This window comes from Prionailurus bengalensis, chromosome B4 (assembly GCF_016509475.1).
Source record: "Prionailurus bengalensis isolate Pbe53 chromosome B4, Fcat_Pben_1.1_paternal_pri, whole genome shotgun sequence".
NCBI lineage: Eukaryota > Metazoa > Chordata > Mammalia > Carnivora > Felidae > Prionailurus > Prionailurus bengalensis.
The window spans coordinates 76658024-76889025 of NC_057358.1; the positions used below are offsets into that span (position 1 = coordinate 76658024).

The 231002-nt window shown below is 43.6% G+C and overlaps 6 protein-coding genes and 2 non-coding genes across 30 annotated transcripts; 5 read left to right on the plus strand and 3 right to left on the minus strand.

Annotated features, from left to right (window-relative positions):
* The first annotated feature begins 5254 nt into the window (after window positions 1-5254).
* Window positions 5255-30194, plus strand: ASIC1 (acid sensing ion channel subunit 1). 2 transcript variants are annotated; one of them, XM_043563858.1, is made up of 12 exons: window positions 5255-5385; window positions 6233-6610; window positions 7237-7432; window positions 24226-24376; window positions 24972-25099; window positions 25382-25532; window positions 25910-25966; window positions 26437-26590; window positions 27034-27125; window positions 27624-27703; window positions 27792-27896; window positions 28063-30194. In XM_043563858.1, exons 2-12 carry the CDS (start codon window positions 6249-6251, stop codon window positions 28165-28167), a joined length of 1581 nt encoding a protein of 526 aa, XP_043419793.1. In that variant the 5' UTR covers window positions 5255-5385; window positions 6233-6248; the 3' UTR covers window positions 28168-30194. The 2 variants fall into 2 exon arrangements, with proteins under 2 accessions (XP_043419793.1, XP_043419791.1); XM_043563856.1 differs by lacking the exons at window positions 5255-5385; window positions 6233-6610; window positions 7237-7432 and adding an exon at window positions 20721-21546.
* A 729-nt stretch (window positions 30195-30923) lies between these two features.
* SMARCD1 (SWI/SNF related, matrix associated, actin dependent regulator of chromatin, subfamily d, member 1) lies at window positions 30924-44072 on the plus strand. 9 transcript variants are annotated; one of them, XR_006294660.1, is made up of 15 exons: window positions 31073-31293; window positions 32007-32194; window positions 32485-32527; window positions 32622-32744; window positions 33212-33334; window positions 34391-34507; window positions 35783-35884; window positions 36179-36340; window positions 36662-36759; window positions 38725-38860; window positions 40416-40538; window positions 42129-42230; window positions 42353-42983; window positions 43233-43329; window positions 43482-44072. XR_006294660.1 is itself a non-coding variant. In XM_043563859.1 (13 exons), exons 1-13 carry the CDS (start codon window positions 31117-31119, stop codon window positions 42404-42406), a joined length of 1548 nt encoding a protein of 515 aa, XP_043419794.1. In that variant the 5' UTR covers window positions 30924-31116; the 3' UTR covers window positions 42407-44072. The 9 variants fall into 9 exon arrangements, 2 of the variants coding, with proteins under 2 accessions (XP_043419794.1, XP_043419795.1); XR_006294659.1 differs by having other exon boundaries at window positions 42353-42546; window positions 42905-42983; window positions 43233-44072; XR_006294655.1 differs by lacking the exon at window positions 43233-43329 and having other exon boundaries at window positions 42353-42546; window positions 42905-42983.
* Window positions 44073-47126: 3054 nt separating this feature from the next.
* Window positions 47127-52754, plus strand: GPD1 (glycerol-3-phosphate dehydrogenase 1). Its single transcript, XM_043563861.1, has 8 exons — window positions 47127-47258; window positions 47765-47942; window positions 48767-48907; window positions 49485-49623; window positions 49867-49979; window positions 50638-50871; window positions 51016-51122; window positions 52095-52754. The coding sequence occupies exons 1-8, from the start codon at window positions 47218-47220 to the stop codon at window positions 52189-52191; spliced, it is 1050 nt and encodes a 349-aa protein (XP_043419796.1). The 5' UTR covers window positions 47127-47217; the 3' UTR covers window positions 52192-52754.
* A 122-nt stretch (window positions 52755-52876) lies between these two features.
* Window positions 52877-59125, plus strand: LOC122473380 (cytochrome c oxidase assembly protein COX14). 2 transcript variants are annotated; one of them, XM_043563864.1, is made up of 3 exons: window positions 52877-54813; window positions 54901-55000; window positions 58725-59125. In XM_043563864.1, the coding sequence occupies exon 3, from the start codon at window positions 58733-58735 to the stop codon at window positions 58904-58906; it is 174 nt and encodes a 57-aa protein (XP_043419799.1). In that variant the 5' UTR covers window positions 52877-54813; window positions 54901-55000; window positions 58725-58732; the 3' UTR covers window positions 58907-59125. The 2 variants fall into 2 exon arrangements, with proteins under 2 accessions (XP_043419799.1, XP_043419797.1); XM_043563862.1 differs by lacking the exon at window positions 54901-55000.
* TRNAE-CUC lies at window positions 56391-56463 on the plus strand. The gene has a single exon. It is a non-coding gene; the product is annotated as a tRNA-Glu (tRNA).
* Window positions 59126-75262: 16137 nt separating the features above from the next.
* CERS5 (ceramide synthase 5) lies at window positions 75263-108105 on the minus strand. Of its 4 annotated transcripts, XM_043563866.1 has the most exons (11): window positions 107700-108038; window positions 87547-87652; window positions 86587-86717; window positions 85702-85759; window positions 83841-83891; window positions 83059-83151; window positions 80788-80916; window positions 80564-80670; window positions 79638-79794; window positions 78522-78630; window positions 76035-76181 (listed from the first exon to the last, which is right to left on the minus strand). In XM_043563866.1, exons 1-11 carry the CDS (start codon window positions 107894-107896, stop codon window positions 76159-76161), a joined length of 1161 nt encoding a protein of 386 aa, XP_043419801.1. In that variant the 5' UTR covers window positions 107897-108038; the 3' UTR covers window positions 76035-76158. The 4 variants fall into 4 exon arrangements, with proteins under 4 accessions (XP_043419800.1, XP_043419802.1, XP_043419803.1 ...); XM_043563865.1 differs by lacking the exon at window positions 78522-78630 and having other exon boundaries at window positions 75263-76181; window positions 107700-108105; XM_043563867.1 differs by lacking the exons at window positions 78522-78630; window positions 107700-108038 and adding an exon at window positions 89811-89895 and having other exon boundaries at window positions 75263-76181.
* Window positions 108106-111582: 3477 nt separating this feature from the next.
* On the minus strand, window positions 111583-197207 carry LIMA1 (LIM domain and actin binding 1). 10 transcript variants are annotated; one of them, XM_043563871.1, is made up of 12 exons: window positions 197082-197207; window positions 170570-170711; window positions 156430-156475; window positions 145982-146446; window positions 133847-133934; window positions 132469-132617; window positions 129591-129698; window positions 124738-124795; window positions 123116-123228; window positions 120410-120523; window positions 115992-116125; window positions 111583-113874 (listed from the first exon to the last, which is right to left on the minus strand). In XM_043563871.1, the coding sequence occupies exons 2-12, from the start codon at window positions 170686-170688 to the stop codon at window positions 112866-112868; spliced, it is 2403 nt and encodes an 800-aa protein (XP_043419806.1). In that variant the 5' UTR covers window positions 170689-170711; window positions 197082-197207; the 3' UTR covers window positions 111583-112865. The 10 variants fall into 10 exon arrangements, with proteins under 10 accessions (XP_043419806.1, XP_043419807.1, XP_043419804.1 ...); XM_043563872.1 differs by lacking the exon at window positions 197082-197207 and adding an exon at window positions 190486-190494; XM_043563869.1 differs by lacking the exon at window positions 197082-197207 and adding an exon at window positions 171696-171711.
* On the minus strand, window positions 175287-175390 carry LOC122474125. Its single transcript, XR_006294816.1, has one exon. It is a non-coding gene; the product is annotated as a U6 spliceosomal RNA (small nuclear RNA).
* Window positions 197208-231002: the final 33795 nt, after the last annotated feature.

Sequence of the window (231002 nt, forward strand, 5' to 3'; positions counted from 1 at the left end):
GGCCTGGGTAATGTGGGAGGAGGGTCCATGGAGAAGGCAAGGGCTGTAGAAGGGTCCTCCTGGGGGGGTGGGGGGCAGGGAGAGGGGAGGACTGTGCTTAGGTGGGAGACAGCTCAGAGACACAAGTGCCCTGCAGGGCCGGCTGATGCAGAGGGTGGAAGATGTCCCCAAGCCCAAGGAACCCTCAGACCCAGCTATGGCCCCCAGGGATGCTCTTCATTTATGCAACACACTAAACACAATTGAGCAGCTGTAAGTGCCAGGCCAGGTCCAAGTCTGGCATCCTAGAGCTGGAGATGCAGTCCCTGCCCTCAAGGTGCCCAGGATCCAACGCACCTACTGAGTATGGGTGGAACACAGTTGTTCCCCCCTCATCTGCCTTGTCTACAACGCTTCCCCCCTTCCCTCCTGTGGAGCTCTAGACAGCTGCTACCCACTCTGCTGAAGCACTTCACCTTGAGGAGGACCGGAAGACAGACCTGCTTTTAGGGCCACCAGAGTTCACAAAACAGAGACCAAGGCAGCTGGTGCAGCAGGGAATCATAGCTAGGGTAAGGGATTAACCAGGCACGTTTCCTGAAAGAGGAAAAGACCCAGGCACTCTGTGGGTCTTTTGTTTCTCCTTTGTTCACTCTTCAAAGACCCAGAATTTTAAAGCAGGAAGGGACCTTAGTAGTAGTCTCTTCCCTATCTTGCTGTCTCTATTACTGCATTCTCCTCACCCTTTCTCTGTCTCAATCTCTCCTCCCACCTCCCCCTCCCTCCTCCACATCTGCCCTTTTAATCTCTGCCTTGGCCCCAATTTCTCCCCTTTCTGTGGCACCATGCCTTTCTCTGTCTCTCAATCTCTGCTTTCTCCTTAATCAATCATTCCTTTCTTCTGAAGCCCTGACACCCCGAATGACAGGATGACACAGAAATTGGGGTATATGATGGAAGAAAGGTGGCCATCTTCTGGCCCCCTTCCCTGGGGGAGGAAAGGAGGAAAAAAGAAGGGCTCAGCCTGGTCCTGGATATGCAGATAAACTGCCAAGACCCTGAGAACGCAGGAGCGGTAGCAGTTTGGGGAGAGAGCCTCAAGAGAAACACTGGCACAGGAAAGAGACTGAGATACCCTGAGAGCCAGGGGTTAGAGGTTCTGGGGAAGTGAGGACCAGAGGAGATCCCTTCAAATTACAGCCCAGCCTTCAACCCACTGACTCCTGGAGCCCCACGCTCGAATGAGTGAATAAGGCACATTCTCTTCAAGTTGGAGAGGGAGAAGGGGTGGAAGGTGAAGAGGGGCTGGAATGAGAGGAAAACATGAGAAGGGTGAGCCCCAAAGGATGGAAGAGGCAGTGACTTGGGTGGGGAAGGGAGGACAAGCTAAATGGGGGAGGAGAGAGATCAGAGACAGACCAGAGAAGAAGAGAGGACAGCACAGGGTTGAGGGGAAAGGGCAAGGGTAGCAGAGAAATGAGCGAGGGGTTAAGAGGAGCATTTGGCCCAGAAAAGAGAAAGCAAGTGGGGGCAAGTTGAGGGTCTCAGGGGCAATGTGGAGCCCGGTGTGTGTGTGGGGGGGAGGGTGTGTTGATGGGTCCCATCAGCCTCAGGTCCACAGCCCCTTCCCATCCGCCTGCTAATTAACTCCTTAATTGTCTCTGCATTTGCTGAGCTGGCAGATGAAGTGGATGCAGACAGATTGGGGCTTGTGTGATTTCACGCATGGGGGAGCAGAGAAGAGCTGCCTGGGAGTCCCAGGGGGCCTTGCCCCCCTTTTGCCCTCCCCCCTCACACCCCTGTCTCTGAGAGGCTGGAGGGTGCTTCTGTACCTAGAGCAGATGGGGCCATCTGCAAAGGAAGTGTCCGTGGGGAATATGCCCCCATCAGCCTCTCGGGGATGAAAATAATACTTGCTACTATTGGTGGAACACCTACTGTTTACTAGGCACACATTGTTTCATCACTGTGGGCATTAGCCAGATTTTATGGCTTGTGGAAACAGTGAGGCTCAGACAGGTTAAGTAACTTGTCCATAATCACACAGCGCTGGTGTGACAGAGGTGGAATGTCAATCCTGGTCAGCACAATGCCAAAGCTCTGTGTGGGTCCTGGCCAGATGTTTCATGCTAGTGGAGGGAAGAATATTTCCAGGCCTATTTCTCTCTCAGCCCCCGGGGAGAAAAGGCACTGAGGTCTTGGGACTACAGGGCCAGAGAGGAGGGAAGTGTGGACAAGTGTCAGGGAGGAGGCTGAAGGAGCTAGGATCTGTCACATCCTGCATAAGAAGTAGGTGGGTCCAGAGAAGCAGAAAGGAGCAGTGGGACACTAATCACAGTCCTTGGATCCCTCAAGTGTCATCTTGCCAAAGCCAACTTCGCCTTTTCCTCATCCCTGCAACACAAACCCCTGTCAGCAGGACTTGCCCCTCTGCCACTCTAAGCTGGCAGCCCTGGGCCATCCCTCAATTTCACTCTTGGCCTTTGCACTAGAGTCACTTGTCAACACATTCATCTCTCCTTTGACACTGGGAGATTTTGAAGGCAGTGACTATGCCAGTCCTCACCGTGTCCAATCCTGGGATTTGACACAGTGTAGGGTTGCTGACATGTATAGGGTAAGGATGGGGGGTGGGGGTGGGGATCTGTATGGGGATCTATCTCACCTCAAATGAAGACAAAACAATAACAGGGTACTTAGGCTGTGCATAAGAAAGAACTTCTAAGTCTGGGCATACTGAAGGAGGAACCATACTGAAGCTTTGATTCAGACCTGTGGATTCTCCAGATCAAGGTTTCTCAAGACTGGCTGCTATATATTAGAGGTGCTGAAAAGTTGAGAAATCTGGACCCCACCCTCAGAGATTCTGATTTAATTGGACTAAGGTGGGGCCACAGCATCACTTTTAAAAGCTCCCCACGTGATTCAAATGTGCAGCCGGGGTTGAGAACCACTCTCAGATTCTGCCCTGATTTGGCTGCGCTGGTGCTTTTACGGCAGGATCCAAACCCTAATGCTAATAATAATAATTACTTATTGAGGATTTAGTAGGTACAAGCTAATGTGCTAAGCACTTTCCGTGCACTAGCTTATGTAATCCTCAGAAACTCCCGTGAACTAAATATTACCCCATTTTACAGATGTGGAAACTGAGCTCAGAGAGGTCAAGATACCAGCCCATTCTAATGAATGGCAGGGCCAGTTCTGAAAGCTGAGATTGCCTGATTCACAACTTTTATCTTCCCTCAGACTCCTGAGGCTGTTCGTTGGCCTCGATTAGTCCTTGCCAGCCTCCACCTCACCTCATCACCTTCCTTCCACCCCCGCTGCTCCCTCAATAACATCCCAGGTGACTGAAGCAATTTGCACCCATTTGAGGAAGCTCCATGTGTCACTCAGCCTGCGAGGGTGGGGAGTTAGGGGAATTACAGATGCTCCAAGATGGTCCTCCCCTCCCCCTGAAGACACTTGGAATTCAAGAATCCTGCCCCATGCTTCCTCCGGTCCCTGATTGAAGACAAACTCCACTCCCAAATGCCCCCTTGGGTTGATTCTAGGTATCCGGAATAGTGCTGCCACCCAGTGGCTGCCCAGGGATATGGCAGCCCTCCAGCATTGTCTGGTGCTGCTGGACAGCTCCCCAACTCAAGACCGGAACCCAGGATCCTCCCTTCCCTTTGGCAGCACCATGCCCAGGCCCCTAGTAAATGGATCCCACTCTCCCTCCTGGGGTCCTAAGCCCACACTGCCTCTAGGGATCTCCAACTCCCTTCTCTGGTTTTTCTTGTACCCCCTGCCCCCCAATACTTCACAACTTCTCATGCAACTTCTTTCCATTGTGCCAGTTCTTCTTATTACAGGTTCTTTCTTCTCACTTAAAGCCCTGGGAACACACCTCTCACCTTCCTTCTCCAGAGCTGCGCCAGCCTGCAAGTGGAGTGAAGGAGTTGCTAGAGATAGAATCCTGGTCCCCCACACCCCCCTCCTCATCATCTGACACCATCAGACCTCAACAGTCTCTGTGCTAAGAGCCCCTAATGAGCATCAGCAAATTAACAACTTCCCTTTGATTGCTCCTTCTCTGTTAATTGGATAGGGAGGGCCCCCCAAGGCCTCTCAGAGAGGAGGAGGGAGGGAGGGAGAGAAGGAGAGAAGTGAGAGCTACAGGAGCAGCCCCCAGGCTTGAGCTTAGTGCCCCAGAATTCTGCTCCTTTCCTGAGTACAGCTCCTCCTTCCATCTCTTCCTCATCCTGTCCGCCCCCACCCTCCTAACCCTCCACCTTCCCACCCCACCCCCTTCCCTTTCCCTTTCTTGACTTCTGTCCAAAACCTTGACCTCTGGCTATTTCTTCTTTCTCTCTGCTCCTTCAGAGGTTTAGCAGTGAGGGGCTGCCAATATGCCACCCTCCAAAGGCAAGCCCAAGGCTCCAAGGATGGAATTTGGGTGGCCAAGGCTGTATGTCTGTTTATATATGTACATGTGTGCCCATGTCACATGTAGGTGGGAGCAGGGATAAGAACAGGTGAATAAGTGTCAGCTCCTGGGTGCTTGCCCTGTAGGCCAGGCCTCTGGGATGCGTGGGTGTCTGTGGGGGTGTGTGTGGCTGTGAGTGGCGTGGTGTGACTCTGGTCTTATGTGTGTCTGTGTCTCCACACGAGCAAGTGCTTGAATCAGTCAAGTGTGACTCTGGAGCTTGCGTGTGTGTGTGTGTGTGTGTGTGTGTGCGCGCGCGCGCGCGCGCGCGCGCGTGTGCCACCAGAGGAAGCAGCAGCAAGAGGCAGGAGCATCGATCCGAAGGAGACAGCGCGGGGAGGGGGACGCTGGGGGCAGACACCCTCCCGCGCGCGCGCGCGCGCGCGCACACACACACCTCACACATAGTCACACACAAGCCATAGGGCCTCACAGGCAGAGAGACGGCTCCGGGACCGGAGGGAGGCAGAGCCGCCGAGAGCGGCCGGGAGGAGGGGGCGAGGCAGCGGGGGGAGCCCTCGGTCCCGCTCCTGCGTCCGGGGGCCCCGCGCTCACACCGGCCCAGAGACACCCTCGCAGACACCCGTAGGCGCGCACGCGCACCCTCTCCCCTCCCCCTCCGCCTTCCCTCCCGCCGCCTCCCGGCCGGACGATGGATCCCTGCAGATCCCGGGGCTGAGAGCACCGCGCACCGCGCCGAGCCCGGGCGGACCGAGCCGAGGCGAGCGAGCGAGCGCGCGCGGGCGGGCGGACAGAGCCGAGCGGAGCCGGGCCGGGCGGGCCGCTCCCTGCAGGGCTCTGCGCGGCGTGCCGCGGCAGCCGCGGGCTCCGGCTCCGGGCCATGAGCCCCTCCGCGGCTCGGCGCTGAGCCCGAGTCCGGCCCCGCGCCCCAGGACCCGCCGCCGCTTGCCGGGTTCCCGAAGCCCCCTCAGGTGGGTTTCCGATACCCCCGCCTTTGGCTGCGGGACTCCCCAGCGCCCCGAAGCCGAGACTTTCCTCCCCTCTCGCTTTTCCCCAGCTGCTGGGGCGGCTCGGTGGCTGGGGAGGGGGGCGGGGGCCGTGCAGGGGATCTGGCTGCGTCGAGAAGCTGGACTGGTTGGGGGGGTTGCGTCCGGGGCGGGGACAGTTAGCTGTCATAGGGAACCGTGGCCCCCCCCCTTCCATCCACCTCCGGCTGCCCTCCACCCCCCACCCCAAATAGACACACACATAGCCTGCGCGGTTAGGAGAACTGGAGACGCCCGCAGGTGAGGACTCGGGCTGGGCCCCTCCCCACCTCGCGGGGCGGGGGGGGGGGGTGGTTAGCCCAGGTTTAGCTCAGCCAGATGAAAGCTCAGTCCTGGGGACACCCTTGGCCAGGAGCTCCTGACCCTGGGTTCTGTCCATCTGGGGGAGTTTTCGTCTCTAGGATGGGGTGGACATTCCTGTCCCAGAGTGACCCCACATCTGGAGGGAACTCCTGTGCCTGCCTGTGGAAATATTGGGACTTCCCTCTCGCCCTCCAATGACTATATCTGGGGTCTCCCCTGGCCTGGGAAGCTTTCCTGGGAGGGCATTCTCTTGGCCTGAGCTGACCCCTGTGCCCCCGCATTTGGAGGAACCCTCTTCTACGAGTGTGTCCCTTGGCCGGCCACCTCTGGGCTCACACACAGAGGGAAGTCTCCTGCCCCAGGGGCAGTGACCTCTGGTGACGGGGATTCCGAATGGGCACACGTGCAGGGCCCCCCAGGTGTACTCTCATCTCAGGACAATAACAGCCTCCCCACCCCCCTTCCCCAGGACCCCCTCGGCCAGGATGGAACTGAAGGCCGAGGAGGAAGAGGTGGGTGGCGTCCAGCCGGTGAGCATCCAGGCCTTCGCCAGCAGCTCCACGCTGCACGGCCTGGCCCACATCTTCTCCTACGAACGGCTGTCTCTGAAGCGGGCGCTCTGGGCCCTGTGCTTCCTGGGCTCGCTGGCTGTGCTGCTGTGTGTGTGCACCGAGCGAGTGCAGTACTACTTCCACTACCACCACGTCACCAAGCTCGATGAGGTGGCTGCCTCCCAGCTCACCTTCCCCGCCGTCACGCTGTGCAATCTCAACGAGTTCCGCTTCAGCCAAGTCTCCAAGAATGACCTGTACCACGCTGGGGAGCTGCTGGCCCTGCTCAACAACAGGTGGGCGGCTCCCACCCATCCGCTAGCCGGGCTCCTTGGAGTTGCATGCATCCCAGCTCCCGGATACCCCTATCAGGGGGCTCGCCTCTCCAAACCTGCTGTAAAGCCCGGACAACCCTGTCCTCTAGGCCCCCCCAAGCCTGCCACTCACAGCAAAGGAATTGGGGTGCTGCTGAGCACGCAGTTGAGAGAGCCCAACCTCTGATCCCAGCATAGTCCCAAACAGCTCTGCCCCTGCCCAGCCTGAGCTATGAGACATTAGCACCTTCTCTGGAATGACCTCTGCCACCCTCCTGCCGCTGCGTCTTGATCTTCTCCTCTATCTTTAAAGGGTAGGGACTGTAGTATAAAGATAGTTCCTGCCTTGATGTCTCTGCCCACCTCTCCCTTACCCACGCGGCCACGGCAGATCCTACTGTCTTCTTAGACCCCCGGGGTTCAGGTCCTCTGGACACACCCAGCTCTCCTGTGCCAATGCCCAGGCCTGCTTCCCAGGGCTGATCGCTACCCTCCTCCCTCCCCGCCCCCCCTCCCCCACCGAGGTTGGGTATGGGACACTGGAGGCCCAGTGGAGGGATGAATGGAAGGTCATGCTGATCCATGCGCTGCTCACCCCTGGGCTCCAGGTATGAGATACCGGACACACAGATGGCAGATGAAAAGCAGCTGGAGATACTGCAGGACAAGGCCAACTTCCGCAGCTTCAAGCCCAAGCCCTTCAACATGCGGGAATTCTATGACCGGGCAGGGCACGACATTCGAGACATGCTGCTCTCCTGCCACTTCCGGGGGGAGGTCTGCAGCGCCGAAGACTTCAAGGTGGTGAGTGAGTCCCCTGGTGTGGGGCATGAGTCAGCCCTGCCCCCAGAGGAGGAGGTTAGGAGCCGAGGGCCTCTCATCAAACTTGCTACTCTGGGAGAGGGAGCTGTGGGTCGCTGGGGTTTGCTTCTGTCCGGACGGGACTTAGTTCAAGCACAGGGGCACGTGTGCTCTGTGTGAGGGCCTGAGCATCAGCCTTGTGTCCATGATGGCAGGAAAGAGGGCCCACAGTGCATAACACATCAGGCTGACACACGCACTCATACACACACACACACACACACACACACACACACACACATACACACACACACACACACGACCTGGCATGGCTTTGACCCCGCAGCTTACCATGTGGGCTGCAGGTGTCAGAGCTGGACATGGTGGTGGGTAAGCCTTGTTATTTGAAATGAAGTCTGAGGACTATCACCTGGGAGCTTGAAAGAACTGCAGGACTTAGCTACTCCACTTCCCCTGACCAACTGAATCAGAATTTGCATTTTAGCAGGTGATTTGGACTTAAGTTTGGGAAGCACTGAAAAAACTGGGAAGTAAGGGAAGCTTTCTCTTAAATAGCCAGACAGGTAATTCTCTCTGTGCCACCCCTGTCCACACACACACACACACACACATACGCACATGCACACACACGCATACACATGCACATACTGTCCGATTGGGTTCCCCCTTTGCCAGCAAGACCCACAGAGCCAGGGTCTGAGGAAGGAGAGATTATTTGGGGTACATAGTCATGGCTGAACTGGAAGTTCCCTTTGCTTTTTTTTTCATCCCTTTGCTCCTTACAATGGAGATGCCCCCACAGACACACACACACCACTCCCTACAGATGGGGCTGCCTCAAAGCCAGCATCCCAAGGAGGGTTAGGAGAACTGACTTGCATCTCATGTGCCAGGTGATCCTGGGCAAGTCCTATAGATTCCTGAGCGGTTACAACCAGACAGGCTGGAAAGGGCCCAGAGGACCTGGAGCCATGTGTGAAAAATAACACCAGATGAGAGAACGATGCTTATAACCCTTCAGAATGCTTTGTAGGCTGTCCTTCAATCCCCTGGATAAACAGCCACATTATCTCTATTTTACAAATGCACAAACTGAGGCACAGAGAGATAGAATGAGTTGCCTGAGTTCACGTAGTTGGTTAGTGACAGATTCAGGATTAGAACCCATGTCTCATTAAGTTCCAATGAAGTGTACTCTTTGTTAATATTGTTGGCCCTGGAGTCATTGTATCCATTTCCAATCCTGATCATTGCTCTTTGAAAACCCAGCCTCCCCTAGGACCCCCTTGCTATCCATGCCTGCCCCCAATTCTCCGCTCTCAGATATTCCCTTTTCTTCCTGCCCGTTTCCCCCCCTCCTTGCCTGCTTCCTCCCAGCATTATGGGAGCATGAACTGCATTTGCTTGTGTAGAAATGTTGGAGCTGTGGCCATGCTTGTTTTCTCCTGCTGAGGTTACACAAGGATTCCCAATTTCCTTACGCCCTGCTCTGCCCACCAGCTTCATGTGCCTTTGTCAATCCTGCCGGACAAAGGTTGCAGGACTACACTCCTTGCCGAGCCAAGCTGACGGGGAGCCTAGAATGGCGCGTTAACCACTTCCCTCTTTCCTTCCTCGAAACAGAAAAGTCCTGGATTCTCCAGAGCCCGAGACCAAAGGGTTCCCGGGCTCACCAACTGTATACCCATGAGTGGCAGAAGCGGGCGAAGGTAGAAGTAAGGCAGAGCCTTCCTCTGTAACATACCCAGTGTACAGGCAGAAGGGACCAGCAAGAAAGAGAAAACCCATTAGCTTGAATGGCTTGTAATTCTGGACGGTGGGCAGAATACTTGGCTCAACCCGAGAAGGTGTAAAGCGGCTTCATGTAAAGATCGGTTCATGTTATCTGAGGGAACAATTCTAAGTAGACAGATGGACATATGACTGGTTCACAAAGCTCTGGAACAGTCTGAGTTCTTCCTCTTGCTTGGGGTTGGGGTAAGGGGAGACACAAGAACTAGTAACCTGCAGACTCAGCACTGGCACCTCTTGGTTCTGGGTCGCCAGGGAAGACTAGGTTTTGGATGTTTCTGAGCTCACGTCAAAGACCTGACCCTGAATCTGGCTGCACCCAAACCTCTCAACCCCTCCTTCCACCCTCTCTCATAGATCTCCCTGCCCGCCTCTTTCCATGTCAGGAACTATACCACTTCCGCCAATAGGGATGTTACTACACACATGGGAGTTTGGTTGTGAATCCATGTCTGACATCTCCCCAGTGGAAAGGAAGGGCTCAGGCCCTCTCCTCCAGCTCCCTGGTACTAAGGGGCACAGACACTCGTTGCCGGATGCTCCACCTTCTCTCTCTTCTTCTTTGGTCTAATAGTTAACATCTGCCTCTCCATCCTTGCCATTCTCTGCTAGGCCAAGAGGTATGTACTTAGCCCCTGGACAGACAGGGCACTGACGGAAAGCATTTGCCTATTGGGTCAGAGCTCCGGAGAGACTGTCCTGGCATCTTCTGCTGCCTTGAAACAGAGGTTCTAACTAGGAATCCAAGCCCTGGCTCACAGTTTTTGCAAAATATAGCGTGCAGATGTACATGTGAATTCCTCTCCTGGTTTCCAAGGGCAAAGCTTATCCAACAGTGAGAACCTTGCTCATGGGGGACAGGTCAGGGGGCATAGGAAGGGCATATTCTGGTCCCTCAAAGACCCCAGCTTCTCTAGCAGGGGTCTGCAGTGACAAGTGTTTCCCCCAGACGTGCTTCTGAATCCAGCTCAACCGTAGGGGATGGACTGGTGGTCACAGAGTGTTTGACTGGGTCCATCCCCCAGCCGTAGCTGAGTTGGCTTTGGAGAGTAGGAATACATTTGGGGAACCTGGGCTAAATCTGGGAGAAACTGATTTGGAAACTCTTTGGGACTGAAGAGGCAGAGGGCAGAGGGCAGACATTAGCGGCTCTCTCCTGAGCTACCATAAGAGCAACCAGAGACCCGCTCTCAAGGACCCTGTCTTCCCTGTCCACTTCTTTTCCTTTGAGGCAGGGTGCTTCGTTGCCAGGGCAACAGGGTCTGGGGCTCCGCTCTCTCCCACCCCAGCTCGAGGCCAGTCAGGCCACGGCAGGGCAGGGGTTCCGTGGAGGGGGACCAGGGGCGCAGCTGTCTGCCAGTGTCTGGGTGGGGGCCGGAGGGAGTGAGCACAGTCGCAGCTGGTGCCAGCCTCCAGCTGCACCTTATCTGTCCCTGGCAGTGGGAGCGCCTGTGTGGCTGGAATGCTGAACAGCACCAGGGGAGGGGGCTGGCAGATGGCTGCCCAGTCAGCCCTATGCCACCCCCCTCCTCCAGCTGAGACCCAGAGCCTTTGCCTGGGGGAGAGAGAGTGGGGAATTCATTTCTGGACCCTGGAAGAGAAGGAAGGGGAGGGCAGAAAATGGAAATCCTTGGGGTGGGTATGCAGTGGAGATAGTATTCTCTCTCAGGTGGGGGTGGAATTGGGGGATAAGGGATTGAGGTGCCTACAGGAGTCCCCCCCCCCCGCGCCAGGACCCAGAGGCACAGAAATCCCCCTAAGATTCTGGAAGGGGACAGGACTTTTCTGGATCACCTGGAGGGGTAAGAAGCAGATATAAGAAGTGGGTGTAGGTGGGTGATCCTGGGACCTGGAGAGGGGAGGGAGCAGCCATCTTATAGCAAGCTGAGCCGGGGTGCAGGTCCCAGAGAGAGCCAGGGCTAGCATGGGAGCATCCTTATCCCCGACTTGGCTCTGCCCCTTCACTGACACCCCTCACACCCACACGCCCTGGCTTGCCTCATCCCCCTCCTACCACATAGCAGCTCAGACCTCACTGAGTCTGTTCCCTCCAGCTAGCAGGGAACGGAGGCTGCTGAGGGGAAAAGCTGCCCAGACTGCTACATAGAGAGCAGGGTCCTGAGCAACCCTGCCTGGGGGCAAAGGCCCAGTGGTCTTTGGGGGGGGGGGCGGCGGTTGACGGGGAGCATGCACAGATTGCAGAGGGACCGGAGAGGCGGGGAAGTTAACTTTGGAGGAGGGCATTCCTTCCAGCCTTATCCTTCTCTCCCTCCCTCCCTCAGAAGTGCCTGAGGTTGGAGGGAGGAGACGGGAGTAGAGCCAGGTGCAAGAATCCCGGGGACCCTGGTTGGGGTTTCTCCCTCTCTTTCCGTCTCTCTCTCACAAACATCCTTTGGATATCGTAGTTTCCCCTCTCACCTCCTCTCCCGGTCCTTTCTTCCTCCCCTGCCATTCTTGACTCCACCCCTCTCCCAGCTAAGAGGCTACTCTAAGTTAATTGATCTCTCGGCTGTTGGCTAAAGTAATAGGGAATTGATGTAAGTAACTAAGTGCCTCTGGGGGCAGAGTCGGAAGTGCAGGGGTGGAGGGAGCACCTCCAAGCCTTGGGCCTTTCTCCTGCCCCAGCCTGCAGAAAACTCAAAGGTAGGGTCGCTGCTGCACCTGGTATGCATCCATCTGGGAAGCAGAGGGAGGCCTGCAGGGAGGTCCCGTTTCTGCTGCGGGTGGAGGTTGATTCTGAGCATGCTTCAACTTTGGTTCATTACTGTGACAGAGCCCCTTCTAAGGGCCAGGCCCCATGCTGGGTGCCAGAGACCCAGTCCCTGCCCTCAGGGAGCTTGGAGTTAAGTGTGGTACCCAGAGAGGCTCAGAGCCTAGAGAGTGGCGACAGTAACAAAGGAAGCCTCAGGGAACAGGGAGTAATGTGACTGGTACCAGAGGACCCTCGACATCTGGGTGGAGTCCTTCCAATCTCCCCAGGCCAGCTCAGCTATTCAGAAACTCTAGGGTTTTTTTTTTTTTTAATGTTTATTTATTTATTCTTGAGAGAGAGAGAGAGAGAGAAAGACAGAGAGCGAGCAGGGGAGGGGCAGAGACAGAGAGAGGGAGAGAATCCCAAGCAGGCTCCATCTGGTCTGTCAGCACAGAGCCTCACGCGGGGCTCCAATCCACCAACTGTGAGATCATGACCTGAGCTGAAGTCAGATGCTTAACTGATTGAGCCACTCAGGCACCCGAGAAACTCCACTTTCATAGAATGTGTGGTGACTCTCCACCCCCACCCCCACCCGCTGCCATCCTCCCCCAGCAGATGCACAGCTCACTGCTCTCCAGCAGGGGTCATTGTCTGCCTCCAGCCAGGCACCCTAGGCACAAGCCTGCCCTCACGGTAGGTCTGAGGTGGCTGCTCCAGGAACTTCTACCCTCTGGCTGAGAACCTCCTAGTCAGGACTCTTGTGTGAGGATTCTGGGAGGCCAAACTGGGAAGCAGATAGCAAGAATGAGAAGTGATGCCTAGTTCTGGCAGAGGGCGAGGCTGGGCATGGGGACCCCTGGGTTCTATTTTAGGCATAGTTTCATCTGGCTTCACTTCTTAGCTTCTAGGCCCAATTTCCTGTGAGGAAAGGGGGCTCTAAGGAGTTTGCTAAATTCTTCTTTGCCTGGGGGCAGCCCCTCCCTCAGCCTCTGGGACTCTCTAGCTAAGCCCATGCTGGCCCATGTGTGGAATGGATGTATGGTACTGACTTTTCTGGACACATGGATCAGACATCTTGTGGGAAAAAAAAATTATATATATGTTTTTATTTATTTTTGAGAGAGAGTGTGTGTGTGAGCAGGGGAGGGGCAGGGAGAGGGGGAGACAGAGGATCCAAAGCAGGCTCTGTGCTGACAGCAATGAGCCTGATGTGGGGCTCAGACTCACAAACCGTGAGATTATGACCTGAGCTGAAGTCAGACGCTCAACCCCCTGAGCCACCCAGGTGCCCCTTCCTTGTGGAAAATGTTAAAATGAGCACAAAAAGGCTGTGTATTCACCTTGAGGGGAAGTTCCCTTAAGAAACTCTAAGGACAGAGACTCTGGCATCCCAGGTTTTCTAAGGCCACCCCCCAGGGAAAGGGAGGACAAATTGTGATTTTTCTGAGCTACTATGAGTTCTTGGAAAGAAAACCCTTTCTCACCCTTCTCATCTGCACCTCCTTGATGTGGCTGCAGTCCCGGGGGCCCTGGGAAGTGGGGCTGTGTAGCTTAGTGCTGTGTGTCTCTAATCAGTATGTCACATCATCGGGCCAGGCTGGGGACATTCCTAGGGGTGAGACGGCTGCAGTGGCCTTGACCGTGAATAGCAGTCAACTCAGCCTTCCTAATGACACATTCGCTGCATGTGGGCCCCAAGTGGGCAAGCACACATGTGCACCTCCATGGTGGGGTCTGAGGATGAGAGAATGGGGATGTAGATTAGGTGAGGTGGACGTGTGTGGATGTGCATGGGGGCACACGCCGCTCAGTGTGGTTGTGGGAGGGAGCTTGTGTGCAGGCAAACCTCTGGTTGCATGCAGAGCACATAGCAGCAAAATTAATCATCTCTTCCAGTCGAGCTTTGCAATATACAAACTCCCTTAGCTTTAGCTCATGGTCCTCAATTCTGGGAGGCAGGAAGATATTAATATCTTCACTTGAAAGATGAGGAAACTGAGGCTCAGGGATGTTAGGTGACTTGTCTGAGGTCACATAGCCAGTGAATGCCAGAGTGGGACCTTGACTTCAGATCTTCTAGATCCAGGTTCTTTGTGTGTGACTGTGGGAGCAGATGTGTGGAGCAGGGTGGTGGGGGGAGGAGGGTGTCTGGCTTCCCAGCTTGCCGTGTTCTCTAAAGAAGCAGGAGGCAGGAAGGAAAAGGGTACAAAGGAGAAGGAGCCCCAGACTCAGGTTGGCCACACCAAGTCTCTTGATTCCTCTGCCTTTTCATTGCACCACCTGGCCAAATCCCGACCTTAGTAGATAGACCCACCACTGGCTTTCCTCAGGGTGGCTCTAGGGCAACCAAGCTCTACCGGAGGAAGTCACACAATAGGCCAGCTTGAAATCACCTTGTGCCCATGATCAATATCCTGAAATGGGCCTGCAGTGCCACCTGGCAACCCCATTGTATTTTCCTGGTCACCTCGCTCTTCCCAATGACTACTGCAGACTTCTCCACTCATCTCAAACAGCCGCCCTTCCTAGCCGCCCCCCTCACCCTCAGCAGATGACCTTGCCTCTTGCTCCACAGAGAAGATAGAAGCCTCAGAAGATAGAAGCTTCAGCCAAGAACTCGCCCTTCCTTTGGGCAGCGATCCCCAGAGGGGGGCATTCCTCTTATCGAGGCTGAAAATCTCAACCTATTCTTTCCATCTGATCTCCTACCTATATAGGAATTTTACCCTAAAGATTTTGCCCCTCCTTCTACGCTCGGTCTCTGCCTCTCCAGTGGAACCTACCTACTGACACTGAAACATGCTTATGATTCTCCCATCTAGAAATACATAGCTAAAACGACAGCTATCATTTATTGAGCACTTGCTATGTATCAGGGTTGAGGTTAAGATAAAAACCAAAACCAAAGGTCTCTCGACTCCACAGCTCCCTCCAGCTCCAGCTCGCACACTATCTCTCTGCTTCCTTTCACAGAAAAAATTCTGAAAAGTGATGTTATATATTCCACCGTCTCCATTTCCTCATCTCAAACTCCCTCTTCGATCTGCTTCAGGCTGCCATCTGCCTGCCCCCAGCACTCCACCAAAATGGTTCTAGCTGCGGCCACCAGGGACCTCCATGTGGCCAGATCCTGCAAACATTCTTTATCCTTACTCTCTCAATAACATTCAAAAATGGTTGACCACCTCCTCTTTTTAAAACCGTTCTGTCCTGACACCCACACACTCTCGATTTTCCTCCTTTGTCTAGTTCCTCCTTCTCTGTCTCATTGCCAGTTCATTCTCTTTAACTTGGCTGTTCGATGTCAGCACTACTCAAGTCTCAATCCCAAGCTTTTCTCTTTTTATAAATCATGAGGGCACAATTTAATGGTGCAACTTGATGAATTTTTCATTAGTACATTTTTACATTGGTGTATCTTTTTTTTTTAATTTTTTTTAACGTTTATTTATTTTTGAGACAGAGAGAGACAGAGCATGAATGGGGCAGGGGCAGAGAGAGGGAGACACAGAATCGGAAGCAGGCTCCAGGCTCTGAGCCATCAGCCCAGAGCCCGACGCGGGGCTCGAACTCACAGACCGTGAGATCGTGACCTGAGCTGAAGTCGGACGCCCAACCGATTGAGCCACCCAGGCGCCCCGGTGTATCTTTTTTTTACATACAAGATTTTATTTTTAAGTAATCTCTACACCCAATGTGGGGCCCAAACCCATGACCTTGAGATCAAGAGTCACATGCCCTACCCACGCTAGCCAGGTGCCCCTGCATTGGTGTATCTCACAATGTTTTATTTTACGTATTACATCAGTATGTACTTACATTGGCATAAAAGTGTAAAACATTTCCAGCACCTTAGAAAGTTCCTTTAGGCCCTTTCCTAGTCAATACTGTCCCATAAGAGTTAACCATTATTCTGACTTCTGTCGGGACAGATAAGTTCCACCTGTTCTTGACGTTCCTAGAGTATATGTATCCTCCATACACACTTTTGTGCTTGTCTTCTTTTGCTTTCGATTTTGTCTGTGAGATTATCTTGTTTGGTGTGGTGGTAGTTAGCTCTTTGTCAATGCTGTGTTGTATCTCATTATATAAATATACCAAGATGTGTTTATCCATTCTACTCTTGCTAGACATTTGGGTTGTTATTAGTTTTTTGGCTATTATAAGTAAAGCTACCATGAACATTCTTGTTTATGTTTTCTGCTTGTCATAGGTACTCATTTCTTGGGTATATAACTAGGAGCTGTGGTTAAGTCACAGGTTGGGATTCTGTTTAGCTTCAGTGGATATTGACAAATCAGGCTTGTTTGCTCTTTCTTTCTGTCTTTCTGTCTTTCTTTCTTTCTTTCACTTTCTATTCTATTCTTGGGCCATCTCATCTTCACGCATGACTTCAGTCAGCATCTATACACCAGCGAGTGCCAGATGTATGCCTCAGTCTAGCTCTCTCCTCTCAGCCTCAGCACCAGTGACCAATCTCCCACTTCACATCTCTACTCGGATGTCCCCAAGGCTCCAAAAACCCAGCAGGTGCAAAGCCAAATTCATCATCTTATCTCCCAAACTAGTCCTTGCCTTGTGTTCTGGCCTAGCGAGCCACCCCACCGTACAGCCACTTATGCAGACTAGAAATCATCCCTGACACTCCCATCTCCCTCACCGCCCTTAACCGGACCTGCCATTGTTGCCTCCCAAATATCCCTACCCTACTACCCTATACCAAGCCAGCCCACCACTCACCATCTTACCTAGACCCTGCAATCGTTTCCTAACAGGTCTTCCAGCAACCCCTCTGGCCACTCCAGAGTCCTTTCTTCAAAACACTGCTCTGATCACTTGAAATTCTCCCACGGTGTGCCTCCCATTGTCCTTGGACCAGAATCTTTGCTGTGGCCTTCAAAGCCCTGAGAGGTCTGGGTCCTGCATGTTCCTCCAGCCTGTTCTTACCCTGCCCTGGCTTTCCAACTACATCCTCCTCTGCTCAGCTCTCTCCTTCCGTGGTCTTCAGGGCCTTTGCATGACTCTGCTCTCTAGAATACTCTTTCCCCCTGCCTCCCCCCCTACCCCCATGCAGACCTTTACCTAATTATGCCTCCTTATTCTTTAGATTGCAATTAAAACATCACTTCCTCAGAGAAACCTGCTTTGATTCCCAAGGCTGGGTCAGATCTCCCTGTCATTCACTCCCATAGAGCATATTATTTTTTTCATAGCACTTATCGTAGTTTGCGATTAAACATTTAGTTTTGCAATTTTTAGAAAATGGTGTCTGTCTCCCCCATCAGACAGTAAGTTCTACAAGGGCAAGATCCTGGTCCTTTATATATTCTTTTTTTTTTTTAAGTTTATTTATTTTGAGAGAAAGAGATGGAATGGGGGAGGGGCAGAGAGAGAGGGAGAGAGAGAATTCCAAGGAGGCTCTGCCCTGTCAGCATGGAGCCTGATGTGGGGCTCAATCTCACGAACTGTGAGCTCATGACCTGAACTGAAACCAAGACTCAGATGCTTAACCGACTGAGCCACCCAGGTGCCCCTATGTATTCTTCACGTGTCCTCAGTATGTAGATACTCAGTAAATATTTGATGAATAAATGAAAGAATGAAGAAGGAGGAAGGGATTTGGAGGGGGATGATCTAATCCTAGTCTCATGCCCATTACTTGCTCTCCATAAAACTTGAACAGATCATTGTGCCTTAGTTTCCTCATTTGTCGGGGGGGGGGGTGTGTGAAGTTACTCAAACCTGCTTAATTCACTAGGTTGTATAAGGATCCCATGAGATATTAATTGAAGAGCATGAAACATTGTACAGATGTTGAGGGCGAGGGAGTTTAGAAAGACATGTGGAGAAAGTCAGAAACCACTGAGTCGCCACACACAGCTTAAGAGCGGTGCTGGGTAGGGAATGACACAGGGAAGGGTTGCATCCTTGGACAGAGGGTTCAGAATCGAGTGCTGCCCTACCTGCATTCTGCTTGCCCACTTCTCCTGGGCCCTCTGTGTGTGCTTGGGGGGGGGGGGGGCGGTCTGTGTGTGCTGCTTGATACTTTCCTTACCTCCCATTACTGTGAAAATTTTGGATTTGTCTACTGGAACAAGATGTGGTAGCAGAGAATGTTAGAGGATGGAGGAGGGAAGAAATGTGGTGTGTGTGTGTGTGTGTGTGTGTGTGTGTGTCTTTGTTGCCCCACAAGGCAGCTGTGTGTAGTGATGTGTAGGTGTGCAGTGTGGGTCTTTGTGTTGGTGTGGGGGAAGAAGTGTCCTGCCATGCTGGATGCGCCGTCCTCTGAAGCTGCTGTGTGTGCGCGTGCCCTTCTCTCTAGTGAAGCCTCGTGGTGGAAGTGGCTGTCCCCTGTCTTGGTGTCTTCCCTCTGGAAGTCTAACCTACCTCTCCGGCCAGAAGTCTGAAGGAGGGGAACAATGCCCTCTAGTGGGTGTGGAACGCACGGGCAGCTGTGGCTTCCCCACCCTCACCCCAGGCCTAGAACTTACCTCTGAAACACACATCCTGAGGACAGGCAAAGCCTTCTAGAAGCTGAGGTCTGGGAGGGGGGTGCCCAGGTGGAGAAAATGCACACGGGACCAGAAACAGAAAAGGAACCCATGGATTCATACAGAAGAAGCCTGAGGACCACAGTCGAAGGGGGTTGGGGGGCGGTAATCTTTCTTCTCATCTCTTGAGTGACCTCTCTGGTTGCCCTGGGTGTTCCTGGTCTTCTTGGTTCTAGTTTCTTAACATGGTCCCTGGGTCTTGCTCTTTCATTTTCACGGTCTCTGTCTTCAAGAAGCTGTTGGTCACTGCTCATGCCTGAAGGGGCTTGAGCAGATTTGGACCCCTCATTCTGAGGGGTACTAACTTTGTCCTGTGCAATCAGGGAAGGCTTCTTGGAGGAAGTAACATGTGCGTAAGGTCTTGAAAAATGAGTAGAAATTCTCCAGATGGAGTCCAGGGAAGGCATGGAGCTGTGGATGAGCCTTGTGTGTATGCAGAATGGGAGAAGGGCATGGTGGCTAGGCACTAGACTGCTGTGGAAGGTTGGGGAAGGGAGGCTGGAAGGTAAGTTGCAAAGGCCTCATAGCTCCTCTTGCGATGGAGGTGATTTCACCAAGAGGCACTGGGGCGTGAAGGTCTCTATGCAGGAGAATGGTCAGAATTATATAAGGTGGGGAGAAACTACTGGGAGGCAGGGGATTGGGGAGAGCAGTTGGAAAGCCATTGTTTAGGCAGAAGAGGTGGAGGCCAGTCTGAGGGCAATGGTGAAAGATGGAGATGGGCCAGAGCTCAAACACCGCTCTTCTTCTGGGGCCTCTGTGTCCCTGGCAGCAAAGCTGAGGCCAAAGGTCCTATATTAGTCAGTTCTGCTGGTATCTGGCACCCTGCCTCCAATCCCCAACACACTCCAGGGTCTCTGCATGGAAACAGAGAAGGGAAGAGGTGTGGGAGCAGGGAGGGAGGGGAGAAAAGGAGGGGGAAGGAGGTCTGAGGCTGTGTGATGGTTAAGGAAGGGCAAGGCCCAGTAGACTCATCTGACCTCCACTGCTTACCTCTGGTCCTGCAAAGGAAGGGTTAACAGGCTTCCCCTCTCTCCCTCCCTTCCACTCCTCCCCTCAGGTCACCTTCTAGGCCCTAGAGACTTGGCTTGTGGCTCAAGTTCCTCAATCATTGGCCCTGAGTAATCAGAGCGCAGAGGGGCCAGGGGCCTGGGGGCAGAGAATGGTAAACTGGGGGCAAGTCTCAGAGACTGAGCAGCCAGGGGTATGTATGAGGCTGAGGGTTTGGGGAACACCCCGAGTTGGTTCCTGACACTCTCCACCTGACCTAGCAGTATTCTCTGATCTCAGTTTCTTCCACCTACCAGACAGAATTCCTCGAACTCCTCTCCTGGACGTTGAGGGGTGGGCAAGCTGGGAGGGGGAGTGGTGGTCTGCCAGGAAGCTTTTCAGCTGCAAGAGACAGGGTCCTCCCCCCCACTGGTGCCGGGAACTGGCCATAAATGAGTCTGTGGTCAGTGAGAGACCTCTGCTAATGGAACCTGGGCTGCCCCCCAAGCCACAGAAGGGAAAGGTGGAGGAGGGGAAAGTGACCTAAGTGTTGCTCAGCACAGGGGAGGGTGAGGACTTGAAGCTGAGCCAGAATCAGGGGAGGCAGGGGAGGATAAATGGGGTCAGGGACTGGCGGGAGGGAAATTGGAGGTCAAGGCAATGATTACAGGGGAATTAAGGGTTCAGGAAGTAACAGGGTAAATTGGGGTCAGGGCAGTGACTGAAAGGGAACTGGGGTCTTATGTGTGTATTGAGAGATGATGGGGGTATATGGTCAGTGAAATAATTGGGGGGATTATGGATCAGGGGGAGTCTTGGAGGAATTAGAGGTCTGAGAGAGCCGAGAGCGCAGAGGCTCTGATATCTCAGGGAAATGGCTGCACCAGGTGAGAATGGGGGCGAGGACCCAGAATTGGGACAGGAAGACCAAGGGAGATGCTGAGAAACCGATGGGATGGTGATAGGGAGCTTGAATGTCCTGGGGGAGGGGCAGGGACTGTGGCCCTGGGCTGTGGAAGCAAAGGAACCTGCTAGGTCCCATCTCACCTGGAGCCCCTAGGCTTGTCTAGGGTTTCCACTATCTTCAACCCCCTCTGTCCTGCTGGAGCTGGTGACAGGAAAGGGGCTCCCTCTTGTCCATCAGCCTCCCTTTCCCACCGCCATCCATTATTCATCAGCCCAGAGGCCCGCCCTGTGGCAGAGCAGGCAGGTCCTCCTCCCCACGCCCCGCCCAGTCTCAGCCCCATCTCAGCCACACTGCCACGAAGGCCCTGGCAGAGAAGGACAGCTGGCTGGCGGGGCGGAGGAGACCTGGCAGAAGGTCTGGGTGGCTGGCTCTGCCGGACCCTCCCTGAGATCACATCTGTCTCTCCCTTCACCTGCCAATCCCCAGTGCCAGGAAGCCCCTGGAGAAGATGCCCATCCAGATCTTCTGCTCTGTGTCATTCTCCTCTGGAGAGGAAGCCCCAGGGCCCTTGGGAGATGTTTGGGGTCCGCACCAGCGGCGGCAGCGGGACAAGTCAGAATCAGAAGAGGAGGAAGAGAAGGAAAAGGAGGCAGTGAGGAAGAAGGCTAGAGAGGGGGATTCGCCCATGGATTTGGTGGCCTTTGCCAACAGCTGCACCCTGCATGGCACCAGCCACATCTTCGTGGAGGGGGGTCCAGGGCCGAGGCAGGCCCTGTGGGCAGTGGCCTTTGTTCTGGCACTGGGTGCCTTCTTGTGCCAGGTAGGGGACCGCGTTGCCTATTACCTCAGCTACCCGCACGTGACTCTGCTAGACGAGGTGGCCACCACGGAGCTGGCCTTCCCGGCGGTCACCCTCTGCAACACTAATGCTGTGCGGCTGTCCCAGCTCAGCTACCCCGACTTGCTCTACCTGGCCCCCATGCTGGGGCTGGATGAAAGTGATGACCCTGGGGTGCCTCTGGCCCCACCAGGGCCTGAGGCCTTCTCTGGGGAGCCCTTTAACCTGCACCGCTTCTACAATCGCTCTTGCCACCGGCTGGAGGACATGCTGCTCTATTGTTCCTACTGCGGGGGGCCCTGTGGTCCTCACAACTTCTCGGTGGTGAGTGGGGGCCCGGGCCGGGCGTAGCACCCTAAGCGTGTCTGACATGGCACACCCTGACTGTCGCCTCCTGGGGCTGGGGCTGGTGACCACCTCCCCTGCCTCACCTGGGCCACCCACACTTTATGACCTGTCTCAGAGAGACCTGGCCGGAGCTTGCCCCGGGAGCCCCAGGGTCTGGAACCGGGCTGCTATTTTCGGGTCTGTGCCGTCCTGCTCTTCCTGTTAGAATCTTGAAATTCATCTGTGCTAGTTGGTAATTAGCTGCTGCCCTGAGGCCCCTGGTGTCTCCCTGAATATTCTCCAGCATCTCCAGCCCTTTCCCAGACCTCCCTGCGATCGAGCAGGGCCTAGGGCCTTAGTCTGTCTTTGGGGTCAACCTTTGGTCTGATGGTGGGTACCTATTCCTGGCCTTAACAATTTTGACTGTCACTCCTGGACTGGAGCTGGGGCAGGTATAACCTGGTCTCTGGAGGCACAGAAGAAGAGCGTGGAAGGGAGGTGGAGGGGTGGGGACAGCCCCCAACTCCACCCCACCACACCCCTTCTCAGTAATGACCACAGCAGGGATATCAGTGCATCCTCATGTGGTCTTTCAGTGTTCCTCCTACAGTGTGTGTGTGTGGTGTGTGTGTGTGTGTGTGTGTGTGTGTCTGTCTATCTGAGGGAGAACAACAGACCTCCTCTAAATCCTGCCTTTCCCCTCCAGCTCTGAGTGACTAGGGATCCTCTTGCCCAGGGAAGCCTTCAGTGGGAGTCAGCCTCCTGCTCGCCCTCCCACTCTGGAGTTTAGGGTCCTTGCTGAGGCACCAAGTGGCACCCCTTCCCCTCCCCAGTTCAGCTTCCAGTTCTGTCTGGCCTGACTCCTCTCCTGCCCCCTCCAGGTGCCAGATGCCTGGCCTTCCCTTCCCCCACATCTGTCCCTCCATCCCCCACCTCGTCCATAGCGCAGGAGCAGGTGGCTGTCATCAGTGTGTTGTGGACCAACCGCAGACAGGGACCTCGAGGTTTTGGCCACTGGATCTCAGGCGGGCCGGGAAATACAGGAACGTGGGATAACAAAGGGGTCAACTTAGCCACCTCTGGACCTGAGGGTAGAACACTTCTCACATAGAACCACCAGGTGGCAGCAGCAGTCCACTGGTCAACCTCACAGCCCTCAGCCCAGGCAGGGCTGGTGCTCTGGGCCACCTGGGGTGCCTCACCTTCCAGATGGAGGGTAGGCATGGGTGTGCGTCTGGAGCCTGTGACTGAGTGCCACAAAACTTCCTTGTGGGGCTGGGGGATTGGGAGTTGTTGGAGTTCTGTCTCTACTTCATCTCTGGGCCTTACCCACAGAATAGAGGAGAGCACATGTTTTCTTTTCTGAATGGGGGAGGAGGCTGTTTCAGGAAGGGGAAGGGGACAGGGATTCTATTTCTTAGGAACCTCCATATACCCCCACTGCTCTGGTCTGGCCTAACACTGTCTTTCTCTTTCCCTGGGCTGTGTCTGTAGACCTTCTGACTTGCTTTGTGGACTCTGTCACCATCAAGCAGTAGTCAAAGCATACTCACCCCATTTGTGGGAACCTGGAAACATTCAGGCAAGCAGCAGGGAGAGGGCCATAAAGAATTGGTTCACTCTTCTCTCCGTGGCTGTGTGGTCAGAGCTGTGATAAGGGCTGCTCTGAGGGATGGGCTGGAGAGACTGCCCCCAGGGCTCAGATCTCCTCTGAGGCCCTCATAGTTCTGCACAAACATTGCCAAGCATACCATGCCCTGAATGCTCAGTACCAAATCCTGGGAGAGGAGATGCTGGTGCTTGGGTGAGCATGGTCCTTGGGATGGCAACTAGGTCCGCTTTCAGGTTCTGGTGATGATGGGACAACGATGGACATAAGGGGCTACTTGCTAGAGAAAACGAAAAAGCTTCGCTTGGTTTGGGGGAAGGATCTCGGGGAGAGCAAGATTTCAGGTGCCTGGGGCAAAATCCGGGAAAAGAGAAATCATATCTCAGAAGGCCCCAGGATCTTGGGCCTGAGGAGGGGGCCTCAAGGAGGGAGTCTCAAGGAGGGACCAGGAGTATGGCAGTGACGGGATCCTGGTGATGGAGGTGTATATATGTCAGGGTCCCAGCAGGAAAAAGACTGCCACTCAGATAGTCTAATTGAAAAGACTTGAACAAAGGGTCTATTTACAGAGCTGTGGGCAGAGTTAAGGAAACTCTGCCTGAAGGGGCCTGAGGCACCTAGTGATAGTGGGAAGTTGTCACATACAAGTTAAAGGGGTACAGGGAGGCAGCGGTGCTATGCGGGGAGCCCTCCTGGCAGGGTCTGTAGTTACAGGGTCTAAACCACTGCCAGAACATTTTCAGAGGGGAGAAGGGTGGGGAAGGATGAACACCCGGATCTCTGTCTCCTTCTGCCCTCTGATCCCTTAGTGATAGCTCCCAGTGACCATCCCGAACCCAGAGCCTGTCCAAGTGACAAAGGGGCATGGACAGCACACTCCGTCAGGATCAGCTTTCCAGGGCACAGAGCAGGGCAAAGAAGGGCAGCGAATGAGTGAGGAGGAGGACAAATGGAGAATGGGCTACATAGAAGGAATCATTCCTGAGCAGCCGAAGGGTCTGGGGACAGCCCTTGGTAGGTAGGGGGCGCTGCCAGGACTCTCAGGTTCTTCACTCTGCCTTCACCAGGTCTTCACACGGTATGGAAAGTGCTACACATTCAACTCAGGCCGAGATGGGCGTCCACGGCTGAAGACCATGAAGGGTGGGACTGGCAATGGGCTGGAGATCATGCTGGACATCCAGCAGGACGAGTACCTGCCCGTATGGGGAGAGACTGGTATGTCACTTCTCTCTGAGACCCCTTCCCGTGGCCCTAGTCATCAGCCTCCACCAGGGGACTCCTGAGCTCCACTGTGGGACCCGAGGCAGGACTTGGGCTCTCCTCCCTTCTTCCTAGCATCTTGCCATCTCCATCTCCGACTCTACCTGAATGCCACCCTCACAGTTCTCTGGCTCCCCCTTCCTGGCTCAGTTACTCTCCAAGGTAACCAGCCATCCCTTTCCATCAGTGGCCGCCACTCGCTCTATAAATAACTCCCTCTCTTCTTGGGCCGTCTGCCGTTAGTCTGGTCCCAGGGGGCCTTGGGACTGAGAGACATGAGGAGAAGAGAGAAAAGGAGAGGGAGAAATAGATAGTGTCTGGGAAAGAATATGAAACGCCGATAAGAAAAGTATGTAGGTTGCAGGGTTCATCAGGGCAGCATGCAGTTAGCAAACCCAAAAGGATCCTGGGGATGGGCCCCATAGACTAACCCCTCTCCCCGTCCCAGTGTGCACTGTGCTTATTCCTAGGAGAGGTGGCATGACCCCAGCTCTGAAGGAGGTTAGGGAGTCAGAAGCCTTCCCGATACACACCCCCCTCATTCCCATAGATGAGACGTCCTTCGAAGCGGGCATCAAAGTGCAGATCCACAGTCAGGATGAACCTCCCTTCATCGACCAGCTGGGCTTTGGTGTGGCCCCAGGGTTCCAGACCTTTGTGTCCTGCCAGGAGCAGCGGGTGAGAGGACCACGGGAGGCTGGTCCCAGGGTGGGGTGTTGAGGGGTCAAGATGGAGTGGTGGGCAATCAATACAGGAGGGATGGGTGAGCTAGGGTCTGGGTTTCAGTCTGACAAGTGAGAAGCATGAATGAACAGGAATGCTCTGTAAACTCTGAGACCCTCAGAGTCTGCAGAGGGAGAGGGGGCAGGACTCCTGAGTTCTGCATCTTGTCAGACAAGTCCGTCAAGGTGACTCGGGGAGAAGTCCCCACACCCCCCAGCTCCCCGGCTCTCCCAGCAGCTCATCTACCTGCCCCCGCCCTGGGGCACCTGCAAAGCTGTTACCATGGACTCGGATTTCTTCGACTCCTACAGCATAACTGCCTGCCGCATCGACTGTGAGACACGCTACCTGGTGGAGAACTGTAACTGTCGCATGGTGCACATGCCAGGTCAGGCCCCAAAGCTCCAGACACAGTCTTGGGGCCCCTCAGCCTGCATTGCCTCTCACCAGCTCCCCATGCATATCAACCACCTGCCAACACGGAAGCAAGATTAACTGGCTTCTCCCCACCACAGTTCTAGCCCCATCCATACTCCTATGGCTCTTGTCCCTCTGACTTTCTGACGGGTACAGTCAGGAATTGTGTGGAAAGCATCCAAGAGGGGTGTGGACTGTGGGGTGGGTCACCTTCAGGACAGACTGGGGGCTGGCTAGTCCTGCCCTCCCACCCTCTCCTAGTTTCCAGTTTCTAGGCCCTTAATACCACCATCGTCAGAAGACCCCTTTAATCTCCATCCTGCACCACTGTCTTTTCTCCTCTGTTAGGGGATGCCCCATACTGCACTCCAGAACAGTACAAGGAGTGTGCGGATCCTGCTCTGGGTGAGCACCCCTGTCCTGGGGTAGTCTGGGGGAAGGAAGGAGCCACGTGCATGGGGGTTTCAGACCAAGTTCCCAGAAGCTTCAGATAACTCCTGGATCAGGCTTCACTTGAACTCTCTCTCCTGTGTCTGACCTCAGCAAGGCAGGGAATGGCATCTCTAGAGGCCCCTGTGAAAAATGAACTGGGCTCACCCGGGAGGGGCCCTCACCCTCTCTCGTCAACACCTCAGCTGGTTGACCCCCAAGGGCCCTGAAGCAATGAGATACAGGATTATGAAATATCCATGGGGAGGCTGGGTGAGGATCAGCACAGGGTGGGCACAGGGCAGGCACAGGGTTGAGGCAAAGGACAGGTCAGGTAAAGAGAAGGGGATCCAGGCTTCCTTTGGACAGGGCCAGGATGTTCATGTTGGGAAGGTGCTGGCCGAAGAGCCCCACTCAACTGGTGCCTCTCACCTGGTCGGGCACAGACTTCCTGGTGGAGAAGGACCAGGAATACTGTGTGTGTGAAATGCCCTGCAACCTAACCCGCTATGGCAAGGAGCTGTCCATGGTCAAGATCCCCAGCAAAGCGTCAGCCAAGTACCTGGCCAAGAAGTTCAACAAGTCTGAGCAGTACATAGGGTAAGGGCTCTAACTGTGCAGGGCAGGGCCCTTGGGCTGGGACTGTAAAGGGTATAATGGGGCTTTGAGGGGCCAGCAGACAGGAGGAGGTTGAGATCACAAGGAGAAGGCAACCAAGGAGTCTGGGGTGGGCATGGAGGGCAGATCTAGCTGGAGCAAGCAAGCAAAGGAAGCACCTCTCTTTCCTCCTTGCTTCATTCTCTATCTTCATCCACACTGCTACAACTGGGGTCACTCCACACTTGCCAGTGTGCGGAGTGTCTTTTCATAGGTGCCATCACACTTAATCCTTACAACAATCCTAAAAGGCAGGTACCCCCATCGACATCTCATTTTATGGACATGGAGACAGATTCAAAGAGGATAACTTGCTAAGGTCACCTAGCTAGTAAGGGACAGAGATGTGACTTGAACCTAGGTCTCCTCCCCCAACCCCTTTGCAGGGAGAACATCCTGGTGCTGGACATTTTCTTTGAAGTCCTCAACTATGAGACTATTGAGCAGAAGAAGGCCTATGAAATTGCAGGGCTCCTGGGTGAGCTGCTCATGGCACTGTCCCCTTCCCATGCCATGGGCATGGCGTGACACCCTACTACCCAAAGCAGGCTGCCTACCTCTGTCCTGCAAGTTCCTTCCTCGCCTGCCATCCCCCCGGGTCCTTTCCCCAAACTCTGTTGTCTTGGTATATAGTGGGAGGAGGGGGCTGAACCTTCTCTTAGGGCAAAGTGGTAGAGACAGGCCTGTGGGCATGAAGGGGGGACTCTTTCATAAGCCTTTGAAAATTTACCCGGAAAATGAATGTTGGGGTATATTGTATTTTCTGAATAACACCTGTTGACTTTAGAAAAGTTTAAAAAAAATGCAGAAAAGCATGGAGAAGAAAATAAACCCCACCAGAATCGCTTTGTGCTCCTTCTGTGCAAAGGCTGTGGATCTTTTTGCAAATACGACTTAACTGTCCCTGTCCCAGTAAGCTTTGCTGCTTCCAAGGTGTCCTGACACCACTAACCTCCCTGTGCCCCCTCCCCTGCAGGTGACATTGGAGGCCAGATGGGCCTGTTCATTGGGGCCAGCATCCTCACAGTACTGGAGCTCTTTGACTACGCCTATGAGGTAATTGTCGGTGGGCCGTCGGGGTAGGGCCACAGGCGCTGCAGGGTTCCGGCCTGCCAAACCACTCACCACCCCACCTCTGTCTCAGGTCATTAAGCACAAGCTGTGCAGAAGAGGAAAGTGCCAGAAGGAGGCCAAAAGGAGCAGCGCGGACAAGGGTGTGGCCCTTAGCCTGGATGACGTCAAAAGACATGTGAGGGAGCAAGAGAGGGGTGCCCTCCGGCCCTGCCCCTTCCCCCCCCCCCCCCCCAGCCCCAGGACCACCCCCCTCGCCACCTCTTCTCCTTTGCCTCCCCCGAGCCCCAGCACCACCTGTCGCCCTTCTGATAACCAGTCCCTGTCCTGTGCCGTTCCCCTAGAACCCGTGTGAGAGCCTCCGGGGCCATCCTGCCGGGATGACGTATGCTGCCAACATCCTACCTCACCATCCGGCCCGAGGCACTTTTGAGGACTTTACCTGCTGAGCCCCGCAGGCCACTGTACCAAAGGCCTAGGTGGGGAGGGCTAGGAGAATAAGGGGGCCCTCAGTTGCGCCCCTCCACATCTGCCCTGGGGACTCACTCCCCCCTCCCAAGGTAGTCCCCCACTCCTGGGCAGTCCTTTCCTCTTGTCTGTGGTGAGGAAGGAGTCTTGACCATAGAGCCCTCTCCCTGCCTCTATCCCGTTCTTTTTATTTTTACTGAAACTAATCTAAAAAAAAAAAACTTTAAAAAAACTAAAAAACTAAAAACTAAAAAGAGAGAATGGGGCAGGTGACCTCAGGCTGCCCCTTTCTGCTCCATGCTGCCTCCCCCAGCTCCCAGCCTGAATTATGTCTGTCTGGCTGTCTGTCATCTGACTGTCCACCTACATTCTGCTGCCACCAGTCACCAAAGCCCCTCCCAGTGGGGGGTGGAGGGGATCCTTGGGGTCTGGAATTTGGCCCCGAATCAGAGAATGTACCTTGAAGGGGAGGGCTAGTTGCAGGGGGGGGGGGGAGGCTTCCCCAGCCTTAAGAGACCCTCTCAGCCCAGTGTCCCCCCAACCACAAATTTCCAGGCAAGAACTAAGACCCTAGTCCCCATTCCCACCCCCTTACATGTGAAGTCTCTATCTAGGGAGTTGGGGATGGGAATACCCCGAAGAAGTGGATGATGGGGAGATGTGGCCCTGGTGCTGTAGGCCACATCCTGATACCTACAAATTCACCCCCACCCCAGAACTGCTGGAGAGAAATCCCAAGAGGTAGCACTCCTCTACTGTCCCATGAAAGATCCAGCTGGTTGGCTTCCAGCTCAGGGAGAGGGACACTGGTGCCTAACCTCACTGGTCCCTCTCCCAGGGGCCCCTGCGGAGGGCCGCATCCATAAATTTTCTTATGGAACTCTCCCAAGTCCTCTCCCCCAACTTCATTTGCTTCTCTCAACAACCTCATCTGCATTTTCTATTTCTATATGATACAGACTCTATATTGCTATATCTCTGTATATACTTTCCCCTAACTCTGTCTGTCTCTACCCCATCCCCTCTTGTCTCTAAGAACCATCCTTCCGCTCCAAGTCCCCCTTTCTGTGTTTCTACTCCCTCCCTGGTCTCTGAATGCCTTCGCCTGTATAAAGAGTTGGACTCTCTCCCCTGGTGTCTGTACTGTGTACACACATCCCTCTGAGAAGCACAAGGAGACGACACGCGCATTGTAACCTTCGCACTGTCTCGGTGGCGACATAAAGGAAGCTGTGAATCACAAGCTCTGCCTCTTTCTGGCCTCACCCTCTGCCCCCAACCCGGGCACCCTATGCCCTTCCCGTAGCCTTAACATTCCCTCCCCTGTTTCACAATCACAAAGCCCTTTGCCTGGCTGACTGTGGCCTCCCCAGGGAAGCGATAGCTGCGGAAAGAGACCCTGCCCAGGGAGTGGAGATCTGCTCTGCACACCAAGCCAAGGGTGTCAGAGACAAGGGGAACTACGGTCTTGTAGCTGGAGAGACAGAAGTTCAGGTCCTCAGCCAGTGACCTTTCCTTCCTTCTGGGTGCCCAGCCTCCTTTCCTCACCTGATACCTAAGCCCACCACTTCTATTTTCTGGTGAGGTATGGTTTGGTAATGGTGGGGAAAAATACAGGTTTAGAGGGGAAGTTGGAAGCTCTGCTCTTCTGTCTCTCCCTTCCTATCTTAATGAGAAATGAGTGAAGTAGAGGGCCTGCCATGCCCCCTCCCCCAGGCACTCCTCCTAGGCCAGAGCCCTACCCCTTCCCAGGCCTTCTCCGCCCAACTGTCTCTTGGTCTCCAACCCCAGAACAGGACCTGTGGCAGGTCACCTGTGCACTGCCTGGAGCTAGAGAGTGAGGCTATGGGATGTTGGGGGAGCTCTTGGTTCTTAGAAGTTCCTTGGAGATCAGACCTCTCCAGAGGGAGGCAGGAACAAGGCCAAGGGGTGTGCACCGGGTGGAGAACAGCAGGCAGGGCTACGGGTGACGCATGCCTCTGGTCTAATAAACTGGGTTTCAACCATCTCTTCAGTTGTCGTTCTTCTCTTATTTGAAGAGTATTTGGGCCTTTCCACGAAGTGCCTAAAACTGAGCTTAGCTTAGGGCCAAACAACTGGGGAGGAGTAAGGAGGCTTGAGCAAGGAGACTCTGGTTCCCCTGGGATGGGACAGACTGACCATCACACCAGGTATGGTTTGAACCACTGGGCAGGGAAAGAGGGAGAGGTCAAAGGTCCCAAAGAGAAGTCCTAACACAAAGGATTCTTTGGAGAGCGGGCAGGGTCAAAATCCAAAATAAAATCTGGAAGCAGCTTAGGTTTTAAAGGTCAGGGACAGAGTTGGGTCCAAGTTCTGGCGTGAGGTAGTTATTGCACTGAATCTGTGGAATGACCTCTGGGCTATTAGCCAGAAGATCTGGATTCTGGGCTTTGGCTTTATTGCTAACTTGGTTGATCTTTGCCCAGTCATTCACTAAGATCAGCTCTCCAGTTTGTAAAATGGAATAAACGGTGCATTCGCTTCTTCAGTGCCCCCAGGCTTGAAGCAATAAGAGAAGGAGACAAAAAAAGCGCTTTGGAAAGTTAAATCTACTGCGCCTAGATGAAGCAGTTTCTCCATCACCCCCGTCATCAGAGCGTTGAGGTTGAGGTGTGGTCCCTCTTTCCAGGGCCTCGTCTTCCTCCCGTCAGCCTGGGGGCGCCCGCTCACAGGGCCTCTCTATCCCAGAGTTCTCTATGGTCTTCCCTCCCGGACCGTGTAGACGGGAGGGAGTGGTCAGTAGGCCTTTTCCGCTTGTCGCCCCCCTCTAGCCCACAGTCTCGCTGCCCTGAGCCTCCCGTGCCGGCCGGCCGGCGGGGTGGACAGGCGGGCGCGCGGGGGGCGCGCGGGGGGCGGGGGGAGTTCCGGTTCCGGTTCTTTGTGCAGCTGCAGCAGCGGCTCCGGGGAAGATGGCGGCCCGGGCGGGTTTCCAGTCTGTGGCTCCGAGCGGCGGCGCTGGAGCCTCAGGGGGGGCGGGCGCGGCGGCTGCCCTGGGCCCGGGCGGGACTCCGGGGCCTCCCGTGCGAATGGGCCCGGCGCCGGGTCAAGGGCTGTACCGCTCCCCGATGCCCGGAGCGGCCTATCCGGTGAGTGGGGCAGGAGGAGGGGCGCGCGGGCTGGGGGCGGGGCCGAGCGGGGGCCTGGGAGTGACAGGGGTGGGGGAGAAGTAGGAGGGACTCTCCTGGGAGGGATTTGGGCCCTGAGCTGGGGTGAGGGGAGGCAAGTGCGGAGGAAGGGAAGGGAGGTGGTTAGCATCCCCACCTTCTCCTGGGAGCATTGTTTGCGTTGGGGAGTCAGGGTTCGGAAACAGCGTGGATGAAGTGGGGCCAAAGGTGGGCATGTGGGAACTGGAGTGCAAAAGGATCAGCGCAGCTCCAGTGCCCAGAGGAACGCAGAAGGTGTAGCTAGCCAATCGAGGTCAGCTTCTAAGGAGACGATAGTTCCCAGTACCATTTGAGTAAATGTGGGACTTATGTGGGACTTAGAGAAAATGCCCAGTATATCAGATATGAAATAGACTGGAGAGAATTTGAGTATAATCTAGCTATGTTTTAGGTTTGGGGCTGTATTCCTATGGAACTGCACCTGGAGTACAGGAACCTCTAGTTATTTGGATTTCAGAAACAGAGGGCTCTTCCCGTTGTATTCCATCACCACCCCCCCCCCACCCCCCCCCCCCCCCCCCCCCCCCCCCCGCCAACCTTGTTTCATTTAAAGAACTCAGGCGTCTTTCACTTTCTCTTACTTGGTGGGGCTAGTAGGGAAGTCATGACATCTCTGGGTCCTTTCCTCTCTATAGAGACCAGGTATGCTGCCAGGCAGCCGAATGACACCTCAGGGACCTTCCATGGGACCCCCTGGCTATGGGGGGAATCCTTCAGTCCGACCTGGCCTGGCCCAGTCAGGGATGGACCAGTCCCGCAAGAGACCTGCGCCTCAGCAGATACAGCAGGTCCAGCAGCAGGCGGTCCAAAATCGAAACCACAAGTAAGATGACCCTGGGGTAGGGGAGGGAGGGAGGGAGGGAAAGAGGGAGGGAGCCCGTGAGGACACAGGTAGTGGGAGAACCTGAATCCAGAAGTGGTGGTGCTGTGTCAGATGGGTGCTCATTCTTCAGAATGCCTCACATGGGTGGGGGTTGGGGTAGGCGGAGTGTCTTTGATTTGAGAGACGTTTTGCAGTTCCTTCATTTTCCTATAAATGGAGGTGCTGACCAGTCTGTCTTCATGTTCTGGCTAGTTCCATCCCAACCTGATCACAGTATTTATTCCAAACAGTGCAAAGAAAAAGAAGATGGCTGACAAAATTCTACCTCAAAGGGTGAGTCCAGGACGTAGATCTTCTTGAGGACGTGCTGAGTTTGAAAATAGAGACGGTCAGCTCTAGATCTCAATGATGCCTCTTTGTTCCTAAGATTCGTGAACTGGTACCAGAATCCCAGGCCTATATGGATCTCTTGGCTTTTGAAAGGAAGCTGGACCAGACTATCATGAGGAAACGGCTAGATATCCAGGAGGCCTTGAAACGTCCCATCAAGGTAATGCAGGAGAGTGCTAGGCAGAGCGCCAAAGGAGAGGACTCGGGAACCTTCCATAGGCTTAGGATGAGAAATCAAAGGCGCAGCACGGCTCTCCTTGGCATTTAAATTATATCTCTCCCATCCGCCTACGAACTGAGAATTACATTAGAACTGAACAGCAAAGGGGGAGGGGCTTTTGATATCTCCTGCACCAGAAATATACCCTGTCCCTGTTTTTGCTGTAACTCCTCTGCCACCTTGGGAACCTGGCACCTTGCATGACTTTGTCTATTTGCAATCCTAGCTTGTGCAGTTGCACTCAGGCCAGTGGACTATATTCTTCTATATGAAATCTCAATCTACCCAGCCCAGGGACTGGGTAGATAGTAAGCCAGTCTGTTAGGAGTAATTTGGGGGGTTGGGGAGATTCTTTAAATATCAAACCACTGAAGCCCCACCATCAATCCTGTTTCTGCTTTCTTCAGCAAAAACGGAAGCTGCGAATTTTCATTTCTAACACTTTCAATCCGGCTAAGTCAGATGCCGAGGATGGGGAAGGGACGGTGGCTTCCTGGGAGCTTCGGGTAGAAGGACGGCTCCTGGAGGATGTGAGTTCAAAGTCCGCTGTGGTTGACATCTAGGGTGGAAGCTTCTGGGAGCAAGCAGTGTTGTCTGGTTGGCAAGAATCCTGACTGGTGCTCACAGCTCCTATTGCGAACAGCAGGGAGAGAGTCACTGTGTTCCCTGCACTAAAAGACAATGGTGCTTTGTGTCTGGCTCCCACAGCTTGGCCCTTGCTGTGGTATCATATCGAGAACCTTATTGTTCTGGGATTTGATTTGTTGTTTACCTTCCTCCTGATGGTGCTGGCCGTTGGACTTAGCCTTTGCAGATTATTCAGTTTGTGTTTTTTGTTTCTCTAAAGTCAAGTGACTTTGCACTTAGCATTTGAAGACATGCTTTCCTCTCTGTCCATGAGGTCCTTGATTCCCACTGTGGTATCTCCACCTTCCCAATTTTCATTCTCCAGCCTTTCATAGTTTAAGTGAGATAGTTTTCTTTGCATCATGGTGAATATCAGCTGACGGGTGTTAGCCCTTTACTTCCCATCCCAGAAGCTCCTTGGGGAAGCTCACCTTTTATTCCCTTACACTCTCTGATGGTCTGTTTTTAGCTATTCATAAGCAAGCTAATTAGAATGCATTTTTGAAGGAGAACCGGGGCTCTGTGTCAGAGCTTCCTCCTCTATATAGGTCCAGTCCATCTGCTGGTGGTATCATTCCATCCAAATAAAGCTGTTTTTGTTCTGGCTGATTATTGCCTGTGATTCATTTCCCCTCTAGAGTCAGACTTTTCTCTGTTCAGACTCGCTTTGTTATGGGCAACAGTTTGGCTTAACTTGCCTCATTTCCTTTAGGGAAATGAGGTGGGCAAGTCAGTGACCCTGTACATGTTATAGGCTGCTTCTTCAGGGTTCTGTGGCTACCCTGACCGGCTTAATACCTACAGACACCTGCTTTGTCATCTCCTGAGGGAGATTCAGAAGACGTTTTTGAGTCCCCCCCCCCCCCCCAACTGTTGTGTGGGTTCCTTTTTTTATGGGACTTTGTCTTGAGAAATTTCTCTGGTCTTTTCTAACATGACCTCTTCTCTCTCTCCTCTAGTCAGCCTTGTCCAAATATGATGCCACCAAACAAAAGAGGAAATTCTCTTCTTTTTTTAAGTCCTTGGTGATCGAACTGGACAAAGACCTGTATGGGCCAGACAACCATCTGGTAGAAGTGAGTAGTTCTGTCCTGTAGACTTTGACTCCATAACTGGAGGATGATGAACGTGGGAGCCAAACTTTAATGTTTAGCGTGAGGGGGAGGTTTAAAGAAAGGGTAACCCCTAGCATGCAGTACTACTGTTGCAGTGTGTACACTGACCTCCAGGTGGCACTAGCTGTTTAGTTCTGGTACTGTTTGGACCCAAGAGCTCTTACAGTCTGACTTGTCCCACGTTTTTAATGTTATCCTGGTTGCTGCCTCAAGGGAAATTCTAATGGAGGCCTCTTACACATCCCAGGCCATCTGTGCATCTTGCTTATTAATAATGGTGAGATGTAGTTATCCACACCCTACTCATACTTTTTCCTGATAGCAGGTATTGTCATTAAGGGGGTTAACTAATAGAGTTCGAGTCCCTGCAGGGTTACCTCCATCGATAGATCTGGGACTTTCTTTTGGTCCCTGTTTAGATTCACTTTCCACATCAGCAAAAACCCTTTGTTGTAATGCCTGGTTATGCAATGTTCTGAAGACCGTGTTAACGACAGTATTCTTTGGGGTACAGTCAAAACAGAATGAGACAGTCCAGCTCTCTAAATGAACTTAACCTGCTCCTTTCTTTGCCAGTGTAGCTGCAGCCCCTTAACCTCAACCACTAAGAGACATGGGAAGGTCTTTACCATCTAATAAGGGAAGTAAGTCATAGAACCAATAGAAATTTGTAAATATATTTAACTGGACTTTATAGCAGTAGAGTATAGTGGCTAAGAACGTGGGCTTTAGAATCAGACACGCCAGAGCTCAAATCACAGGGCCACCACTTAGTGGTTGTTTGATCTTGGGCAAGTTAACTTCACTCTTCTAAGCATTAGTTTGCTCACCTGTAAAATAGGTTTAGTTGTGCCTATCTTATGTGGATGTTGTGGGAATTAAATGAGATGATCCCAGGGAAATGTCTTAGAAGACTCTTGTCCATAGTAAATATTCAAGAAATGATAGCTATGTTATTTTACTATGTACATGTGTATTAACCATTTTGTGGATAAAATTACCACTGAAAATTTCGGCTAATTTAAATGTGACCCTGTACAGAATCAAAAGGTTAATCTGCTTATATACAGACAGTAATCCCAGAGCTTTATGCAGTATTTAAAAATGTCTTATGCTATTGCTCTTTTCCAATAGCCTCAGTAATCAAAGTTGAATATTCAGTCATTACAGAAGCTCTTCCCTCCCACCCCAGCTCTTCCTGTGGGAGAGCTCCCCCTGACATCTTCCTCTCTGTAGTGGCACAGGACCGCCACTACCCAGGAGACGGATGGCTTCCAGGTGAAGCGGCCAGGAGATGTGAATGTACGGTGTACTGTCCTACTGATGCTGGACTACCAGGTATTCTGTGGTGAAGTCAGGGGATCCAGCTTTCACAGCCACATTCCATTGGCGGCCCAATATTTAAAGGTTTAAATCTAGTTATGGGTACCTTGTCACCAGACTCTAAGCTCCTGAGATATGGGGATAGGGTCTTAGTCATCTCTGAGCTCCTCCTAGTGTTTTTTGGTCCCAGAGAAAACAGTACATTAGTGCTTGTCAAATGGCTTGAATGTATGGCCCTGCTAAAGCACCCCAAAATGCATGTGGACCCAGCTCACTAGATTCATCCCTGTACTCTTTGGTTCTCTGCAGCCTCCCCAGTTTAAATTAGACCCTCGCCTGGCTCGGCTCCTGGGCATCCACACCCAGACCCGTCCAGTGATCATCCAAGCACTGTGGCAATATATTAAGACACACAAGCTCCAGGACCCTCATGAGCGGGAGTTTGTCATCTGTGACAAGTACCTCCAGCAGGTAAGAAAAGGACCCATTCTTTGCCAAAGACCGGTAGAATATTAGTTTTGTGCTCAAAATGCCAACTTCCTGGGGCACCTGGGTGGCTCAGTCGGTTGAGCCGCTGACTTCGGCTCAGGTCATGATCTCGCAGTCTGTGAGTTCGAGCCCCGCGTCGGGCTCTGTGCTGACCGCTCAGAGCCTGGAGCCTGTTTCAGATTCTGTGTCTCCCTCTCTCTGACCCTCCCCGGTTCATGCTCTGTCTCTCTCTGTCTCAAAAGTCAATAAATGTTTTTAAAAAAAAAATGCCAACTTCTTAGCTGCTTTTCCTCTTTCATATAGATCTTTGAGTCTCAACGTATGAAGTTCTCAGAGATCCCTCAACGGCTCCATGCGTTGCTTATGCCACCAGAGCCCATCATCATTAATCATGTCATCAGGTAAGCATGTGTATGTATGAGAGGCAGCACTGTGCTGGGGTGGGCTGGTACCAACTTGCATAAGGCAGTTGTTAAATTTTCAGGAAGCAGGTGGTCAAATAGCAGTTACTTAAGTTACATATAAACTTACAACTTACTACATTAGAGTGGGGCACCTGGGTGGCTTAATTAAGTGTCCGACTCTTGATTTGGCTCAGGTCATGATCTCACGGTGCTGGGATTGGTCCTGGGATCAAGCCCTGCATTGGGCTCCACAGTGAGTGTGGATTCTGCTTGGGATTCTCTCTCTCCCTCTCTGCGCCTTCCCCACTTGTATGCGTGTGCTCTCTCTCAAAATACATAAACATTAAAAAATATGTTACAGGAGAAACGAGGGTAACACATACTCAAAAACTCATCATTTCTCACCTTATTACATCTTATTAGTTGCGTATATATAGCGGAAGTACTAGGCAGTTTCCCCTACTATCCCAAAGTATGAGCATTCCTATGAAAACTTTCATAAGCCGAAATGGCACAAAGCAAAAAAGTGATTTCTGTTAATTTTTATGGAAAAAATTGTGAGCATCCCAGACCCCCCAAATAACCTCTTTTGCATAAAATATGATGAAATAAAGCACACATGCTCACAGATACAACTCAAAGCTGTAGCAGCTTGATGCTGAGATGCCAAGGGTATTTCCCGGAGGAGGAGATTGGTGGTGTCGTTTGCTGCTCAGGGTGTGTGCTGCCTCTATAATGCTGCTGCAAAATAAATGCCGAACGCTGTTTTTGCTTTTTGCCTGTTTTCGTAAATGTGAAAATTCTCTTCAGAAAGACTAACGTAGGCCTTTCAGAAAAGCAAAGTGGCGTAACGTGAATCCAAAACCAGGGGATACCTGTGTCATGATGTCTTAACTGCACATCTCTTCCCAGCTCCTTGATCAGTGACCTAACGTTGACAGCTTGAAGTCAGCCACGTTGGGAATATTTAAACCACAGAAATCAGCAGATGCTACAAATTAGCTTTTTTTTTTCCTCCTCTTTTGGAGAATCATTTGTTAGACATTTACCGGCTCATCGCTTGATGGGCTGCCGTCTCTTCTGTGGATGGTAAAACATTCTAATCTGAGACTCCCAATTCCGTTATCTCCTTCCACTTTTTTGTTCAGAAGATGGATGGGCAAAAGTGTCTCCGCATATAAGGAGTGAAGGAATGCCCTTCCTCCTCCTCACAGCAGCAGGTGGCTGGCTATAGACTCTCTGTTTTCTTTCCCTTACTCCATGTTAATTCCAATAAAGGTCTTCCTTTCTTTATATGAACCATCACTCAGCCAATGGTAACTCCTCCAACTTATGTGTTGGATCATTAGAAGCTGATCTGTCCTGGGTTCCTGTGTGTAAGGTTAAGCCACTTTTTATTTTGTACGGTGTGTGTACGTGTGTGTGTTTTAAGTAGGCTCCATGCCCACCAACACAGGGAGCCCAACACGGGGCTTGCGCTCATGACCCTGAGATCAAGACCTGAGCTGAGATCAAGAGTCAGACTCTTAACCACCTGAGCCATCCAGGCGCCCTGGCATGTGTTTTATTAGAATTTATTTTCAGGTCAATTTTGGTTTAACAGGGAGAAAGACATATAAGATACTACAGTATTGGTTTCCTTTGGGGAGGGAGAAACTTAATTTTTCCTGGATATTTTTTGTACCGTTTGAATTTTTACCATTGATTAAAGAACAGTACAACTTTATTGAGGTTTATATACAGTAGGTCACACACACTTGAAATATAGTTTGAGACTTTGTCAAATGTAACACCATGTAGCAGCTGCCACCGCAAAGAAGGTACAGGAAATTTCTGTCATGCAAAAGTTCTCTTGTGCCTTTTTGCAGTCAAACCCTTCATTCTTGGGCCTTCTTCTTGACCCTGTGTAAATAGGTCTTAGGGGACAAGCCCTTTACCAGGCTCCTTTGGTTTCCTCCCCAGTGTTGACCCGAATGATCAGAAAAAGACCGCCTGTTACGACATTGATGTGGAAGTGGATGATACTTTGAAGACCCAGATGAATTCTTTTCTGCTGTCTACTGCCAGCCAGCAGGAGATTGCTACTCTAGACAACAAGGTAGGGGCCCCTGCCCAGGGTAGCTTGGGTGTCACCAGCCTCCTGTCGTAGCTTCTAGGCTGTCTTTTGACTCTTGGTGTTCATTTAAAATATATTAACACCTAATATATGCCAGGTACTGTGCTTGGTGCCAGTTGCAGCCAGACACTGATTCTGGCTATAACTTTTAATAGCTTTGAGCCTCAGGTTCTGAACTGCAAAATAGAGATTATAAGAACTTTTCTGTAAGGGTTGTTATGAGGATTAAATGAGACCATGTAGATAAGGATGACTCTGCATCTGGCACGTAAGAACAAATGGTAACTGCTGCTCTTCCTATTACTATCCTTATTAGACATAGTCCATGCGGGTAAAGCCAGAAATGCTCTGAGGAACGCAAAGGAGAACAGGGTGGCTTTCCTGGAAGAGTTGATGCCCCAACTAAATCTTGAAGGACAAGAGTTAAGGAAAGGGGAGAAGGGACAGTGGTGCTTAGGGGCGTGGGAGGCAGAAGACATTCCAGAAAGAGGGAACAGTGTATGTAAAGGTCGAAAGATGAGAGAGTGAGCCTGGCGTTTAAGAAAGTACAAGCCGTTCTGTGTGTTAGCTGTATCTCAGGGTGCTAGCTACGGATAGGAAGTTTGGAGAAAGGAAACCTGGTGGGGAAGCAGGATCTTAGTCGTGAAGAAGCTTTGATATAGGGAGAGCTGGTTTGTATTTTGTCCTGAAGACAGGAGGAAGTCCTGCTCTTTGCATTTAGAATGATCACCTGCAGGAAGGTGGAGAGTGAGTTCTAATCTGGAGGCAGGAAGCCCAGTTAGGCCAGTGCAGTAACGCATGTGAGGTGTGTTGAGGGCCTAAATTTGTGGTACTGACAGTGAGGATGAAAATAAGTAGACAGATCTGAGAGGTGTCTAAGTGGAACTGAAGAGATTTGGATACTATTTTGATGGGGATGGTGGGGTGAGGCTTGAGGGAGAAGGAGGCATGACTCCCAAGTTTTTAGCTTGGGTGGATAGTAGTATTTATTCGGATTGGCAACTGGAGAACAGGAGGAGAAGTGAGTGTTGGGGAAAAGGTAGTGAATTATGTTTTGGAGAGTTTCAGGAGCCTTGAGAAGTCAAGCAGTTGGATTGGTTGAAGTTTAGAAAATGGACTCTGGTCTGCCTACTGAGGACTCCCTAACCTGTCATTAGTAACGGAAGATATGCAAGTGAATGAGGTTGCCAGGAAGAGTACAGAGAATGAGAAAAGGGCAGGAAGAAACCCCTAGACCATAGCTTTTGAGACAGCTGTGTGTACCACTGCTTTTCTACCTGAGGGTGTTTTTGGACCCATTTGTGCTGTGGATTAAGTATTCACCATGTAGTTTCACCCATAGCGGACCCTGTGGAGACCAGAAGGAAAACTACATACCTGCTGAAAGAATGTCGAGTGCTGGAGCAGTTAGGGCTCTGGGTGGCACTCCGGACCTGGGCTGGGAGTGGCAGGCACATAGAGATGTCAGACAGTGTCTGCCATTTAACTTTGCATTTCCTAGTTTGAAAACGTTATGAGCTTCCTTCTCTTCTTTCAGATCCATGAGACAATAGAAACTATCAATCAGCTGAAGACCCAGCGGGAGTTCATGCTGAGCTTTGCCAGAGACCCTCAGGGTTTCATCAATGATTGGCTTCAGTCCCAATGCCGGGACCTCAAGGTAAAGAACCTAGGAAAGGTGCAAAGAGACTTAGGTCAGTGGGGCACACATTTGCTTTATTTCTGTAGCATCTGGTAGAAGAGCCAGAGAGGGGAGTGAAGGACCAGATTTTCTTTAGCATGTTCTAGGGTCCACTTTACAATCAAGTAGGGAATTGGAGGTGGAACCATCAAGTGTTTATCTACTACTTACTATGAGGTGTCACTGTGTACCATATAGTAGGAGATGCAGAGCAGAAAATTGGATCTCTCCTGTCCAAGCACCCTGCATTCTGTTTGGAGAAAGTAGGCTAATAGGGTTGATTGATTGATTGATTGATTTAAAATTTGAGGGTCTAATTGGTTTTATTCAATGATTTATGAATCAGGCAGCATCCCTTCCAGTAAATAGGCATTCTGAGGATTGTACAAAATGGAAGGTTTTTGTTTTGTTTCTAGTTTTTTTTAACGTTTGTTTATTTTTGAGAGAGAGCGCGAGCGAGAGCAGGGGAGGGGCAGAGAGAGAGGAAGACACAGAAATTGAAACAGGCTCCAGCTGTCAGCACAGAGCCCCATGTGGGTCTTGAACTCACAAACCGCAAGATCATGACCTGAGCTGAAGTCAGATGTTTAACCAACTGAGACACCCAAGCGCCCCTGAGAATGGAAGGTTTTGATAAGGAGGAGGAGGGTGGGGCAAGGAAGTCTTAGCAAAAGTAAAGAAAGGATTATTTCAGACCAGGTTATTTTCTTTTGTGGGGAAAGGAACAGACTAGTATTACTTACAAAGTTGTAAACCATGTAAGACGTTATCAGAACTCACCACTACCGATGAGGTGATTCAAAGGAGAACGGAGATGGATGAGGCTAGGATAGCTGGGGAGTTCTCCGTGGCGAAGTTGGGATTTGAGGTCGTTCTCAGAGAGGGGAGCACTATAAGCTCAGGCAAGAAGGTGGAAATGAGCACTGAATGAGTGGAAATGTCTCCTCAGTTTTCTCCTATCCTGTGGTGACTGTGACTAGAATTATAGAGGCTGCGCAGAGGAACAAGGGAAGAGGGGAGCCAGAAAGGGTCCCTGGACAAAGCAATGACTTGTTGATGGCAGGAGGTGACTTTGGTTGTGGTGGGTAATTTGCTAGGGCCGCCATAGTAAAGTACTGCCAGCCGGGTGGCTCTGACAACAGGTATTTACTGTTTATCCAGAGGCTAGAAGTCTGAAGTCAGGGGCCAGCAGGGCTGGTTCCTTCTGAGGGCTGTGAGGTAGAACCTGTTCCGAGGCACTCTCCTAGCTTGTGATGGCCCTTAGGCATTCCTTGGTCTGCAGATGGCGTTCTCCGTGTGTCTTCACGTCATCTTCCCTTTGTGCATGTCTGTTTCTGTGTCCAAGTTCCCCCTTTTTATAAGGATACCAATCTTGTTGGATTAGGCCCACTCTAATGACCTCATCTTAACGTGATCATCTCCAGAGACCCTATTTCCAAATAAGGTCACGTTCACAGGTACTAGGGGGTTAGGATTTTGACATCTTTTGGGGGGATACAATTCAGTCCATGACAGGTGCGAAGGAGGGACACAAGCCTGTTCTCTCTTTTCCCCTCCCGTATCCTCCAGACCATGACTGATGTGGTGGGGAACCCAGAGGAAGAGCGCCGAGCTGAGTTTTACTTCCAGCCTTGGGCCCAGGAGGCTGTGTGCCGATACTTCTACTCCAAGGTAGGCGCCTGGGCACGGGAAACTGACGAAAAGCAAGGGGTCTGAACCCCTGGTGGGGGTCAGGAAATTAGGTACCAGCTTCTGGTTTGTGTCATCTATTCTCTTCACTGCTTTCTCCCTAGGTGCAGCAGAGACGACAAGAATTAGAGCAAGCCCTGGGAATTCGAAATACATAGGGCCTCCCTCACAGCCCTGATTCGGCTGCACCGATTCTTATTTGGGCCCTGTGCTGCCTGCCTCATAGCACCTGCCTTGGTCTTGCTTGGGGCCTTCCAGGGGATGCTGTTGGTTCAAGGACAACACCAGAATGAAGAGGGTCTCACATTTCTGTCTCATAAGACGCCTGTTACCCTCTTCTCCCACCCCATCCCTTCCTGTCCCCCAGCTTCCCTTTGCCCCACAAAGTTCCCATGTGCCTCTACCCTCCCCTGGTCTACATAGGACCTCTAGATAGTATTAGAGAGAACCTGTAGTGGTAATCAGTGCATTGAATGGATTGGGCCTAAGGCCAGGTGGTCTTCAAGGGGACCGGCTACACTGACCCTGCCCTTCAGAGACCCAGGAGTTGGGAGCTTTAGCCCCTTCTCTGAGACTCAGGCCTGGGGGCACTCTATAAGCTAGTTGATCTTGGCTCTCCTGATAACAGAATCCAATTTCCTTCCTTCCCTCCACAGGTTTGGAGCACACCCCTCCTTCACTTGTTGCCCTCTAGCACTAAAGGAACCCTGGTTCTTGGGCTCCACTGAGCCCCAGGTCAGTCCGCAGCCCTCTGGATTGGCCTGCTGTCTCAGTGCTTCTCTTACTCCCTCGTAGGGGGTCCACATCAGTATTGGAGTTTGTTTTTTAACTGTTGCTCCCTCCCAGCACACTCCCTATAGCTGCTCTTTGTAGGATTCCTCTGCTATCCATCTGTCCTAATTCAGGGCATTTGGGTGGGGGGGATCTTGCCTTTCCCTGTCAGAGCCCCAGGGATCTAACCTGGGGTACTATCATTGCCAGCAGAGGCTGTTCCTGCTGTTGCTTGGAGGTGTGACTCATTTATTCACTCCACCCTGCCTCCCTCATCCTTTCATGGAGAAACAGGCCTGAAATCAAACGGGTAAAAGCCCTGGGCCATCCCTGTCTTCCTGTCCCTTGTTTGCCCAGTTGACACCCACTGGTGACTTCTAGGGCACTGAGGAGTGAAAGCGCCTAGGGCTAGCGAATAGCTCTGAGTTGGGTTTGTGACTCTTCCCTTTCCCTGCCTCACAGGATTGTGACTCCCCAGCCCCTGCCCTCAAAGCTTCAGACCCCTCAGGTAGCAGCAGGACCTTGTGATCTTGGCCCCTTGGAACTGAGATGGTTTTGCATCTTTCCAGGAGAGCCTCAGATTCTTCTTCCAGGTTGTATCACCCCGAGTTAGCATATCCCAGGCTCGCAGACTCAACATAGCAGGGTGGGAGACAGCTGGGCACAGAGGGGGAATTCCGTTCAGCCTGGGCTCTAACCCCACAGAACTGACAAAGCCCCTGCTTCCCCACCCCCTCCTCAGGCTCCTGCGAGCACATCCTCCAGCCCCATATCCCTGCGTGTTCCACACTGGGGACAGCAGAATTTTCTCCCCATCTTCCCCTTCCTGCCATTATCCCACCCCTCCCTTAAAAGGTTCTCCCCACAGAGACACTGGACAACCTCTGTCCTTGGGGCTGGAACCATGAGAAGGAAGCTCAGCACTCCTACATAGTGTCCCTGTTGAAGATAACTGTTTTTATTAACTGAATTATGTTTTTTTCATGGACCAAAATTTTTTTTGTACTGTCCCCTTATCGATGTCACCCAGTTTTAATAAAAGAATCTTCTGAAGGATGGGTCCCCCTACCTGCTGAGGGAGAGCGATTCCCTGAGCTCTTTCTCTGAATCCCATTAGCCATGCTCATGGTGTTTATTCGTTTTATTTGACAATTATGTATTGAGCACCTGCTGTGTGCCAGCTGTGGTGCTAGGCACTAGGAATACGGTGGAAAACAAGTTTCTACCCTGCGGACATCAGGTTCTCACCTTAGAGCTTGCTCTGTCAGCGCAGTGGTCCAAGCAGGCCAGGTGCTGGTTGGGATTATTGGCCTTCCTCATTGGATCTAAGAGTCCCGCCCCCGGCTCTTGTTCGGGAGGTATTAACAAGACCACAGCACTGCCATCCCCCTAACCTTCTGAGCTCCCCACAGCACCTGTTGGCTCAAGAGCACTGCCCTTGAGTGCCTGTGATTCCTTAGGCTTGACGATCCTGAGCCACCTGTAGAGGAGTTCCTCTTCCCAGGGCTCCTATCTAGGTAGGGCCTGCACAACTGAAGACTGTGTTCCTCTGCCTGCTGTCCCTCTAAGGTTCCACTTCATGGTCCTGAGTGAGATTTCAGTTCTTCAGACCAGCAGAGAAGTGTTGTGTTGTCCTCTCCATACTACAAATAATCAGCCCCTCTGCAGAGTTGAGAAGACTGCTCAGGATTGATCTGTCCGCAGAAGCATGAAATTCTGCGGTTCGCATCATAATGTGCCAGCTTCCCACCTGGTGGCATTGTCTAGCTTGGTTCTACCCATGAAGGGGTTTAGAATGTAGGATGAGCGCAATGCAGTCCAAAGTTGTAAAAAAAATTCTCCTTCGCCTCCACGGATGGGAACACCCAAGTATTGCCTGCATGCAGTCAAACCCACCAAGGATGCAGCCTGTCCCCAATTTGGAACTTGGGGGGTTACCAGACTTGAGTAGGAAAAACAAGAACGTGTGGGGTGAGAACTTGGGAGTGGAAAAAATTGATGTCAAGGACATTGACGTGGCATCTGTTTTTACCCAGGCTAATTACATGTGTAATGAATGGCTGATGAACCATTATTAATTTCAAGCAAATAATCTACAGTTCGCTCTTGGGAAAAGAGCTCTAGTACAGATAACTTCCTGTGATGAGCCAATTCTGAATCTGCACACTCTTTATTCGTATATAGATGCACAATTTCTTTGTCTCCATACTTAGTAAGATGATTTTAAGGGCAAAATGAGAGAAGGAAGCATTTAGGCAAAAACAAGGGGGTTGTTTTATGCATAAGCGTCCATTCTCTGGGATTCCCATCATATGCACCAGGGACAGAAGCATTCTTTCTCTTCCATCACCCATAATCAGTGTTCCCAGCTGGCACTTGGCACTGGTGCCTTTGTCTCTGTGCCAGTGCAATAATGGAGCGATCTGTGGGAGGCTGGCTTTGTAGCAGGTGCAACTTTACTCCTAAGGGAAACCAACTACCAACTTCGTGTATGTTTCCCTATGGGAACTCCCTGGCCATGGGAGGGGAATACGGTGGGCTCTTCTCAGGCAGTCCCTAGAACTTAGAAAAACCTTTTCTCCACAGACTTGCCCTCGAGCCCATTTACTCTTACACAGTGGTTGCACACAGACTCCCCTCTGGCCTAGTGCTCGTTGCTGTTGGCGGCCAGCAGTGGCCCAGAGGGATGAAAACACCCACTCAGCAATCTGCCAAGCCAGGAGGTCAGCACATGAGCAGACAGTGGCGTCTGCCCTCTAGGCCAAGGTGCAGGGACAGCTGGAGTGTTACAGCCATTTGTCCATTCCAGTTCGGCCTAGAAACCGGAGCTGCTTCTCTTCTCAAATGGCTGTGGGTGATGTAGGGCCCTGGACTGTTCAATGTGTTCTTTCTTTTTTTTAATGTTTATTTTTGAGAGAGAGACAGTGTGAGCGGGGGAGTGGTGGCGGGGGTGGGGGGCGGCAGATGATCTGAAGCGGGCTCTGTGCTGACAGCAGAGAGCCCAAAGCAGGGCTCAAACTAACGAACCGTGAAATCATGACCTGAGCCGAAGTCAGATGCTTAACCGACTGAGCCACCCAGGTGCCCCTCAATGTATTCTTTCCAGTCTCTTCCTGTGCCCCAAATCACACACACCACTTCTCCATTACAAGATCTGAGACCACAAAGCTCCACAGAAGTTATAGCTGCCCCAGGTCTTGCCTCCCTCTTTCTGGCTTCTTGCAAACTAGCCAGTAACCTGAGGGAGCCCATGATGTGGTAGCTTGGAAACCCAAGACAGACTTGAAGTAAGCTCAAAACCTCTCAAGGACAGTGAATGCTTTAGCTGCCTTCTTTTCTGTCCTGTCCTCTTCTTCCTTAAACCCAGAGTCTGCAAGAGAATTGTAAGCCACTTGGCATCAGAGCTTTTAACTTTGGCTTTTCCCACCTTCTTTTCCTGGAAGACATTCAGGTGAGGATCCTTTGGGGTGAGGAGAGAGGCCCAAGGGTGAGTCCCTGAGATGAACACTGGGTAACCGAGATGACCTTGTCTCTTGGGGCTCTTGAGGTCTCTGCTAATCCTTGGGCTGGGATGCGCCCAAAGCAGGCCCTTACCTCTTACGTAGTCTTATCCTCCAAAGTGAGTCTACACCCATGTACCTCACTCACGCAGCCCTGCAGCAGAGCTAGTGTGGGGCCAGTGACATGTAGTCTTTTGTCACTGCTAGAGAATAAACCTCTAGAGCAGACTTTGGGGTCCTAGGAGGATATGTGGCGTGATTCCTACCTTGGAAAAGAAAGCATTCCTGTATTTGCTACTAGGACTGAATACAACTTAGGCCAGTGCTGGGGGACAGAAGGGATTGGGGGGGACCAGTCACTTGCTCCTCATCTGGGCTATTTCTTGGCAGATTTCAAAATGGGACCATTACAGGGAGGGAGGGCTGGGGCCAAGGGAAGAAGCTCACTAGCACCATCAGCTGGCAAACCTAAAAAGAAAAGCGGGGCCTGGACTCTGCCTCATTCCTGTTCTCCACCTGTCTCTTTTCTCCCCTTTCCCTGGCTTTGCCAGATTCCGTCTCCCTGAGCTCCCGCCTCCCCACCCGCCCCTGGAGGGCGGGACTTGGCTGCACCCACGTGTGGTGGAGTTATATGCTCCGAGCCCCGCAGAGAAGCTGGGAGTGCAGCACTGAGCCAGATCGGTTAGAGCAGCGGCACGATGGCTGGCAAGAAAGTCTGCATTGTAGGCTCCGGCAACTGGTAAGTGACTCTGTCAAGTATGGGGAGGGAAAGGGAGGTTCCCCCCAAGCACACAGGGGGTTAGGGAGAGAGGCTTGGTGGGCAGGAGGCAGACACTGGGTAGGAAATGCCCTCCAATTTCTGTACCACCCCTGGTATCTTCTGTGCCTACCCCCACAGGACAGATGGTGCCCAAACCTTTTCCTGGCCCTTGCTTGCCCAGGCAGCTGCACCTGTTCACCACAGGAAGGGAGCTTCCAGAGTCCTCTCTGCCTGAATAGCTGCTTAGGGCTGGGGGGTTGAAGGCTGTTCCCCTTTTCCAGCTGCAAAGTATAAGATAGACTAAGTCTCCTTTCTACTGCCAAAGATGCACTTTCATGGTGGTGGTCCAGGTCATAAGAAAGGTGGCAAGCAAATAATCTGGTAGGCTGTGGTGCCATCCTGAGGTGGAGCGTTGCCCCCTCCCCTGCCACCGTTCCTCCCTCTTGCCCTGACTCCTCCACTTTCTGTGCTCTCCCTCCCACCAGGGGCTCTGCTATCGCCAAGATTGTGGGCGGCAATGCGGCCCAGCTGTCACACTTTGACCCACGGGTGACCATGTGGGTGTTTGAGGAAGACGTCGGGGGGAAAAAGCTGACAGAGATCATCAACACACAGCATGAGAATGTCAAATACCTGCCAGGGCACAAGTTGCCCCCCAACGTGGTAAGCCCCAATACCCTGGGAGAGGGAAGCGGAGGGGTGCCTCCTGCTGAGAGGGGGGTCATTTCAGCTGCTACTTGGACTTGGAAAGCATCTTGGGAGGGCTGCTCTAGGCACAGGGCACCCCTATATAAAATCCCCAAACTGCTCTCCTGGGACTTCCTGGGACTGAAAAGAACTTGAACCCTCTCCACCTCCACCGCCCCCCCCCCCCCCCCCCCCCCCCCCCGCAAACACCCATACACTTATGGGCTCCCAAGCAGGAAAGGGAGGATGAGGAAGTTGGTTTCCATGACAACTAAAGACTTGGGGTCTGGGTAGCGCCTGCCTCAGGCTCTAATCCTGTTACTTATTCACTGGGTTATTAGCAGACGTGGAGGGTGCTCCTTGGACTTAAGGTCTCTAGTCAAATCCACGTGGCTTGTTCCCAACCTGGAAAGGGGGAGCAGGGAAGACAGCAGGAAGGGCTCTCCCTTCCCAGTTGGGAGCCTTAAGAATCAGGGTGATGAAACCCTACTTGGCCTCTCCCTCCTGCCAAGCCCAGGCCTTCTGTGGCCTCCCTCACTGTCCCACAGCCAAGGGCTACAGAAGCACTGAGAGGAGGCTCCCAGGAGTCCTCAAGAGCCCCGGGCAGCTGGAGCCAGAGAGGGAATGACAGCGAGGGGGAGGGAATGCAGTGTTCCATTTCCTCCAAGTTCAGGCCTTCCAGATTAGATCCCCTGACTGCCCTTCCTTCTCCCCCACCAGCCTCACATCTTGGCCCCTAGATCTCCAGAATGGGCTAGCAGAAGTCCGTGAGGCCCATGAGCACTGGTCGCCCCCCACAGGTGGCTGTCCCAGATGTGGTCCAGGCTGCAGCCGGTGCTGACATCCTGATCTTTGTGGTGCCCCATCAGTTCATCGGCAAGATTTGTGATCAACTCAAGGGCCACCTGAAGGCAAACGCCATTGGTGTATCTCTTATTAAGGTGCCAGGAACACTTTCGTGTGGATGGGGTGCAGCTAACTGCTGTGGGGTGAGGGTAGGGAAGTGAGAAGAGAAAATGGCAGAAGTAGGCCAAGAGTTTTTTGGAGAGAAGAGAGGAGTTGCTTGGAGGAGGCTGAGAAATAGGTGCTGGGGGCCGCTGGGGTGGGGAGGGTGGTTGGGGGGAAGTTAGAAGTAGCTTTGGAGGCAGATGTCTGCAGTTTGGGAGGCATACAAGAGATGCCTGGGGGTATGAGGAGCTGTTGGGTTTGAGGAATGTGAAAGGGAAGGTGGTTTGGAGCAGTGACTGGGACGGAAGTTAGTTTGAGGTCCTTGGGGGTGGGTTGTTGAGGGATGTCAGGAAGTAGGTTGGTTGAGGGTATATGGAAGAATTTTCAAATGGATTCATTTTCACGTGCCATCTACCCTCCTCATGGCAAGCTTTGGCTGAATTCGAATGGGACAGGGCCTTTGGGGAGGGACACTGATGAATAGTAGATTTGGAAGGGGAAGGACTTCTGGGTGGGAAGCCCTCAGTTGGGCATAAAGGGCACCTGGCCTGAGCTCCATCCTGTGCCCAGGGGGTAGACGAGGGCCCTAAAGGGCTGAAGCTCATCTCTGAAGTGATTGGGGAGCACCTTGGCATCCCCATGAGTGTGCTGATGGGGGCCAACATTGCCAGCGAGGTGGCTGATGAGAAGTTCTGTGAGACAACCATTGGTGAGAGCCCTAACCATCACTGACAAGTGCAGCTTGTCACATCCCCTCTCCGTATTCCCCCCTCCCCCACGTAGCCATCTTTTCCCCCATAAGGCAGGCAAAGGAAAGAAGACCCAAGCATCAGAGGTGAGGGAGGACCGGGACCCCCCCCCCCCCGCCCCAGGGAAAGGGTGGCAGGTCCTGCTTAGGGCTGGTGTGGAAAGAGAATCCCCTCTCAAAGCTTCACCTCCCTTCCCACTTTAGGCTGCAAGGACCAGGCCCAAGGAGAGCTTCTGAAAAAGTTGATGCAGACACCCAATTTCCGCATCACAGTGGTGCCAGAGGTGGATACAGTAGAGATTTGTGGGGCCTTAAAGGTGAGAGGGGTGCAGAGGCATCTATGAGGTGGGGAGAAGATCCTGATGGAGGGCCTGGCTTAGCTACACGAGGTGGCTGGTACTCCTCACTCTTGGGCAATTGCTTGCCTTCCCCACCAAGTCCCACACACGCAGGAAGAATTGCAACAGCAAGGTCAGGGTCATTCAGGCCTGACAATTACTCACTATCAAACATTGGACCTCCCTCCTCCTCCCTTTCTCCCTATAGCCCCTTGTAGGACATTCCTGTCCCTGCCTCCAGTGGGTGGTCCAGGGGGAAGAGGAGATGTCCTGGGAAAGTACCCAGGCTAATGGGAGATAAGATATCTAGGGCACCCAGGCAGGTTGATGGCCAGAACTCTGGATCTTGGACAAGTTGAGGACATCAGGGATGTGGAGCAGAATAGTCAAGGATGGGAGGGCTAGCTGAACAGAAGATTGGTTTTCAGGAAATGTTCTTAAGGATGGAGTAGGGGGCAGGGTTGCAGAGCCAGGAAGCACAAGCCCAGGGGTACAGCGAGTGGAAAAATCAAGCGGAGGAGCTAGTTGAGGAGCCCACCCACTATATTTCACATGGCTGATGGAAGGAGCATGAGGATGGTGCCCGAGGGCCTGCAGGAAGGGATCCTTTCTCACCTGTGACCTCCACTCCCCAAAGAATATAGTGGCCGTGGGAGCTGGCTTCTGTGACGGGCTGGGCTTTGGTGACAACACCAAGGCAGCGGTGATCCGACTGGGGCTCATGGAGATGATCGCCTTTGCCAAGCTCTTCTGCAGTGGCCCTGTGTCCTCTGCCACCTTCTTGGAGAGCTGTGGTATCGGTGACCTCATCACCACCTGCTACGGAGGGAGGAACCGAAAGGTGGCCGAGGCCTTCGTCCGCACAGGAAAGGTAGGAACCCTGGGAGAATGGAGAATGGAGGGTGGGCCCTTTAGGTGCCTAAGATCCCACCTCCCATCTGAGCCCCAGACTCTCCACCTCCCCCTGACAACCCTTGTCTGCCATTTCCATCCCCCCGTCTCGTTTTCTTCACAGCCCATTGAGCAGCTGGAGAAAGAGATGCTGAATGGGCAGAAGCTGCAGGGGCCCCCGACAGCCCGGGAGCTACACAGCATCCTCCAACACAAGGGCATGGTGGACAAGTAGGTGTCTGCCCCAGCCCCAGTGGAGGAGGGAACCACAGCCACAAGTGCTTTCCACACTCATCTTCCTGATCCCTCCTCAATCGGTGAAGTGGGTAGAGAGGGAAACCTTCTATTTACAGACAAGGAGACTACAGCTTGGAGAGAGTCTGGTCTGCCCGCTGTCCCTCTGCTACTTCATAGTCTTTGAAGTCCCTCCAGTCTACTGCTCTTTGCACCACATTGCTTGGACCCCTTTGCATAGCCTCACTTCCGGTCCTGTCCTCCTGTCCTTTGCTATGGGGGCAGCAGGAATAAACTCAACTGACTGTCCCATCATCCCATCTAAGCTGCTCCCTGGAGGCCAACCTTTCTGTCCCCTGAATCTTGTCCTGGGTGCCGAGGGGTGAGGAAGACAGCCGCTGTGTCAAAGTGCTCCTTTTCAGGGAGCACAAAGACAGTGGGAGTGATGGGCTGATCAGAGCAGAGCTCTACTGATCTGAGAAAGAATCCTAGAATAAGAGAGTATGAAACAGGTTCAGAAGATCAGCTTATGGCTGGTCGGCAGAAAGCCCCAAGGTAAAGGAAGCAGCCTATGTAAGAGGATGGGAAGAAAAATGCATTTATTGAGCACCTACACATTAATACATAATGGCTTCTTCATTACTTTGTTATATTGGTCCTATTTTATAGTTGATGATTCTGATGCTTAGAGAGGTTAAGTGGCTTACCCAACTAGAACAAAAAATTCATGCCAGGGAATCATACAGGCAAGTTCAATACAATAGGGAGCAGGGCAATTAACAACCTGCCCTAAACCCAGGACTAGGAGTTCAACTTCTCAGCAATTGGAAATTGAGAACCAGAGTCGGCCTGAGCTCAAAGGTGGGAGAGTAGGAGAGTGGAGGGTTAGGAGGTGGACAGGGAGTGGGCGGGGGCAGGTAGTAGAGGTATACCGGAAGGCTAATCTGGGTTTCTCCTTCCCCATTCTAGGTTTCCTCTATTCATGGCTGTGTACAAGATATGCTATGAGAACCATCCAGTGGGTGAATTCATCTGTTGCCTGCAGAATCATCCAGAACATTTGTGAGCGGAGCTGGGGCCAGGCCAGGCAGCTTCTTTACCCCAGTGGAGATAGTCAGAAGCTTGGGGCACCTGGCCACCAGGATCTCTGGGACTCTCCATGGAGCAGCCTCTTCTGGGGGACAGGAGGCTGTGGGGCCCAACTACCTGCCTGGAGATCCTGAACCATCAAGCAGCCCATAGCCTCTTGCCACCACATCTCGCCAGAAATGGAGTTGCCTTGTCCCTCTCCAGATGCGGGGTTTTCTCCTTGTCCTCTGAAAGGGGTAGAATCACACCCCAGTCCTGTCTGCTTTGGGTGTGTGTGTTGAGGGGAGGGTGAAGGGAGAGGGAGGCAAGGGCTGCCCACTGCTGCCTCTCACACACCAGAAGTCCTGTCCCCAAGCCCAGTTAAATGGCTAAAGAAGTACCTCAGCCACAAGAGGAATGAGGTAAGGGCTGCCAAGGAGGGGTCTGGGCTTTTGAGCCGACACAGGCCCCAGGGACCCCTTTGCTCTGACCTCTGCCAAGCCCCACACAGCATCAATGGATCTCAGTGTTTGTTAACAAAATACAAAGCTCTCAACCCCCTCCTAGCTTCTCCTAGCAACATCTGCGTCCTCAGAAACCTCTGGTCATTCCTATTCCTCCCCGCCCCCAGGCTGCCCTGGCACCAGACTTGCTGCCATGCTGGCATCTCTGGCCCTGGGGCTTGTCATTCTCCCTGGGGACTTCCTAGTTCTTGCTAGCTTCTCCCCATCATGCATGACCTTTCTAAGCCTTCCCTCACCCTTCCGGCCAGGGCCCTCTTTGGGGAGCAGGAACCTAATCTGCTGACAGCTACACCTTTTCACAGCTGGTTCAGATCACTCTGCTCCCTATGACCTTTGAATTTGCTCCGCCTCTCTTCTCTGGAGCTCTAGTGGGGGGAGGTGTCATTTGGGTCCCTCCTGCCGCTGTCTTCCCAAGGACATCCTTAGCTCCACCCCTTTTCTCCTCCCAAACCCTATACCTATTTCTCAGCTGCCCCCAGAGCAGCCAGGGCAACTAACCAACACCTGCATCAGGGGGCCAGAAAGTGGCCCGAAGGGTAATCTGGGATAGGGAAGTAAGGGTGAGCAAGTCCATGTTGATGGCTCCTGACATTCCAAGGCCAGCTCTCCTTTGTCATCTGAAGGCCTTCTCCTGAGGTATTGACCACTTTGGGCACCTCTGGAGCTGGGAAACTCAAGGAGGAAAAAATTAAAACCACCCTACCCCCTGTGATGAGGAAAGAACGGGAAGGGGAGGAGGGAGTGTGCTTTGAACTGGCCTTGTTTCAGGAAGGACTGGCAGCCAGGGAATGTCACAGGTCAGCAGCCTGGACCCCTGGCTATAAATAGGCCCTATGGGCCTGCCAGCCTCCAGCCATGTTCAGCAGAGGATCTCAGCTTCCTATGTGGCAGCACCTGGCACACTGTGGTTCTGCCAGCATTATGTTAACCCTTTCTTACTCTGTGCCAAACCAGGGAGGCAGGCTCCTCTCAGTCCCAGCCCTCGAGGATTCACACTGCCTTAACCAGTAAAGGGAAGAGCTGCCTGCATCAGGCTGCAGGAGTGAGGGGCACAGCCACCCCAGATTTGGCTGGGCCCAGGTCCGGACACTGACTGAAACCAGAGCTCCTCCCCAGGAGGTCAAAGTGGGGACAGAAAGACAACTCTTGGCCTTCAGCTGCAGCTGCGACCTTGTTAGGTAGTCCGACACCTTTGCCTACTTTTGTTCACTCCACACTTAACAATCTGGGCCTTCCAATCAAGCCTACTACTTGTCTACTCAATAAATTGTGGTTTTTCCAGAAACGAGTTGGGGGGTAGGGGGGCGCTTCAGCGCACGTGGCCGTGTGTATGCTGTGGTGTATCACTGCATGTATAGATTTTCACTCATGCCACAGGAAAAAAAAATGAAGAAAAAAACCCCGGAAATCCCCCCTCGATAATCCCAGCCACTCTGGGCCCCTGGCAGGGGTGCCCATGCGGTCCTTTTCCCCCCAAGTGACACTCCCTTCCCAGTGCGTCTTTGGGTCTTCACCACTCCTCCTGCAAGCGGGGAGCTCACGCACTGGCCGGAAACGTCAGACATTCGTCCCTCGTACCCACTCTGTGGCCCTAGCCAAACCTGTAGCATCCTTGGCGGTCCAGGCCTCGCAGTGCGTACCGGTTCCTACCTGAGTTCGGCCAAAGCCGGCCACGCGGAAGAGGGCAGCTCCAGGCTCTAGGGGGAGCGCGGCCCACCTCCAGCGGGCTGACCCCCTAGAGAATCTACCAGCTCCGGGGGCGTCACCGCGCCTAGGCTGGGGATTGGCTGACTCTCTCTGAGTCGAAGAGAAAGGTTATGTTTTCTATCTTGACTGTGTATCCCTAAAAGTTCCGGTTCTAGAGCTGGGTCGCCAAAGACCCTCTCTCAATGGACAATGACTACAACCCCCAGAATGCAACGGTCCTCTCCGAAAGGAAGACTCGTCTGAGGATGCGTAGTAAGGGTGACTGGCCCGGAAGCACAAAGGCGGGACCCAGCCGAGCTGCGGCAAACGAGAGCTGCATCCTCGGTGGGTGGTTTTGTGTAGTGTTCCGCGCGCTGCGTTCTCTGGCGTCCGGAGCGGAGTCCTAGAGGGTAAGCGGGTCGGGTGGGGGGGCGGAAAGGGTGGCTTTCCGCGCCAATAGCGCCCCAGGTCTATGCCAATAACGCATACATGGTCAGGGTTGCTGAGTCCGGCTGCGCTAGGAAATTGCGCAGATTGCGGCGGCCTGACGCTGCCTGCAGAGGCCGAGGTTGGACGCCGGGGAGCTGCAACATCCAGGTACACCGTTGCGAGGGTCCCGCAGGGGCCGCCTGTCCGCTGAGGCGCCCGGTCTTGGATCGGCCTTTGTTAACCCATCTTGGCAAGCCCCGGTCTTCGGTGCCCTTGAGATCACCGCGTTTCCTGCGCCGCGAACCGCGCGAGCCGCCATCTGCCCCGCTTGCAGCCCTACAGGCCCCCGACAGCCATAGGTTTCCGTGAAACCTTGACTCCAACCCCGCGCCTTGGCCCTCCATGCTCTGACTTCGGTAGCTCGGACCCTTCCCTGCCTTACAGTCGGCTGCGCCTTGATATGTGGCTTTCGCCGGGCACCCTCCGTGCTTATCGATTAAACAGCTCCACTCGCTGCTTTCGGTTCCTCTAATGCTCTCCCCCTCCTTATTCTCTACTGGTGTAAATCCTGCCTGCGCATCTAAAAGACAGAGCCGCACACCCCCTCCCCAGCTTATTGCTAACTTTTCTTGAGCCCCCACCTTTTCTCTGAACTCTCACTTTGCCTCTCTTCTGATCCGCTCTGTCTTCTGCCTTAGGTAACAGGATTTGGGATGTATGGCTTTTCCCCATCAGACCATAGCTGCTTTGTGACAGAAGCCATGTACTTCTTTGTGGCCTTCATAGTACGAGTAAAAGGTAGACAGATAAATGAGTAAATCTAGGCGGAGGTGGCTGGAACACATTTGAGGAAATGATTTCCAGAGGAGAAACTCGAGTCTTGAAGTACTCCCATGTTTAGGGGGCAGAAAAAGAGAAGAGCCAGAACTTTGCAGATTGCACTCCTATGGAATTTTTCATACTGGTTCTTGTGTTTTTTTCCCTGTGTTTTTTTTTTTTTTACCTCCCTATTTTTTGAAAACTTCAGTCTAACCCCATCACCCCATAACAGACCCAGCTTTGAGCTTTTTTCTTTTCTTTCTTTCTTTTCTTCTTCTTTTTCTTTTTTTTTTTTTTTTTTTTTAAGAAAATGGATGTCTCTCATATGAGAGTGTGTTGCTAACCTCACAAGTTTCTTTCATTTCCAAGGTAAATCCTTCTACCTGGGCTTCTAATTTTGCCTTTTCTTGAGCCATCCTGGATCTTGTTCCATCCTATCCACCTCTTTTTTTATTCTCAGGTTAGCCACCAGCCTTTTCCTTTTTAAAACATATCTGTATCTTATCAATAAACAAAATATAATTAGAATTTCCTTGATCTTGTTAACGTTCTCAAGCTGCTGCACCTTTACTTCTGTTCCCTTAACCAGAAAATCACAAGAATTCTTCGAGGTAAAAAGTTACCCTTCTAGTAATCTATTTCTCTCTGTCCCAGAAAAATACATAGACACATGAAACTTGGGAGGTGGTGTTGGTGGCTCTACTGGAACTCTGGCTGAGAATTTGTGCTTTAACTGGGTGCCTGGCTGGCCCAATTGGTAGAGCATGGGACTCTCCATCTCAGGGTCATGAGTTCGAACCCCATGTTGGGCTTGAGCCTATTTAAAAAAAAAAAAAAGGATCTGTGCTTTCACTTAATCAGTGCACTAAATTGACTTCTACCTTAGGTTTGTTTACCCATGATCGAGTTATCTTTTCCCATCTGATGATCTCATCTGACCAGTCTTCATGGCACTTAACTTGGAGTGGTGATTCCCAGTTTTCATTCTGGCTCACAGGTGGGAAGGATAACTCAATCAGTGGCAGTGACTTGATTGCAGTGATTTGCAACAGGAAGGGAGATGTAGATAAATGAAAAAGCCTTCCCAGATGTTTCTGGGATTTCCCACCTGCCTTCTTTCATGAATTCTTTTTCTTCTTCAAACCAGCATTCCCTTGGTTTCTCTCTCTGGTTTTATCCTCTGCTTTGGTGTCACTGTTAACCTCTGTATCTATAGCCTAGTCTCTCTCTCAAGATCTGGTCCAATTTGCATGTCTTTCTGCCTGGTAGGCATTATCACATGAATGTTTTGTTGAACATCTGAATTTTAACATATCCAAAAATCCATCTCATGAACTTGACTGCTACTCACTGCCACTACCACCCCCATACGCACAGTGATACACACCTGTTTCTTTCCATTTCTTATCCCTATTATCCCATCCACAGAGTTTCCTAATTTGCTACCTTGGAGATATTTTCAGCTTTACCCTAATCCATTCCATTGATAAATCACATTCTTCCAAAATAACTTGTGTATCTTTCCTCTCCATTTCTACTGCCTGCCTTAGCTCAGGGTCTGTGGAGAGTTTTTGTTAGCTTGAACATAGAAATCTCAGGTTGGATTAGATAAGAAACGAAAGTGAGGTTCTAGACACCAAAATTACATCTGTTAGTAGGTCTTCTGTCGCTCTTCTAGCCAAGCTGTACCATCCTTTTACTTTTGTTAGCTGGTGAATGCTTCCAGCCTTCTTCCTCCAGCCCCTCGAAGAAGTGGTCCTATAACTGGTTAGCATCTGGCCGGGATAATAGGGGATAGGTGGAGAAGGAATAAGTGAGACGGAGGTTGAAGGTTGCAGGTCTCTTTCCTGGGATCTTGTCTACCACCTTAGCTCGAGCTATGTGTGTTTTCTTCACTGTCTCACAGCTCAGGGTCCCTTTCAAGCCTCAGATAACCAAGAACGCAACTCTTTCTCGCCTGAACCTGTGCCATTTGGTTTTCTTCCTCTATGTAATGTCACTTTCCATAGTCATTTGGAATTAGAATTCAGGGAAGCTGTGCCTCAGCCCAGCTTGGGTTCCACCCTCAGGAACTGGCTCAAAGGCAGTGTTTCGCCCATTGAGCTTGCTGTGAGAAGCTCTTCTTTGCCTCACCCTACTCTTGACCCCCTAAACCAGCCAAACCTGAGCTTTTCTTCCAAATTCTTGACTTTTAAGCAACCCGTTCTCGCTAATTTCAGTCAGTCTTTTAATTTCAAGTCCCTCAACAGAGAGGAGCTTAAGAACACATTCATAGTCCCAGATTGAGGAACATTTTGTTCAGGATGAAAGATTCCCATGCTAAACTTTATCTTGTTCTCTAGTTCAGAGTATCTAGGGAACAGTTAAATTAGAAGTAATTTATTCATGCAAATGTGAGCTAACAATTTGTTGGGGACTCAGTTTCTTTTTAACCCTTAGGATAGGTTCTTGGAATTATGTTTGGAACTTGGAATTAAAGTTGTAGAAGGTTAATATAGTTGAAATAGTGTAAACATACTGTTGGCATTATTTCAGGTATATTATGGCTTTAAACAGATGCTTGAGGGATCACCTGGGAACTTAACCACCGTGAACAAGATTGGTTTTATGGGAAAACAAATCGGATATAGCGTAGAAGTTTCCCATTTGATCTCCCAGAGAGAACTCCTGCTCTCGTTTAATCCCTGACTACCCCCATTCATTCCCTACTAGCCAGAAAAATTGATGCGTGCTTACAGTCATATACCAGTTACAAACATTTCTGGGTGGTTCATACCAGTCACTTTTCCCCACAAACATAGAGGGCCGGGTGTTACCTGTGATGTCATTCAAATGTACCTCTTTCTAGCTGTGTTGTTGTATCTCATATGCAGACCGTATTTGTCTTTTTGAATCTTAAGAGTTCTTGAACAGTATCTTCCAGTATAAGATTCTGCGTGGGTGTAGCGGCCATCCAGAGTAAAGTACAGACAGACTAAGCAGGATGCAGAAGTTGTAGAATGGCCTTAAGCAGAGAAGTGGGCTGGGCAGGTGAGGCCGTATCCTTGGGTCTAAATCCAGTCTGTCTTTGTAGGGGACAGCATGCCAACTGCCAAGCAACTAGCTGACATTGGCTACAAGACCTTCTCTACCTCCATGATGCTTCTCACTGTGTACGGGGGCTACCTCTGCAGTGCCCGAGTCTACCACTATTTCCAGCGGCGCAGCTCCCGGCGCCAGGCTGCAGAAGAACAGAAGACCTCAGGAGTCCCGTAGAACCGGGGGGCTATTTTCCTTGAACAGAGAGGCCTGAGGCATGCTGTGGAACGATCTCACCTGCACTCGGTTCCAAGTCAAGAGAACTAGGGCCTTAATGGTTTCCAAATCCTGCTGAGAAAAAGTGCCCATGTTTTCTCTGATACTCCATCTTGGGGAGGCTGTTGAATCACAACAGGAATGGGAGGATAAGGCAGACATTAAATATTTTGCCGTGTCTGTGTCTTGGTATTTTTGTGTACTTAAATAGGGTATGGGCTACAGAGGTGGGGCCTTGACTACCTGTTTTCTAGTCACAGACTGGATTTCTATATTTGGAGTTCTTAGCACCCATGAAATGGGGGTGTGCAGTTTTAGGACTGGTAGTATCAACTCATGATGTCAGAAAAGACTGTCTCAGCCTCTGTATAAATCCCCTGAAAAGACTCTGTAGAGACCAAAGCTCTTCTTTGGTCCGTGACCATTCCAGCACCAATTACTGTGTCAAGGTAATTGACAAGTACTCTGGCAAGGTCACGGCCAGCGGTGCACCCCTCAGTTAAGGAAGGCAGAAGCCCTTGTTTAACAGCCCTGTCAAAATTGCCCAAAGTGAAGGAGGCCTAGTTCTCAAAGGGAAGAATTGTTGGGCAGCTTATAGTAATGCAGTCCAGCTCCTTAAACTCCGGGGGTGTAGTATTAGCATAGGATTGATTTCACATAGGAAATCTACCTGCAGGTCTTTTCACAAAGTTGTGAAGAGGATGTGAAAGAAAACCGTGCATTCAAGGTAAAACCCAACTATGAAAAGAGCTGTTCTTGCCACCATTCCATGTTGAGCTTTGAGTCTTGCTGGTTCACGTCATTCTTGGTAATCGCCCAAAATAACAATCCTCTTGGACACTTGTCTCTCTCATGTGCATACTATTCTGACTTTTGTCCGACTCCTAAACCTGTCACCTAAAGGCCCTCTTCTGTGATTAAAAAAACCTCAGCTTTCCTATACCACCAGCCCTTCTACTCCCATCCTCTCTCGGTGTGTTAACCAAGAACTCTGCTTCGCCTTCTCTGCTTTCTCACTTGCCTGTATGGTAGGGTCACTACCATTCTCCAAGCTCCCCTGTGCACTTTCAAAACATGTAACATAGGGGCACCTGGGTGGCTCAGTAGGTTAAGCGTCTGATTCTTGATTTCATCTCAGGTCCTGATTTCAAGGTAGGGCTCAGCGCTGGGTGTGGAGCTTGCTTAAGATTCTCTCTCCCTCTCTCTCTGCCCCTCCCACTCCCTAAAAAAAAAAAGTGGAACATCGGTCTTTTTTTGTTTCTCTCCGACTTCTGTTTCACCCCTTTCCTCCCCCCCTTTTTTCTTACATCAGTCTTTTTGAGAAGCTTTCTTACCTTCTCATTTCCACCCTCTCTGGAACTTGGAGACTTCAGGTCTTTTGCTATCTTCTGTTTTCTTCCAGTCTTTTAGCCCTTTCTTGACCTAAACTGATTTCCTGTCTAGCCTGTGCCCATCACAGATCCTTCAAACAGCTCTGCTGCGGTCTTTGCCTCCCTCATTACCCTTTTCAATCCCAGACCTTGCTCCATTAGTTGTCTCTAATTCACATTCTTCCTTCTCAGTATGTGAACTTGCTCAAGATTATTTAAGGAGAACTCCACATGTTGCCACTTCCACAGACTTAAAATTCGTTCCACCTCCACAGTTGTGTTGAAACTCCTGGTTAATGTGGCCTCTGTTGTGCCATACCCACTGATGATTTCGGTCCTTCCCTGGCTGTTTCTCTGCTGCACTGAAGTTGGACTTTGGCCCTAGGGAGGGATCACTCTCTTGTTTCCTTCTATGCCTTTGACTTTTTCTTTTGATTTCCTTTGGGAATTTCTGCCCACTTTAAACACTGATGTGCTTCAGAATTTTGTTTTTAGACCATTTCTCTCATTCTATATGTTTTTCCTGGATTATTCTAGGCACTCAATGATTTTAACGTTACAAGAATAGTTAAGTACTTGGTGTTGGTATCCCAGCTCTACCATTCTAGCCGTATTGCAGTAGTCCAGTTGCTTATTCTTAATTCCTCAGTTTACCTCTGTTTAAGGTGGATTTAAAAAAAATAGTTCCTAATTTAAAAGATTAGTTTCAAGATTAAATGAGATAATTCATGTTAAGTATTTCTTTGGCGTATGATAAGCGTTCAATAAATGTCAGCTATTCATCCCTACTGCTGACCTCCAAATCTGTATCGTCTAGGTTGACCTTTGGAGCTTCAGCTCTATCCAATTGTGTGACATATCCACTTGAATATCTCATAGTCCCCTAACTTGACATGTTCACAACTAATCGCATTCCTTGTCTCCAGGACCTATTTTTTTCTCCCTATTTTAGTTAATGATGTTATCATCCAAGTCAGAAATGAGAGTTTTAATAGATTTCCCTGTATCCTACTCCCAACCAAGTAATTGTCTTATTCATTCTTACTATTTAAGCATCCACTTAATCAGTTCTGTCCTTTCCGTTTCTTGCTTACAATTTTGCAGAAGCCTTTTAGGGGTCTTGGTTCCAATCTTGACCTCATCTAATTTATTTGCCACATTGCTATCCTAGATCTCTATTTGGAACTAACTAAATTATGGCACTCTCTTGCTCTCAGTCTTCTCTGAAGCTCTATCATAAACAATAGGTTAAGACTCTCACCCGTAGAGTTGAGTCCAGACTCGTTAGCATGGCATATGAGGTCCTTAAGACCTGACCCACTTTATGTTTCTACTTCATGCTTTATGTTCTTTAATATCAACTGCCTATATGATCACATGCTGTTTCTTGTTCCGTGCCTGTTTGTGCTTTCTTTCTGAATAGAACATCCTCTCTACTCCCCTGTCTTCTCTTTTTCCAGTAAGATTTCTTGGATTCTTCACTGTCCTATGCTGGGTCACATGTCTGTAGAAAATACCACTTTTCCTTTTAAAAAATCTTTAAAAGCACAAGTAGCTAAGACAGTTTTAAAGAGGAACAAAGAAGATGGGTTGATCCTACCAGATATCAAGACATAGTAGAAAGCTTAGAGTAATATAAATGTGGCATTATAGTGCAGGAGTAGACGAATAGATCATTGGCATAATATAATAAGCTCAGAAACAGATCATATGTATATGTGAGAAATTGAGGATGATAGAGTATCACAAACCCATGGGAAAAACCATACTCCGTGTTGTGGATAAAATTGTAAAAATAGATTGAAAAGACACACTAAACTCAGAAGTTATATTGGGGGTGAAATGAGGTGGAGTAGGGCAGAGGTTGAAGGCGTTTTAAATTGACAATTGTTTCCTCTATTCACAGGATTTCTGACACCAAATGGGTTTTTCCCACACCAAACAATTCTCCCAGCTCTGCAGACAGCAGCTAAGTATCCCATAATTCAGTTCTCCTAGCTACCTGGAGTTAGTATAGACCCTACAAGTAAGGGCTCAGTCTCCTAAGACTGTCCCCCAGTTCAGATGCCAATCACAAGTAGTGGGTCCCTGGGTTACCCCCACTTCTGCGTGACTTGGCTGCAACTCAGTTCCCATGACCTCCTCCTTAGGTTTGATAATTTGTTAGAATGGCTCACAGAGCCAAACTAGGAAAACACTTTATTTACTGTTACTGGTTTATTATAACGGATGCCACTCAGAAACAGTTGAATGGAAGAGATAATTAGGGCAGGGTAAAGGCATACCACCCTAAGATCACCATTGTGTGTTCACCAACCCAGAAGCTCTTTGAACCCCATTATTTAGCGTTTTTATGGAGGTCCTATTACATAAGCATGATTGATTAAATCATCATTGGCCATTGGTGATGAACTCAATCTCCATCCCTTCTTCCCAACCTGTAGGTTGGGAGAGTGGGGCTGAAAGTTCCAGTCCTCTAATCATGCCTTGGTCCTGTTTTGTGGCAATCAGCTCCCATCCTTAAACTAGGGGCCCACCAAGTCATCTCATTAGCACAGAGTCATCACTCTGGAGGTTACAGGGGTCTTAGAAATTCTGTGCCAACAACCTCTGAAGAAGAGCAAATGAGTATGTTTTTTGTTTTGTTTTTTTAAATAAGCTCTACCTTTTACGTGGGGCTTGAACTCAGGACCCTGAGATTAAGAGTCATGTGCTCTACCAGCTGAGCCATTCAAGCGCCCCTGTATTTCTTCTATCACAATGTCACAGGTCTATAATTTTGTACTTCTTTTACAAATACGATTGGGGATAAGATAGAATGTTAGAGGTGTTAAATCTTGGTACTGGAAATAATGGGAGTATGTAAGTAGTCTCTATGTTTTTCTGCATTTTTTTCCCAATTGCTCAAAGAAAAACTTGGGGGAAGTATCTTTGATAGCTTCCTGTTTACTACAGTGGTTCTCAGAAGTGGTATCCACCCCCCGCCCCCCAGCCAAGGTGAAAGTGTTTTGTCACTGTGATTGGGAAGCATCTCTGGCATTTGGTGGGTGAACGCCAAGGATGCTAGATTTCTTGCAACGCCTGCGATAATCTTGGCACAACATGTTGTCCCAAGTCCTGCGCAACTATTAAATGTCCCCATAGATATTCAAATAAGTGAAAAGACAGTTTATAATTAGCCAAGCCTATAATCTCTTTTCCATATAAACACAAAAGTGTTCTTTGTACAGGTTTAGTGTTCTCTGAATTCTCTAGCTATGCAACTTTATTTAAATGGAGGGAAGACTACAGTAATTTGTTTTACAGTAATTTGGAGGGAAGACTACATTTCACAAAGCCATGCTATTGATGGCTAAGCCTGTTCTTGGTATTTGAGTCTCTGACACAATGCTAATCGTAACAATCTGCATTTGTAGACACTGAATCGATGGTGAATGCACAGAAGTGCTAATCATCTGAATGCTAATATAACTATGTCCAAATATTTGTATGCAGACATCATTTCATTGTAAATTGTTTTAAAAACTGCTTTATATTACTATTCGGGCATTGTGCTGATTAAAAAAATTATGTGTAGGTACGTTAATTATTGTATTTAAGGATAGTAACAGGAGTGTTAAAAATACTTGTTATATAAAGTAGGTGTTTTAGATATAATTCATTCACATTTGGTCATCTTTTGCTGTGGTGCTGAGGTGTTGGTTAATTTTGCGTCACCTTGGCTAGGCTATGGTGTTTAGTTGTTTGGTCAAACACCAGTATGGATGTTGCTGTGAAGGTATTTTTTAGATGTAATCAACATTTAAATCAGTAATTTAGTAATTTGAGTAATGCAGATTATCCTCCATAATATGGATGGGCCTCATCGATCAGTTGAAGGCCTTAAGAGCAAAGACTTAGAGTTCCCAAAGAAGGAATACTGCATAAGACTAACATGGGGGGCATCTGACTGGCTCAGTCTGTAGAGCATGCAACTTTTGATCTCAGGGTTAAGTTCCAGCCCCACATTGGGTGAAGAGATTACTTTAAAAAAAAAAAACAAAAAAAAACCAAAAAAACAACAACAACAACAAAACAGAAACCTTGCCTGAGTTTCCAGCTTGTAAATTTTTTTTTTTTAATTTTTTTTTCCAACATTTATTTATTTTTGGGACAGAGAGAGACAGAGCATGAACGGGGGAAGGGCAGAGAGAGAGGGAGACACAGAATCCGAAACAGGCTCCAGGCTCTGAGCCATCAGCCCAGAGCCCGACGCGGGGCTCGAACTCCCGGACCGCAAGATCGTGACCTGGCTGAAGTCGGACGCTTAACCGACTGTGCCACCCAGGCGCCCCTAGATTTTTTTTTTAAAGCAATCTCTATATCCAAAGTGGGGTTGAACTTACAACTCCAAGATCAGTTGTCACATGCTCCACCTATTGAGCCAGCCAAGCACTGCTCTAGCCTGTAGATCTTGAATTACGTCATCCATCTTACCTGAATTTCCAGCCTGCTAGCCTGCCCTACACATTTCAGACTTGCCAGTCCCTACAATATGTGAGCCAGTTCCATAAAATAAGTCTCTCACTCTCACTTTTGTTCTTTCTCTAACCTGATGGTTCTGTTTCTCTGGAGAACTCCAATAGAGCAAATGACATACCTGATAAAGGGTTAGTATCCAAAACATAAAGAACTTATAAAACTCAGCACCCTGGGTGCCTGGCTGTCTCAGTTGGCAAAACTTGCAACTCTTGATCTTGGGATTGTAAGTAAATTCAAGCCCGACATTGACATTGAGTATAGAGATTACTTAAAAACAAAACAAAAAACTCACCACCCCCAAAATAATCCAATTAAAAAATGGGCAAAAGACATGAATAGACATTTTTTCAAAGAAGACATTCACATGGCCAACAGACACATGAACAGATGCTCAACATCACTTAGAGAAATGCAAATCAAAACTACAATGAGCAAACCTTACACCTGTCACAATGGCTAAAATCAACAAGAAACGAGGTGTTGGCGAGGATGTGGAGAAGGGAATTCTCTTGCACTGTTGGTGGGAATGCAAACTGGTGTAGCCACTCTGGAATACAGTATGGAGGTTCCTCAAAAAGTTAAAAATAGAATTACCCTATGATCCAGCAATTGCATTACTAGGGTTTTTTTTTTAGTGTTTATTTATTTAGAGTGCACAAGCATGAGTAGGGAAGGGGCAGAGAGAAAGGGAGGGCTAGATTCCCAATCAGGCTCTGTGATGTCAGCGTGGTGCCTGATGTGGAGCTCGACCCCACGAATTGTGAGATCATGACCTGAGCTGAAATCAAGAGTCGGACACTTAACGGACTCAGCCACCCAGATGCCCCTGCACTACTAGGTATTTGCTCAAAGAATACAAAAGCACAGATTCAAAGGGATACATGCACCCTAATGTTTATAGCAGCATTATCTACAACTGCCAAATTACGCAAACAGCCCAAGTGTCCATCAGTGATGAATGGATAAAGATAGGGCGCGTGCGCACACACACACAATGGAATGTTACTCAGCCATAAAAAAGAATGAAATCTTGCCATTTGTAAGACATGGATGGAGCTAGAGAATATTATGCTAATCAGAAGAATAAGTCCGAGAAAGACTGTGATTTCACTCATGTGGAATTTAAGAAACAAATGAGCAAAGGAAAAAAAAGAAACCAAGAAACAGACTCTTAGCTGTAGAGAACAAAGTGATGGTTACCAGAGGGTAGGTGGGTAGGGGGATGGGTGAAATAGGAAGTGGGGATTAAGGAGTGCACTTGGGGTGATGAGCACCGGGTGTTATATGGAAGTGTTGAATCACTATATTCTATACCTGAAACTAATATACTGTATGTTAACTAGCTGGAAATAAAAAAAAAAATTTTTTTTAAATGTTTATTCTTGAGAGAGAGGGAGACAGAGCATGAGTGGGGGAGGGGCAGAGAGAGAAAGGGAGATACAGAATCTGAAACTGGCTCCAGGCTCCTAGCTATCAGCACAGAGCCTGACGCAGGGCTCAAACTCACAAACCGCGAGATCATGACCTGAGCCAAAGGCGAATACTTAACTGACTGAATCACCCAGGTGCCTCTAACCAGCTGGAATTTAAATAAAAACTTAAAAAAAAATCTCGAACAGATAATGCCAATATGTAGCTGTCCAGTGCTTCTTTACCTCTAATTGTCTGATGGTCATTTTCACTTGGAGCACCCACTGTCATTTCAAATGTAGCTTGTCAAAACCGTCAAGCAATTGTTAAGTCTTTATGGAGCATAAACTGTATTTAATTAAGAAGAATAGACATATTTGCTGTCAAGGTGAATACCATCAAGTTCATGAGATATTACACTAAATATCAATGGACTGAATTAAAAGACAAAGACTAATAGATTGGGTTAAAAAAGCAAATCCAAGTTGTAGGTAGTTTCTAATAAACATTAATAAAGAGAAATTGAAAATAGATGGCTAAGACATTCCTGAAGAATGTAGACAGATGTAAGGAGTGACAATATTAAGAAAAGTTAAATACTAAACAGTAAAGTGATCATTTGCTAATGTAAAGAAAAATAACTTGAGAAGAAGGGATGATCATAAATTTGCAACAAACAAAGCAACTAAGAAGCTAAAGCAAAAATTCCTAGGAATGCAAGAACAGGATAAAAATATGGTTATAGTGAGGGACTTTATTACACTTTGTTTGGAACTGAACAGCACTAGAATAAGGACTGAGAAGAAATAATACAAACAACAAACCTGACATGTATATGTGCATGTATGTGTATATGTAATATGGAACAGTTTTCCATGACCATAGAACACTTAGAAACATTTGTATTCACTATTCCAAAACAAGTTTTATTATTTTTAAGTTTATTTATTATTCTGAGAGAGTGTGTGAGCAAGTGGGAGAGGGGCAGAGAGAGAGAGAATCCCAAGCAGGCTCTGCCCCGTCACCATCAGTGCAGAGCCCGATGCGGAGCCCAAACTCACAAACTGAGATCACGTCCTGAAGCTGAAGTGGGACACTTAACCGACTGAGCCACCTAGGTACCCCTCCAAAACAATTTTTTAAAACAAATCCTTAAACGAATTTAAAGTAGGAATCTTAAAGACTGTATTCTCTTATCACATCCAATAAAATTATAAATAAATAATCTCAACTTGCCGGAAATGAAATATTCCTGGCAACCCTTAAAGAAAAAACACAAATTTTCAACTTAATTTAAAGCAATGAAGCCCAAGCTGGTGTCAGGAGATGTATGCCCTTAAATGCCTTCACAAGAAACAAAAGTAGGTGTTGGACTTTATAGATGAGAACCACTGGCTACTGGATCCCTGTTGTGATATTTAAGACCTCTTTTGTGCTCCATAGCAACCAGTTATGTACCCTTTCACAGCACTTTTAATATTTAAATAACAGCATTCTCTTGCTAATGGAAATGACAAGTTTGTAGGGTCTTTATCAAAAATGTAAAGTGTCTATACTCTTACCTATTTCACTGCTAAGCCTCTAGGCCTTAGAAATATTCATACAACCGCACAGCGTATTTGTATAAGGATATTATTTGCAATATTTTAATCTTTTTTTAAACAAATTTCTAATGTTTATTTTTGAGAGAGCACAAGCAGGGGAGGGGCAGAGAGAAGGGGACAGAGGATCCAAGGGAGACTGCATGCTGACAGCAGTGAGCCCAATGTGGGGCTCAAACCCATGAACCGTGAGATCGTGGCCTGAGCCGAAGAAAGATGCTCAACCCACTGAGCCACCCAGGTGCCCCATAACAAAGAGTGTTAAATAAGTTAAAGAATAATGGTATACCACAAAGTGGAATGTTGATCAGTCAAAACTAGCAGAATATGTGTAGTATGATCTCATTTTTGCTTTAAAAGGAACATTTGTATACATGTGGTTATCTGATAAGTGGTTTTGGAAGGCTGTATACCAAGCATTCATAGTTATTGGGGCAAATGGAGAGGTCATGTACTTTCTTAATTCCTTTTTTGACGATGAGCACATATATATAGCTTGTATAATAAAAATATCTGTTGAGTTTCAAACATATACAAAAGCTGAGGGAATAGAAAGAAAACCTTTATACCCATCCCTCAGTTTTAACTGTTATCAACTTATTGCCACGCTTGCTTCAAAAATAGTTACTGGTTTTTTTTTTTTGGTCAAGGAAAAAGATGTTTATTTGTATCATATCTACTAGTCTGTAAGCTTTTTTTTTTGAATACATGAATATATTTCCAATGTAAAATATTTAAAAAATAGAGATAAGTAAAAGTACCCCTTGTCACTCCCTCTATTCCTCATCATTTCCCTACACAGAAGTGACTAGTGTTAACCATTTCCAGTGTGTTTATATATACGTAAAATACGTGGTGTGTGTTGAGTTGCTTTTCTCTGGTTTCTTCTATTATTCAGAGGCCAGAGACTCAGAAGAGAACCAGTAATGGGCAAGGCCTGGGACACCATGGCTCTCCACACCCTGTGTTAGTCAAGGTCAGCTTTGCTGGCTGGCAAGGTTATAGTTTGTCCTGGGAACCCTACTGCAGGGAGGGGACAGTGAAGGAAAGTAGCCAGGCGGAGCCATAAAAAGGAATGCCTCTGTGACTCAGTCAGCCAATTCCTTATAATAAATTACTGTCAGTAGAGCCCTGTTGCTGCCAATAAGTTTAGTATTGTTTCCTAGATGTCTTTCATAGAGCAGTCATTTGAGTGAAAAAAGATCCCAAATCTGTTTTGTTTTGTTTTCTATAGGCCTAGGGTTTGTGGCTAAATTTCTTGGTGAGGCCTGCTCTTCAAAAGACTATTTATTGAACAAGAAAAAACAACTGCAGATGGCTGAGGTGAGGGTGGTACAGATTGTAACCTTGCTACCTATCAGTCTATGTCAATTCATAGTCTCCTTTTCCATTTCCTGTGCCTCTAAGGTCTAGTCCCAATTAGTAAGATACCCTCCCCGTGAGTACTTTTCAAAGACTTATTTGTTGCTTTAAACCTTTGAGGGCTCCCATAACCTACCATCTAAAATTTAACTCTTCAGCATGAAAGTCAAGGTCCTTCACTATATGGCCCCAAGCCATCTTCGTATTCTCATCTCCCACTTTGATCCAACTCCCAACAAGTTCCAGTTCCCTGCCAATGCATTATACTTTTGAGGAACACCCGGGTGGCTCAGTGGGTTAAGCATCTAACTCTTGATTTCGGCCCAAGTCATTCATGATCTCAAGGTTCATGAGTTTGAGCCCTGCGTTGTGCTCTCCGCTGATTGCACAGAGCTTGCTAGGGATTCTGTCTCCCTCTCTCTCAACTCCTCCTGCATGTGTGCATACTCTCTCTCAAAATAAATAATATATAAACACTAAAATTTTTTTGAAATATCCCAAATGTATTTAAAGCACTAAAAATAAAATATGCCATTTACCCACCTTATCCACATCTTCCCTTCCCAGAGATAAACACTATCCATCCTTCTGGTGCTGTATATGATTCCATACTTTTACTATAGAAATGCCCTTAATATTATTTTGGGGTTAAAAAAAGTAATGTTAATGGCATCAAAAGGGACATATTCTTTTGGAGCTTGCTTGCCATTTTCACTCAACATTGTTTTTGACATTTATTTATCCATCGTGCTGACTAATTTTATGTGGCAACATGACTGGGCCACGGAGTGCCCAGATATTTGGTTAAACATTCCTGGTGTGTCTGTGAGGGCTTTTCTGGATGAGATTAACATTTGAATCCATAGACCGAAGTAAAGCCTATTGCCCTCCCCAGTGTGGTTGGGCCTCAGTCAGTCCATTGTCAACTGTCAACTTGAATTAAAACAAAAAGGCATACTAAGAGAGAATGCTTTCTGTCCTCTTGACTGTCTTTGAACTGAGACACTGGCCTTCCTCTGTCTTTGGACTCGGACTGGAACTTACAATGGGCTCTCTGGTTTGTCAGGCCTTCAGAATCAGATTGGAAATACATCAGCTCTCCTGGTGCTCCAACTGCTGACTTCAGATCCTGGGACTTCTCTGCCTCCACAACCATGTGAGCCAATTTCTTATAACAAATTAAGAAACATATCTAGATATCTAGATATCTAGATAGCTATATCTCCATCCTACTGGCTCAGACTAGTACATCCATATTGACAAAACTTAGTGGGTTTTGGTTTTTTTGTTTATTTTAGACAGTGTAAAGTGTGCATGCAAGTCGGGGAGAGGGGCAGAGGAGAGAGAGAATCCCAAGCAGACTCCACACCCAGCACCGAGTTGCTCAACCAAGCCACCTAGGCGCCCCAAGAAAACCTAGTTTTTAATCGCGACATAATATTCCAACTGCATGAGTAAATCAATTTATTCCATCCCTCTAGTGAAAGATCACGGAGACATCTCCACTTTTTCCCTCCTAGAAAAGTGTAGTTTCCTTGGGCCCATATGCTACTTTCTCCCAAGAATAATTATTACTAATATTTAGCTTTACTAGTTATTGTTAAACTGTTTTTCCAAAGTGGTGTTAAGTGGTTTCTGATCGTTTTAATTTACATACTGGCTTCTGGTAAGGTAGAGCACCTTTTTGTTGATTTCTTATCTATTAGCATATGTTTCCTCTAGAAACTGCCTATTCATATCCTTTGCTCCTTCCCCTGCCTTTGTCTTACTATTGGGTTGTCTTTGTTTCTTTGTATCTGTATTCTGGATAACAAGATTTTGTTAATCAAAGGTGTTGCAGGTTTGACAGAGATGGTCTTCTAGAGCTTTTTTATCTGGTAGGTGGTGGCTGTGGTGGCGTAAGCATCCCACGTGGTCTGCATCATCATGCACATGTCTCTCTAGAGCAGTGCCATGGATAACTGACCTGAGACCACTTTCATGCAAGTTCTTACTTGGGGATGGGGTGGGGGTGGGGGTCATGACGGTTCCTAGACCACACAGGAAGTAGCTATTTGAAGTTCTCAAATTCATGGGGGAGGGGAAGAAAAAAAAAGAGGTTAGAGAGGGAGAGAGCCAAAGCATAAGAGACTCTTAAAAACAGAATAAACTGAGGGTTGATGGGGGGTGGGAGGGAGGGGAGGGTGGGTGATGGGTATTGAGGAGGGCACTTGTTGGGATGAGCACTGGGTGTTGTATGGAAATCAATTTGACAATAAATTCCATATTAAAAAAAAAAAAAAGTTCTCAAATTCACATGAAAGGCCCATTTCATGGGCCTGGAACTCTGGAATCTTCCGACTCCACAAGCCCAAGCAAACTTCCTCGCTTTCTTCTTTTGCCAGCTGGATGCATTTCTCAGTTTCCCCTCTTTTACTAAGACTGTTGCTATCTCAGGGTCCTAGCTTTAACTGGAGGTCTCATTTCCAGCTTCCTGCTTGGTCTTGTCTCTTGTCAGCATTAGCAAGTATATTCCCCTTATCCCTCTAGTAATTCATTGTGTCTGTGTCCCTTTCTTGGAAGCTCAGCTACACATTAAAAACAAAAAGCCAGAGAACACCTGGGTGACTCAGTCCATTAAATGTCTGACTCTTGATTTCAGCTCAGGTCATAATCTCATGATTGGGGAGTTCGAGCCTCACGTTGGGCTCTGCACTGACATTGTGGAGCCTGCTTGGGATTCTCTCTCTCTCTCTCTCTCTCTCTCTCAAATAGATAAACTTAAAAATATATATATATTTTTTTCTTTTATTTTTTATTTTTATTTTTATACATTTATTTATTTTTGAGACAGAGAGAGACACAGCATGAATGGGGGAGGGTCAGAGAGAGAGGGAGACACAGAATCTGAAACAGCTCCAGGCTCTGAGCTGTCAGGACAGCCCGATGCGGGGCTCAAACTCACGGACTGCGAGATCATGACCTGAGCCGAAGTCGGATGCCCAACCGACTGAGCCACCCAGGGGCCCCAAAAAATATATATTTTAAAAAGTGACCTTTATGTACCATTTCTAGATGTTTGTCTCAGGTTATTTTAGCCTGCATTAAGCCAGAACTGATCTCTTTCATATACTTTGACATCTCTTCTAAACATAATACCTTTCCATTTCTGTTTTCCTAGCAAAACTCTACTCATCTTTAATGGCCTAGCTTCAAATTTCAAGTTTTCTCCCATCTTGCCAAGAATAATTTAGGATAGTTCTTATCACGGAGTGCCTCGGTGGCTGAGTCAGTTAAGCGTCCAACTTCAGCTCAGGCCGTGATCTCACGGCTTGTGAGTTCAAGCCCCACATTGGGCTCTCTGCTCTCAGTGCAGAGTCCGGTTTGGACCCTCTGTTCCCTTCTCTCTTTGCCCCTCCTCTACTGTGCATATGCTCTCTCTCAAAAATAAACGTTAGAAAAAAAGAATAGTTTTGGGGTGCCTGGGTGGCTCAATCAGTTGAGTATCTGACTCCTGATCTCGGCTTGTGTCATGATCTCACAGTTTCGTGGGTTTAAGCCCCACGTCGGGCTTTGTGCTGACAGTGTGGAGCTTGGCTGGGATTCTCTTTACTCTCTCTGCCCCAATCCCACTTGTGCTGTGTCTCTCTCAAAATAAACAAACACTTAAAAAAAATAATAATTCTTATCACATTGTAGTTATTTTTCCCCCCTTACTCGGGGTATCTGAGCTCTTTTAGAGTAGAAACCCAGATCTTGTTCATCTTTGTGTCCCCAGCTTCTGCCACAGTGCGGATCCTAAAGTAGGCACTTAAATTTTTTTTTAATGTTAATTTCTGAGAGAAACAGAACACGAGCAGGGGAGGGGCAGAGAGAGAGGGAAACACAGAATCTGAAGCAGACTCCAGGATCCAGGCTTTCAGCACAGGGCCCAACACGGGGCTCAAACTCATGAACCATGAGATTATGACCTGAGCTGAAGTGGATGCTTAACTGACAGAGCCACCCAGAAGGCACTTAAATATTTCACTGAACTGAAAATACTTCCCTGCCTGAAATACTGGATCTAAAGTCTGAAGAACTTGGTTTATAACCAGCGTACTCAATCACTTAGGAATGAACCTCGTACCATTACTTTTAGGATTGCAGTAACGTGATAGCTCATGATAGATGATGGGCAATCTGGGTTTGTTTTTTTAGTAATCTCTGTGCCTAACCCAACGTGGGGCTCGAACTCACCACCCCGAGATCAAGAGTAGCATATTCTACTGAGCCAGCAAGGCGCCCCACTGGTCTTTTTGAGCAATTTGAGACTCCATGTCCTCAGTGTGGCAGATTGAATTTTTCAAAGATGAAAGCAGCTGTGTCTCCCATTCTACGCGTTCTTCTGCAGTGACTTTGCTCCTCCCATCAAGAGGTACTGTAGTCTCTATCTTGAATCTAGGTGGTCTCTGTGACTACTTTGATCAATAGAATACCGTGGAAGTGATGTGTGCCAGTCTAGATGACATTCTTAATGTTTTTAAGAGAGTGAGTGTGTGAGCAGGGGAGAGGGGCAGAGAGGAAGAAAGAGAATCTTAGGCTCCACACTGATCGTGGCTCATTCGGTTAAGTGACTTCAGCTCAGGTCATAATCTCACGGCTCATGGGTTCGAGCCCCACGTTGGCCTCTCTGCTATCACCACAGAGCTCGCTTTGGATGCTATCTCCGTCTCTCTGCCCCTTCTCTGTTCATGCACTCTCTCAAAAATAAGTAAACACTAAAAAAAAAAAATAAATGCTATAAAAAACAGAATCTTACAAAAATAAATTTCATATTTCACAATTACTAGTCTATTCAACTAATAAGGCAACTTGAGGAACTAAATGTTAAGACTTTAGCTCTGACCAAATAACTATGTAAGATTTTTTTTAGAAATTTTTGCATGCCCCATAGTAAGTCTATTTGTTTTTTTATTAAAAACTTTTTAAAATATTTTTTTAATGTTTATTTTTGAGAGAGAAAGAGAGAGTGCAAACAGGAGAGGGGCAGAGAGAGAGGGAGACACAGAATCTGAAGCAGGATCCAAGCTCTGAGCTGTCAGCACAGAGCCTGACGTGGGGCTTGAACTCACAGAGAGTGAGATCATGACCTGAGCTGAAGTTGGACGTTCAACCTACTGAGCCACCCAGGCACCCCCATAGTAAGTCTTTTCAAAAGCCAGCCACTCAATAAGGTGAGTTTAGCAGGGTCGCTATCCCAGTAATGTCAGTGAACATCAAGTATCTGATTCTTAGAACAGTAACTGGTTTCTTTCAGTTTTCACCCATCTCCCTGACAGTGAAGCACTCCATATGCCTTAATGTACACAACAACATCTGGAAATACTATGACAATCTGAATATTCGCTAAATGAAAAACTACTCTGAGATGAATAATGTCATTGTTAATTTTGCCAGGACCTCAACTACAGGTAAGTCTGGATTAGGAAGACTGTTTTTCCATGGCTAAAAGAAAACAGAACTAAAAGAGGAAACATCTTCTTAGACTCATTTATTGCAATCTTTAAAAAAAAATTTTTTTAATGTTTATTTTTGAGACAGAGAAAGAGCATGAGCAGGGGAAGGGCAGAGACAGAGAGGGAGACATAGAATCTGAAGCAGGCTCCAGGCTCCAAGCTGTCAGCACAGAGACTGACGCAGGGCTCAAACTCACGAACCGCAAGATCATGACCTAAGCCGAAGTCGGACGCTTAACCGACTGAGCCACCCAGGTGCCCCTTATTGCAGTCTTAAATGTTAACTGGTAGTCTCTGTATGGGAAATAAGGGTATCTAAAAGTGTCTTCAACCAAATCCTTTGTTGGTTTGGTAACATGCATATATCTGCTCAGTATTTTTTGTGACTACTATGCATGTTTATTTTTTTCTTAATACATAAAACCATAAAATGTAGGCACTCTTTCCAGCAATGCACAGAAAGGAAAAAAATGTGGTGTCTAAGAGCCTTTAGAATCAGGTCTGAACATTTTCTGAATTAGCGTATGGATTCAGGGAATTGGGGATAGAGTCACTGAAGAGGCTGAGACAGCAGAGGAGGGTTGAAGCACTTTTAATCACACAAAAGTAAACAACATATAAACCCTTAGCGGCTCGCCCAGTGGCTATGGTCCTCTTCCAGCCCTCAGCTCACCCTCCCCCACTCCCGCTCCCTGCGTACCATTGAGTGAAGTGCAGGGCGTCAGCAGGACCCTGTCACTACCAGGTGGTAGGAAGGGAATCTAGCTAGGGGCCACAAAAACCCTGATCATCCATCCATGGTTATCTGTTTCTGTACAACTTCGTGTGACTTTTCGAGCTCCGAAGAGTAACAGTGCAGAAACCTGGAGCTGAACTCTACTGTTCCATTCAGATGGCCATAGCTTCAAAAGCCATGGACAACAAGGGAAGGGACAGTCCAGAGCCAGCATTACTCAAGATGCAGCCAAATCTGGGATTGAGGTGGGTTCAAAGGGGGCACAAGGCCTACCGGCCCCAGTCTAATATTGTGCCCCAACCCAGGAAATGAAACTCGTGCATATGCACACATGCACATGCACACACACATACACATGCAGACAAACACACACACACCCACACACACACCCACAAAGCAAATAACATTACCGAAAGAACCAGAGGCTATTAAATACAAAATGGCAGAGTTGGTTTTTTTTTTTTTTAAGTGAAAATATTTGCTCTTTTGATTCTCCTCAGTGCCCTGCAGAGCCCCTAGTCACAAGAGTGTAGGTGGGGAGGACTGAGAGGAGCAGGTTGCCAGTGGCCCTACAAGTCCATGTGTGCTCTAGTCCCCACACCAACCACCTTACTCTTCAGCCCAGTAGCTGCTTCCCATGTGACCATTCACCCGATTGGCGCCATTGCTGGAGCTGCTGCCACAGGGGCTTTTTGAGTTGGTGGTCGCTTCTTCTTCCTCTGAGCTGCTCTCCACATCACTGCGATCGTCCTTCGACACCTGTGTGGGACGGGGCCAGAAGTACGAAAGGTGAGGACAGAACTTGTCTGCTATTGTAAGACCACACAGCCCATGTTTGGGCACTGCTCCCACCGTGGCCCACTTTCTGGTGGCACCTGACTCAAAACACTACCTGCGCCATGGATACCATCGTGAAAAGGTATCCTCTGCCTCTTTCTCAGTTTCTCTCTCCTCATCTCTGATTCTGTTCCCTATGGAATAAGAGGCTGCGTTGGCAGTGGGGGGGTGTGTCTCTCAGGACCAGCCAAGGGAGGTGAAATCATTCTCTGAGGCCAGGTTTAGGTCTGAGGGAAACTCCAGATGCTCTTCTCCTCCCCCACTTCAAAAAATAGAAAAGGCCGATACAAACAATACAGAGGGCCGTCACCATCGCTTCTATCTCGTGATGGTTGTGGCCACTGCAGTTATTCATGTTGGTTATCCTGACTGTTGCTTTATCCCCAAAGCTGACTCATAACTAGGCCTTCTTCAGTAGTTTTACTGTCTTTGGGCTTAATACCCTATGACACTATTTCTCCAATCTTGTCCGTTTTCCGACTGGCAAGACCACTTCTGTGCAACTTTAGCATTGCCAAGATACCAGTCTGGTGAAAAGAAAAGTGGATTGGCAGTCATCAAGAGAAGAATCCCAGCCCCAATCATGTTGCTGTCTGTGAATCTTTACTTTTTTTTTTTTTTAATGTTTGTTTGAGAGAAAGAGCGAGTGAGCATGTGAGCGGGGGAGGGGCAGAGAGAATGGGGGAGAGAGAATCACAAGCAGGCTCCATGCTGTCAGTGCAGAGGATGGGTCTGTATGGTTCTACTGTCTCCCTGGGGTCCGGGGAAGAGCCTGGCACAAAGTAGGCCCTCAAGAATATTACTGAATGATTCTTTCATTTAATCTCCCTGCTACCTTGCTAGTTGTATTTTGACACCCCCCCCCACCTTTTTTTTTTTTTTAATGTTTATTTTTGAGTGAGCAAGCAGAGGAGGGGAGGAGAGAGGATCTGAAGCAGGCTCTGTGCTGACAGTAGAGATCCCAACGTGGGGCTTGAACTCACAGAACCATGAGATCATGACCTAAGGCAAGATCAAGAGTCAGACGCTTAACCGACTGAGCCACTCAGGCAGCCTGAATCTTTTTACCTCTTAACCACAGCTTTTTGGTTTTAGATTTTCAAATGAAGAGTTTGGACTGGAAAAACGTTTTCTAATCAAAACTACCCTGCATATCAAGCAAAGTCTTTTTAGTTCTTTACCATGGACCATAAAAAGTAAAGGAGAGAAATCCAGTGAGACCTGTCAGACTTCTGACTTCCAGAACTGACAGATAATCAGTGTGGGTTTTTTTTTTTTTTTTTTTAGTAAGCTCTGTGCCTAATGTGGGGCTTGAACTCATGACCCTGAGATTAAGAGCCTCATGTTCTTTTTTTTCAACGTTTATTTATTTTGGGGACAGAGAGAGACAGAGCATGAACGGGCGAGGGGCAGAGAGAGAGGGAGACACAGAATCGGAAACAGGCTCCAGGCTCTGAGCCATCAGCCCAGAGCCCGACGCGGGGCTCGAACTCCCGGACCGCGAGATCGTGACCTGGCTGAAGTCGGACGCTTAACCGACTGCGCCACCCAGGCGCCCCAAGAGCCTCATGTTCTACCAACTGAACTAGCCAGGCGCCCCTCAATGTGTTTTGTTAAAAAAAAAAAAAAGTTAGGGGCGCCTTGGGTGGCTCAGTCTGTTGAGTGTCCAACTCTTGATTTCGGTTCAAGTCATGATCTCACGGTTTGTGGAATTGAGCTCCGCCGTTGGGCTCTGCACTGGCAGAGCCTGCTTGGGATTCTCTCTCTCTCTCTCTCTCTCTCTCTCTCTCTCTCTCTCTCTCTTTTTGCCCTTCCCCTGCTTGAGTACACACGCGGTCTCTCTTTCAAAATGAATAAGCTTAAAATCCATAAAAAATAAATTTTAAAAAAACTAAAGGAAAGAAGGGGGTGAGAAGGGAACAAAGATCTATATGCTGTTGCCAAGGAGTGGGGCACTTGCTTTGGTTAGCTCTAAGACTCTGTGATCTATTGCAGCTTTGACCTCTGAGCCCAGGCAACTGACAGATTTGAGGTAAAGGGAGGCTCAGAAAGGGGAAAAAATAAGAGTCGACTCAACTCTTGCCTCCATTTAGAAAAAACTATCTGGCAACTTGAGCTCCAGTCAACAATGGCCCCACAAGGTCAGGAGACAGGCATGCTCTGAGACAACACAGGGGACAGGAAGGGAAGCAGGAAGGAAGAGGAAGGAACACATTCAGACAGACATGCTTTACTGAACACTAGAAGCACAGATACACTTACATGCAAGAGATGAAACTGTCCAGCTCCCACCAGGCATAGAAAAAAGGAAGGAGGTGAGAAAAGAGTGGAGAGTACAGAGTCTGGGTCTAATCCTTCCTGGATAGGTCACCTGGTCAGGAAAGAAAAGCAGGGGAGAAGAGAGATGTCCAGTAGCTACAGCAAGATGCATAGGCACACTGAGCAAGTTCTGAAACCAGTTGCAGCCATAAGGAACAGGGACACAAGAAATCATATATGCCTGGGTTACATTACATTCCATCCCTCTGTCCTAGAGTCAGTGTCTCCTCTAGCAGAGTCCCCCTCCCCCGCCCCCCACCACCCCTCCCAGCTTGGGCTCTGCATTTGCCGAAGGCTGAATCCTCAGCCCATGCGCAAATCCCAGCCTGACTGCTTCAGAACTTGCAAAATTCAGTTATGAGTTTCATCATTTTTACCATAAATGACATCTTTCTTTGTGTTTTTGGGCTCTTGGCATAAGATGGGTATTTGAAACCCTAAATACCGATCTCATTTAGGATCATTTCTTCATACAACAGTGGGATGAGGTCAATACTTAGTCCCATATCTTAAACATCACAGTGTGGTCATCTTGGGGTGGCTTGTGAACTACCATGCCATTCCTAGGCAATCAAACATTTCTGCTTTCATAAGTTTATAGAGTTCTACATACAATTTCCTTTGGAAAAAAGGTTTCTGTGCTAAAAAGCAAAAATATGAAATCCACTGAAGTAGGTAAGGGGTAAGAAATGGTTAAAACCATCTAGAAACATAACACTGTTCATTATTTAACCACAGTTATTGTAAGGGACAGAAAGAAGGCATATCTTTCCTCCTGTATCTTTTTTTTTTTTCTCCAGTAATCTCTGTACCTAAGGTGGGGCTCAAACTCATAACCCAGAGATCAAGAGTTGCATGCTCTACTGACTAAGCCAGCCAGGCACCCCTCTTAGTGAGATCTTAAAAGGCTAAACACTTCTAGAAAAGGAGTCCTCTGGAGTCCTAAGCTTTTTGCTGGGTCTGCTTGAGTAGCTGGGGCTCACTAGGCTAGAGAAGTCTACTGAGTAATATCTATCTTCCTACCCAGCCCCAAAGAAAGAAGCCATCTTTCCTCCTCACCTTTCCTCGGATCAAAGCTTTGAAAGCAATTCGCACAATTAGGTAGGACCAGATGACATGCAGAACCTGTAGGATCAGGAGAAGGCCATTGAAGAGCCACCAGGAGGGATAAGGCCCGATCATCTCCCAACTCTCAAAGAAAGTCGTGTTCAGAATCCTAGAAGAAGTAGGCCAATGGTGAGATTCTAGAGTTAAAGCCAAGTAGACAGCAATGAAGTGGAGTTCCCTGGGAAGCAGAACCCAGTATGTTTTCTCCCTATACATTCCAACAGTTGAAATTCTAGGGATATTCATTAACACTGAGAAAATAAAGAAAGGGGGCCTATGAAATTTTCTATCTTTAGGGGCAGGGAAAGATATGTGAATCTCAGAAATTGGTGGATTAAGTCACATTTAATCGTTTCAAATATGCAGAGTTTCACAAAATTGGAGCAGCAATTTTAATCATAATCCTAGTCATTACTCAGATCCTCAGGCACATACAGGACAGGTGGTGGCTGATTCGCTCAGACTAAGCAAAATCTCCAACCTGCAGTCACTGACTCTGTACCATCAAGTAGGGAGTGTACAAGTGAGAGTGGTGTGTGTGTTGGTTAGGGTGGGGTAGAAGGTATAAGAGCAGGAAAACAAGAAGAGCCTGAGAATTTTATAATCAGCGCAAAAGAAGGCAAAGGAATTACTTAGGCATAAAGTGAGGGCTGTCCCTCAGACAGGAGTCAGGAAAGCCACAGCCAAGTGAGTTGGATGTTCTCAGTCTGGATTACACCTCCCTAGGAATACTGTGGGAGGGTCCTGTGAGTCCACAAAGGGTCAGGTTAAGCCAAGGATAAAGCAGGGCAATAGGGTTTTTGGTGGCCTATTTCCTAAATTGGCAAAAGGTATCATTAGCTACATACTGACCACAGCTCCATGACCCTAACACTCACCAGAATGGGTAGATTCCTAGACGAGTGACCACAAAAACAGCACTGAAGATCACAAAAAGGGTATCACAGAGACGCTGGTATTTGGCATAATTGGCCAGTTTGGCTGCCTGGAGAAAGGAAAATAAGAATTGAGTTGAGAGAAAGCCGGTTCTCAAATAGGAAGAAAAGGAGAGAAAGAGAGGAATAATGAGGAAAAAGGAGTTGGGGGGGGGGGGGGGTCTCACCTCCAGCAAGAAGTCTGAGACATCATGTAAACACATGACCAGAGTTCCCACCCGAACCATGTTGTTGATATAGGAGAAGGTGATGAGCCCAATGGTGGCCAAGTGATGCATAAACATGATCAGGAAGTCCTAGCAAGGAATGGAAATAGAAGGGGCAGGTAAAGGCAAGGCCATAGAGATATCAGCCAACCCAATGCCCTGCATGTTCTCTGAGGATCTTCTCCCACCGCTTAGAGGTTCCATTTTGTCTAAACTCTCCCATCTGGAGCACCCCTACCGTTTGACCCAAAACTCTACACCAGTGACTGACCCATAATCTATGTTAATATAGTTCAAAGCACAGAAAATAACAGTTTTCTTTGGAAGTTGTGGAATATGTAGACCATGTATGCTGAGTTGACACTTGGAAATAATTTCCTAGGTGGTAGTCAGACCTACAAGCCATAGATAATCTGTGAGATTCTAAGACTGTTTTGATGAAAGATATTTCAACCAAAGAGACCTAACAGAAAGGAGAGGTTTATGGAAGGGCAAAGCTAACCTCTTCAAAAAAGTTTCAGAGAAATGCTAAACAATCCATTTTAACTGTAAGCACTTTCTGCTTTCAGATTTAAAGCTCTAATTTCCTCTTGGGTTCAAATGCCAAGGTCAGACTCAGAAATCTCTAAATACCTGTTATCAGACATGTCTAATAAATACTTCTCAGCCCACTGAGGGACAGAGAATGGGAGAAGACAGGTGAATTTGGGTGAGAGAAACAAGGATGAAAAGTCTGTGCTCTCCACATAGATATAGTGGTATGTTATAGTTCTTGAGTTGGGGGCGGGTTCATAAGTATACATTCTAGTATGTTTTATTTTTTTATTTTTTTTTTTTCCAACATTTTTTATTTATTTTTGGGACAGAGAGAGACAGAGCATGAACGGGGGAGGGGCAGAGAGAGAGGGAGACACAGAATCTGAAACAGGCTCCAGGCTCCGAGCCATCAGCCCAGAGCCCGACGCGGGGCTCGAACTCACGGACCGCGAGATCGTGACCTGGCTGAAGTCGGACGCTTAACCGACTGCGCCACCCAGGCGCCCCCATTCTAGTATGTTTTAAAACCCACATATAGGGGCGCCTGGGTGGCTCAGTCGGCTAAGCGTCGGACTTCAACTCAGGTCATGATCTCACAGTTCGTGAGTTCAAGCCCCACGTCAAGCTCTGTGCTGACAACTTAGAGCCTGGAGCCTGCTTCGGATTCTGTCTCTCTCTCTCTCTGCCCCTCCCCGGCTCATGCTCTGTCTGTCTGTCTCTCTCTCTCTCTCTCTCTCTCTCTCGCTCTCTCTGCCCCTCCCCGGCTCATGCTCTGTCTCTCTCTGTCTCAAAAATAAATAAAAACATTAAAAAATAAATAAATAAATAAAACCCACATATATATTACAAATCTTTTTATATGTGTCATGTTTTAAAATAAAATTTTAATAAGGGGACCTGTGTCTCCTGACCATAGGAGAGTGCAAGACATTTGAATTGAGTATCAAGCTTCTAGATTACACAACAACTAATAACCCAGATTAGTTTTAATACATTCCCATAAATGCTAATTCTGGTCTTCCTCACCAAAGATAACCATGAGATAGTGACAAATTAAAGTCAGAGCTGCTGGAACCACATTACTTCAGGTGCATACCAATAAAGTAAAGACTCTGCCCTTTCTGTCCAATTATAAAAAACTTAAGTCATTCCCAACTTTGTCACTATATGGGCAAGTCAACTCACTTCTCCGAATCTTTGTTTCCTAAACAACAGCAAGAAAATGGTAAATGAAATCATCTAAAACCCTTTCCAGTTGACATTCTTGAAGTAAGTAGGGTCACCAAGAAGGGAGAACAGAGAGAGAGAGAGAGAACGAGGGCTCTACAGCAAAACAAAAGCCAGATCTAGCTATTCTGGAGGCCGGCCTTTTCCTGGATCAGGCCTTGCTATCCCTTAGTTCTGACTAGTTTCCAAAGCTCTATACATGTAAGAACCTTAGAGAAAAATAAGGAAAAGGATATGCTTTTTAGCTGGTTAACTTTTTATCCTGGGCTGCCCTGAACGCCTCAAATATACTTCATCATTAGTCAAGTCTCATTTCTGAGAAGGTTACAAAAAGCTAATAGTCCCATCAAGCCTACTTTTTCCCTCTTTTGTGGTCCCAATCAGGGTAGAGAATCCACAAGGGCAGTGATGGTGGCTGCTAGAAAGGAGGATGCAGTATGTTAGAGTTGAGGGAGACAATGTCCTTACCTTTCGTTTAATGTCTATAAACTGAGAAAACATGAGAGACCAATAGAAGGCCAATTCCATGATATAATAGTAATAAAGCCCACTTGTGAGAGGCTGAAAGAGAGAAAGAAGTAGTTAGAATACCAGCTAGTCAAAAATTCATTCCATCTCCGCAACTTTCTCTGTCTTGGAGGACCAATACCCAAAATTATTAGACACCCTTCCTCCCCACCGTGTTGCAAGATCTGTAACAGCTAACAGATTTGGGATTGGTATGGAGACTTAAACCTCTTCCCTCTGCCCCTCCACATACACATTTTCTACTCGCATCTTTAGAGATAAGGTTAACACATACTATAGCACAATCAAATCAGTGTATCTAGAATTCTGGACAATTAGTGCTTTTCAGGGGATTTAATATACTCAGGTCTTTTCTTCCACCCTGTTACAGCCCCTCGACATTTTTCTAGAATAGATTAGAACCAAGATGCTTTTAAGGAGACTCCAAGTTACCCTTGATTCAAAAAGGACACCTGAGCCAGAAAGCATCTCATCAAGTGCCAGGAAGCTGCTTTTCTTTTGGGCCCAATTAGGGTGAATATAACGGGGAATCTGGAAAAGATCACTGGATTTCACAGCTATGGGAGGCCCAGAAATAGATACCCTAAATACATGAGTCAAAGAGACTCAGCCCCTAATCCCTCAAGAAAACCAAGAAAACATGCCATCTGCTCTGGGACTGTCCTGCCCACCCTACCTTACACACACACGAGGCCCCTGCCTTGAAAGGGCTCAGACTGTACCTGATACGGATAGCTATGCCAGCACTGTCGGATATCCCAGAACCAAGGTGACTAAAAGGAAAGAGATAATCCAAGTCAGCCTTTAGGATTCAACCCTGGTTTACCAAATAATCCCTTTCTCTCTCTGCTAGGAGCAAAAGAGAAATGGGGAAGAAAAAGGAATCCCCCTCTTGACAGAATTTAGGGGGTCCTTAAAAGGTCAATAAATGGTTAGGTTTTTGTTCTAGAGCAAGAAAAGTGTTATTACAAATAGAAAAGCCATGCTTTGAAATAAATAAGAGCAGGGAGAGCTCTAGGATAGTTTTTAAAAACCTCAACACCTAGGATATAGGAACTAGGGATGCAGGAAGACTGTGATTCCATTCGACAACCAAGAGAGAGATCTGCATGCCAAAGATTTAAATCAAAAATAATTATCTCTAATGGAGTTTCAATGTCCTTTAAGGAAATTTGTCCATTTCATCTAAGTTGTTGAATTTTTTACTATTTGATTGTTCATAATATTGTGTTACTATACTTTCAATGTCTACAGGATCTATAGTTACAGCCCTCCCGCCCTTTTCTCTCTGACACTGATGATTTGTTTCTTTTTATCTAGGGGTTTACCAATTTTAATGAAACCTTTCAAAGAACCAACTCATGGCTTTGTCTATTCCCTATGTCATTAGTTTTTTTTTTACTGTTTTTAATTATTATTTCTTTCCTTTAACTTACTTTGGCATTACTTTGCTCTTCTTTCTCCAGATCTTAAAGTAGAAACTTGTATTATTGACTTTAAAGCTTTCTTCTTTTCTAATATAAACATATAAAGTTATAAATTTCCCTTTAAGCATGCTTTAGGGGCATCTCCTAAGTTCTGGTATGTTGGATTTTCAGCATCATTTCAATTAAGTATTTTCTAATTTCCCTTGTGATTTCTTCTTTGATCCATGGGTCATTTAGAAGAGTTTCACTTCCAAATATTTTCTAGATATCTTATTATTATTGATTTTTAATTTAATTTCATTATGATCACAGAACATATTTTGTAAGATTTCAGGGGCCCCTGGGTGGCTCAGTCAGTTAAGCAACTGACTTCAGCTCAGGTCATGATCTAACGGTTCGTAGGTTTGAGCCCTGCATCGGGCTCTGTGCTGACAGCTCCGGATCCCGTGTCTCCCTCTCTCCCTCTCTCTGCCCCTCCCCCACTCACGCTGTGTCTCTGTCTCTCAAAAATGAATAAACATCAAACAATTTTTTATAAGATTTTTTTTAAAAAGCCACCAACCGTGGTGTATATTTATCTGTTCCCTTCCTTCAGTTCTGCTTTTTACTTAATGTATTTTGAAGTCTTAATTATAACATTTAGAGGAAAATAGTACAGTACAGTGGAAAAAACAACATGGACTCAGGAACCAAAAAGCCTGAAATTCTTTTGACAATTAACTGAAAAGCAGGAATAATACCTGTTTTATCCACTTTAAAGGTTTACTGATTCCTACAGTAACCTAACCCTGATTTCTACAACTGTCTCCTTGGGAGAACAAGATCTTTGTCAAATGCTTTGTAAACCATCACAGACTTTGTAAACCAGCATCAGATTAAATCACATCTGATTTAATCAATACTATTACTATTTGTGTACTATGCTATTACTATTACAATTATCTCCCCTAAATAAAGGGAGAAACAGTAAAGTTACGAAATCAGATGCCAGACAGACAACAATCTATTTGGCATATAAACCTGGGCTGTAGGCATTACAGAAAAAAATAAAAGGGCAGGGAGGAAATAAAGATCTAATGGTATCACACAACTCTTATCTCTAGAGATGTAGGCATGATTAGAACCCAACAGAGGACCAGAGAGAGTTTAGACTTACCGACCAGAGAAATCTTATTCCATAGCAGAATATACATAAATAAAAAGTGAATCTCCACCTGGGTGGGCAAAGAATAGAGGTTAGATGAATATTCACTCAAAAGAAAGTTTTTGAGGCTAAGGAGGTCAGGATAGCAGATTTGGGGACAACACAATTATGGGTAAGAAATAAGATCCCAGAGCGGCACCTGGCTGGCTCAGCCAGTAAAGCACGTGACTCTTGATCATGGGAGTCATAAATTTGAGCCCCAGGTTGAACAAAGAGTTTACTTAAAAATATATACATAAATAACATCTTCAAAAAAAAAAAAGATAAAGTTCCCAGCATGGGGACAAATATTGTTACCTAAAAATCCGAAATGATAGACGTCTTCCAGCTTTGTTTAAAATAGATTCCCACCAGTGTATACTGGTTATAATCAACTTTTCTTCCATATCAGACTCCCTAATGATAGTGCCTAATATTTTCTTTGCATGACAATGATCAATTGTGTTCTGTGTACAGGGGATAATTAGTAAAAACCCAGTGAAATGAAGTACAGTATGTCCAGGAAAAGATACTTCCTACCAAAATGTCAATTTACCGCAAGTCGGTACTATCTCTACCAAGGTGTACAAGGGTGTGCCTATCTACCTATATAAGTGCAGTTATAGGAATTCACTCCCAATCTATTTGAGGAGGAAGAACAAAATCAAACTACAACATGTAGCTTAATGGCGGCATGTTCAAGACACTAAGGGCGACCGGTCTTCCAGTTCTCTTCTTTCCTGTCTACAATAAATTGAGTCAGCCCTCTACATTCATCGACTATTGTCCTACCAAAAGAAAACCTCAGTCCAGTCATACCCCACCCTTCTCACTCCCCACCTCCATATGCACACCTACATGCTCTCACAGAACTTAGTGAGCGTTGGGGGCTTGTCCTGATTCCTCCGATGACGAAACCAGCATTGGATTTTTCGGACATCCCAATCCAGTTGTTTTGACAGGCCCTCTAGCCTTTTCTCATCAGGATACTGTGGATGCATGACCAGAGTCAGAACGTCCCTTTCTCTTCAACCCTCTCATTAAATCCCCCTGACTAGCTGAGTGGCAAAAAGGGGGGATATATAACTACAACGGTTTAAGGGATGTTTATCCTTCTAGGTTTCACCCCCACACTCATTTTTAGTTAAGAAGTCCTATTTCACATATCAAAGACCTTTGCCTTTAGCAAAGCTTTATTAGCTTTCCTTTAGAATCCTTGTTTGGTCTTCTCTCTCCAGCCCAAGCTGAATAAAGAAAGCTATTAAAAACCCAAACTGCAGGGGCACCTGGGTGACTCAGTTGGTTAAGTCTCCGACTCTTGGTTTCAGCTTAAGTCGTGATCTCACAGTTTGTGAGTTCAGCCCCACATCAGGGTCCACACTGTGCAGAGCCTGCTTGGGATTCTCTCTCCCTCTCTCTGCCCCTCCCCTGCTTGTGCTCTCTCTCAAGATAAATAAACTTGAAAAAAAAAAAAAAACTACAAAGGCTATTGGTACCATCCCTATCTGGATTATGCAACTAGATAATGACAGAAACTGGAGCAGGGAAAAACAAAATCAAAATACGATGTGTGTCTGGAGAAGGTGGGGTTGTGGTTACTAGGTCTAAAATCCAAATGTATGTAAACTTATTTAAGGGATCCTGACCCAAAGGTATTTCCCTGAGGGGATAAAGTTCTCCTTATAGTTATATAGACTACCGAAATGTGAAAGATCATCCCATCCTATCTCTATCCTTGGAGACACTTGCTCTCTACCGCCCTCTGCCCTATGGGGTAACCTCTCACATGAATCTTCCTCTCTTTCTTTGCCGACTTACCTTGGTAATAGATACGAACACCTTTTCAAGGATGGCATTGGGTTGCGCCTGATAAGGACCACTGTCCTGGATGCCAACACGGAGTGCACAGGGTTTAGCAATAAACCTGTAAGGATAAAAATCCAAAGCCAATTTTAAATATGGTTTGCTAAGCATGAAAGAAAAAATCCTGATTAGGGGGCTGATGGAAGGCAAAGGGAAAAAACTGGGCTGGGAACCAGGACTTTTTAGTTTATTCCTAGATTCTGCCACTGACTTACTTGCAAAGTGACCTGTTTAAGAAATATTAGAACATAAGCTCTCTTTCCATTTTTTTCCTGGCTTCTCTTATCACATCTTGAGCTGTAGTCAGAAAGACCTAGGTCAGACCTATCATTTTATCTACTAGTCTTCCATTTATTGCCTGTAGGAAGGAACTGCAGCAGTTTACTTAATCTCTATAAGTCTGTTTTTCATCTAGAAGATGAAGATAGTATCAACATCCTTGCTACTCAAAATAAGACCAAAACATTATTGGTTTTTCCTGGAAACCTTTTGGAAATGCAGAATCTCAAACCCCATCCCAAACCTGCAAAATCAGAACCTGCATTAACAAGATCCCCAGGTGATTCCTATGCCTATTAAAATTAGAAGCGCTGGTCTACTTTACAAGAATCCTATAACTATTCAATGAGATAATATATATGAAGACCATGGCACAAAGGAAATGCTTAATAAATGGTAGTTTCCCTCACATCAAAAAATCAAGAAGATCTTAACTGGAGGGCAAAGTAGAACTGAGACTGAGCTCTTCCTAAATACAAATATCCTGGGTCTTGGCCACCTTCCTGCCTAAACAAAAAATTATGGAAATACTTAGAACTTTAGTAGCCTGGAAGAAAGGAAATTAGGAAGGATGAGAAATAAATTACCTATTAGTACTCAATTCTATTCCCAAATCTACCATTAATAAGTCATATAAACTTAAGTCATTTAACTTTTGGGTCTTGGTTTTATCATCTAGAAGAAGTAATGACATGATATCTAAGATTTTTTTTCTTTTTTTAAGTTTATTTTGAGAGAGAGAGAGAGAGCGAGCATGAGTGGGAGAGGAGCAGAGAAAGAGAGGGACAGAGAATCCCATGCAGGCTCCATGTTGTTAGATTGGAACGTGACTCTGGGCTGGATCCCACAAACAGAGAGATCATGACCTCAGCCTAAATCGAGTTGGACACTTAACCGACTGAGCCACCCAGGCGCCCTTAAGATTTTTTCCCAAATCTAGTATTCCATGGTGTTATCATTAACTGTAATTAATTTCTAACTTGTAGACCTTTGAAAAATAAGTAACTATTCTTTGGTTCTTCAAAAAAATTCCCTCTAGGGGCGCCTGGGTGACTCAGTCCGTTAAGCGTCCAATTTCGGCTCAGGTCATGATCTCACAGTCTGTGAGTTTGAGCCCCGCATCGGGCTCTGTGCTGACAGCTCGGAGCCTGGAGCCTGCTTGGGATTCTGTGTCTCCCTCTCTCTCTGCCCCTCCCCTGCTCATGCTCTGTCTCAAAAATAAATAAAACATTAAAAAAAAAATTTTAAAGGAAGATCCCTCTTAGGGCACAGGGCTGGCTCAGTCCATTTAGCATGCGGCTGTTGATCTCAAGGTCGTGAGTTCAAGCCCTACACTGGGCATAGAGTTTACTTAAAAGAAAAAAATTCTTTAAAAAAAAAAAAGATCTCTCTCTTCCACATCCATAAATTTCTGTGAGCATTAGCTCTAGGAAAAGCTCTACATAGTCATTTTCAGAATAAGTCAAAACCAGTTTTAGTTCTCTTAGCATCTTAAGGAGTCCCAAGATGAAATTGTGACTGGGAGGTGTAAGATCGAGTGCTCTTGACCTATTTCTTGGTCTGCATTTGAATCCAGAATTTATCTCTAAGGGAGGAACTGAGAATAAGAAACTTTATTATCTTCCTCTGTGAAAACTTCTACCCTTATCACGAAAGTTCCTGGAGCCATGGAGAAATATTTATTCACAGCACAAAGTTAACCACATCTGTAACCTATTCTCTCCTCTTTGACACAGGTGGTACAAAAGTTTCATCCAAAGGCCAACACTATTAGATACTTTATATTTCCTGGTATATTATTCTGTGTACAAATATTTTAGCACCCCACTCATGTTTAAACTCCTTATGAACACAGTATACAGGGAATGCTGTTTTTGTATTTACCAAGATTCTGTGTCTGTGCTCAGTAATTAACAAGTGACAGGTCTCTCAAATCCTACCCTTGCTCCATTGGAACTCAGTTTGGACCCAGGACTGATCAGCATCCAGAGGAGTAACTAAGTCAGTCATTCTTTGCTTTTCAGTTGGTGCTACAGGAGAGAGAAAAGCACTGAATTATCTCTGTATCCTCTCATCTACATTAACTGTATGAAGAAGTAGACCCAATAACAAAAACAGCTTTTCCAATTCCTACTCTTACTCCCTGATCCAGAGCTCTTCAGTCCAGAAGCAGTCAGGTGATCAAAGGCCCTGGAGTTAGATTTTGCCAGCTAAGAGATTTTGTGAAAGTTACTCATCTATAGAATGGAGATAATGTCTACCTCACAGGGTTATTTTAAAAATGAAATGACATGATCCATGCCTAACCCAGTACCTGATATTTAGTAAACACTCATTAAAAGGCAGCTATTTATTATTGTTGTTGTTCTTAATATTATTATTAAAAGCAGCTATTATTATTTTTACTAGAAACAGTTCAGTCTTGGTTCTCCTTGATGGTATCTCTGGAAGAAGCCAAGAAGTGCAAGAAATCTTCTTTCATACGACAGAGATAGGTTTGTACCCTGCTTACCTGGGTGAAGCCAAGATAATTTTTTTATTATCTAGACCTTGGAGTGAACTTAATATCCTAGAGTCAGAATTAGCTCATATCCTGCCCTCATTAGTTCACAGAGTGCAATGAAAGACAAAATTACTAGCATGCAGTCAGTTACAGTTAGACAAATACAGACCCTAAGAGGAACGCCTGGGTGGCTCATTTGGTTAAGTGTCTTGATTTTGGCTCAGGTCATGATCTCATGGTTCATGAGACTGAGCCCCATGTGGGGCTCTGCAGTGACAGCACAAAGGCTGCTTGGGATTCTCTCACTCCCTCTCTCTTTGCCCCTCCCCATTCATTCTCATTCTCTCTCTCTCTCTCTCTCTCTCTCTTCTCTCAAAATAAATAAATAAACTTTAAAAAAAAAAAAACAAAAAACAGACCCTAAGAAAATTTATCTATTTGGCAAATATTTATGGGGCACCTATTTTGTGCTATAGCATGAAGCATAAAACATAAATAAGCATAAAACATAACTAAGTTTGAAAAATAATTTTTTCTATGATAAAAATTAAATACATAGATTTATGTACTTAATGAAATCACCTTAATGAAGAAAGTGAAATTAGGTATTCATCCTTTTTGTTAGATAGGCATTTACCGAACTGTACAGATTCCTAGGGTCTGAGACCGTTTCAGGAGGTCTACACGGTCAAAACTATCTCATAATAATTCTATAACTTCATAATAATTCTTGTCTCTCTCACTCTCTCATGAGTGTGCAGTGGAATTTTCCATGGGTTACATGACATTGCAATAGACTGAATGCAGGAGCTGACATGAGAATACAGGTGCCAAATACTAAAGAGTGTTAAAAAAAAATGTAAAATAATGCTATTCTTCTCACATTTTATTTTGTTTTGGAAAATAGTTATTTTTCATGAAACATTAGTTGTATTACCAATATAATCAATTTATTGTCATTTGTAAATGAATTAATAGAATATATATCTTTAAAATTCCATTTTAACTTCTAAAACAGTACATGTTGATAGATATTATCCATGTAAACATAAATTTATGTTTGGGGTCCTTAATAATTTTTAAGAATGTAAAAATTTTTAAGAGTGTAAAAGATTCCTGACATCATAGTTTGAAACTGCTGTTAATGGCAGTGAGAAATCAAATTTATCTTGTGATTTTCTGTCCTCTACAGGATCAATTTGTTGCCCAAGTTTTAAAATAATTAAAAAAAATTTTTTTTTAGTGTTTATTTTTGAGAGGGAGAGAGCATGAGCAGGGGAGGGGCAGAGAAAGAGGTGGATACAGAATCTGAAGCAGTCTCCAGGCTCTGAACCGTCAGCACAGAGCCCGACACGGGGCTCGAACTCACGAACCGTGAGATCATGACCTGAGCCAAAGCTGGACGCTTAGCTGACTAAGCCACCCAGGTGCCCCTAAAATAATTTTTTTTAAGTTTTTTTTTTTTTTAATGTTTATTTTTGAGACAGAGACAGAGCTTGAGCGGGGGAGGGGCACAGAGAGAGGGAGAGACAGACAGAATCCGAAGCAGGCTTTAGGCTCTGAGCTGTCAGCACAGAAACTGATGCGGGGCTCGAACTCACGGACTGTGAGATCATGACCTGAGCCGAAGTCGGATGCCTAACGGACTGAGCCACCCAGGCACCCCTTAAAAAATTATTTTAGGGTAGCTCAGTTGGTTAGGCGTCCGACTTCGGCTCAGGTCATGATCTCACAGTCCGTGAATTCGAGCCCCGCATCAGTTTCTGTGCTGACAGCTCAGAGCCTAAAGCCTGCTTCGGATTCTGTCTGTCTCTCCCTCTCTCTGTGCCCCTCCCCCGCTCAAGCTCTGTCTCTGTCTCAAAAATAAATAAAAACATTAAAAAAATTTTTTTTAAATAATTTTTTAAAGTATTTATTTATTTTTGGGAAAGCACAAGCAGAGGATGGGCACAGAGAGGGAGACAGAGGATCTGAAGTGGGCTCTGCACTAAGAGGCTGACAGCAGCAAACCCGATGTGGGACTCGAACTCATGAACCAGGAGATCATGACCTGAGCAGAAGTCAGACACTCACCGATTGAGCCACCCAAGCACCCCTAAACTAATTTGAAAGACCAGACTTCCCTTAGCCTGCAGGTCTAAATAAGTAGGCATTTAGTGGCCTATACTGAATGGTAAGCTGCTCCTTTCCACCTGCCACTCCAGGAACATGAGTCTCGTGACCCAAACTGTTATGTTTTGTAGACATCATTTCATTCTGCCTTTTTCTGCCCTCCAGATACATGGCAGCAGCTGACTAAGGCCTGGGCTAATGAAGGCGAAATTACTTATTACTTTGCTTTTTACCAAAGACAGGAGCTATACTAACAACTCTATCTTTGTGATTCACCACAACATCATTAATGGATATGAACTATACACAAATATGTTTCACAGTATAGATTAAGCTTTTCAACTAGTGTATCATGGCAAGTAATGTATTTGGGCTACGTTGATGCTGAGATACTGCTCCTAGCTCTCAAGGGTGGTTCACGGAGCCTATGGTAACCAGGAAACCTTAGTCTGTAGCCTTTGGCCTCATATACCCTACTGCGCAATACATGAATTATTTTCTATGTGTGCAGCAACATGATTAGGTTGGGAAGCAGTGGCTTAGATCAATTTCTGGAAAGATATAGTGTCAAAATTTATATATAAAAAAGAAAAATAACCATCAAAGAAACCAAAATAGGGAATGAGATGGAGTGAAAAATACAATAAAAAGAGAAAGGTCTTATACAGACTGATGAGGATGGTGTATCAGTAGGTAGAGTACTGAGTAATAATTATCTGACCCTGAATGCTCCCTGCCCCCCCCCCCCACACAAATGGGAGAGATGAGAACTGAGATATTTAAATAAAGATTCTTAGGTCCAGATAAAGCCTGTTTAGAAAATGTAATCCTTAGGTACACAAGCAGCATTTGAAAACCCTCCCCCAAGACATATGTATACAAGAGGCAAAATGCAGAGTTCCACACAAAACAGATTCCAAAAGTCCTTTCCCTTTGCAACTGAATTCTTAATAAACCAATCACATTAAAAATTTGAGTAGCTTCTGTTGGGTGGACAGAGGAGAAAGTACAAAAAGACATTCAGGCAGTGGGAACAGCATGTACTAAAGCAAACAGAAGAGACAAACTACTTACAGAACTATGCAATGTACAAATTCAGGGGTGGCAACAGTGGCAGGAGGAAAAAAACTCTACAGATAGAGGCCAAATCACAGGTATGTTATGTTATGTTATGTTATGTTATGTTATGTTATGTTATGTTATGTTATGTTATGTTGTGAGTGAACTTTATCCTATAGTTGATGGAGAGGCACTGGAAGGCTTTAGGCCAGGAGAAGAGCTAGATTTGTATATTAATAAAGGAGCATCATCAGTTAAAGGCTACTGTAAAAACTCCATGCTTTAAGTGATAAAGCACTGAACTAAGGCTATAGAAATGAAAACGAAAGGACGGATTCAAGAGCTGCTGAGGAGGTAAAATTAATAGCACTTGGTAACAGAATAGATGTAAGAGGCAAAAGCAGAGTCCAGCCTTCCTTATTTCTGACTTGGGAAACTAAATTGATTATGGTGTCTCAACCAAGTAGAGCATAAGATAAAGCAAATTTGGGAATGATAGATGAATTGTGTTAGGCTGAATTTGAAGTGCTCATAGGACACTGAAATGGAACTGTCTAGTAGGCAAATAAAGAGGCTTAAGACACACACACACACACACACACACACACACACACACACACATACACACATACACACACACACACGAGAAAGAAAAAAGAGCACAAGAGAATGAGAATATAGGTGGTAGCTAAAATTGTGGGGGTGGATGTGAGTGCAACAAGAAAGGAACACAAACTGAGGCTCCTGGGTGGCTTAGTTGATTGCTTAATCCAACTCTTAATCTCAGCTCAGGTCTTGATCTCAGGATAGTGAGTTCAAGCCCCGTGTTGGGCTCCATGCTGGATGTGGAGCCTACTTAAAAAAGAAAGAAAGGAACACAAATTGAGAAGAAAACCAAGGTCAACATCCTGGGAAACACTAATATAAAAGGTGAATTTAGAGGGCAGGAAGACCAGAGGTAGAGCTGTATCAAATGAGGCAGAGATCAAGTAAGACAAGGATTTCAGTATCCACTGGATTTAACAATTTGGAGATCTGTGGTAACCTTCACCAAAGAAATTCCAGTAAAACAGAAAATCTAGAGACAGCAGTGAATTACATCAGTGAAAGATATAAGGAGGAGGAAGAAAGAAATGGAAATAGTTAAGATTCTTAAGAATCTTGACTAAGAAGAGAAGGGAATGCCTTCAGCATCCTGCATCAGAATCACACTTCTCCAACTCCCACTCATTCCTCAGTCTTCGTCTCTCTCATCTCGTTTCTGTCCCCACGCTCCACTGACACTGCCCTTGCCAAAAATGATCTCCTTATTGTGAAATCAAATGGATGCTTTTCAGTCCTGTATCCTACCTGACCACTCTACGTTATTCCACATTACTGACCATGCCCTCCCTCTTGAAATGTACTTTTTCTTAGCTTCCTTACTTGCCATACTCCTCCTACTTTTCTCCCTCCATCTCTCTGGCAACAGAAGTAGACTGCTTGGTATGCATTGCTAGTTGAGTCACTTGGACATGCTACTTAACTTTCTCTGTGCTCCCGTTTTCTCATCTACAAAATGAGGATAACTGTAATTATCTACCTACTTCATAAAGTTACTATGAGGACTCAATGTTTAGCACTTAGAATAGTGCCTGGGGGGTGCCTGGGTGGCTCAGTCGGTTGAGCCACTGACTTCGGCTCAGGTCATGATCTCACGATCCGTGAGTTCGAGCCCCGCGTCGGGCTCTGTGCTGACAAACTCAGAGCCTGGAGCCTGTTTCAGATTCTGTGTCTCCCTCTCTCTGACCCTCCCCTGTTCATGCTCTGTCTCTCCCTGTCTCAAAAATAAATAAAATGTTAAAAAAAAAAAAAAAAGAATAGTGCCTGGGACAAAGTAAGTACTTATTAAATGGTTACTACAGATACTGTCAAATACTATAGGGTTGTCATACCTCTTTTCTCCTTTTGGGGTTTTTTCCCCCCACTCTGCTTTTTCCTAAAATATGCTGTTTCCTCAGAGTCCTATGCAGGTTCTTTTCTTACTCTACACACCCACTCTGGTTGATCTCATTCAATTATAGCAGAGGGTCTCAAAGTATGGTCTACAGACCCCCAGAAGGCCCCTGAGATACTCTCTAGAGGCCCAGAAAGTAAAAACTATTTTAATAATAATATCAAGACATCATTTGCCTTTGTTACTGTGTTGACACTTGCAACGACAGGGCAAAGCCATGGTGGATAAAACTTATGTTACCTGAGCACAAATGCACCAACTGTAGTAATGGTTATTGTATTCTTCCTTGCTATGTCCTCTTAGTTTTTGTTTTTTTTTTTCTTTTAAGCCAGTTCACTTAAGAATGTCCTTGACGAAGCAATACAAATGATTGATTTTAACAAATCTCAGCCTTTGAGTATACTTTTAAAAAGTATTATGTGATGAAATGGGAAGTACACAGCACTTTTGCTACATAGCAAAGTATATGGTTGTCTCAAGGAAACACGCTTGTTTAAGTTGTGCACTGAACTTAAATCACTTTTTCCTTGGGGCACTTGAGGGGCTCAGTCGGTTAAGCGTCTTGACTCCTGATTTCGGCTCGGGTCATGATCTCAAGGTTCGTGGGATTGAGCCCACATTGGGCTCTGTGGTGACAGCGCTGAGCCTGCTAGGGAATCAATCAATCAATCAATCTCTCTCTCTCTCTCTCTCTCTCTCTCTCTCTCTCTCTCTCTCTCTCTCCTTCCCTCTCAAAATAAATAAACATTTTTTAAAATTACATTTTTCATAGAATACAATTTTTACCTCAAAGAATGGCCAACAAACTAAGATCATTTGGACCTGGGTATTTTCTGAAAAATGAATGAAATAAGCCTGTCATTTCAAAAAAACAAACATTGTTGCCAATGATAAAATTCAAGCTTTCAAGTGAAAATTAGAATTTTAGAGAACTTATATCCACCTTTGAACTTGAAAACTTCCCAATCGTTCAAGCTTTTATGATAAGACTAGTTCTGATGAGATTAATAGGATTCTTAAATGTTGTATAAAGAAATGTATTGACATTTGGGAGATCTATATAACTCAGTAAACCAGTATTTTTCTTTTTTTTAATTGAAGTACTTTAATTTTATGTACAAAGAGTTAGTAGGAATGTAGGTGTCTTGGATATCTACAGTTAATGTAGGTATCCTGGATGACCCATTCAAGGAAGCTCATTTAATCAAACTTAATGAAGCCTTTACCTTTGCATACTGACGGAAATGATGGTGGCACATAGTGAGGCTATATTTCCAGATTAGACTATGCCAGTTTGAGTAGATGTGGCAAGAATGAGAACCCTCACCGGATTTCCTCGGACGGCTCCAGTAGAGCTGCTGGTGACCCATCTTGCTCTCTGGGATGCAATAAGGCAAAATTACCAACCCATGATCTCCAGACAGACCAATGGATTTTAACATGAATGAAAAGCTCAATGATAGGGTTTCATATTCCACAATGCAACCAACCTTTAAGAAACTACTTCCTGTTGGGGTGCCTGGGTGGCTCAGTCAGCTAAGCATCCAACTCTTGATTTCTGCTCAGGTCACAATCCCAGGTTTATGGGATCTAGCTCCACGTTGGGTTCCATTGAGCATGGAGTCTGCTTAAGATTCTCTCTGCCCTTCTCCCCTGCTCACACTCTCTCTCTCTCTCTCAAAAATTAAAAGAAAAGAAAAGAAAGGAAAGGTAAGGAAAGGAAAGGAAAGGAAAGAAAAGGAAAGGAAAGGAAAGGAAAAAAAGAAAAAGAAAATTACTATTTGTTATGTTTTGGTGTTGTATCAAAGAAAAAATACTTCGCCTTTCCAATGACACATTTGTGTGAAGCCAGCTTTTATTTATATACTTCAACTAAAACAACATATAACAAGAGCCTGAATGCAGAAGCCAGGGAGAAGAATCCAACTATCTTCTATTAAGTCAGACAGTAAAGAGATTTCCAAAAATGTAAAATCAATGCTGTTCTCTGGATTTTTTTTTTAGAAAATAATTACTTTTCAAAAATGCTATTCATGTAACATGGCTACTATCGTTATTTTTAATGAAATAATACATTTAAATTATACTAATACTATTCATTTATGTGCTGGTGACTCCCAACATACATTTTGAGTATCCCCTATACATATGCACCAATGTCAGTGTATTTTTCTGAGTAAATTTTTTTATTAAAAAAATTTGGGGGGGGCGGCGCACATGGGTGGCTCAGTCGGTTAAGCGTCTGACTTCAGCTCAGATCATGATCTCAAGGTTCGTGAATTCCAGCCTTGTGTCAGGCTCTATGCTGAAAACTCAGAGCCTGGAACCTGCTTCGGATTTTGTGTCATACTTCTCTCTCTGCCCCTCCCCTGCTTATGCTGTCTCCCTCTCAGAAATAAACATTAAAAAAAAATGTTTTTTAAAATTTTTATTTATTTGAGGGGTGCCTGGGTGGCTCAGCTGGTTAAACATCTCACTCTTGGTTTCGGTTAAAGTCATGATCTCATGGTTCATGAGTTCAAGCCCCAGTCAGGCTCTATGCTGACCACACGCAGAGCCTGCTTGGGATTCTCTGTCACCCCCTCATTCTCTCCCTCTCTGCCCCTCTCCTGTTCATACTTGAGCTCTCTCTCACACTCTCAAAATAAATAAACTTAAAAAGAAATAAAATTTCATTTCTTTGATTGAGAGACAGCGCATGTGAGTGGGGGAGAAGGGAAGGGTAGGAGGGAGGGAGGGGGAGAGAGAGAAAGAAAGGGGGAAAGGGGGGGGGAGAGAGAGAGAGAGAGAGAGAAAATCTTAAGTAGACTCCATGCTCAGCATGAAGCCTGACATAGGGCTTGATACCACGACTCTGGGATCATGACCTGAGGTGAAATCAAAAGTCAGTCACTCAACCGACTGAGCCAGCCCTAATTTTTTTTTTTAAGATTTTGTTTTTAAGCAATCTCCACATCCTATGTGGGGCTTGAACTCACAACCCAGAGATCAAGAGTTGCACACTCCTTCGACTGAGCTAGCCAGGCACCGTTCTGAGTAAAATGTTCAAAGGATAGGATTTGCTATCTACAAACTCATGTGCTATACACATTTGTTGTACACGTATATGTATTCTTTGCAGTTTGTTTGTTTGTTTGTTTGTTTATTTATTTAGAGAAACAGTGCAAGTGGGGGAGGAGCAGAGAATGAGGGAGAGAGAGAATCCCAAGCAGGCTCCATACTCTCAGTGTAGAGCCTGATGTGGGGCTCAAACCCACGAAACTGTGAGATCATGACTTGAGCTGAAATCAAAGAGCTGTTAACCAACTGAGCCACCCAAGCACCCCACGCAGTTTCTTTTGAGGACTTTTTTTTTTTTTAAAGGATAGTGTCTTCAGGGACTCTTTTTTTTTTTTTTTTTTTTTTGAGAGAGACAGCCTGAGTGGGGGACCTGTAGTGGTAGGGGGACAGAGGATCCGAAACCAGCTCTGCACTGACAGCAATGAGTGCAATGCAGGGCTTGAACTCACAAACCGTGAGATAGTGACCTAAAGTCTGACGCTTAACCGACTAAGTCATTCAGGCACCTCTCTTTTTTTTAATTTAATTCATTTTTTAAGTTTTATAAGTACTCTCTACACCCCAAGTGGGACTCAGACGCACACCCCAGATCAATAGTCTCACACTCCCTAGGACTAAGCCAGCCAGGTGTCGCGAGGACTTTTTTTTAAATTGGCAAATTTGCTCTTAAAGCAGAAGCAGACTATAAAGAAAAGGACCACTATGGCATATATTATCCTAAACCATGGCAAGGCACACACTGTGGGTTTATACCAGACTATTTTCACTCCTCCCACATGTATCAAAGTTATCCTCACTTAGACTATTACAGAGCCTTAAAGCATTAAGATAATTAGGGCCTATGCAATTTGATACACTGCTAGGTGCTGTGATGAGAAGGATCAGCATCCTGCTTACATCTAACCTCATTGTAAGGAATGTAAGTCTTGAGATAATAAGAATTACTAACAGTATATATGTTGAAATGTTTCAGATGGACACAATTTAACACTAAGTTGTAGTATTATTGTACAGTAGTTAGTGAATATTTTACTTGCTATAGAGCAGCAGTTCTCAAAGTGTGGCTGAAAAATAGCTGGGGGTCCCTGACACTCTCATTGTTGAAAAGTTTCTCCCTTTCCGACTATATACATACATTTCTTTCACTACACATATCTATCTTTCTTAAATGGTCTATCTTTCCACTTACAGTCTTAAATGACGATACAACTTAATGTACAGTAACTTAAATGTAATGTAATGTAACTTAAAGTAAAAATACACAAATGTACAAGTGCCAAGAGGTGAATCAGAGAAACAGGTTAACAAAAAAACTGTTCCTTAAGAAGTTTTCACCGTTCTTCAGGGTCCAAGAAACAAGTGTGTGTTAGTGAGACATTAAGCCTATGTTTTAGTTAACAACTGTTAAAAGGAACTGAACCCACCTCCTCCAAACTCCCATAACAGCCTTCTGCATACATTTATGACACTGTATTTTAAACCACTGATATTCTTGCTTTCTTTCTGCGAGCAAACACCATGACTTACATTTTTATCTGTGGCACAGTCTGACAACTGGCAGATACTAAGTTCTCAATAAATAACTGCTGAAGAAAGAAGAAAATAGGTAAAAACTAAATTCTTAACCAAAAGGTGAAGTGTTTCAAGGAAATGTGCCCACCTGTCCTCCTGGGTCATCAGATAACCTACCAGCTCCATGTAGGAGAAGGTCCCTGATTTCTGAGGAATCAGTAGAAATTCAAGTTAACCAATTTCAGTATAACAGGGGATTTCCCCAAGCAGAATTAAACACAGCAAATACAACCTGACTGGGTTTGAGACCTCCTGTGCTTATTTTTTTAAACATCTTTTTTTTTTTGAAGTTTATTTATTTATTTAGAGAGAGAAAGAGAGCACAAGCAGGGGAGGGGCAGAGAGAGAGGGAAAGAGAGAATACCAAGCAGGCCCCGCACTGTCGGCTCAGAGCCCCACTTGGGGCTCAGGGGCTCAAACTCACAAATGGTGAGATCATGACCCGAGCCAACATCAAGAGATGGACACTTAACTGAGTCACCCAGGTGCGCCCTGCGTGGTTATTGAGACTTCTTACAAATGTTGACACTACCCAGAAGCCAAAGACTTAAGGAATACCCTTTTTAAGAAACACCACAGGGGCACCGGGGTGGCTTAGTCGGTTAAGCATCCGACTCTTGGTTTTGGCTCACATCATGATCCCATGGTTTGTAAGTTTGAGCCCCGCATAAGGCTCCGTGTTGGTGTGGAACCTGCTAGGGATTCTCTCTCTTTCCCTCTCTCTCTCTCCCCTTCCCTGTTCTCAAAATAAATAAACTTAAAAAACAAAGCACCATAATTTTGAGAGGAGATAGAATACTGTGATTTTTTTTAAATGTTTATTATTTACTTAGAGAGAGAGAGAGAGAGAGAGAGAGCGAGCGAGCGAGCAGGCAGAAAGGGAGACAGAGAATCCCAAGCAGGCTCCACACCATCAGTGCAGAGCCCAAGGTGGTGCTCAAACTCATGAATTGTGACTTCATGACCTTAGCCAAAACCAAAACTCAGATGCTTAACCAACTGAGCCACCCAGGCGCCCCAAAATACTGTGATTATTCCCAATGTCTTATCAGGGCTGTGCAGCACTCCACATACATTTAACTTCTTGACAAACTTGTTTGTTTACAGATCATGAACTACTCAACTAAGAAGATATATGCAGAAAAGAAAAATTACAGAGCAATGCCTGGCTAGAAGGCACTGTCAATCACTCAGTATTACTCAAAATAGACTATAACTAGTCACATAAATCATTCGGAAAATGATTTATATTTAAAAAACCCCATTTTTGCCACAACTTTTAGAAAGATTTGTTCAAAGCATGGTCAGAAAAAAAAAATTAAAAAATAAAAGCATGGTCTGATATACTTAGGACTGATCACCCTTCTGGTCCTAAAAAAAATAAATCAAATGTGAATTTATATTAAAATTCTTTTCAGGGGCGCCTGGGTGGCTCAGTCGGTTAAGCGTCCGACTTCGGCTCAGCCTGCTTCGGATTCTGTGTTTCCTCCTCTCTCTGTCCCTCCCCCGCTCATGCTCACGCTCATACTCCCTCTCTCTCTCTCTCTCAAAAATAAACATTAAAAAAAATTTTTTTAATAAAATTATTTTCAGTTATAAATACTTGTTTGAATTACTCCCATCAGCACTATTCAACAGAAATATAATGCAGGCCACATATATAATTTAAAATTTTCCTTTTCTTTTTTATTATTATTTTTTAATGTTTATTTATTCTTGAGAGAGAGAGAGAGAGAGAGAGAGAGAGAGAGAAAGAGCGAGCATGAGCAGGGGAGGGGCAGAGAGAACGGGAAACAGAATCTGAGGCAGGCTCCAGGCTCCAACCTGTCAGCACAGAGCCCTACATGGGGCTGGAACTCAGGAAGGAACTGTTGAGATCCTGACCTGAGCCCAAGTCGCATGCTTAACCGACTGAGCCACCCAGGCACCCCTAATTTTAAAATTTCTAATAGCCACATTCAGAAAAGGAAAAAAGAAACAGGTAAAGTTAATTCTGATAATATACTTTGGTTAAACAGATATATCCAAAATATCACATCAATATGTAATCAATGTTGAGGCACGGTGGATGGCTCAGTCAGTTAAATGTCTGACTCTTGATCTCAGCGCAGGTCATGATTTCACAGTCTGTGTGATCAAGCCTGTCGTTGGGCTCTGTGCTGACAGCAGGGAGCCTGCTTGGGATTCTCTCCCCCTCTCCTGCTCTCTCTCTCAAAATAAGTAAATAAACTTAAAAAATAAATTAAAAAATAGTTATTTCCTTGTAATCAATGTTAAAAATGAGATATACTACATTCTTTCCCCCCCCCCCGCACTGTCTTTAAAATCTGGTGTGTGTTACACTTCGAACGTATCTAACACAGCACATTTGGACTAGTGACATTTGAAATCCCCAAAAGCAAGTAGCTACTATAGTAGCTAGTGGCTACTGCACTGAACAGCACAGTTTTAGAGAATTCTTCATATCTAGGAAAAATGCCTTTGTTTCCAGGAAAACTCGTTTCAGATTTTTTTTTTAAGTTCGAAGTGATTATGGTTAGCTCCTTTTGCAGTAACATTTCAATTAACTTCCCCAAAGATAAGGTAGGAGTGGGTTCAAGCAGAGTCCAAAACTCAGTGAAGGGCAGCTTTTATCTGCCTAAAAATGCCTCTGGAAAGGAAGCCAAAATAGGTTTATCTCCCTTGCCGCTCCATAAGAAGGGTGCGGGGGTGCCTGGGTGGCTCAGTTGGGTAAGCGTTAGTTAAGCGTCCAACTTCGGCTCAGGTCATGATCTCACAGTTCATGAGTTCCAAGGCCCATGTTGGACTCTGTGATGACAGCTCAGAGCCTGGAGACTGCTTTGGATTCTTTGTCTCCCTCGCTCTCTGCCCCTCCCCCGCTTGCCCTCACTCTGTCTCTCTCTCAAGAATAAATAAACATTAAAAAAATTTTTTTAATTAAAAAAAAAAGGTGCAGATTTCACTTGCTGCCTCCTCTTAATTTCTTCTTTACCCATCTAGGAGACCCTAGTTTTCTGAATCAGGAAGCGGCTAAAGCAAAAATATCTGACATGTTTCTTTGCTGTGCTGAATATATTGTCTCCAGGGATAAGCCAGGAACCTGACCTCAGGCAGGACAGTATTCAGTTTTCTGCAGAGCATCAACACCCACTGCACAGAAAGGGTTGGGGAAAGAAGTTTCCCCAGCAAGAGGAGGGGCACATAAGGCTTCTGACCATCTGGAGCTAATGAAGAGGTGGATTCTTAGAGAAGGGCAGGGCCACGTGAGTATCTTTTTCAATCTTGCCCTGCTGGATCTGCAAACCTGATTTAATTCTGTGATTTACAATTCAATAACGCCCAACAGAATACCTTTAGAGATGCAATGGAATGGGCAGTTTCCCTCACAGCCTAGTCAGCAGCTATGTCCATTCTTCCCAAAGCCTTTCTAACCCGGCTGGAAGACCCACTGATAACTGGGTCACAATGCAGTCACTTGACATGGATCTGGGAGGAAGGCAGCAGGCCTGTCAGGGAGAGGAAAAAAGTTCTTCCTCCACTTAGGGGAAATGAGGGAAAACAAGGAAAAAAACAAAAAAAGCAGTACGTAGCAGAGGTAGCAAGGCTTACGAGAGGAAGATGAAATGAGTGGCTGAGAAACGTGCACACAAGAGTCACTACTTTTGTTACCAGTTACATGACAGGCTAGCAAGTGAATCTGTTCAGTCTCCTATGACAGAGAATGGTATTGAGAAGGCTCTTTGCACACCCCAGTGAGGTTGCTTTGGAAGTAACAAGAGAGAAGAGGGGATTGGAATAATGAATGAGCAGCAGAGAGAGCTCTAATCTATCTCCTGAATAATTCACAAAATAATTTTCTTCTGGCAATACAGAGCTCCTATTGCAATAGCATATTCAAAATAAATGAGCCTATACAGCTCTAATGGTGTCAATGGTGTCTCAAGCTTCTACTTGATCCCAAGAAACAAGTGCTCAAGTGACTAGATATTAAATTTCAAACAATTTTATCATGAACATGACATGAAAAGAAGTTTAAAAAAAAAAACACATGGAAGAGTTTCTTATCCTGTTTTGTTAGGGTACAGGGTAGTGTGAATATGTGTATGGGGAGAGGGGATAAAGAGAGAAAAAAGCTGTAGAAAGGTACACAACATGCAAATATATAATGAAATTTAACAACAGAAACAAAGGAATTTCTCTCAGTCAAGCCAAACATCCATTTCAGGTTGGAGATCTAGATTCTGATTACTCCTCTGGGCATCTATGTAGATGAGGATGGTCCCTCCTCAAACATTCAATAAATATTTACCGATCACAGGCCACACCTGAGGCATTTTGCAAGGCACAGGCCACCACAATACAGCCACTCAGCAGAGGTCCACAGAGGGCAGCCTCCATTATTTGGTAAGTAACAATCTCCTATCCGCAGTTCTTTAGCAAAATAGCTAGATACAAACACTTTACTTATTATGGCCCCGTGGCTTTTCAAGTCATCCCTATCAGAGGAGGCTGTGGTTCTCCAGGGAATGTGGGAACTAAAAAACAAATGCTCAGCATGGTTGATGAGAAGGATGGGAAGGTAAAACCAAATTGTAAACTCTATTCTTTGGGAGATTTTTTTTTTTTTTAAAGTTTATTTATTTAGTAATCTCTATAATCTCTACACCCAACCTAAGGCTCAAACTCAGGACCCTGAGATCAGGAGTCACATGCTCTTCTGACTGAGCCAGCCAGGCACCCCTATTCTTTGGGAAATTCTTAAAACAACACAAGGGACATAATTTATCAAGGGACATAATATAAGACTCATTAAAATATACAGAACAATTTGAAACAAGAATTTGAAAAAATATACAATCTTCAAATCAAACACATTAAATAACCAAGAATAAGATGAGCATGGATTTGTTTTCCAAATCCTAGAATACTAGGAAGAGGTGGCTTAAACCTTAATCCTTGAAAGGAGGTTTAAGGAAAGGTTAAAGATGGCTACACCATATAGTGGAAAGAGCCCGGGGCTTGGGAAAATGATCTGGATCTTGGTTCTAGTTCCTCCTCCAGTGAGTATGAAACCTCTGAAAAGCTGCAGGATGTTTCCAGGCTAGTTTACTGTCTATAAAGTCCTAGCTCACACAGTCTATGATTACTAGAAACCAAGTCACTTCTAGAAACAAATTAGATGGGATTTGAGAAATGAGAAAAGTAGGAAAAACAACTTAGCTGTACCAATATTTCTAATAACGTCTTTTCCTACACTCTTAAGAGTGGCTTCTACTACCTTTATGGAAGACGGATGTAGCAAGAGAGGAACTGCTAATCCAGCACTCAATTCTACTTCTAACTAAGGTAGTAGGTTTTATAAAAAGAAACAAAATAGCAAGACCGCCTCCAAGGTTAAACTTTCCCAAGATCATACATGAGATGAACAGGATGCCTGACCTTACTAGCCAAGGAATATCATACCAGAATGCTTTCAGCTCAGTATTCCCATCCTCCCCTGCTCCCCTGACACCGAGCACCATAGAAACATTCAGATAGAATTCCCACAGGTAAAGGATCCTTTTCCAGTGGCTCCGCCAGGGTATATAGAAGTCTTCACAGCCATCTGAGAGAACTCTTTGGAAATCTGAAGATATATGCAGGTTTTTTTTAGTTTATTTATTTATTATTTTGAGAGAATGCACGTGCAAGTGGGGGAGGGGCAGAGAGGGGGGGAAAGAGAGAATCCCAAGCAGGCTCTGTACTATCATTGCGAGCATGATGCGGGGCTGGAACTCACAAACCACGAGATCACTACCTAAGCCGAAGTCAGACGCTTAACTGAGAGCCACCCAGGGGTGCCCCTATGCAAGTTTATATAAAATGGGTATTTATAAGAAACAAGCTATTTCCTCTTATCAGTAACGTGAATAAACTTCCATACTGGTATACATTTATATAAAAAGCAGAGAATATTTTCCTAGGGCAATTAAATTTTTTGTCTTAAATTGGTGTATTTTCCTTTTTAGTCATTACACTTTCTCTTTTTTCAGCCTTCATATACAGCTGCCAAGGTGGAGAGTACCCAGATCTAAGTTATTCCTAAGAGGGAAAAGTGGTTTGTACTCCCACCCTAGGAATACTTAATACAATGCCTATACTTAAAAAACTGTAACACTAAGGTCCCAAGGGCCCAGAAAAGGCATTCAGATCTTTCAGTTTCATTTGCTTCAGTTAAAAGCATCTTGATTTTTGTACCTGAACGTCTGACGGAGAGCACTTTGATAACAATACACAAACACTATGAACAAATGGATGAATGACAAGCTGGCTACAGAAAAGAAATATTTTGTGAAAGATTTTTGTGTCAGAAGTAGTAGGCACTTTTGAAAAGTAACCCAAAACACATAATAACTAATTCTTCAGAGAGTAATAGATTCTTTATTTGCAGTATATTCCCGTCCTAGAAAGGGCGTTTCTGCTCCAGATAAGGGCCAAATGAACAAACGATGTCAAAGTGCATCCTCATTACCTGAGACCTATGAAGAAATAAGTCTCCTTTTCTGCAGAGTAGATTTGATCAAACTCACCCACAGCTGTAAGCCCACAGTATAAAATCGCCACATCAAGTCCTCTGTGAACATTTCATCTTAGACAGTAGGTACCAACTACTCACTTAAGGAAAAGTGAAATCACTTTTATCAAGAACACGCGGTCAGAAAAAGAACTGTGATTCTGCTAAACTCACTTAGAAGCCAGCTCAATACAGCTTTCCTCTGATAAACCCTACAGATCTCTTCCTTTCAAAATGACCACTCCTCCTTCCATCTCAGGCCTCTAAGGCCTGTTCCGCAACTAATCTGACACCTTTCTAGACTTTGGAACCCCAGGCTCCACCACGCCTTATCCCTACCAGATTTCCACTCTCTTGCGGGCTCTCGTAGCAGTTTTTGGAAATTTACACATGCACAAAAATGTCCATGAACTGACAAAGCAAGGCTTGGGGCCTAACCCTGCTCCCTCAACTCTCCTAAGTGTCCTCACAAATCTCAGATTCCCAAAAACCCGCTCCTTTCGCTTGGAAAGGTTGGCTCTTAACGTTAACCGTTCAGCTTCCACAGCCCCAACTAGTTCTGGTTCCTGTGGCCCTTTCCTGTTTCTCTCTTCGGGTGTTCTCGGCCGCAGCTCACACACTCAACCTGTTTCCTGTCTGCAGGATCCCTGGAGGCTGGGAGCAGGCCCAGAAGAAGCCCCCCCCTCCACTCCCAGGGCCTCCGGGATCTAAAAAGGGAAAGGGCCCGGCCTCCCCTAGACTCTCGTTCTTCCACTGTCCACGCCCCAAACTGTCTTTACCTAGGCTCCGCGACCACCTCCGCCACCCTCCGAACATCCCGCGCTGCAGCCCGGGCTCCCCCAGCCCCCTGCTTCCGGGCTTCCCCGCCAATTCTGCTTCCGGTGCTTGGCCTCTCCCCGCCCCGAGCCGGTTCCACCGGTCCGCTCCCCGGCCCCGGCCCCGACCCTCCGAGCCACTCGCTCGCGGGCTCTCACCGCTCGAAGAGCAGCCGCACGGAGAATATGCCCGCCGCCACTGGGAATGCCGAGAGGATGTGTCGCGCCCGCGGGTAGCCGTAGCCGTCGCCCGGCCCCTCAAGGTCGGCCCAGCTCACGTTCTGGGGCAGCCAGAAGCGTTCGCTCCACAGCCAACTCCACAGCAGGCCCAGGGCTCCCGCCGCCGCTGTCGCCATCTTACGCCCGCCCCGCGGCCACCGCCGCCACAGCCTCAGCTGCCGCCACAGCCAACGGAACCCGCGGGGAGGCGGACCCGGGGCGGGGCCGAGCCGGCAGCCACCCCTTCCGGCCCCTTCGGGTTCCCGGCCCGTCTCAGCCCGCCTCCTCCGTGGGGCCGGGCCTCTTCACCGCCCATCTCACCTCCCCGCCCACCCACCTCCCGGACCGCAGCGGCAGACACCAGGACCGCCTCTCCTTGGGACCCCGCCCCCCGCTGGGCCATGCCCCTCCCATCTCCGCCCCGCCTCCACCTGCCCGGCAGGCCCTCAATTCTGGTCCCGCCCATTTTTTTTTTTTAATTTTTTTTTCAACGTTTATTTATTTTTGGGACACAGAGAGACAGAGCATGAACGGGGGAGGGGCAGAGAGAGAGGGAGACACAGAATCGGAAACAGGCTCCAGGCTCCGAGCCATCAGCCCAGAGCCCGACGCGGGGCTCGAACTCACGGACCGCGAGATCGTGACCTGGCTGAAGTCGGATGCTTAACCGACTGCGCCACCCAGGCGCCCCTGGTCCCGCCCATTTTTGCTGTGAGTTTCAGCCACGCTTTCTCTCTCTCTCTCTCCTCTCTCTCTCTCTCTCTCCCTCTCCTGTTGCTCTCTGTCCTCTCTCTCTCTCTCCTCTCTCTCTCCTCTCTCTCTGTCTCTCCTGTCGCTCTCTCTCCTCTCTCTCTCCTCTCTCTCTCTCTCTACCATCCACGGCCACACCCCTTATTTCAGGCCTAGCTCCCTTAAGGGACACTCCTCTTTCTCAGCCCAGCAGTCTCAAAGGCTGTTCCCGCTGCCAGGCAGTCCAGACCTGCGTCTCTGCTCCTAGCAGAGCAGGCTTTCATTGGGGTCTACCTCGCCATCTCGGATGGTTCCGCCTAACCGCTCTTCCTTCCACCTCTAGCGTTTTTTGTTCCTAACCTTTTCCTCCCTTCGAGTCCTTCCATGCTCTCAATTCCCTTTCACTGTTTTATCCCCTAAAATGAACTTTTCAAAATCCTTTTATTTTTCTCATGGGTAATAGGAAATGGGAAAATAGCCAAAGGATATCATACAAAGAAAAGTACAAAGGAAAAAGAAAAATAAATGATAGCGAATATTTAATGAGGCTTACCAAGTGCCAGGTACTGCACTGAACATTTTACACCAGGTATTTAACTCCATCATTCTATGAAGTAGGTATTGTTTTATTTACTATTTTATGGATGGGTAAACTGAGGTCCATAGAGATCAAACAGCTTGCCCAAAGTTATATAGGATCGTGGTAGAGCAGGGCTTCTGAGCTAGAAAGTCTTTAGACTCTGAAACACTGAGCCCTTATAAACCTCCTTAATTTTAGGTTTGCACAGTAAACATTTAACTCTTTTGTGGATCTACACAAAAAAGAAGGGGAGCCACAGACAAAAAACCTTCAGAAAGCTAAATTCAAAATGTCCTTCAACTGCCTGAGATTCCTGACCTCTGGTTGCTGTCTGTTCAAACCTGGCTACAAGGTTAATTACCACAGGCTAACTAGAATGATCTGAAAAAAGATTAAAAGAAATTAATCTCTACCTCTTGTTCAAGGACAGATAAAGTAACTTTATAACTAGTAAGGTATGCCTACACCAGAAGTTAGAGTTTCAAGGGGACAGGAAACAGGAGAAAAAAGTGTGCCATCCTAAGTAGACTAGGTTTGCTTTAGCTCAAAGGTTCTCAAATTTAGGGTACCACAGCCCAGATATTAGCTTGTCCCATCTCCCACATGGAGAGTTTGCTAAAAGGTTTCTTTTAGCAAAGAGATTCTGCTTTTGATTCAGGAGGTGAGTCTGAGTGGGGCCTATGAGTTTGCATTTCTCATTTTTAACAAACTCATAGGCAATGCCACTGCAGCTGGTCTGAGAACCACTACATGGTGCCATGTTTGTCCAAACCCAGCAATAGCTTAGTGGTAACTACCACCCTATATTCAAGGTGTATTGTATTGTATTGTATTGTATTGTATTGTATTGTATTGTATTGTATAGTAGTAGTGTTTACTTATTTTTGAGAGAGGGAGGAAGTATAAGCAGGGTAGAGGCAGAGAGAGAGAGAGAGAGAGAGAGGATCCGAAACAGGCTCTGTGCTGACAGCAGAGAGCCTGATGAGGGGCACAAACCCATAAAGCGTGAAATCATGACCTGATGCTTAACCAACTGAACCACCCAGGCACCACAAGGGTGAACAAGAAGTGAACTCTCGCTGATTCCTGGGAATTCAAATCAGAGCCCCAGGGGACAAAGAATTTGGCATGCGGGCTCAAGCACACAGCGATCTTGGTCTCAAGGTCTATCCCCCCCCAAAACACATTTGTACCATTTCTCGACATCTTGAGTGTGAGAAAATATACAGTTAAGGAAATGTGTAATGAATGTAAACTTTCTGCCACTTTCACTTCGTCCAGGAGTGATTCAACCAGCAAGCTGGTAGAACTAAGTTGGTCCCGTAGTAGTCATGAAGAGTCTCCTTAACCATCTCAGGTTACAAGCTGGCCCCTTTTCTTGCTTCACCAACAGGACCTGTTGCCACCACTGACCTACCAAGCCCAAACAAGTTGCCTTCATTCAGAAGGCTGAGAGAAACACTTTGGCTGTAGGTTCTTTTGTTTTCTAAGGATGTTTAGTGTTACCTGGTCATTCTCTTGATAAGAACCACCTTTGATTATATTGATATGGAGCTAGTCCTTGTTTCTACTTTCTGTCCCTATAATATATCTGTCTTAGTCTTTGAATGGCAAAGAAAACATTTCTTCTAAGGTTAATCTCAGTCCCTGCATACCTGATATATGGTGACATACTCAACTGATATCCATAAATACTGGCCATAGGTACTCAGACTTTTTTGTATAAAATCAGTAGGCCCAGTGAGTACCATGTGGATGGGTTGGAGCAGCAGAGTCATACAGTAAAGGCAGCTAAACTCAAGCCAGGATTCGATAGTTTATGAATGTCATCAGGAGCTTCTGGATTAACTGTTCAGTGAACAGGACTTTCTAAAGGACTTCAGCCTGTGATGGGACCAAGAGCAGAAAGTAGTACCCTGCCATCCATTTGGAAGACCAGGCAAGACCCTGGAACATGTAACAGATGACTCAAAAAGTGTGTTTATCTCCAAGGAAATCCACACTCCCACACTTCCATTAACAACAACAACAACAACAACAACAAAAAGTGTTTTAACTATTAGGGCAGTTGCCTCTACAGGCAAGGAAATCAAACAACCAACTATGCCTCTGCCCAGGGTGGAAAACATCCATTTTCAAGCAGAGACATTTGGAAATTCCCTTTAGCATGTTAGGCATAATTGCAAGGTGAATTATTAAATGTTGAGTACAATTAACAATAAAAAACCACCACCAGAGTTTGAATTGTTAAAACACACAGCTCATTTTGAATGTACACACTAAGTTTCTTGCCAAGTTGCTCTCAATTTTTCAGAAAAATTTGTCCTCTTTTAGGAAAAGATCAAAGCCCAAGATCGACCCAATGCCACCACCTAGTGGGGAGATATATTCATAACACCTCTCTTCCCTTAAAATGCATCAGACCCATGTGCCTTTCTTCCCAGACTGCTAAAGTAAAAGGTCTTGAGACACTGTCATAATGTAAAATAATTATGGAAAAGGAACATTGAAAAGTTTAGATGTAAATTAAAAGCTTTATTGAATAAAAATGTTTCAGACTAAGCAAGACTATAAGAAAGCAGAATATTTTACATCTCTAAAAAATATTAGAGCTAAATCTCTAAAAATGCAGGACAAAGAAAAGCCTATGGCTTAAAACATCTCTCTCCCCACATACAATTTGGAATATCGATTATGTACAACAAGTGTACTCAAGTTTATGTTCCAAAGCCTTAACTACTAGAACCCCCCCCCCCCCCCCCACACACACACAAAGGCCTGTAATTGGTTTAATTGCACCCTGGGAATACTGTCTGCCATAAGAATCAATACATTTCAGAGCTGGTATGTATTTAAAAAACTAGTGTCCCAGAAAGGGGATATCAGAAGTGGAATATAGGGCTTGGAGGTCTGAGCTCAAGTGGGTTAAGGCAGTTTTTTCTGTTACTCCTTCTTTAAACTCCTCACTTTGCTTTAACATGCAACATGGCAAATAGCAGTACAAAAGATCTTATAAAAATATTGTAGTTTTCAGTATATGATGAGCCCATAGATACCACCAAAGAAGAAAGCAATCACTTGGGGGGGTGTAGTCAGACTCATTGGCAAATACCAGAGCTTATTTGAGAGAGAGTGGATCTCTCCAAGCACCAAATGTGCTCAAAAAGTGCCCCAAAAGAACAGTTGTGTTATATCTCAGTAATCCAATTCAGGATGTGGCTTACAGAACGGGATGCAAAGCAAGAAATTCCCCATGTATATCAGAGTGAGAAAATTAACCTAAAAATGTTTTAAAGATTACATATTTGATTTCTTAACAGATGAATGCTAAATAAATTGGTATTCATTTAAAAATATACAAACTGTGCCCTTTATACTAAAGTGCGTTCAGTCATAATGTTTAGGTCCCTAAACCCCTTCTGTGTGTTCCCTAATTCCATAGTTGAAGTGCGACAATGTGCTACTAATCGTCTATTTTTGTACTGCCTTTTGGGAATACAGTGGAGTCTGAACTACATCAGTTGGCATACCCGCCCCCCGCCCCCATAAGACCTTAAAGCACTTATGTATATCATCGTTGCTAAAATAGAGGACTGAAGTAATATTATCTATAGCGTTTAGAATTGGTTCACTTAAGCTGCAGTATGGGATTTTTTTGAAGCAAGAACTCCTCCAGAACTGCTTCCACATAAATGACAGTTCATGCTAAGACACCTGTTTACGGTGCATCACTTTGATAAAGGGCAGTGGCTTGCTAACACTAACACAGACTTAAGGCCCAGCACCGTTGCAGTCTGTCATTCCTCATCATCCTCATCCTCATCGTAGTACCGATTTCTTTTTATCTGTTCCTCCACAGACAGCTCTTTGTCTACTTCTCCCTCCCAGAATCCCACATCCTGGGATTTCTGATGCTGGGTAGTGAATTCTTTAGGGGAGGTGCTTTCTGAAAAGCTGGACCAATTTGTAGACTTGGGTTCTAGTGGGGACTGCTCTTTGAGGTTTCTATCATTTTCATCTAAGCTTGCACCATTTTCTATAAGATTCTCACTCCCCATCTCGAAACCATGATCTTCCTTACTTCTCCTCCCTGCCTCCCCTCCTTTAGATTCTTTGTTTTGCCTGGTTATTTTTCCCACACTACCATTCTTTTCGGAGGCACTGGCATTTTCCACTTGTTTCCTTTCTGCTGCCATTCCTCCTATAAACTCCTCACTCTGCTCTGACATGCTCCAGCCTTTCCTTATAGGTGGGGATAGGATTTTGGGGCTCTTGACTGAAGTGGTTCGAAATGAAGCTGCCACAGTGAATGGACGGCTTCTTTCCTTCAGTGAAGAAGATCGTCTTAGCTTCTTCAGATCCAGATCCACATCCTCGGGAGCTTCAGGCTTGCTCATTTCATCCTCAGGAGGCCATTTGGGCTTGGATACTTTGATCCCTTCCTCTAAGGTACTTCCTGAACTACCAAGTTCAGTGGGGGGTGGCCAGGCTATCTTCAACTTCTTGGTTTCAGCTGGCTTGTCTTCTTTCTCTGGCTGAGAGGATGCCTTGGCTTCCATACTTGCTGTAAGCACACCCACCTTAGCAATGGGGGCATCTTCGACCCCTGGGCTCTGAGGGGTCTCCCCTGCAATTGGAAGCTGGGCTGGTCTCTCCAAAGTCCCTTCACTTTCATTTTTGCTTGCCCACAGATCCTTGTGTGGTCTGTGTCCAAAGCCTTCATCATAGTTGCCTTTAGCTTTAAAGAGTTGATTGAAGTGAGGCTTACAGTAGATTCTCCCATGTAAAGATGCATATGTTCCTAGACTGTTGTTAAAAGAAAAAGAGCATAACGTTGAGGTATCTATATACTCTTACTTATACTAGCAGGCTGAAATTTGGCAACTTCAGTATTTTCAGAAGTTGCTAAGTGAGAAAAATACCTTTAAAAGCACATCAATCACCTAGGATTCTTTACCCCCTCCCTTTCAAGCACGTTTGTTTTATTACCCTTATAAAAAACATGCTCACTTCTAGGCCTAAAGCTTCACAAGACATTCATGTGGTACATCTTCCTATTTTCAAATGATTTCACTCCCCTCTGTCAAAACTGTTAAAAAAAAATTTTTCTTCCAAGAAGTCTTCCCCAGGTTATCCCACCTATCTCTGACCACTCATATATTTCCTAAGCATTTATAACCTTTCACTACTTATAATGATATTTTCCTTTGCACAAAGCTGAATCATTTTCCTCCTTGTTTCCCATGTGTGTTATAATTTAAAAATACATATCTACAGGAGTAGGTATAATGCTTTGCAAATGGTTTGCACTCACAAGACACTAGTGAATGAATGTGAATGTGGTTAATAGGAGCACAGTAGCTGGGAAGTAAATCTACCCTAATGTCAGTGCTGGACAGGCCTTTAGGAGAGTTGGTGTCTCTTGCAGGGTAACACAGTTCGAAGGGGGTATGAAAACAACAGCATTTCCACAGAAGAGATACAAAAATTCAGAAGCTTAGAAAAATATGCTTTGGGGAAAAAAAGTAATACCGTGGGCAGAAAAAGAACCAAGGAGCGGAAGTTACAGAGGAACGTTTTGGCTCAACAGAAGGAAAAGTTCTTGGGCTGGAGCTACACTGGAACAAGGTAGTGCGGTATCGACCCCTGTGGAAGTGCCACACAGACGCCAGCACGTCTTTCAAGAGTATTTTCATTTATTTTTGAGAGACTGAGTGAGGGGCACAAAGAGAGGGAGAGAGAGAGAGAATCCCAAGCAGGCTCCGTGATGTCAGCACAGAGCCCGATGCAGGGCTGGAACCCATGAACTGTGAGATCGTGACCCAAGCCAAAATCAAGAGCTGGACACCCAGCTGACTGAGCCACCCTGGTGCCCCTCAAGAGTGTTTTAGAAGGAATGCTTGCTCTGAAAGGAAAGCTGGAGGAAGTGACATCCTGGTTACTTTCTTCTCTAAAACTCTATGATTAAAATGAGTTCATATGGAATATGTCCCCAAATGGCCACATTTATATCCATACTTTGAGTTACTTGGAAGAAATTATAATTATTTTGTCACACATAAAAAGAAGCAATATACAGAATATGTGCTCTTCAGTGCCCATTATCATTGCTATTATTACCATTTACAGAGTGTTTGGGACATTTTCAAGTAAGGGCTGAAACAACTATACTCTTTTTTTTTTTTTAATTTATCTTGAGAGAGGCAGAGAGAGTGCAAGTGGGAGAGGGGCACAGAGAGAGGGAGAATCTCAACCAGGCTCTGCGGTGTCATTGCAGAGCCCGATGTAGGACTCGAACTCACGAAACTGTAGATCAAGACCTGAGCCGAAATCTAGAGTTATATGCTCAACTGACTGAGCCACCCAGGCACCCCTAAACTCTTAAGATTTCTTAGCTTTAAAGGGGCGCCTGGGTGGCTCAGCCAGTTGAGCATCCGACTCTTGGTTTCGACTCAAGTCATGATCTCACAGTTCGTGGGTTCAAGCCGCACATCAGGCTCTGTGCTGACAGTGTGAAGCCTGCCTGGGATTCTCTCTCCCTCTCTCTGCCCCTCCCAAGCTCGCTCTCTCTCTCTCTCTCTCTCTCTCTCTCTCTCTCTCTCTCAAATAAATAAATCAACTTAAAAAAAAAAGATTCTGTGAGACCAAAGGAAAATATTCTACTAAATTAAGTCACAGGGGGGTTTTACCTGCCACCCATAAGATTTAAGCTCCATGTAAATTAAAATATCAATGTACTAAGATGTTCCAAACACCACTATCATTTGATATGAAATACTTGTCACTAAATGATACTTTTTATGTTTTTCAAGGGCTTTCAACAGCGTGCTCTTGGCATAACAGCTTTTAGCACCAGTGCTCTAAAAGCCAAACATGCCCTCCGGAGGTCCAACTGTACAGAGATAGCTGGTTGGTTGGCTTACCTAAGTTTGTTGTTGCAATAGGAGCACCGGAAGCAACTGATGTGAAACACCTGCTGGTTGGCTAAGAGACGCTCCATCGGGTAGACTGTCTTCTGACATTCCACACAAGTCTCTCTTGCAGGTGCCTGAAACTTCTAGGAAAAGGAAAAGGGCAGCTTTAACAAGCACCGGCCAAGATGAGTTAGTGCTCTGCTGAGAGGCACCCTGCTTTTACTTTGTCAGCTAAAGGCTCTTTGCCCTTACCTGTCAATTCTCACAGGAACACTAAGCCTGTTATGATTCTCTTAAAGAGTTCTCTTTAAGGCCAGGAAGCACTCCTGAATTCCTTTCCCCAACTGCCTGGCTGCCCCAAGTGTAGCTGCCACCAAGGACAGGTGGAGCTAGGGCTGGATTGCAGAGAGAGGCTTAGACAAGCCACCACATACACACAAAAGCACATAAAAAATGTTTCCACAGACAGGAAATTAGGAGAAAATGTCATCACACACAGAAGTTTATTTGATTCGAGTGCCTAGTAAAAGCAGGACAGACTTTTGTAAGATTCTGAAGGGGATAAATTTAAAGGAGAGGAAGAGCATTTAACTTTGGGGATGAGGAAAAGACAATTTGATAAAGTATCTTTTAGTCCCCTCTGCTTATACTCTTAATTTGGCATATGATTTTACCCACTAGGCATAATATTTTGAAGTAAGTCAAAGCTGACAGATAAATGTAATAATTTTAAAGAGACAAACTATTTTATTAGGACATCCAGAAGACAGCACAGCCCAACAAAGCTAGAATCTTCTCAGAAACCAATGGAGAAGGGCGCCCGGCTGGCTCAGTATGGAGAACTTGCCACTCTTGATCTCAGGGTTATGAGTTAGAGCTCCACGCTGGGCATGGAGCCTACTTAAAAACAAAAACAAAACAACTCAGTGGAGAATAAAACTATTGTAATGGGGAGTGAAAGGTCATAATAGACTAGGAATTCATGAACTGTCTATAAAGTGTGGAATAAAAGTGGGGTGAGCACAGGTGTTCTAGCTGGTGCTACCAATCCTAAATAACACCAAATAGTTGGTATTCCAGCATTGATGAAAGCCAGAATTACCAAACTGCAAGTTTTTACATAAGCAATGGTAACATGGCCACCAGGGGTGGGGGGTAAGAAGTCTCTAGGTATATGTAAATAACTCTTACCCCAAGAGAAACACCTTATCCAGCAAATGCAGAAGCAGCTTAGGTGGCCAGGAAGCTCTCAGTAGACACCTGGGGAAGGCTTTGCTGCCAGGACCCGGGTGGTGGTAAATAACATAAATTAGTCCCGAGGTCCAGGACCTGAATAGTTAAGATAAGCCTAAAAATAAACCAGGTCATGGGCAAGACAGAATTTTCATTACAAAAACCCGAAAATAGTCCCATAAAAAAAAAAAATCAGACTGCTGGTTCACTTGCTATATGATTCACCAGGAAGTAAAGCAAAAAATAGGAATGGTTTTCCAAGTAGATTTGGATAGGAAACAAAAGTAGAAAATGGACCAAAAAATGGCCATAAAGGGAAAGCTCTATAAAAGGGAGTTTATTAGAGTTTAGTGGTAAACTCCCAAACAGCACCAAGGGATTTAAGAATGAAGGAAGAGAACTGAGTGGAAATGGCTTATCAACAGTCCTCTTCCATTCCTAAGGTTAGAGTCCTAAAAAGAAAAACTGTAATAATTAAAGACAGGTTCAACCTAGTTTACCAAGTGTAGGGGAGGTATTTAAATATGATCAAATGTTATTGTAATTGAATGCTGTTGGAAGTAATTAGGGCATTGTTTGGAGCTCGAATTTCTTTTTTTTTTTTTTATGTTTATTTACGTTTAGAGAGAGAGAGAGGGAGACAGAGCATCATGGGGGAGGGGCACAGAGAGAGGGAGGCACAGAATCTGAAGCAGACTCCAGGCTCTGAGCTGTCAGCACAGAGCCCGATGCGGGGCTCGAACTCATGAACCTGTGAGATCATGAGCTGAGCCGAAGTCGGATGCTTAACTAACTGAGCCACGCCCCAGAGTTCAGAATTCTTATATGACCACTTCTAACAAGACAGGACTAAGTGGAGATGTCATTGCATAGTTTTAATTGGGTTTTCTTCGAAAAGAACTAGGTCCTTGTCTAGCAAGCAGGAAATATGTTAAAATGCAAAATAAAATTTGGGTATCATAGTACAGTTGATGGCACTGGAGAGATCCTGTACAGATCACTGTTCACATAATGTAAAAGTAATCGGCCAAATGTATTTATTTATCAGATTAAAAATCTTTTTCAGCTGCAGGGGGACTTCTGTATTTTTAACACTTGACTTAGAACAGTATTCATTCTGGTCAGTAAAGACAGAGCAGAGGACGGGAATTTCACACGGTACAAGGGGAGACGGGCATTATTTATTCTGCTAATGGGGAACGAAGACCTACAGAGCACTCCTCCATTACAAACATACAGAGAACACACTGTAGGAGGGTGCGGCCCAGTGAACAGAAAGGAAAACCTGAGAGAAAGCTGAAAGCTGAGCTCACGTTAGGAGGAAAGTGGAAGGCAGGAGCAGAAATTAGGTACCGGAGCAGGAAGCAGAAGCTGGAAGAGACAAACAGGAACCTTCAATGAATACACAGCATTTGGAGTGCCCTGGAGCGCTTTACCACAGCTGAGCTGAAACTCAGGTGCAGGCTCCGATCCAAGAATAAGACCATGTTTGCTTTCTTTTTCAAGTATTTCTACTAATTGTGGCTAAATCAGCCTCACTCGTATCTACCTGAGGCTGGAACATGTCCCAGCTCAGGAGAAAGAGCTCTTCTGAGCTTTCACCCACACGAGGAGTGTCTCATTAACAATTCTTTAGTGTCTTACCACCTCCCACACCTGACCCACAATGGCTCTCTCCTGAACGGGGCCTTCGCCCACACAACTGAAAGGCCATCCTCCTTCTCCTCAACATCAAATTAATAGACTGCTAGCCCAAACATCTGACTAACCACAAGCTCCTAACTAGCCAGACCTATCAGAGTCCCATTATTCCCATCCAGCTTTTTACACAGACCCTTTGCAATAGTATTTAATGTTTATGCGGCAGCTGCCCGAGGGCCCCAGAGTTTCATAAAGTCAAGAGGACCCCAACTTGGTAATGTGCCAAATCAGAGTGGCTGTGTCTGTGCCTTCCCTTTACTTCCTCTGTCCTGGGCTCTCAGCCACTTTTCTGTAATTGCCCCCATGTCTATTCAGACAACAGGAAGCACAGTCAGTGCCCAAAAATCTCCACCATTATGGTAGGCCTGGCATACATCCTGCCCATGCCTCCATGGCATGCTTGGACCTGGCGCAGCCACGTTTTAAAATGCTGCCAGCATCAGAACGTTAGACGGTTTTTAATCTTTTATATATTTTTCAGTTAGTAAGGTATTTTTCATCTCTCCTCCCTCACTCTTTTTCACATGTAGAAACTGCAGCACCAGAATGTCAGGTGCCTTATCAAGGCTCACATGGTCAGTAGCAGACTTCAAATTAAAACTTGGAACTCCCGACTCACAAACCAAGAGAGCACTTTCTAAATTATCCCGGAATGTTAATTTTCCATAACTAAAGGAAACTCCTTGGGGATGAGAGCAGATGCTAACCCAAATGAAAATAATCTCACTTGAGCATTTGGAACAAACTACTTTGTTCAAACTACTTCCTCCCTTTGTTTCAAATTAAAATATGTAGATAACATCTTCGGGATATTCAGGAATGAATGAGGTAATACATACATAATTGATGTTCATAAACACTGTCACGTCTTTCCCATATGACAGGTCTTTAAGTAGGTGGTCAGCACCTACTTAAAGCTACTTTTCCAATAAATTGTTACATCTGCATTCTTTCACCCTCTTGCCTTACGTCTATGTTTCAGTCCAATGAAAGCTCTAGTTGGGAGATGATACATATGTAACGCACATAATATATATAGAGAGAGGGGGTAGCTGGCAACAAGCAGTAAAGCTAACTAACCTTTGGACGTGGTGAAGTCAGAAGAAAATTCTGTATTGATGTCAGGCTGCCATTCCTCAGAACACCACAAAATGCCTTTCATTCCCTCCTTTCCAATCTGTGCAAAATATCTAGGTAATTAAACTGAAATTCTTCGCATACAGTAAATGGTTGGGCCAGCTCTGTGCAGCCTTGGCCCTTTCCCTGGCTTTCTGTGAAACTCTTTTTGACAGCATTCTGGAGATACTCACATCTTAGATTGCTCTACATATAGAGGAAAGGTACTAGTGTTCTGATAAAGCAGTAATAACATAGACAGGAAATAAATAAATAAATAAATAAATAAATAAATAAATAAATAAATAAATAAAAGATTCTAGATGACCTTCTAGCATAATTCTGATAGCTTTGCAAAATAGCATAAAACCTCCTACCCTGTCCAGAGAAGAAGGGACCGCTGACAAGGCACACAGGGGGTGCAAAGTGTGTATCCTCTCATGTAGTCTGCCATCTTTTCTCTCCACATCCATCAGCAGCAAGGGTCTGTCCTAATGAGGGCAAGTGGGTGTTCCCATGGCTGGTCACATCTCCTTGCCTTTTCCTATCCTCCTTTCTGGAAACATTTAAGGGACAACTTCTTTCAGGGGAAGGACATAAACCCCAAGAGACCTCTGGGTCTCTTGAGTAGAAAAGTCCTGATCCTTCCCCCAGGGTCCACTGAGCTCTGCTCCCAGAACACCTCTTTTGAGAATGAACCTGCAACTTGAATTTCATCGGCACCAAGTCTCACCAACTGAGCTATCCGGCCAGTGTCCAAAATATACAAATAAAACTCATACTTGTAAAGACTAGTATTTTTTTTTTTTACTTTATCAAGCTAAAGTTTGAAATGAATCTCTACCTTAGATGCCCTATTTTCAATAATAGATAGACAAGCACTAAGGAACAGTTTTTCCAGGATGTGTGGGACCTAAAAATCTATTCTGAGTGAGCAAGTTTATTCTTAGCTGTATGTAATTTCCCCAAGTGCAGAAACAACTTCTGTTGCATAGCCTACTACCACGACACCAATTACATCAGTAGGTCTTACCTATAGACACTAAAGTGTGTGTGTGTGTGTGTGTGTGTGTGTGTGTGTGTGTGTGTGTGTCTGTACTTGCCTTCAGAATGTAATGGATAAATCTGAGGAAGAGAAAATAAACTACCCTTAAATAAGAGTGGAGATGTGATTGAGTCCCATCTGTATCCCACACCATAATCCTTTGAGCTCTGGACCACAGGCAAACACAGGGAACCAGGTCCATTTACTCCAGTCTTTACACAATACTCAAAACCTGAGGTGTATGTCTGCTGAAAGCATGCCTGTCTGCATTCTACTGCTGAGTGACCAGAGGAAGCAGCCATGGGTCTGGGGCAGGTGCACAGGGGGCTTCATCTCCACCTCCTCTTGTCCCTGGTTATGCTGGGAGGGACCCAAGTGAGGTGCACTCTGTCACTCATCACTCAGCAGCTCAGATCCTGGAGCCTACGTCAAGAAGGGACCTCAAAAGTCCAATCCAGTACCAGGAGGTCTGACCTAGCAGTTGAGGGAGGGAAACAAGACTGGGTTGAGAGTTCAAATACACTCAAGAACAGATTTTAGTTCTTAGATAAGCCACGGAATTTCCCTAGTCCCTAAGTCCATTGCTAAGTCAGATTTGTTGGCTGTTCCTGATCCAGAACCGCAACCCAAGGACTCAAATCTGGGCAGGGTTGCTGTCGGAAAAGAAATTAACCCCATGGCATTTGCTACTTTGTTGGACTCCAGATACCAGACAAAGGAAGTACTGATAACAGCTTGAGCTGGTCTTTCAGGTCAGAAGAGGGAGTCGTATTGAATACATGTGCAGCTCTATCACCGTAACTCCATTTTCCCTCCCTTTACTTGCGTTCTCTTATTACTTTCTTCACCTTTTGCTCCTTTTCAACAAACTTCACTCTCCTCATAAATCTCAGCTTCCCATAAAATTTTCATTTACATTCTTCACCCCCCCCCCCCTTTCCCTTCTTTAACTCACCCTTTAAATCCCGGATTCTCTGCTTCCTTCTTTTTGTTGCAAACCTTCACCTATGTCCTCTTTTTACCCTTGTTTGTGCACTAGAACTTTCATCAAGGCACCAGTCATGCCCACAGTTGAGAGATACCCACAGGGCTGATGCCAGTTACATACCATCTTAACACTAATTCTACCTACTGAGTTTCTTTCAAATGTTAAAACTTTCTAAACAAAACCAGGCTACTGAAGAGAGCACCAGAGGAGAAAGACACTAAAGAAGTGTGGGCATGTTTGGTTATTAATCCAAATGGCTACATTAGCACCACATTAGCAAAGCATTCCATTAAAACAAGTCAGGTAATAAAGCCTAAAATAGGTGTTGGGTATTTTTTTTTCTTAAACTTTGTTTATTTTTACGAGAGTATATATTTGTCCACAGAAAGGGAGAAGACTGTTTTTAAAAACTGGTGAATAAAAGGCAGCCACAGTTTAAGTAGCCTAGTGAAGTTTTCTTAGGATAAAAAAGTCTGTACATTCCTTAACACCTAATATTATACACCCTAGTATAAGTGTTACTTGAATGCCCATTTTTATAGCAAATGGGCTGGCCAACCCCCACTGCGATGTACACATTCTTTAAATAAGTTAACCGCTAATCATGTTATGGTCAAGTTCTTCAGACCAGGGAGCCGCTAACTTGAAGTTGACATGCACGTTCCCACCCAACGAGCTGATTTAGTTTAACAGATTTCTTGAGTTTCCCAGTCTGTGGTCTTTTACCCCTTCACAGATTTATGGACTTTGGGCATTTTTTTCCCTCAAAAAACATAATTTTCTTTAACTTTGGGTTTCCTTAAAACTTTCATGAATTTTCCATATTTCAAAATGAGAGCTATTAGTGAACCTCTCTCCTCCTGGCTCAAACATTTGAGCAGAAAAAAACAAGATTTCCAGGGAAAGTGATTGGCATAAGTAAGCCCTTATTTGGTGTTTTTACCCCCAGGAAAGCAAAAATAAGTTATAATGAACATAAATGGTATAAAGTGCAATGAGATCTACCAGTAAACCAATGTCTAAAGGCTCAGAGAGAAATTGCCATCATACCTTCAATGCTTTGGGAGGAGAACTCTCAGAGAGGCTGGAGGCTCTGGCATCTGGATTTAGTGGCTTGGGATGGACAGGCTGCTGGACCTCACTCTTAACCAGGAAGTTACCTGCTTGAGTTTCAAAAGGAAGAAATTTTATAGCACCTCTTGGCAAGTCTCAGAAATGGTTCCCCTCCAAAGCAAAGTTTTGTCACCTTCACTACAGGACAGGTCCTTTCCACGCCAGGAGATACACAGCTTTTCTAATGCTAAAAGCTTTGCTCTTAGACTCTGAGCTGGGAGGCTTTCTCACCCTTAGCCACACACAGCAGAAATCCAAATCACCAGATCTGAAGAACTTTCTGCCAGCCCCCGTCCCCACCTCCCCACCGTGGGATGTTATATTTAAAGGCTGTTTGTAGACATTGATGGCTTTTCTGGTAGTCAGCACCCCCCAATAACTCCTTCTGGAGTTGGGAAAATGAAGGAATGTGAGGGTAGAAATTTCATATCATGTGCATGTGCACACGTGTGTGTGTGTGTGTGTGTGTGTGCGTGTGTGTGTAATCTGACAGTCTTTTTAGTCAATCCTATAGCAGACATCCATGGATGAAGATTATGGAAAAAGGCTCTATGAGGTTTTTTTTTCCCATAATCATTGATGTGTCACCTGGATAAGTTAATTTCCTGCTAATATATTAACTGCGGAAAACTCTGAACAGGCACAGAAAAATGCTACTAAGGAACCATTAGAGAATTCCTTAAAATCTAGAGTTAAGTCAACAAAGTACTAAAAGACTTAGGCTTATTTTTCAAATGTTTTGCAAACCTAGTCAAAACTGAGAAAAATTTCTAGTCCAACCAAAATGCTTGCAAAAGGAATGTTCCTGGATTCAAGCAGCAGATTTCTCTCTGAAATTTTTTGAGGTAGGATTTACTAGAGATTTGTTTAGCTCATATTTCTACTTTAGTTGCTGAGTTTTCAATGTCTAGTAAAGTCATTATCCTGGGGGAAGCTAGAAATCCATAAATATTTTTAAAAATACACTGAAAATCAGAATCAAATGTGGATAGAGTAAGGAAAAAAAAAAAAAGAAATGTTTTTGTCCTTGGTAGAGGTGAGGCTCAAAATGACTCTAAAATAGGATGAAAAGGTGATAAAAATTCAGCACCAGCAGGAAAATCTCTAGAATCTAGCTAGAGGGTGGAATATGGTACACATTTAGATAAGCAGAGGAAGATATGTTTAAAAGGTTACCCAAATATCAATTCTTTATCCTTGTAAATGAATAAAATCCTTCTTGGCCAAACTCCTATTAAAATGAAACTTCAAAATTAGTTTTTGCAGCTTTAACCCTGAAAAGATTTGATGCCAAAGGTAGGGTAAGTTCAATGAGAGAAGCACCAAAAGTATTCAGTGCCTCAAGTTAATCATATCGAATTTAACTTCTCCCTAAGCCATGGAATGTGTGAAGGGTAGACAAGCACCAGTCCTTGAAACCAAATGAAAGATTTGATCAGCTAAATTACTGGATTTAATATATCACATTCTCAGCACTGACAGCATTGGAGACATCCCCGGACCAAATACAGAACACAGAATAAGAACCTCATCCTCCAGATCTGAGAACAAATGCTTACGGGAGTCATCTTCAGCAGGGGTGGGACGGATTGCCAGGCTATTCTCAGTTGCAGAAACCTACAAAAAGGGTGGAGGGGGGATTAAGAATCACATTAAAAATAAAAGAGCAAACTGCTGTTAATGCCATAAAAACCTGCTGACTCTAGTCAGTCACTGGCTGCCTGGGGGAAATAACGGGCCTCAGAACAGCTGAGCATTTAAACAAGAGGCAGCAAAATGTCTTTTATGAGGATATTAACATGCCTCTCAATTACAGAGTAACGGGAGAAACAGACTGCACTCAACTGCCAAGCGTGCATCATCTCCCTTTATAAAAGAACTTCTAAACCACATCTTTCTACTGTCAAAAAAAAAAAAAAGGGCAAAACAAAACCCTCTATCAGAGAGAATAAAGCTTCTCACCATATAACTATAACTCTCCCCAAGCCAAGATGGAGTCTTTACATTAGGAACTATTCTTATTCTTTTATCTTCCTCATTGCTAATTTCCCAACCAGATACATTCAGCTGAAACAAGCTTGCCAGTACAGAAGACACTTTGATAGCTAAACAACAAATTTACCTAAAACCAACCTCTGGTATTCTCTTCAAGGTTAGTTTTCCTTTTTGTTGTTGTTGTTTTTTCATGTTTATTTTAGAGAGAGAGAGCAAGTGAGGAGTGAGAGTGGGGGAGGGGCAGAGAGAGAGGGAGACACAGAGTCCGAAACAGGCTCCAGGCTCTGAGCTGTCAGCACAGAGCCTGACATAGAGATCGAACCCACAAACCATGAGATAGAGACCTGAGCCAAAGTCGGAAGCTTAACCGACTGAGGCACCTGGGAGCCCCTTCCTTCTTAATCCCAGTTTCAAAACAGCAGAGTGTTTAACAAAATGGCAGATCTTGTGCATAGGTACAGATCTCTTCCCAGGAAGCCATCAAATTTAAATAAAAACTTTCTATGAGCTCTCCCTCTCCTTTCTGGTGTCCCAGGACTTCTGGTATCCTCCTTCACACCCAAAATCACGAAGGGCCAATAGTGACCAGTGTGGAGTCTGCCTGTAACAGTCTTTCATATCAGGGATTTTATGGGCAATGCTGAGTGTTTCTATTGAGTAAGTTTACAATGCAGATTGAGTCATTGGCTGACTGCACCTGAATTTATAGCAAGGTTGTTTTTTCTCATTACTCTGTTTTCATTACAGAAATTCTGACATGGGATAGAACAAACCGCTGTAATAACAGCTAACATTTACTGAGCATTTAGTATGTGCCAGGTATTGGAATAATCACCTTACATGCATTATGTCATTTAATGATAATGAAAGAAACTAAAAGCTCTTCAATTCCTGTTAATTAGTAGGTGCATCCATCTCAGGATGTTCTTCTCTCACCTCTAATTTTGGTCACCTTGAACGTGCAGGGTAAAGTTAATGCCAATCATGACATCATTGCACATGCCCAACCAGCTGACTTCACTACAGGAACAGCCAGGAGAGAGCATGTGAGATTTCTGCTCAAACATTTCATTAAAGAGAAGCACAGATTTGATCACAAGAGGACAAAGGGAAGAACAATACCTTGACAAAATATTCTATTTCAGACAAGTGCACCTAGTGTCCTTTTTTAACAAGCTGATGTTCCAATCGTTCTTAGGTATTGGTTAACAAAAGCTGGGCGAACAGCTGAAAGGTAAGCAAGGCTCTGAAAAATGTTATGAATTTGCCATGGGTTTATGGGTTTATGAACCTGCAGTGCGGTACGTGAAGATTATGTACTACTGTCTTTATCTCCTTTCCTTCCCACCCACTCCTCAATTCATGGTTTAGTTGCACTGATGTCTTTTAGGCTATAATTAAAATGTTTTGATCCTCCAGTTCGACTCAGAGTTCCAGTTTCAAATCAGTGTGAAGACCATCAAGAAGGAAACATAAAATCAGATTAGGGACAATCCAAGCATTATTTTCCGGATGACCATTTCTCAAATTATATGTTCCTAGGGTAGATGGGGGGATTTCAATGCTGGGAATATTTTTCTCTTAAAAATTTTTTTTAAGTTTATTTATTTTGAGAAAGAGCAAGTAGGAGAGCAGAAGAGAGAGAGAATCCCAAGCAGGCTCCATGCCCAGCATGGAGCCCAACTAAGGAGTCGATCCCAGGAGTGTGAGATCATGACCTGAGCCGAAATCAAGAGTATGCCACTTAACCCACTGAGCCACCCAGGCATCCTTTAAATTTCTTTTTTATAGTATGTAACATTTTAACTCAGTTCTTCTTCTTCTTCTTCTTTTTTTAAGATTTTACTTTTAAGTAATGTGTACACCCAACGTGGGGCTTGAACTCACGACCCTGAGATAAAGACCTGAGATCAAGGAGCACCTGGGTGGTTCAGTCAGTTAAGCATCTGACTTCGGCTTAGGCCATGATCTCGTAGTTTGTGAGTTTGAGCCTGTACTGGGCTTTGCACTGACAGTGTGGAGCCTGCTTGGGATTCTCTCCCTCTCTCTCTGTCCCTCCTCTGCTCATGCTTGCTCTTGCTCTCTCTCTCTCAAAACAAACTTAAAAAAACAATTAAAAGACCTGAGATCAAGGGTCAGATGCTTAAACAATTGAGCCACCCAAATGCCACAACTCAGTTATTCTTAAGACATAATCTCCCACTTAAAAATGGGAAAACCAGGTAGTCTAATAAGAGAATTCATTTGATACATGGCATGGGACTCATGGGACTAATGCATGAGCCCACTGTTGCAAGGACATGTGTAATTTACTGGATTTTATGATTATGAAATACACTACTGCTAAATATTCTGTTTTACTATTTCAAAATACATTTGCAATATGTTTTTGTCAAATAAAGTGATTTAATTTTTCTAATTTATTTCTCATTTTATCATATGATTCATATTTTGTAGCCATTAATCTGAGGCCATTTTCCTGTGCACCTATTTAGTGTGTTTCATAAGTTTCTGTTGGTGTTCTGTCAATACATCACACTTTTTTTTTTTTTCAACGTTTTATTATTTATTTTTGGTACAGAGAGAGACAGAGCATGAACGGGGGAGGGGCAGAGAGAGAGGGAGACACAGAATCTGAAACAGGCTCCAGGCTCTGAGCCATCAGCCCAGAGCCCGACACGGGGCTCGAACTCCCGGACCGCGAGATCGTGACCTGGCTGAAGTCGGACGCTTAACCGACTGCGCCACCCAGGCGCCCCAATACATCACACTTTTTAAAAAAATGTTTATTCATTTTTGAGAGAGAGAGAGAGAGAGAGAGAGAGAGAGTGCGCAAGTGGGGGTGGGGGCGGTGCAGAGAAACGGAGACACAGAATCTGAAGTAGGCTCTAGGCTCTGAGCTGTCAGCACATAGCCCAATGCAGGGCTCCAACTCACGACCTGGGCCAAAGTCAGACACTTAACTGACTGAGCCACCCAGGCACCCCAATACATGAAACTTTTTTTTTTTAATGTTTATTTATTTCTGAGAGAGAGAGAGACAGACAGAGTGTGAGCAGAGGAGGGGCAGAGAGAGAGGGAGGCACAGAATCTGAAGCAGGTTCCAGGCTCTGAGCTGTCAGCACAGAGCTGGACGCGGGGCTCGAACCCACGAACTGTGAGATCACGACCTGAGCCAAAGTCGGACACCCAACCTACTGAGCCACTCAGGCGCCCCACATCAAACTTTTTAAAGTCTCTTATAGTCAAATAAATTTGAGAACTATTGCTCTTAATCCATTTTAATGATCTCTTCACCTTTTGGAAGAATGGCCTCAAGGTTATCAATATGTGTAACAGAAACAATGATTTTTCTCCTAAAATTAATCACTGCAATATATTTGAAAGCTCTTTCTCCTCATCTAACTTAACATTTGACATTGACCAAAAGCCAAAAGAAATTGGGTAATGGATTGGCAGAGAAAATTATAAATTCACCTGATATAAATGTTGTGACTTACTCCGACCAAGCCATTCATCTAATGATGGCTGCATAAAATGCAAATATGATTTGCTTAAAATCTTCCCGTCGTTTTCCACCTCTGCAGGACTCTTTCCAAAGTCTTAAGCTTGGCATATAGAGCTTTTTAAGACCCGCCCTGGCTCTCCCTCCATTTGTCTCTCCTTTACCTGTATGTGCCTTGTGTTCCAGCCAAGCCATCTTGGTTTGGAGCTCTGGTTTCCAAACCTCTGTTTGTGTCTGCCTGGGGTGCCCTTCTTATTCTTTACTTAGCCTTTCCCTTACTCACTTGGTCTCTTTCCACATATTCTTCAGGACTTGGCTCAGACATCACCTTCTTGAGGAAGTCGGGTTAAACGTCCTTAGTCTGAGCTTCCATGGCCCCACAGAGCCTTCTCACAACACTTACCATATTGCTTTTTAACAGCCAACCTGTTACTCATCTCCCTTCTACTCTGTTAGCTTCCTTGCAGATAAAGACCACATGGAATGGTCTGCTCACACTGAGTTGCTAAGCTTAGTATTTCCTGTGCTTAGCATGGTGCCTAGCTTTCAAAATAGTTTGAGTGAAAGAATGAAATGGTCTTGCATAAAATGTGTTAAATTAAGAATACACAAATACTTTGAAGATAGGATCGCTAATCAAAACAGATTTTTTAAAATCACTTTCGCTCTACGCCATCTGAGCATTTGCTGAGCAAAAGAATTTTCCAGTGAAGGTTCATTATTTGGTCAGCTATAAGTTGCAGAGTTCCCCGACTAAAATTATGTGACCTGCAAAAATGACAATCTGTCCTGGCAGCTGTTACCAAATTCCCAGACACTCTGCAGCCTACAGTTAGTGTTGTTTCTAATTTTAAGCATCTAATTTAGAACACATGCTTCCTTGGCAACTGGACATCAGACTCTTCAACCCACCTTTTCTCCAACCTGATGGGAGATGCAGACCTCAGGATCTGGGGGCACATTCTCCTTTTGCTCCAACTTATGAGTTTTTATTTCACCACCGTTGGCTCTCAAGTCATTCTAGAAAATAAAAATAATCTGTGAGCTAAAATTAAAAATCTCACGACGCTACGCTCTTCATAGCGCATCTATTAAATAAACTTGGAATGGTAAAAGAAAAGTTCTTTTAAGAGGCCTTGGGTCAAATCAACCCCCTAATTCTCACAGGCAAAACCCATTTACTAGTGAAATGACAAAAGCAGCTTTGTGGACACATACCTCGGAGTTAAATATTTGTACGCTAGTCTAAAACTGGATGCTCATTAGAATACAGACATATCAACACAGACACACACAGAAAACCACCCCCAGCATACAGTTTTCTTGTGATTCACTCCTCTAGCAGCAGAGCTCGTGGGAATGCAAAGCTTGTGAGTTTTATCAGAAAAGACCATTCTGGAGCAGGGGAAAGGAAATGCCAAGTGCCAATAATTAAGAAAATATACTGACCATATATATAAATGCTCGGCCTGGAAAGAGAGACAGGGATGATGCATACATATAAAAACGGAGATTATATTTAACGATACCATAAAACAACCTTTTTTGTGAGACTTTCAAAAACATGCTTCTTTTTTGCATCAAAGTCATACATTGTACTAAAGACATACCTTATTCTACTTCTCAGAACAAAGCCTCAACATATAAAAAGCAGGCATTAACACTGTCCTATGGAGTAAGCATAATCACATGTTTTTCCTTGCAAAGAACACTTGGGGCAAAATATTAAAATGAACTTTATCGACTAGATCCAAAGTTAATATAGTGGTAGATGAATATGGACATTTCCTAACCTTTAGTCTGCCACCTTTCTGAAAGGCTAGTACCTTTCTGTTGTTTGCGATTCTTTAGGCAGGGCGAGAAAACAATTTATGGCCTCGGGGCCAGTGAAGAGGGTGTGAGTGTGCTGGCTGAGGTGTGGGCTCCCAGACTAAGGGACTTGGCTCTGGAGGAACATCTGTGAGGAGCTGGCGGCCAGAGCTGCAGAACACAACAGGCCAGCCCAAGGACTCATTTCTGACCCCATCTCAAAGCCCTGCCTCCAGAATCACGGCCTGAGAGTGTGCGCCTAGTTAAAGCCATCCTCTGTAAGGAGCCTGAGAAATTCTTTGGGGATGAGATAAAATGTACTTTTGACAAGAATTCCTAAAGGCTCTTAAAATTTACAGAGCAGGAGAACGGCAATGCATAAACTCTATTAGGAGTTAAAAAAAAAAAAAGTCACAGAACAGGTTTTTCCACCTAGGGAGTCACCTGGTCGGAATGTTTGTAGCAGGAAGACTGAGAAGCAGCAGAATCCTGAAAGGAAGGACTTATGCTCCAAAGATCACCCATTTGCCCTATCTCCTGACCTGCCTTCTAAGTGTAATTTTGCTCATTTTCACACTCAGGGAATAATGAGCCTGTGGTGTTCCGCTTTGCTATCAAATTATGCACATCCTCTCTTCTAAAAACCACAGTGAAAAATCACGATGAAATTATTCGTTGCCCAGAGACAGAGTCCACGGGTAACTGCTACTAGAGAATGCATACTTAATAATATGAGGAAAAGAAGGCTCCACTCCTGGAACACATGTGATGATTTCTAATAGATACTAGTTTCGGTCTGCCCAGGAACAGGTAAAATTCAACGCTCTTCTTCCAACTTTGTTTAAAAAAAAAAAAAAGGACACCAATAGGTTCATAGCTTGTATTTTTAAATCTTAGAAGGATCAAATGTTTGAAAGATACACATAAAATATACATATGTACGGTGTCTATATGCATGTGTATATATGAATAAATGGCATTTGAAAGGTAACTTCTGGTAAGCAGTTCTGTAGTGTCAGCTTGCCAATTAAGTCTAGGAAAGTTTAAAATGGAAAATCCTATTTAGAATAACAAATTTTGTGATTACTGAGCAAGCCATCTTGTTATTTCCCCCTCCCCTTTACTTATCTACTATACTATTTCTTTAGAAAATCATTACATCGTAAGAGGTAAAGATTAAGTGCACCACATATTATGATTCATTTATATAAAATGTGCAGAATAGTAAATCCATTGAAGACAGAAAGCAGGGGGAATTGGGAGTGACTACACAGATATGGGGTTTCTTTTTGGGGTGATGGAAATATTCTGGAATTAGACAGTGATGATGAGTGTACAACATTAATGTTGAATATATCCTATATTTCTCTCCAGTATTCTCTCCTTCCTCAAAAACAAAAATGGGGCACCCGGGTGGCTCAGTCGGTTGAGCATCCGACTTTGGCTCAGGTCATGATCTCACGGTCTGTGGGTTCAAGCCCCACATCGGGCTCTGTGCTGACAGCTCAGAGCCTGGAGCCTGCTTCCGATCCTGTGTCTCCCTCTCTCTCTGCCTCTCCCCCACTTTCACTTTGTCTCACTCTGTCTCTCAAAAATAAATAAATGTAAAAAAACAAAAATTAAAAAAAAAAAACAAAAATAAGTGTTTCTGTTAAAACTAACAGATGACACTTTTTTAGCAACAACAGCAAGATTAAGTAGAAGAGACAGGAAAACTCTCAATATTACTGGATGATAACATCACACACACAAAAATGAGTGGGGTGGGAATAAGGCCTAGGAAAGCAAAGTCAGTATTAGAACACGGTAAGGATTTTGAATGAGGCTAGGGTAGGATTTACAAGAAAAGAGAATGGCTGGGGACCAGGGACGGAGCCAGGGCTCCAAGTCAGGGTCTGGGAGACATTTCTAGTTTCTGCGCTCAGTGACCATTTGCCAGATGAGGGAATGAACAAATGAATGAATGGTACAGAACACATACTGTGTAGTTGGTGGAACTACTTTGTTTGGAGACAGCTGCCTGGTACTTGGCCATTCGATCCTTTATGGAGGTTTCTGACAGGCGTGGTAAGTCCAGATTTCGCCTGCTCTCGCTTTTCTCTGAGTTGAATGCAGAAGATGACAGCTGACCTGGAAGCATGCAAATAATGTGCTTTACAAGAAGATAAAATGTGATTTGAATGATTTTCAGATTCTAAATTTTGGGCTACTATAATTCTTTGTATTATCTTTATATTAAAAATACAAAGAAGGGTACCTGGGTGGCTCAGTTGGTGAAGCATATGACTCTTGGTTTTGGCTCAAGTCATGATCTCAGGATCGTGGGATCAAGCCCACAGTGGGCTCTGTGCTGAGCATGGAGTCCCCTTAAGATTCTCATTCTCTCTCTCTCTCTCTCTCTCTCTCTCTCTCTCTCTCTCTGCCCCTCTCTCCCTCCCCCCTCTCTCCCTTTGCTCCTCTCCTCTGCTTGTGCTCTCTCTCTAAAAAAAAAAAAAAAAAGGTACAAAGAAGCGGGGGTGCCATTTTAATTTGCATTTCTTTATCAGGAGGCTGATAATTTGCCTGTTAATTTTTTCTTTTGTGAAGTGCTTGTAAATGCCCCTTTCAAAACATAGTAATTATGCTCTCAAGGCATTCTGTTACCACCAGTAATATAAGATAACCAATCTTTTTCATTTTCTTATTTTAGAGAAAGAGAGCACAAGTGGGAGAGAGGGGCAGAGAGAGAGAGAGAGAAAGAGAGAGAGAGGAGATAGAATCTTAAGCAGGCTCCACACACAGCGTGGAGCCCGACACGGAGCTTGATTCCATGACCCTGAGATCATGACCGAAGCTGAAATCAAGAGTCAGATGCTTAACTGACTGAGCTGCCCACGTGCCCCAGGATAACCAATCTTGACAGAGGGAACCGCCCATCCATGGCAGCCCTCAAGCCCCAGATGCCCATGAAGCCAAAACTGCTGGCATTGTTTGCCTTGTAATCCCACAAGGGTATACCTTGGCTTTCACAAATAGGCTTCCTTTAAAAAAACCTTTTTTTAATGTGTTTAATTTTGAGAGAGACAGAGAGAGACAGAGTGCAAGTGAGGGAGGAACACAGAGAGAGAAAGACACAGACTCTGAAGCAGGCTCCAGCTCTGACCTGCCAGCAGAGCCTGAAGCGGGGCTTGAACCCACTAACCAAGAGATCATGACCTGAGCTGAAGTTGGACATTCAACCAACGGAGCCACCCAGGCACCCCACAGACTTCCTTTTAATTTGTGCCACTCTTCTCTAAAAGCTTTGAGCATGAGACCAAAAGGTATAGCTCCTTATGAGTATTTCCTAGGGAACTTCACATACATGGAACTCTGCTTACCTGGGCCTATTTCCAAATCATCCAGAGAATAGCTGTTTTCAGAGATCCTCCTTCCACCTGCACTACGGCTTTGGGTCCGAAGAATCTGCTTGGAAAACAAAACCCAGCAATCAGGTTTACACAGGAGATGGGAAATCTTGATGAATGTTCAGAAAAGAGGTCTGCAAATCTCTTTTATTAACAAAATCCACAAGGAATTAGATTTTACATTTGTTTTTACATTCCACAGAATGTGTTTTTAGCATTATAAATATGAAGCAGTACATATTCACAGGTGCCCAGGGAAAAATAAGTAACTGTATATAGGTAATTCTCTCTGGTAATCATCACTGCCTAATCAGCTTAACCAGAAAACTTAGTAATTTAAACAGCATGGAGGTGAATCCTCATGCCCCAGATGATACTGACATGTCTCCCAAACTGCTAAGTCCGGATCGATGGCTGTTACCTACCTGCTCTTTGTTTCCCCGCTCCCTCCCACTTTATCCTTGCTGTTGCTGCCTTGGTTCCCATCGTCATCTTTTCCTTGGACTACTGCATTACATTTCTAATCAGTTCTTCTATACCTTCCAATCAAGTCTGTATGATGCTGCCATTATCCCAAGTCATAGAAAGTAATTATCCCCCGATATAAATCTATATCACTCCCTTGTTCAAAATTCTTTAAAAATTCCTAATCACTCCTTACATTAAATCTAAAGTGCTTAGTATGTCACAGAAGACCCATTCTACATCTGGTCCCTACCTACCTACCTTCTCTGAGTATTCCCTTCCTCACTCTTTACCCTCCAGGAAAAGCAAACTGCTGTGAGGTCCATAGTATACATGAGTTCCCTTCTCCCATTACCCTTTTGTCCCTCTGGTTGTCTGTTCCTTCAAGATTCGGCGGAGGCTGAGCAACCTTCTCTCTGTGAAGTACACCTTATCTCTCCTACCTAAATCTAAGTTGCCCTCCCTCTGTTTCTAAGGTCCCTGGCCACACTTCCATTACAACGCTTATTGTGTGTCCCTGGCAGAGACCATGTTTTTTGTTTTTTAAATGGAAAAGTGGGTGGTACAGATTTTTTTAATACGTTATTTTGTGATTCCTATAAACTACTACATTTATATCTCTCACATCTAGGGTAGATCTCTAATTAAAGTTACAAATTATAATTTTTAAGCCTGGAAAAGTAACTCAAGAGAAAGCCATTTAGTGTCACAGAATGTTCCCAGACATGGTACACAGAGGGTATGTCATGTTTATTCAGCTTGTAATGAGAGCCTTCAACCAGATCCTATCATTCAAATCTCAACTTATTTCCAGATAACTTGAAGTAGGAAAGATATCTGAAATCTGGTATGACAGGAGATAAGAGTAAAACACTTAGCACTCTTCTGAATTCAACATTAGTAAATCGCTATTAAACCTTTACATTCAATGGGCTAATCAAGTCAACAGTAAAGTTTGAGACTGTGAACTATCATTTTTTCAATCCTCCCCCACCTCCACTGAGACAGAAAACATGCCGCTTCAGAAATCAGAGCCACAGGCTGGTTTGTTTGTACCACAGCAATGACAGTAGTTTCTTGTAAATTCAACATACACTTAATATCATTTATTTTCAGTCGGCTTTGCTTATTAACATTATGAATTGATAAAAAAATAAAATAATAGATAGCAACTCTAACCTTGCCACACCATACTCAGGTAAGCTGCACCAACATCAACCACACCCATGTGACTTACATGACACAACAGATAATGAACATCATCAGCCAAACAAACAGATAAGTTTGGCAGGACACCCTCCCCATCCACGTTTTTTCATCTTCAAAACATTGTTCATTTGCAGATAATTAAAGTAAAGGAAATTCCAAAGACTTATTCTGAATGCTGCTTCACTGTAAAGATGGGTATTATAAAAGAATTTTCCGGGCTCAAAAAAGGGAGAGAGCCTGCAAACATACTTTTTTTTTTAACCAAAAGGGAACAGACTCTGAATCCTTAATACTGAAGCAATATTTCAAATATTTACATGCTGTCAAAGGTAAAGTTCAATTCTAAGAGTATGTGTTATCTGCCGCAACCTGCAGAGAGCTGTTTTCAGTCTGTGCTCATGGTCAAGTCCCTCTCTGCCTCCTGCAGAGTCCCTGCACTGGCATAACTGGCAGCAAGCTCATTTAGAACCAGGACATATGCCTTGCCAGGGCAGAGGCTTACTTTGGTTTTAGGCACATAATATTTTCCATCTTTGCTCGCTTTTAATTTAAACTTTCAGGTTAAATGAAGTCAAGAGCCTTTTTCTTTTTTAAAGCCTTCAGGTTCATGAGGGTATCAGTACTTGGAATTGTTTTCTTCCAAATACTAAAAAAGTGACTGTGCAAAGCCACTTGGTCTTAAAGAAGAAATAGAGAGAAATGTCTCTGGAAATCAAAGTTATACTGATGCTGGTTCTGAGGAGGACCACAGCTCTGAGATGGGAAAGCTTTTAATGAGATTCCAGGCAAAGCACGAAGCATTTCTTTTGATACCATTTCACCTCCAAATCCTTCAAATATTAAGAATAACAAAAACTCGGGGCGCCTGGCTGGCTCAGTGGGTTGAGCGGCCGACTTCGGCTCAGGTCATGATTTCGCGGTCCGTGAGTTCAAGCCCTGCGTCGGGCTTTGTGCTGACAGCTCAGAGCCTGGAGCCTGTTTCAGATTCTGTGTCTCCCTCTCTCTGACCCTCCCCTGTTCATGCTGTCTCTCCCTGTCTCAAAAATAAATAAACGTTAAAAAAAATTTTTTTTTTAAAGAATAACAAAAACTCAGAAGCATTTACGATGAATTTTATGATCCTCATTTTATAAGTGGTAATTTGAGGTACAGGAAGAAGGAGGAGTTTCCTCTAATATTTCTCAAGGAAGTAGAAACACACACACACACACACACACAAACCCAGGAATTCTGATACTGAAATACTCTTCTGTAACACACTTCTATCACATTTCAGCCCTGTTTACTCAGATGCCTGAGGGAGCCTTTTAAGAGAAGAGAGAAAAGACAAGACACTTTAAGACTTTCTGGAATTTCCTAAGGCTTGGCCTCCCCCCAACCCACAAGTCCTCCTTCCTGTCAGCTGACTATAGTAACTCTCATTAGTGGGAACGCCTCTTTAAATAGTCACTGAGAATCCCTAAACCAAATGTATCAACACGTACCCTTAGGAGAACAAGAGCTTAGGGCTTTTAGCTAGTGGTCTGCAGAATTTCTTTTCTCTGGAAAATTTTCTTAAAGAAATATAGTAAGTGAGGTCTCAAATATCAAGTAAAATGCAGGATTTCCTATCCCCATAATTTTTAGGAAAAATTCTGTTTAAAGTTGATTCTCAACACTTTATAATTTACCTTCTACCTCTCTCAACCACTTTCTTCAACCTTTCAAGTCTGACCTTCCTTCAGACTCTCATCCCTGAAAGTCAAGGGTAGAGGAAGGATGGCCTTTAGGGAAAATAGGACTTTGCTGAACTATCCATAGCATGTAGACAAAACCTAGCCTTAATTTCTCAAAGTACTGAGAGACAAACATTGCCTTCTTCAGGTAGAAAAAAAAAACAGAAAAAATAAAGATCTTTTAAGTAGAACAATAATATATAGAAGGAGCAGTTGCATCCAGGTTGTGGGATTTCTCTATATTTTCTGTATTCTAAGCATTCTACAAAAACTATGTGTATATTCTTTACAATGTTTTTAATGTTTATTTATTTTTGAGAGAGACAGAGTGTGCGCGGGGGAGGGGCTGAGAGAGAGAGAAAGAGAGAGAGAGAGAGAGGCAGAATCTGAAGCAAGTTCCAGGCTCTAAGTTGTCAGCACAGAGCCCAACATGGGGTTTGAACTCATGAACCACGAAATCATGACCTAAGCCCAAGTTGGATGCTTAACCAACTGAGTCACCCAGGCGCCCCAACTATGTGTATATTCTTACAATTAGGGGGAAAAAGAAAAGGAAGGAGAAGTAATTTATTAATATAAATAGATAAAAATGATAAAATCAAATGCTGACAAGGTGCTAGAGAATTAAATATGTTCTTAGGCTATGCTAATAGTATTATAAAGTAGTACAATCTTTGAGAACAGCTGAGAATATGTAAGAAGAATGTTTAATGAATTATATACTTTTGGTCATGAGAATACCACTTTAGTAATATAGCCCTCCCCCTAAAATAACTAAAAACAAAATGTTTCTGCCACGATGCTTAGAGTTTTTTATTAGGCTCGAAAAATATCTAATTACTGGGGCATAATTAAACCATAATGAAATACTATATTGCTATAAACGGAGAACCACATGAACTAGGAAGATACATAGAAAAGTCAATATAAAAAAGACCAAACAAAAGATAAAGCACACAAAACAGCACACAGGGACTAAAACCATGTAAAAACTAGTCATGCAGTGATAGCATATCATTGTGCACAGGTGTTTTATTATTTTTTCCTGATAAAAGTTACTGGTTTTTCCTGGTTTACTTGGCTTTTTCTTCTTCTGTTTACTGTGTGTGTGTGTGCGTGTGTGTGTGTGTGTGTGTGTGTGTGTGAGAGAGAGAGAGAGAGAGAGAGAGAGAGAGGGAGAGAGGGAGGGAGAGAGAGAGACAGAGAGCAGAGAGAGAGAGACAGAGAGAAACAGAATCCCAAGAGGGTTCCACACTGTCAGTACAGAGCCAGATGTAGGGCTTGAACTGACAAACCCATGAGATCATGACCTGAGCCAAAATCAAGAGTCTGATGCTCAAACCACTGAGCCACCCAAGCACCCTGAAATCTCTTGCATTCCAGCATGTTTCTTGTCTTCATTGCCCTGAGGCTTCTAATTCAGTTACAAGGGGTGTCTGAGTGGCTCAGTCAGTTTAGTGTCTAACTATTGGTTTTGGCTCAGGTCATGATCTCTTGGGTTCATGAGTTCAAGCCTTGCATTGGGATCCACACTGACAGTGTGGAGCCTGCTTGGGATTCTCTTTCTCCCTCTCTCTCTGCCCCTCCCCTGCTCATGCTCTCTCTCTAAAAATAAATTAATAAACTTAAAAAATTTTAAATTCAGTTATGAGACTATAAAGCGTGGGAAGAGGGAAGATAGAGAGCTAAAGTCTTTGAGGATACAACTGTTGATATATTTAAATTTTTTCCTGGTTTCCTTAGATTTCAGATAAGTAAGGCCATGGCCAGTTGTTTTTATCTAATAAACAGTTACTACAATATTAATGAAGATACTGTTACATGGTAGAGATGTTACTAGACAATTTCAGTCCTTACTCTGACATTAATTAGCCAAATGACATTGGGTGTATCAGTAAACTTCTCTGACCTTAGCTGTTTCCATCTGTAAATTAGGGATTTTAACATCCTAACTGACAGCAGTGAGCTGGATTAAATAACTTTACAGTCCCTTATGGCTCTAGGATTTATGTGAAACATTTTTTAAAAATTTTTATTTTTTTTTAAGTTTTGCTTATTTAAGTAATCTTGACACCCACCATGGGGCTTGAACCCACAACCCTGAGATCCAGAGTCACACACTCCTCTGACCAGCCAGGGGTCCCTATGTCAAAGATTTTGATAGGGGGGCGCCTGGGTGGCGCAGTCGGTTAGGCGTCCGACTTCAGCCAGGTCACGAACTCGCGGTCCGTGAGTTTGAGCCCCGCGTCAGGCTCTGGGCTGATGGCTCGGAGCCTGGAGCCTGTTTCCGATTCTGTGTCTCCCTCTCTCTCTGCCTCTCCCCCGTTCATGCTCTGTCTCTCTCTGTCCCAAAAATAAATAAACGTTGAAAAAAAAAATTAAAAAAAAAAAAGATTTTGATAGGGACTCTTCATTCACTGTAACTCATCAGTGAGTTAAAAGGCTAGAGGAAATGACTAATATATTCATCCGGGTATACACACCTATACTGTCCAATCCAGGAGTGAGTCTGATACCAGAAAGGTATGATATCATATTTGGGGCATAAATGAAGTCTTTCTGGCTACTTCAAATTCTAATGCAGCCAACCTTGCAAATAGAATGTTCCATTCCTCTGACATTACTTTTCAACATGTTTTTAACTTCTCAACATGTTTTATTATAATGAAACCAGCTAGAAACCAGTAAGTAATTAGTTGGCCTGAAAGTAAACAGGAAAGAGATGACTGGTCTCTAGTTGGTACATCAAGGACAGCCATAGTGAAAAATATCAGCATTCCTTGACCGGCGTCTTTACACCTGGATCCATTATTACCTTACCACAAAAGATGAAAGAATTAATGAGTTACTAATTAAGGGTAAATAAAACTTAATTTACACTGGTGTGAGGTCTTTATGAGAAATAATCCACTATAAAGAGAGGTCAGTTAAAATAACACTTGTATTTACAGTGTACTTACATTTTGAAATTATAAAAGAAGCTATAAAGCATAGGTGACTACAATAAATGGGCAAAAAATTACTTTTAATATGAGAAAGATGGCACTGATAGAAAACCAAAGATAATTCTTGTGTTTATTTAACAAAACCAGTTACCGTATCCATATTGAAAGCTCTAGCAATGTATCTATTGGAGGCTTAATGTCGGGTCAATTTAAGATTTATGATTTGCTGATAAGCAAATTAAGGATATACTCCCCAACATTTGGATGACTACATTAGACCCTATAGTGTATGGACAGTTTATTCAAGTCTCTTTTCCTCTTATTGGAATATAATTTCAAATGACTTACTGAAGACATTAAGAAAGCAGAAGGGGCACCTGGGTGGCTCAGTCAGTTAAGTGCTCAACTTTGGCTCAGGTTATGATCTCATGGTTCAAGGGTTTGAGCCCCGCATCAGGCTCTGTGCTGACAGCTCAGAGTCTGGAGCTTGCTTCAGATTCTGTGTCTCCTTCTCTCTCTCTGTCCCTCCCCCACTCAACTCGATCTCTCTCTCAAAAATAAGTAAACATTAAAAAAAGAAAAGACATTAAGAAAGCAGACAAAAAATGTTATTAAGATAACATTAAGTGGATAAAAGAACACATGCAGTTGTTACCCAAGAAAGGAGAAAATTAAATGTCATGGATAATTTTATAACACTGTAGATTCCCTATGGACACCTACCCATCCTTCAAGAAGGCAAACATAAATTATTTCTTTGAGGTAGATTATAGATTGGTTGGCTATGGATAAAACATCTAATGAACTTTAGTTTGTTGACCTTATTTGCTCAAGGGCTTGCTCCACTACACCAACACATATATACTGTCATGTACCAGAGATACATAAAGGTGAACAAGATACCAATGTTGCTTCCAGGAAATTACAAGAAGAAAAACCACAAAAATATTAGGCTGTTTGAAGAAGGATGGTTTTACTCTCCCATTAACAAGTGCAGCTTTTGTTGGTGTTTTGGTGCCAGCCATTCATACAGTCATCCCGGTAAAAAGAGGAACAGAAATTCTAAGGGAAATTTAAGGGCGTAGGAGTAGAAAGGGAGAGAAGTAGTGAACAATGAAAAGGGGGCTGGCTGGGACAAGGGAAACTTCCATTTTTATTTTAGATTCTTCTATTTTAGCTGAATGTACTGTTTTGCCTTTGTCATATAAGACAAGTTAACACAATTAAAATACGACTAAGTGGAAGCATTAAAATGTACCATGAATAGGGGTGCCCGGGTGGCTCAGTCGGTTGAGCATCCGACTTTGGCTCAGGTCCTGATCTCCCAGTTTGGGAGTTTGAGCCCTGTGTCAGGCTCTGTGCTGACAGCTCAGATCCTGGAGCCTGCTTCAGATTCTGTGCCTCCCTCTCTCTCTGCCCCTCTTCCACCCGTGCTCTGTCTCTCTCTGTCTCTCAATAATAAATAAACGTTAAAAAAATATATATACCATGAATAAACAGGGATAAAAGGAGAAAGAAACAAAATTTCTAAATAGTTTTAATTCTTTTCACTTGTGGATAAACTTATCATTTTCTCATTACTATTTCCCATCCTTGTTTAGTCTTAAAGAATGAGCACATGAGTGAGTTTATGTGTTTTAGGAAACAATGATGTTTGGTGAGGAGGTATTCTCTCCTCTTCTCTCCTTTCTTTCTTTATCTAACTCCTCTCCTAGAAAATGGAAACACTACATGGAAGAAGCAGTAGTCTGCATCTTTGTAAAACAACTAACGGATATCCATAGCCTAGTTTTATTTTCTTGTATTACACCTAACTGGTTCCGTCGACCCAAGCCAAAGACAATAATTTAAATAGGTTGTGAAGGTAGAAATATATTATCCAAATATTTGGTCTTTACTCTCCTAGCCAAGGATTTGTGTGAACCAAATATGTTACAAACCAAACAGAAAGAAGTGAGACTTAATGAGCCTGTCACATGCTCATTACAGTGGTTGGTCATTCCTGGGCATGAAAGAAGGGGCACTTAATTTTTTGAATAACCACATCCTGGTTTCTAAAGGTTATGGATTCAAATGTCAACCCGATGACAACTGAATGTTGGTTAGGACTAGTTAATCAGCTATCTATTTCATAAAAAGATGTACCTCAGCTACCAAAAATCCAGATCAACATATACATGAGGATAGAAATGCTAAACCACTTCAGTATATGTCACTGGGGAGTTTCTTTTTCCTAGTAATGATGGTAGGTTATATTAATCCATCCACTGCTCATTTGTTCATAGGAATTAGAACCATCACGTTCAACTAAAACATCTGACCTGGATAATGTATCTATTCACCAAAGGTAGAGAGCAAGTGAAGAAAAGCCTTTAATCAATTCTTATTACTTATAAGCTATTTGAATTCTAAGCTTCGTTTCTTCCTTTAACTAAATAAACACTAAGAGCTAAGTCACTGTGCTAACCGCTGGGGAAGAAAAACATCATTACTTTGGAAGAAATGATAGACTTTGGGAGTATACAAATTTATACACAACTATTAAGGGGAAGCATGATATAAGTGCCCAAACAGAAGTGAAAAGAAAATTCTATAGGAGAATGAGAAGGGTTGCTTAACTTATCTGACAGAAATGGAGGTAAGACCTCACAGTCTTGATAGACCTTGAGGAGTAAGATTTCAGAAGGCAGTAATGCAGGGGGATAGGCAGGAATAATTTAGAGAGTGAGGAGTTAATACAGAGTTTAAGTATAAGATTGGCTAGAGACTGAAAGGCAGGTTGAGCTCAGATTGTGGAGGACCCAAATATTAAATAAAGATTAATCCTGAGATATCAAAATGAAGGGGGTAAACTAATTTACAACTCTATTTAGAAAGATAAATAGCAACGGTGTACAGGATGGATGGGAGAAAGGAACAGAGAAGCTGACAGGGGAGGTGGTGGCAATGCTATGGGACCAGACAGAATGGCACATACTTGAGAAGCACATAGAGGGTAGGCTTATTTAGACGGCTTAGTAAGTGACCGACTGGGAAGAAGAAACACGGAGAAGGAAGAACTGATCCCAACTTTCACAGACGAAGAGATTTGGTACATGGTGATGTATTAAGGGACACCTGGGTAAAGCAGGTTTTTAGTTAGAAAGACAATGGATTCTTTTGTAGCCTTCTTGAACTTGAGTGCCTAAGGGATATTCAAAGAAAGATGTTTGATCTGGCAGGCAACCAGAAATATGAGGCTGAAACTTGGGGTAAGAACCGAGGATCAGAACCTAGTTTGGGGGTTCACGTCTTAGAGTCATGGAAAGAGAGGAGATTTTTTTCACAAGGAGAAAGAAAAAACCAGGAGGGCAGAGAGATCAGGAAGAAAAGTGGACAAGAACAGAAACTATCTCGGGCAAAAGGGAACAAGAGGAACTAAGAAAAGTGGAAGTCAAGCCAATTAATTTTGTCTCCTGTAAATAACTGATAAAAAGATTTAGGACAACACATTAGACAGATCATGTATTTCATTATCTATGTGCTCCCTGCCCCTGCCCAGCTAGTTAGTTGAGATTCAGTCCAGTTCTCTAAAATTTAATTATGGAACCAATTTGTCCCTACTATATTCATTTGTCTCACTGAGGTACTCATTTGTTAGCTCTGAAGTATACATTCTTTCTTGCAGGCTCTTGCTCCGAAAAAGATTTCTAGTGTCCCTACCATATTTGTGAGAGCTTCCTTCCAAAGATCCAATTATGTAACTTCCTGATTAAAGCCTTATCCATGTTAAAGCTGAAATCATGTTAACAATAACCATAATCCAGTTTCGAACTAATTAATTATTCCTCAAGCTAAAGTAGACAAAACTTTAGCATTTTTTTTTTTTTGGAAATATTAGATAAAACTTTTCAAAGTAAATGAAACACAATGATGCTTAGAAACCACTATAAAACCGAGGGCAGCTCTGTTTGACTAAGCACTCCATTAAGTGACAAATGACTGTTTAGTCAGGAAGTTTTAAAAGCCATCTAAAAAGTCCAGGTCAACTTAGACACTCACCACCCCCCCTTTTTCCTATACCATTAACAGTCAGGCTGTCCAGTGCCATTAGAGATTTAGATGGATCTTTCTTTATATGAGGAGTCTTTCTTCACTTCTGACCAGCCACAAAATGATAGGCTTGTTCTGACACATCTCTCGCCAGACATGTATGAGAAAAAAGTCTCTCACCAGATCCTACCACATAATCAGCATTTTTGTTTGCTGCAATCCCAGTCATTTCCTACCTTAGGCCAGTTTCGACATGCACCAGGCTTTTGCACTGAATCGACATTGTGTGTGCTAGCATGACATCAGCCGTCCTGCCCCTAACAGGGTCTCTGAGGAGGAGACTTACAATGGTGCTTTGAGTCACAACAAAAACCCCTTCCTCTCTGTTTAGGATTTCTGACATTTTTTCCCTTCCACTTAAAATTCTTCTTCCCATTTAAATTTAATTTTTTTTTTTTTTTATTAAGACCATAAAGGAGAAAGAGGGAGTTGGCAGGCCCTAGAGGACTAAAAACTGAGAGGGATGAGAGTTTAAGAAAAGTCATAAAACTGCTTTGTGGTTACATCTCTTGCCAACTGGTTCCAGTGTTAAAATAGAGCTAAAACTCATGCAGAGGAAAGGGTTCTAGGTTTGCAAACCTTTCAAAATTCTTACTACATCCTTTAAATAGATGATCCCTTAAAACATCCAAGAACTGTTCTAGTCAGGAAAGCTACAGGCACTGCAAGTTATGGGAAGAGATAAACTAAGTCACGTCAAACATAACTGAAGATTATTGGACGGGTTCTCGAATTTTTGTCTCAGAAAGAAGGCCTTATACCATTACTTCACACATGTAGGGATTTGGGCCAAATATTTAGCTTAAAAAATGTCAGCTTTCCCATCTAGATGGAATGTAGAGAAAATGATGGCTTTGCTTCCTGTCAAATCTGTTTATTTCATTATAATGACTGTTGTAACAAACCATCCCCATGTACAAAGCCAGATATGCAGGAAAGTATGAGAAAACTGGAAAATTTTACCAGCTCTGCCGCCCCTGGATTGTGTTATAAGTCACCAGCATATGTAACTCATTTTCTAGTTAAGTAATTCCCTCTGGGTACCCGGTCTGCAATCCACACGAAGGATCAAATTTCATTAGCAGTCCTAGGAAAATGCAACCCTGTGCATTTGCAAGTCAAAACTCCTGAAGGCTACAGCTAGTCTGGCTACCCTCATTGATTTTTCCTGGGAGAGGATTTTAGCTGATAGAAAACATTTGTTGGAAGGCACAGATGAGGAAGTTCAGAGGAGAAGGAGTCCACTAGCAAAGAGACAACTACGCCTTAGTCTTCATGTTAAACTCTGGCCTTAACACTCAGCCTGCAGCTGTGTCCAAGGGGAGAGAGATTCAGCAGAAATTCCACCCCCCCAATCCCCCCCCCCCCCAGAGCTACAAATGACAAAAGGCACAGGAAGACAAATTAAAAGGGCAAGCGTACAAAAACAAAATCCAATCAGCCTCAAACTCTCTTCATTTCTAGATATTAAACTGAATCCCTGTGTGTGCCTGATTTCACGTGAAACTGGGTCAGAGATCCGCAAATCTTAGCATCTCTGTACGTAATTCAAGACTTTTAATTAATTCATTTAACATTGAATTGAAAGACATGCTGGCCACTACTCAAACTGTCTAGTTCAGAAAAATAGCGTTAATTACTTGAATTGCCTTTCTCCAGTTTGAAACCGGCCCAGTCCTTACCTTGGTTTGAGTTGGTTCACCTTTCTCAAACATCATCTTAAGCCTGTTCAGCGGAACATTATATTTCTCTATTTTGTTTGCAGCTTCTGTGTTTTCACTGATTTCGGGTTTTCCTACTTCATGCCTGGATTCTCCTAGACAATTTTCCATTTTTTTACTTTCTTTCGAGTGGTCTTTAAGATGCTCACTGCCCTGGGTGCGGGGATACGGATAGCGATTGAGGGCTTCAGAAGGCGATCCTAGTCTAGGTCTGGGATGGACGGGTTCTTCTTGGTCAGCTTCGGCCCCAGAGGCAGACCTTCTTGCCACTTCACCGGGAAGACGGTTGCCTCCGTGTCTGACCTCAGCGCTGCCGTTTTGCAGGGAGTCCGTGTGAGACTCCGTTCCCAGGGCTGGGTTCTCCCACTTCTTCTTTAACACAGTCAGGATCCCCCTTCTAACGTGCTGGGGGAGATTTTCAGTGTTCTAGAAGAACAAGAAGTAAGTGCCAGTTATAACTTGCCTGTTGAAACATTCAAACATGTTGTTCTTTGTAAAATGAAAGTTAAAACTCTAAGCTGCTCCTGGTCCACTGGCGTTTCGGACAGCTGGGAACAGTTACAGTCCTGCCACATGGAGAAAGCATCCACCCCGGGAGAGGGAGAGGGGAAGAGAGAAAAAGTCAGGAGCTGAAGCAGGAAGTGATAAAACAGGATAGCCTTATAAGGACAAAATGAGAAGAAAGGAGAGCCCAGATCTAATGAGACGAGGGATTTTTATCCAGAGATTAATAAGAAAAACAAGAAAGAAAAAGCAAAATACTAGGTACTTTAAATACCACAAATCTGCATTAATACAAGTTCCTCATTACATACCACAAAATTACATGGTGAATCTTTTTCTTCTTTTAAATAAAACAAAGAGGCAGTGTAGCTGAAACCACCCAATACCAATAATCATCAGGGATTGAAACTATTGAAAGAAACCGAAAGAACTCACCAGACTTTTACATGTATTTGCATAAATTATATTTCATCATATCTGACATAATCTACGGGCATATGAACAATCAAATTCTATTTTTACATAAGAACCTAATCCTCTTTTTTCCCCTGCTCTTCGCTACATGTTTGTCCATGTGTAAATTCTCAGTTATCAGGAAATTTACTACTTCACAGATCCTTTGGTAGAAAAACACCCAAGCTTCATATGAAAGCACCACCACCCACTTTCTTGATTGAAGGACACACGTTTTCACATCTCAGGGAGTGCCACTTTCACCTGGGTCGAAACGGAACGAATTTATACATAAGACAGATTGCAAACAACCTGGAAACTGCCACTGTTGTTCTTCAAGAACCGAGGAAATGTGCTTGATGAAGTGAAATTCCATGTCCCAGACTCTGAAAGCTTTCCTATAAATAAAGCGAACAGCCCCAGTTCCCAACAAACCACGAACTCCAATACCTTCGCGCTCTCTCCGTTCCTGTGGTCTGTGACTCACCCGTCTTTCTACAAAGAAAGGACAAACCACCTAGGACTGAAAGACTTCGGGGAATTAAACAGGATTAGCAGCTATATTGGGAATTAAGTCTCTCACCCTATTATTCTTCTGAATTCACTTCATCAAGTAGCACCAAGATTTGGAAAAAAAAAAAAAAACTTACAGAAGAACAACTGCCTGATTTTAGTGTTTAAATCTTTACTGACAAGATGATTCACTGGTGGAAGCATGAACGGATCAGAGATACAAGAAGCACAAAAAAATTTTCTTGTTGGAAAAGAATTAAAAAACTGCTCTGGACACCGGTGCTGCCTTAACTCTGGCAACATGCTTTGCTCAATGCTACCTCCTGCCACACAATGGATGAGTCATCCCAGTCTCCAACTTCACCTGCCCTGCCCTTGCCCTGCCTAAATAGGAGCCCTGAGAATCTAAGTGGCATTTTGTCTTGGGAACTGGACACTACTTTTCTCAGTAACCATGTGATCAGAGTGTATTTACTGACATGGAAAGATGCTCGTAAGATGCTTTTGAGCGGAAAAAAGCAAATTATAAGACAGCATAATCCCACTTTATAATGCACATGTGTATTTATAAATATAAGCAGAAACACAGCTGGAAGAAAAGACATCAGGATGTTAATAAGTTACCTTTGGATTGTGGATTGTGGGCGTTTGTATTTTTTTCTTTCTTTTTACAATAAATGTGTATTTGTTATTTAATAAAAATGAATAAAAAAATAAAACTATACATCATCGTCCTATCACAAAAATCTGCTACAGAATATTAAAATTTTTTTGATGTTAATGTAAGCAGCTTGAAAATGGCCATTTCTACTTTACTTGTGATGACCAGGGAGAGAGGGATCTGTGGGATGAAGTAACGGCAGTGTCCCAAAACGGGTATGGGTGGAGGACATCCCTTAGGGGACATTGTAGCTAGGAGTAAATGTGCTCTTTTATTAAAAGGAGTTCTTTTGTTTTCTGTTTTTGTGAGAGAGAGAGAGAGAGAGCGCACGCGAGCTCAAGTGGGGAAGGGGGGCAAAGAGAGAGGGAGAGAGAGAACAATCTCAAGCAGGCTCCACACTCAGCACAGAGCCCCAACACAGGGCTGGATCCCACGACCCTGGGATCATGACCTGAGCTGATATCAAGAGCTGGATGCTCAACCGACTGAGCCACCCAAAGTGCGCCTAAAAGGAGTCCTTAAAGGAAACAGGTCCAAAAGTGTTGAAGTGGGGACAAAAAGGGCTGCATGGTCGGACAGCGTTAAAGGCCCCATACCCTTAAATCACTCTTGGCAACATACCCAGGCAATGCCAGGTGTCCAGGTCTTTAGGATGTGAGGAGAGCAAAAAATGGGGAAGCAGCAGTGGTTACAGGCCTTCTGGGGAAGGTAAGGCAGCAAGAAGGTGTAGAACAAGAGCAATTGCTAAAAGCAGTTTGGACAGCACGATGGCCTGGGCTATCACTGGATAAGGCATAATGGGCCACTTCTATTTTCTTTTCTTTATCTGTATTTTCTACAACAACAGCTGTTACTAGTATAATCCAGCCCCACCCAGCCAAGTGACCTTGGGCAAGTTTAATTTCTGCAACCCACAATCCTGGGCCAGTATGGAGAACAGATGTGACTACATTAAAGCATGTAGTTGCAGTATGTGACATAAACAGGCACCCAATTTAGTGGTGACAATTAATATTATGTGGGTGGCCCTCCCTACCCCTCCAGCCATACCTCATGATGATCAAGCACAGTAAGTAGCCAGTCATCTCCCAAATCCTGAACTTGGGTTACAGTCTCTTCTTGTTCTTTCTCTTTACAGTCTCCACTGTACCAGAGTAGGGGTGTGGGGCACAAAATAAGGTGAAATTCTAGTTGATGTCCTTTGTATCAAGGGTTTAACTTTGGTGTTTTTTTTTTTTTAATTTTTTTTTTCAACGTTTATTTATTTTTGGGACAGAGAGAGACAGAGCATGAACGGGGGAGGGGCAGAGAGAGAGGGAGACACAGAATCGGAAACAGGCTCCAGGCTCTGAGCCATCAGCCCAGAGCCCGATGCGGGGCTCGAACTCACGGACCGCGAGATCGTGACCTGGCTGAAGTCGGACGCTTAACCGACTGCGCCACCCAGGTGCCCCAAGGGTTTAACTTTGTCCCAAGTAGTTTCCTAGAGTAGGCAGTGGGAAGTCATGGAGACTGCAAGGTTTCAAGGACCTTGTTAGTTGCTACATTCCTGTAGCTTCCTCTCTCAAAGTGACATCCAGAACGCTGTTCACTCTACCCTGCAAGGCTGAGAATCTTGACAGATTTGCCTCTGGATCAGAACTGGCTGCCTGAATCCAGATTAGGCACAACCTGGAAATGCAACACAATGTCTTTTCTGCAGGAACATTTGACTTTGGGATGTGTCCCAGCACTGTCATTCTGAGATGTATGGCCTTGGGTAAGTCCTTTCCTCTCTTTGTCTCAGTTATTCCACCCGTAAAATAAAGAGGCTGGGTCAAATGAGTTTTAGTGTTGAAATCTTAGCAGGGGTATCTTCATCTTAAAAGCAGGAGGATGTTTGGTAGGAGACAGCAGTGGAGTTGGAAATATGGACTACCTGAATGTATAGCCTCCAAGGAAGGGAAGAAACTCCTAGGCTGAGAGACTCTCAGAAAAGTGGTAGCTAGGCATTATGGAGATGAGTGACCAAAGCATAGATTTCAAGAAGTGCTATATTGCATGCTTGAAAGGAACCTGAAAATATAACTGATGGCAGTATTAATGGTCTTTATTTCTGTTTCCTAGGTGTATGTGGAAGAGGAAGAGAAAAGGAGAAGTAAACTTCTGGGAATCTAGGCTGTCATATAACCTGATCCCACTATTTGCTAAAGGAATAAATGTACCCTCTTGCTCCCGAATGTTTCTCTAAGTTGCTTTCCATGGTAGAATACAAGTATTCTTTCATCTGATCAGTCACTTCTACTGATTGATATGGATATTTCTCCCTGTTCTTCAGGAGACAATTCAGACTTCTGACAAGGCTAGTGGATTTGTCCAAAAGTAACCCTTCGGCGTCTGGGTGGCTCAGTCGGTTAAGCGTCCGACTTAGGCTCAGGTCAAGATCTCATGGTTTGTGAGTTCGAGCCCCACATCGGGCTCTGTGCTGATGGCTCAAGGCCCGGATCCTGCTTCGGATTCTGCATCTCTCCCTCTCTCTCTGCCCCTCCCCTGCTCGAGCTCTGTCTCTCTCTCAAAACTAAACAAACATTAAAAAAAAAAAAAAAAGCAACCCCTCTGTCATTAGTGGGAAAAACTGGTGAGATTTGAATAAATTCTATAGTTTAGTTAATAGCATTGTATCAGTGAATTTTTTAGTTTTGATAAATGTTTCAGAATTATGCAAGATGTTAACATTAGGGGGAGGTAGGTAGAGGCATATCAGAATTCTCTGTAATATTCTTTTTTTTCTTCCAAATTTTTATTTAAATTCTAGTTAGTTAACATATAGTGTAAGACTGGTTTAGGGGGAATTTACTGATTTGTCACTTACATATAACACCCAGTGCTCATCATAACAAGTATCCTCAATACCCATTACCCATGTAGCCCATCCCCCACCAATCTCCCTCCATCAACCCTCAGTTTGTTCTCTATCCTTCAGAGTCTCTTACGGTTTGCATCCCTCTCTTTCCCTCCCTTCCCATATGTTCATCTGTTTTGTTTCCTAAGTTCCACATATGAGGGAAATCAGATGGTATTTGTCTTTCTGTAACTGACTTATTTCACTTAGCATAATACACTCTAGCTCCATCCAAATCGTTGCAAATGGCAAGATCTCATTCTTTTTTTTTTTTTAATTTTTTTTTTCAACGTTTATTTATTTTTGGGACAGAGAGAGACAGAGCATGAACGGGGGAGGGGCAGAGAGAGAGGGAGACACAGAATCGGAAACAGGCTCCAGGCTCTGAGCTGTCAGCACAGAGCCCGACGCAGGGCTCGAACTCACGGACCGCGAGATCGTGACCTGGCTGAAGTCGGACGCTTAACCGACTGCGCCACCCAGGCGCCCCAAGATCTCATTCTTTTTGATGGCTGAGTAATATTCCGGTGTGTGTGTGTGTGTGTGTGTGTGTGTGTGTGTGTATACACCACATATTCTTTATCCATTCATCAGTCCATGGACACTTGGACTCTTTCCATAGTTTGGCTATTGTTGATAATGTCTCTGTGCTATCTTAATAACTCTAGTGTAAATCCAAAATTATCTAAAAATAAAAAGTGTGTTTAAAAAAAAAGTAACCGTCCCTCAACTTTTGTGTCTTCCTTTATCTCTTGCATTTTATAGTTAAGGGTCTTGAAAGCACCGTCTGTAGTTGCTATTTCTACTTGAACGCTCTATATTCACACTAACTCTACTGCCCAAACGCTTCTGAAGTAGCTCCAGTCAAAATCACTGATTAGTTCTCTAATATTTTCATTTTATTATCTTATTATTAATAATTTTTCCCAGTTACAAAAGTAATAAAAATCTCATGGGGGAAAAAAGTCACAGTCAATATAGGAATGTACACATGCCTTGAATGTATGCTCTTATTTTCCCTATTCGACTTCCCTATGCCTGCCACCCAAGATACCCACTGCCAATGATTTGGTACATATGCTCTCAAATTGTTTAACCTATTTTTATATACTCTATTTTTTTTAGATACTATATTTACATGTGAAGATATCAAAAAGCATGTTAAGTGATTAAAGCAAGGTGTTGAACAGTATAGTATGGTAACTATACTAACAGTATGTGACAGTTCATATTTCCTCACATACTAATTATTATCCAATAAAAAAAATCTGCCAACTGTTTAGATTACAATTTATATCTCATGGTTATTTTAATTTACATTTTTTATTATTATTAGTGAGGCTAAGCATTTTTTTCATGTTTATTGTTTCTTCTTTTTTTATTAAAAAAATTTTTTTGTTTGTTTAGTAAACTCTACTCCCAGTGTGGGGCTTGAACTCACAACCTAGAGATCAAGAGTCCCGTAGCTCTACCAACTGAGCCAGCCAGGTGCCCCTATTTTTTCTTTTTTAATTACCTACTCACATCCTTTTGCCTCAACTGGCAAATGCAGTGGACACTTCTGCTTTATTTTACTTGATCCCTCTATAGCATTTGATATTACTGACTACCCCTACCCTTTTAAAAAATTCCCTCCTTCCATGGCTTTTGTGAGATACCCCTTTTTTTCTAGGGTTCTTCCCATTTCTCTGGCCACTCCTCAGTCTTCTTTATAGGTTTCCCTTCCTCTGTCCCTACCTTGTATGCTGGGGTCCCTCAAGGTTCTGTCTTAGGTCCTCATTGTTCACTTACATATTCCCTGTAGATGACGTCATCTACCTTCTGGTTTTACCCACCAGTTGCCTAGAGATGACTCAGACCCTATAACTCTAGCCAGATCCCTCTCCATACCTGGAATTCTACCTGGAAATCCTATAGACATCTTACACTTATCCTTGCCTAAGGCTGAAGTCTCCTTTCTCCTCTCTTTACCTCTCACCCTTTATTTATTTTTTTTTAACTTTTTTTACTTATTTTTGAGACAGAGAGAGACAGAGCATGAACAGGGGAGGGGCAGAGAGAGAGGGAGACACAGAATGGGAAGCAGGCTCCAGGCTCTGGGCCACCAGCCCAGAGACCGACACAGGGCTTGAACTCACGGACTGCGAGATCGTGACCTGAGCTGAAGTTGGACGCTTAACCTACTGAGCCACCCTGGCGCCCCTACCTCTCACCCTTTAATCTGTTTCTTTTCTTGAACTCTCCATCTTAGTGGATGTGACAATTATCTTTTCAAATGTCAAATGTGCCTGTTCTCATGTGTCCATGCTGTGCATGTGTCACTTGCTCTGCCATTTCCTTGCCCCCTTTGCTTGACTAATTCCTATTTATCCTTTGGGCTTAGTCAGGCACCACTTCTGGGAAGCCTTCCTTGACATGGTATAGTCCAGGTTAAAAGTTTCTCCTAAACTTTCCCCCAGCACCATGAGTATTTCTCTAACATGGTACTTACTGCACTGGGATTATAAACTCTATTTTCCACATTCTAAATAGTCCCTTGAAGGCAAGGACCCCATCTTATTCCTCTTTGTGTTTCAGCACCTGGCACCTAAGAGAGGCTCCACAAGTGTTTGTCTACACTCGTGGTATCAACTTTTATCGTCCCCCTGTCTTGAACCTACTTCAGTCAGGCCTCCCAAACAGCACAAGGTGACCAATGACCTTCATGTTGCGCCAATAGTCAGTTCTCAGCTTTTTCTGGGTGTTTGACTCTGATGATAACTCTCCTTTTAGAAGCACTTTCTTGGGGCACCTGGGTGGCTCAGTTGGTAAAGCATCCGACTCTTGATTCTGGCTCAGGTCATGATCTCGCGGTTGTGAGTTTGAGCCCCACATTGGGATTGCAGAGTGAAGAGCCTGCTTGGGATTCTCTCTCTCCCTCTCTCTCTGCCCCTCCCGTGCTCTCTCTCTCTCTCTCAGAAGCAAAACAAAACTTTTAGAAGCACTTTCTTCACTTGGCTTCTGGCACCCAGACTCTTGTTTCTGCTGTCGTTTTACCAGCTGCTCCTACTCAGTCTCCTTTGCTGGTTCCTCCTTATCTCCCAACTTGAAACATCAAAGTGCTCTTGAGCTCAGTCCTTAGACCTCCCCTCTATCTCCTTTCACTCCCTAAGTGATCACATGCATCTCGTGTCTTTAAATACCATGGATACTTTGATACACACACATCCTATCTCCAGCTCACATCTCTTCCAGTTTCAAGTTCTTATATAACATCTCTACATAGGGGGCGCCTGGGTGGCTCAGTCAGTTAAGGGTCCGACTCTTGATTTCGGCTCAGGTCACCATCCCAGGGTTGTGGGATCGAGCCCCACATTGGGCGCTGTGCTGAACATGGAGCCTGCTTGGGATTCATTCTCTCTCTCTCTCTCTCTCTCTCTCTCTCTCTCTCTCCTGTTCTCTCTGCCCCTTCCCTGCTTGTGCTCTCTCTCTTTCAAAATAAATAAATAAACATTAAAAAAAAATCTCTACTTGGATGTCTTTTTTTTTTTTTAATGTTTATTTATTTTTGAGACAGAGAGAGACAGAGCATGAACGGGGGAGGGGCAGAGAGAGAGGGAGACACAGAATCGGAAGCAGGCTCCAGGCTCTGAGCCATCAGCCCAGAGCCCTACGCGGGGCTCGAACCCACTAACCGCGAGATCGTGACCTGAGCTGAGGTCAGACACTTAACCGACTGAGCCACCCAGGCGCCCCGCTACTTGGATGTCTTAAAGCATTTCACATTTAACATGCCCCAAACTGAGCTTCTACCATTTTCCCTTCTCTAAACCTGCTTTTCCTACAGACTTCTTCATCTCAATTAATGTTATTTTTCCAGGTGTTTGAGCCAAAATGATTTTTGCCATTCGCCACTTTTCTCTTTCTCTACTTTCAGTATAAATCCTGACCACTTCTCATCACCTATGTAACTACTCCAGTCCAGTCCATTATCATCTCTTGCCTAAATCACGGCAATTGTTTTATAATTTGTCTCCATGCATCTGCCATTGTTCCTAGAATTTCTTCCTCCTCTTTTTAAAATTTAAGTCAGATAACATCACTCCTTTGCACACAAACCCTCTGAAGGCCCCCATGTGATCAGAGTTAAAGCCCTGGTCCTCATAGTGGCTATGATTTTGCTTTTCCTATTCCTCAAACACATCAACAAAGTTCCTGCCTCAGGGCATTTGCATGTGCTCTTCCTTCTGCCCTAATCATTCTTCTCCCTGGTTCGTATCTTCAGATCTCTACTCCAGTGTCCCCTCATCAGAGGTGTTCCTGGACCACCCTACATTCTATCCCTCCTACCCACTTTGTGTTGTTTCTTAGCATTAACCACCACCTGACACAATTTCTTTATTGTCCGTCTCTCCCACTATCGTAAACTCCATGACGGAAGAATCGTAGTCTGTATTAGTGCCTAAAACAGTGCTTGGCACCTAGTAGGTGACCCGTGAATACTTGCTAAATGAACCACTGAAAGAAGGAAGGAAGAAAAGAGGAAGGGGAAAAATAACAGGCGGGAGAGAGAGGAGGAAAGAAACCAGCAGTTGAGTGAAATGATGGTAGCTTTTGCTTACAGTGGACCACAAGGGACCCATTTTTTAATTACAGGAAAATTACGCCAAAGACCTGGTCAACATTACCCCCTTCGAGAGAACAAATTGACAGGGGCACGTTATGCACTAACTTAAATAGGTTAGGCACTAAAAACCGCTAGGAGGATGTTTCTGTAATGCCAGCCAAATTAAAGAATTCTTACCCAAATAAGTGAGATTTTTTTTCCTCACAAGATTAAATCAAGTAAGATTTCAAAAGAAATACATTCTCCAGCCCAGCTGGAAGCTAGCCAGCAGGGAGAGTAGAGAATGAGAGCAAAAGAGCTTGTTCTAAGGTTTTAGCCTTTGATGGATCCTGCAGCTAAGAAACTTGCTAACTAGACTGGGTCAAGAAGTGTGCTTTAAACAAAGAACCCCAGGATGACGACAGCGGCACAGCTGCTACCATTTAAATGCAGAAATACAGAAATTCTGGTTGTTTGATTTGGAACATGGGATGGAACCTAGGAAACCCTGTATTCTAATTTGAGCAGAATTAGTAAGCCATTTTACTAACCCCGGGCAAAGCACTTGGCCTTCTATCTTTCACTCAAGTCGGGGAAGAGAAAGGGGTTCAAAAGGAGAACCTCAGTGGAAAAATAAGATTCCCTGCACCTGAACCACGTCCTCATGAGTAAATGGCTCACAAATCAGAGCAGTTGGCACCATTGCCTGGCTCAGCTGACATGGAGCCCGAGCCCCACAGAGGCTGCAGGTGGCTGGACCACGCAGGCTTTATCAAGAAGTTCCACAGGCCCTGGGGCTCCTCAATACTTACACTTCTTCTCTTTTCCATGTTTGCTTCTTCAGCGGCTTTCTGGTACCTTCAGAGAAGGGGGGGGGGGAGGAGAAAGAAAATGTTCTCAAATTAAATTTATGTTTTTACTTTTTTTTTAATGTTTGTTTATTTTTGAGAGAGCACAAGCAGGGCAGGGGCAGAGAGAGAGGGGGACAGAGGATCTGAAGCGGGCTCTGCACTGACAGCAGCGAGCCCAATGTAGGGCTTGAACTCATGAATCGCGAGATCATGACCTGAGCCGAAGTCGGAGGCGCGACCGATTGTGCCACCCAGGTGCCCTGTTTTTACTTTTTTATCCTTTAAGAAAACCACTTCTGCCTACATATTTCTGCCAGCAAGCGTCTTTAATCAACTCCAGCAGAAGAAGCAGAGAATCAGAGCAGCCCTCACTTCCTGCACTGGTACAGTCATCCGGTCTGGTCTAACAGGTCCAAGGCGAGGAGGTCAAACGCTGGGAAATAACTAAATAGAGCAGAAAGTCTGGGGTTTAAATCCCCCTTTGATGTCTCATTAACTGTGATCACTTAACTTCTGTAAACCTCAGTTTCCTTATCTAGAAAATGGCTTTATAGATCTCCTGTCAAGGTTGCTGTGAGGGTTAAATGAGATCACGTGCATAAAAAACACTTTGCAATTAGCCAAAGGATGTAACATGGCATTGAACGAGGATGCACATTTCCCCCGGGCACTAATGCCTCTGAAATCTTACAGTTCTTGCCAAATGATGGAGAGCTAGTCACACTGCCTGTGCATGTGTGAGTGTAATCTAAATTCTTGGTATTGTCACTTTAGCTCAATGTAGTTGATGGTATTACACATATTTTAAATGCCACTGAAAATGTCTTTAAAGAAATTACATGTGATTTGGCACTTAAAGAAAAACTGTTTTTACTGTTTTAGGTATGAATAAGGGTGATATGTGAGGAGAAAAGTTTATGTGCTAAGCAAGCACTGGTCCTTTTAATTGGCAGTGTTTTTGTTTTTTTCTGAGTGACGCATAAAATAGTGGCAAGGCTACAGTGGATGGCATTTTAGATTTGATAAACAAGCATGTATAATTTAATTATTTTAATTTTATGATTACTTTCATCATTTTTCTTTTTTTTTATTTTTAAATGTTTTTATTTATTTTTGAGACAGAAAGAGACAGAGCATGAGCAGGGGAGGGGCAGAGAGAGGGGGAGACACAGAATCTGAAGCAGGCTCGAGGCTCTGAGCCATCAGCACAGAGCCCAACGCGGGGCTTGAACTCACGGAGTGTGAGATCGTGACCTGAGCTGAAGTCAGACGCTTAACTGACTGAGCCACCCAGGTGGCCCTTTCATCATTTTTTCTTACTTGGATCAGAAGATCCCTGAGAAACAACAGAAGTCCCAGGGCTTCTCAGAGGGGATTAGGTTTTCTCCATTTGAAGGCAAAGATGGGCTGGGATGTCTAGGTTGCAGCAAATCCCCAGGCCACCCAGGACAACCTTAACCTGGATTCCCCAGGGCCTCTGAGTCAAGCACAGAAGGCAGCACCGTCACCCAGAATATCCCCACCCCATGCCTCTCTTTGGGCTTACATGCCTAGAACTCAGCACCAACCCAACCCTAGAAAAGGGCCACTTGTTCTCTGTCTTAAGGTAGAACTTCTGAATTCACAAGTCACTTGGAGAAGGAAAAGGAGGTGAGAGAAAACGAAAAAAGTAGAATGGGGAAGGGGCCATCCCTCTACCAAAACCAACTTACTTTTTTTTTTTTTGGTTTCAGAGAGTATAATTTAGTGATTCAGCACTTACATACAACACCTGGTGCCCATCGCCCTCAATACCCATCACCATCTAGCCCAACTCCCACCCACTTCCCTCCAGCAACCCCCCGTTTGCTCTCTATCATTGAGCGTCTCTTATAGTTTGCTTCCCGTTCTTCTCTTCCCCCCCTTCCCTTACGTTAATCTGTTTTCTTTTTTTTTTTAATGTTTATTTATTTATTTTGAGACAGAGAAAGAGTGAGGAGGGGAGAGGCAGAGAGAATCCAAAGCAGGCTCCAGGCTGTCAGCACAGAGCCTGGTGTGGGGTTTAATCCCATGAACTGGGAGATCGTGACCTAAGCTAAAATCAAGAGCCAGACACTTAACCGACTGAGTCACGCAGATGCCCCAACACTAAAACATTTTTAACCTATGAAGTAGGGAAATATTTTTTTTTTAAGCTGATATACTGGGGGTAAATTAATAAAACCCTTACGGTGGCATTTTGTCAATTTTACAAAAGCACAAATGTTGTGATCCATCAATTTGAAACAGAATTGATTCTGAAACAGGAATTTGTCCTATAGATACACTCACACAAGCAAAAATGACTTTTATATTAGATTATTTGTCAGCGCATTAACTGTAATAACAAAAGACTGAAAACAACCTGAATTTCCATTAGCAGAGGAATGGTAAATAAATTACAATGTATTCCTGTAATGGAATACTATGCAGCTATAAAAAGGGATGATGGTGATGGTTGCCCGATAATGTGAATGTTCTCAATGCCACTGAATTGTATACTTAAAAATAGTTAAAATGATAAATTATATGTTATGTATAACATATCACAATTAAACAAACACAACAAAACAGTATGATACTAGCATAAAGACATATAGATCAATTGAACGGAATAGAGCCCAGTCAAAAACAATTACAGTTACTTCAATTGCATGAACAGAATGATTACTAATGGATGGAAGTCACCCTATTACAGAAATATTTGCCACAGATTTCCCATCTGCATTTTCTCAGAAGGGCTAAATATATTTGAACTGTGAAATCTTTGCATATATCTGTGCCACCCCTGTCCATTTCTCTCTTTACTTAACCAAGGTATTAAGCATGACTGTCACAACTGTTATGTTTTCCATTAAGCCAGCAGTATATTACTTCATATATGTCATATAATTGTAAGGTGACTTTTACCATCTAAATGTAATGTTCACATGTTGCTTCCTACATTAAAATTTTTGTTAGGGGGAGAAGAAAAGGAATATAGCCCAGAAATAAACCCTCACATATGTAGTCAAGAGCTTTTCAACAAGGGTACCAAGACCATCTAATAGGGAAAGGACAGTCTTTTCAACAAATGATGCTGGGAAACTGGATCTCCACATGCAAAAAAAAAAAGAAGTTGGACCCTTGCCTTATACCATATATAAAAATGAAGTCAAAATGGATTAAAGACCTAAGGATAGGAGCTAAAACTATAAAACTCTTAGAAGAAATGAGGGGCCAAGATTCATGATGTTGAATTTGATAATGATTTCTTGTAATAAAAGCACAGGCAACAAAAGAAAAAGTAGATAAACTGAACTTCAACAAAATCTGTGCATCAAAGGAAACTATTAACACAGTGAAATGGCAATCCATGTAATAAAAGACAGTATTTGTAAGTCATATCAGATAAGGGATTAACATCCAAAATATACAAATTTTTAAACATAACAAACATGGGATAATATTGTGCATTCTATTCTGCATCTCCCTTTCTCCATCTTAGAACAGCTGAATTTTTACTCAAGCACTAGAGAAAAGTAGTAAGAGGAAATAACCAAAAGAGATATAGTTCCTGCTCTCAGCTTAACAGTTTAGACATTAAACACATAAGCACATGAATATATATATAATGTATATATATAATGGGTGTATATGTATAATATGTATACATAAAATATATACATTAGACACACACATATATAATACACACACACATATTGCAATAAATCCTTTAAAGAAAAAGAACACAGAATTATGAAATAGCCTAACAAAGGAACCAAATTGAGAAGGCCGTGGTGGAGGGTTATGTGTATGCTGTGTGTCTGAAGGAAAGCCTTCCTGAGAACAAGACCTTTAGACTGAGATCTGAAGTTTGACCAAAAGAGTTGGCCAGGCGAAACAAGGTGAGGAAAGCATTCCAGGCACAGAAAAATGGCCCACACAAAGGCCCCAAGGTGCCTCAGGTGTGTAAGTACATAAAGCTCCAGGGTTGCTGGAGCACATCGGGAGAGGGAGAGCAAGAGACGGATCAGGAAGGCAGAGGTTCTGTGCGCCATGCTGAGCGTTTTGAATGTAATCCTAGGTGCAAGGAATGGTCAACTGATCCAATTCATGTTTTTAAAAGAGTGCTCCAGGGGCACCTGTGTGGCTCAGTCTGTGAAGTGTCCAACTCTTGGTTTCAGCTCAGGTCATGATCTCACAGTTTGTGGGTTTGAGCCCTGCAATGGGCTGCCCTGACAGTGGAGCCTGCTCAGGATTCTCTCTCTCTACCCCTCCCCCTGTCTCTCTCTCTCTCTCTCTCTGAAAATAAATAACTTTTTAAAAAATTTTTAATGTTTATTCAGTTTTGAGAGACAGAGAGCAAGCAGAGGTGGGGCAGAGAGAGAGAGGGAGACAGAATCCGAAGCAGGCTCCAGGCTCCGAGCTGTCAGCATAGAGCCAGACGCGGGGCTCAAACTCACAAGCCGTGAGATCATGACCTGAGCCGAAGTCAGACGCTTAACCGACTGAGCCACTCAGGCGCCCCTTAAATAATCTTAAAAAAAATAATAAAGGGGTTCTCTAGAGGCTGTGTGGAGAACGGACTAGGGGGGCCAACAAAGGAGGTGGCATTAATGAGAGGTGATGCTGGCTTGGCCCAGGGTGGTGACACTGGAGTGAAAGAAAAGTGAGTAGGCTTGAGATGTATTTCAGAAGTAGAATCAACAGGACTGGTAGTGAGGGAAGGGAGAAGAAGCAGTCAAGAACAAGTCCCAGGTTTTTGGCAGCTGAGTTCATGGAATTCCTGTTAACTGGGATGGGGAATTCTGAAGGAGGAGCAAATCTGGGGATGGGGAAGATAAAGAGTTCAGCGTTAGCCATGTTAACTAACTAGCAATATAAATTTAGGACTTGTCTGTCCACAGATGGTAGTAAAGCCACGGGAATACACGATATCACCTACAAGAGTGTGCACTGCGAGACGAGGTCCTGGAGACTAACATTTTAGCAGTCAAAAGGGGATGAAGAGGTCATAAGAGACAATGACAAGGAATAGACAGAGAGGTAGCAGACAACCAGGAAACTGGCAGAGAAGCCAAGAGAAGGAAAAATGTGGGAGGCACAAAGTGCTGAGAGGTCATGTGATACCAAGGCTACCAACACCTGGGTTTAGCAACACAGCAGCCTCTTGTAACCCTGGCAATCCTCTTCCATTATAAATATAATTAATTTACCCACACTCCTTTTATGTGCATTTGGATTATTTCCAGCTTTCCACCATTACAAATAGTACTTTGGTGAATGTCTTTGTGCGTATATTTTCCCCCTTACTTGTACTAATACGTCTGTCTGAGAGTCCCTAGAAAGGGAAATGCAAGAGAAAAGTGGATTATAGATAGAAATGAACTTACAATTGGCCTTGGCCCTTGTTTCCACACCCCCTGGGTAATCATCTACAGTATATTACAGTGATAACACAATATATGGGAGCCAGAGCCAATCAGCAGACAGGTTTATTCTTAGTCAATTGTTCTCCAAGGCAAAGTATTTGCACTGTGGTTAGTTGAGTAAATAGGCTCAAAGGTTCCCTTCCCTTTTCTGTCTTAACAGAAATATAGACTTAAAGAAAGAAGACCAGAATAATTTTCATCTTCAGTTCTCTCCTTTTAGCACAGAGGCATCTGAAAGACACAGGTATATCTGCCGCTGGCTGTCTTGAATTTTGTTTTGAAACTCCACTCAAATATCCCCGTCCTTTATTTAGAATGAAGTACTTGCTAAATATTAGATATGCAGGGAGAGAGGTCGCATGCCACTGCTTTCTTCCAAGTCAGGGCCGTGGTACTTTTTACATTTTGCACTCTCTGTATGCTAAGAGACGCTGGGGTGCCACACTTCTAAATTCAGCGTTGGGGCAGGACTCAGGCCTCAGACTTTCCTCAAAGGCACTTAGAGCAACTGGCATAATTCTGACACAAAATGTGAAGGTCACTGATTTTGCAGGGGCAGGGGAGGGGGAAGGCATTTTGAAGATTCAAATTGGAGGGGAAAAAATATTTGCAGTGACATTTCTGTAATTAAAATCTCATCCCTCTCCCCCTCCCAGACTGTCTTGTCGTCCACTATCCTCTTCTTCACACACAGAATTTAATCTTGCAACTGCTCACTAATGCTCAGCGGTGGGGCAGGCAGCTGATGGAGGATGCTAGAATTATCTTGGGAGTAATAGCAGTGCCTCAAACTTTTCTAAGGCCAGAACAGAGTTCCTGAGCCATGACTCTTGCTCGCATGCCCTCAAAGAGAGCAAAGAGAAAATGGAAACTCCCAAGTTTCAGGCAATGTATTTTCCTCTGGAACTATTTTACCACTAAAATGTTACAGAGGAGCAAAAAAGGAAAAGAAAAAAAAAAAAAAAAAAAGAGGAAGGTAGCCAGGGAGATCTGAGGGTCAGTTTTTTCTTAATGAAGGAAAAACTAAATATAAACCAGGTTCCTTCTTGAGACTATGGAGAGGGTAAAGTCATAAGAAGGTGGAGGTGTTATAGAGGGGAGGGATGAGTGTGGGGGTGGGGTTCAGGGATCTGTGTGCTGGCTTTGGCTTTGCCACTATCTGGGGTGGGAGCCTCAGTCATAATCACTGGCCATCAAGTTCCTGGTCTGTCAGAGGAATGGGGCAAAGGTTAGCCAGATTGGTGGTTTTAAAACTCTTTTCACTGCAGAATCCTACCTTCAAGTGATATCTCTTTTTTTAATGTTTCTTTCTTTTTTTTTCTTTTTTCTTTTTTTGAGAGAGAGAGACAGAGTGCGAGTGGGGGTGGGGGACAGAGAGAGAGGGAAACGCAGAATCTGAAGCAGGTTCCAGGCTCTGAGCTGTCAGCACAGAGCCTGATGGCAGGTCTCGAACCCACGAACCGCGAGATCATGACCTGAGCCAAAGTTGGACGCTTAACTGACTGAGCCACCCAGATGCCCTCAAATGATATCTTATTTAGAACTTAACAAATAAAAGAGATCAAAGCAGTACGGCTGGTGTGGAAGGTCTCGCGCTCAGTCCTTTCGTTCTTCCCATCTTCCCAGACCTGGCCCCTGAGGTTCCTCTGAAGAATTCAATTAAGATAGGTTGAAAACCAATGAGCCAGATTCTCTTTACTTCCAAAAATGTAAGAGTCAAACAGGAGTCTTCTGGAAAGAAACCAAATTCCACCAAAAAAGTCAAATTTTAATCAAGCAAAGGATATGTTACACTGAAGTTAGTGGTGAGTAAACCAAAGGTAGCTATTCTTTTTTTTTTCTTAAAATTTTTTTAATGTTTATTCATTTTTGAGACAGAGAGAGACAGAGCATGAATGGGGGAAGGTCAGAGAGAGAGGGAGACACAGAATCTGAAACAGCCTCCAGGCTCTGAGCTGTCAGCACAGGACCTGACACAGGGCTCGAACTCACAGACCACGAGATCATGACCTGAGCCGAAGTCGGACGCCCATCCGACTGAGCCACCCAGGCGCCCCCAAAGCTAGCTATTCAAACCGACTCATCAATAGGACCTTCCTTACCTCAAGTTTAATGATGTATATAGTATAGAGGTTCAGTAAAAGAATTAAATCGAGCTATAAAGTACTCATGAGACCTAAGATCTATGCTAGAAAAATCACTCTTAAAATTTTTTAATGTTTTTTTTCTTTCTTTAAAAAAATTTATTCTTGAGAGAGACAGAGCATGAGGGAGGGAGGGAGGGAGGGGCAGAGTGAGAGAGGGACACAGAATCCAAAGCAGGCTCCAGGCTCTGAGCTGTCAGCACAGAGCCTGACATGGGGCTCGAACTCACAAGCCGTGAGATCATGTCTTGAGCTGAAGTCGGACGCTCAACCGATTGAGCCACCCAGGCGCTCCAAAAAAGTTACTCTTATATACAAATAAATGTAAAACATGTTAGCAGTTAGAAAGTAAAGCCCAGCTAATTCTACAAACATGAGCCAGATTAAGCTTCCAAATGCCACTTTTATATTAATCTCTGATCAGAAACCTTCTCAGGTTTCCTACAGTCTCTTAACTAGGCTTGTACAGGATTTGTTCATTCCAAACCCCATAATAGGGAGTGTTTCAAAATAAGAGAAAATCAGGTCACCAGGTGTTGGAAGCAGAGATGAGTATACGCTTTGTGGAACACAGTCCTGCAATCTGCTTTGGAAACCTATAGTGAGTGAACCCTAAAAGCCTTGAGCAAGATCAGCAACGTTGATTCAGGGTCTCCATTGAGCATGAAACCTGGAGAAGAGATTCAGGCTGATTCTCTGGTTTGTCCCAAGTGCACATCACACCCTGTACTACGTCTGTGCCTTAGACCTCCTGTGGCTCTCTGCAATGTCACCACCATCCTCTCAGCCTACCAAATAAAATCTATTCATCCTTCAAAACTAGTTTAACACATGGGCATCGGGGTGGCTCAGTCTGTTAAGCGTCCAGCTCTTGAATTTGGATCAAGTCACGATCTCATGGTTCGTGAGATCAAGCCCCACTTTGGGCTCCCACACTGAGCCTGCTTTGGGATCCTCTCTCTCCACCCCACCCCCTCCCTGGCTCACACTCGCTTTCTCTCTCTCTCTCTCAAAATAAATAAATAAACTTAAAAAAAAAAAAAGAATGGGGCGCCTGGGTGGCGCAGTCGGTTAAGCGTCCGACTTCAGCCAGGTCACGATCTCGCGGTCCGTGAGTTCGAGCCCCGCGTCGGGCTCTGGGCTGATGGCTCAGAGCCTGGAGCCTGCTTCCGATTCTGTGTCTCCCTCTCTCTCTGCCCTCCCCCATCCATGCTCTGTCTCTCTCTGTCCCAAAAATAAATAAACGTTGAAAAAAAAAATTAAAAAAAAAAAAAGAATCTAGCATGAAGCCTGGCACATCGATTCTGTTAATGAGTTCAGGATTTAGTTTTGTATAATTGCCATTTGCCCTTATAACCTTCATGGAGAAAAGACAGTCACCCTGCTATGCTAGGAGAAGGTAACCTCTACGATGACTTTTTGCTTTCTCTCTGTAAGATTAAGAAGGCCCCTAAGATGAACTACTTTTCCCAACCTCCTAACTCTCATCAGTTCTAAAAGACCCAGTTCCTCTATCTTGAGAACCGGCTGGGCGAGGCCATGACAGAATAAAGAGCTGGGAAAGGAACTGAAGAAGGGGTGAGAGTTTCACTGAAGTGACCAACTGAGGTAGGCAGGGAAGGAAGTGAAGCCAAGAAGGAGACTGACATCCACGGCCTGGGCGTCCTGCTTTGGCCTGAGAGCAGTGTCAGTGGGAATAAGAGAGCGGAAGAGTATTAGCACAGGAAGCTCCAATCAGAGAGGTATTAAAAAATGCACATTCCAGAGATGGATTCTGCATGAGATAAGGTTGGGATTGGATGCAAGGCCATGGGAGACAATGTGTCGGTTGAAGAAGTAGGGAAGGTCAAGAAATTATGAGTGCAGAGTATGAGACAGGTCATTTATGTGGACCAGTGATTCTTCACTGGGGGGCACTATGGGCCCTGGGGGACATCTGGAAACATGTGAGGGAATCTTCCTAAGGTTTCCCTTCCACCTCTTTTTTCTTTTTTGGATGTCACAATGTCGTGGGGATACTACTAGCATTTGGAGGAAGGATGAACATCCTGCAGAAGGAAGGTCTGCCTCATCGAAAATGCCAATAGCACCATTGCTGAGAAACACGGAGGAGAGAATGAAGCTGGAAGCTACTGTCCCCAGCAAAGGCGGGGGTGGGGGGGGGGAGGGGAGCTTGGCCAGGTGGTTGGCATACCACTGCAAGAAAGGGGAATAGAGAAAGAGTACAGTACAGTTAGATGTGAGCCTCAAAGCACAGGTTTAGAACTTCAGAACAAGGAATGAAAAACAATCGATGGGAACCAGTAGTGGAGATTTAGGACAGCAGCAACCCTGACTCCCAGCCCCAGCATGTGCAGAAGCAGCAGGCGGCCACTGCTCAGAGACAGAAGGCAAGTGGAGGGAAAGCCAAGTTCAGCTGAAGAGAGGTGGGGCTAGGGAGGGTGAAAAGGGTAAGAATGTGGAGAAGTTTCTCTGCAGAAGAGGGAGTTTCCAACTCCCATTAATCACATCTCAACACTGTCTCAGTTCTTTCCCTTCCTCTCCATTCCTGCTGCCCCCCACCCTCAATAGCTTTCACTTGGGTTCTCAAGAGAGCCTCACAACTTGTTTCCATGCTATCAATCTCTCACCTTTCCAGTCTACCTTTTTACACTGTTGCCAGAAGCATCTTTCTAAAATACAAGTCTGATCATGTCATTCTCTCTACACAAAAACCTTCAATTGTTTCCCTTGTTTATCTAACTAAATCCTGAACTCAGTATGGCATTCAAGGCCATCTATCATCCGGCTCAAACTAAACCGTACTAGTCCCTTCTCCCTTTTGTATCTCTCCATGCCAGACTGCTTGCTTTCCCATTCCCTTTATTCATGGTTAGTTTCCACAATCCTTTGTTTGAACCTATCATAAGCCTGATAGAATATCTTTCACTACCAGTGCTCCTAAACCTCCCTGAAAGTAAAATTCACCTGGGATACTTGTTGAAAACACAAATTCCTGGGCTCCATCCCAGACACATCGAATCAGACTCTTTAGGGGAGGAGCCAGGGAAGCCATATAGGAGAGTTTCAAAACATGTCGAAAAATATCTTTGACATTCCTGGGGCACCTGGTGGCTCAGCTGGTTAAGCGTTTGACTTCGGTTCAGGTCATGATTTCACGGTTCATGAGTTCAAGCCCTGCATCGGACCGTCTGCTGTCAGCACAGAGCCTGCTTCAGCTCCTCTGTCTCCCTCTCTCTCTCTGCCCCTCTCCCCCTCCTCTCACTCAAAAATAGACATTAAAAACAAAAATTGACATTCCTCCCATCGAAAAGTAGAGTCAAGTTCTCGTCCCTCTGAATGTGGGCCAACTTGAAGAGAATGTGGCAAGAGTGATTCTGTGTAACTTCTGAGGCCAGGTCATAAAAGGCCACACAACTCCTGATCCTGTCTCCCTTCTTCCTTTGTTCCCTCCCTCTGTCTCTGGATGCTTGCCCTTGGCACCCAGCCAACTAAGCCACGCAGCCACATAGAAAAGCCATGTGTAGGTATTCTGACCAGGGCCCCAGCTGAGATCCCAGATGACTGCCAGCAGCAATGACCTGACTTGCGAGTGAGTGAGTCTTTAGAGGACTATGGGCTCCATCTTTGAGCCACCTTGGCTGATGCTAACAGAAGCATCAAATTGGAGATTCACAAGCAAAATAAATGTTAGTATTTCGAGCCACTAAATTTTGGAGATTTTTTTTTTCTAATGAGCAATAGATAACCGGAGCACCATATTATTAGTACCCCAGGTGATTCTTAAGATGAAGGAGGTTCAGGGACTTCAGCTACTATATAAACCATACTAATTTATACCATCAGTTTCCTTGAGGTCGGGGATTAAGTCTTACTACCTTCCCAGGGGCAGCTGGGTGGCTCAGTCAGTTGAGCATCTGATGTCAGCTCAGGTCATGATCTCACGGTTCGTGGGTTTGAGCCCCACATCAGGCTTGCTGCTGTCACCCTGTCAGCATGGAGCCCATTTCAGATCCTCTGTCTCCCTCTCTCTGCCCCTCCGCTGCTTGCACTCTCCCCACCCACTCCCCAAAAAAATAAATGTTAAAAAAAATTTTTTTAATGACATTTATTTATTTATTTATTTTTTTTTTTTAAATTTTTTTTTCAACGTTTATTTATTTTTGGGACAGAGAGAGACAGAGCATGAACAGGGGAGGGGCAGAGAGAGAGGGAGACACAGAATTAGAAACAGGCTCCAGGCTCCGAGCCATCAGCCCAGAGCCTGACGCGGGGCTCGAACTCCCGGACCGCAAGATCGTGATCTGGCTGAAGTCAGACGCTTAACCGACTGCGCCACCCAGGTGCCCCGACATTTATTTATTTTTGAGAGTTAGAGAGACAGAGTGCGAGCAGGAGAGAGGCAGAGAGAGAGACATACACATACACACAGAACCTGAAGCAGGCTCCAGGCTCTGAGCTGTCAGCACAGAGCCCAACGCAGGGCTTGAACTCATGGACTGTGAGATCATGACCTGAGCTGAAGTCAGGCGCTTAACTGACTGAGCCACCCAGACGCTTCAAAAAAATATTAAAAATAAGTCTTACTACCTTTCAGGATCTCTGTCCCTTTTTTCTAAAATATCTTTATTGATTTTCTTTTTCTTTCTTTTCTTTTTTTTTTGGTAAGAATAATACATGTTTGCCATAAAATTACAACAATACAAAATGCATAATGTAGAAGATAAACAGCCTATGCAGTCTCCCCCCACCTTCATGTTTACCTTGAGCGGTAAACAAAGTCAACAATTTGGAAGGGCAGTGTTTTCCACAGAGCAAGTACTTGATCGATTTGTTCCTGAAGAAAAGGTGACACGGTAGATTTAAAAATGTCTTGTTATTTAGCTATATCCTAGATACAGCTCCCAGAATTTCTTTCTTCAAACCTTGACCATGTTTTATCTCTTAAATGTATAGAGCTTCCTATTAATTAACAAACTCTACTAGTAAGGTAAACCTATCAGCTGTCCTAAGCTCCTCCCCAGTATGGCGTCTCCCATTGAGTGAAGTCAATGTGTTTGTGCGTCCCTGGTATATTACATATACCATTCTTTCAACATCTGTTGAGTGCCTACCACATTCCAGTCACCATGCTATACACTAGGCATATAAAATAAGTGGGAAAGGGGCCCTCATATCAAAGAACTCATGATCCAGAGTAGGGGGTCAGCAAACTTTTTCTTAAGGGACCAGGTAGTAAATATTTTAGACTTTGAGGCCATCTGGTCTCTGCTGCAACTCTGCAGCTATAGCACGAAAGCAGCCATAGACAACGCACAAATGGAATGGCCATGTTCCCATAAATCTTTATTTACTAAAACAGGCAGCTAGTGGGCCAGAGGTTGCCTATACAGTTTTCACTGTTCAACAAAACTTTGTGCATTGATGAAATGTTTCTGTGCTTTCCAAACTGGTAGCCACTTGCTACATGTAACTCTTGGATGCTTGAAATGTGGCTAGTGCAGCTGATGAACTGAATTTTAAGTATTATTTAATTTTAATTAATTTACATTTATTTTTTTTAAATTTTTTTTTAACGTTTTATTTATTTTTGAGACAGGGAGAGACAGAGCATGAACAGGGGAGAATCAGAGAGAGGGAGACACAGAATCTGAAACAGGCTCCAGGCTCTGAGCTGTCAGCACAGAGCCCGACGCGGGGCGGGGCTCGAACTCACGGACCGTGAGATCATGACCTGAGCCGAAGTCGGACGCTTAACTGACTGAGCCACCCAGGCGCCCCAATTAATTTACATTTAAATAGGCACATATGTAGTGGCTACTATACTGGACAATGTGGGTATAGAGTGTACTAACGCTCCCTTCAACGAAATCAATGCTTGCCTCACAACGCACCTCAACCAAAAAGCCTTCCTGATTAGCTTCTGCCCATGATGGTCACTCTTTCTCTCCTATTGTTTCTAGTCCTTAGTTCCATTCATTTTGGACTTGCTGACATTTTGCTTAATAATTATGTGTTTTATAATTATCTTTTGTGTGTAACTTTTTCTCTCCCTAAATAAACAAAAATTCAAGGATAGAGAATGTGTTTCCTGATTATTATCCTCCTCCTCCACAGTGTCTTGTATGGTGCTTAAAATTCAGAAGGTGCTCAATAAAGCCATTTTTTTAGACTTTTTTTTTCTAAAGTTTACTTATTCTGAGAGAGACAGAGAACGAGCAGGGGAGGGGCAGAGAGAGAGAGAAAGAGAGAGAGAGAAAGAGAGAGAGAGAGAGAGAGAGAGAGAGAGAGAATCCCAAGCAGGCTGCATACTGCCAGCAGCGGAGCCCGACGTGGGGCTCAAAGTCATGAACCATGAGATCATGACTTGACCGAAACCAAGAGCTGGACACTTAATGGACTGAGCCACCCAAGTGCCCCTCAATAAAGCCATTTTACACCATGTACTTCCTTTACTGATTTCCCTGACAGGTGGTAATGTTTGCTCAAGACAGATAGTCCTCTTGGACAAGGATCAGCACTTACTTGGAGAATATTTCTACAATAGCCGATGACTTGTTCTTGTTGACAAGAGAAAGTTCTTTGGCCGTTACCCTCAATGATACTGAAGTCCATTGCCGTCTGTTAAATGGAGTTGATTCCATCTTGTCTACAGATACTGAAATACCTATGCAATAAAGAAAGTCAGAGTATTAGACACAGAAGAGGATTCTCTAGCAGCCAAGGGCTCGCAGTAGTGTGGCAGAAGAGAGAACACAGAGCTCTACCTAGGCCAGCAGACCACACCACTGCCTCTACTAGTTCTCTCTCAAAAACTGTAACCTTGGTCAAATGATTCAATATCTGGGTTGTAGTTTCCTGTAAAATGAGAAGGTTAGACCAGATGATCTCTAAGGTCCCCTCCAGTTCCATCATTTTATGACTGACCTCACTGTGCAAACATCAGTTGGCCTCCCTCTGAACTTAAATCTGTTCCAAAGTCACATTTGGAGTGAAATGTTCCACTCTTCTGAGTTACATCCCAAGGGAAGTACACTTGGCATCTGTGTAGATTCAGGTCCAAATTAGGTTCTACCTACGTCCAAGTTTCTTTTGGCTGCCCTTTCTCCCCAAACTGTGTATCACTGACCACTTGGTTTGGAGAGAGAGCTGGGGACACAGCATGGTATAAGATAAAGAGTGAGGGCTTTAAGTTGAGATAATCTTCAGCTAAATCATAACTTTTGTCACCTTGAACAACCTATATAATTTAACATATATAGTTTTACTTTCTTCTGCTGAAAAATGAGAATAATACTTACCATTGTTGGTGTTTTGATATGGACTTAAGGAGAGGATATATTTAAAATATTAAGTAGGTTATAATGTATTAAGAGCAATTTATACATATCAGAATTGACTATTGTTATATACTTATTATTTTTACATTTTAACAATCTTGACAACATGGAGAAATATAATGTACTTTAAATTCAGGCGACAAAAACCTCTATTCTGTAATTCTTTTCTAACATTGCCTCAAGTCAAAGAATACATAAAGCTATGCCCCTGAAATCACCTAGTCCCTGCCCATTAATCTGGATTGTTTCGGTTTTGCCCCAGAAATTGCCAAAGGTGTTTTTGCCCTAGTGGTTAGCAAAGGAGTTCCAACCTTTGTCCAGAAAAGGTAAGATTAGAAATGAGTCCATAGTTTCCTTATTTGAAGAGTGAAAACTATAGATAAAGTACTACTTGCAGGTCTCTTGACAACTGCAGAGCATAACTGATCTGACAGAATGCAGAGTTCATCATGTACTGTTTCTAGCAACCTTGGCAACAACAGAACCCAGTGGGCTTAACCAAGCAACCTGGGCTGCCATTTTACACTGAAAGTTCTGTTATGCAAAGCAAGTGGTAAGCAACCTTAAAGAGCACACTACTTTTCCACACGCAGTCTCGTTCTTCCGACTAAAGTCTTGTCTGTAAACAATGAGAGTTTTGTGGTTTTTACTTGTTTGTTTTAATCCCCATGTTGGAAGGTAACATAGAACCCCCTCGTGATCAGGAGCTCTGGTATTAGACACAGATGCATTTAAGTGGGAGTTTTGGCCCCATCCCTAAAACTTAGATTTCTCATCCATAGCAATAGTACTTCCTTCATAATATCCTTATGAGGAACAAATAAGATAAAGAAAAGACGCTGACACAGAGTAAGTAATACATATTGGTTTTTCAAGAATCTCTCTCTTCCTGGATAAAATAATCTTAATTCTACACATGTTCTTTGAAGTAAACGTCAGTGTATCAAATAATATGTATTTACTTGTTTATCTGCTTCCCAGTCTGAATCTGACAGACCCGTCGAACATTGTCCGCCCTTACTCTAATAAGAAAAAGATACAGAAGCAAAAACAATTCTGCTAAACTCAGTTACGCAACATCACAGTAATGACCCTTTGAGCCAAGGTTAGGAAATACTGAATCACACTTTAAGACACTGTTTGGTACAATTATGCTTTCAATGTAGGTGTGGGTATAAAAGTCGTCAGTGCTTCTATAGCAATCAATTCTGGATCAAAGAAAAAAGATACAGAAGATATGTTCTCAAATTTGTTTGTAAAAAGGAAAAATCATTCATTATTTGAGGGACTGAGTATGGTTAAAAAAAGGGGGGGGTTATTTAATTCCCAAGTCTAATTCCATGGTTTTGATGAACATTGGCCAGAGATCAGGAAAACTCAGAATATCTATCTTGGTATAAGGCTGTGATAAGCACACTTTTTGCTCAAGGAATGAGGTGGCTCACACCATCTCCACACTTCTCTTTACAGAAGCATACTATCATTTCTTAGTAATGTGATTAGCAGCACCCTATGAAACAGATAAAGGCGAGAATGAGTACACGCTTTTTGATAGACGCTGGTATCAGGTTACCGAGTAACTAGCTACTTTCTATAAGGTATAGGGAGAGGGCCTGCCCTGGCTGGGGCTTGCTGACACGTACACAATAATTATAGCATGAAGCAGAATATGGTTAGAGGCAATGTGTGGTCTAGGAGTAGGGAATTTGATTTTCTGGCTTGATGGGAGGGAAGGGAAGAGACATCAGATTGACTTGGGACTTACAGAGGGGCAGAACTTCATCAACTGAGGCCAGGAGGAGGAAAGTGCATCTCAGGTAGGGAGAACAGCATTGTACTGTTAGGGAGCTGAAATAGCATAGAATACTTTAATGGATTTGACTGTAGGTACAAAAGTAGTGGAAGATAAGGTAGGGAAAGAATGGGCCCAGAATGGGAAAATCCTTGCAAACCATGTTAAGGAGTTTGAGCCATATTCCAATACTGGAAAGAACTAGCCTGTGAGTGAGCAGAGATAAGGTCTAGTCTTAATGTGCCACTCCCAAAAGAATGATTTCCCTGAGCCCAACATCTATATCTGTAAGATAAGAGTTCTATAGTGGATCGCCCACAGTCTCTATGGTGGAACCTGGGAAGTTTCTGAAAAAGCAAGTAACATAATGGGAACCATGTTTTAAAAGCTGATTCTGCAGCAGTGTATAACGTGATAATTGGGGGGCAAAGACTGGAGTCTAATTTACTTGTCAAACAAGGTTTACATTAGCATAGGTGGGAATGGAAAGGTGGGAAGAGAATTTACAGTTCTTAGAATAAAATGCATTTAGAGTTAGAGAAGGAATCAAAATTGGAATCATCAAACTTGAATGATTAGAAGATTGTTGATGCCATTAAGAGAGACAGTAAACATAGGAAGAAGTGGGAGAATTATGAGTTTGTTTTACATATGTTGAAATACACATGCCTGCAAGAAAAATCCTAGTGATTTTAGGAAGCTAAAAATTCTAGGCTGAGGTTAAAAGTCACACTCCTGGAAAGAAATGAACGTTTTGTTTATTTTTCACATGTGTATTTTTATTTATTTTTGAAAGAGAGAGAGCAAGTGCATGAGCAGGGGAGGGGCAGAGGGTGAGGGAGAGCAAGAATCCCAAGAACCCCAATGAGGGGTTCAATCTCATGAACCATGAGATCATGACCTGAGCTGAGATCCAGAGTTGGACACTCAACCGACTGAACCACCCAGGTGCCCCAGAAATGAACATTTTAAAACATCTACTTATATGAAGTACATATTTCACTTAATTCTCAGAACCGCTCTACAAGATTGGTTTTACTATCTTATATTTATGTTGAAAAACCGAAATTCAGAGATAGTAAATAACTGTACAATCATCTTTTAGTCATAAGTAGCAGAGCTGGGATTCAAATCCATATTCTCTCTGATTTCCAAAGTCAATTTTCTTTCCACTACAAGTAATGAATAATGATTAAAACCATCACTTTTGGCCATGGTAGAAAATTGGGTAGCAAAAGTTTTGAATCACTTAGCTGCAAACCCATACAAATTATCTTTCAGCAAGAGTGTAGTGGCAATTATCTCCCCAGAATGGTCAGCATCAGAGATAAATCATCTGTTCTTTCAGTGAAACTTAGAATTAACTAGGGCCTTCTTGAAATACTCTCCACTGTGAACATCTTGACTTTCATGGTCTTGAATTAAAGGTGTGATATCTCTCCCTCCTTACCAACTCTCTCTCAGATGGGAATCCCATTCTCAGACTTTAGGACAACTTCCTAATCCTAGAAATCTTATTAAGAGTGAGAGGGCATGTACCAATGCCTGGAAAGACCCATCTAGAAGGAGGTATTCAGTTTGGGCTGCAATGCCTTTTTTTAAGTTTATTAATTTTGAGAGAGAGAGAGAGAATGTGCATGAAGGAGGGGCAGAGAGAGAGGTAGAGAGAGAATCCCAAGCAGGCTCTACTCTGATAGCGTAGAGCCTGACGTGGGGCTCGAACTCATAAACCGTGAGATCATGACCTGAGCCAAAACGAAGAGTCAGACACCTAACCGACTGAACCACCCGTGCACCCCTGGCTACCATACCTTTGACTATTTTTTTTTTCCAAAGGCCCATTTGACTCTAAGATCTAATCCACTGCACTGCTATGTGCAAATAATAAAAGGCACTATCACTTATTGGACACTTACTAACTCATTTAAGCCTTACAACAACCCTGGAGATAGACTAGTGTTATTTCCACTAAAAACAAAAGCAAAAACAAAAACAAAAACAAAAACAAAACCTGGTTCATTGAGGTTGAGTAATGTGCCAAAGGTCATGTAGCTAATATATGGCCCAAGCAGAAGGCGTGTTCAGATTCTAAAACCCAGCCTCTTAGGTCAAACGCATTCTACTACCACTTTAACTGTGTGTCACCCTTGAGCAAGGGCCATGCTAATCTTCTCTGGATCGTTCCAATCTTAGTATACATGCTACCGACACCACTTCAACTGTGAGGGAAGAATGGCTGGATTGGTTGTCAACTGTGTTCGAGAGTTAAAGGAAATGGATATAACAGAAATAACTCTAAGATTTTCTAGCCTCAGACATTGGAAGGACGGTGGTATCACAAATAATAATGGGACACACAGAAAGGGAAACTGTTTGCTAAGAAGGAAGAAGTCTTCAGTTTTAGATGCATAGGGCAGATTTTAACTTCAAAAGGGAAGCTTAGAAATCAAGTAACCAAATCCCCCTTTATACAATAACGGAATTGAGCCACATGAAGGTCCAATAATTTTCCCCAGCTCCACAACTAGTTAAGTATGAAAGCCAGAGTTCTAATTCCCAGCTCAAAGTTCTTTTATCACACCAGGTAGCTTGAGGTAAGACGGCTAAATGTCCTATGGGGAGCTATAGCTTGTTGATAAAAATCTCTTGAACAAAGGTTCTTTAAAGTTTAAGGGTTGGGCAATGACTCACTGGGAAATTTGGCCCCAGGTATCTGCTTCCTCAAGCTATTGCTGAGGGTGAGACCTGTGGCTGCTCTAGGAGTCCTACTGTACTAAATGCATTTCCAGACTTAACCTAACTAAGCAAACTGTCTTGCAGAATCCAGGATGGGACAAAAGCAAATGAACTGTCATTAATACTATTCCTGTTCTTATAAATCTAATTTCCTAATCTCATCATATCTTCCTCCCCCCACTCTTTTTGTTTGTTTTGCTTTTTGTTACTTGTGCAAGAGGCATAGTTGCCTGAACACAGCCCCGCACCCCCCCCCCCCCCCCCCCCCAGATTAGAGAGAACAAAGTACAAACTCATTCATTAAAAGAAAATGTTGGAGCACCTGGGTGGCTCAGTTGGTTAACTGTCTGACTCTGATCTTGGCTCAGGTCATGATCTCATGGTTTGTGGGTTCAAGCCCCAAGTCAGGCTCTGCACTGACAGCCTGACTGGGATTCTCTTTCCCACTCTCTCTGTCCCCCTACCCCCCCCCCCCCCATGCTGTCTCTCTCAAAATAAATAAATAAACTTAAAAAAGTAAAAAGAATGTTATTTTTAGAAATAGACTGTAGGGGCGCCTGGGTGGCTCAGTCGGTTGAGCGTCTGACTTCGGCTCAGGTCATGATCTCAAAGTTCGTGGGTTCGAGCCCCGTGTCAGGCTCTGTGCTGACAGCTCAGAGCCTGGAGCCTGCTTCAGATTCTGTGTCTTCTTCTCTCTCTGCCCCTCACCCACTCACACTCTGTCTCTCTCTCTCTCTCAAAAATAAACATTAAAAGAAAATTAAAAAAAAATAGACTGTAAAGTTTTAAACTTTGTTTCTTGTTTCTTTTATCAAGAACTCTTTCTGATTTTAATGTCAGCAGGTAAAAGGGAGCAACTATTGCAGTTTTTTATTTCTTTTTAATTTTTTTAAAAGATTTACTTTATTTTTTTGAGAGAGAGGGAGAGAGAGAGTGCATGAGCAGGGGAGAGGCAGAGAGAGAGGGAGACACAGAATACGAAGCAGGATCCAGGCTCAGAGCTAGCAGCACAGAGCCTGACGCAGGGCTCAAACCCACGAGCTATGAGATCAAGACCTAAACTGAAATCAGAGCTTAACTGACTGAGCCACCCAGGTGCCCCCTGTTTGTTTATTTTTTTGTAATCTTTACACCCAATATAGGATTCAAACTCATGACCTCAAGATCAAGAGTTGCATGTTCTAGCAAAAGAGCCAGCCAGGCAGGTACCATAGGAGCAACCGATTAAAAGAAAAAAACCAACCTAAAAAAACCTTCAAGGTACAAAGGGAAATTTTAAACAAAAGCAAGGTGAAAATGTTCCCATATGATCCCATATGATGTTTTTTCAGAATATAAACTACATTTATTTCTAAGTGTACATATTTTTTTACCAAAACAGTGACTAAATTCACATACTTAAAAAAAGCTTTTGAAAGTTAAGTTTTTTTAAAAAACTTATTTTGAAACAATTTTAGATTTACACAAGAGTTGCAAATAAAGCACAAAAGTTCCCATGTACCTTTCATCTAGTTTTATCTTGTATTACCACAGCACAATTATCGAAATTAAGAAATCAGCATTGGTACAATACTATTAATTAAGCTATAGACTTTGTTCAAATTCTACTAGTTTTTCCACTAGAGTCTTTTTTCTGTTCCAGAATCCTACACTACATTTAATGGTCATGGCTTCATTTTGTTTTTTCTTTTTTATGTTTTATTTTATATTTGAGAGAGAGAGAGAGAGAGAGTGAGAGACAGCAAGCAAGGGTGGGAGGGGCAGAGAGACAGAGACAGAATCCGAAGCAGGCTCCAGGCTCTGAGCTGTCAGTACAGAGCCTGATGCAGGGCTCGAACTCATGAGCAGTGAGACCATGACCTGAGCCGAAGTTGGACACTTAACCCCTGAGCCACCGAGGTGCCCCTAATGGTAATGGCTTCTTAAGTCTCTTCCAATGTCTATGACAGTCCCTCTGTTTTTGTCTTTTGTGACCATGACACTTTTGAAGAGTACTGGTCAGGTATTAAATAGAATGTCCCTCAATTTGGGTTTCTTGGTGTCTCCAATAAAAAGAACCAGGGCTCCTTGAAGAAGTGGTTGATTCCAGAGCTGGGGCAGGGAAATACCAGATGAGCCTGGAATATCTCACAATCCTTAAAAAAAAAGGGGGGGGGGGAGTAGGTCACTTTTTAAAATATTATACTTTCTCAGATTTAGAGTGAAGTTCTAGAATTTTGGGAGGAATACTACAGAGTCTGATGTGCCTTCCTCCTCAGTGCATCATATCACAAGGCTCATGATGATGATGTCTTGTTAATGGTGATGTTAACCTTGATCATTCGGTTAGGGTAGTGCCTGCTGGGTTTCACCACTGTAAAGTTACTATGTTTCCCTTTATAATTTGTAAATATTTGGGGGGAGATCCTTTAATCCTATTCCTCCTTAAACTTTTACTAATTTTAGCATTCATGCACTGATCTTGCCTTCAGCAATTATTACTGTGCTGTTCTAATGGTGATTTTTCTCTTGCCCTCATTCCTTCTGCATTTATTACTTGGGATTCTTCTGTAAGGAAGAATTGTCCTTTCTCCCTTGTTTATTTATTCAATCATTATTAATATTAGGATAGACTCATGGATATTTATTTTATTTCCTGAGTTATAATAATTCCTGTATTATTCTATTCCCTGGGTAATTTTGTTTTGTTGCTCAAATTGTTCCCAGCTTTGGTCATTTGGAGCTCTTTCAGCTTGGCTCTAGTGTCCTTTCAATATGCCACCAACTTTTTTTTTTTTTTTTAAGCACATTCTTACTTTGTAGCACTATAAGATGACCCAAACTTGTCTTGTACTTGCCTGGCCCCAGGCCTGGAATCAAGTACTACAAGGAGTCGTGATTCCTTTTATTGGAGAAACCAAATCTGGATACTACATGTTATCATTGCTACTGAGATGTCACTGCTTCTAGGCTGCCTTGAGGGATAGAACCAGGAATATATATATTTATTTCTTTATCTACCTGTTTACACACACACACACACACACACACACACACACACACACACACACACAATCTAGCATCAAATAAGCTAGTATCACAAGATTCATTCTAGCATTCCTTTTATTTATTTTAAATTCTTTCTCTGATAGGGAGAAGCCTAACTTCATAGAATTTTGACATGAAAAGAGAATCTCCAAAATTATGTCATTACCAGTTTCTACTCCCTTGATACACCATATATTTTTTCACTCCACCTAGAATGTTATCCCTTCCTCAACTATCCACCTTTCAAGACTCCAGGAAAGACCACCTCCTCAAAGAACCCTTTCCTGAACTGCCCTGGCCCTATTCCCAATCAGCATAGGTCACTTCCTTTATCTTATTATAATTTTATAAATTCTACTTGATAGAAAGATTCTTGGGATCAGGGGACAGATCTACTTTGCCTCTTGCCCTCTTGGCATCTAGTACGTTGCCTTCTAAATAGAAGGAACTTTGGGGCACCTGGGTGGCTCAATTAGGCATCTGACTTTGGCTCAGGTCATGATCATGAGTTCAAGCCCTGCATCAGGCTCTGTGCTAACAGCTCAGAGCCTGCTTCAGATTCTGTGTCTCCCTCTCTCTCTGCCCCTCCCCCGTTCTCTCTCTCTCTCAAAAATAAATAAACATTAAAAAATTTAAATAGAAGGAACTTTATGCATATGTTTTGAATGAAATTACATCAGGTTTAAATTTTATCCAAAACACTATCAGTACAAAAAAACGAATGCTTGTTATGCAGTCTTAAGGCTAGTTGTTGAGAAAGTACATATCATTTTTCAGAACTGTGACTTAGTAATTTTAGTTTATTCAAACTTTTGAGTTAAACTCAAGGAATATGAAAAAAATAGAACGACTAAATAACTTCAAATACTGTACCTAAAAGGCTCACTACTCTATTATTCAGCCACACTGTGACAGACAAGTCTATAGACAAGTTTTACAAGTCTGTTAGAATTATCACTGCTATTCTTCTTGGAATAGTTTTAGCCAGGTCTCTGTAGAAACATGTATCCTAGACAATAAGAAATTTGTAGCAATGATCAAATTCCCAGGGGTCAACAAGGATGTAGATGTTTGTATCAAGACAAAATCACCTTAGCAACATTTTGTCTCTTTTAAAAAATCACTCTTTAAGGATATTTTGATCTCTAAAAACACTAAGAGAGAGGTGCCTCGGTGGCTCAGTCGAAGCATTCAACCCTTGATTTTGGCTGTCATGATCTCATTCATGGTCATGAGATCTAGCCCCGTGGAGGGCTCCGCGCTAACAGTGCGGAGACTGCTTGGGATTCTCTCTCTCCCTCTCTCTCTCTGCCCCTTCCTTGCTTGCTCTCACTCAATAAATAAACAAACAAACAAACATTAAAAAAAAAACCACTAAGATGCAGAGCAAGAATAATGAAAAGGAGGTTGTGTAATTCTGAGAAGCAATTCCACTTCTGGAAACTGCTCACCAAAGAATCAGAACAACTTTCATGGGGTGCTTACAGAATTCACCCTTAGCGATTCACACTTTACCACTCCAGAAAGAAAAGAAAAGAAAGAACTGAATATGAGGGCAACTAAATTCGAGATGTCAAAAGTTAAAGCAGGAAGCCAACAGACATGGGTTCTAATCTTTAATCTACAACTAATTAGCAGTATCATCTGCTGAAAAAGTCATGTCTCAGGGCCTCAATTTCCTCTTGTGTGAAATGAAAAGGTTAAAACAGCCTAGTATTTTCCTCACTGCGGGTCACAACTAGTGAATTGTGAAATCAGTTTTAACGGGTCAGAGCCAAGATGTCTGTGCTAAAGAAAAAGAACAGAATGAAATACAAAATGTCAGACTGCCTCACACGGAGTATAAGTAGTCTTTCAAAAAGCTTTTGTTTCAGTTATTTGTGTGTGGATAAACTGGGTAAGAATGTAAAATATTTCTTACTGTGGGATGCGGTTAAAAAAATTATAGTCTGACAAGTGTTGGAGAGGATATACAGAAACTGAAACCCTCACACACACTGCTGATGAGAATATAAAATGATGCAGTTGCTTTGGAAAATAGTTGGCAGCTCCTCAGAGGGTTAAACACATAATTATCATGTGACCCAGGAATTCCACTCCTGGGGGAGGTACACCCCCCCCAAGAGAAATGAAACAAAACAAAACAAAACACATGTTCACTCAAAAACTTGTACATGATTGTGTATAATAACATTATTCACAGTAACCCCAAAGTGGACACATTCCAAATATTCATCAACTGATAACTGGATAAACAAAATGTGGTCTATCCATATAAAGGTATGATGTTTGGCCATGAAAAGGAATGAAGTACTGATATACGGTACAACAGGGGTGAACCTTGAAAAAATTATGCCAAGTGAAAGAAACCAGTCACAAAGATCGTATATTGTATGATTCTATTTCATGTCTAGGATGGGCATGCCTATAGAAACACAAAGTAGAGGGGCGCCTGGGTGGCTCAGTCGGTTGGGTTGAGCATCTGACTTCGGCTCAGGTCATGATCTTGCAGTCTGTGGGTTCGAGCCCTGTGTCAGGCTCTGTGCTGGTGGCTCACAGCCTGGAGCCTGCTTCAGATTCTGTGTCTTCTTCTCTCTTTGCCCCTCCCCAACTTGTGCTTTGTCTCTGTCTCTCAAAAATAAATAAATGTAAAAAAATTTAAAAAAAAAAAGAAACACAAAGTAGATAAGTGGTTGCCTCACACATACAGGGGGGTTGAAGGGGATTGGACTGACTGCTAAAGGGTGTGGGTTTTTTTCTGGGAGGTGATAAAAACGTTGTAATACTGATTGTGGTGATGGCTGCACAACTCTGTGAATATACCAAAAACCACTGAACTGCACACTTTAAACAGGTAAATTATATGGTATATGAGTATTTCAATAAAACTTCTATTTTAAAAATTACAGTTTGGGGGCACCTGGATGGCTCAGTCAGTTAAACATCTGACTCTGGATTTCGGCTCAGGTCATGATCTCACAGTCTGTGAATTTGAGCCCCGCGTCAGGCTCTGTGCAGACAGTGTGGAGCCTGCTTGTGATTCTCTCTCTCTCTCTCTCTCTCTCTCTCTCTCTCTCCCTCTCTCCCTGCCCCTCCCCTGCTTGTGCGAGCTCTTTCTATCTCTCTCTCAAAATAAATAAACTTAAAAAAATTATAGTTTTAAAGTCACTAGACTGGATGATAGCTGATCACTGAGGTCCCTGAGAATTCTCAGTGTGCCCTCAACACGGGGCTCACATCACCTATCCTCACGTCTTGGTTATTTGGGGGCAGAGCAGTACCATGGAAACACCAGCTGATTCCAATCCTGATTCCAGTGCTAACCAGATGCATGGCAACAACTCCGTCCTACACTTTCCTTCTGTATAAAATGAGAATGATAACCCTAAGATACAGGGTTGTGCTAAAAATAAAAGGAGATAATAAATGAAAAACAGTGCCTGGCACATTGCTTGAGGTCAGAGCCAAATCTTGTTAGTACTGTTGTATGCCTCTGTGTCTAAACACATCGAATAAACATTATTCTAAAGGTTTAGTGAACAGATTACATATTTTGGCTTAGCTTAGTTTATATGTCACACTGTCTTAACAAGGCCTATGTCATAAGGCTCTGATGAAAATAATTCATAAATGTAGCATATTCTTCAGCTGTTTGACTTTTTTTAGTGCAAAAATTACTCTATAATATTATATAATGGAGGTAGTAATGCTAGTTGAAAAGACATTAGTGGTGCCTTTAAAAGATCAAAATTTTTATTTTATAATTATTCGAAGAACTACCTCTTCCTAAATGTTTTGGACATGCAAGCAACTACTTTTTTGTAGCTTTTGTCCAAAAGTCAAATGAAACATGAATCACTTCTTTAGTATAAATGTAAAACTAAAATGCAAAAAGGAAAAGTCCCGATATACATGTTGGGCCTTCGTAAGGTTCTTGTGCAATTTAAAATTTTTTGATCTTTAATTAGGTTAGTGGTTTTCAAAAAGAGCTTCAGCAGCCAAGGTGGAATCAATGAGCATCCTTTTTGTATCCTCACATCACCACCGTCTTTCACCCTCCTCCTTTCCTTCGGGGAACCTCTCACTCCACAGGTTTCAACAAGCACTCCAAACTGGAGCCGCCATTTTCTTCTTTGCCTCGCTTCTTTGTCATAGTGATTGGTCACGTGATGGGCCTGCTTGTCATAAACAATTATGTAGACACATACAATATAAGAAATCGAAGTCTCTGCCTGCTCTTGCACACCCCTTCCCCCAAGACAACTCTACTTGCCAAAGGTAACCTCTGTCACGCTTTGGAGCATAAACCTTCTGATATTGCCCATGCATGATAATAACAGCAAACACCCAGCATAATATGTCAGTCACTGTCCTAAGCATTCCACAAATATTGTCTCATTTTATCCTCACAACAACTCATGACGTAGACATTATATTGATCATTATAATGATACCTATTTTACAAATGAGGAAACTGAGGCACAATGAGGTTAACACCAGCACACATACTTTCTTTTTTTAACAATAACAATGGCTTTATGTTAATATGCTATTCAGCAACCATTTGTTTCCTCTTGGACATCTTCTCACACATGACAGGAAGACATATAGGAAAGGACACATAGATGGAGGAGGACATAAAGATCTACTTCACCCTTTCAGTACCAAATACTATTTTACTCTGCAATAGTCTATAACTTATTTAACCAGGCCCCTGTCAATGAACATAGAGGTTGCTGTAGGTTCTTCATTATTAAGAACAAGACGGCAATGAAAATGTTTCTATCATTGCCTACTTGGAAGTATGCATCCATGGCATAAATTCTCGGAAGCAGCATTTCTAGTAAAAGGCCTATGCATCAAAATTTTAATACACATTCCCAAGTTTTTCTCCAAGAAAGTTGCATCAATTTGTATATATTTTTGCATCCATTTATATTTGAACCATCAGCTATATGAGAAAGACTATTCTCCACATCCTTGTGAATATTGAGCATTGCTAATCCTTTTTATATTTTCCAATCTGCTAGATGTATGAAAAATGGTATATTATTGTTTTACTTTTCATTCCTTTACTCATGGGGAAAGTTGAACATATTTTCAAATATGTGCTGGCCCCTCAATACATTTACTTTTTGAAACTACAGTTGTTTTTAAAACATTGTTTATAAATTGTTGATTATCTTTACAACTTAATTACTTTTTAAAATGGCACAAGGACTTTAGTAATATCATGTGTAACTCCTTGTACAATTCAAATTGCCTCTCACAGCAGCTGTCCTTTCCCGGTGTCTGATTCCTATCCAGATCTCATTAATATTCTTTCCAAACAGAAACGTTGTTTGACTACACAGATGAGATCGTTTCTGTAGAGTTCCCTTTTGTAGGGCACCTACCCCTTGACTACTCATTAATATTCCCACTGACACCGACAATCCAAGCATTAAGATCACTGTTTGGGATTGTGCTTCAGCTGCTACCCTCAACTAGCCAACCTAACACTTCTTAGTTGTGCAGGGGTCAAGGGTGGGGAGGTGAGGCAGGGGTTGGGGAGGGTGCTTTGAATTTCAGGATCATCTTTGGAATCTGAATCTCTCATGTAAAGTCTGAACACTTCCAATTTTTCTTAAGAGTCCCCTATGATTCCAATGTAAAAACAGCTTTGGGTATTTAGACTTGGTTTGATCCCAGGGTTCTTAGGCCTCAGCAGGGAGGCAGACACAGGCCCTAATCACCAACCATCTAGATGGACTGTGTCAGAATCAGATAAAAAAAAATCTGGGCCACCTTAGCGTAAGCCTGGGGCCAGGTTATTGAGTGCTGGTCATATGCAGGGTGATTCATTCCATTTGGTTTTACTCCCGTAGTCCCTATAATATCATGAAACAAATTTTTATTTAAGTTTATTTATTTTATTTTATTTTGAGAGAGACGGCAAGCAGGGCAGGAGCAGAATCCCAAGTAGGCTCGATGCTGCCATCTCAGAGCCCGACTCAGGGCTCAAACTCACAACCATGAGATCATGACCTGAGCTGAAATCAAGAGTTGGACACTTAACCAACTGAGCTACCCAGGTGCCCCGAAACAAATACTATTATTCTCATCTTACAGAGAAAGAAACTGAGGCTCAGAAAGGTTAAATAACCTGCCAAAGATTACATAGCTAGTAAGTGGCAGAGCCAAGATTTGGGACAGTCCGACAGACACTAATGTTCATGTTCTAACTACTTACTGCAAAACACAAGTTCCTGGTCTCTGGGGGGTGGTCTGGGCCAGTCTTATCCTAAGTGTCTTGAAACTAGAAGGGATGCGTAAGGGTTGGGCCAAATGCCCCAGTCTGTTCCATATCTAAGCCGACTCTGTCTCCAGTTCCTTTCAGCCTAGGTCTACACTATGAATCTACTACTTGCTTATGGGGTAACACTAGGAAAATTACTCTAAGCCTCAGTCTCATCATCTCTAAAATGTTCCTTTAGCTCAGTGCTAAAATAAGTGCTTATAGGGGCGCCTGGGTGGCGCAGTCGGTTAAGCGTCCGACTTCAGCCAGGTCACCATCTCGCGGTCCGGGAGTTCGAGCCCCGCGTCGGGCTCTGGGCTGATGGCTCAGAGCCTGGAGCCTGTTTCCGATTCTGTGTCTCCCTCTCTCTCTGCCCCTCCCCCGTTCATGCTCTGTCTCTCTCTGTCCCAAAAATAAATAAACGTTAAAAAAAAAAAATAAGTGCTTATAAAGTAACAGTGGTGCTGGTAATAAAAATAGCTAATGTCTATTGAATGTTTACCACGTGTCAGATACTGTTTTGTTTTGCATATATAAACTTATTAATCTTCACGGTAGCAAACTCAGAATATTGCCGTCCCACTCTACAGATGAAGAAACTGAGGCCCAGAAAGGCCAAATAAATGTTAACTTATTCATTTTGTAGGAGGCTGGGATGAAAATAAAATGACCTCTTGCAGAGAGAATAAACTACAATTGCCATTCTAGTGCACACTATATTTTAGGGTCAACTTATTTTCGTTATATCAGCAAGAAAAAAAGAGCACCTTGAATGTCATCTCTGAGAAACTGGCAGTACCTACCAGGAACATCAGATCTGCTTAAAACCCTGACACTGTTTCTCTGCACCCAAAAGTCTAAATCTCTCTCAAATTATACTGTTTAAGGGCCAAATTTTAGGTGTTCTTAACACCTCTGTAAAAACTCTAACTGGAAGATGATATAATTATCACCATCCTACACAGCTTCTATCACTTTATTCATTAATTTGAATATCTTATCTTCTTGCACTTTTGAAACCCAAATTAGCTTTTTACATAATTGCGGTAGCATTCACATATCTTATTTTAGTAAAAGAGTAACCTGTAGTTACAGCCTTTAAAAACGAACTTTGGTCTAAAATTTTTAGGTCACAAAGAACCACCCAAGATTCTTTCTAATCTTTTTTTTTCTTCTTTAAATTAAAAATTACCCAATCTACTCCAAGTTTGATTCGACTTCTCTCTCAAATCTAATTTGTAATTTTTCTCTGCTTGGTTCTTCTTCCTCCTCCCTGTGCCCAGTTGATAATTAACACATTGTAAGGACAAACATAATCCAATGGATTGAGTCTTTTTTCAGTATTTTTCGCACATAGTAAGGAAAACCTCTATCAGTACATAGAAAAGCAGATAATTATGTCAGTAACTTCAAATTTAAAGCGAAAAGTAGAAAAAGGCACAGTTAATTGGAAAAATAATGTGGAAATTTATAGTCAACAGAGACCATTATAGAAAGCATAGATTTACTCTGAATAGCCTGTTTCTCCCTTAACCTTTGTACCATTCCATACTTTAACATCAGATGCATCAAATATCAGTGCCTGGTACAGTGTAGGGACTCAATAAACATCTGTCATATGAATAAAAAACAGCATTATGCTAGTTCTCAGTTGCCACATATCAAAACAAAGGCCCACCTACATAATTGAATGTCTATAAACTACATGCTCACAGGTCTTGGCAATCACATGCTTAATTAAGACAAAGTGGCTAATTAAAGAACCTTCTTTACAATGTCAAAGCAGAAGAATCATGTACACTTATTTTAAGAAGGCTGCTTCCATTAAGGATATAACCTCCTTATACCAGTCCTTTGTCCTTAATAATTAATTGAGTTCTCTCCAAATACAGGGCTTCTTAGTTTCACTCCTGGCCATTTCCAGGAAGGACCTGGCTTCCATTCTTCTTATCTGAAATTTTAGATGATGTGTTTTTTTCAGGACCTGCTCAATCTGAAAGGCCAGTTCAGATCAATTGAACCAATCCCTTCAAGCAAGAGGAGAATTAAAACGGGCTTACTGAAAAGTGACTCTTCTCTAGGCAAGTTCTCTAATCTTTCCTTTCTGTAAAAATCTGAGCAGCTCACCCAGAACAATGCTTTAATCAAGGACAAGCATAGCTGAGGCTGATCAAACAAAGAATTACCAAACCATAGAGCCACAGAAGTGACAAAATTTTGTACTTATCTCAACTAACTTATGCATCTTATTTCTTACGGACCAGTTACAAATGTATAACGTTAATGTTTCAACTACATTTTCATGTTTACCTTCTAAAAATTATATCAAATTATGGTGCTCTTTTAAAAAGTTATTGAGAGGCATTTAATTGAGTAGTGGGCTTTTGGGTGACATGGGAAAATGAATCAGTGGGTCTCAGTTTCTACATCTCAAAAACATATTCACAAGGGATGGTTGTAAGCATTAAATGAGGAAAAAAAAAACCAGAGTACTTTGAAAACTATAAGTTGCTATAAAAACTATTGTAATTTCTTTTTTTTTTTTAATTTTTTTTTCAACGTTTATTTATTTTTGGGACAGAGAGAGACAGAGCATGAACGGGGGAGGGGCAGAGAGAGAGGGAGACACAGAATCGGAAACAGGCTCCAGGCTCTGAGCCATCAGCCCAGAGCCCGACACGGGGCTCGAACTCCGGGACCGCGAGATCGTGACCTGGCTGAAGTCGGATGCTTAACCGACTGCGCCACCCAGGCGCCCCGAAACTATTGTAATTTCTAATAAAGTTTCAAGCCAGTTTCAAGAAAAAAATGGAATTAAAGAATAAGTCTACCCAATGAAGAGAAATTGGAAAAAACTATAACTGATGAGTTAGACTGGTTCAAAGAGATGTTAACAAGAAACGTCTTGTTTATTTTTTTGTTTTGTTTTGTTTTTGAGAGAGAGAGAGAGAGCACAAACACACATAGGGGAGGGGCAGAGTGACAGAGAATCTTAAGCAGGCTGCAAGTTCATTGTGGAGACCGACAGGAGGCTCAATCTCACAACTGTGAGATCATGACCTGAGCCAAATCAAGAGTCAGACACTCAGCCAACTAAGCTACCCAAGCTCCCAAGAAACACCTTGTTTAAGGCTGTTGCTAAAAATCTTTCAAATCAATAGGCATGTAGTAAATATACTGAACATCATTTCATGTTTCCTTGAGGATTCTAGGTAGCTTTTTTATTTTTCTTCTAGAGAAGGAAACCAGAAGAAAACTTTTGGTTGCTTGAGGATTGGTTGGATACTAATTTTGCTCACTTTTAAAAATGTAATGAGAGTTTAAAGACTAGAATTGGCCAGCAGTAACAACCCTGGAAGTAGATGCTGACAGCAGCAGTAAAATAGTGGCCTGGATCCTGGGAACACCTTGGAAAGCCTGCATTCAGATGGAAATGAATCCTGGCTATCACAGTCTCCATTTTTCCTGCTACCTTCAGAAACCCTCAGAGGCTGCTACCTGATTTGAACCCTGATGGAACTACATCAGCTGTTGTCCATTAAAAAACAACAACAAAACTTTGAGTTGCAAACCAAAACAGGACTTGGTAAAACGAAAAGTCTATCTTCAAGGCTTATGTGTGCATTCAACAAATACTTACTGAGGACTTACCACATGTCAAGCAGTGCTCTGTTTGCTAAAGACATGACATTAAAAGTGAGACAAGGTCTCTGCTCTCATGAAGCTTCCATTCTACTGAGGAAGCAGGACAATTAAAAACTGCGATTACTGGGGCGCCTGGGTGGCGCAGTCGGTTAAGCGTCCGACTTCAGCCAGGTCACGATCTCGCGGTCCGGGAGTTCGAGCCCCGCGTCAGGCTCTGGGCTGATGGCTCAGAGCCTGGAGCCTGTTTCCGACTCTGTGTCTCCCTCTCTCTCTGCCCCTCCCCCGTTCATGCTCTGTCTCTCTCTCTGTCCCAAAAATAAATAAACGTTGAAAAAAAAAATTAAAAAAAAAACACTGTGATTAGTGCAGTGAAGGAAATGCAAGGAGAGGAACTGAAGTGGCAGTAGGAAAAGGGGCAGATGCCTTAGATAGTGGTCAGGGAAAGCCTCCTTGAGTGAATGACATTTGAGCTGAGACCTGAATGATGGGGAGGAGATACGCAGCCAGCCAGGCAAAGAGAACAGATGTAGGAGTTTTCAACGTGTAAGAAATAGCAAATGCAAAGGCACTGAGGCAGGAAAAATATGACTAGGGAGTGAATAAAAAGTATGAGAAGATGACAGAGATGAGTGGCAGCACTCATCCTTAAATAAGGATTTACAAGCAGTGGTAAAAGATCTCAACTTTATTCTAAGTGTGGTGCAAAGCCAAACATTTCTATGGAATACTGTTTGCAAGATGAGATATATTTCATATACTTTATGATATTTAATTGCTTATTATATGTATAATGACTACAAAATGGAAATGAAAGGCCAAGTTCTCACAATTAGAAGACTTATAATCATTTAAGGAAGCAATAATTCATAGTGACAGCATTAAGGTAAAAAAAAAAAAAAGAAGTAAAAATAAAGTGCTAAGTGAAGACTGGGGAGGGAGCCAATGATTAAAATAGAACAAATTAGAGGCTTCATTTTTTAAAAGGAGCATTTTATTTGAGCTCTTAAGGAAAAGGATTTAGGCAGGAGTGGGAGGAGGGAGAGGAGCTTGAGGCTGTGGGAACTGCATGAGCAAAGGCACAGAGGCAGGAAAGGACAGGGTGGGTCCAGGAAACCATGAATCACTGTATGGCTACAATGCCAGGTGGGTGGGTAGTGATGTGGGAGATAAGTCTGGAAAAATAGGCTGTCAGGGTGTGGGAGTGGGGGTCTTGAATAGCATTCAGAGAAATTTAGATTTAATATACTTGTGCTTTGCTTCCCCTTAAGTGTGTAAATGAATCTCCTGAGGCACTTGTTAAAACTGCAGATTCCCAGACCCCATTCCCCCAAATATATCGGTTTACAAGTCTAGGTGGGACTTGGGAACCTACCTTTTTTAACCAACACCCCAGGCGATTCTGAAACAGGTAATCAAGGAAACCATACTTTGAGAGTCGGTGTTCTATTTTTAAAAAAAAATTTTTTTTAACGTTTATTTATTTTTGAGACAGAGAGAGACAGAGCATGAACGGGGGAGGGGCAGAGAGAGAGGGAGACACAGAATCAGAAGCAGGCTCCAGGCTCTGAGCCATCAGCCCAGAGCCCGACGCGGGGCTCGAACTCACGGACCGCGAGATGGTGACCTGGCTGAAGTCGGACGCTTAACCGACTGAGCCACCCAGGCGCCCCATTGGTGTTCTATTTTTTAATGACAACTCTGGTCTAAAGGGGAAAAACTGAAGCCAATTCTAAGGACTAGCGAAAAAAGGGGGGTATTAATTAGAACAATGACAAAGAGCCATTATCACTGTTGGAGTAGAATCAACCAAATGTAGTGAGTTTTGATTAAATGTGGGAAATGAGACTAAAACTTTCGAGACAACTTCAAGCTTTCTCCTTAGGGAAACTAGGTGGACATAATGCCTGGTACATAGGGACTATCCACATAGCCCCGGTAGTTGGAGACAGGGATCTGGAGCTCAGGAGATATGCAAAGGCACTAAACACATTGCTTTGGTACTCCTAAATAAATTCAAGACAAAGAATTAAACATAAGAAGTAAAACCATAAAAACTAGAAGGAAATCGAACTGAATACTTAATCCATCTCCAGAAGGCAAAAGGCTTCACAAAATAAAAGCAACAAAAGAATCCCAAAGGAAAAGATCTATAGATAACTAAAAGGCAAATAACTAGTTAAACATTTGACCACAGGGCAAATAATTAATATTCTTAAAATGAAGAGCTTGTACAAATAACAAAGAAGAACCCCCACTCTGAATAGTTTCTGTATGGAATACTGGAAGTTGTTGAGTACCTTGGCTTCGCAACTTAAACAGGCTGTCATAAAATGAGATTTGCTTTGTATCATTAGAGATGGCGGGGCTTTGTGGCATACATCAGCAGGGCTCCAATGACTTACGTAACTAGGTTGCCAAGTGTCAATCCATGGGAGTGCCTAAAAATTACCAATCTTTGCAACTTCTATTGTTCTGCCTTTAGGTTCTATTAAGCCTTACTACCCACTATGAAAATTGCCTTTACTGCATCCAGTCTTTTTCCTCGGGCTCTATATATCTAAAATGGGCAACAGGTCAGGGACGGGGCCTGTTTCAGGGACGGGGCTAATTTCACAAGGTCTAGAGAGCAGTGGCTTGTAAGTCACCCTTTCGGCGCAGACGGTGTATGGACTTTGGGATCAATAACCCAACCCTGTTCACTTTACAGATAAGGCTCAGAGGGGATGGATGACTTTCCCAAGACGACCTAAGTGGTTGGTTCCCAACACCAAGGTGGCAATCCTGACTTTCAAGGAGGCACCCTTTCCATTTTGCAGTGCTGCTCCGACAAACATAAGCTCTGGCTCCTTATACCAACGGGCATTTGAAACACCACCATTTCAACTACTGCACACTTTCCACTTCATCCCTTCACTCATCAATTTGGCCTAACAAAAATCTGTACTCCCTCCCCATAGCCCCAAATAAATGAAAGAACCCCGAACAAAAAACAACATAATTAAAATGTTAAGACCCCAATAAAAATGGGAATGGACTAACCCAAAGACAGTTCACAGGAGAAACTGAAATGGATGTGAATATATGAAAAATGTTTGCTCTCACTAGTAATTAAACACAAATTAATCACTTTTGCTTATCAAATTAATAAAGATAAAAAAATAAGATCCAATATTATGAAGGAGGCACTCGGGCGCTCACAATCACTGCAGGTGAGAATATTAATTACAGTCTAATCTTTATGAAAAGCAATTTGGCAGCAGGTTTAGTGTTTTTTAATTTTTATGCCCTATGACCCAGTAATTGAACTTCTGACAATCTTAACCTAAGGAAACAGTGAGTGATCTGTACAAAGATTTATGTATCAATTTGTTCTCATTGTTTTTCACTTGTTAATAATATTGTAACAATTGAAACACCCTAGTACACACGTAAATTATGCAACAGCAACACATTAGGACATTGAACATCCATTATAATTGTTTTCAAATAATTTTGATGCCACTGAAAATTATGACATAATGTAAAGTGAAAAAGCAGATACAAAACTATATCTACTACAATAGGATGAGCCCCATTACCTGTGTATGTCTGTGTGTGTGTGTGTGTGTGTGTGTGTGTGTGTGTGTATCAAAGGAAAAAAAGACTGAAAGGAAATATACCAAACAGTTTCCACTGGAACAGATTATGGAATATTTTGCCTTCTTTATTTTTCCTCAAGTTTTCTATAATAAGCATATGTAATTCTTATCTTCCAACTATATATGCATATTTGTCTATGTGAAAATAAAATAAGAATATGAAATGAAATATGAAATAAAGTTTCATATGAAATTTTATATGAAATATGAAAAAAGCTTCAAAGCGAATCAGTAAATCAGTAAAACATGGAGATGTTAGTTGAAATCGCAGAAATAAATCAATCTGCACAGGGAGAGAGCATTATAAGAACAGGATGCTAAGCCAAGGCAAAAACCCATACTTAAGGGGCAAAAGACTGAGTTAGTGAAGGGGCATGGGAGGAAGTGGTTAGACTAGAAGATGGACAACCAGGTAAAGTCATGTCAAGAAAGCCAACTAAAAGAAATAACCAAAAAAGTTGTCCACTTGGTCAAGTGTTGCCAAGTGGTAACTAAGGAGGACAGTGACAGGGCCATTCCAGGGAAGTCACTGGGTAGGATGCAAGGGCAGACAGGTTTCCTCCAGTGCTAGAGGTGGGAGCCAAATCTGAGCAAATGTTACCTAGTCAGTGAAACTGACTATGAGGAAAAGAAGTCCCAGGCCATTTGTTTAAATTTCAGTTTATGTGGGGAAAAAAAAGATTGTGGAAATCTAAAACTGAGTAAAAGTATATCAGGATTACTAATCTATGGGCAATGAAACAAAAATTGGCAATACTTCGGAGTGCAAGAAAAAACATGTTTGAGGGTTTGTGAAACTTTCTAAACTCCATTAGAGGATAAATAAGAGAAAAAATAGCTCCATACTTGTTATCAGAAGAAAAGTTGCATCTTTTCACCCCTAGAGATGGAAGTTCTTAGTTTCAGTGTAGCATTATGAAGAAATTCTTTAAAAGAAAATAAAAAGAATGTAAAATATGATGGCGTCATGTTAACTTCTCATGACTGCAAATGTGAAGTCTCTAGAAACATTTTCAAGGGTGAAGAAATCATTTGACTTGCTAAATAATGGACTGCTTGTTGGGTCAAACCATGTCCTTTTAATAAAAAGAGGTCTCCATTAGAACAGTAACTTGACTGGGTCTCAAGGACTTTGCATCCAGCCACAGAATAAACACATCGGAATGGTTCTACCAAGAGTACCATTTACCACAGAATCTCAGTTCCCCAATCATTAGGAAACCACTCAGTTTACAACCACTCATTTGTTACTAAAGAACTTTAAGAGTCTGTGTTAAGTAATTTAACATCACCTGGAGATTACTGTACACAATCCAAAATAAAGTACTTTAACTGCCTATCACAAAACACAGTGAAAGACCATAGAACCCTTAAGAAAAAAAAAAAAAAAGCTTTTTCTTATGGAAATTCCTGACTTAGGAACCAAGTCACACATTTTCCTATCTGCAGAAAGAGTACAATTCCAATCTAAATAAAAGTCACCTATTTCTGAGCGTATGGAAGTAAGAATACTGAAAACCCATTCTGCTGTCAATATGGACTGACGAATTCTCCCAATTTGTGGTTAGGTAGCCTTTTATGGCAAAGATGTCTAATGATCTCCTGTGCTCTCAAAATTCTTTTGTGTCTATGTGTATATGTCTTTGGTGAACCCTTCTGGTACAGAAGCCCTAAGTCAGTTAAGTTGATGTTTGAAGAACATCAGAGGAAAGCGAAGAATTTGAAACCCCAAGAGGAACAATACTTAAAATTGAACTTGAAAGTATTTTAAGGGAAAAAGATAATTGTTACAGATACCGAAAATACATGCAAATACTGACTGGCTTTCCAAAAATTCCCAGTGAAACCACTTTCCCAGAGTGTAAACGGAAAGAAAGGAGGTAAGTAATTGTCAAAGAAATGTGTTCATCAAGGACCATGGCTCAAATTACCAAATGAAACAACCATCATCTGTTTTATTAACTCAGAATCTCTATTTAAAAATGAAAAACATAATCATATAGAAGGGACTGTATCATGTTCATCCTCTATATACTAGATCACTGGCACACAACAGGCAATAAAAGCCTGAAGTTACATGGAAAGCGCTTAAGACTATCATAGACTTCAGATCATAAAGCTCTGCAAGGAATCTTCAAACACTTCTGACCCTTTCCTCTTTCGCTCATTTACCCATCCTGTCTCCCGTCAGAAAGAAAGAAAGAAAGAAAGAAAGAAAGAAAGAAAGAAAGAAAGAAAGAGAGAGAGAGAAAGAAAGAAAGAAAGAAAGAAAGAAAGAAAGAAAGAAAGAAAGAAAGAAAGAAAGAAAGAGAAAAGAAAGGAGAGACATTTTGAAGGCACCTTAGCAAGAAAAAAATATCCTGTCATCATGATGCGCTGTTAATAGAAATATTTTCACTTCTGAAGCTTTCTCTTAGAATTATTAGAAGGTTGAAATTTGGCCCACTTTTAACCAGAGTCTGGAACAAAACTGGACTGTACCAAGTTAAAGTTACACAATGAAGCAATTTTACAAAACGGCACTATTTTGCTAAGGTTGCCAATATACTATTCTATTCCCAGAAGTTCTACAGTTCAGGGACTACATGACAACAACACTTCGAGGCCCAATACAGAACAGTGAAAAACAGCTCCACCAACCATTAATGAACTACCATAGAAGTAAGGACAAGTCTTAATCCCATCTTCAAAAGGCCATAATGTTGGCAGAACACCAGGTAGGACATATACGCAATACAAATGTCTGAGGAAAATAATTCACTAATACTCAAAGTTTTTTGTGTTGTTTATTTTGTTTACAAGGAAAGGTAGAAGAGGGACATAGCACTCTGGCCTCATCTCTAGCATAGCACTGATTTCACCAAAACTGTAAGTTTTATCTATTGATTCTGCCTAACTCATTTGATTTTAACTAAGCTTTTTCAGAGTAGGGATGTTCGGAACTTTTTTTTTTTTAATGTTTGCTCATTTTTGAAAGAGACAGAGCACAGAAGACAGAGCACAAGCAGGGGTGGGGCGGAGAGAGAGGGGGACACAGAATCCAAAGCAGGCGCCAGGCTCCGAGCTGTCAGTATGGAGCCTGATGTGGGGCTCGAGCTCACAAACCGTGAGATCATGACCTGAGTCGAAGTTGGACACTTAACCAACTGAGCCACCCAGGCGCCCAAAGTTTTTTCTTTCTTTCTTCTTTTTTTTTTTAATGTTTGGGGATGTTCGGAACTTTGAATCCATACTATAAGTGACAAAACGAGGCACTCAATAACTGTTTTGTCCAAAAAATGAAATAAATAAATTCCTAAATTATTTAATACCATGTTGTGTATCGCTCTGTCGATGCAAAACAAGGAAATAGATGTGGACACAAACCTTTTTTTTTTTTTTTAACCTTCTCTCCTGCCAATTCTATACCTTTTCGGAGGTCTACCTAAGACAATCATCCCATAGCCGGGTTATTACTCCACAGAAACTTAGAAAATGTTTGTTGAAGGTCATCTTCTTTTGTGTCTCCATCAGACCTCAGAAGAAAGTGTTATTTTATGGTTTCTAAAATATTTATCACTTGTGAATAGTATTAGTAACTATGGGGATAAAAAGTATTGTGTTTAACCACTTAAATCAACAGCAAAAGAAAGAATAATGCAAAAGAAGACCTCTCCCCCAAAGGGGTATTGTCTCAAGGCTGATAACTCCCTAAGTACCTTCACTAACTTGAGGAGCCAAGTCAGTAGAACCATCTGGATTAGGCAGACTTTTGAAAGCCGGAATTAGGTGAAAGACAATAGTAGTTCAAATATCTCTCACTAGGATCAGCTAAACTCGTTCTAAGCACCAGTAAGGAGGTAAGGAAGGACGCCAGATGGTTGGCTCCTAGCACGTACAACTTCAAGCTTAGTAGGTGTAGCCAGGGGTGTACAGTTACCTTATATTAACACCTACCTATATTGGTGACAGGTGTCAGTGATATATACGCGACAGCGATTCGGGGATGACACACTCAGCTGCAAGGACTGCTATATTCTCAACATGCCTCAAAGGGGTGTAAGTGTCTTAGAGTTCAGTAGGCAGCATGGAATGGGGAAAAATCGAAGACAGAGGGAATGGCTTTAAATGAAGAAGGGAAAAAAGCAGTTGAATATCAGAATATTTCCCTAGGAGACTATTTGGAATGTTGATGAACTGCCGCCTTCCTCTACCACACCAAAACTGTATATAGTCAGAAAGGAGTCTTCCCGATGGAAGAGGTGGTCCTATCAGCTCCGGCCCTCAGGCAGCAAAGATTCGGCCCTACATAATTACTCCCAAGACCAGCGCAGTACCTAGACATGAGGAAAAGAGCAAGAGGATCAGCGGTTCCTCTACGCTCGCTCGCTCTCTCGCGCTCTCTCTCTCTCTCTTTCTCTCTCTCTCTCTCTCTCTCTCTCTCTCTCTCTCTCTCTCTCTCTCGGCGGGGGTGGGGGGAAGGGGTTCAAGCTCCTGGTGCTACCCCTAGCCCCAGAAGTCGCTGGAGAAGGTGACTGTGGAGGGAAGCCGGGGTCTCGCGCACTCTTCGGCCGTGCAAGATGTGGACAGAGAAGGCCCTTACCTGGCTGAAAGCGGTCTTTCCTCTGTGCTGCTACCAGCGGGGCTACGGGTCCCAGGCACTCTGCCTTGCGCACCTGTCGCGACCCAGCTGCAACACCTACAGCTTCTGCGGCCCCGCCCCGGTCCGGCTCCGAGCCCCGCCCCACCCCGCCCACTGCCGCGGGGGCGCGCACGCCCGCCGGTCTCCCGTGCGGCCTCGGGGCGGGCGTGCGCGTCGCCGACTGCGTGCCCTGCCTTCTGGGCCGCTCGCGTGGCTCCGCTGCGCGCTGCGTTGGCGGCTTGGGAGGCGTGGCTGCTTTTCTAGAGGCAAAGTCTAAGTCTCCGCGCCTATCAGTGAGGGGTGCGCCTACCTTTTGTAGCCTTGGGCTTTGCGTTTCTCTGCTTTGGTCTTAACGCTGACCCAGAGTTACCGCAGTTTGACTCCGGAGCGACTGGGAGGTTTGACCTAGGTTCAACTGTAGGCCAGTCCCCAGCCAGGTTCCTGGTGCTTTCAGGGGTAAGTTTTGTGCAGGGAGAGTGATTTAGAGGAGGTGGCGTGGTGTAGTGGAAAGAGCTATAAATTAATCCAGATTCTACCGCTTGACGTTCATCAAGTCGCTTCACCTCACCAAGGCTGTTGTAAATATGAAGGGGTTGGATGGGGCGGATCAAGTTCTTCGAACAGCTCGAACAGTTATTATTCCTTCGCTTAGCATTGGAGCTCTGTGAAAGATTGAGTACGTCAAGAGGCCTACCAGTGCGCCATCCTGACCCCAGATTCTTGGCCCAGTTCGGTGAGGCTGCGTGAGTGCCTCTGATAGAGTCCTTCCTTTTCCTGCACTGCAAAGGTTTCAGATCACAAGTTGTCTGAAGTTTTTTGGAACTCACGTAGCTTGATAAGTGCTACAAGGGGCTTGGGTTACTAAATGCCTATACTTACACTTCCTAAAGCAGTTAAGAGAAATACCTAATGAGAAATTTCCAACAGCAGATGATACATGGACCAATCCGTTGTTCCCTTCTTCCTTCAAATACCCAGGCTAGACTGATTTCTGAATAGGGTAGCAAGCATCAAGACTAGCAAAATTGGCCGGCGACATGGGAATGTAAAAGAGTATGCATGTCAATATAGGATGGTACTCCAGAAGATGCATTCCCTTGCAGGTTTAGTTCCCTCAATATATGTCACAGACACACACCCAATTTAAAAAAAAAACAAAAACAAAAAACAAGCCAATAAAGGCCCTTATTCTCCGCTAAGAAGGCTATGAAGCCTAACTGGGGTCAGAGTTTTTAGACCTACATTTGAATCTCGACACAGCCACTTAACTAGGCAAATTACTCTGAACCCCTCCCTTAGTGCCCTTTTGAAAACAGAGCTAGTAGTATGCCACAGTTGACTTGTACTAGTTTGCAAGGCTCATTGCTAAATTTGGGGGTATTTTATGAGCCAGTTGTTAAGCTCAACCACTGTTAAAAATCAAATTGTGTAAATTTACAATTAAATACGTTGAAGTCAGGTAATAAATACTCAAAACTCGTCACTTTTTTAAAACTTACTTTTACCAATAACTCTTCCTCTGAGAGCGTTTGTCTGTTGTATCTTACGGATGGGAATGTATGCATCTCTTCCCAGCTCTGTTCAGAAAGGTCACATTTGTAGTTTGAAATTGGCTTCAATAGGAACATTTGCATTACAGAAATTGGCAAAAGTTACAAATGAGGGTTTAGTTTATTGTTTTGTTGATTTTCTAGGCCCAAGTGTCTACAACTTTTTCTGTAAACAAAAAGTAAATGTTTTAGGCTTTCTAATACATATGGTCTTTGTCACAACTACTCAACTCTTACATTAAAAATGGGTGTGGCCAGGGGCACCTGGGTGGCTCAGTCCGATCTCACCAGGATGAGATCCAGCCCTCCAACTGGCTCCATGCTGGGCTTGGAGCCTGCTTAATTAAGATCCTCTCTCTCCCTCTCCCTCCACTTGTGCACGCTTGCTCTCTCTCCCTCTCAAAAAAAATGGATGTGGCTATGTTCCAGTAAAGCTTCATTTACAAAAACAGTCAGTAGGCTTGTAGAGAAAATGTTGATAATGCAGAATTAAACTTTACATATATCACATTCCTGGCCTTGACATTGTGAATAGCACAAAAAATTGAAGTAGTCTTTCAGTATTCAAAAACTGTCATCCAGTTCAGCAAACAAGTTGCTCATGTCATTGATAAATGAGTGAAATTCCAATACACTTCTTCACTATTTTACTTTTTTTTATCTTACTGGTTAACTTAAATGAAAATATCAACCAACATCCATGTCTGAACCTCACTTTTTTTTAAGTTTATTTGTTTTGAGAGAGGGAGTGGGTGCACATGTTAAGGTGGGGCAGGGAGGGGGAGAGGCAGAGAGAATCCCAAGCAGGCTCTGCACTCTCAGTGAGGAGCCTGGGTGTGGGGCTCAAACCCATGAACCGTGAGACCATGACCGGAGCTGGGACCAAAAGTATGATGCCCAACCAACTGAGCTACCCAGGTGTCCCTGAACTACACTTCTTTGACAATGATGTGTCTTTTTTTTTTCTGAATAAAATTGTAATTAAGCATTTATTCATAGTCTGATTTTGTGAAATATTGTTGGAAAAAAAGTGAACCAAACCAATGGATTTTCAAGAAATAGCAAGTCACACAAAGTATAGGTATAGGCCAAAAAGCAAAGTATTTTAGTTTAAAATCCTGCCAAAGACTCCATCAAAAAAAACTGAGACTAATAAATGAATTCAATAAAGTTGTTGGTACAAAATCAATACACAAAAATCTGTTGTTTCTCAACACTGATAATACACTATCAGGGAAATAAAACAATACCATGTACAATTTCATCAAAAAGAATAAAAAACCTAGGAATAATTTTAACCAAGGAGGCAAAAGACATGTATATTGAAAACTATAAGACATTAATGAAAGAAATTCAAGAAGACAGAAATGGAAAGATATTCTTTGCTTGTGGATTGGAAGAACCAATATTGTTAAAACGTTCATACTATCCAATGCAATCTATAGTTTCAATGCAATCCCTATTAAAATTTCAATGGCATTTCTTTAAAAAAAATTTTTTTTTACCGTTTATTTATCTTTGAGACAGAGACAGAGCATGAACAGGGGAGGGGCAGAGAGAGAGGGAGACACAGAATCTGAAACAGGCTCCAGGCTCTGAGCTGTCAGTACAGAGCCTGATGCGGGGCTCGAACTCATGGACCGTGAGATCATGACCTGAGCCGAAGTCCGACGCTTAACCGACAGAGCCACCCAGGCACCCCTAGCATTTCTTAATATAATACATAATCCTAGAATTTGTATGGAACCACGAGAAACTCCAAGTAGCCAAAGCAATATTGAGAAAGAAGAAAGCTGCAGGTATCATGCAACCTGATTTTAAACTATATTTATAAAGCTACAATAATTAAAACAGCATGGTATAAAAACAGACACATAGAATGGAATAGAGAGTCCAAGAATAAACCCAATAAATGTACAACAAAAGACTCAAGAATACATAATAAGTGAAGGACAGTCTCTTCAATAAATGGTGCTAGGAAAACTGGACAGCCTCGTGTGGAAGAATGAAACTCAACCACTATTTTACACCATACATAAAAATTAATTCAAAATGGATCTGAAACCATAAAACTCCTAGAAGAAAACTTAGGTGGTAAGCTCCCTGACATCTATCTTGGCAGTATTTTTTTTATACTGATACCCAAAGCAAAAGCAACAATAGCAAAAATAAATAAGTGGAACTACATCATACTAAAAACTTTTGCAAAACACAGGAAACCATCAACAAAATGAAAATGCATCCTACTGAATAGGAGAAAATATTTGCAAATCATGTATCTGATAAGGGCTAATATCCAAAATATATAAAGAACTGATAAAACAAAATAGTAAACAATCCAACTTAAAAATGGGCAGAAGTTCTGAATAAATTTTTTTTCCAAAAAGACTTACAGATGGCCAACAGATACATGAAAAGATGCTTAATGTCTTTAATCATTGGAAATGCAAATCAAAACCACAATGAGATGTCATTTCACACCTTTAGAATGGCCATTTTAAAAAAACACAAGAAGTAACAAGTGTTGGTAAGGATGTGGAGAAAAGGGAACCATTGTGCACTGTTTATGGGAATGTAAACTGGTGTAGCTGTTATGGAAAACAGTATGAATGTTTCCCCAAAATATTAAAAATAGAACTACATATGATCCAGTAATTCCACTTTTGTGTCTATACCCAAAGAAGACAAAAACACGAACTCAGAAAGATCCTCATGTTCATTGAAAATGCTTTGAAATAAAAGAAGACAAATTAGGATGTAAGGATGATTTGATAGTTTAGCATTTAGGAGTGACAGCAGAAAAGCATGTCCATGGGTCCAGGGAATGGAGGGCATATTTAGTAATCCCAAATGGTACTAATAAAACTAGACTTTCCTGAAAAAAAGAAAGAAAGAAAGAAAAGAAAGAAAGAGAAAACAGTATTTTTCTCAAGACTAATAAGATCCAAGATTTGTGAAAAGAATCAACTGGTCAATTTCTAATTTAGTGTATAAACTAAATAATAAAAATATTGATAATATCATAAAAGTTTTTAATAGTTTTTACAGTTTAATAAAACATAATAGGCCTTTATCTGATAGGAGGGCAATAATATTTTTAAAAATGGAGTAGATACAGGCAATTGTTTACATACCTGGTACAGTGCAACGAGAAAAACAGAAGATAGAACAAAAGAAATTATATGAAAATATTTAGGAATATTATAGAAAAGAATTCCAGGTATGTGCTGTAATTGATTAGGCATCTACATTTTTGAAGAAAAGCACCCAGTGAATTATCTGCAGTACACAACTGAGTCAGTTTTTGTACTGGTAATATTTGTTGCTTTAAAAGAATTTGTGTCAGCCACAAAGGAGTGTATTTCTGATACATTATTGTCTACTTGAAATGATTGTGACTTTGATAATGTTTGAAAGAGAACTTAATTGCATTTTGTTCTAATGGTATTTGTACAATAGTGGGAAGGAAGTCTGAAGTCAAGCTACAAATTTGCTAGAAAATTTTCCTGAAGTCATCATTTGGCACAAAGTTGTCGATTACAATTCTGTATTTGAAATAAAATAAGTCAATAATTTTAAAATATTCTAGATAAAATTTAGTCTAACACCAATACAATCCAATTAAAATTGAGTTAAAAACTGTAAAGAACTTGACATTATTAAAACTGCTTAAGTGCTGAGGTTGAAATGGGTGGCATGTAGTTTACAAACTGCCACTGCTGTATGTCAGGCATATTCTTCAATATATGTGCATTTTTCTCTTTTTATTCTGGTTTAGCAAAGAGATTGGCTAACATTAATTTGTTGTAAGACCTTGCTTTAACGACTGACATTTTTTTTTTGAGAGAGAGAAAGAGAGCATGAGCAGGGGGAGGGACAAAGGGAGAGGAAGAGAGAGAATCTTAAGCAGGCTCCACGCCCAGTGTGGAGCCCCACACAGGGCTTGATCCCATGATCCTGAGATCATGACCTGAGCTGAAATCAAGAGTCAGATGCTTAACCAACTGAGCTACCCAGGTGCCCCTAATGATTGACATTCTTGAAGAATTTTCAATATTTTCAATTGCACTGCAGTCAAGATCAACTAATATTCCGAAAGTAAAAACATTAAGTGTACCATAAAAGATTTGGAAAATTTTTAATTGGATTATGAAATATGAATCTCATGTTAGATATAAGTCAAATGAATTTAAAGACATTCCACTTAATAAATTTGAAACTCTGTATAGGAATATATTTCTAAAAAGTAATGAATTTGTCTTTTATTAGAAACAAAGCATCTTTTATTTGTTTGTTTAAGTCATCTCCATACCCAATGTGGGGCTGGAGCTCAGCACTCTGAGATCAAGAGTCCCATGTTCTACCTATCGACTAAGCCAGCCAGGTGTCCCAGAAGCAAAGCATCTTAATTACTTTGATTTACAAGAACTATTTCCTTGGATTTATGGATATTTAACTTTGGCAGTGGGGGGAGGTTGTATCATTCAAATGAAAATTTAAAACTTAAAATAATTCTAATGACTTTCAGGAATTTGTAGATAATAATGTAGAATCACACAATATTACAATACCTGCAACTATACAAAAAGTGGAAAAAAAATCACACTATTATAGTCAGTAGTACTAAAGCTGAAAAAAGTCTCCTTTTAATTGCATTTGCATGAGATGAGAAATGGGAGTTTAATAGTAGAACATGTATAAAACTTAATTACACAAAACTTACTGGAAAAAGAGCAGATTATATCATCAAATGGTGGTTGTACCATTATACTTTGCTTTTCTCCTGTGTTGGGTCCTATATTTCTTTACTCCTGATTTCTCAACACTGGCACTATTGACTCATTTTTCCTTATCTGTTTTTTTGGTGTTTTATTTTGAAAATGTAACATTTGATTAGCATGTGTCTTTGAGAAATAAGTAGGACAGTTGAGAAAGAACTTAGCCTGAAAGAAATGTGCCCATCCTGGCATTCACATTCTTGAGCCTCTGTCACATCTCAGAGGGCAAGGTTTAACCATTTTTGCTAAAATTACTTTGCCCAGTGTGTGACAGTGCTGTGAAAGGAAGTTCTCATCCTTAAAAATCGTAGCAAGAATGGATATTCTTAGAAAGCTATTGATTTAAAATACTCTCCCTTCTCCAATTGTGTCAAAGTCCTTGTAAGACTTTTTTTTTTTTTAAGAGCAGTTTTAGGTTCACAGCAAAATTCAGAGAATGGTACAAAAATTTCCCATATACTCCCTTGTCCCCATATAAGCACAGCTTGTCTTATTGACATTCCCCACTGGAATGGTACATTAAAAAAATTTTTTTTTAATTTGAGTATACTTGACACATAATGTTACATTACTTTTGGGTATATAGGATGGTACATTTGTTACCAAGGATGAACTTACACTGCATGTCATAATCATCCAAAGTCCATAGTTTACATTTGGATTCACTTTTGGTGTTGTTTATTCTTAGTTTAGACGAATACACAATGGCATATATCCATCACTATAGCATCATTCAGGGTATTTTCACTACCCTGAAAATCCTCTGTGCTCCATCTATACGTCCTTCCTTCCACTTCAACCCTGGCAACCACTGATTTTTTAGCTATGTGCATAGTTTTGCCTTTCCTAAGAATATCATATAGTTGGGATCATGCAATATGTAGCCTTTTCAGATCAGCTTCTGTACTCAGTAATATGCATTTAAATTTCCTTCATGTCTTTTCATAGGTTCTAAGTTTTGTAAGAAACTGGCAAACTATTTTCAAAAATGGCTGTACCATTTTTCATTCCCACCAGCAAAGAATGAGAGTTCCTGTTGCTCCATATCCTCATCAGCATTTGGTATTGTCATTGTCCCAGATTTGGGCCATTCCAATAAAGGTGTAATGGTATATTATTGTTTTAATTTGCATTTCTCTTCCTGACATATGATGTGGAACATCTTCTCATATGCTTATTTAGCATCTGTATATCTTTGGTGAGATGCCTGTTCAGATCTTTGGGGTGTGTGTGTGTGTGTGTGTGTGTGTGTGTGTGTGTTTGTCCCTGGGTGGGCACAAATGGCCCATTTTGTAATTAGGTTTTCTTATTCATGAGTTTTAAGAGTTCTTTTTTTCTTTTAATGTTTATTTAGTTTTGAAAGAGAGAGGGGGACAGAAGATCGGAAGCAGGCTCTGTGCTGACAGCAGAGAGCCCAATGTGGGGCTCAAATTCATGAACTGTGAGATCACATGACCTGAGCTGAAGTGGGACTGAGCTACCCAGGTGCCCCAAGAGTTCTTTTTATATTTTAAATAATACTCCTTTATTGGTTGTATCTTTTGCAAATACTTCTCCCAGTCTGTAGTTTGTCTCCTTATTTTCTTGACATTGTCTTTCACATAGTAGAAGTTTTAAGTTTTGTTGAAGTCTAGCTTATCCATATTTCTTTCATGGATTGTGCTTTTGGTGTTCTGTCTAAAACATTGCCATATCCAAGGTCATCAAGGTTTTCTCCTATGTTATCTTCTTGGAGTTTGTAGTTTTACATTTTACATTTAGATTTATGCTCCATTTTCAGGTAATTTTTATGAACTGTACAATGTATGTATCTAGATTCATTATTTTCATTGTGAATGTCTAGTTGTTCCAGTATCATTGGTTGAAAAAATTATCTTTGCTCCATTGTAGTGCCTTTTCTTCTTTGTCAAAGTTCAGTTAGCTATATTTATGTGGGTCTATTTCTGGGCTGTCTGTTCAGTTGCATGATCTATCCGTCTTTCATCAATACAACACTGTCTTGATTACTGTAGCTTTATAGTAGGTCTTGAAGTTAGATAGTGTCAATTCTCCAAATTTGTTCATCTTTTTCAATACTGTATTGGCTATTTTTGGTCTTTTGCTTCTCCATATAGACTTTAGAATCAGTTTGTCAATATCCACAAAATAACTTGCCAGGATTTTTATTGGGATTGCATTGAACGTACAGATCAATTTGCAAAGAAGTGACATCTTGACAACAGTGACTCTTCTTACCTGTGAACATGCAGTATTTCTCCGTTTTAGTTCTTTGATTTTGATTATCAGAGTTTTATAGTTTTCCTCATACAGATCTTGTAATGCTTTATTCTTTATTGTGGGGGACTATCCATATTCATATGTGTAACTCTAGTTCATGCTTTGAAGTATTCCATTAACACATATGCCATTGCTGATAGATATTTAGATTATTTCTATTTTTCACTCTTATAAACAATATTGAAAAGACATCCGTCTGTATGCTAGAGTTTTTAGGTACATGTCTCCAGTTTACCCTTTAATCTACTGTGTGTGATCTCATTTCTCTACATCCTCACCAAAAGTTGGTTATTATCAGACTTAAATCTTTGTAAGGTTGATGGGTATGGAATGATAATATCATTATTTTAATTAGCATTTGTTTAACTGAAAATGAGAATATCTTTTTTTTTATGTTTATTAGCCATTTGGATTTCTTTGTTTGAATAACTTATTCTAATCCTTTGTTCATTTTCCTCCTCGTTCATTTGCTGTGGTTTTTTTTCTATAGTCCCTCCTGGTACTTGTTCGTTGGTATACATATTTTAAGTTGCATAAATGCAGTTTTATTATCATCTTTCCCTTAACTTCATTCATACTTCTAAGTAAAAGTCATTCATTTTGCTATTCAATTAGTATTTGTCAGGTACCTACTATATGCCAGGTACAGTGCCAAGAACTGTGTATTTACTGGAGAACAAGATAGTGATTCAGAGGGACAAATAATTGAGTTAGTAGGATGCTTTAGATAAGTACTCTGATAGAGGAAAATACAGGAGGCTATATAGTCTTTCTGATTTTCTTCAGACTTGGAAATCAGAAATCTTCCTAGAGGAATTGATGTCTAAACTGAATAGTAAATAGGAATTAGCAAGGCAGAGGGATGTATGTATGTGGCTGGTTTACTGGAAGCGATAGATAGAGTAGGATCAATAAGGGGAAAACAATGCATAGTAGAGCTGTGCTTACTTTAAAAATGAGGGAAAATTCAGTATAGTTTAAGCCTTGGGTGCACGAGGTGGTAGTCACTGATGAAGCTGAAAAGGGAAGCAGGGGCCAGATTTTACAAGACATTGGAAGACATGTTAAGGAGTTTGAACTGTATTGTAGAACAACTGGGGAGCCATTAAACATTGTGCCTTAAAGTATGGATTACCTACATCAGAATTACCTATGAAGCCCCTGGGTGGCTCAGTCAGTGAAGCATCCAACTTCTGCCCCTCCCCCACTTGCACTCTGTCTCTCTCTGTTTCAAAAATAAATAAACATTAAAAAAAAAAATTAAAAAAAAAATAAAAGCATTTAGATAAGAACCACAAAGCTACTCAGCTTAAATATTCATCCCTCTTTTGAGATTTGAAAAAATACAGAGTTTAATTTTTTCATATATAGTTATAAAAATGATTCCTTATGGGCCTACCCAAAAAGGCAAATTTACATAATAATTTAATACAAAATTAAAATTTAAGGTTCAACTAAACCATAATGTATCTTTGTGGTCGCAAACCATTTCTTACCTTGCTTTTTGGATGTTTTCCCTTGATTTTTCTTTACACTTAAAATAATAGTCATGTCTGGAAAATAATGTATAACCTAATAAAACCCGTTTTCGGGTGTTTTTGGTTTTGGTTTTGGTTTTGGTTTTGTTTGCTCCATACATTCTCCTAAGGCAATTTCATCCTTTCCTGGGTCCTTTGTTACCATTTTTATGCTGATGATTTTGGCCTATAGCTCAGAGGCAAAGCCAAAGTTGTTTGAGGCCTGAAGTTTACACAATTAGGGGAGACCCTCTCGAGAAAATTAACATAGATGTTAAAATATAGAATTTTCAGGGCCTGTCTCAAGGCCTTGAAAAGGACCTTTACAAGAGAGGCCTAAAGGTTAACTTCATCAGCTTCACAGCAAACCTGCCTCTGCTATAGCTGTATCTTAAACCTAGATATTTCTTTTAGCGACTCTAGAACTATCCCCTAGCTGCCTACTGGATATCTCTATTTTTAAGTCCCCCTTACAATTAATAGGCCCACAGTTGAACTTGGTGTCTCTCCTTCCTACTTTCACCATTACCTCTAGAAAGTTGCTTGTTTTCCTATATTCTCCAGGTTAGAAAATAGCATCAGCATTTATCCAGTTACAGAAGTTACCTCCATATCCAAACAAACCATCAAGTCTTGACATTCATCTTCCAAATAATTTGACATTCACCTCTCTCTAGTTCACCTACTTCTCTCCAACTCCAATCCTATTCTAGTTTAGGCCATCAACTCCTCTTACCCAGATTATTCCAATGGCCACCTATTGAGTTTCCTGGCCTCCAGTTTTACCACCTTCCAAACTATTCGTATTGCAACCAAAGTTCTCTCTCTAGAATATGCATCTGATCATATCATTCCCTAAACTCAAATACTTTACTGTACAAACTTCAATATGCATAAGAAATTACTTGGCAGTATTGTTAAAAGATACAGATTTGGGGACTTTACCCCAGTGATCTGATTCAATAAGTCTGGGGTGGCATATAGGAATGGTAATTTAAAAAAAATTTTTTTTTAATGTATTTTTTGAGAGAGAGAGAAAGAGAGACAGAGTGTGAGCGGGAGAGGGTCAGAGAGAGAGGGAGACACAGAATTGGAAGTAGGCTCCAGGCTCTGAGCTGTCAGCACAGAGCCTGATGTGGGGCTTGAACCCACCACGAACAGTGAGATTAGACCTGACCCGAAGTTAGACACCCAACCAACTGAGCCACCCAGGCGCCCTTAGGAATGGTAATTTTTAACAAGATTTCTATGTAATTTTTTTTAAATGTTTATTTTTGAGAGAGAGAAAGACAGAGCGCAAGCATGGGAGGGGCAGAGAGAGGGAGACACAGAATTTGAAGCAGGCTCCAGGCTCTGAGGTGTCAGCACAGAGCCCGACGCGGGGCTCGAACCCACGAACCGTGAGATCATGACCTGAGCCGAAGTCGGATGTTTAACCGACTGAGCCACCCAGGTGCCCCTAAATGCTTTTAGAATTAGATGTTAACTATGTATTACATGATACATATAATATGCATATAGTACATGTTAGATACTTTAGCCTCAAAAATCTAGTTCAAAAAACGGGCTTCTCTTCTTTATCTTAAAAATTGTCAAAGAGGGGCTCCTGGGTGGCTCAGTTGGTTAAGCATCTGACTCTTGGTTTTGGCTCAGATCATGATCCCACTGTTCTTGAGTTTGGACCCTACATGGGGCTCTATGCTAACAGTGTGGAGCCTGCCTAGCATTATGTCTGTCTGTCTGTCATTCTCTGTCTCTGCCCCTCCCCCACTTGCTATCTCTCTCTTTCTCTCTCTCTCAAAAATAAATAAACACCCCATGTTTATAGCAGCACTATCAACAATAGCCAAAGTATGGAAAGAGCCCAAATGTCCATTGATGGATGAATGGATAAAGAAAATGTGGTATATATATACAATGGAGTATTACTCAGTAATCAAAAAGAATGAAATCTTACCATTTGCAACTAAGTGGATGGAACTGGAGGGTATTGAGGGTATTATGCTAAGTGAAATTAGTCAGAGAAAGACAAAAATCATATGACTTCACTCATATGAGGACTTTAAGAAAGAAAACAGATGACATGAGAGAAGGGAAATAAAAATAATATAAAAACAGGGAGGGGGACAAAACAAAAGAGACTCATAAATATGGAGAACAAACACGGTTGCTGGAGGGGTTGTGGGAGGGGGGATGGGCTAAACGGGTAAGGAATCTACATTAAGGAATCTACTGAAATCATTGCTTCACTATATACTAACTAATTTGAATGTAAATTTAAAAAAATAAAAAAAGTTAAAAAAATAAATTAAAAAATACACGTTTAAAAAAAACTCTGTTTAAAAAAAATGTCAAAGAAAGGACATTATTAAATCTTTAATAATGTCACATGATCAGAAACATTTTATGTCTAATCTAGATCTCTGATTCTCACAAAGAAAAAGGACCATTTTTTAAAAATAAACTTCATTGAGGTATGTTTTGCATACAATATGACTCATCAGTTTTTAAGTATACATTTCAATGTGTACAGCAGTATAACCACCATGACAAGTCAGATATGTATTTCTGTCACCCCCAAATGTTCAGTTCTGCCCCTTTGCCATCAATCTCTTCCCCTAATCTTGTACTCCTTCCCCAGGCAAACCACTTGGTCTGCTTTTTGTCATCACAATTTTAACTTTACTAGAACTTCATACGAATGTTTGTAGTCTTCTGTGTCTGGCTCTGGCTTCTTTCACTTAGCATAATGCTTTTGAGATTATCCAGGTTGTTTTATGTAGCAGTAGTTCATTCCTTTTTAATGCTAAGTAGTATATTCCATTATGTGGATGTATCATAATTTATGGACTCACCAGTTGATGGACATTTGGGGTTGTTTCTAGTTTGGGGCTATTGTGCATAAAACTGCTGTGGACATTTACATAGCAGTCGTCATATGGACATCTGTTTTTATTTCTCTTGAGTGAATGCTTAGGAGTGTATTGCATTGTAACGTGCATTTAACTTTTTAAAAAACTGCCAGACTTTTACAAAGTGACTGTGCTAGTTTGCATTCCTGAGAGCAATGTATGAGAGTTCTAGTTGTTCCCCATTCTCCACTGGTACTGAGTATTGTTGGTCTTCTAAATTTTAGTCATTCTAGTGGGTGCTGTGATATCTCATTGTGGTTAATTTGCATTTCCCTAATAACTAATGAAGGTTCACATCTTGTATTTATACACACACACACACACACACACACACACACCCCTGTATTGGTGGGGTCTTTTGCCCATTTGTTAATTGGATTATTTGTCTTAGTATTGAGTTGTAAAAATTATTTATATTCTGGATAGAAGTTTTTTATTAGATACATGCTTTGCAAGGATTTTCTTCCAGTCTGTGGTGTGTTAGTTTTTCCTAATAGTATTTTTCAAAAAGCAGAAGTTTTAAGTTTTGATGCAGTACACTTTATCAATTTTTTTCTTTTATGGCTTGTGCTTTTTGCATTCTAAGAAATCTTTGTATAACCCAAGGTCATGAAGATTTTCACTTATGTCTCATAGTTTTAGAAGTTTTATAGTTTTAGCTCTTACCTATAGGTCTCTGATCCATTTCAAGTTAATTTTTTAGCATTTGGTGTGAGGTAAGGGTCAAGGTTTTTCCATATGGATACCCAGTTGTTTTAGGACCATTCATGGAAAAGGCTATCTGCCTCCCTCCCCTCATTCAATTACTTTTATAATTCATTTGTATTTAAATGAACATATTTGTGTTGGTCTATTTTATTTATTTATTTACTTACTTATTTTTATTTATTTTTTTGAAGTAACCTCTACACCCAACATTGGGCTTGAACTCATGAACCCGAGACCAAGAGTCCCATGCTCTACTGACTGAGCCAGTGAGACATCCCTGTGTTAGTCTATTTTGAAACATTCCGTTAAACTATTTGTCAACAATTGTCACAGACTATGAGTCTGGAGTTCTGACTTGTCCAGCAAGAGAGCAGATGCAGAATTGAATATGAGAGAGGCTAATGTCTGAGAGAAGACAAGAGCCCCGAATGGGGGTCTTGTCTCCATATTTTTTTTGGGGGGACAGAGAGAGACAGAGCATGAACGGGGGAGGGGCAGAGAGAGAGGGAGACACAGAATTGGAAACGGGCTCCAGGCTCCGAGCCATCAGCCCAGAGCCTGACGCGGGGCTCGAACTCACGGACCGCGAGATCGTGACCGGGCTGAAGTCGGACGCTTAACCGACTGCACCACCCAGGCGCCCCATCTCCATACTTATTGAACTCACAGGTTATTACCCACATGGTGAACGTGAAGAAAACAAGGTCAAACTCATGTGAACGTGGAGAAAACAATCAGACAATAACCATTAGAAGCAAAGGGTCTGGGGGCAAGTGGAGTTTCTGATCAAAGTACAATAGTATATTGGCATCAGGTAGAAAGTAATTTCTTGCAGGTGATATAACAAGTTACTCATGATCCCATTATAATATCTTGCTAGCTAACCTCAGGTGCTTTTGCCATATGGTGGCAGCTTTCTGCCCTAAGCTTTTTTCTAACCCCTTTATGTAAGTAGAACCTATTTCCCCACAAACGATAATCTTTCAGTAATGAAAATAATTTATTTTACTTTCTTAAAAATATTCTGAAGTTATTCTTGGATTTTATGAAAAAGGGCTGAATCCTATACTGTGAACAATTTGCATTCTTCCCAAATATCTGTTACTCAAACCAGAAATGTGTGTGTGTATTAAAGGTATTTTCCCATAAGTAATTCCTAGGATAGTGAACTATCATTGTAGGGAATGTACATTTTTTTAAAAGTAAACCCTACATCCAACATTGGGGCTTGAACTCATGACCCCAAATTCGAGTTGCATGCTCTACTGATTGACCCAGCCAGGCACCCCCAGAATATAAATTTTTTGTGTAAGATGTAATTAGGTATTCTTTGATTATAGCTTCATTTTCTCACAATGTAAAAAAGGGAGTAAAATAAACTCTTGTCATTCAGAAATCTTTAAAACAATCAAAACTATGTTTTATTAATGGAGAATGATAAAATATTGAAAATTTCAGAGGATAAAGCAGAATAAATGCTGTTCTTTGGGAATAACAACCACATAAATACCACAAATCAAGGAAGGGGATTTCCTGGCTTCGGCTTCCAAGGCAGTTCCAATAAATGAAGGAGGAAGTGATTTTCCTTTTTTAAAAACTTATTGTTGGCAGAATTAGTATACTTCCTTTCAATCTTTTGGAATTTTAAATACATGTATGCTAATATTCCTGAACTTCATAAACATCTGGGATTTTGTCAGAATCTTAGTTTGCAGAATGTTAAATTGTTTCAGTAAATAGTGTGTTGTAGAAACGTTACAGGAGGGAGATGATGCGTTATCAAGTGAGAGGGAAACACCCAGGCATTAACACTTGGCTAGGAGGGATTCCTCCTTCTGCTGGAGTAAGCATAAGCTTTGGAATCAGAATTCATTTGCATTTCACCTCTTTTACCTCTTAATATGAGTCAAGGGGCAAGTTTCTTAGTTTCTCTAAATCTCAGCTTCTTCCTTGGCAATAATACTTGGCTGACAGTATTGTCATGAGGATAAATTAAATGAACACCTAGTACTCTCCTTAGCATATAACACATAGTGAGTAAATAATAGATCCCTTCCCCATTTCACCCAGCCCTTTCTCATATAGGCTTAGTTTTCTGGAGGTAAATTGCATACCTCACAGCAGAAGCTGATCTGTTGGTTCTTCCTCATTCTTTTAGTAACAAAATGATAGAAGTTTGTAAAGTACTGAAAACAGGAGAACATCTGAGCTCAGGGATCAGACTCTAGGATAAGAAACTAGTTCAGCAGGAAGTATGCACTGTCAACCCCTTAAGGATCATATGCTCAAGGTGTCCAATCCTATCTCACATGTTTAATACCTCAAATGTCACTTGATGGTAGAGGACTCTCTAGGGAACTCTGTGAGAACAGTACCCAGCTGTAGTGGAAGGGTGACCTGAGAACACCTTTTAGTCTCTCTCTATCCGTCTTTGTCCTCATGTAATTTAATTATGTCCTCTCTCGCTGGAGCTTTTAAATTCAAAGACACTTTTTATTAGTGCCTGTCACCTTAAATTACCAGATTCTGGCCCTCTTTACCTCCTCCCACCTTTATCCTGTGAAAACGATAGAGGTACTGTCTAATTCAAGTTGATTCTGCTTCTTCCTCCCTGCTCCCCAACACACCTGCCCTTTCACAATTAATTGTACTCCTAAAGGCAGAAAAAACTTTTCAAAATGCCCTAGTTATTTTTGGGGAAGATCTGCACATCACTATTAGCGAAACAACAGATTCTCAGTTAGGTGTGCAACTATCTAATTTGTACTTTTGGGATATTGCAGAAAAATTACCAATTTTTGTTTTGAAGATATCTGTCAAAACACAAAATACTGTCAACCAATCAGACTGATCATACTAACTTATTACGTTTGTATCACTATCCCCATTCTAATGAAGAACAGACTTCCCATAAACTGTTTATGTACTGTATTAGGCCCTGAGAATACAAAAGTACAAGACTTGGACCTTAATACTTAAGTCATGAGGAGAGCAAGCTAAGATTAGAACTCAAAGTCTCTGTTTTTTTCACATGTGCAAAATTTTAATTGTATCGTGCACTGGATCTATCTCAGGCACAAAAATATATATAAAACTCTTTCTCTGACTCTCTATATAAGATATATTCCCGGGATGCCTGGGTGGCTCAGTTGGTTAGGCGACCGACTTCGGCTCAGGTCATGATCTCGCAGTTTGTGAATTCGAGCCCCACATCAGGCTCTGTGCTGACCGCTCAGAGCCTGGAGCCTGCTTCAGATTCTGTGTCTCCCTCTCTCTCTATCATCCTCTGCTCACATTCTGTGTCTCTCTGTCTTTCAATAATAAATAAATGTTAAAAAAAATTAAAATATATTCCCATGTATATATGTATGTTTAACTTAGACTATAATACCTATCAAATAATATTTCATTGATTGATTTCCGAAAGCTTATTCCTTATTCTCCTTTCATTCATGTTTAAATTGAACCTGCTCAGATGTATATACAAACTTTTTTACACATTCTGTTACAGTATCACTTATATGCAACACCTCAAGAATAAGAAAAACCCTCAGTTGTTAACACTTTTTTTCTGGAGAGAGTCCTAGTTAGAAGAAATAATTAAATATCTTTATTGTTTTAGCTATTGTTACATGGATATTCTGGTATTTGCTGATGATAGCACCATTAAAGAAAATTTGTGATTACATTTCTGTGATTAAAGCACCTGACTTAGGTAGCTTTATTTAGGTGTTCTTTCAGATTTTCAAAGACTAGCTTATTTAAATCTTATATAAACTTTTCTAGAACATAGAAAAAGTAGCAATGCTCCTTAGCTCCTTCCATAAGACCATGATAGCCTTGATACCAAAACCAGATAGGGAGACAAAGAAAATTAAAGGCCAATCTAATTATCATAGACACAAATATTGTAAGTAAATTATTAGTAAATTGAATCGAACTGTGTATTAAATAGGTAATACACATAATCTAGTTGAGTTTATTCCAGGGATGCAAGGGTAGTTTAATATTCAAAACAAAACAAACTATCAATGTAAATTATCATAGTAACAGACTAATAGGGAAAAAACTATGATCATCTCAATAGAGGTAGAACAAGCATTTGAATTCAGTACTCATTCATTTTATTTTATTTTTTATTTATTTGTAACTTTTTTCAGTTTATTTTTAATCGAAGTGTAGTTGACATCCAGTACTATATTAGTTTCAGGTATACAAACATAGTGATTCAACATTATATGCATTACAAAATTCTTTTTTTTTTTTTAATTTTTTTTTTCAACGTTTATTTATTTTTGGGACAGAGCGAGACAGAGCATGAATGGGCGAGGGGCAGAGAGAGAGGGAGACACAGAATCGGAAACAGGATCCAGGCTCTGAGCCATCAGTCCAGAGCCCGACGCGGGGCTTGAACTCACGGACCGCGAGATCGTGACCTGGCTGAAGTCGGACGCTTAACCGACTGTGCCACCCAGGCGCCCCTGCAACTAAAATTCTTACTACAATAAGTGTAGTTACCATTTGTCATCATTCAAAGTTACTACAATATTATTGACTATATTCCCTATGCTATACTTTAACATCTCTGTGACTTATATATTTTATAACCACAAGTTTGTACCTCTTAATCCCCTTTACCTATTTCACCCATTCCCCCCTTGCCCCTCCCCTCTGGCAACCACCAGTTCTCTGTATATATATGAGTATTTCTGTTTTGGTTTGTTTTTTATTTTTTTAATTTTTTTTAACATTTATTTATTTTTGAGACAGAGAAAGAGCATGAACAGGGGAGGGTCGGAGAAAGAGGGAGACACAGAATCTGAAACAGGCTCCAGGCTCTGAGCTGTCAGCACAGAGCCCGACGCGGGGCTTGAACCCACGGACCACGAGATCATGACCTGAGCTGAGGTTGGACGCTTAACCGACTGAGCCACCCAGGCGCCCCTGGTTTGTTTTTTTAGATTCCACATATAAGTGAAATCATATGGTGTTTGTCTTTCTCTGTCTGACTTATTTCACTTAGCATAACATCCTCTAGATCTGTCCATGTTGTTACAAATGACAAGATTTCGTTCTTTTTTTATGGTTGAGTAATATTCGTGTGTGTGTGTGTGTGTGTGTGTGTGTGTGTGTGTATGCACATCTTCTTTATCCATTTATCTATCTGTGGACACTTAGGTTGCCTATTGTAAATAATGCTGCAGTGATCGTAGGAGTGCATATATCTTTTTGAATTGGTGTTTTCATTTTGTTCAGGTGAATACCCAGAAGTGGAATTGCTGAATCATATGGTAGCTCTATTTTTAGTTTTTTGAGGAACTTCCACACTGTTTTCCATAATGGTTGCTCCCAACTTACACTCCCACCAACAGTGTACAAGGTTTCCCTTTTCTCCATATCCTTGCCAGTATTTGGTATTTTTTGTATTTTGATAATAGCCATTCTGACGGGTATGAGGTGATATCTCATTGTGGTTTTGATTTGCATTTCCCTGATGACTAATAATGTTGAGCATCTTTTCATGTACCTGCTGGCCATCTGTATGTCTTCTTTGGAAAAGTGTTTATTCAGGCTCTCTGCCTGTTTCTTAATTGGATTGTCTGGTTTTTCTTGGTGTCGGAGTGTATGAGTTCTTTATATATTTTGGATATTAACCCCTTATCAGAAATATCATTTGCAGATATCTTCTCTCATTCACTAGGTTGCTTTTTCATTTAGTCGATAGTTTCCTTTGCTGTGCAAAAGATTTTTATTTTGATGTAGTCCCAATTGTTTATTTTTGCTTTTGTTGCCCTGTCTGAGGAGGCAGATCCAAAAAATTATTGTTAAGACCAATCAATGTCTATGAATTTATTGCCTATGTTTTATTTTAGGAGTTTTATGGTTTTGGGCTTTACATTTAGGTGTTTAATCAATTTTGAGTTTGTTTTTGCATATGGTGTGAGAAAAATGATCAAGTTTCATTCTTTGCATGTAACTGTTAGGTTTTCCAAACACCATTTATTGAAACTGTCTTTTCCCCATTGTATATTCTTGCCTCTTTGTCATAGATTAATTTAATTAATTGACTACATAAGCATGGGTTTATTTCTGGCCTCTCTGTTCAGTTCCATTGATATATGTGTCTATTTTTGTGCCAATGCCATAATGTTTTGATTATTATAGCTTTGTAGTGTATAGTTTGACATGTTGGAATGTGATTACCTCCAACTTTGTTTTTCTTTCTCAAGATTGCTTTGGTTATTCAGGGTCTTCTGTAGTTTCATGCAAGTTTCACTGTTATTTGTTCTAGTTCTGTGAAAAATGCCATTGGTATTTTCATAGGGATTGCATTGAATCTGTAGATCACTTTGGGTAGTATGGCGATTTTAACAATATTAATTTTTCTAGGGCACTTGGTTGGCTCAGTTAGTTAAGCTGTCTCCTCTTAATTTGAGCTCAGGTCATGATCTCATAGTTCACGGGATCGAGGCCTGGATCTGGCTCTGTGCTGACATTGTGGAGCCTCCTTGGGATTCTCTCTTTTCTTGTCTCTCAGTCCCTCCCTCCCTCTCTCTCAAAATAAATAAAAAAAATATAAAAATATATTCATTTTCCAATTCGTGAGCATGGTATATATTTACATTTATTTGTATTGTCTTTAGTTTCTTTCATCAGTGTCTTATTGTTTTCAGAGTATAGGTCTTTCACGTCTTTGGTTAAATTTATAGCTAGGTATTTTGTTCTTTTTGATGCATTTGTAAATGGGATTGTTTTCTTTATTTCTCTTTCTGATATTTTTTATTGGTGTATAGAAATGCAACTGATTTCTGTATACAGTAAAACCTTGGATTACAAGTAACTTGTTCTGCAAGTGTTATACAAGACAAGCAAACATTTCTAATAAATTTTAGCTTGATAAATGAATGATGTTTGGCAATATGAGTAGTATGTGATGCTGAATGTCACATGATCACATCTGAACTTCTCTCTCTTACTGTGGGATTTTGGGTGATCATTCCCCATGTGTGGATGCTCGGTCTCAGGCTGTGGTGTTTGGCAGAAGTCAGTGATTTTTCAGAACATTAGAAGGTGTCTAAAACTGGCACTAGAGTATTTTTTGTCACTTCAATGCACCTATGGACAATTCTTTGCTTTTCCATACAAGAGTAAACTTAGGAATGTTTTGCTTCATTCTAGGTTAGGCTACTTGCAGATATAGACCCTTTCCTTTGCTGCCTTATTGTCAGTTACATTAAATACAGTATATGACAAGAATTTCTTAATACTGTACTGTAGTCAACATCCATGCAAGCATATACAATGGCCCCCACGCAGGAAAAGATTGAAAAGAAAGGTGGTAAGAAGGAGGAGATGATTACGGTGGAAATTAAAAAGGAAATCATTGTGGGGCACCTGGGTGACTCAGCCAGTTAGGCATCCAACTCTTGGTTTCAGCTCAGGTCATGATCTCGCATTTCATAAGTTCGAGCCCCACATCAGGATGGATGCTGACAGTGTGGAGCCTGCCTGGGATTCTCTCTCTGCCCCTCCCTCACTCGCTCACTTGCTCTCTCTGGAAGTGAATAAATAAACTTAATTTTTTTTAAAAAAGAAGGAAATTATTGAGAAGTATGAACGAGTTATGCAAGTGGCTGAAATTGCAAGATTTTATAAGTCTACGTCTGCACCTCATCTGTAGAGCAGGAGGAGAAAAAGGCAGAGGAGTCCCTCACTTCAAATGAGATTAGGGAGATGTGTAAAATGTGGGAAACAGTGCAAAATTTTGTAGAAAAGCACTACCCAAGGGGCGCCTGGGTGGCTCAGTCACCCATGATCAGTCAGGTCATGATCTCGCAGTTTGTGAGTTCGAGCCCCATGTCAGGCTCTGTGCTGACAGCTCAGAGTCTGTAGCCTGCTTCAGATTCTGTGTCTCCCTCTCTCTGCCCCTCCCCTGCTCGTGCTCTGTCTCTCTCAAAAACAAATGAATATTAAAAAATAAATAAATTAGTTTTCATGCTTGCCCATTTGAAAACAGTATTTATAAAAATCATCTAACATTTCATTAACATATAGCTCTTTTCAAATAAAACAGATTGATCAATGCCATAGGTTTATTAGAACAATGATAAACTGTAGGGGGGAAACACTAGTTTACTGTATGCTCATTTTACCAATAAAAGCATACAGTTTATTTTGAATAAATTCCTAGTATGCAGTTGCTGGGTTGTAGAGTAATTCTATTTTTAACTTTTTGAGGAACCTCCATACTGTTTTCCAGAGAGGCTGCACCAGTTTGCATTCCCACCAACAGTGCATAAGAGTTCTCCTTTCTCCACATCCTTGCCAACACATCTGTTGTTTCCTGAGTTGTTCATTTTAGCCATTCTGACTGGTGTGAGCTGGTATCTCATTGTGGTTTTGATTTGTACCTCCCAGATGATGAACAATGTTGAGCATCTTTTCGTGTGTCTGCCATCAGAGTGTCTTCTTTGGAAAAGTGTCTGTTCATGTCTTCTGCCTATGTCTTCACTGTATTATTTGGTTTTTGGATGATGTTGAATTTGGTAAGTTCTTTATAGATTTTGGATACTACCCCTTTATCAGATACGTCATTTGCAAATATCTTATCCCATTCCATTGGTTGCCTTTTAGTTTTGTTGATTGTTTCCTTTGCTGTGCAGAAGATTTTTATCTTGATGAGGTCCCAATAGTTCATTTTTGCTTTAATTTCCCTTGCCTTTGGAGACACATCAAGTAAGAAGTTGCTGTGGCCAAGGTCAAAGAGGTTGCTGCCTGTTTTCTCCTGTAGGACTCTGATGGTTTCTTCTCTCATATTTAGGTCTTTCATCCATTTTGAATTTATTTTTATGTATGGTATAAGAAAGGGGTCCAGTTTCATTCTTCTGCATGTTGCTGTCCAATTTTCCCAACACCATTTGCTAAAAAGACTGTCTTTTTTCCCACTGGATACTCTTTCCTGCTTTGTCAAAGATTAATTGGCCCTATATTTGTAGGTCCATTTCTGGGTTCTCTATTCTATTCCACTGGTCTATGTGTCTGTTTTTGTGCCAATGCCATACTGTCTTGATGATTATATCCCCCTGACTTTCAATTTACAGGTATCTTTAGGTATGAAATGAGTCCCTGTTGGTAGCATAAATGGATCTTGTTTTTTATCCACTGTCACCCTATCTTGCGATTGGAGCATTTAGTCCATTTACATTCAAAGTAATTATTGATAGATAGGTATTTATTGCCATTTTGTTACTTGGTTTGTGATTATTTTTCTCTGAAACTTTCTTCTCTTGCTCTTTTTTGTGGTTTGTTGGTTTATTAGTGATATACTTGGATTTCTTTCTCTTTATTCTTTGCATATCTATTACTGGTTTTTGATTTGTAGTTACTGTTAGGTATGTATATAATATCTTCTGCATATAGCAGTCTATGTTAAATTGATTATTCATTACATTTGAACCCATTATGTATTCCTCTCCCTTCATGTTTTAGTATACGGTGTCATAATTTACATCATTTAATTTTGTGAATCCTTTGATATTTACAGATATACTTATTTTTACTGCATTAGTTCTTCTAACTTCATACCCTCACTTATGGTCTTTCCTTTCCACTTAAAGAATCCCCTTTAATATTTCTTGTAGGGATGGTCTAGTGGTCATGAACTCTTTTAGTTTGTGTTCTGAGAAACTCTTTCTTTTTTTTTTTTTTTAACGTTTATTTATTTTTGAGACAGAGACAGAGCATGAACAGGGGAGGGGCAGAGAGAGAGGGAGACACAGAATCCGAAACAGGCTCCAGGCTCTGAGCTGTCAGCACAGAGCCCGACGCGGGGCTCAAACTCACGGACCGTGAGATCATGACCTGAGCCGAAGTCAGACGCTTAACCGACCGAGCCACCCAGGCGCCCGGAAACTCTTTATTTCTTCTTCTATTCTGAATAGAATACTCTTTCTTGCTGGAAAGAATATTCTTGGCTACAGATTTTCCCTTTTAGCACTTTGAATATATCATGATACTCCTTTATGGGCTGCAAAGTTTCTGCTGAAAAACCAGCTGATAGCTTTATGGGGTTTCTCTTGTACATAACTGTCTTCTTTTCTCTCGTTGCTTTTAAAAATGTTTATTTATCTTGAGAGAGAGACTGTGTGTGTGAGTGGGGTAGAGGGGCAGAGAGAGAGAGGGAGAGAGAGAATCCCAAGCAGGTTCCATGCTGTCAGCAGGGCTCAATCTCATGAACCATGAAATCATGACCTGAGCCAAAATCAAGAGTTGGACACTTAGACGGAGCCATCCGGGCACCCCTCTCTTGCTGCTTTTAAGATTCTCTCAGGGCATCTGGGTAGCTCAGGTCATGATGTCACAGTTCATGGGTTCAAGCCCTGTGTCAGACTCTGTGCTGACAACTTGGAGCATGCTTCAGATTCTGTGGCTCCCTCTGTCTCTCTCTGCCCCTCCCCCACTTGTGCTTGCTCTCTCTCTCTCTCTTTCTCTCTCTCTCTCTCAAAAATAAATAAATAAACATTTAAAAAATAAAAAAATAAAATTCTTTATCACTACTTTTTGCCATTTAAATTACTTTGTGTTTTGGGGCACCTGAGTGGGTCAGTCAGTTAAGCATCAGACTCTTGCTCTCAGCTCGGGTCATGATCTCATGGTTTGTGGGTTTGGGCCCTATGTTAGGCTCTGTGCTGACAGTGTGGGGCCTGCTTGGGATTCTCTGTCTCCCTCTTTCTCTGCCCATCCCCTGCGTGCATGCTCTCTCTCTCTCTTAAAATAAATAAACTTAAAAAAAGAAGTTTTAAATTATTACATGTCTTGGTATGGACCTTCTTGGGTTGAACTTGGGGGAACCTGGATATCTGTTTTCTTCCCCAGATTAGGGAAGCTAAATCCACTAGAACATAGGTATCAGCATGCTATTTCTGTAAAGGATCAGTTAATAAATATTTTAGGCTTTGTGGGCTATATACAGTCTCTGTTGCTTCTTCTCCTCCTTCCTCTTCTTCTTTTACCTGTATAATTTTTTTTTAATTTTTTTTAACGTTTATTTATTTTTGAGACAGAGAGAGACAGAGCATGAATGGGGGAGGGTCAGAGAGAGAGGGAGACACAGAATCTGAAACAGGCTCCAGGCTCTGAGCTGTCAGCACAGAGCCCGACGCGGGGCTCGAACTCACGGACCGCGAGATCATGACCTGAGCCGAAGTCGGCTGCTTAACCGACTGAGCCACCCAGGTGCCCCCTGTATAATTTTTTTTAAGGCAAAAACTATTTTAGCTTGTGAACCATACAGAATATGCCATGGGCCAGATTTGGCCCACAGGTTATAGGTTGCCAACTCTTGCACTAAAACATGCAATTTGATTTCTGTAGATTTTGTTGAAATTAGCTCAGCCAACATTAAGTCATTAACTGCTTATTGTAATCTGGTGATATAGATTGAGTATAACAACTGACATTTTAGACATTGGAAATTGAAGTAAAGAGATGTTAGGTGACTTACATAAGATCATACACTCTGTGTAGTAGACCTCAGACTTATTACTCTTTGTATCATTTGTGTTTTAAATTTGTCTTAAAATATTCTTTCTTTGTAAATAAACTGGGAAAAGTAGAGTAAAAGGAACTAAAAGTTTTAGCTATTGTAATTGTCAGAAACACGGTTAACATTTTCCAGATCCTAACATAAAAGGAGTATCCCCAGAACTAAGTCCATTGGATGATTGTGTGGAATATTGGCTTGTGTTGAAGTATGTTGGAATAAGTACATATAATGCCTTCCCAAAGAGTGAGAAAAGGTCAGTAATCTCATCCAGGCTATAGCCTTAAGGGAACTGACCTCATCTCAGAAGCAAACTGTTTATTCAAATCATTTAAATATGACAAGAAGCTCCTGGTAATTGTGCTCTGGTTCTAAATAGTAATCCACAGATTCTTTAATCTGAAAGAAGTTCCAGATACACTCAGCTCATCTCCTCTCTCTGGGAGACTTTTAATTAGATTTATTAGAGAAGTATAGATTGTGTTTTAGGGTTGCTTGATTGATTTTGCTTTTTAAGTATTAGAGAATGCCCAGGATATGGTAAACCTGAGTTTTAAATTTTTTTTTTAACGTTTTATTTATTTTTGAGACAGAGAGAGACAGAGCATGAATGGGGGAGGGGCAGAGAGAGAGGGAGACACAGAATCGGAAGCAGGCTCCAGGCTCTGAGCCATCAGCCCAGAGCCCGACGCGGGGCTCGAACTCACGGACCGCGAGATCATGACCTGGCTGAAGTCGGATGCTTAACCGACTGCGCCACCCAGGCGCCCCAAACCTGAGTTTTTAAATAGAAGGTCAATAGAATTAGAAATATGAACTCCAGTTAGGTCATTTTTTAGTTTATTGATTTATTTTAATGTTTATGTATTTATTTTGAGAGAGAAAACACACGCAAACCAGGGAGTGGCAGAGACAGAGGGAGAGTGGGAGAGAGAGAGAGAGAGAGAGAGAATCACAAGCAGGCTCCGTGTTCAGTGCAGGGCCCAACATGGGCTCAACCCCATGACTGCGAGATCATCACCTGAGCCAAAATCAAGAGTTGGACACTTAACTGAGCCACCCACGCATCCCAGTTCATTTACTTATTTTGAGAGAAGGGGGAGGGGCAGACAGAGAATTCCAAGCAGGTTCTGCAGTGTCAGTGTGGAGCCCGACTTGGGGTTTGAACTCACCATGAGATCATGACCTGAGAGCTGGAATCAATAATTGGACACTTAACCTATTGAGCCATGCAGGTGCCCCTTATTGAGCACGCAGGTGCCCAATACCTAGCAGCATTGGAAGTCAAGACTTTTTAGTTTAGTACTCTTGTAATCACAAATTTGTACTTCAAATGAAGGCTGACCATATTTTTAAAATCTTGATATCTGTTAGTTCATTTATTGAACAGCTAAACTAGATAGAAAAGAAAGACAAGGTCTTTCATGAGTAGCTTTTATCGTAGTTGGAGATAATCACCACATACATACAAAAAAGACTTAATACTTATACTTATCCTCTTATTCCGTCCTCTGCTTGAGGCTCTTGATCAAGGCAAAGCGCTTTCAATTCAAGCAGAACCAGGTCCAAATCTTTAAATTGCACTATTTTTATTTTTATTTTTTAAATTTTTTTATCTTTATATATTTTTTTAAATATATGAAATTTATTTTCAAATTGGTTTCCATACAACATCCAGTGCTCATCCCAAAAGATGCCCTCTTCAATACCCATCACACACCCACCCCTCCCTCCCACCCCCCATCAACCCTCACTTTGTTCTCAGTTTTTTAAGAGTCTCTTATGCTTTGGCTCTCTCCCACTCTAACCTCTCTTTTTTTTTTTTTTCCCTTCCCCTCCCCCATGGGTTCCTATTAAGTTTCTCAGGATCCACATAAGAGTGAAAACATATGGTATCTGTCTTTCTCTGTATGGCTTATTTCACTTAGCATCACTCTCCAGTTCCATCCCCGTTGCTACAAAGGGCCATATTTCATTCTTTCTCATTGCCACATAGTACTCCATTGTGTTATATAAGCCACAATTTCTTTATCCATTCATCAGTTGATGGACATTTAGGCTCTTTCCATAATTTGGCTATTGTTGAGAGTGCTGCTACAAACATTGGGGTACAAGTGCCCCTATGCATCAGTACTCCTGTATCCCTTGGGTAAATTCCTAGCAGTAAATTGCACTATTTTTAAAAGGTCTTTGTCTTGCAAATAAGTCAGATAATGTTGGAACATTCCCATTAGTGAATCATGCTGACCAAACATAGTTTCTGTGTATTTCTTGCTGGAGCTTTTTATCTTCCCATTCTTCCTTTCTTACACCTCTTGAATGACTACTGTGAATGCAGAATTCATTAACAGGCTCTTGTAGTAGAGTATTTTTCTGATTTAAGAAACTTCTGTTATCTGAGTATTGACAGTTTTTTTTCCAAAGATCAATTTTTTATTTTAACAGAAAAAACAATCAAAAATTTTACTTTTGTGGCACAAAAACAGACACATAGACCAATGGAATAGAATAGAAACTCCAGAACTAGACCCACAAACGTATGGCCAACTCATCTTTGACAAAGCAGGAAAGAACATCCAATGGAAAAAAGACAGCCTCTTTAACAAATGGTGGTGGGAGAACTGGACAGCAACATGCAGAAGGTTGAAACTAGACCACTTTCTCACACCATTCACAAAAATAAACTCAAAATGGATAAAGGACCTAAATGTGAGACAGGAGACCATCAAAACCTTAGAGGAGAAAGCAGGAAAAGACCTCTCTGACCTCAGCCGTAGCAATCTCTTCCTCGACACATCCCCAAAGGCAAGGGAATTAAAAGCAAAAGTGAATTACTGGGACCTTATGAAGATAAAAAGCTTCTGCACAGCAAAGGAAACAACCAACAAAACTAAAAGGCAACCAACGGAATGGGAAAAGATATTCGCAAATGACATATCGGACAAAGGGCTAGTATCCAAAATCTATAAAGAGCTCACCAAACTCCACACCCGAAAAACAAATAACCCAGTGAAGAAATGGGCAGAAAACATGAATAGACACTTCTCTAAAGAAGACATCCGGATGGCCAACAGGCACATGAAAAGATGTTCAGCGTCGCTCCTTATCAGGGAAATACAAATCAAAACCACACTCAGGTATCACCTCACGCCAGTCAGAGTGGCCAAAATGAACAAATCAGGAGACTATAGATGCTGGAGAGGATGTGGAGAAACGGGAACCCTCTTGCACTGTTGGTGGGAATGCAAATTGGTGCAGCCGCTCTGGAAAGCAGTGTGGAGGTTCCTCAGAAAATTAAAAATAGACCTACCCTATGACCCAGCAATAGCACTGCTAGGAATTTATCCAAGGGATACAGGAGTACTGATGCATAGGGCCACTTGTACCCCAATGTTCATAGCAGCACTCTCAACAATAGCCAAATTATGGAAAGAGCCTAAATGTCCATCAACTGATGAATGGATAAAGAAACTGTGGTTTATATACACAATGGAATTCTACGTGGCAATGAGAAAAAATGAAATATGGCCTTTTGTAGCAACGTGGATGGAACTGGAGAGTGATGCTAAGTGAAATAAGCCATACAGAGAAAGACAGATACCATATGATTTCACTCTTATGTGGATCCTGAGAAACTTAACAGGAACCCATGGGGGAGGGGAAGGAAAAAAAAAAAGAGGTTAGAGTGCGAGAGAGCCAAAGCATAAGAGACTGTTAAAAACTGAGAACAAACTGAGGGTTGATGGGGGGTGGGAGGGAGGAGAGGGTGGGTGATGGGTATTGAGGAGGGCACCTTTTGGGATGAGCACTGGGTGTTGTATGGAAACCAATTTGTCAATAAATTTCATATTAAAAAAATAAAAATAAAATAAAATATGTAAAAAAAATTTTTACTTTTGGTAGGTACATGCAAAGGCATTATGGCTTCATCTTTTCTGTCTCTCTTGGGTCACTTATGATATTCCCTTGAGTATCACATATCAAGAAGCTCTTTGGAGACATCCATATTGCCTCTAGCCAACAATTATGTGAGTGAGCCAATTTGGAAGCAGAACCCCCAGCCACAATCAAGCCTTCAGATGATTGAAGCCCAAGCCAACATTTTGGCTGTGACCTCATGAGAGACCATAAGCCAAAACCAGCCAGCCAAACCAGTACTGAACTCCTGACCCACAGAAATTGTGACACAATATATGTGTGTTGTTTTAAGCCACTAAATTTTGTTATGCAGCATCATGTAACATTTTGTAGTAAAAGATTGATAAGCCTTTTATCTGTCTTACAAGACTGTCTTATAGATCAACATTGTTTAGTTCTCCTAAATTCTTACTTTTTTGTTGCTATTCTTTCTTGGACTGTCTTGAAATGAGAGATATGCATTAAAGTCATTATTAGCATTTTCTGTCCATTTCTTCAATCTTCTGTAGTTCATACTTTACCAAAGTCATTGCTATATTATTTATTGCATAGATATTCATGACTATAATATCTTCATAGTGGCTTGTAGCAACTTGGGATATGAGTACTTCAGTCCTGAAGATGGTGTGTGGAGAGGGTTCCACAGGATTCACTACAATTATATATCTTGTAGTTTAGTCTTAATTTCTGCTTTGGGTTAGCAATTTCTGCTTTGGTATGCTTTCATCTGTCAAAACTCGTGATTGTTTCTGTGTGTGCGTGTTTTTTTATAGTAACTTTATATGGATACTGAAGTTTTGTTGTTATTGTTATTCATGTTTGAATATGTTAGATTTTCTGAGTTTTTAGCAGGTGGATCTTTCAAGCCAGAATGGACAGGGTTTCAAGGGCCTTTCCTGATTTTTTTTTCAGCTCAAGGGCCCCCTCTTCTGTTACTAGAATGAAAAGCAGTTTTCTTAAGTAGGTGCTTTTCTTATGGTCAGATCTCTGATTCTCCTATTCACTTTTTCAGTGGGGTACTTGTTACCAGTTACTTCTTTTCTTCCATTTACCACTGGTTGCTGTTTTCAAGGAACAATGACTACTTTCCAAAGTGCCTCTTTCTCCTGAAATTGACACTTTCCCAAGCACCTTCCTTCATATGAATTTTCCCAGCCCATATGTTTTGACTCCTGTTGCCAGTGCTGATCTGCCAGGTTTCAGACTAGCTCTCAGCTGTTCCAACTAATGGCTGGGTGATTTCCTTCTGGGAGCAAATGCTTGTTATTACCAGGTTCTACCAGCATTAAGACTGCAAATCCTCCACACTTTCAAGCAGATTCTGTGCCTCTACACATTTGTGGGAGTTCTGAATGGTATGTACTTTATCTCTCTCAACTTGCATTTAAATTAGAGATTGTAGGATTTTTTGCCTGCATTTTAGTATCAATTGTAGGCATTTTGATTCGCTTTCCTTTTTTGCTGTGCGTAGTTTTTAACAAGAGGTATAGGAAGTGGGGTGCCTTGGTGGCTCGGTCAGTTAAGTGTCCAACTCTTGGTTTCAGCTCAGGTCATGATCTCACAACTTGTGGGTTTGAGCCCAGTGTCGGGATCTGCTCTGGCAGCTCAGGGCCTGCTTGGGATTCTCTGTCTCCTCTCTCTCTGTCTCTCTCTCTGTCCATCTGCTATTCATGCATTCTCTCTCTCAAAAATAAATAAACAAACAAACATTTTTTTTAAAATAAAAAAAGAAGGGGCGCCTGGGTGGCGCAGTCGGTTAAGCATCCGACTTCAGCCAGGTCACGATCTCGCGGTCCGTGAGTTCGAGCCCCGCGTCAGGCTCTGGGCTGATGGCTCAGAGCCTGGAGCCTGCTTCCGATTCTGTGTCTCCCTCTCTCTCTGCTCCTCCCCCGTTCATGCTCTGTCTCTCTCTGTCCCAAAAATACATAAACATTGAAAAAAAAATTTTTTTAATAAAAAAAATAAAATAAAAAAAGAAGAGGTACAGGAAGACTACATACAAAGGTGTGTATTTATTTTTAATATGCATAAGTAATATTATACTTCAAATATCCTATTTTTTTCTTTTTAAACTTTTAACATTATGTGTTTAAAATCTATGGACTATATGTACACTCAGTTTGTTGCTTTTAGTTGCTACATTTCTTCCACAGTCTGCTTCCATCCTATTTTATGTAAGTGTTCCCCTGGTTAAAACACCTGCTTTCATCTCCCTGCTATCTTGCCAAAAGCTAAGTGAACATTTGTATATGTTCCCATGATAACGCACATGACACTTTTTTTCTAAGACATATACCCAGGAGATGGTAATTTGGGGTTCCAAGGCACACACACACACTTAACTTCATGAAAGTGTTTTCAGGTTGCTTCCCAGAACAGCTAAGACAGCTTACACTTCCACATCCTATGCATAAAAGCTCAGTCTTCCCACATATTTTGTTTGCCAAGATTGGTACTAACCACTCTTAAGTTTTTCCATGCTGGCAAATAATCCATGAAATTTGGGCCTTAAGTTTCATTTTGGTTTTGTTTTTATTTTACTTTCAGCTTTATTGAGGTATAATTGAGGAATAAAAGTATAAGATATTTAAAGTATGAAGTGTACATAAAGTATTAAAATATACATAAAATAAAACTGTAAGGTATTTAAAGCGATTTAAGTTTTGTATTTTTGGATCTTGTTTAAGAAACCTTTCCATTCCCTAGATCACAAAGATATTTTTCTACATTTTCTTCTATTAGCCTGATAGTTTTATTTATTTTTTTGATTAATACCTTTAAGTCATGGGGTGCCTGGGTGGCTCAGTTGGTTAAGCATTGGACTTCGGCTCAGGTCGTGATTTACAGTTTGTGAATTTGAGCCCTGCATTGGGCTCTGTGCTGACAGCTCAGAGCCTGGAGCCTGCTTCAGATTCTTTGTTTCCCCCTCTCTCCTGCTTGCACTCTGTCTCTCTCAAAAAATGAATAAACATATGGGAATGCAAGCTGGTGCAGCCACTCTGGAAAACAGTATGGAGGTTCCTCAAAAAACTAAAAGCAGAACTACCTTATGACCCAACAATTGCACTACTAGTCAATTATCCATGGGATAAAGGTGTGCTGTTTCAAAGGGACACATGCACCCCCATGTTTATAGCAGCACTATCAACAATAGCCAAAGTATGGAAAGAGCCCAAATGTCCACTGATGGATGAATGGATAAAGAAAATGTGGTATGTATATACAATGGAGTATTACTTGGCAATCAAAAAGAATGAAATCTTGCCATTTGCAACTACGTGGATGGGACTGGAGGGTATTATGCTAAGTGAAATTAGTCAGAGAAAGACAAAAATCATAGACTTCACTCATATGAGGACTTTAAGAGACAAAACAGATGAACATAAGGGAAGGGAGACAAAAATAATATAAAAACAGGGAGGGGGACAAAACAGAAGAGACTCATAAATATGGAGAACAAACTGAGGGTTATGGGAGGGGTGGTGGGAGGGGGGATGGGCTAAATGGGTAAGGGGCACTAAGGAATCTACTCCTGAAATCATTGTTGCACTATATGCTAATTTGGATGTAAATTTTAAAAAATAAAAAATAAAATTAAAAAAAATGAATAAACATAAAGAAAAATTTTTTTTAACTCTAAGTCATCTGAAGTTTATCTTTGTATTTATTCAGTGTAAGGTAGGGATCTAACTTGATTTTTCTTCATACTGTGAACCTGTTTTATCAACGTAACTTTTTTTAATTTTATTTTTCATTTTTAAAAGTTTACATCCAAATTAGTTAGCATATAGTGCAACAATGATTTCAGGAGTAGATTCCTTAGTGCCCCTTCCCCATTTAGCCCATCCCCCCTCCCACAAACCCTCCAGGAACCCTCAGTTTGTTCTCCATATTTATGAGTTTCTTCTGTTTTGTCCCCCTCCCTGTTTTTATATTATTTTTGCTTCCCTTCTCTTATGTTCATCTGTTTTGTCTCTTGAATTCCTCATATGAGTGAAGTCATATGATTTTTGTCTTTCTCTGACTAATTTCACTCAGCAGAATACCCTCCAGTCCCATCCACGTAGTTGCACATGGCAAGATTTCATTCTCTTTGATTGCCGAGTAATACATCTTTATCCATTCATCCATCGATGGACATTTGGGCTCTTTCCATACTTGGGCTATTGTTATCAACATAACTTCTAAGAAATCTGTTCCTTCCTCATGAAGGTGGCTTTGCCGCCTTTGTGGTGCCACCTTTTTCATACGTCATGTTCTGTGTGTCATGGGTCTATTTCTGAGCTCTTTGTTTGTTGGTTTATTTGTTCTTGTGTTTCTATCTTGCTGCTGTTGTTTTTTTAATTTCTATAATGTGTTTTTTAAATTTCTATAATTTCTATAATGTGCCAGCTCATAATAGCTATATTATTAACCCCTTTCTCATTTTCTTTTTCAAAAGTGATTCCTCTTTTCATGTGCTGTATGTTTTCACATACAGTTTAGAATGAGTTTGTCAAGTTTCTAAAAAAGTTCCAGCTAACATTTTAAAATAAGATTTTCTTAAAGTTTATTTATTGGGGTGCATGGGTGCCTCAGTCAGTTAAGTGTCCAACTTCGGCTCAGGTCATGATCTCACAGTTTGTGAGTTCAAGCCCCACGTCAGGCTCTGTGCTGACAGCTCAGAGCCTGGAGCCTGCT

What these genes read in the sequence shown, in the direction of transcription:
- ASIC1 (XM_043563856.1), top strand. Translation starts at nt 20,893, where the DNA reads ATGCCCATCCAGATCTTCTGCTCTGTGTCATTCTCCTCTGGAGAGGAA. An exon ending in TGTCCTGCCAGGAGCAGCGG is followed by an intron (nt 25,100 to 25,381) that starts GTGAGAGGACCA and finishes CTCTCCCAGCAG; the next exon opens with CTCATCTACCTGCCCCCGCC. An exon ending in TGAAATTGCAGGGCTCCTGG is followed by an intron (nt 27,126 to 27,623) that starts GTGAGCTGCTCA and finishes CCTCCCCTGCAG; the next exon opens with GTGACATTGGAGGCCAGATG.
- SMARCD1 (XM_043563859.1), top strand. Translation starts at nt 31,117, where the DNA reads ATGGCGGCCCGGGCGGGTTTCCAGTCTGTGGCTCCGAGCGGCGGCGCT. An exon ending in TGCCCGGAGCGGCCTATCCG is followed by an intron (nt 31,294 to 32,006) that starts GTGAGTGGGGCA and finishes TCCTCTCTATAG; the next exon opens with AGACCAGGTATGCTGCCAGG. An exon ending in GTCCAAAATCGAAACCACAA is followed by an intron (nt 32,195 to 32,484) that starts GTAAGATGACCC and finishes TATTCCAAACAG; the next exon opens with TGCAAAGAAAAAGAAGATGG.
- GPD1 (XM_043563861.1), top strand. Translation starts at nt 47,218, where the DNA reads ATGGCTGGCAAGAAAGTCTGCATTGTAGGCTCCGGCAACTG. An exon ending in GTTCTGTGAGACAACCATTG is followed by an intron (nt 49,624 to 49,866) that starts GTGAGAGCCCTA and finishes TTCCCACTTTAG; the next exon opens with GCTGCAAGGACCAGGCCCAA. An exon ending in AGATTTGTGGGGCCTTAAAG is followed by an intron (nt 49,980 to 50,637) that starts GTGAGAGGGGTG and finishes CACTCCCCAAAG; the next exon opens with AATATAGTGGCCGTGGGAGC.
- LOC122473380 (XM_043563864.1), top strand. Translation starts at nt 58,733, where the DNA reads ATGCCAACTGCCAAGCAACTAGCTGACATTGGCTACAAGACCTTCTCT.
- CERS5 (XM_043563865.1), bottom strand. Translation starts at nt 107,896, where the DNA reads ATGGCGACAGCGGCGGCGGGAGCCCTGGGCCTGCTGTGGAGTTGGCTG. An exon ending in GAATAAGATTTCTCTGGTCG is followed by an intron (nt 83,892 to 85,701) that starts GTAAGTCTAAAC and finishes CTTTCCTTTTAG; the next exon opens with TCACCTTGGTTCTGGGATAT. An exon ending in CTAGGAATCTACCCATTCTG is followed by an intron (nt 79,795 to 80,563) that starts GTGAGTGTTAGG and finishes TACTTCTTCTAG; the next exon opens with GATTCTGAACACGACTTTCT.
- LIMA1 (XM_043563871.1), bottom strand. Translation starts at nt 170,688, where the DNA reads ATGGAATCAACTCCATTTAACAGACGGCAATGGACTTCAGTATCATTG. An exon ending in TCCCTTCTTCTCTGGACAGG is followed by an intron (nt 116,126 to 120,409) that starts GTAGGAGGTTTT and finishes TCCTTTTCCTAG; the next exon opens with AAGTTTCAGGCACCTGCAAG. An exon ending in TATTGCAACAACAAACTTAG is followed by an intron (nt 113,875 to 115,991) that starts GTAAGCCAACCA and finishes TTTTAACAACAG; the next exon opens with TCTAGGAACATATGCATCTT.